Below are 288,358 nucleotides of genomic sequence, written 5' to 3' on the forward strand. Positions count from 1 at the left end.
TGTCCTATAAACTGATTGATCAAGATGCTTCAATTCAGGGTCAATTTTCAAGGCATAAATACCGCATAGGAGGTACTTAATGTCTGGTTGTCTGTTGCACTTTTACCGATGAGGTTGAACAATGGATTCAGGTGGTGTTAGGCTGCTCCATTCCTTATAAAGTTGTCTCCTTAATGTTTTGTTTACAGAGCCTTTGTTTGTCACTGCCTAGATCTATTATTTTATTAAAGGTTGCAAAATAAACATTCTCAAATTCTACCATTCCTTCTGCATTTTATTTATCTATTTTCAGTTTTATTGAGATATAATTGACATACAACACTGTATAAGTTTAAAGTGTACAGCATAATGATGACATATATATTTTGCAAAATGATTACCACAGTAAGTTTAGTTAACATCCATTACCTCATATGATTACAAAAAAAATTTTTCCCTTGTGATGAGAGCTTTTAGGATCTACTCTCTAAGCGACTTTTAAATATCCTATACAGCAGTAGTAACTATAGTCATTGTGTTGTACATAACTAGAAGTTTGTACCTTTTGACAACCTTCACCCAATTCCTCCACCCCCTACCCCTGCCTCTGGTAACCCCAATTAATGTTTTGGAGTATCAATTCATGAATATTTAGTTTATATATTTAATGTGTTGCAATCCATTGCACTCATTCTGTTTGCTCCTGAAATTATCATGTCTTTGGCCAACAAGTGTTCTCAAGTTGGCATTTGTGTCCTTTTGACAAGACCCAAGTTTGGCAGCCTCCTGAGTCTCTGGCACAACAAGATGCCCCAGAACCATGCTATCTATTGCCTGAACTGCAGACCTCGTGTAGCAGACCCAGTTTATGTGCCTCCCTGGATTTGCTTGGCCATAGTTTTTTGCTCAGTACTATTGAACACCCTTCAAGAAGGCCAAGCTGTCACTAACCACAGCCACATAGAGGCTTTGGTTAAGAAAGGCTCATTGAGTGTCATCACTACCTTCACAGTGGAGGCCAATCATTGTAGCACACTCTTCCTTGGCTAGTTGGGCTCACTGCTGCAGCTGCTTCCAGACCTCTAAGTCACTCATGGTATGATCCCATAGCACCTCATCTCAGGCCTCAGACTGGATGCAGCTACCCTCCCACCTGGACTTTTTAGCTCATAACTAAAGCGCACTTGCTCACCTGCTCACCTCAAGGATTCAGGCTACAGACAGAGGTGCCATGACACGCACCTGCTCACAGTTTACCTCGCATACTGTGGTTCTGTTACCCAGGCTGCCCGAAGGGCCTCAGTAAAAGAATCAGGAGTTGAGGTCAATATGACCAATGAGAGAAGAAGGGAAGGAGCTGGCAAATTCTTTACCCTTCCTTCTCATTGACGTTGTTCCAAGATGTGGTGGTTCCATATGGCCTCTCAGAAAATATCCCTCATGACCAGGCAAACAGCTGTGCTTTCTAGTAGAGCTGCAGCCAATTGGTGGTACACAATCTTGTACTTGCTTACCTCCTTTTCTGCTTCTTTTCCCTTTTATTTTCATTCTTGCTTCTCTGGGTTGCAACACACACACACACTTCAATAAAAAATTATCGTTGGACTTTTAATGATAAAAATATATTAATATTTTAATAAATACCAACAGAATATTGTCAATTAAGAACACACAGCTATCTTTTTAAAAAAAAACCTGTAAAAGGTTATCATGACAGTAACTTCAGTTTGAAAGACACCAGATTCCAAAACAGTGTTCCCCAGAGCTTTGCATTTGCATACCCTACACCTTGATGGAAGAACGATGGTACATACTTTTGATAGAAGGCTTCCCCACCCAGGGAACAGATATACTCTTAACAGAGCGACAGGGAAATCTTTTACATATGCCAACTTTTAAATGAAACTCAACGTCCAGGGCTCAGTTACATAGCGTAACTCTAAAATTGGGTTGTTCTCCTTTTAATAGACCCACGTAAGTTTATAACACTTGTGTAAATCAATTTATATATAATGTTATTACTTTTTTAATTTCTTGCTTTGCTTTCTTTTTAGCACCTGCTAATTGTTTTCTCAGGTAGATGAAATGGACAATATCCAGCAGCGAGTAGCAAATCTAGAAGAGAAACTCAGCCAGTGGAGGTTTGACGGATTGTCATCCCTTGAAGATAACAGTAATTGAAGGAAGCTTTTAATAAATAAATAAATATAAAGATTCTCTGCCTCATATTTGGAAAATTCAGATTTAGTAGGATCTGAGGTGAAGCCTGGAAAATTGTGCTTTCCAAAAGCTCTCCAGATTATTCGGATGGACTGTAGGGTTTTGAAAGGAACACCGTATGCCTGCCTTCCTCCTGAAGGGAAGGAAAGGAAATAGATGAAGTTTTGAAGTAATCACACCCATCCCAGTGATCCTTTCTCCTGGTCTCCACTTAACAACAACAACAAAAAAACCGAGGGGAAATTGGGTTTCACACGTAATCTCGTAAAGCCTATCCAAGCTTTTCTACTGAATTCAAATCAAATCAAATTTTCCAACCAAGTAAGTGAATCAGCATTTAAGGAAAAGGGAGTAACTGGTCTGCATGCTTCTTGACACTACATGGTTTGGTGTCTGTGTCCATGTTTAATATGTAAGGCCAATCCGCAAGTATTTTGAACCACTTATTTCTATTGTTTTGGTTTCTCTAATCTGTGAGAATCTCAAAATCCCAGCCTTATTCATCTGCCACATACCTCGAGCTACTGGGCCTAAGGAGTTGTCAATAAAACGTTACTAACAGAAGCTCTTGTTGAAAAGGATATGTTTCATTGCGCTGCGAACAACTCCAACTGGAAAGGAAAGTACACAGTGCAATACATCCATGTACCAAGGTGGAGCTTTGTCAAATCTTGACATCTATTCCTCATTCTTTTAAAGAAACAAAACTTTCGGATACAAAAGAAGCTCTTTGTTCCTTGCTCGTCACCAATCTCATTCTTTTCATTCGCTTCTGAGTTGTAACCACTTTTCTGAACTCAGAACTATTCACATTTTAATAATTTCACTACATATATCCCCATAGGCAATACAGAATAGTATTTGACATTTTCTACAATTTACTTAAATTGCACTATACTGTATTGTATACTGTATACTATATTCCACTTTCATTACTGTTTTCAAGATTTGTATATTGATATAGATGATGTTTGTTCACTCAATTTTAACCGCTACATTTTATTTCAATCTCTGAATACTCCACAATTTACTTACTCATTCTTTTTAATGAACATTTAGATCATTTCCAAATGTCACTATTTAAACAACATTGCAATGCACTGATAGGCATTCATCAGCTTTGGCTGGGATAACAGAAAACCCTAAAATCTCAGAGGCTTAAAACACAAAACATTTGTTTTCTCTCCGTGGGACCATGGTTTGCTATAGCTCTATTCTAAGATTGGAGCATGAGAGAGCAGAGGAAAGCAACAGGGGGGTTCTATACTCTCTCTGAGCATTATGCATTCCCTTTCCCGCTCTCCCAGCCAGAACAACAGCAGCGTCTACATTGCCTGGGAACTTGCTAGAAATGCAAATACTCAGGCCCCAGCCCAGACCTGCCCAATCAGAAGCTCTGAGGGTGGAGACCAGCCATCTGTGTTTCAACAAGCGCTCAGTCGTTCTGACACCTGATACAGTTTGACCACCAGCACGGAAGACTAAAGGACGAATAGTAATTAACATCCTAAAATAAGTAAATGAGGACACGTGCTCTTTAATGTCCTTAAGGTAGGTAAATATAGGTATTTACTAAGCAAGGGGATTCTTCTTATGTTGCAAAGGGTTATAAAGTATTTGCATGTTGCATAAACTATAAAACATGAAGAGGAACCAAGAGATGCTACACTATTTATTGATACATTTATCCATAATCCTGACTGATGTGATAACTGAGTGGACTGCTGTTGATTTATAGGAAGAGTCTACTTTGATTTATGTTTTTGTTTTATTACTGTTGCCCTCTGTGTGATCCCATTTGGTGAGGAAGTTCTTTGGATCAGAGTACTACAATGCTGGTGTCTAAATGAATACTTCTACTGGAGTTCATTTTCTGGCTAATTTGCATCCAAATAGCCCCATTTGAAACACTGATAACAGGGCTAAAGAGAGTGTAAAGACCCAAATCTTTGGAAGAAAGCTTATTAGAGTTCAGCTTGAAGAGTTGTATTATGCTAGGATATCAAATTTCCTGTATAACAATTTTCTAATCTATGCCTTTTAAAGATAGAAAACAGACTTTTAGGTTATTGCTCAAATAAATAGAATTTGAATGTGTTTGACAATAGTTACTAGATAAATATATAAAGAAGGGAGAAAGTTGAAATGTATATTTGAGGACTTCCTATGTTTCAGACATTGATAGATACTTACACATGTTATTTCAATAAGCTCTAGGGTAAATATTATTATGCACATTTTTAGATAAGAAACCTCAGTCTCCGAGCTGTTAAGTAACTTGTCCCAGGTCACAAATACCAGCTGAACCCAGGTCTGTCTGCTGCAAACCCCAAGTGCTTTTCACTGTATCGCTAGTATACTTCAGCTAAAAAATCTTTCCATAAAGTTTCTACAGATGATTACTGGGTAGATGCATGGCAAAAGGGGTCTTTGCACATGGGAAGTACAATATAAACTTAGCAAGCAAGGGTAGGATCTGAGCCTAAAATAAAATTCACTGGTAGGTAATTTCATAGAACGCATAAACACATTCAACACTTTGTCAAGTGGGTATTTCAAATTAGCTTTCTACATTTGGCTGTGTAGTCTTATCCAAAAAATGAATTAGTGCAGCATGTCAAGGTAATGAGCACAGTGGCACAATTAGTTACGCAAAAACTGCTTAATGAATACAGCAAGTATTTGTGGCCACTCACCTGGGTGCCATATCTGCCTTGTTCCTTCTCAAGAAGCATCAGGATCAGAGTCACTGTGTCCTGGGCATGCAGCCTGGGTGGGACAGTGCAAGTAAAAGTGATACTCAGTGGTCTAAACACTGTGATGTTATTAACAAGGCACTTACTTTTCTTTGAAACCTTCCTGCAGCTAATTGTGAAACTGGCTAAGTTTTACAGAATAAAAGTTTAAAGTAAAATGCAATACCGAATAGAAGTTGCTTATATAGTGGAATTCAAAAGCTACCTTTTCATCCATTTCAGAAACATTAAACTTAACAAAGAAAGAGTTTAGTGCATTCTGAAGATTTTCAGAAATGAGTTTACTTGAACTGGTAGACTAAAGTCTACCAAAAAGTTAGCCTCTTAACAAAATCACTTACTGTATTTAAAACATGCACTAAAATAAAATGACTATTCAAAAAGAAGTATTCAACAGTATCTGGACCTAAAGGGAATCCAGAGCACATTTCCATTGCTAAACCTGTTCAAAATACATATATACAGTGCAAAAGCAAATTACATACATTTTTACTTAAAAAGGATATCTCAGAACTAGAACATTCCTGGGAAAATGAATATATATATATAAATATATATAAATAAATGAGATATATATCATATATACATATCATATCTTACCTCTGTTGCCTCTTCACTGAAAATAAACAGACCATAGATGACAAATGTACAAGTTCAAAGAAGAAAAACCAAAAACCAGCGGTAAGCCACTTATTTAGGCTTCTGTAGTCAAAGTACTTAATTCATTTCCAGAACCTTTCATTTCCTATCCAGGCAATATGATATCAGGGAGTCAGGGCCAAATGAGGCACATGTAAATGCATTTTATGACTGACTATTTAATCAAAATGCACTTTACCTCAGAGAATCATTAACAGACATGATTAAGGAGGCTCCCCCCCCCCCAAAAAAAATCAAGAAATGTTAAAAGTGAAGAAATAGTAAACTTATTAAACTAAAGATTGAGCAATGAGGTTTTGATAGATTTCTTGCATAGGTGTTACAGGCCCTGTGCAGTAGACATTGAATATTGAACCCCAAGAAGAATTTCATTCCTGGGAGCTGACCAGGTGGTAGTGGTAGCAATCTTGGAATATTATGCTATAAATAATTTATGAGGTCCTGACAAAACTGTGGTTTTTCATAGGGTCATTTTAGTCATTATCTGAGATGTATAGGACTTGAGGGACCTGTCGCTGAGCTCTTATAACATTCCCCCAAATACAAGGATGTCATCCACTTACACTGTTGGCCTCTCACTTCTCAACATAGCACTGAAAGGTAGGATGAATAGCTGAGATCACCTAAAGCATCCCCTCAAATGGCAAATCCTGCTGGAAGATAAAAGCATTTCTCTCCACTGTTCTCTAACCACATTAGGTTTGGTACTAACTAACCCACAGAATTAACACTGTAAACTCTATCTCCCCAATAAGAACTCAAGCTATTAGACCTGGCCTACTTTGGCTTGTTATTGCGACTGGAGTCATTATCACACACCGAAATTGTTGGGTTTTTTTTTCCCTCACTGTCCAATTTAGGGAGGGTATGGGCTGTAGAATTAGATGATGATCTCATTAACACCAATCTCTTCAATAGGATCCTTCAGTTCATTAATCTCCAATAAAGTAATCTATTCAGGACGCTGTTGAAATAGCCTTGAGTGACTTACCATGATGGTATAAAGATCCCCTGAGGCTTACTCCACATAAAACTCATCTGGAGGATATGTTTTTCCCCTAGTCTTTAAGCTTCCCTCCTAACTTTTTCTACCTCTACAGTATTGGAAACTTTCATAAATCTCTGTCATCCAGACTCAGACTGTACTGTTCCCTAATGTGATATCAGAAAATGGGACAAGAACTCAGAATTTGTGTTGCCTGTTTCTGGCACTATTACCTCATCCTCAACTTTCATTTGCCCTTGGGGCTGCTAAAGAAAGACATGATTGACAGGTACCTAATACCTTTCACTTGCCCCTCTGCCGTCTACCTTTCTGCACTCTGCTGTGTGCCCCGGGGAGTGAGCCTTGGGGATTGTAAAAATGACCTTCCTTGCTTTCTGGCTTCCCTGGGGAGCTCAGGTGGGAGATCAATGGAGGGGGGCTAATGAAGTCAGGGTATTTATTTCACTGCTTCACTCCCTGTGCAGTTACCTTGGACTGGCTGTGTCCTTCAATGGTATCCTGCTTTCTCAAAGTGGCCAAATCTGACTCTTTCTTTCTGGGTTCTAAGAACCCTTCCCTTCCCTCCTTTCTTCAGGCTGTGTATATTATAAAGCTATACTAATCAAAACAGTATGGTACTGGCATAAAAATAGACACATAGGCCAATGAAACAGAATGGAGAGGCCAGAAAGGAACCCAAGCATATAGGGACAACTGATTTTCAACACAGGCGCCAAGAATGCGCAAGGGCAAAAGACAGTCTCTTCAACAACTCGTGCTGGGAAAACTGGATATCCACAAGCAAAAGAATGAAATTGGATGTTTCCTTACACTATACACAAAAAAAATCAACTCAAAATGGATTAAAGATTTAAACACAAGACCTGATACAGGTAAAACTCCTAAAGAAAACAGAGACAGGCTCCTTGACAGTGGTCTCGGCATGGTTTTCTGGATATGCCACCAAAAGCATAGGCAACAAAAGCAAAAATAAACATGGACTACATCAAACTAAAAAGTTTCTGCATAGCAAAGGAAACAATTAACAAAATGAAAGGGCAAACTACAGAATGGGCAAAAATATTTGCAAGCCATATATCTAATAAGAGGTTTATATCCAAAATATATAAAGAAATCATACAATTCAGTAGCAAAAACCCAAATAACCTGATTAAATGTGGACAGAGGACTTGAAAAAACATTTTTCCATAGAAGACATACAGATGGCCAACAGATACACGAAAAGATGCTTAACGTCACTAATGATCTGGGAAACGCAAGTCAAAACCACAGTGAGATATCACCTCACCACTGCTAAGATGGCTATTACCACAAAGACAAAAGACAACAAATGGTGGTGAGGATGTGGAGAAAAGAGAACCCTTGTACACTGTTGGTAGGAATGTAAATTGGCACAGTTACTACGGAAAACAGTACGGAAGTTCCTCAAAAAATTAAAATTAGAACTACCATATGATCCAGAAATCCCTCTTCTGGGTATGCATCCAAAGGAAATGAACCCAGAACCTCAAAGCGGTATCTGCATTCCTGTGTTTATTGTGGCATTATTCACAATAGCCGAGATATGGAAACAACCAGGCGTCCATCAATAGATAAATGGATAAGGAGATTGTGGCATATATATGATGGAATATTATTCAGCCTTTAAAAAGAAGGAGATCCTGCCATTTGCAACAATGCAGATGAAACTGGAGGATATAATGCTAAGTGAAATAAGCCAGGCACAGAAAGAAAAATATTGCATGATCTCACTTATATGCGGAATCTAGAAAAGTCCAAATCATAGGAGCAGAAAATAGAATGATAGTTACCAGGGGTGAGGAGGTAGGGGAAATGGGGAGATAATGGTCAAAGGGTACAAAGTCTCAGTTATATAGGATCAGTAAGTTCTAGAGATCTAAGGTAAGCATGATAACTATAGTTAATAGTATTATATTGTACACTAGAAGTTTGCTAAGAGGGTAGATCTCAGGAAGTGCTCTTACACACACACACACACGCACACACACACACACAAAGGTAATTATGTAAGGAGATGGATATGTTAATTAACTTGACTGTAGTAATCATTTTTACTATGTATATGTGTATCAACGTATCATGTTGTACACCTTAAAGATATACAATTTTTATTTTAAAAATAAAATAAAAATAAAAGTTCGGCTGCTATTAGCTTCAGGATGCTGCAGTATTGCGGTTGCCCTATGCTCATTGTTCTTACACTTTAACACCTATCAGAATCGCCTAAAGGGTTTATTAAAGAAGATTGCTTGGTCTACCACCAGAATTTCAGATTCAGTAGGTCTTGGGCAAGGCCCAAACTTTGATATTCTAACAAGTTCCCAAGTAAGGCTGGCGCTGCTGGTCTGAGATCACCCTTTGAGAATCACTGCTCTATACGGACACCTTTGTTTACAAGGAATAGAGGCAAATTGTGTATCGTAGTAGCTGCCAGGAAACCACTCCCAGGATTGCCAGCAGCTGGTTTGAGAGAGATAATTAATAGGCCTGCTTGTATCAGTTAGGGTCCCAACTGGAAACAGATGGCACACTTCAAATAGGATAATTTCCCCACAGCCAATAAGTGAACATGCAAAGCTTGTTAGGCCGTGGGATTTTGTACTGAAGACCTAAGCGTACAGGTAAAAAATTGAATTCTGCCCACCTTCACACACACTCATTTAAAATAGCGGACACAAGCTCAGGTTACGAGGTTACACCCATCTGTACATCAGCCTAAGAGGCTCAAGTAGGTATCCTGGCTGTACACGCTGAAGCTTTCGTGTTTGTTTTTCTCTAAGATTGCCCGGTGGCCTTGCCGTCTTCATTCCACGAATTCATCTTTCCTCAAAGCATGACTCTCACGATTTTAAGTATCTGGGAAAGATTTTTGTGATGGATCAGACTTTTATCTAGGCAATCCTATCTCCCTTCCTCTGATCTATAACCCATTTCTCTACTACCTACTATTACAGCGATTCTCATTTCAACACATATGCAGAAGGTTATTTTATTTCTTTTCATTTCTATGTTTGAGGTTATATCCATTCTTGCTACCCTCCATTTTCTCAAATACTTGTCAAGAGGGTATTCAACTGACACACTGATAACTTTAGGTTACAGATGAACTCTATGTGGCCTTTATTACAAATCCTCCTTTACTTTTTGTTTGGTTCTGGTATTAAATATATACATATTTTTTTTCCTTAAAGATTGGCACCTGAGCTAACAACTGTGGCAAATCTCTTTTTTTTTCTGCTTTATCTCCCCAAATCCCCCCTGGTACATAGTTGTATATCTTAGTTGCAGGTCCTTCTAGTTGTGGCATATGGGACGCCGCCTCAACCTGGCCTGATGAGCAGTGCCATGTCCGCGCCCAGGATCCGAACCAGTGAAACCCTGGGCCACTGCAGCGGAGTGCACGAACTTAACCACTCGGCCATGGGGCCGGCCGCTTAAATATTTTTAATAGTAATATATTTTAAAAAGAACTTATCTAAAATAGTTCTAAGTTAATAAGCACAAAATGATTACAATTAGCTAGGAGTCCATTGCCCAGCTTCAGGACCAGAACATTCCTCTACCTGAGTGTCTCTCGCTATCCCACCCACCAGCCTTCTCTCCTCAAGTAACCACTATCCTTTTTAAAAACAAATATGATATTTCTTATGTATATTTCCATAAGCAATATATTTTTAGTTTAGTTTTGCAGAATTTTGAGAAAATTTTCTACAATTTCTATTCTTCACTTCATAGTATATCTCTCAAAAATCACTCATATTGTTACATGTAACAATAACATATCCATTTTCCTGTGTAAATTTCATAGTCTGAAGATGTTGCAGTTTATTTGTTAATTTGTATGTTTTCCAGTTTTTTGTTACTATGTACAAAGCTTCTATGAATTTTCTTATAGACATCTCCTGGCGTACACGTTTTGAAATCCCTCTTGGGTGTACTAAATCTAGTGGGAGAATTTCTAGATTATAGGAAATGTACAGATTCATCTTCACCAGGTAATACCCAATTGTTCTCCAAAGTAATTGCACCAATTGACCATCGTACCAGTACTGTATAAGAGAGTTCCTGTTGAGCCATATCTTCACCATCTCTGATATGATCAGACGTCTTAATTTTTCCCAATATGGTTTATGTATTACATTGAGGATTTAAGCTTCGTTTCTCTAATAACTAATGAAAGTATCTCTTCTTATGCACTGTAGTATTAGTTTCTTAGGGCTGCCGTAATAAATTACCACACACTGGGTGGCTTGAAACAACAAAAATATATTCTCTCACAGTTCTGGGAGCCAGAAGTCCAAAATCAAGGTGTTGGCAGAGCTATGCTCCTTCTGAAGCTCTGAGGAAGAATTCTTTACATCTTCCAGTTTCTGGTGGTGCCAGGCTGCATAACTCCAATCTCTGCCTTTGCCTTCATAGGGCCTTTTAGCTCTGTGTGTCTCTCACCTGAATGACTCTCATAAGGACACTTGTCATTGGATTTAGGGCCCACCTGGATAATCCCAGATGATCTCATTTGAGACTCTTAATTTAATTACATCTTCAAAGCCCCTTTTTCCAAAAAGGTCACATTTATAGGTTTTAGGGATCTGGACATGGACATATAGTTTTGGGGCCCGCAATTTAACCCACTACATGTATAATCACCATTCATACTTCCTCTTCCTGAAATACAGTTCACAAGTTTCTTCATTTTTCTATTGAATTGTCCCTATTTTTCTACTGAGACTTTTTCTTGTTGATTTGTAGAACTACTTTATATTAAGGATACTCATTTTTGTCAATATTTATTAAATGAATATTCTCCCAATTTGTGGCTTGTATTTTCCCTTTTTTAAATGGTGACTTTTGATAAACAGAAGTTCTTAATTTTTATGGAATTGAATTTGTTGATCTTTTCTTTCATGGTTAGAAAATTTGTGTCTTATATAGTAAATCCTTCCATATAACCACAAATAAATTATTTTCTTCTAAATATTTTAACTATCAGCCTCACAGCCTTACATCTTTAATTCACCGAGAGAAAATTGTTGTGTATAGTATAGGATAAGGAGTCAATTTTATTTTTTCCATGGATGAGGATAACTAATTCCCCTTTATCCTGTCTTGATCAATGTCTGGAGCCACAGAGTTATTTTACAATAATGTGACTGCAAGCTTGAGGAGAAAAGGCATGATCTGACATGACCAAGGGACTTACGTTAGGGATATAGTCAACATTTAAGAGACAGTCAGCTTTATTACAGAGCACCATTCAGCACATATCATTTAGAAAGAATCAGAAAATCCAGATCAACATCCCTACTCTACTAACAGCATGACACACATGACATCCTACAAGTCTTAACTGATAGAATTTTATATACACTGAAGTCTATCTCTAGTCAGGTTTAACTATCATTGCCAGTACTAAGAGTAATTATTTTTGCCTTTGGAGGTACATATTTACCAAATGACATCATTGAATAAAATGGTGCGAAGAAACACTCAGGTTATTAACTCTCTCTCACCTAGCAAGTGGATGAATCAGCAGTGCCCTGTGTAGTTTAGGCAACTGTGGGCACAGTTGGTTCATTGCATGCCTCTTCCATCAATCATGTAAATTAGTTAATTGTGTGAGATAGTCGATTGAATCCATAATTTTATGTCTAACAAATTGCATGCAAACACACAAAAGGAAATCTATCTGAGGTCTCAGAGAACCCAGTTTTACAAAATGTGTTGCCTTTTTTTAGAGAAGGAAGGAAATAATTGCTTAAGTTAACTCAACCCATAATTTCTGGATCTCATAAATTAGACAAGAAAACATGCTCATGATTATTATGTACTGTTCTTTTTGACTCTGTTTTGACCCATTTGTTGGTTTAGAAACCTCGAGACGTGTTCTGTCCAAAATGGTAGCCATTAGCCACCTATGACTATTTAAATTACAATTAATTAAAATTAAATAAAATTAAGAATTTAGTTCCTCATTTTGCACTAGCCACATGTCCAGTACTCAACAGCACTATATAGGTCACCACAGATAGAACTTTTCCATCTTCTATAAGCTCTTTTGGATAGTGCTCTTCTGGACATTTCCTTCCACTCTACGCATATTGTTCTAACCCTCATGTAGTACTTTAAGGTTTACCAAGTGTTTTCTCTTCCATGCTTTTACTGAGTCCTCACTGTATTATTGGTAGGAAGCCATTATTCCGGATTTCTTTATCTACTGCTGAGTAACAAATTCCCCCAAAACTTTGCAGCTTACAATAACAAATATGTTATCTCATGCAGTTTCTGAGGGTCAAGAATCTAGGAGCAGCTTAGCTGAGTGATCTGGCTCAGGGTCCTTCATGAGGCTGCCATGAAGAAACCTGCTGGGGCTGCAGTCATCTGAAGGCTTGACCGGCGCCTCACTCAGGAGGCTGCTGGAAGAAGGCTTCAGTCCCCTTTTCATGTGGGCTTTGGGCTTGCCTCAGAGCAAATAATGAGAGGGAGAGAGAGAGAGACAGAGGGAGAGAGAGAAATCATTGTTTTTTATAACCTAATCTCAGAAGTGACATACCATCACTTCTGGCTTATTCTACTGTTAAACAGACCCTGGTGGGTGAGATACAGGAGGAGACCATACAAAGGTGGAAATGTCAGGAGTTTGGGATCATTGGGGCCCAGCTTAGAGGCCAGCTAATCACACAGCTATTTAAGCAGCTCAGTCACTTGCCGCTCACACAGCCAGTAAATGTTAGAGGCAGCACTCTCACCTAAATCCTCTGACTTTAACTCCTTTCTTCCACGGCACTCTACCTTCTCCCATTGATGTCCTACCCCAATCTCCTTAAACAATTTGGCCTTTTTATAAACCAATGACACAGTCTAATCATGTTAGCCTGCAAACATGACACTGAGATTCCAAGCGTCCCAGATGCTTGATTAATAACAATTGTTCTCCTTCTTTTCTTTCCTTTTTCAGGAAAAAAACAATTACAGGACAGTAGAAAGAACTGAAGGAGCTTGCTGATGACAAACACTCCCTCTGTGACCGAATTCTAGACAGGCTCCTCTTAAGCTCTCTGGGCCTGGACCTTCATGTCTGTCCTTGTTGGGCCTGCATGGCTCAGTTGTAGCAAGAATCTTGCTAAGTTGGTTTTGCCAAAAATCCCCCACCCTGGATATCTGATCAAATTTCCTCATTCCCACCCCTCCCCAGGTAATATCTGATCACCTGGCCTGCTTCAGCAAAAATCCTGTCACATGGGTTTAGCCAGAAGACCTTTTTACCCGTGATGTCTCCTCTTAGTAAGTTTCTATCCACTGACCCCCACCTTGCTCCTTAGCTACAAACCCCCACTTTTCCTTGTTGTTTTCAAAGTTGAGCCCCATCTCACTTTCCTGCAGCAAAATGCCATGGCAATAGACCCTACACCCATCTTAATAGTCCTGAATAACGTCTGCCTTAGTGTTTTAGCAAGTGTCATGAATAACATTTTTTTTCAACACTGCACCAGATCAAACATCAAGTGGAGGGGAAGAAATAACATGAAGATTATTTTATGTTTTGTCTCTCATACACATACCCACAGAGGAGAAGAGACCTTATTCAAACTTTTGCTTAGAAAAGGAGCAGACCAAACTATCTTCCTTCCTAAACAAAAAGCTGACATAAAGATCACCTTTAATAGCATATCTTAATTAAAATTTTTTTTCTTTTTTTTTACTGATTCTATTTCAAATAAAGGGCAAAGTATAGACAAAGTGGGCCATGGTGAATATAAACCGATTTCGCTTTTTGGCTTGGCATTCGATATTGGCATCAGAGGTACAAATAGCTTCAAATTCCAAATGTCAGGGATTTACTGACAGCGGGCACTCCAGCTGACTGCTTTATCCTCTGGTAATTATTTGAAGCCAGGATTTGGTTAACATTCACTGTAAATTCTAAGAAATGACTTGGGAGAGTTCCCTACAAAGATATTGGTAACTATACTAGAAAGGTTTTGGCTATTTGAGAGGAAAGAACTGTAGAAATGAAGAAAAATCTTTTAGTTGAACAAATAAAATTTCATATTCTTGTTTTCCTCTTTATTATGGTAGAAAAATGAGCATTTTGTAAGACTAAATCATTTTGTATCTAAACACTTCTTTCTCATCATTAAGGGAAAGATCTAAGAGTCCTTCATCTTGTCATTAGAGTCTGTCTCAATTGCTACTGACCAATGAGCGGAGGAGGTACATCCACTTATTTTTTCTTTAAAATAATTCCTAGTACATTTAAAAACGGGTTACCTAGCTGTGGGAGATGATGTCAGGTACAAGTAACCCAAATCCTGACACAATCCAACTTAAATAAGATAGAAACTTATGCTCGCCCATAAAAAGAAGATTTGAGTTAAGATGGCCTCCAGAGGTAGTTGAGTCAATGTCATTAAGAACCCTCACCTGCCTTCCTTGGTTTAGGCTCATCCTCAGCAAGTCAAATGGCTGTAGTAGTCTCAGGTATGACATCCTGACCTGACAATATCTATAGAGAGATATAACGTCTCTTGTAAATCTCTCTTAGGAGGGAGGAAATTTTTTTCCGGAAGCCTCCAACAAACTTCCTCTAATATCTTATTGGCTACAATTGTCTACATGCTCATGACAGGGGGTACAGAACAACCTAGATGGGCTTAGATAGATCATCTATTTGAGAAAGGATGTTGACAGACTGTCACAATTCTCATTTCTCAAATGGGATCCTCTTAGTCTCTTTATCAGATTAGCTTGTATGACCAAAAAATTCTACCAGGAAAAAGGATGCAATCTTAATAGTAAGAAAAAAAAGGATAGATGGGGGAATTTCTCATATTGTCATATGGGAAAGCATAAATGAAAGAGAGAAACGAGAATTGGAGAGGTACAGAAACACTAGTGGTTCCAGACCAGGAAAGGGAAAAGCAAAGTATAAATTGAAATGCTGATCATGAAATCCTGTGAGATAGTCCTTGTCAGAATTCATTGAGAATCATCGGTGTGTATTTTTCTGCTGTTCAGACGAAACAAGTTAAAAGGCAGACAACAATTTTGAATCAAAATGTATTTAAGAGCATGTGTATCTACCTAGGAAAATAGGTAAGCCAAACAAACAACGGACGTATTACATATACTTTCCCAAACAGTATCAGTGATGCTCTTGCTCTGTGATTCAAGGACTCACTTTTAAACAATTTTTTAAATCCATACACTGAGTATGGAAAGGAGCATCTTCCTCCAGCCATCACTTGATAGTTTTTTATTCTCCTCTTAGGTTGCTTCTTAAACCACAACGTTACTGACAACAATGGCCTTGGTTTATAAAGGATGCAAATGGGGTGCAGGGTATAGGAGTTTGTGTATTGTATTGACAAGAATGTTGTCTTTAGAGACAGCCAGCCTTGGGTTTCAGTCAAAAGGTGGCCCAGTGTGAGTCATCTAATCTACCCCAACCTCAGTGTCTCATCTGGAACATGCCGGTAGGCTTTTACTTGCTAACACCTTACAGGATTTTGTAAGAATTACATGAGAAAATGCATATAAAGACGTTGGAACAGAGTCTGGAGCATAATTGGCATTAAATAAATGTTACTTATTACTATTGGTACTACAAAGCCTCATGGCTGAGATGGGAGTGGTAGGGTGAGAAACAGTGGATAAATTTGAGGAGAATAATGATTGTAGTCATTATCTTCATTCTTTACTGGTATTTCTTAGAACCAGCGAGGCAGAGTTTTTTTTTAATATCATTTTAGAAATGAAACTTTACAGACAAAAGTGAGACGCCCCCAACTCAGTAATAACCAGATACATTAGATTTTATGTGGCAAAGGCAAGACTCAAACCAGATCTACTGACTTTGAGTCTAATGTTCTCTCCACTACCTGTACTGAGAAGTATTTTAACAGTTTCTGCATGATTCATTGCTTACTGTTCGAAAAGGTAGACTTGGAATCCTTCAATCACTGAGCTGGGAAAGCATCACAAGAATTATATTTACGCAGCAAGATCTTTTCCCAAAGCACTTGGGTGTATCTTATATTTGTAGCGACAGAAAATCCACAATCACTCTCTTTTACCATATATTTATGACTAAAATGAAGGTATACTTTGTCCTTTTTTTTGTAATGGTTAGCCATCCAGTAGATGATTTGTGACACCTCCAAATATTTTCCCCGACTAGCTATGGCATCTGGAATTTCACCATTAGCATAAACTTTTATCATTAAGGTATAGCTTTAAGAAAGGCCATGTTAAAATGCACTTGGAAAAGACCAGGAGTATTAATATATTCATACCCATAGTTAACCACTACTGATTCTTAACAGATTGACCAGTAGTGTGTTCTATTGGCCGATCGGAGTGTCCAAACAGAGCCCAGAGGAGGGCTGTATTTGGATGAAAGGGCCAAAATCCCAAAGCACGGGGAAGTGGAGACAGCTGAATGGTGTGTCGCGTCCAGGAAGTTTAGGCAGAAAGAGGGCGCTGGCAGATGAGAGCAGAGAAGAGGAAGAGAGCGGGTGGGATGCCAGGAGTCAGTCAGCTTCCTTACAATTGTTTAGTCCTAGGACTATTAAAAATGTTTTAGAATTCTTTCTTGCTTTAAGTTTAGTGATTTACCCTGGTTTTAATACTCAGCAATAACTGAAAACAACTAAAAGGCCCTGTTAAGCCATGTTAATATTTCTTAATCACCAAACACACCTAACTCATTAAATTTTGAGTCCTTTATAATTTCACTTAGCATATTGTTGGTACTTGATAAATATTTGCAGAATAAGCGAATCCTTCTGCGATTGCTTTTTTTTTTACTTGAAAGTGACTCAATATTGGATGCATCAAAATGATGATACTTGATGTAGCCTCCCCAAAACAATAGGGAAGTCCCTAACAATGTCGTTCAATAGAACGCTCCCTCATGATGAAAAGGTTCTTTAATTGACCCTGAACAATACTGTAGCCACTAGGCACAAGCAGACATTGAGTACTTGAAATGTAGCTAGTGAGACCAAAGAATTTAATTTTAATTTAATTTAAATAGCCACTTATGTGTACACTTTATGTGTATCATTTATAGAAACTTGTATTATGTGGTCAATTTCTAATTTCAGCTATTGACATAAAAGGAGCGAGCCTGTGTGGTTCAAACAGTGAAGGAGAGAACTCTCTCCTCCGCACTGACAGGCTGGCCTTTCAAGCCAGGCTTTCTTTTGATTGCCTCCTCCCTCCTCAGGAATCTGGCACCTTCGGCTGCTCCCTGGGTCTGCAGGGGCCTCTGAGGTCCTTTCCTCCAGTCCTCCACCTCCTAGCTTTCAGCGCCCTCCTCTTCCTTCGAAACCAAAATCATGTTGAATTAGTTCTGATAACCTCCCTTTAATTCATCCTAATTTTATCGATGAGAAAACCGAGATACTGCAAAGAACAAGGCAGGGCAAGAAACCTAATATTGATAAACTACTATGCGCTTGCTAGACACTTAATATGATGCTCAGTAAGAGTGCTGCCAGTATGAATGAATATCTCCTTGGCAGATAAACGGCATTCAATAAACTTTTGAATAGATAACGCGAATACATTTTTACTGTGTGAAACAGGTATTATTCCCTCATCACAGATGAGGAAACTGAAATTTAGAGAAGTTATGACTTCCTCAAGGCTAAGCACATACAATACTCCAACACTTGATCGTTTTTTCTCTGAACTGTTTAACCCCTTGCCTTGTTTCCAGGTTTCCTGTGTCCTTGCGGCTTTGCTCTTTACCTTTCGAAGAGAACGACCAGCTAAACCGACCAGTAAATTTACATAGCTGGCTGCAAATGTATTGGTAGAAACCGCTCCCAGCCCCGTCGCCATTTCACAGGGATCTTTGAATTTTAATGCCAACCTTCTGGGGACAGTGTCAACTCACAGAAATGGCACCCTAGGAATTTCACACTGTTCAGATTTTATTTTGGTACTTTAGCGGCATTAAAAAAATATTCCACAGCAGACATTTTCCTGGATCTGGACGCTTACATAAAAAAGACGCATTCATTTATCAATTAAATTTCAACAGTGTTTGCATCTATCTTGGTCTATAGTACGAGGAGTAGACGATTGATTTGTATACTGGCCCCTATCACTATGGATGACTTGTAAGAAATATTAGAAATTGGCTCCTCCTCCATCTCTTTCCCCCATCCCTCGGAAGCTTATACGCTTCAAAATACGGTCTAAAAACGTAGGCGCTTTTGGAAAGGATTTGAAAATTAAAATATGGCTCCGTGATTTTCAACACAAAGACCACAGACCGTGCTAAGAGCACAAGAAGTATTTAAAATAGATCACATCCAGAAGTTGGAAGGCTACAAAGTACAAGTCGTCCAGGCCAGTCTGCAGGGACTGTTCATGCTTCCGCCCTGCAAAAACCCGGCAGGCGAGACGGCGGGACGAATTTCAGCTGCAGAAGAGGAAGAGCATCACCTGCAGTTCGAGGCGTGGGAAACGCTGCCGGAGAGGGCTGGAAAGGGAGCAAGCCGGTGAGGTGCCCGCAGCGGGGCTCCGGGGCCGCTCAGGTGCTGAGCGCGAGGGGCGCCAGCACCCGGCGGAGCCCGGGAGACGGTGCAGGGTGCAGACGGCCGGCGCTTCACCTTAGGGACCGCAGCGACCGTGGGGATCGCGGTAGCAGGGGAACACGCCACAGCCTCTAAGCTAGCTGCTGCTACTGTCCGGAAGGCGGACCCCGCCGGAGAACCCGGTCCGCGCCGGGGCCTGGGGGCGAGGCGGGGCGCTGACGTCACCTCCCCTCCCCCACCTCCTCCAACAGGGAGGGAGTGGGGAAAGAGGCAGTGATCCGCCGCAGCTCCCGGCCGCAACTCCCAAACTCGGCGGCTCGCTGCCTGGGCATGTCCTGACAAACTTGGCTTCTCTTCGACCCTCTCTCTAGCCATCGCGCTCTCTCATTTCGCCTCCTTTTGGTGCCCAAGTTTCACCCAGGACGGAAGCTTCTGGAGATGCGGCCACCTGGGTCTGGGCAGCGCGGGCGCATCGCACTCTGGTTGGGGACATGCTGAAGATCAGAGGGAGGCAAAGTTGGTACTTCAGACCCGGCTTTTAACACATACCCAGCTCGCGAGGGATTACGGAGCTGCCGAGGACTTTAAAGCGGAGCCCCGAGGACTCAGCTGGACTGGTGAGTTCTTTGTTTAGTGCAAGCCTTTTTTGTATTTAAGTTTAAACGTAAATGAAATTACGTGGGGTGTTTGGCTCTAAGCTAGTGCAGGGAAGCGTGTGTATCCTACAGTCTCTCCGCTCAGCGAGCTGCACACTTTTCTGGAAGTGCATGGCTCGGGAATGAAAAGGATCAGTATGCATACATCTTGGAATTCATAAAACACATAACAGAGCACTGTTCAAAAGAACTTGAAAAGCTATGTTGTTTGTGCATTATTTTGAATGTAACTTATTACGTATAGAAATGGTGCCTAGGGAGGGCGCATCGGGGGCCGCGCGATCTGCAGTGGCGCAGCGCCCTCTAGTCCGGACACCCGGCAAGGCGCGCACTCATTGCCGGGTTCCGCGCGGACCGCGAACTTGGACCTGCCGGGCGCTCCTGGGACGTGGGCGTGAGCTCGGTCGCCGCCACCCCAGCCTTCGCTTACCACCCACTCCGGCCCATTCTGTGTCTAATTTCCAAATAGTAGCTTTGGTAGACTGGATGCAGAGGCCGTGCTGGAGGAAAGCATTTTTGTTTTCGTCGTCCATCCCTCTAATTTCCAAGAGCCTTTGGGGACAGGGTGAGGGAGGGTCGACTATTCAAAGGACAAACGTGGAGCTTCAACTACGTTTCTCTTTCATGTGAAGGTAATTCGGTGGTAGCAAAAAGGCACCTCTGTTTCGTTCCGTTGGGGCTTAAGGATCAGTAAAAACGTGGTAGCGCCGGAGTCTGCAATCTCCGTCTCTGGCTCTCGGCTGTTCCTGTGGCGAGGAAGTGTAACTTCTTCCAGGCAATGAGGTTTCGCAGAAAGCCTGGAAAAATCGGGATTCCCAAACAGTTGTTTTAGCTCGAGTAAGCGTTATTATTTCTTAATGAATGGTAATTTTCTCCAGGAATTCTTGTGTGCCATTTAAAGTGTTGGGATTTTGTTACGGTCGTTTTACGTTTTACTGTCGCCCCCCCCCCCCCGCCCCGGGCAAACTCAAAAACTCAAACTGTTGGCGTTCTGGTGTGGTTGTGTTTTGTTGAGAGTTAGAATTCGGCAAGAGGCGCAGACCGGTTGAGCTTGCAGATCCAGGTCACTTACTTCCGAGGTGTTCCATGCATGAAATTGACCTGTAACTCCAGGAGCACTTTGCGCAGTTAAGACCGTGGCCGGGTGTTGGGATGATGGTGTTTGCTGGGAGTGCGAATTTGTGTACATTCTAACTAATGCGCAGGGAAGACCACCAAACACTTTCAGTGCTATGAATCAGCATACTCATTCTGCAGGCATTATTTTTCCTTCCCAGCCATAACCTGCTAGATACCTTTATTTTTTCAATCACCTTCTTAAGAGAACACTGCATTAACTTTGAACCAGGGAAATTCTCTCTTGAACCCTAGACTCCCTCTCCCCCATCTGCTTCGCAGTTCCCTTGCATCCCCCTCCATCGATTCCGGGGATATCAGATCTCTTTGTCCTCACAGTGTTAAAATGTTCGAGTCCCACAAACTTTCCGAGGTCATGTCCGCCCCTTTCTCTGGCCTATTTCCCAGCTCCGGGGAGAACTCCGGGCCTCGGCTGAACCTCAACTGTGCCGAGCTCGCGATGAGGATGGGCTCACAGCCCGGGGACGCCGGACTGCGCTCTCCGGCTAGGGGGAGTTCCCGGAGCGAGGCGTCTGCACGCCCGGGGCTTTCCCTTCTCCCTAGGGAACTTGTAATTTCACGTAGACTGGGTTCACAGTTTGCAGGGTGGACTTACCCACTGGGAGAGCGCACGAGGCGGCACAGCTGCCTTTTGTCCTGCAGACGTGGGAACCGGGGGTGTCCACCGGGGGATGCTGGCGTTGGGGTTCGTACCCAGGGTCGGAGAGGTTCTGGGGTCTCACTAGCTCTACACAAAGAGGTCGCGGAGGAAGCGCTTTCATTTTCCGGGGATCTTAGTGTGGATTGAAGAAGGAAGCACATTCCGATCTAACTGCATTCCTCTGGAGACCTTTTGGAAGATGTTATTCCACCCAGCAATTGCAGACCCAGAACCGAGGTATTCACATGCAGATTTAGGAATTCCCTGAAGGTTCTAGAGAATCTAAAGGGAGGCGTGGAAAGCTGTGCCGTTAGGCTCAGCTTTTTGTTATTTTGGAGCTAAGCTAATGTTTCCCTTTTCCTAGCAGGAAACATTCCATATTAATTCCCTGCACAAATCTGTGCGCTGGCCATAACTAACATCCGCACTAAAGCAAGCCCCAAACTGTTCCTCGGAGTGTCGCCAGATCAACCCTGGGCACTCGCTCGTCTCCTTCTCTCAAGCAGTTGGCTGCTGGGGCGGCAGAGGATTGCTGACCGGCGACGGGCCGTCGCTGCCCGGCACCCGGGACCCGGGGACTCCGAAGACTCCGAGTCCCGCCGCCAGGGAAAGTCGGCAGGACTTTCCGCGCCGGTGAAACGAGCGCCGGCGCTCGCGGGCGTGGCTGCGGGCGGAGGGATATACCCCGCGCCGGGCGCGTGAGGCGCCGGGGCCGAGCAGGGCGGCCTCGGAGCGGGGCGCGCGGGCGGCGAGGGCTGGCCCCGGGCAGCGTGTGGACCTGCGGGCTCAGGGAGACCCTCCCCGGCAGCCCCGGGTCCCGCTCGGGGGCGCGCTGAGGCGACAAGGTGCGCGCCCCCGAGAGCGCCGCCGCCACTTCGGGCCAACTTTGCTGTAAGTTTGATGGAAACCAAGTTGGGGCTCGCGCGCGGGTGGGCGAGGGGCGCCGCGGCTGCCAGTGCCCCGGAGGCGTGCAACTTGCTGCCTCGGGCTGGCGGACTCTCGGCTCCTTAGGTCCAGCTCCGGATCGTGCTCCTGCCGGTGCTGTGGAAAATGGGATGAAAGAGCGAGCCCGGCTGGAAGGGGTGGTGCCGCGGCGCCTGTCCCCTTGGAAAGTTCAGTCCTGGCCGTGCATTCCGGCGGCTTGGGGAGGAGGCGGAGCTGGACGGGGGAGCCTTCGCGGCGTGAACCGAATGGTAATTAACGAGCAGGGCTGCAGCGAGCGGAGCCGCGCCGGGTCTGGTCCTGGAGCCATTGCTGGGCATCAAAGCGGCGGCCCGGCGCAGGGCTCCGGCGGCCGGAGGGCGAGAACTTCCGCCGCGCCCCAGAGCTCGGAAACTTCGCACTCTCCACTTTCTCCTCTCCGGTAACCCTCGTGCCTGCTAATGACTTAACTGATCTCGCCGCTAGGTTGATTTCCCAGTGGATGAAATATTCACAGCGTAGGTGAGATCAAAGGAGAGGCCAGTGGCTAAGAGATGGGGATCTTAGAAATGGAGGCGCAGAGTTCTCTTGGATGTTTTGTGCACTGCGAGAGTGCTGCTCTGAGGTTTAGGTACTCACTGGTAGATCGATGGAGATAGAATAGGTGCGCTAGATAAACTGCGGGGCTAAACATTTGCAAAATGTGCTGTTTATTGGTTCGTTAATAGCTTTTCTGGAAGAGAAACTTGTAAGATCTTTTTGTTTTAAGAAACAGATTCTGGTTCTTCAATGCTTTTTCTTACTCAAAGCGTCTTCTAGGAAGCTAACTTTCTGTTGTCTCTAAGATTTTTTTGTTCCCACTGATGTGAATTGCAGGGCTTTGAAAACAAGGACGCAATTGTGTGCATTAGGAAAGTAAACTCGTAAATATTTTCTATGCAGTTAAAGTTTGTTTTTTTTTTTGCATGTGTCTCAACTATGGTTTCATTAAGTGGCTTTTGTTAAGCAACTCTGGTGGCTGGTAGAGGAGTTTTTTTTTTTCCTCTCTGACTATTTACAGTGATTGTTGAAATCAGCAGAGATTTAAAAGGCAAATGATCTTGAGTTATTTATCTTTTACAAAAGCAGATTCTTAAGGCTTCATATATTCAGATAGGTTTCAGAAGTTTAAGAAGATATTTCCACGTGTTAAAACTAGGTAATGGTGTTGTTTTTCCGTATTACTCTTAGAGTTGTGGTTCTGTTATGCATCACGTTCAGTCCTTATGGGTCCTCATGAAAATATGTTTCTCCAGTTGTATAGGTTAATTCTCATATTTGTCTGTCTGTTTTAGGACAGCTCTGGTTCCACAATTAGAATTATTATTCCTCTTACCTTGTTGTGTATTTAACCTTTAAGATGGATGTAAAAATACTTAAAACATTACATAATTTGTAAAAACATCAATTGATATAACACAGAGTTATGCCAAACATGACATTTCACAAGTTCAGTGTAAAGTTTGATTTGAGTAAAGTGTGCACTTGTGTACCCATTTCTTGAAAAAAATGAACCAAATTCTTTGTCACTCTGAAAGGAAGTGAGATTGTTAGAGGACTTCATAAAAGCATTCAGGCCACCTGTTTATTCATTCGTATCTTTTAATTAGTCGCTGGAAGTAGCCCTAGTGCGCTCTCATCATGTTGATAGATCATTTAAATCCCTGTTATGGACAGGTGCCAAAAGAGGAATCTAAAAATTATGTGCAGACTAGTACTGTTTTCTTTCCTCTGATCCCGTCTTTCTAGTGTGTCTTTAGACTTAGCTTTTGAGCCAGCTTTGAAATTCTCATTTCTTTGAACGTTAGAGGTGAAAGGGATCTTACAGATTGTTCGTTTTAACTCCCTTATCAAGTCTGCCGCCACCTGTTTTCCACCCAAGCTTGGCTGATTTTACATAGTTTCAATAAACTGAATCAAATTAGTGCATTATTGTTCCGTTAATGTTGTCTCAGTGGCCTAATTTGTGGCCTAAAGGACCTGATTTAATAGCAGGAAGCCATAAGGCTAGGTGTCTATTTAATCTTTATGAGAGGGAAATTGCAGTTCGTAAGCTTTTTTGGACCAAATTATATAGACGATGAAGCCAAGCTATTTTTCGTTTCATTTAATTGTTCAGTTTGCAAGTGTTAGTTTATCCTTAGGCACTGGAAAGGAGTTTCTGAAATGAGTGACTCAGGTAATTCATTTAACGAAGATCAGAAAGTTGCCATTTTCTCTTCTCATATCTGAGAGGAGCTTTTTATTTCAAAATTGTATTCAGTTAGATGAGGAATCTGTGTATTTCACATTTTAAAACTTTTAAAAAATTTAAGTCCCGGATTTAAATATATTGCCAAAATTCTTAATTCCAAAGGTTTATTATATTTGTGGAGATAAATGTCTTCTACAAACCATTTAGGAGTATCAGTCGTTGTTTAATCCTCATCCTTCATAGAATATTCAAGCATAGGGCTTCATAATAAGCTCTGCCCTACAGACTGATCTGGCATCGCCTGGAGCCAACTTGGAAGTGTTTTGAGGTGGGTGGTGACCTCTTTCTGAGCTGCTGGAAATTTGAGCCATCTCCAGGGCAGCCATCTGCAGTGTTGTCACTGGCCTGGTGGTCGCACCTGGATTTCCTGTTAATTTTAGAATGGCGGATGTATTATTTTGCCTTGTTATCTCTCCTTACCTCCTCCCCTCCTTCAGTCCTGCCTTCTCAATCTTCATCCATCTGTCCATTCGTGAACCCAACAACTGTGGATCTCCTCTGTGCCAAACGTTGGGCCAGACACTGTACAGTGGTGAACAGATCACGTTTCCTGCCCTCAAGGAGCTTACAGTCCAGTGGGGGTGAAGGACCAGTAAACAGTTATATCTGGTGTGATAACAGCTCCACTAGGAGCACCTCGGTCAGCCGGGGATCTGGGGGAGGGGCTGTTAGGATAGGGTGACTGATGACGGAAGAGTGAATCGGAGGGAATAATTCCAGGAGAGGAAATGACACGTGTCAAGCAAGTTGTAGAAGCCTTTGCTGTGACTTGATTTGTGGTGTGATGAATAGTGAGAAAAGAGACCAAGAGCTAAACATGCCACGTTGTCGTTAGGAAAAGCGTTGGTTGGTTTATCATCAGCTTCTTTAATCTTGTTTGCACTTGGCTTATGACTTATCTTTTTTCGTCATAAAAAAATCTATGACCTGGGCTTCATTGGCCCTGTCTTAGAAAGAGAGGGAAGATAATTCTTATGGGGCAGGAGTTACGAAGAGAGAGAAAGAAGGAAATGTTGAAGAGAAAGGTGAAAATAACTAAACTGCGTGTGAGCAGCAAAGGGCAGGAAAAAGTAAAATAGTTATGTTTGCATTATCTTTAGAAGGGAAGGGATGGAGATGTCACAAGTTTCGAGCCCCCACCTCTAGGTGGTGTCATTGGCACCAGACAGCTTGGTGGTTTCGAGCCTGTGGGAGGTATACTTTTTTGGTTTGAAGCAGGAAGTAATATTGGAAGATTAAATTAGGAAAGTAGGTAGAGGTCAGATTATCAAAGGTCTTTAATACAAGGCTATGAAGAATCTACTTAGTCAGCAGGCTAAGGGAAAATAATGAATATTTGTGAACTAGGGAATAATACTACAAAGAAGCTTTAATGAGATTAATTTGATGGCAGTGCATAGGCTAAATACTTTTGGGGCCAGAACGCAGGAATACGGAAAGGTTATTGAAATGCTGTGCCTGACCCAATACAAGTCTGAGCTAGGTGGAAACAGCGGAAATGGAAAGGGAACCATTTTGCAAAATCAAGAAAGAAAAAACGTCAAGTCTAAACAAGTTTTTAGATATGAAGCTGTGGCAGTTAAGAATACAAGTTCATAGAAATCTTGACTTTTTAGAGAGGGGGGTTAGAAGAAGTAGGGGGAAGGGAGGAAGAGTGTGTGTCTGTGGGAGGGTAGGAGGCTGTAAAGATCTTAGTCCAGTCTTTAGTTTTTCAAATAAAGGAATGGAATTCAGCTTTCTTGAATTCACACTGCTGATTAGTGACAGTCAGGGCTAGAGCGCAGGTTTTATATCTCCCAGCCCTCTCTCTCTTTTTTTTTTTTTAAAGATTTTATTTATTTATTTTTCCTTCCCAAAGCCCCCCGGTATATAGTTGTATATTCTTCCTTGTGGGTCCTTCTAGTTGTGGCATGTGGGATGCCGCCTCAGCGTGGCTTGATGAGCAGTGCCATGTCCGCGCCCAGGATTCGAACCAACGAAACGCTGGGCCGCCTGCAGCGGAGCGCGCGAACATAACCACTTGGCCACGGGGCCAGCCCCACCAGCCCTCTCTCTTTTATTTGATTTCTTAGGTCACAAACTCGAGTGGTTGGGGAAGTGGTGAAACTTCGCTGACAGGAGAATGCAGTGGCCCCGCCATTCTTTTGTGGTGGGGAGTGGGTGAAAAGACTCTAACGTAGGTCTGATGCTGTCTCAGGACGAGTGTTCATGGCACTTGAGGGAGTGGAGAGCTGGACCTCAGGATTCCTCAGTGGCCCTTAGGATTAAGACATAGTGGATGGGATCCTTAAGGATGATAATATGCATGGGGAGGGAAGGAGTCAGATGACAGAAGTTTGTAATGCCAAACGTTCAGGTGAAAGAGTCAGTGGTAGAATATACAAGAGTGTTGAAGAGAACCAGGAAAATTTAGTGTCATTCATTTGTTTTATGTTATGGATTGCTTGTTTGTCTCAGGCAGTTTGTGTCTTAAGGACACAGGGTATTGGGGAGGGGGTGAGTAGTGTCAAATGTGACAGTAGGTCTGGGAGGATGAGTACTGAGAAAAGGTCATTTGATTAGCTTGTGACATTGGCAGAAGCTGTTTCTACTGCCAGGGTCGATCTGAGGTCATGTAGCGCAGGTAAGGGTCAAAGGGATGTCAGGAGGAGAGAGAGTTGTCAGGAAGACAAGCTTGCACTGCCAAACTTGGAACGCTTTGCCAGTCTAAGAAAGAAAAAGGGTGTTAGTGTGAAGGCAGTGAATTTTTTTGAATGCAGTTTGTTTTTTTTATTTTTGGTGAGGAAGATTGGCCCTGAGCTAACATCTGTGCCCATCTTCCTCTATTTTGTATGTGGGATGCTGCCACAGCAGGGCTTGATGAGTGGTGCATAGGTCCACACCTGGGATCTGAACCTGTGAACCCCAGGCCGCTGAAGGAGAGTGCATGAACTTAACCTCTGTCCCACCAGGCCTGCCCCGAGTGCAGGCTATTTTTAAACAGGGTGAACCAGTGTGTATTCGTAGCCTCTGCTGAGGGTGACAGTTGTGAAGGGTCATTTGAGTGCATGTTTGAGTGGGAGAGAGAATTTAGGGAAAAGCTGCAGAAGAGGCCAAATTTTATGGCATCAAGGCGTCTTTATTTGTAGCTCGGGTGGGTCCCGTCTCTTCTGAGATGTGGGAGGAACAGAGAATAGGGAGGAAAAGAGAACATTTTAAGGAGCGGAAGAGGAAGGACCGTCTACCTCCTGACTCCATTTTCTTGCTATCCGTGGAGCATTCACATTCCTGATCCATTACTTAGTGAAATGCCTCCATGTGTACCGAAATACACAGGGAGCACCATAATTTGACCTGTAATAAGACCTTACTAATTTGGGAGTGGGAGAAGTGGCCGTGTTAATTACCGGCCACTCTGCCAAAAAATCGTTTAAATGATTTCTGTCTGCAGAGAAAAATACATTAGGTGAGATGATCTTAAATCACAGGAGGTAAACAGTCTGATGATTGGACTTCTCTTTGGGCAAATTTTGCCCTGGCGTGTGGATGAGGAGAAGTGGTTGGAGGATAACTAATATATAGTGGTCGTGTTTCTGTGTGTGAAAAGAGGAGAGAGGAGAGAGAAGAGAATAGCACAGAGATGCCTATCCTGAAATATACCCACAGCCTTTCTTCACCTGTCTTGTCTTTTTTTTTTTCTTGGTGAGGAAGACTGGCCCTGAGCTAACATCTGTTGCCAGTCTTCCTCTTTTTGCTTGAGGAAGCTTGTCACTGAGCTAACATCTGTGCCAGTCTTCCTCTATTTTGTATGTGGGGTGCTGCCACAGCATGGCTTGATGAGTGGTGTGTAAGTCTGTGCCTGGGAGCTGAACCCACGAACCCTGGGCCACCTAAGCAGAGTGTGTGAACCCAACCACTACACCATGGGGCCGGCCCCTGTCTTGTCTTTTATGTCACAGTAACACAGAACAGAGGGAAACAGTCATCTTCATAGTGTCCACAGACATATTTGATAGGTTCATGTAGTAGGTAAATTACATAGATTTTATATGGAGGCTATTTAAAAATTAGAGAATCTGTTTAACTTTCTTAAGAGCAAGGACACTTTTAAAAAATTATTTTGGATTGATTCAATCATGTAAATGCTGAAGTTCTTAAGTTCTGCAAGAGTTATAATGTACAGAGGAGACAGGTTTCTCGTTCCACACTGTCAGTATCAGTAGTTTGAAGACTGTAAATTGGGTCAGTGGTGGATCATTTGAAGGCAGTATTTAAATTAAGACATTGCTAGAGTAATCAGACTTACTGCAGCTCCAATCAAAATGAACAGCATACAGAGCTACCAGAAGTAGTTAAATGATACATACCAAGCCTAAGGTTGCTGTTCAGTTCTAGGTTCATAGCTACTCCCCCCCCCCCCATTTTTACAGAAAAATGTATTAAGATGGCTTTAAAAGATTTAGGATGCATCCAGAAAATAAACATAGTCTACCCATTAATTTTTCAGTATAAGAATGAAAGCTTTTAAAAGTACCGTCCGTGGCGATTACAATGTATTAGAAAAATGCAGATTTTTTTTTTTCTGCTGTAAATGTCTGAAAGCTGTGAATGGATTATCCCTGAGTAACAAGCAGGCTTTCTTAGTAAGATACATTCCTTTCTTTTGACTCCTATTAAGTGATTTTAGAGATCATTAAACATTTATTCAATAGACAATATTTTTAAAAAACAGGAGTCATTTATATTTCCTATTCTGTTTTTTTGACAACTTCATGACATTCTTCTTTGAAAAATGTAGTTCTCTTCCTTGCAATTTAGTCGTCTTTAAAAAATACTTTTAAAATGTGACACTATTCCAACTGAACATTGAGCTCTAAATTTCAATAAGATAAATTCTAGTGATGCTGTCACCGATGCTGGTACAAAAATGGGAGCACACAGGAGCGCGTGATGAGGGGAACACAAAGTTCTTGACTGGACTCATTTTTGTGTATTTTTATTATCACGTGGAATGGAAAGTTTAAAGCGGTTTCCCTGTTGCCTTGAGGGCTGGAATGACTGATAGCGTTTCTGAGAATTGTGGCCTCTAAATAATAAATATACAGTGTTTAACAGAATTTATGCATTGGGTAATGCTGTGTCCCATCTGATGTCCTGTCTCTGAAGCATGTGAAACGCTTCTGAAGCTTCAGCTTGGGATCTAAATATTTGCATTTTACACAGTTACCTTCTCAGCGCTGGGGCCTTGTTCTGTTTGCTACAGAATGTGCAGTCACAGTAATTGATGAAAACACTTTATGGGAAGAAATCTGAGCACATTAATATCTGATATCTACTAGGAGAATTATTTTTCTCTCCTATGGATTTTAGGAAATCTCTACTAAAGATGTTTAAGCTTTAGACCTGAGGCTCTTTTCCCTAAAGGCTGAGCTAGGTAAACATTCTTTGTTTTCACTTTGAAAATGCGTAGAAGAAATCCTAAATGACTGCGAGTTCAGGAATTCAGTGGTGTGATCACCTTCGAAATATCAAAGTGTATCCTTTGGCTAAAATGGTTTTTGGAGTTTAATTTTCATAAGCGTGAACGCTAGGTAATAATGTACTTTTTAGATGAAATGGTATTAGTATCTTTTTTGGTTTCCCCACTCCCCCCTTCAGCTTTATGATTTCTTTTACGTAGAGTGACAGCCATGGTGTTTTGATCATGGCATTTTATCGTGAAGCCCGAGTTCACAGTTCTTGGTTACGTTACTGTAAGGTAATGTCTCCTAAAAGGTGGATTTTTTTCTAATCGAAAGAGTTGGGTTTAGAGCCAGCCCTGATGGTCCAGTTGTTAAAGTTCAATGCTCTCACTGCTTTGGCGGCCTGAGTTCGTTTCCTGGTCATGGAACCACACCGCCCATCTGTCAGTTGCCATGCTGTGGCGGCAGATACAGAAGAACTAGAAGGACCTACAGCTAGGACATACAACCATGCACTGGGGGGCTTTGGGGAGAAAAAAAGAAGAGGAAGATTGGCAACAGATGTTAGCTCAGGGTGAATCCTTGCCTGCAAAAAAAAGAAAAGGAAAATTTCAATGGCTGTTAAAAAAAGGAAAAAAGAGTTGCATTTAATAATTTATTCTTATTATAGTGGCATTCTGCTAGCCAAGTTGGCAGAGTAAGTTCAGGGTTTTAAAAGGACTTGGTTATGAATGTGATGCAGAAGGTTTATTCCTGCTGCCATGTGTCCCAGAAGAACTGTGGTGGGTGAGTTGGAAAGGTGATCCAGGTGTTTGGGAATCCAGTCGTGAGAGAGAAGTGGGTGGTGCCGGAGGCTGTGGTCGGACCGAGTGGCTGAGATGCCATGGGGATGAGCAGCTGCAGTGACTTGACAGGTTGGGCCTATCCTTGTGACCTGGGGGTGAGGTGAGTGTCCAGGGTCTTTCAGCAGTGGTGGTGCGAGCAGCATGGCGCCGGCCAGCATGTAGGCGTCACTGCCGAGTTCTAAAGTTGGGCTTGAAATGTACAAAAAGATTGACTTGTCTTGTCTTTGTCCCACCGCTGTTTCTCACTTCTCCTGCAGTGGCTGCTCTGTCCGTTTGCTGGTTCGTCTCCTCTTCTGTCCTCTAAATCTTGGGGAGCAACGGGGTCCTCAGTCCTTGGTTTTCTTTTCTACTCTGTGCTCTCCATTGGTGATCCCATCAGTTTCATGGTTTAAAATAGCATCTTCTATACTCTGGCAGCTCTCACATTCGTGTCTTCAGGCTGGACCACCACACATCTGGTTGCCCGCTTGAAATCCTTCCTTGGATAACAGCAGGCACTTCCCCCTTAACTTGTCCAAAGCCGGACTCCTGCTCTTCCTGCCTCACTTGTTCCTCCTCTGTCTTCCCTCTCAGTACCTCACAGCTTAGTTCTTCTTGCTCAGCACACAGTCGTTGGAATCTTCTTTGCTACGTCTCTCTCTCCCCCTCCCCCCTCCAACTCATCAGCAAATCCTGAAGTCCGTCCAGCATTTCATCACTCCCCTCCCCTCACCCCATTACATTTTTGGGCTCCCCTCTGCTATTGCAGTCGCCTTCCACCTGGTCTCCCCCCAACTCTGCCCTGGCCACGCTGACTTCTCAACACAGGTCCTGGCGTGACCCTTTTCACTTTACGTAAGAGCGTGTCACTCCCCTGGTCAGAATCCTCAAGTGGTTTCTCATTTTATCTGCAGTAAAATTCAAAATCCTAAAAACAGCTGTTCGTCGAGTCCATACTGATCTAAAGAAGTGATTGAATAAATCCCAGAAATAGGAGAGAATAGACAAATCTCCCTTCTAGAAGAATTCGAAGTCATTCATGTAGCATCTCTCTCCACTCCTTAAGTGCGGGCTGCGCATGGTGACTTCATTCCAAAGAGTACAGTGCAGTGGGCGGGGCAAAGAGTAGCTGCGCAGTGGAGCACCCCGACACGCTCTGCTTCATCGAGTCAGCAAGGTCAGCCTCAGCAGCCATCCGTCACGTTGATAGGATGCGATGAAAATGGCATGTCACCTCTGTGATCTTCCCCCCACCCCCGTGACACACTGCCCCGGGCTCATCATGCGAAAAACATCAGACAAGTTCCAGTTGATGGGCATTCTACAAAGTACCTGCCCAGTCCTTCTCAAAACAAGGAAAATCAGAGAAACTGTTCCAGTCCGAGGGCCACTAAGGAGATGTGATGAGTAAATGTAATATGGTGGTGTTGGATGGATGGGATCCTGGGACAGAAGAAAGGGCATTGGGACTTAAATAGTGAATAACAGTGTATCCATGTCAGTTCACCAGTTGTGACAAATGTACCGTGATGTGAGATATTGACAGTACGGGAGACTATCTTTAACTTTTCTGTGACTCTAAAACTATTCTAAAATTAAGAGTTTGTTAAGAAAAAATCTCCCTCACTGCCCTCCCCTCACCCACTGTGCCCCACACTGGTCTCTGGTGAGTCTCTACCTGGTGCTTCTCTACTGGAGGGGATTTTGAGCCCCAGGGGACATTTGGCAGGATCTGGTGACATTTTTAACTGGGGGAGGAGATTTTAGTGGGTGGAGACCAGGAATAATACGAAACATTTTACAGTTCCCAGGGCAGGTCTCCACCCCCCAGCCCCAAATCAAGAATTATCTGCCCAAAGTGTCAGTAGAGCTGAGGTTCTTTTGAATATCGGGGTCTCTTTTTCTCAAATTCAGGTTCCTGACCAGGGCCTCTCTTGCCCCTTTCTTTTTCTCCTTAGCACTTAGTCATCAGCATCTGAAACCCTCTGTTTACTTGTTTGTCTCCCCAGGAAACATATCTTCCATGAGGGTTTGTTGGTAGCTTGGTCCACATTTGTAACCCCAGCATCCAGAACTGCTCCTGACGCATAGTAGGTGCTTATTAAACATTCGTTGAATGAATCATGTAATTGATGAAGAGAGTGAATGGATGATAAAGATAACATGTACTTAGGCTAAAAAATTCATATAGAAAAGTGAAAATATAAACATTCCCTCAGCTGCCTATTCTCCAGAAGTTACTGCTCTTAACAGTTTATTTTTTATCTGTCCAGGATTTTTCCGTCCATTTTTAAGCACCTCCATGAACCATGCACATAATTTATCTCCTTTCCCTTTTTTACAACCATAAATGGGACCAGTTTAGTTTTTCCAGTTAATATACCTGGACATCTTTACATATTAACGTATGGAGAGCTGTCTTAGTCTTTTTAATGGCTGCGTAAGATTTTATATGTAGAATTAAAGCGAAAATATTTTATTTGCTTGCAATAGAATCCTGATATAATACTTTCTAATAAAGTGAATAATAATAATGTGTCTCCTTAAATGAAAGAGTGCTTGTTTAACATCATCTTTTTAAGTGTCCTTTAGAGCGTTTTCTGTATACGTATTTTTTATTCCTAGTTGGTAAGATTCTTGGGATTGGGAACTTTGTCTTTTAGAAACAGTCTTTACCTCCATGCCCCGAGCACTGTCTGTCCGATAGCAGGTTCTCAATGCCTGTAGGTTAAATTGAGTGGAAGTTTCACTTGTTGTGACAAAATTTCTGGATCATTACATAATATTCAAATTTCCCTGAGTATTAGAACTGTTGACCAAATTAAGAGAGAGTTTTAGGAAAAGATTGTCGCCTTATTTTGTTTAAATGATAATTGTTCTCCTGGAGGCCAAAAATCTGTCTAATTTCCTGACTTTATCTGCTGAGGAGAAGGCATGATTGCTTAAAGTTCAAGTTAGGGTGCCCAACATGAACGTGATTCAGTATCAATTAAGCTTCTAATTGCTTTCAGCATATCAGGGCTTTTGTTTTTTTTCCCCCTCATGAAATGGCTAATGGGGCAAAGTTGGCAGTAGCTGTGTTAAGATTCTGTAAATTAGTGTGGCCATGCTAATTTCAGCCTGGCTGTTGAACCAGCCTCGGGTGTGCTGTTTCTTTCACCTTTGGTAGCATTCACATTTCATGAATGTCCATTTGAGAGCCACTTAGCCAAGGGTCCACTGCTGTCCTCTGCTGATGGCCGGCGCTGGGATGTTTTGTGGAGATCCACGGATTTACAAGGGGAATTTGTTGGCATTTAGAGGAACCCTTGGTCTGAAAATAATGGTCCTGCTCCCCTGCCAGGCCTCAGCCCAGTGGACTGCCCACCTTCCCACTTGTTGAAGGCAGCCCCATCTCAAATGTCCTCTTTCCCCCTCTGACCCTCCCACAGTGCCTGCCACCTTGTGCCTTGATTGGCGTCTGTGTATGTTGCTGGAACGGATGTAGCATTGTGAAGTGCGTGTGTGTGTGACTTGCGTTCGGGTGACAGATTGTTCAGTGCCCTGAAGACGTAGGCACTCTGAGCACTGGTTGTTGACAGCAGTGGTGCTAAAACATTGGTGTGGCCCATGAGACTTGCTCCACTGGCTTAGAGAGAAAAAGTTCTCTTTTAATATCAAGCTGCTGGTTTCCCCTTTGTGAACTGACTTTTTTTTGGCTCACGTTGGTGCTTCAGAAATGACCTCAGTGTCAAACTTGATGATATAATTATTTTAATACCTTTAATAGTTATATAGTGCTAAATGAGGCAGTAAACCCTTACATTATGTAGGGAGTGAACTTAATCATTCTTGCAAAGAAATAACTTAATTTCAGGATAAATTTTGAGATGAGATTACGAGCTGTGATTACGGGAGGTCATAGAAAACCATTGTTGAGGGTTTTTTGTTGTTCTGAATTGTTGTGTGAAGCTTCCCACGCTCAGAATAATGGCAGTGGCATTAAGTTTGCGAGCTTTTGAGCACTTAATTTATTGTATATAAGTAAATGTAACAATGTTCATTATCTACCTTTTTAACAATTGCTTGTATTTGCCTTGAAGATTTAGGTATAAGAATACAATTTAGTTGTTACACCTAATAGTCTATCATCTGATACTCGTGGTTCTTTAACTTGAGTCGTTAAAATATGAATAAAAAATTGTTCCGAAACTCAGTAATTCTAGAAATGTTAGAAGAATGTTGATACTTATATTGGAAAGCAGAAAAAATGAAAACCATTGCCTTTGTTCATATTCCATATGGATGGAAAATATTTTCTTAAAATGTAAGATCTAAGACAAACTTTAAGAAATAAGTTTACGCTTTTTTATTTTATTTCCCCAAAGTGATGATTCTTCTTTTTTTCTCTTTTAGGTTCCTGAGAGTTAAGCGATGGGGAGACATTTGCCCTTTCTTCTGCTTCTGCTCCTCCTCCTCCAACATTTTGGAGACAGTGATGCAAGCCAAACACTTGAGCAGACTCCCCTGCAGTTTACACATTTCCAGTACAATGTCACTGTGCACGAAAACTCTGCCGCTAAAACCTACGTTGGGCATCCTGTAAAGATGGGTATTTACATTACAAATCCAGTGTGGGAATTAAGGTACAAAATTGTCTCAGGAGACAATGAAAACCTATTCAAAGCTGAAGAGTATATCCTTGGAGACTTCTGCTTTCTAAGAATAAGGACCAAAGGAGGAAATACAGCTATTCTTAATAGAGAAGTGAAAGACCATTACACCTTGATAGTCAAAGCAGTTGAAAAAAATACGAACGCTGAAGCACGAACAGTGGTCAGGGTGCAGGTGCTGGATACAAACGACTTGAGACCGTTGTTCTCACCCACCTCATACAGTGTTTCTTTACCTGAAAACACAGCCATAAGGACCAGTATTGCAAGAGTCAGTGCCACAGATGCAGACATAGGAACCAATGGAGAGTTTTACTACAGTTTTAAAGATCGAACAGACATGTTTGCTATTCACCCAACCAGTGGGGCAGTAGTTTTAACGGGTAGACTTGATTACGCAGAGACCATGCTTTATGAGATGGAAATTCTTGCTGTGGACCGGGGAATGAAACTGTACGGTAGCAGTGGTATCAGCAGCATGGCCAAGCTAACCATTCATGTAGAACAAGCCAACGAATGTGCTCCCGTGATAACAGCAGTGACGTTATCGCCGTCAGAACTGGACAAGGACCCAACGTACGCGATCGTCACAGTGGATGACTGTGATCAGGGTGCCAATGGGGACATAGCTTCTTTAAGCATTGTGGCAGGTGACCTCCTTCAACAGTTTAGAACAGTGAGGTCCTCTCCGGGGAGTAAAGAATATAAAATCAAAGCAGTTGGTGGCATTGATTGGGACAGTCATCCTTTTGGCTACAATCTGACGCTCCAGGCTAAAGATAAGGGAACTCCTCCCCAGTTCTCTTCTGTAAAAGTAATTCATGTGACTTCCCCACAGTTCAAAGCTGGGCCAGTCAGGTTTGAAAAGGACGTGTACAGAGCAGAAATAAGCGAATTTGCTCCTTCCAACACACCTGTGGTCATGGTGAAAGCTACGCCTCGTTATTCTCACCTGAGGTATGTTTTCAAAAGTACACCTGGAAAAGCTAAATTCAGTTTGAATCACAACACTGGTCTCATTTCCATTTTAGAACCAATTAAGAGACAGCAGGCAGCCCATTTTGAACTTGAAGTCACAACAAGCGACAGAAAAGCCTCTACTAGAGTCTTGGTTAAAGTCGTGAGTGCTAACACCAATCCCCCTGAATTTACCCAGACGGCGTACAAAGCATCTTTTGATGAGAATGTGCCCGTTGGTACTACTGTCATGAGCGTGAGTGCTGTGGACCCTGACGAGGGTGAGAACGGCTACGTGACCTATAGTATTGCAAATCTAAACCATGTGCCGTTCGTGATCAACCATTTCACTGGTGCAGTGAGTACTTCAGAAAACTTGGACTATGAGCTCATGCCCCGGGTTTATACTCTGAGGATTCGAGCGTCAGACTGGGGCTTGCCATACCGCCGGGAAGTTGAAGTGCTCGCCACACTTACTCTCAATAACTTGAATGACAACACACCCTTGTTTGAGAAAATCAATTGTGAAGGGACCATTCCCAGGGATCTTGGTGTGGGAGAGCAAATAACTACTGTGTCTGCGATCGATGCTGACGAACTTCAGTTGGTCCGCTATCAGATTGAAGCTGGCAATGAACTAGATTTGTTTAGCTTACACCCCAACTCTGGGGTATTGTCATTAAAGCAGCCGCTAATGGATGGCTTAGGTGCAAAGGTGTCATTTCACAGTCTGAGAATTACAGCTACCGATGGAGAAAATTTTGCCACACCATTATACATCAACATAACCGTGGCTGCCAGTCGCAAGCCAGTAAACTTGCAGTGCGAAGAGACTGGCGTTGCCAAAATGCTGGCCGAGAAACTCCTGCAGGCAAATAAATTACATAGTCAGGGAGAGGTCGAGGATATTTTCTTTGATTCTCATTCTGTCAATGCTCATGCCCCACAATTTAGAAATACTCTTCCCACTGGGATCGAGGTAAAGGAAAACCATCCTGTGGGTTCCAACATAATTTCCATGAATGCTACTGACCTTGACACTGGTTTCAATGGAAAACTGGTCTATGCAATTTCTGGAGGAAATGAGGATAGTTGCTTCATTATTGACATGGAAACTGGAATGTTAAAAATCTTATCTCCACTTGACCGTGAAACAATGGACAAATATACCCTGAATATTTCAGTCTCGGACCTTGGCATACCACAGAAGGCCGCTTGGCATCTTCTAGATATCAGAGTTTTGGATGCCAATGATAATCCACCTGAGTTTTTACAGGAGCACTATTTTGTTGAAGTGAGTGAAGACAAAGAGATCAATAGTGAAATCATCCAGGTCGAAGCCACAGATAAAGATCTAGGGCCAAACGGACGTGTGACATACTCCATTCTTACAGACACAGATAAATTTTCAATTGACAGCATGACCGGTGTTGTTAAAATTGTGGATCCTCTGGATCGTGAGCTACAGCATGTGCATTACTTAAAGATTGAAGCCAGGGATCAGGCCAGCGAAGAACCTCAGTTGCTTTCCACTGTACTTCTGAAAGTATCATTAGAGGATGTTAATGACAACCCACCCAAGTTCATTCCACCTAATTATCGTGTGAAAGTTCGGGAGGACCTTCCAGAAGGAACCATAATCATGTGGTTAGAGGCCTATGATCCTGATTTAGGTCAGTCTAGTCAAGTGAGATATAGTCTTCTGGACCACGGAGAAGGAAACTTTGATGTGGATAAGCTCAGCGGAGCGGTTAGAATTGTGCAGCAGTTGGACTTTGAGAAGAAGCAAGTATATAATCTCACCGTGAGGGCCAAGGACAAGGGGAAGCCGATTTCTCTGTCTTCCACCTGTTATGTTGAGGTTGAGGTCATTGATGTGAATGAGAACTTACACCCGCCGGTGTTTTCCAGCTTTGTGGAAAAGGGTATAGTGAAGGAAGACGTCCCTATTGGTTCATCAGTAATGGCAGTATCAGCTCATGATGAGGACACAGGAAGAGACGGGGAGATCCGCTATTCCATTAGAGATGGTTCTGGTGTTGGTGTTTTCAAAATAGATGAAGAAACAGGTAAATCTGCTCTTATCACTCTGGTTTGATTGCCCCTCTCGTTTTTTCCGATGTACACATCTGCCCTGTGCTAGCTCCTTCACACTTGCCCATTGGTCTCTCTTAGGGCTCAGTATAAAAGTGCATATGCATACTCTTTATCCTGGTGCAGGTGTCTTGATGGTAGTAAGCCATGAAGATGGAAGGAAAGGAACCCAACGGCATAATGAGTAAAAACTGGAAAAATTGAAATCGTTACCACTGATACTGATCTCTAAGTTTGTGCCTCTGTTATCAGAAGCATCTCTGTGGTTTTGCTGTAACTTTGTGAAGCCCTTCTGAGTTTCTCCAGCTAGTACGTTTGCAGACTGACACTTAGAAGGACCACTGCCACCACCTGGCATGTCATGCAGAGATTATTGCACACCTGCAGAATTACACCGTGCACAGAGAGAAGACTCTGCCTAACTCTATGATGTGATCTGCTGTGGTCCCTCCTCCAGGTTTTGAGAGGCAGAGTAGGGCAGTGGAATGTTGCATTAAGAAAACCTGGCTCGGAATTCTGGCTCTTTCCATAATTTATTGAGTGATCTTGAGCAAGTTAATCTATTAATAGACTTTCTTCATCTAGAAGATGGGTACCCTCAAAATCACTACAAGATTTATGTGATGATAAAGTGAAATCACATGGGAAAGCTCCCTAGCATGTATTAGATCTATTTATGTCTTTCGGAAATGGTAGCAATGCTTTCTTACGATATTCTTCCACCTAGGATAAGGTCCTAAAGCCGGAACATCTGAGATGGCCAACTCACGCTGCAGTCTATCGTTTGGCGCTTGTACAAATCTCTAATTTAGCTGCTTTTCCCAGATGTTACAGTTTCAAGTCAGTCTCCCCAGATGAAATGTGAGCCCTTGTATTAGTTTGTTAGGGTTTTGTCATAACAAGTAGCACAGACTGAATGGTTTAAACAACAGAAATTTATTTTCTCGCCATTCTGGAGGCCAGAAGTCCAAGATCAAGGTGTTGGCAGGGTTGGTTTCTTCTGAGGCTTCTCTCCTTGGCTTGTAGATGGCTGACTTCTCCCTGTGTCTTCACATGATCTTCCTTCTGTATGTATGTGTCCTAAGCTCATCTTAGGAGGACACCAGTTATATTGCATTAGGGGTCACCCTAATGACCTCATTTTAACTTATTTATCTCTTTTAAAGCCCTTTCTTGAGCAACAGTCACATTCTGAGGCACTGGGGGTTAGGGCTTCAACACAAATTTAGGGGGACCCAATTCAGCTGCAGACAGCCTTGAAGGGCAGACAGGCTTTTAGCTCGTGCATTTTCTGTCCCCAGCCCTCAGCAAAAAGTACCTGGCACGTAGAAGTTGCTCATTAAACTTTAAAAAGAATGAATGAGTAAATTAATGATTATTTTGACTTGGAATGTCCTTTCCTCTGAGAATGGTGGTTGAGATAGAAGGAAATTGGCTAATGACAACACCAGTCAGCCATGGAGAGAGTTCAGTTTGTTATTAATCTCCTTGGTGTTTCTTTTGTGAATGTCCCTTCTCAAAGGATGTTTTTCTTACTCTGTTAAAACTTAATATTGATACTTCAAACTTAAGTTACAGTTAAGTTTATATTCAGTAATGCTACAAATAAATTCTTCAGTTGCTACCCCCCCCACTTACCCACTCCCACAGCTGATAGGTTTATAGCAGATGAAAAATATAATTATTGTCCTGGAAATAAGTTATTTTAGAGGCTGTCATATTTTTAATGCAGTTTTGTTTATTCAAGGGATTCTTTTTCTAAAGAATTATATACCACTAGCGTGTGTTAGATAATCTACAAATTATATACCACCCATCAAAATACTCGTAATAGTTTAATTCAAGAGAAAATAGAATAACCAACAGCACTTAGTAATAACTCATCTGAAGGGTAGAATATATATATATTTTTTGGTCATACTCTCTAATATGAATTAGAATTTTCGGGTATGGTGTCAACACAGAAAAATACCCAAAACTTAAGAACTGAAGCTGAAACTATGAAGTATTTTTGTGAATTTCCTAAGGACAATTATTCCTACTTTTTTTTCTTCCCTAACATGGGCTGTGAAAGCCTATGAAAGAACTATTACAAGTTAAACTTGAGACAGAAAATGTAGTCGCTCCTCGCGTAACGACAGAGACAACATTCTGAGAAATGCATCGTTAGGCGATTTTGTCATTGTGTGAACATCAGAGAGTGTACGTACACAAACCTAGATGGTGTAGCCTACTGCACACCCAGGCTATATGGTACTAATCTTATGGGACCACCGTTGTACATGCCATTTGTCTCGACTGAGACATTGCTATGCAGCACGAGTATAGAACCAAAATCTTAATTTACATTCCCTTCATGACTTGACTTATGTGAACGCTGTCTTTTGAGTGTTTTCTTTTAAATGAAAAGAGTATTTTTATCGTTGCATTTTAAAGACTCATTTAGAGACTGGTATTTTTCGCCTATAAATTTAAGAGATTGAAATATTCTGACTATCAAGAAAAACAAATAACCAACCAGCCAAACAAAGCAGTATCCTGAAATAGAGCTAAAGTAATTTTCAAGCTGAGTGGCGGTGCCAGACTTTTCCAGGGGTAACTTAGTGGCAGGCCAGGAGATGAGCGTGGGTGGTGTGCAGTGGGGTTGGTAGGTATATAAAAACTGTTATGCATTTGTATAAATATTGAGATTTAAAAGAGAGAGGAAAGTTGGAAATTTCTGGGTCACCTATTCTATAGTCCTTGCTTTACAGAGGAAAAATAAATAGCATACAATAGATTTATGTTTATATGCTTTTGAAATTGAATAAAAGTGATATAATAATATTTACCCTGGTATACATTACAAGATGTATTTCTGGCAGTAGAATTACCAGCCCAAGTTATTCTAGAGATTTCTGGCACGCCAATTGGAATTGTAGTGAATTCCTTCTGCAAAAGTCAACATGTTTGGTGCGCTAGAAATACTAAAATTAGGTATGCTGATTTTTCATTTGGGTTTGTCTAACTAATTTCTGGGGCAGCTTGGAAGTGTGGAGAGGTGCCTGTCTGAGGAAGGAAAGCAGAGGCAGTTCAGGAACACCAGTGGGGATCCCATAGGACACAGCCCTAAAGCTCAGTGTGAAATGGAGTTGGCCTGGCTCAGGTCAGGTTTATTGGCATCTTTCTAGAACTTCAGTCTCTGCTCATTGCCTCTGTCTGCTGTGCTCTTTTCTCTTCTAGTGATGTATTTAATATTAGGCTAATTGAAAGCGGCCTGTACAGGACTCCCTTGGCTGTGGAGACCAAGAATCGGCTTATTTGTCCGTTTGCTTCTTGCCTTTGACTTGACTTAAAACTATGGCATTGGGGCTGCCCCAGTGGCCTGGCGATTAAGTTCGCACACTCCGCATTGGTGGCCCGGGGTTTACTGGTTCAGGTCCTGGGCGCAGACCTGCACACCGCTCATCAAGCCATGCTGTGGTGGCATCGCCCATAGAAGAACTAGAAGGACTTACAACTAGGATATACAACTATGTACTGGGCTTTGGGAGGGAAAAAACACAAACTATAGCATTGGTTGGGTAATACAACCAAGTTTTTGTAGTGGGTTATCTATTTCAACATTGTCAAATACGTGTATCATTTGTATACTTTTCGCGGAACACAGAACATACTCAGCAATCTAAATTTAGCTCTTAGTATTTTTAAGACCCTTCCTTTTCTGTAATAATTTGCTTAAATTTGAAATATCCCCTGAAAAGTAGTCTTTTTAGAAATAGAAGTTCTATGAACTACCTGAAATAGCTGGCCGAATGCACAGTCCCATTAGCTCTACATTTTGTATGTATTTTGCTAATTGGCTTTGCAGGGACGAAATAGGTAATTGCAGTGTGGAGGTGACTGTCCTTTGACTTATCTGATAATCTCTCACTGAATCATATGCTTTTGCTGGACAGGCCTCTGGATGTTAATAAACTGTTCTGACAAATCCTTGCCCACATGATTGCTTGTCCATTTGAGGTTTGGAAGGGTGAAGTGTAATGTGAAAAATTATTTGGAAAGTCAGTCCTGTTCGAGAGCCGATCTCCAGTGCTCTAATTAAGATCCTCCCCCTTTTTGTCTCCTTAAAATCTACAGTGAGGATTATAAAGCAGATTTAGCAGAAATGTGAGTGGAGTAAGTATCTTCGATGCCTGTGTAATTTCACATTTAGGTTTTGATTTGACTTTGCTTCTCGGCGTTGACCCCGTTCTTAGTTCAAATATGTCAGTGGTTGCTTTGTTGTAAGCCTCACAGTTGGGCAGAACAGGATCCTGAGCATCCTTCCTGGAGATTGGCTGGCAGAGTGATTTCAGCTTAGTGTTCTTAGCCTTTGGGTACCCATCCAAGTTAATTGCTACTTGAGCACCAATAAAAAGTGGCAGCTTTTTGCTAATTTTTAAAACTAAGGCTATGTCTAGAAAAATACTTGGCCGAAAGATTTTTTTAATTGTCAATGGAAACTTGTGTTGGAGAGGTGCTTCACTGAGGTGTGTTCCCCTGACGTGTGTATTGTAATGGAATGCCCTTCAGTACGTGTCCCTTTCATCTGCAGTACTTTGGTTCGGTTTTCGGCTGTGAGTATAATGCAGCCCAGTAAGAGTGTTTCTCCCTTCTGACTTGGCTTATTTGGAGAGACCATGTTTTTCATTAAGATAAGAGCAAATTTCTAAACTTATTAGTGCTGTGTTACTCTTAGAATCTTAATCGTGGTACATTTCAGTGCAAGGGCTTGGAATGAATTAATATGGAAGGACAGCTGTTGTAACAAGATAAATCACCATTCATAAAATATGGGAGGGAAAAGGAGGACTACGCTTTTCTTAAGGAAACATGGCTACCTCCTCATTATGGGGGAGTGTTATTGCACCCTTCCTGTGCTACCCGTTTGGGGACTGGATCCTGGCCTTCCTTAGTTAGGTGGACACAGGCTGAATGGGTTTGTGTAGTAGGAACAGAAGGGACTTCCAATCCAGGTTAACCTTATTGTTGACCTCAGTGAGGGGCAAATTGTTTCTGTCTGGCTTGGCAGAACTCTGAATATTTTAATTGTTCACTCAAATTGAAAAGAAAACACAAAAACCTTTTCCCAACTTAAAGTAGGATATTCTGCTTACAACCAGGGACCTGTGTTTTTTCCTAGGGCCTGTTCTCTCATGACAGGAAATGGAATGTAGTGGATATAACTGGGCTCAAGTGTCATGGCCAGGGACTCTGTAAGAGTGGCTAAGAGCTGGGCGGCCGTTAAAAGTGTGGTCTACTGTGGTGGGACCAATTACCTCTCTTGGAGCTGGGTCCAGAATTCCTGGCAGCGGGAACTTAAATAGATACTGGTGGGAGGCCCGGGAGGGAGTTAAGAAATTTGCTGGTGAAAGGGCTTTTGTGTCGTTGTCTCCTCCCTTAAGTGGCAGCAGCTGCTGTCCTGTTCTTACTTTTTGTTCTCCTAGCAAAGCTGAAGCGAAAGAAACTGATTTCCTAGCCACAGGGAGATTGAAAATCAGACCTTGGCAGAAATTATGTTATGATAATGTGCTGTTGCTGTGTTTGGGAGTAAAAATCTGCTCTTTTGTCTGTGTGTGTGTGTGTGTGTGTGTGTGAACCTGTGAGTCAGGGCAGGGAGAATGTGGTAATGTCTACTAGGGACAGAATCTTCCTTTGAAGCAGGAGGTTTTTAAGGGGAAAACAGAATCTAATTAGAAATCCTAAGGAAATTCTATTTTGTTTTAAGAGAAAACAGAGGATCAGCTTTTCTTTAGTTATTTGTATGACATTTAATAAGTTGATGCTCTAAGTACCGATTGAATACTGGTTGGGGGAGGAGTTGGGTTGTCAAGCTCTGTGAAGTGTGATTCAGGTGGTATTACGTTGTAAAGCAGAAGGTGGCAAATGAAGCTGTGCAGTGCCTGTAATGTAATCCTAAATGATGCGTAAGGGCCAGGACCAGGAGGCGATGGGGTAGAAACAACTTAAAATATGGTGTCTCTGGCCACATGCTTTCAATGATGGTGATAGTAATGATGAAGGGTATCAATTTAATAATAAACTGCAGCCACTTACTGAGTGTTAGAGCCGGCTGCCGTTCTAAGCACGCCATATGCATTAATTTATTTAATCCTCACAACTACCAGACTGATATGGTTATCCCTGTGTCACGTTATCATTGATGAGGAATCCTCCACTGGGAGGTTAACTTGCCTAAGGCCACTTGGGTAATGAGTGGCAGAACTTGTAAGCCTTTGCATGCAAACGCTATGTTTCTACTGCCTCTCACTCTTTAAAGAGTGATCTGGAGCTGTTCTAAGGGAGCCCATTGGAAAACCACTAAGTTGAGTGGGCTTCTTGGGTTGGGCTGCGCTGGAGACTTGAATCCTGGCTTTGCACCTTGGTTTTAAAGGAGTGTTGAATCTAAAACTCTTCTTCCATCGTTTTTTCTCAGTGACGTATTGTTCTTTAGCACATTTAGGAGAACAGGATTTTAGAGTTACGTAGTGGTGGCGTTTACACAATTTAAGAATATTCCAATGGACTGATTGGTAGTGGGTCATTCATGCTGAGGGTAGATAGTGACTTTCGCTGTCTAGTTGAGATGGACAGGTATCTTATGTGTGTTTGCCATTACGAAAGTATGATCTTCTCATAAATAAAGATGCTGCCTGTCTGAACTGTGCAGGATGTTAATTGGAGCCTTTTCTCATGGAAACAATGTTTTAGATGGTTGTTAGAGTCCAGACTAATATTTACAACCAATTCAACCCACAGGGTGGCTGAGGTTAACTTAACCTGCACTTCTTCTCCTTTGAGTCTGGGTTACTTGTAATAGTTGGTCTCTTGCATTGTCCTCCTTGATGCCTTGGCTTCAGCCCCTGTCCTCACCAGTCACCTGGAACATGGCAAGAAAGCCAGTGGACGCTCTTTTCCTCTTCAGCCTTCTTGACGGGCAAGTACTTTTAAGTTCTAAGAGTGTCTAGCAGAGTTGTATATTCAGAACTTGATGAGTGGCCAATGTGTATAGAGATTTACTGCTCAGCTAGTACCTGGTTTCTTCTTTCCATATTGCCTGCCTTGCCCAATTATGAAAATTGAGTAGATTTTAAAACTTACCGTGCTTGTCCACGTTGGATTTTTTTTCTTAACCGTTTAGTTTCTGTTGTCTTGACTTTGTGGATAATTTTAGTTCATAGGCTGGATTTGTCAAATTTTTATTAGGCCTTGGTTTATATTTTGTGTACTCTGGAATTTGCACCTACCTGTATGGCACTTATTTTTTTTAAAAAATCAAACCATATTGGTTGTAAATAGTGCGTGCTTACCAGACGTGACAGAATGCCACAGAGCACAATCTTTCATGTCTTTGTTACTAGAAGTAAACAGTCTTGGAGAGGTTGCTGTTCAAGCCACATGCCTGTCCTTGGTGAATTGGCAGTTATGTAGTTTAAGAGCGGTGAACGTGAGTCTAGGAAACTATTCACATATACATGTGTAGGGCCCATCTTATCAATGAACTTGCCTTGCCAATTAAATGGTGCCATCTCTCCCAAGAATATCTGATAATGTATTGAACTTGTTTTGTTGCTACACTTCCAAGTGGCTGAGGGAACTGACCCTTTGAAAGAGGTTCTTTAGCATTGTCTATTTATTTTCTGCTGGGGAAAGTCTACTAAATGTGGTCTTTTTACTTTTAGCCTAATTGATCTTTTTTTTTGATAGAAGTGACCCAGCTATTTCCGTAGTTTAAGACTTCTTTCTAATTTGTGATAATTTAATCATATTATCTTTTTATCACTGGTGAGCTTTCCCTTCTTCTTTATCATCATCAGTATGTAATTATGGGTAACAGTCATTGAATGCTTGCTGTGGATCAGCCCTATTTTAAGCTCTTTACATAGACTGTCTCATTAGATCATCACAGTTATTCATGGGTAAAATTAGATGGTAATATACTCTGTTCATGTAGTACCTACATTAAATTATAAAGATATGACAAATAATGGGGATTAAGACACACACTGACTCTCTGCCGTTGAATTTTGAAATATACATGTTTTTAATTAAGTAGTGTAATAGAAATTGATGTGGTTTAAAGTGTGACGCATTTGAGGGAATTCTGGTAATGCAGAGATGGTTCTTGAGCAGAGGCATTCCATCTCACGGGGAATCCTCCTTAAAACCTTTTTGTGTCTCCCACTACACAGAGTCCAAGCTCTCTAGCTTAGCCTGTAATGCCGTAATAGACTTGCCTCCCTCTCCCGGTTGACTTTGTGGGTGCTCCCCTCTTCAGCTCCCGTTCACTCACTGTGCTTCAGCCAAATGGAGCCAGTCCCCCACAGTGCGACCCTCAACCCCTCTTGTGCTGCATTGTTTCCTGTTTCCCTGCCTTTTGGTAACCCATTGACCACGTGATTGGCTCTTATTATCCCTGACTCTGCTTGATAAATCTTTCTTGACAAGCCTCCTGCTTCATATGGAGCTAATTCTTCTTTTCTTGTATATACTTTTTCTTTCTTTTTTTTTTTTTTTTGCCATTATTGTAAGTATCACTCCAGTGTAATTTTTTTTTTAAAGATTTTATTTTTTCCTTTTTCTCCCCAAAGCCTCCCCGGTACATAGTTGTATATTCTTAGTTGTGGGTCCTTGTAGTTGTGGCATGTGGGACACCGTCTCAGCGTGGCCCGATGAGCAGTACCATGTCCGCACCCAGGATTCGAACTGACGAAACACTGGGCCACCTGCAGTGGAGCGCGCGAACTTAACCACTCGGCCATGGGGCCGGCCCCCTCCAGTGTAATTTTTTATTTACATGTCCTTTTCCTCTAAATTGTCAGTTCCTTGTGTGGGTAGATTCTAAATCCTTTCTGCTGGATTCGTGTAACAGGCACTCAATAAATACTTGTTAGGTTGGTCTAATAAGCCATTGTTGCCCTTCCTGAGAGCCTTTCCTGAGACCCAGGTAGGTCGTCTTTTCGTCTCTGTTCCAGTAGACTTGCTGTATGTTCTTCTCTTATCGTGTATGACTCAGGACATTGTTCATCTGTCTCCTTCATGTCTGTCTCCCAGAACTCAAGGGCAAAGCACAGTGTTGCTCATTTTTCTACCCTCTTCTGAGCACAGTGGCTGACGTAGCAGTCCCAGCCCTTGTTTGTTCAACAAACAAACTACTGTAACATACGATAATGGTAGTCATGAAGGTTAAGTGAAACCTTTTTTCTCCCACCAGGATACCTATTTCTAGACCTCCAGAATAGGGCTTCTTAAGGTTTTTGGCATCACAGAAACTTTTGAGAATCTCTTGAAAGCTGCATATTCTATCTGTAGAGGTACAGCGATGTGGTTACAATACGAGGGCTCAACCTGTTTGTGCTGAACCTGTTTATAGATCCTCAGTGTCCTAGGACCTCCTAGTTTAAGACCCTCTGTTCTAGAGGTGGCAGGGGTGCCAGTCCTCACAAGTTCTCATAAAGGGGGACCAGAGAGTGAGGAGATTGGTGATGATGATGATGATGCCAACTATGGTGACAGTGGCAGTGACAAGCATTTGAAAGTATTTCTTTATACGTTATATTTCACTTTGTCTAATATGTGCTTATTAGACAGTAGCTTTTATTTCTATTTTATTAGGGAGGTACATAAACCTTTACAGTGGACAAATAGAAATCACTTTTCTCTATGTTTGTACATGTGCTTAAAATGATTCAAGAGAACCTGTCGTTCAAGAGTATTTCCAAGTGAAATATAACCTGTACTTCTTGACAAGCCTGTATCCTCAGATAGCCCTGTTGACCCCATTAAAGTGTACAAGACAATCGTAATAAAATAATTCTAATAAATAGAACATACCATACATCTGTTTTTAAGTTAAGCAGCCCTCCAGGCCAGGATTTGATCTTTAGTGTTGCCAGCTTACCATGGAAACCCTCTGTTTGCTCAACTAGTATGCCTTTATTTATTAAGGTAAATTAATATGTCAGAAAACTCAGCCTTCCAGTAATAAAGTTAACTTTCTTGACAGACTGGATTTTTATTTAAATGGACTTAAAATTCAGAGCATTTGGGATTTAATAAACTGTTTTTTGTGAGTAGTCCTTTATTCAGTATGGAAGAAAAAAATTGATAAATCATGCCTCTTTTGAAAGGCATTCATTGTAACCTTACAGTGAACGATGAAATAAATGTATATGTGGGAAAATTTTCTAATCTATGATTTACAGGCCTTGATACTCATGTCACTTCTGGTTGAGATGTTTTTTGACCTCTGTGGGGGTCAGTTTTTGTAAACAGTGATTTTGCAATCTTTCATGAAGTACTGTATTTTCTTCATCCCAAGTTGAAGACATTTTGTTAGTTGAAAACAACTTTTTGGAAAGTGACTTTAAATTTGAATTAACGTTAAAATATTTTAAAGCAATTGCACCATAAAGTCTTAGTTAAAAGATTTCCTAAAATCCCATTTGCTTTTAGCTCTTTATTAATTTTCTTTACTTGCCTGTTTCTTCTTCTTTTTTTTTTTTTCTGAGGAAGATTGGCCCTGAGCTAACTGCTGCCAATCCTGCTCTTATTGCTGAGGAAGACTGGCCCTGAGCTAACATCCGTGCCCATCTTCCTCTACTTTATATGTGGGACACCTACCACAGCATGGCTTGCCAAGGGGTGCCACGTCTGCTCCTGGGATCTGAACCGGCGAACCCCCGGCCACCAAAGTGGAATGTGTGCACTTAACCGCTCTACCACCAGGCTGGCCCCTTGCCTGTTTATTCTTTTTTTTTTTTTCTGCTTTATTTCCCCAACCTGCCCCCCCCCCCCCGCCCCCATACACCGTTGTATATCTTAGTTGCATGTCCGTCTAGTTGTGGTACCTGTTTATTCTTAAAGCTGCTTGACGTCAGGTTGTCTAAAACATCTTCATTTTTCTTACCACAGTGCCTGGCACACTGTTGGTATTCAGTAAAAAGTCATTCAGTGATGTTCATCTTTTGATAAACGCAGTAAATGATAAACCCTGTAAATGATGTTCTTCTGATTTGTTGCTCAACTGAAGGTGTTTCCATTTTTAAATGAAAAAAAGATCAGTTTGCCATGTAAATAATAAAGTTAGTTTGCTGGTTGAGGCATCAGAATGGAAGTCCGTTATCTTTAAAGGATAGATCTAAACAAATTTTTTTAGATGTAAAAATTTTTTTAAAGAAGCGTTTTTTCTTACTAGAGTGATAACCTCATGTAGAAGATGAAAACTGATTAGGAAATCATGAACATGAAGAATATCCATGTTTGGTTTCAGAAAGTCAAACTAAATGTCACATCTACAGAATATGAAGTTTTATAACTTGAGGCTCATGATTTTTTAAATATGTGTTTTACATGTAGTGTATATTAAGAATTGTTTTAGCATATTAAGAAAATCTGCTTATGTCATTTTACTTCCACTGCAACATCAGCTCTTGCGGTGGGACTCTGCCGTGTTCAGCCTTGTGTTGCTGGTGCCCAGCGCTGCGCCTGGCACAGCCACCCAGCAGGCACTGGAGGGATGAGAACAATTTGAAATTGAAAAAGATTATTACAAAATAGTACAAGTAAACACATATCTAAGTAACTATTACTGGGAAAGACCTTTCATATTTGTTCTCTACCCCTGATTAGAATCTTCTCTCTTTAAACCCAATAGAAGTGCCATGGGCCATAGGTCTGCCTGTTCTTTTAATGCAGTTAACACTGCTCTTCCACTTAAAGGTCTTCTTTCCTGTGCCTCCAAAGTAGCTAAAAACAAGAGAATTAGTATAACAGCCACAGCAGAATTTCAGTAGCAGTGCAGTTTCCTTTCGTTGATATTTTACCTTGTCTAGAAGCAACTTCATTTGTCAGAATGAGTGCCAGAGCCTAGAACTAGAAATCCTAAATTCTCTGGCTTTCCAGGTGCATATACCTCATTTAGGCATTGTTTTCTTGGGCTACAGAATGGTACAATTGCCTATATTGTCCTCTGGATTGAAAAATCTTTCTTCTGTTTTAAGTAGAAGAGATGAGTATCCATTTGCATTGTGCATTATCTGGCAGAAATTTGAACTCTTGAAAGACTTCCAGGTTAGTAGGGTCTACTTTTATTTGTTGGTATCATTATTGATAAATTTCCTAAAGGTTAAAAGAAGGAAGTCCTTCTAGAGATTCACAGAGTATTTTTGAAACTGTCAGTTTCCTGGATTAAATTGAGCACCTAACTGTGCCCTTTTCAAAAGCTATTTGTGCGTATTGTAAGTCTCTTGGTTATTTCTGTTGATGGGGTGCTCTTTACTTTTGAGCAAACCCTTCTTTTCAAGTCTAGTTGAATTAAGAGAAATTTAATGATCTCACTATTTTAAGGAGAATAATGTATGCAACAACTAAATATATTTTCTTAACTTAAATGACTGCAACTAAATAGAAACCATTTTTAAACTCTCATTTGCTGTTTGCCTACTTATCTTACTGCTTAGGGCATCTGATTCTAAACCTTTCATCCATATCAATAGACAGTAGTAGCTAGTTCATTCACTTTGTTTTTATAATTTAAAAGTAACTCCTTAGGATGATTAAAGGAAGGGCAGAAAACCTTTGTGGACATTTTTCTCTGCGTATTTGGGAGAGATCTGTTCAGAGGAGGCAGATTTAGTGCCTGAGAACAACTGAACATTGTAAGCAGTGGGGAGGTGATGGCTCGGTTAAGTTAGGTTCGATGAGAGAGATCAGAAGACTCAGTCAGTGAAGTGCAGACAGATCCAAAGCTGAATTGAAATTTTGATTATCTTTGGGGTGACATTAAATACTGTGAAGAAAATCACAGAGAACCGTGTTATTTAGCCTTTGGTTGGGAAATAAACCACCCTAAAACTTAGTGGCCTCAAACAACCAGCGTTTATTTAGGTCACGATTCTGTACGTCACCATTTTGGGCTGGGCTCAGCCGGGTGGTTTCCATTGCTGGTTTCAGCTGGGCTCCCTCCTGTGTGGGGTCAGTGGCTGATCAGCTTGGTGGCTGTGCTCCGGGGAGTTGGCTGAATGTCGGCTGTGGGCAGGGGGTACCAGGCCCTGTGCCTGGCATCGTCCAGCAGCCCAGCCTGGACTTCTTCACGTGCTCTCAGGGTTCCAGGAGCTCCAGAGCAGAAGCAGCCATGTCTGTGGAGGCCCACCTTCAGAGCTCATGCATTGTCGCTTCCCCTACGTTGTATTGGCCGAGTAAAGTGATTCAACAGGTGGGAAAATAGAGTCCACCTCTTGTTGAGAGGAGTTGCAAAGAATGCGTCCATTTTTTAGTCTATGGTGGAGACACTTTACCTGATTTTTCCCTTTGAGGAAATTCCTTTTGGATATTAAATGTGCATAACATTTTAAAGGCTTTTGAAAATTGTCTGAAAATGTCTATGGAGTCTTAAAAATTTTCTACCTTACATCGTCAGCTATACTTAAGGTTTGTAATACTGTTAAAACATGTAATGGTATTAAAATACATCTTCAGAGTTATTTATTTATTTGTTTGTTTATTTAGAGGAAGATTAGCCGTGAGCTAACATCTGCTGCCAATCCTCTTTTTGCTGAGGAAGACTGGCCCTGAGCTAACATCCATGCCCATCTTCCTCTACTTTATATGTGGGATGCCTACCACAGCATGGTTTTTTGCCAAGTGGTGCCATGTCCTCACCCAGGATCCGAACTGGCAAACCCCGGCTGTCGAAGTGGAATGTGCGCACTTAACCGCTTTGCCACTGGGCTGGCCCAATTTTTAATATGGTTTCGTTTAAGCTAGAACTTTTGCAAAGATCTGGAGAGTATGCATGCAACGTAAAGATCCCAAAGCACTGGTGCTCTATTCCTTCTCTGTTTCGGTTTCTGTCACAAAGATTCCTCAAGTTTCTTGCCCCCAGGGAAATTTGAGAATCCCAATTTTTGAACAGCATTTTAATGCCAAAGGAAGAGGTATTGGGTGGTGAAAGGCAGCAAGAAGTTCTCACAGTCGCTTTGATCTGCAGCTGTTACTTTTGCTCCTTAGCCTCACTTGTCTTGCTAATTAATTTGTTACAAATTATTTCATTCATTTATGGCTTTCTCTGAGAGGATGGAAGGCATGAGGAAACGGAATGGGAAGTAGATGGAAGATTGAGGGGCATAAAAATAGAAACCAAAGTAGGCAGAGAATATAGGAGTGTCGCTTGGGTATCTTTAGGCTTCATACACATCCTTGCTGTCTCTGCTCAAGCTTCAGCTTAAATGGAAATTTATTAAAAATAGCTTACAGATGTATTTTAATGCCATTTTGTATTATGCTCTAGTTAGCTTGTATTAGAGTTCTTATGGGACATACATGCAACAGAATAAATAGGGAAACGCCCCATGATGAGGTGAGACAGAAGTCTCAGGATTTGAAAGAGAAACTCATAACTGTCCTGACTCAGCATCCTGATGCTTCTCTGGAAATTTGGTGAGTTCATGTCTTTGAACTCATTGGCATACACCTGGGAAAGGAAACTTGAACAGGATTTTTAGACAAGATTTAACTAAACCCCAGTTAGTATTCTTCCCCTCAAAGAGATCAGAAAAAAGCAGGTAAAAATAAGCATCTTTAGAGATGAAAAAATGGTGTGACCTCAGTAAAGCATAAATGTTTATTCAATTTATCACTGGAATAGAGTCAGTGATCATTAGGTATCACAATGAATGGTCTTGTTTTTAACAAAATTCTTTCATAGGATGAAATTAAAGTTCTATAACAGAAGTTGTTGACAAACTTCATTAGAAATCTAATCTAGAGAGGCTGACCTAACATTTGATATTTTAATAAATAGTGAATCTTGAAATATAGTATACAGAAGATCATTTTATCTAAGACAATAACAGTCTTAAATTCTCTGTTTTGGGTTTAGAGATGATCCTGCATTATGGACACTTGATCAGGACAACCTGTATAAACTAAAACAAACCCAACAAAACTATTCATGTCCCAGAATAAACTATAAAAGCATTGCTTAGAATATTCCTTTGTTAGCATTTTATTTAGATACAAGTGCCCAGATGAAAAAAATGAGCTGATTTTCACAATTTATATCAGCACAATTGAGTAAATTCTGCCCATGTTTACTTTTTTTTGGGGGGGAAGATTAGCCCTGAGCTAATATCTGCTGCCAATCCTCCTCTTTTTGCTGAGGAAGACTGGCCCTGAGCTAACATCCGTGCCTATCTTCTCTACTTTGTATGTGGGACACCTACCACAGCATGGTGTGCCAAGTGGTGCACTGTCAGCACCCAGGATCTGAACTGGCGAACCCTGGCCACTGAAGCAGAACGTGTACACTTAACCGCTGCACCACCAGGCCGGCCCCCTGCCCATGTTTACTTTTATTTTTCAAATTCTCAAAGGAGTTAGTTTAGTGGGGTAAGGCATCACTGCTTAATGGTACTGTCCACATGTATAATTTTAAATATTCTAGTCGCCACAATAAAAAACTAGGTGAAATGAATTTTAATAATATATTTTATTTAATCCAACATATCAAAAAGAGTATCATTTCAGCATGTGATCAACATAAAGTATTGAGATCTTTTAACATGCTTTTATTCAAATGAAATCTTTAATTAATGTGTATTTTACACTTAGAGCACATCTCAACTTGGACCAGGCCCGCTTCAGGTGCCTATTGCTACAGCACAGGTTTAGAAGTAAGATGTAAAGTTCACTACTTTAAAGAATATTTGTCAGTTTAAAGCAAATCTCAGTGACCCAGGTGAGATGATGGCCCGGTGCTCTGTTCCTCCATGATTGGTTGGTGTACCCTTGTTGGAAAGGGACGTGGAAGTGGGTTTAGTTCTGCGTGTTAAGTGTCATGTGGGAGCCACTTGGGCTCTTCTAATGACATTCAATGAGGATGTTGAAAACCCCTTGTGCTGGTGTTGCAGAAAATTTCTTTGTCAAAGATGCTGATGGCCTAGATCCTGGTATGGCTTTGAAAATAGTACAGTGAAGCAGCTCTTGTGGTGTTAAACTAATGTCAAAGCTGGATGGAAACTCATTTTACCATCATTTGACTTGAGTTCTCTCTTGCTGTGTGTTAATGGATGGAGGAAAACGATCACAGTTAATTTCAAGTTAGAACTTTGTTTTCAATTAAAAATTGTCCAGTGATAGCTTTTGTAAAATCCTGAGTGCATCAAGGGTCTTTCTTTTTACTTTTTTTGGGGATAAACATCTGTTATTAAACTTGTCCCATTCAAATTGCTTTTTTGGGGGCGTATTTAGGGTTGGTAGCATAATTCTAATTTGATTTGACCTGTGAGACATAAGCCTTTGTGTGAAAGTATGTGATGTCTTAAGACAATATTCTACAGAGTAATTTTCCAAAAGATTTGCTTGGACCACTCCACCATCTCCAAGTGAAGTGAAACCTTTAGTAGTGAACAATCAAGTTCCTGTGGCCTTGCAGAATTGTTAACCTGTGTAATTAATTCAAAACCCACATTTTTCAAACTTCTCTTTGGAATTAAGGGCAGCAGTAAGAAGTAGTGCCTCTGCTGTAAATTTGCTCTTGTGTTGTTTCACTGTTAATTTATTCTTTTCAGAGTTAAAAAGGGCACGTTTTCAGAGTTTGAAATTTTCTAGGTAAATTTTGGGACGTGCATGCTGGGACGAACTTTCTGGTCGCATTTGTTCTAGTCATGCTACTTTTCAGGCATTTGAATGAACACAGACTGTTCAGCCTACGCTGTGTTGCTGCCACTGCTAGCTCCCCTTGTCTCTCTCAGATCTACCTGTTTCCATTTGGGCTTCACCAGTTTCCCAGCGAGAGTTGTGAATGAAGCTTAAGTAAATATGTTTATTTTGTGCTGGCTGCCAACTGGGAATCTGCTGAAGCAGCTGGGGATCTTTTTTTTTTTAACCCCTGCCGGGTGAACCATCACTGTGACAGGTAAATAGCATTCCTCCAATAAAGCTCGAACTCGCTCCCCACCCCACTTCAGTTCTTCAGGACTGTTGAATGTAGGAATTGTCTTGCTTGGAAGCCTATTGATTAAGGTCACAGCTTCCTCGGCTGAACACAGAGCTGCCCTGGGGCCACCTCACTGCAGGCCATTTACTCAAGCCCGTGAGAAAGGGCCACGTGGGGTCTGCAGATTACCTTCTGAACGGGAATCAGTTCAGGCGCCAGAGTCCTTGTTAAAGACCTATTAACTTCTTCAGGCTTCTCCTTGAATTGGAAATCACTTGAGAGTAAAGGAACAATGAAAGGAAATTGTTGCTAAAGCCGCTGAAGGTGCATCTTGCCACATCTCTGTGGGTGCATCCGTTCACTGGCAGATTTACTTCCTGCTGGGGCATCTCTTAGCTTTGGAAGTCCCCTTTGAGATCCTGGAAGGGGAGTTTGAAGATGATTTTATAGTGTTGATTCTTTGAAGAGTCAACTCGCCATAGCATTTGGGTGAAATTGGCAGGGAACTACCTGCATTTTAAAAATGAGCTTTATTTTCCAATTAAAAAAGCAATATGTTTACCATTCTACAAGTCTGGGAAAATGTGCACTACTATTATAAAGAAGGGAAAAAAAACTTCTTAAAGTTCTACTGCCTAGAGCACCATTGAAACTTTTTCCTAACTTGTGTACACACACACACACACACACACACACACACACACACGTCACACATACGACGCATGTTGTTCTGTTGACTTGCTTTTAATATATCCAGAGCCTTCTGCCATTCTCGTTTGCTTAGAGAACATGATTCTTGGTAATATGGTATGCCATTACAGAGATAAAGTCATATGTATAATAATATCCAATTTTTGAACATTTAAATTGTTTCCTTGTTGGTGTTTTTCTCTGTCCCCCTAGCATAAATGCCAAGAAGCGGAATTGCTGGGTCGAAGGAAATAAAAATTTAAAAAGCTTTTTGATAGACAACAAATTGCCACGTTTTTATCCAGAAAAAGTCTCATCAGCAATTTGAGAGTACTCATCTCTCCATTTCTTGCTGCCACTGAATATTTGGATTTAAAAACAAAATGCAAAAAGGTGCCAATATTACTGGTGAAAAGCATGACTCCATTCAGGGAGCGATCGTCATCACAACGGTGATTGTTAATTTTGTGGCTGTGGTTCTGTGTTCGAAAACTCTTATTTTTATAAACCAACTTTTTGAGACACTACTCTGGTTTAAGTTAGCTTTTTAAGATCTTCGTCCCCAGTGGCATCTTAAGGCTTATTTCTTGACGTTAATTTATTTTTTTTAAATATGCGTGTCTTCTACATGCCAAATAAATGTCTTGTGCAAAAAATAATTCTACCATGGGAGTTTACTTTTTATTTTACTTGGTTTGATACTGCTTACTCTAAAAGAGCAGTTTAGTATGAATTTCTAATTTTAGCTGCTGTGACGAGGGTTTGTAAATAAAATAAGTGATTTTGCTGTTGAAATGAAGAATATAAGTTCTTCTTTCTTCCTTCCCTAAGTGTTCTTTGTAAATTAATTTATTATCCTGAGTCCATAGCTAATATATACTCAGCAGCAGAGTCATTGAATTAAAACAAATTATCTTGTTCATGGGATGATTTGAGAACAGATTATCAAAGATCTGTTCTCAGGCAGTAAGCAATTCCTTGACAGCTATTAACTCAAGTTAAGTACCTGGGAGAGACTATGAAACAGATAAAAGACACAGGTTTCTATTCAGAACATAATTGGGCAAAGAACCGTTTTAAAAAAAAGAACAAAGCAATACAGTTTTCAGTTGATGACTTAGGCAGTAGATTCAAGAATTAAGCATTAAAATTAGATTCATAATTGAGGCAGAGCGCTGTGCTGTATTTAAACAGATTAGGCCCAGATGTTATGAGGTTAATACAGCAATTTAAATATGCTGAGGTGATTTTGTTGAGCCCTTGGAAAAAAAAGAACACTCGTTCAGAAATTCACGAATATTTTATTCTTTGTTAGCTTCAGGTAGCATACTTAGAATTGCAGTAACTCATAAAAATTGCAATTTAGAGTCTAATTTACCAATAAAATGATAAAAATGGAGGAAGTATGCAGGAAAAAAAATCTCTACGTGGTTTCTTCAGAATTTGGGTGGAGAAGGAAATTACAGATAATTGTGGTACACAAACTTTCAGCCTTGTGTGCAGTGGGGGACTCATTCTAAAGGCGGCAGTACTAAATGGATGCATCTTTAATCATCTGGAAGTAAGAAATCCATTATTTTTCTAAACCAGACAGTGGTTGTCTGTTTTAATGGAACAGTTGGTTGATTACAGCTCTTTAGGGCATTATTTCCCAATGCTTACTTCCTGTACATATTTGAATTCTAGCTTTAGGGATTGTCATCACTGAGTCAGAGAGTCAAAGAATTTAGAGTAGGGATCTGAGGTTGATTAATTTAGTTTAGTAGTGTTTGTGTAACATTGCAGTCAGACTGTTTAACTAAGGGAAGTAGATTTCCTTGTAGCAGGTTCCCACAACCTGGCTGCTTGGAAATTGACTCGTTATCTGCAAATACTTAAGCAAAACTTTGATTTGTGATGGTGGAACCTACCGAACAGAACAGAGAGATTTCAGGGTCTGCCAGTGTTTTCTCTTTTAGTAGAGACAATAGTACTTACCTAAATTGAAGGGAATAAAATTGTTGCAGAAGTTAAAATCTTTACTGTTTTCTACGGTAACCAAATGTATGTTGGCTTTATGGAAATCCGAGACCTGTTTTTATCCCATAGATTGAAAGCATTATACAGGTCAGAAATGACTGGTTAGAAGCTTCAAAAAGTTAAAGAAAGGAACTTCTGAGATGTGTTCAAAGAAAAAGTTAACTGGGAGTTGAAAAAAATGTGGGGAATGTGTAATGCTTACCTGAGAAATAACTCAAAGCACCAGTGCCGTCTGAGGCCACTCCGTGCTGGTTGTAAAATCTGTGACTTTAAGAAAATCTTAATGAAGATTTTTCATGTAAAGTAGGAAATTTTAGGCCTTCATATATTTTATGTTCTTACTGAAAAATAGGGAAATTTGGCTTCCCTGTTAACTGTCTCTCTCATTCTAGTGGTCATTTAGCACTGACTGCAATTCCATATACTGTCAGGTGTTTGAAATTTCATTTAGGGACACAGACAGAAATGCGTCATTACGGCTTACTCATTCATGAAATGGAAGGCTTGTTCTTTCTCTCCCTGTGAGAAGAGCTTCATGTGACTGCCTTTGTCTTTCTGGAATGCTTTGTTTGGTCTAAGGGTAGTGCCCTTGGAGTGCCCTTCCTGTACTGAAAGAAAGGTGAGGTGGAGCAGAGTTGTGCCGGATAAGACTGGAATGCGCTTCTTGTTGCTTCTCTGTCATTTTTGGCCTTGAGACCGTGGCTGTATCCTTTGCCTTTCTTGCCCAAGGGCTTAGGGGAGGTCGCTGGTTGACTTTCTTCCTTTGAGATACAGTGTTTCATGCACGAATGGGACCTGCCTGCTGAATTCCTGACTTGATTTTGGACATAAAAGAAGTTGCCAAGAATAATAAAGGTGCTGACATTTCCAGTGGGTCAGAACTGCACACAGAATAGTAAATAAAAATCACACCCCTTTTGCTTCTGTGTTACCCTAGCCAAAGGTTACCCTTTTTGTTAAGATTTGTTAAGTTTTTAAGTCTTTAGTTTCGTTACCCTATTCAAATTATTTGTCTGAAAGCGTTTCACTGTGACGCCATTAATACTGTTGGTGTAAAGGGACGTGTGATTTTTTTTTTTCCTATGACCCCCAAAGTTAACGATTAACGTAGGGTCATTCACTTGTGAAAGGAATGTTGACTGCATTGGAAAAGAAATGGTAATTATTTAGTTTCCCAAAAAAAACTTGGTAGTTCTTTCATTCTGTTGAAAACGGGCCAAGTGTCAGTTCTACTTTCTGTGCGTTGGAATGTTCAGGTGTGCAAGGCAGGCGCATTCTTCTGGGGAGGAAGCACAGTTGACAGTACTAGAGAGTCCAGGATGAGAGCCAGCAGGACATTTAGCAAAGCTCGTTCTCCCTCTCACAGCGGCAGTCCTGGCCTTTCTAAAGCACTTGCTTCCTAGTGTCCCGCACACAAGTGCTAAAGGGTACTGGAGTGGAACCTCAGTCTGGTATTGGATGTAGTGTAATAGGAGGGTAGGTTCAGTCTGGATCATACACTTAAAAAAATTTACTTTTTTAAAAAGAAGATAACGTAGTTTCTTATTGGCAAGTACGCATAGTTCATAGTGACCTAGTTGAGTGGGTTGGTAAGGCTCCTATGGCATGAAGAATTTCTTATAGATTTAATACATTCTTAAATACAACAAACATGATAAATTTTAGGTTATTTTCTTGAGGAGGTAAGCATATATTTATAGTTCTATCTAAACTATTAATTTGTTTATTCAATTATTTGCTTAAGTGAATTACATAATGCCTACATGTGTTGGCTCAATGGAATTAATGAAGTAGTAATCTTACTGTGCCATAACTCTTGAAAATAACTGGAAAAGTCAGTTTTGTGCATTTTGTATGCAATAACTTGTGATTTTTTTTTTTTTTAATTTTCTGTGGAGATTTTGGGGGTCACTGCAGGAATTTAACCATTTTCAGATTTTCAGAGGGACCTCTGATCCCTAAAAAAAGGTTAATAACTCCAGAAGATGAGTAAAGACAGTGAAGAGCCAAACAGTAAGCCCTCATGATCCTTGGTGGGTCTGTGACCTTGGGAGGAAGAACCTGTTTGTGGGACTATCCTAGAACCCTGGGAGGAGGTGAGGGGGAGATGAGAACACAGGGAGGGAGAAGGGGGTGGAAGTCTGTGTGTCTGTAGCGTCTGCCCATCAGCCATTTCAGATCCTGGTTGGGTCCCTGGTGCCTGAGAACGTTGGAGAAATCACCAGTGGCTTTTGAAAGTGAAGGTTTGGGAGAATTTCATAGAGGCAAGATTTCAGAGGAGGAAAAAAGGCCTCAATGAAGAGTGCGTTCATTCACTAATTACCGTTTATGACTGCCTCCTACATGCTGGAACCCGTTCTAGAGCTCAAGATTCTGCATTGTATGAGACACACGATGCCGTGACCTTCATGGAGCTTTCTTTCTGGAGAGAGGAGTCAGCTAGTATAAAGTACATCAGGGGCCGGCTCCATGGCCGAGTGGTTAAGTTTGCATGCTCTGCTGCAGCAGCAGCAGCCCAGGGTTTGGATCCTGGGCGCGGACGTGGCACCGCTCATCAGGCCACATTGAGGCGGCGTCCCACATGCCACAACTAGAAGGACCCGCAACTAAGATATACAACTATGTAAAGGGGCTTTGGAGCGATAAAGCAGAAAAAAAAAAAAAGTACATCAGAAGATCAGCACGCACTTGAGGGTTGGAAGTGCTGTGGGGAAAATAAACAGGCAATGTGAGAGTGGTCTCGTGCAGGGTGCACGTGGCCTTCTTCAAATTGAGTGACCAGGGAAGGACTTCTAAGGAGAAAATGTGAGCTGGGACTTGAATGGTAAGAATGGAGAGCCAGCCATTGGAAGACAGTTCTCGATCAGAGGGCTTACCAGCCCCGCAACACAAACAAGCTTGTATGGCTGGAAGTTTGAGATGAGGTAGATGAGAAAGGCAGAGGCCAGGGCCTGTGGAGGAGGCGTGTGGTCAATGGTAGGAGACCAGGGCAGGCAATCCCAGGGAGGGGACTAGCCCTGCCCATCCCAGAGGAGAGGACCACCAGCTTCCCTGCCCTCCAGTTTTGTGACCGATGATCCTTCGTTTTCCCCCCTGCTGACTGTCGTACTGTCCTGGCAGTCCTATTGTGAATTTTTATCCCAGTCCAGGCTTCATGCCTGGCTCCTTGGGGACCTCTGTGATAGCTGGCAATCACTGATGACAAAGAGGAAAAAAAGGAAAACGCTCCTCTATTTGTCTTACCGCTCCTTTCAGTTTCCGTGGTTTGCCAAACCAATTTTCCTCTTTGGCAATAGACCTTCTTTTGGATATAAACCCTTGAAATAAGATTGGTGTTTTCACTACTTAAAACAAAAATCATTAAAAGCAAGTTGTTTTCTCTCAGAAGCATGTTATTTATTTCAAAAAAGTCTTTATGCATATACGTCATGAAAAATCTTGAGTTTGAGACATTTAAAGCTTTCAGCAGTTCAGAAGATAATAATACTTTAAAAGGAATCCTGAGGGGTGGATGATTCATCTTCCTGCACCTGCGTGGGGACGTAGGTTTTCTTCCCCGGTCTTAGATCAGGGGGTCCTCTAAGGTCTCCATATGATAGTAATAATTTTATACATTTGGTGATTAAGGATTAACTTTATATAGGTACAAAGTTTATGCTTTACATTTTTTTTTTTAGTAATCCTGGTATATTCTAGGAATAACTTCTATTGAACTTGTTTAGTTTTAACTTATAAATCTGTAATGACTTCTGAAAATTTGATGAAACTTGATCAAAACTTGATGAAAGTAAATGAGCAGGGAGATGGTATCTGGGGCAAAGATGGACATAATATTCCTTCTTAGCTCCAGAAATTTCTAATTTGGTTCTTCTAGTTTTGGTTATCATGTCATATTTGAAGTAAGACCTTTATAGTCCCTCCTAAAATGGTAGCTCTGTACTCTATTAAGATTTGGGGCAGTTTATGACAGGCCTCTGTGACCACTTTACCAGCATCGGTGCCTGCTGTGCACGTGTAACGTTTTTTACTGTCATTGGAAATAACTTATTTATGTGTCTCTATTAATGTTGCCACAGAATCTGAATTTCTTCTACTCTGCAATATTCAGTTCAGAGCACTAGGAGTATGTTAGCCGGCTGGTCTTTAAGTTCTGTTTCAAACACTACGTCATAATACTGTGGTTTCTGTTAGCCAGTGTCCTCTCTGGCATGGTGGTAGCATCCTTGTAAGAACAGAGGTTGGGGATTAAGGTGTCTACCTCTGTAAGAGTCTTTCTAAGTCTTCACTCTGCTTTAGCCTCTCAAGCATCAAAATAGACCTAGTGGTAGTAATTACCTTTATTTTTATTCTAATCACTTAATCTTATAATACATCTGTCCTCCCCATTTTATACATGAGGAAACTGACACATAGACACTTGTAAATTGCCAAAAGTTTTCACATTTATTAAAATGCAGAATTGGGACAGTTAACAAGAACGCTGTGTGAGCGATTGATTATCTTGCTGGAGGACTAGTACTATGAAGTAACATAACTTGGAGAACAAAGCCTACACTCTCATGAAATCCTGTTTCACCCTCCATTTCTGAAATAAGCGATAGTCTCAGGTGGTGGTTGGCGGGTGTGATCGAGTCAGTCATTGATGCCATGGGAAGGCAGAGCCAGGAGTACTTCTTCAGCTTTCTTAGAATTTTGTGGGAAATCATTCACTCTGAGATTGAATCACAGACGCTTGCTTTTCATGATCTTAGTCATTTCTCTCACAAACCGGAAACCGTATTTCACTCCTGCTGGAGTTTAGGTTAAGGTACCATCTCATTTCTCTGCCAGGTGCCACTCTTGAAGGTTGGGTTGGGGTTTCAGGAGACTGGGGTTCCAGTTATGGCTTTGATTGAAGCTCTGCCACCTAAGGACAAGTCATTTACCGTCTAGACCTTGGCTCTACCACCTTTTTGTTTGAATGAAGAGGTGGATCCATCCAGGAGTTTAGGATTGAATCATTTTTTTAACAAAAATCATTTTAGGGCCTGCCCAGTGGTGCAGCGGTTAAGTGCTCATGTTCCACTTTGGCAGCCTGGGGTTCACCGGTTCGGATCCCGGGTGCGGACATGGCACTGCTTGGCAAGCCATGCTGTGGTAGGCGTCCCACATTTAAAGTAGAGGAAGATGGGCGTGGATGTTAGCTCAGGGCCAGTCTTCCTCAGCAAAAAGAGGAGGATTGACAGTAGTTTTAGCTCAGGGCTAATCTTCCTCAAAAAAAAAAAATCATTTAAAAAATGACAGTCAGACTTAGAACATCTGGCCTCTTAATTTTGAACCTATGAGTCTGATATCGTTTCATGAGCCAGGAATATTTGAGCTTCTTTAGAAATGCCGGTAATATTTAAGTACCATTTTAAAAAATTTATTAACGTTTTTGCTTTTGCATTTTGAGTTTTTACTTGGTTTTTGGAAAAAGTATTTTGCAAAGTGCAGATAATTTTCAAAACAAAATCTGGGGTACTTTCATTTCATTGAATTGCCATTTACTTAACTATTAAGAAAGATACTTTCAGCTAATTTTATTCCTTTCATCAAAAAGGTTATTTTTATTTTTGTAGTATCTCTGATACATTTCAGTAACTTTTACTAGTTAACTACAACTACTATGTTGTAATTAACTGTGGTGCTGTTTTGAATATATTCTAATGGCTAATTTGACTGTCTGCACTTTACTAAATGTACAGTTAGATAATGTCCCTGTGTTTATTTTCATATTCCAGGTCTTCTGTTATCAGTACATTTTATTGATGGTTAGGAATATTAGAGAAGAAAATATTTCAATTTTTAATGAAGTGTGGATTATTACTTTATTAAAGAGTAACTTTGGCCTCAATTGAGGGAATTAAGAACAAGGATAATGTAAGAACTGCTCCAATTTTTTATTCTGTATATTTTTTTCCCAAATTCGGTTCTTTTCTTTAGCTTTTTAATGTAGACACGTGACAGTTATTTGAGACCCACCAATCTATTCTTATTTTAGCCTCTTCCAGTCTCAAGTAAGAATTACATCTCTATTGTCTCTCAGATGAATTAGCCAGAATCTTCTCCACCTACCTTCACTCAGTGTTTTAAATACTTCGTGAAATTTATTTCCTCTTGGCTTAAAATAGTGCAGATTATATAATTCATGTGTCTTCTTCACAGATACCACTGGGCAGTCTTGGTTGTGAATGTTCTGTTTGTGAATGTAAACCAGATAGTCTAGATTTCCTGAGTCTTGATGGTTTCCCTTGAATTATAGAATCCACTGGTAAATAGAGGTGTGCTCTGTCTTCAGTGATTTTTAAAAAATATATCATGTTAGAAATCTTATCAGTTCAAGTCTGTCACTCACACCTTTCTTCATTAAAAAAGAATCTGAATTTAGAAAACAGGTTAATTTAGGGGATTATATGTGTTTACAAATGGATGTTTTGCCTTAACAGAGGTTCTTAGTAAGGTTTAAATAGTCAAGTCTTACAGTGCATTTAGATTATTATTTACAGGTGTTTGATTTGATTTGATGTGTTTGTTAGCGTAAAATATAGTATACACGAAGTTTCTCCTGAGTCGTCAGTGTCAGGGAATCATTTCGTAACCAGCTTACCTTCACTTCACTTAAGTTTTGAGTTCTTATAGCTATTGGGTTTGGCAGCAAATTGGATATTAAAAAGCTGAATATTGCCTCTAAATGATACCTTTTCGATTTGTAAAATTATTTGAATCTTTAAAATTTAAAAACTGCTTTGTGGTTAAAATAGAATTTAATAGAGAAACAGGTTTGTGTTTTCATTAGATCCAAAGTAAAGAAAAATGCCACTTGGGAGTGAGTAGGAAGGGGGAACATTCCTACAGGTTCATTACCACATGCACCAAAAAGTAAGCCAGATTTCTAGTTGGTTCTGCTGGTATTCAGTTCATGTCGAGCACGCCTTCCTTTTGGCATAGCTGAATTGCGTGTGGGGTTAGGTTTTATTTTAAGAAAAACGAAGAGTTGCAGTTTTCTGTATTTAGAATCTGTTTTATAGAAGCCTAAATAAAACTTAGAAAAAGGAAAACGAGCTCTTCTCCCAGCCTGTGCATTCTAGGACTCTGGAGACAACTGTCTCTTTTGGAAAGAGCTGTGTTTATACAGTGGCCAGTGTAATACTTGACTGTGGCACAGGAATCTCATTCCATTCCTTCTTTAGCAAGGGAGTGCTAAGGAGTTTGGCATGAGGCATTTCAACTGACATTTTCATCATTGAATAGTGCCTTGTCTTCCTGCTAGAACGTACTTTGCAGTACAGATGTCTCAGGCACTTGTCACTCAGCTTATGGAAACCTGTAAGTCACTCTTAACTTTTAAAGGTTGCTTTCCATTTCTGAAACTTCTTATGTTCTGTTGATACACTTTGGCTTAATTCTTTAAAGATATGGGTTTAAAAAATATTTTTGGGTAACATATGTATTTCTTGTGGAAAAATTAGAAAATATGAACACAAAAAGGAAAAAATTTGCTCATCCCTATAACTTACCGTATTTAGTATATATATACATCTGCCGTCTATCTTTTCTCACAAAATGGAATGTTATAAGTTATTTTTAATAATCATGTGATTAGGGCTGGCCCAGTGGCACAGCCCTTAAGGGCGCACATTCCGCTTCCGCGGCCCAGGGTTCGCCAGTTCGGATCCCGGGTGCAGACATGGCACTGCTTGGCAAGCCATGTTGTGGTAGGTGTCCCATGAATAAAGTAGAGGAAGATGGGCACGGATGTTAGCTCAGGGCCAGTCTTCCTCAGCAGAAAGAGGAGGATTGGCAGCAGTCAGCTCAGGGCTAATCTTCCTCAAAAAAAAAAAAATCATATAATTACATGTTGCATCATAAAATTCAGATAGAGACTCATAACCAGAGAAAGGATGTATTTGATCTTTCTGTAAGAGGTATTTATAAAATCAGTGGAAAATAATTATTAAAGTAGGGGCCAGCCTCGTGGTGCAGCGGTTAAGTGCACGCATTCCACTTCCGGTGGTCTGGGGTTCACTGGTTCGGATCCCGGGTACGGACATGGCACCGCATGGCAAGCCATGCTGTGGTAGGCATCCCACATATAAAGCAGAGGAAGATGGGCATGGATGTTAGCTCAGGGCCAGTCTTCCTCAGCAAAAAGGGGAGGATTGGCAGTAGATGTTAGCTCAGGGCTAATCTTCCTCAAAAAAGAATTTATTAAAGTAACTAGTTGTTAAATTATTTTGTTGTATTTTCTCAACAAGTGTGCTTTCTTTCCCTTCCCTCCCTGCTGCTCCAGAGAATAAGTTACTCTCATTTAACTCTCTTTCCCATAAGACCCCATTTACTCCTTTGGGTTTCTTTAGCACCTCAGGTATACCATGCCTGGCAAATAGTTGGAACCATGTGTTTGTTGAATGAATTAAAGAATGTAACAATCAATAATGCCAGGTTCTAGATTAGTTTCTATTAAGATCCAGACCCCTATAAACAATATTAAATCCTTTTTTTTTTCTTGAGGAAGATTAGCCCTGAGCTAACATCCACCACCAATCCTCCTCTTTTTGCTGAGGAAGATTGGCTATGAGCTAACATCTGTGCCCATCTCCCTCTACTTTATATGTGGGATGCCTGCCACAGCATGGCTTGATGAACAGTGTGTAGTTCTGCGCCTGAGATCCGAACCTCTGAACTCCCGGCTGCTGAAGTAGAACATGCAAACTTAACCACTATGCCACAGGGCTGGCCCCTTAAATCCTTTTTAATGAACAGGATATTATAGGGCACAGTTTTTAAAAACCTGTTATTTGAGTACTGGGGACTAGAATAAAAAGTCACCCAGATTTCTTTTCCAAAGAAGGGTGTTCCTTAAGACATAAGTTTTTATTTGGCACAAAACTTTTTTTTTTTAAAGATTGGCACCTGAGCTAACAACTGTTGCCAATCTTTTTTTTTTTTTTCTGCTTTTTCTCCCCAAATTCCCCCAGGACATAGTTGTATATTCTAGTTGTGGGTCCTTCTGATTGTGGCATGTGGGACGCCACCTCAGCATGGCCTGATGAGTGGTGCCATGTCCACGCCCAGGATCCCAACAGGTGAAACCCTGGGCCGCCGAAGCAGAGAGCGTGAACTTAACCACTCGGCCACAGGGCCAGCCCCTAGCACAAAACTTTTACAACTGGTTTAAGATTTAAAACTCTGGATTACCTCCCACCATGTAGTATTTTAAGTTTAATAACAATAGCTGTATTCATAACTCAATTATATTCTGACAATGGTAGTATTGCCTTATACCTGTTATGTTTCATTTAATATCAATTTCTTCTGTGTTTTTACAGAACAAGATGATAGCAGAACTATACTAATTTCCCAACTATAGAACAGTGTGGAGTTCTTTTTCATATCTTTTTCCTCTTTTAATGCTAAACTTAGTCACACGGGATTCTTGAGCTTTGCATAGGGATTTGTTGCGGCCATGTTTACTTGGGTTTATATTTTAAGTCATGTCATTCCTCACACCATGGGCAAGTGCTGGTAGACTTTTGTCGCTGTGTTGATTTTTTTTCCATTAATAGTGTTGGTTTATGCAGATCACCTCCGTAGGCTTACACGAAAGAGCCAGGGCTCCCAAGTCAGACATGCTGTTGCATCACAGCTCTGCCCCCGAAAGGAACAGGAAAGCACAAGAGAGCACCCCAGTGGTTAGGAGTTTAGGCTGTGGAGCTAATCAACAAGGTGGTGGATTCTTGCTTTTCTGCAGCCAGTTGGGTAACTTAAGGCAAGTTAACTTTTTTTTTTTTTTAAAGATTTTACTTTTTCCTTTTTCTCCCCAAAGCCCCCGGGTACATAGTTGTGTATTCTTCGTTGTGGGTTCTTCTAGTTGTGACATGTGGGACGCTGCCTCAGCGTGATCTGATGAGCAGTGCCATGTCCGCGCCCAGGATTCGAACCAACGAAACACTGGGCCGCCTGCTACAGAGTGCGCGAACTTAACCACTCGGCCACGGGGCCAGCCCCAAGGCAAGTTAACTTTTGAGGCTTAAACAAGTTATTAAATGTAAGCACTTAGATGGCTAACTGGAAATGGAATTCATTAATTCATTGATTAATTTATTAGTATTACAATGATGAAGGCATGACCTTTAGACCAGTAACTTTTCAGTGCTAAACTGCATCCACATATGGAAAATGAGGAAAGACCACTGAGCTTACAGAATAATTATGAGGATTAAACAATATCACATATATAAAGCATTTGCTGAGTGTACATCCAGTAAATATAAGGTGGGAAAAGTAGTCAACATTGAAAGTGTATAGCTTCTAAAATATAAAACAAACTGCTAGGAATGTTGCCATTGGTATATATGTGAAATGTATCCTGTGAATTTTAATGCCTCCAAAGGCTGGCTGTATGTAGTTTTATCCAAATGTGTTCAGATGATACTTTTGATACCCAAGGATGATCCTCTTTAAGAGAGCTTATCCATGAAAGCCCTCGTTAACAATATTAGTGATTCTCACGTGGAAATTAGAACTTGGAATAATTTCTCAGCAAAGCATGAAAATGTGGTTTAGCAGAGCTTGTCGAGGGAATGACTCTTGGCAAAGCTAAAGAAATCCCTGGATTTGAAACATGATGCTTAAAATCTGATTATGAACTTAGTATGTTTTAGTAAGTTTGCAAGTCAAAAAGCTTCCTCAGCTTTTTTTCAAGTTATTGCAACAATTTTCATTAAAGGAGTTGATAGATATACATTTTAATTAAAATGGTTTAAATAGGCAATCCAAATGATGAGAAAACAGACTGACAGTTACTCCATAAAAAGCTTTCCCTTTAATCATTAACTTATGACCTAACTCTTGGCAATACAGTTGTAGACTTTCCTAGACCTAAAACTTTGCACGTAGTTTCATACATAAATTAAATTGTTGAAGCAGAATATCCGTTGTTATACATCTTCTCGTTAAATGAAACAGAGATAAATACTTGGAAATTAAAGCATATCTAAGACATAAAGGGAAAATAAAACAAGAAGGTTATACTAACAAAACCTTTAGGAGTGCTGGTACTTATGTTTTATTTGTCTTTTTACTGTATGCGTTTTAAATATGGCTTAAAATTCACTGTTCCAGAAATTTATAGATTTAAAAAAATTTCAGTTCATTCTGTTGATTTGTTTTTTATTATCCTTCCGTTACTTTGTTTATTCTAGTCTTTTTCTTTTCCCGTACATGTAATTGTGTGTTTGTGTGGTTTTTATTTTTGAAACACAACTAAACGGAAACAAGATCATACTGTGTATGCTTTTATAAAGATTTATATTTTTCACTCAGTGTTTGTGTATCACATGTATATTAATAATATAGATGTCTTCTTTTAAAGCTGTATCATATGTGCCATTATCCATTAGATCAGTTCCCCTTTTCTCCTGATAGTAGAAAATGTGCTTAATGTCTTAATGGCACAGAACAATGAAACTTTTGCAGCATCAGACACTTTACCCAGATCCCCAAGTGTTGGGAAAACAGTAAAACCAGTTTTTTCCATCTGGTCACTACGTTTTACATTCCAGTGAAGCCAGGACTTTTTCTCTGGATACTGTAGGCTCTGTTCAGTTGTTTTCATGCATCCCTCCAATTAGAGGACACAGCCAGAGACATGAAGTTGTTATAGCACAATTATCTGGAACCAGTCTCTTTGGGGCTGAATCCCAGTTCCACTACTAATGGACTCTGTGACTTTGGGCAAGTTGTTGACCCTGTCTGCTTCCTCGAGGATCTGTGAAATAGGCATGATCATATTACTTACTTCTTAGAGTTGCTTTAAAGATTAAATGAGTTAATATACGAGAAGTGCTTAAAATAGTGTCTGGCATATCATGAGCTCTGTCTATGTATTTGCTGTTAATAATGTCATCATCACCATCATTGTTAGTGTTTCAGAGTTTGCTGTGTTCCTGATCACAAGTGGCTTCTTAAAAATTAGACTCCTGGCAAGTCATTGGTTTTGAAAGATTGGGTCCTGGTAATAATTAGTACCATGTCTTTAGTTAAACTGGAGAGAAAATTTTACAACATGATTTACTCTGTTTTTAGCTGTAAGAGGGCAGAGAGGTATCTGGTGAACTATGCAGTATACTAGCATATTCTGCCGAGCAGTTTGCTTGGTCCATTAGGGATGCTTCATTAGTTGACTTATTTGATTTATTTTGACTTTTAAAAAATAATTATTATTAAAAGCATGGGGTGTTTACCTTATTTGTGTGGTCTCAAACATTTAAAAATTTTATTTTATATATATATATATATATGTCATTCTGTTTCTAAAAGTACTAGAATTTGGTTTTTGCAGAGAATTTCTCTGCAAAATAAACATTAAACGTGGCTCTTTACATTTTTGTTATGTATTATGATTACTAACATCAGTAAATGATACTATCTTGTATACTTGAGGTAAAAGGAAGTATGACATTTTTATTTGAGTACTGAAAGCATTTCTTCTGAGTCATTCCCTAAGTGGACTGAATAGCCATTTTAGAATCTTAAATGCCTTCAATTTAACAGACACTTATCTCATTTGTTCCTCTTTTGTAGTCAACAATAACAACACAATTTTGCCAACTAATGGAAGAAGCAGGCAGGAACATTAAATATGTATATTATATATTTATATTATGATTTACTACTTTATATGTCTAGAAGAATTCAAGAGTTTTGATTCATTAGAAAGTATTGCATGTCAAATTGGTGCAGTCATTTTAAAGAATGGTAAAATTTTCAGAAATCTCACTTTTTATGTCAAGAAACTGATGTTACCACTTTCCACATTAATATTTTCAAGGCAAAACAAAGTAATAAAAAAATCTTTCTTAAATTTACAGTAAATTTAGAAGTTAAAATGTAAACAGATATATAATTGGATTGCTGTGTAAACCTTTAGTCCTAACATATAAGGTTTTTTAACTCCATATTAGGATCTCTCAAGATGTCATCAAGATGCTGAAATGTTAACAGGATCATCAGTCTAAATCTAATATTTAATGAAAATGAGGTAAAAACAAATTGAAAAAATCTTTATCACTTAAAGAAGGATACAAATTAATCTACATATTATGAGCTCTGATGGCCATCCTTTAAAAAAAAAAAAACTTTAAGTAGATTTACAGAGAAATTGAGCAGATAATACAGAGTTCCCCTATGGCGCCTGCCCCACACACAGATTCCTCTATTATTAACAAGCTGTATTATTATGTCTGTTATAATTAATGAACAATATTGATGCATTCTTAAGTAAAGCCCACAGTTTACTCAGATTTCCTTAGATTTCACCAAATGTGCTTTTTCTGATCCAGGATCCCACATTACATTTAGGTGTCATATCTCCTTAGGCTCCCCTTAGCTGGGACCATTTCTGACAGTTACTTTGTTTCTGGTCAACATTCTTTTTTCAGCACATGCTTCGTAAACACCCATTGTTTACCAGACCCTGATCAAAACAGACAGCAAATCCCTGCTCTCAAAGGGTTTGCATTTTAGTAGGGAGCTCATAGTCTACTTTTAAATGTAATTTTAAGACAGAAAGAATGTCTTATAGCAGATTAATATTTAATATTATGGGACTTCTGATTTTTCCATAACTAGCAGAAAAAATTGAGTAACCACTTGTGGATTCATTGTAGAAAGGCATATTGTATCTCAAGTATGTAGAAGATATCTCTGTTCTATTAAAGTGAGTTTTGATTTTACATTTGGGAAGATACTTACTTCCAAAAGAGTTACTCTGTTTACCATGCAACTTTGGAATGGGAGAAAAGAATGTCTGTTGGTCCCTTTTTGCCCACAGGGAAAATATCATCAAAAATTATATTTCGTATTTCAGTTTTTCTTGTGATTGACTAAAGAAGCTTTTCATACAATTGCTGCCTTAAGCTTGATTCTAGGAAATTTTTTTTAAAAATGCATGTGACATGGTATATCAGAAAGGAAGATAGAGTTTGCATATTTGTCTTGCCAGATTGTTGCTGATTATAAGGATTTTTGAGTTGGATGGCTGAAGAATCTGAAATAGCAAGGTGTTATTGAAAGCTTTGACCCTGGGCTTGATAGGGGCCAAGACCTATTAAAGAAAATAGGAAAATTCCAGGAAGAAAGATGTTCTGTGGTCATGGAAATTCGAGTCATTTAAATTATTTTTAGCAGTATAGTGGCTACATATGATGTTACTTTTGCCTTAAAAATTACTATGTTGAGGGTCTGGCCTGGTGGCATAATGGTTAAGTTTGCACGCTGTGCTCCTGGGGCCCAAGGTTCACCAGTTGGGATCCTGGGCGCTGACCTACATGCCATTCATCGAGCCATGCTGTGGCAGCATCCCACATAGAAGAACTGGAAGGACTCATAACTAGGATATACAACTATGTACTGGGGCTTTGGGGAGGAAAAAAAAAAAGAGGAAGATTGGCAACAGATGTTAGCTCAGGGCCAACCGTCCTCACCCAAAGAAAGCATACCTTTAGGAAAAAATCGGAGAATAATCAAAAAACTGAACCTAGTGTAGGAAACGGAAGTTAATACAAAAAAATTCCTACGTTGAAAGTCTCTTGCTCCACCTGTGTCAATTGGAGGGAATGCTGGCCTTTCCTATTCAAGGACAGTATTGGAGTTAACAGCACCATTAGCCATGAATGGTGGGGAGTAGGAATTAGTTATTCTTGGAAACCTTTATTTACTTTTGGACCATTTACTTGAGCAGCTGGTACTGTATCCTACAACCTTTGCGTAATCAGGATATGGGAAGACATCAGTACCTGTTTGATTAAATATATGGACATTCATGAATCCTTCTAGAAAGAAATTTTGCTGTGAGCTGTGTTTTCAGCTACATTGGTCAAACTCTTTTAACAATTACACTGTAGTTTTTTCTTTCTGTCTGGCCTTTCCACCGTATGCTCATTTAAAATCAGTTTCCATAGTGACATCTGGTGGTGGCTTTGAAATCCTAGAGAGTATGTTTGGAATGATAAATATTTTTACTTAACAGGTCCAGATCTCCGGCTGCTTTCAAATTTCTCGGCTTATTAACATCATTTCCTGAAAATGTCTTCATTGTATTCTCGAGATTGGAAAGCGAGGCATTTATTACTTCTGTAATGTTTCACTAAAGCAGAGGGACATTGCTGGGTGGTGCATGTAACAAGCTTGTCTAAACTTGTCTCCTCTGTTCAAGGTATGCACAGTGGAATTGCACAGCAGCATCCCTTTCTTGTCTACTGCTTGTGTACTGTAACCTCATGTCAAGAAAGGGGTCGTTTCCACGTTATCCTTCTCTCGGGCTTTTTCTCTTAGTGCGTTGCTTCTCTTCTGGGGCTGGAGGGAGCTCTGTGCAAGGCCTGGGTTGCCTGGGCTTACACATCATCGAGTTGCATACTATTTTTGCTCTCTCAAAAAGCGAAAGAGGAAATAAAAAATAGGAGCAGAGATGGCAGAGAAAGAAGGGAACTGAGAGACAGGAAGATACTTGAAGACCACAGAGGGCGAGTTTGTATATGGATATATATATGTGCCGAAAAAGATGCTACGGTATTATCGTGGCTATATGTTAAAGAGGAATATCTTTAAAACTGTAGTTTAAATATTTATAGTTTTTGTTGGTTCCTTAGAGAATTGTCCCGGAAAAGTGAATTTGTAACCGAGTGTGCACAGAAGTACTTAGTGAAAGTTGATGATCGTGGACTGAGAGGAGGAAGAGTGAGGTGGAGTTTTGAGAATGAACAGTAGCTTGATTTCGCTTCCAGCGATGGCTAGGGGTCTGTGGCAGTGGTGGTGGTTTTCCTGTGTTAAAGGTGCTAATTAGAAGTCTTCATAATGGAATTCAGAAAGGTTGTTTCCTTTCCATGATTTAAGGTAACTGCTGAAGGAAATAGAAGAAATCCATCTGTAAATGCTAGTGTGGCTTTAGGAAGGACTGGGGACAGAAGCGTGACTAAGTGTGGGAATAGGACTTGTAGTGACTGAGAGAAACAGACACTGCTTCTGGTCAGACTTCTAGATAGTTGGTATGTTAGTCGTTTCAGAAACCAGGACCCCTGTGCAGAATGATTGGGATTCCCATAGCCTCTGATTAAGAGGTGGCTTACTCTGCCTTCGAAACTCTCTGCGTGTTTCGCTCCCTCAAGTTGGGCAAATCATTTCAACTTTGTTTAAAAACGAGAATCGCCCTGGAGGATTTCTAAAGGGTTGCCAGGCTACAGTTCTTGATTTTGAGATGGCTAAGGCCAGATCTACGACCGGTCTTTCTCCGCAGATTATCTAGACCAGCTGTTCTGGACCTGTGGTCTGCTCTGCTTAGATTCAAGATGGAGCTCAGGGTAGTGCTTTCTGTCTGCTTCAGAAGTTTCTGCCTGCGGGTTGATAGAATGTACTTGTGACAGAGCAGACTGATTAAAAAGCAGAACACAAAATAACTTTGCCTGTGTCTGGTCTTTTCCCCCCTACTTTGTGCTTTTAGAACAGTGGTTAGATTTAGAATCTGCAATTAGAATAGTGCATAGGCACCAGACCCTGAATTCCTGTGACCAGGTGGTGTCCTTGAATCTTCTCTCCTTTATTGTCCTTGAAGTGTAGGGGGATCCTTATTTTAGCAGTTGAAAACTGCTTGTAGCCTCTCTTCATGGCAGTAGCCCGTTGTGGTCCTCAGCATCCTTGGTGCTGTGGAGTCTGGGACAATGATGCTATATAGCTAATGTTGACAGTATAGCCTGATGGTGAAGAGCCTGAGTTCTGGAATCAGACTTTCTGATTCAGATCCCGATTCCAACCCGTAATTGTTGACCATGGCTGTGTTTCTCAGTCACTCTAAGGCTTCAGCAAGTTGCTTACTTTATCTAAGCTTCGGTTTTCTCATTTGTAAACCTGGGATGAAAATCGTACAATTTCTGTGGTCTTTAAATGATTTAATGCGTGGGACGCATCTGCTGAAGTCCTTGGCGTATACTAAGTCCTACTGTTATTAAATTATTATGAATATAGTAAATTTCCTTATATTATTATGAATTTGAGCATTTTAGTTAGATTATTCGGCATGCCCTCCTTTTGCTTTGGCCGTTGAGAATTCACTGTATTTTATAGTCAACTATAAGCTATATTAAATAATTTCGTTCTTTCTTTTACAAGGATGTAATAATTAAAGTATATCAAAAGATAAACATCTTAGCAATCATTATATGATATGTATAAAAATATGCAGTCCATGATTCATGAAATATGAACACCTGCACATCTTAGTCTTGCCTATTTACTATTTTAATTGCTAGTTAATACAATCCTGATTTCTCCCTTATTTCAGAGGAGCCACTTTGCTGTCTCAGATTTAATGCTTAGTAATATCCAGAGTTTACCTGGAACTCAGAAACTTCCCCTCCTAGTTGTGGCTAGGAGCTCATGCAAAGAAGAATCTGGCTGCGCCCTGAGTTGCCAGCCAGGTTGGGAGAGGGGGGTGGTTCCCAGGAGAGGGCATCCCTTGCTTGTACACGACAGTCTGGACACCTACAGACCAGAGTAGAAGTGGAACTTGATGAAAAATAAATGAATGTTTTTGTCTCTGATTTAAACCTCATATTTGCATTTTATGTTTCTTTTTTCCCTTCCGCCCTGAGACGAGAGAAGGCTGTTCTATATGAACAAACGTGTAATACAAACCTTATGAATACTGATGTTAAAAAAATGGACAAAGTATGAGATTTGACTTGACTTTTCAGAGTTTTCACGTTAAAGTTTCTTTACTACGCTTTTCTCATACTACTCTGGGAAGGTTCCTCATCTCTCTCGTTCTGAGTTTTCCATCCGTGATATGGAGATAGTACCACCACATATGTAGGCAGGTTGGATGTAAAGATTAAATCAGATAATGCATGTAAGACAGTTATTGTAGTGCCTGCTGTATAGTAAACACAGAACACATTTGTTTCTATAGTTATCTTTGTTATTAAATGCCTACGAATCACATTTAGAGGGATACAGTTTTAAAAAGTGAATAGCAGCCTGAATTATATGAGGATTAGAATTTGTACAAGGTGAATGCAAGCACCATGTACCTGTCTTCTTGACATTTTCTAATAATCCTTCACCTGCCAAGTGAATTATGTTACAGTTTAATGAAATGGCAGAACACAAGAGGAGCATTTGTGTATTCATTTTGTTAATACGTCATCCTAGTAGAGAATGTTCTCTTACTCCGTGACTTCCTTTGTCTCAGTTGATGGGAGGGATGAAAAAAGAGAAACTGGAAAAGATTGTTTTCCCTTGGTTACTAAGGGCACTCTTCTTTCAGGCTAAAAACAGATATAATTTTACTGATTTAGTGAATAGATTGAGTATGCGTAGACTATGTTTGGACCAGAGAAAAAGGAAAACGTATTTGAGTTTATCTGACGGTTGTCTCTGCTGCACGGAGAGACCAGTTAGCTCCTTTTATGTGAGAGTTCTCTGCCTTTGTTCCATATTTTCAGGAGCATTTATTATAGATCCATTTCGAGGGTTTTCTAAGAATTAATGAAGCAGTAGCAAGTAATTATAATGCTTCTGAAATGGCAATACACATTCATTTTGTGATAATCTATTTCACATTTTAATATTTAATTAAACTTGGTATTGATAACTTGTAAACCTTTTTGGGAGTGTTGGCTATGATTATCTAACATTCAAAATAAATGAGTTTTTCTGATATTAACTCCTCAAGTAAGCAAATATTTAAATTTGTATAATCAAAAAATAACAAGTACAGGTTATGTTTGGGATAAAAACTGTTTTATTTCTGAACACAGATAAGTTAATATTTGTTATTTTTCCCCATAGTATTTTGCATTAAATGGGAAACTTTAGTGATTCTAGAGTTGTAGGATTTCCAATGTCCAGCCTGGACCATGGTGTTGAATCCTAAAAGTAGCATTTTTTCAGAATAATTCATGCACAAGAAAAAATACAATGATATATTTTGGGAAAGCCAAAGGACAAGATGACACCATTGAATAGAAAGGTGAGATTTGCTTAAGAGAAATGGATATTTCCACTGTTCATCACCCTCAGAAGAGGTAAATCCTGAGATAGGTAGAGTTTTGACTGGTTTCAATGGCTGGGCCAAGATGTTAGACACACTCTTATCCTTTTCTTTGTAATTGTGTAACTCCAACTTTTACCAATTGACTTAAGAAGAAGTGTGTCCTAGGTTGGGTCCCAATTGAAGACTTTTCTATATCAACTCCAGTTAAGATATCTATTCATTTTCCTTCATTTAATAAATAGTTGGGCTTTGGGTACGGTGCTGGGTATACTGATATTTGAAAAGGATGCAGTCTCTGTGCCCTTGTGGAGCTTATAGCGTAGTGGGAGAATTTATGTTTTTGGCACACTGTTTGTCTTGCCATTTGTTGAAGGTGATTAAAAGAAACTGAAAGATTTGGTACTCAAGAGACCTGAGCGATCCCTTATTCTGGACTTTGAAAACTATGCTCTGTGTTTTCTTAGCTGCCATAAAGGGTGTGTCTACCAAACTGAGATGTGGAGAGGAGTGTTGCTCCTCCTCTTTCTCTGAACTGTAGCTGTGGTCAGATGAATGCCGTGTGCGATGCAGGGGATGCTAGACTGTGGGGCTCAGATCTCTGGTTTTGTCTCTGGGTCCCTGATCAATCTCTGGGAAAGTCAGCAGATCTCAACCCACCATGCATTTCATCCTTGGAAGAACAAAAGTACTGGGCCATTAGATGATCTCTTTCTCTTTTTTTTTTTCCTCTTTTTTCTCCCCAAAGCCCCCTGGTACATAGTTGTACATTCTTAGTTATGGGTCCTTCTGGTTGTGGCATGTCGGATGCTGCCTCAGCATGGCTTGATGAGCGGTGCCATGCCTGCACCCAGGATCCAAACCGGCGAAACCCTGGGCTGCCACAGTGGAGTGCATGAACTTAACCACTCAGCCACAGGGCTGGCCCCAGATGATCTCTTAAGACCCACCTCATTGGGTTGTTTTGAGACTTAAACGAAATGATATTTGTAAAGTGTTCCACATAGTTTCTGACACCTAATGCTGATGATGACAAATACTTTTATAGCTCATATTATGTGCCATGTGCTAGTCTAGTCATTAAGTGTGTATTAGTTCATTTAATCACCCTGTGAGGAACATACTTTCATTATCTCCAATTTATAGGAAACTGAGGCACAGACAGGTTAGGTAACTTGCTCAAGATCACACGGCTGTAAGTGACACATAAGCCCTCCATAAATCAGAGTTGTAATTTAGGTTGACACTTCCTCAAAGTGGCATTTTGTTGTTGTTGTTGACATGCTACCTCATGATTTTCTCCGTCTTTCTCTCTAGGGGTCATAGAGACTTCAGATAGACTGGACCGGGAGTCTACCTCCCATTACTGGCTAACAGTTTATGCAACTGATCAGGGTGTGGTACCACTTTCATCATTTATTGAGGTCTACATCGAGGTTGAAGATGTCAACGACAACGCACCCCAGACCTCAGAGCCTGTTTATTATCCAGAAGTAATGGAAAATTCTCCCAAGGATGTGTCTGTGGTCCAAATTCAGGCGTTTGACCCAGATTCCAGCTCTAATGACAAGCTGACGTACAAAATTACAAGTGGAAATCCACAAGGGTTCTTTGCAATACATCCTAAAACAGGTATGTGTTAATATAATTATATGAAATATTCTTGCTTACGTTCTCCTGATATGGGGAAATTTAAGAATAATTTTCTTAGCCACTTTTCTTTAGTTTTTAATAAGTTGTTTTTCTTTTGAGTTATTCAAAACAAGCCTTTATTTCCAGATGAAAATTGAGTCCAAATGTTTTTTTCCTTTGCATTTGTTTTTATAAAGCTATTTTATCATTTTGCTCGTTAGTGTAGTTTCACATGCAGGTTGAAAAGCAAACATCTTTGTTTTGGTAATAGCTCCTAAATTAGCGATATATCTTAAACTTACTGCAAATTCTGCTGCTGCTAAGTATCCCAATTTTCTTAACTCTGCTTTTTGTGGAGAATATCAAAAGTGTTTATTTCACGATTCACGGTAGTTATTTTTATGTTGTTTTAGAATTTTTCCGTAGAGCAGTGCTGTCTCTCTGCAGGCAGTAGGGGACCAAGTTTTAACAACTTCCAAATTGGGAGCAGTTACTTTCTTGAACTGATATCTCAGGTTTTCCTTCTAGCTCTTTTCTCGTCTCAGTATCTGACCCTGCTTCTAAGCAGATAGCCGCTCGACTCCAAAGTCATCTTCCGAATTCCTTAGAAACTTCTAATCTTTGTCCTTTTACATTTGGCAGTGCATCTACTCTTTTCTCAGTTTTTCATTTGCTTTTGTATTATTTCGCAAAAACGGTGCAGCATAGCTGTCGTTTGTGTCGTGAAAAGTTAGCTGTCATTTATGCAATGAAAACTTCACACCTGGAGGGGTGCACTCTTCAATCTCTTGATGGAGTTAAAACAAGAACCACCGTATGACACTGAGACGACAGTTTATTTGTAGGAAAATAAAACTTCTTATCAAGGAGATCACTGGCCTTTGGACCCAGATGTTTCAGTGATTCAGTACTTTTCCATAGAATCTGATTATGAATTCTGAAGAGGGAGATTTACTATGATTTACATGCCTCGATCATGTCTTTGCTTATTAAGTCTTTCCTTATGCTGGGGGAGCTGGCCTGCTCAGTTCCTGGGTTGTCTATTTGATATGTCAAGGAAATATTACACAAAAATCAAAATTTAGGAGGTGTTCTCAGCTTCCTTACCAGTCTTTGTTATTCCTTTTTTTGTACCATTCTTATTTCATAATTCCCTTTGTTGCACTTAAAAGGAAGCTGCCTTTTTTTTTTTTTTTTTTTGGTGAGGAAGATTCGCCCTGAACTAACATCCATTGCCAATCCTCTTCTTGTTTTTGCTTGAGGAAGATTAGCCTTGAACTAACATCTGTGCCAGTCTTCCTCTACTTTGAATGTAGGATGCCTCCACAGCGGGGCCGATGAGTGGAGTAGGTCCACACCTGGGATCTGAACCCACGAACTTGGGCCTCCAAAGTGGAGCATGCAGAACTGTAACCACTCGGCCATGGGGCCCCTTCCAAAAAAGAAGCAATTTTTAAGGTGGAAAGAAGCTTGAGTTCAATATCTGTGTCCCAAAATGCCCATAGAAAGACACCTGATAGAAATTTTGTGATGTAATATTTTGTCTCTTAAGAAGCATGTTAAAATGTTAGTTTTTAAACCACTCATCAGCATATTTCAACCTGGCATTCACAGAGATAGTCTTTCTTGATTGTTAAGAGTAAACATAACTTCAAGGTTTAATATGAATGTATTAGGATTTACTTTTGCCTTGAGATAATTATCCTGCCAGCTCTTTGGCCAAATTCCTGTATATTCCTCTGATAGAGAATAGGAGTGAGGTTTGGATTCTGAGGAAACCAGTCCTTGATCACAAATGTTTGAGCCCTATAAGAATTTAATTATGTAGGAGAGAAATGGGATCTGAGAGTTTTTTCTTTTGGAATCATTAGGAGGAGGGTGCAGGACCCTGAGCCCAAGACAGAAGGCTGGAATTAAGAGATTATACTACAACACGAAGATTTGAAGTAGCATCTGTAAATGATTAGTAAAAGGCTCTTTAAACAGTGTAGTTGTGTACTATTTTTACTGCATAAATGGTAACCCGGCTCAGCCTCATTTTTGTGAAAGAAAATGAAAGAGGGCTAAGAGCTAAAAAATTAGAAGGCACTCTCGAACATAAAAGAAGAAAGATTAGAAGTTGGTAAAAATTTGGGGGAAGAATTTTAGAGTCAAGAAACTATTTGCTTTGGAAGTGGGGTAGGGGTGCGGCCACAGACCTTGAGACACAGACAAGTCTAGAAGTTAAATCCTTGAGGTGGTAATTCAAGAACGTAACTGCCCCTTTTTCAAAAATTGCTTGTGGGATTAGACTTTAAATGTTTTCATTTTTCTAACGGCTTCTATCTCTCTCATAGATTAGGTTAAGTCCTCTGCAAAGAGACAGGCAAGCACGCGATAAATGTCCTTTTGAATATCTGAGTAAATACTACAGGTGTGAACATAAATGTGTATTTGAGGAGAAGAAGAAGAAAAAACTTAAGGAAATTATATAGATTAGAGCTATAGTGGGGAGCTTTGAAACCTTGGTTATCTCTGGGGCCTCTGAGATGACATCACTGCTATGGTGTTATGTCTTGAAAGGTGGTAATGTGGCATTGCCACTCCCTTTACGTCTCTCTGTTCTGACAGCTCTTAGGAAGAATGTCTGGGGAGACTTCTAAACTCTTCCTTATCTTCAGGGAGAATAAATGCCTTCCAGGAGTCCACAGCTAGCTTCCGAACCCCTGGGTGGGAAGTACATGCCTCCTGCTGGCAGGACAGCAGGAGAAAATTCATAAGGATTACGAAGAGGTTTTATTTTCTTATGAGTTGAAGGCAGGTCATAGTGGAGAATAACTGTAGTTAGTACACAAGAATATTTGTTGCAAAGTATATTATAAACTTTAGGGTTCATAAAAAAGCCTGATCGTTCCGCAAGTCACCTACCATCTCTAAAGATCAAGAAATAACCATATTTTAGCATGGGCATTATTAAAGAATATGGTAAATGCAGCTTCACGAGGTCTGTCTCTAGATGGTTCTGTTCCCACAACTCAGCAGAAAATTTGGGCACGATCCTCGGGGTCCAAAAAGTAATGCCTCAAAGTGTACATCTTCCTCAAAACTTTTCAAATAGACTATTGTTAATAAGTTAGGTCAGTATTATGGGGGCCAGACTGTGAAAGCTGATGAAAGACAGTCTGGGAGGAGGAAGTTCCCGTGATTTACTGACCCAAAACACCACCTGGAGACCCTAAATCATGTTACTTAATAATTAATGGCTGAGTGAGAAAAATCAATGGGCTGGAAATTAAGACATCTGGGCATGAGCGAGGCTTTTCCTCTAGGATCTTAGGGAAAAGTGGCTTCCAGGTCGGTCCATTTGATGGTTAGTGATGAGTGCTTTTGCACATCCGTTAAGGCACGTATTTGCAAAATACAGAGCCCCCAGAATCATTTATAGGAGATGCCACAGCCTCTCCCACTTGTGTATGTTACCTTTGCTCTATTAACTGTACATAAGATGATCAAGGTCTTAGTAGATTGATAAATGTGTGCATCTCCTTTGGATAAACACGTTTAATGAAGTCAGATTAGTCTCCTTGCTCCTCAGCGGTAAAGGTAAGTTTAGGACTCTGGTGATTCTCAAGATGTCCAGCAGACTAGAGCAAGACATTCGTTGTTATTCATTGTTTGTTTACGCATCAGGTGTTCACAGAGCTTGTGCTCTGTTTACAGCACGTTAAGAGATAATTTGAAAGTTTGTAGTCTGCATAAGTGAAATAGCAAAGAGAAACAGGTGGGTACCAGAGAGTGCGCCAAAGACTGTAGCAAACACCTCTGGAGGAATGGGAACAGAATGATGTGGTGGGTGTACTCAGGAGGACGAGAGCCCTTGGGAATGTTACTGGGCTGATTTTGACGGTAGTGAAAGTGGTTGGGTGGAGAAGAGGAAGGGGGTATTTATCACGTTGGGGGTCAATTTGAAGGCATGGTGAGAATTAGCAGCCAAGAGATGAAGTTAGATGAGTGTATGGGAGAATGACTATGCTTGATGGAAAACCTTAAATACCAGAATAAGGGTTAAAGGAGAATATTTGTTATTTTTATAAATAACCAGCTATTTTTGACAGTCTACATGCATTTCCTTGGAATATTTTGTATAAATGTAAATCAGATGACCTGAGTCATTTTGGAGAGGAGACCATCTCTACGGTACCTTTTTCTCCTCTTGTCATCATATGACAAAGTATTAAAAGAAAAAAAACCTTGCTAGGACTGGATTTGATAATCTGAATTTTGGGTTCTAAATGACAAGTTTGTGTGATCATTTTTTGAATGTTTTTTATCTTCCAGTCAAAGTTTCTGTGCTTGATTATGATGCCAGGAACTCTCTCTCTGCATCTCACGTGGTTCTTTTGATATTGTTTGTAAGTAGGGTGAGGAGCGTTCTTTTTCAGACTGTACAAGCAAAAGAGACTTAATCCTTTTTCCTTTTCTGATACACTTTTGTTGACACCAGAAATTTTTATAACATTTTTTTGTTAGATTATGTCCAGTATCAGCTGGGGTCAGTTTGCTTCTTTTAACATGAATTGTGCACTTGCTCAAGATGGGAGAGAGACAAGAGCACAGAATGTTCACTTGTCTGAGCCTTGACCGCCCCAGCTCCCGCAGACAAACTCATCACAGCTTTGTGGTATGTCAAGGACAGAGAAGACAGGGAGTCCCCAACAATAGGGACTAGTGTGCACTTCACAGGTTCCATTATCCACGAGTAACCTCAGGACACTGAAACCGCCCTAGCAAAGTGCCTTTTTAGTCCATGTTACCAGTTTGAACCTCTGAGGAGTGATATGCTACTTAGAATTGGCAGATAATCTTGAAGTCTTACTTTTAGGCCTGTGGATGCTTTAGACAAGACCAGTTTTAGTCTCTTATCTGTATGTTTGGTGTTTTCCAAGCTTTGGAAGCAAGTATTGCTTCCAAATACAAAGCAAGTGTTGCTCTTTAGTTTTAAAAAATGTGGTTGAAGTCTTATTGGCAGACAGTAAATTGCACATATAGAAAGTCTGCGATTAGAGAAGTTTTAACAAAGCGATACAACTGTGAAGCCATCACCACGATCGAGCCATGAACATATCTGTCGCTCCCAGAAGTTTCCCCGTGACTGTTTGTATTCCCTCCCTCCCACTCTCCTCTCTGTCCCCATCCCTGGCAACCACTGATCTACTTTCCATCACTATATGTTAGTTTGCATTTCCTAAAGTTTTATATATATGGGCTCATACGGTATATACCCTTTTTTTGTACAGCTTCTTGGACCTACCATATATACTCTGAGATTCGTGCATGTTGTAGTGAGTACCAAGAGTACATTCTTTTTTGTTGCTGTACATCCTTTGTATAGATATTACTACAATATGCTTATCCAGTCACCTGTTGGTGCACATTTGTGTTCTTGCCACTTTTTGGCATCTTCTCATTCATTGATGGACATCGTCCTGTTTAGTAACATATATAATATACTTAGAAAGAGTTTTTCTTATGGTTAAAAATAAAGTCATCGGAAATGTACATTAAGTAGAAGCACCCTTTTTGAATACATGTGCATGTTTATGTATGTGATTTCTGTGTCTTCTTGTGCCTCTTAAAAAGGTTTAGGCTTTTTCACAGGTATTGGGTCTGTTTCTGTCCACTTAAAACTTTGAATGGTTCAGAAACGATTTTGAGGCTGTTTCATCTTCCTGTTTTCTTAGCTTTTCCTTTATCAATTCTGTAGAGTTAAAATTTCGTGTATTTTGGAGGATGATCTTTCCTCTGAATCTCTTCTCCTCACTGGCTCTGGAGCACCTTGCACTGTTCAAATCCTGTAAGTCCTGCTGGTTCTCTCTGGACCGATTTCCATCAGACTGTCTCCTGCCTGGCCCCTGTGAGAGTTGAGCTTGAAGGAGACAGCCAGAGAGAAAGCAGCAAGCCTGGGCTTTCCATCTTTAGCTGTCATCTTGTCTTATTCTCTCGTCTTTCTCATGCCACTCTTCCAACCTTCTACCATGTCTTGACCTCACTTTTAGATGAGGCTCGAGCAAAATTTCCATAAGGAGCCAGAGGGGCAGTGACAGGTTTGGCTCGTGTGCTTTGCACTTTATATTTTACAAGCACTCACGTACTTCATCCTTACAAGAAGCCCTGTGAGGTGGGTAGAGACTGCAAATGCCGGGAGTCTGCTGTCTTCCCCATTTGTGCTTTTTCCATTTTACAAATTATTATATGACTTCAGAGAGGTTAAGGCCACCCAGAGGTCAGAGCCAGAAAGACACGAATTTCATAACTGCTGCTTCTCGGTGCATAGTCCCACGTTCACTGTCTCTGCCTTTGGGTTTGGGATGTAAACGTGGTTTGGGAGCCAGTTTTTCTGTACCTTCTCTGTTCTTTGTACTAAGAGTTCCTGCATTATATAATGGTTGATTTTTAGCTAATCTTATTTCTGTGATACCTTCAGACCAAAAAGCATGAAGCTTCTAAATAACACTAGATGTTTAAACTTAGTTTTATTAACCGTGCGCGGCAGGGATCATTAAACTTTTTCTGTAAAGGGCCAGGTAGTAAATATTTTGGGCTTTGCAGGCCATATAGTCTCTGTGACAGCTGCTCAGCTCGGTCCCCGTAGAGTGAAAGCCGCCGTAGAGAGTATGGAAATGAACAGGCGTGACTGTGTCCCAGTGACAGTTTATTTATGGACATTGAAATTTGAATTTCATGTTCTTTTCATGAGTCACAGTATATTCTTCTTTTGATTTTTTTCAACCATTTAAGAGGGTAAAAGCCATTCTTAGCTAGCAAACCATACCAAAACAGGTTGATGGTAGTTTTCTGACCCCAAAAAGTTGATGTATTTGCCAGTTGGACTAGTCAAATTGTTGATTTATTTCTGAGAGGGTAGACTATTTGATATTTCTAAAGTAAAAATTGCCCTAAGTGATGAATACATAGAAAAGATGATCTGTGTTTTGCTTCTCTAGGTTGTTAAAACTGTTCTTTAAAGAATCGGTGGCTAGAATATTAGTTATCAAGGTTAAAATCTCCGAGAAGATTTAGCAAGTTGATGATAGAATATTCAGGTCTCTTCTACTCTGAGAAATTACTGTTTCTCACTAGAAGATAAAATATTTCCAAGTTTTGAACTCTCACACTTCTTCGTGCTGGTATATCCTGTTAAAAATATTTCAGAGCTTGAAATTCCAGCTGTCTCAGTTGGTTATATGTACGCTTATTAAATCTTTACCATTTCCTCCATTTGTTTTCTTAATTCCCTTATGCGGAGTTGAAATATTTATGCTCAAATTACTAAGTTACAGCTTCTCATGCTTTGTAGAGGACAACTTTATACATTGGCCTGTTTCTCATTCATTCGTTTACAGGTAGGATAGCATATTTAATATAGAATTACTTTATGTTCAATATAGGAAATATTATTTGATTGCAGATAGCTTTGGTGATATTTGTATGTAAATTGTATGCATACATATATATACATATATGGAGAGAGTGTTTATGTGTTGTAATTCCTAAAGCGTGGTAAAGTCATAAAATGCTGTAGTAGCCAATAGGTGGACTGGGTACTCATCCTTTTCTAGTCCAGGATCACATTACAGCTTTTTTTTCCCTCAATCAAAGTAAATGGCATTTTATTGTGGCTGGAATGGAGGCTGAACAAAGTGCAATAGGAAATAACTCCAGCTGCAAACAACTTCCGAGGGTTTCCGGTAACATTTGATAGCCACAAAGGAAGGAAGTGAAGGGCCAGTCACTTACAATGGCAGGAATTCATTAGAAAATAATAATAATAAGTTTACCTATTTGTAGTTTTCCCAAATATATGCAGTTGTTTTAAGAATTATAGATTTTTCTTGCTTGTTCGTTCTGCTTATTTTTTATTTTATAGTGAAGTGTGTTATCCTTAACGTCTGAAAGGAGTAAAATTTTATTCACTGCCTTTTTTGCACATGTTGAGATGATGATATATGCTTTTCCTCCTAAAATCTGTTAACCTTGAATCCTTAGGGTAAACTCTATCAAAGGGTATTCTGTTTTTTTAATATGTTGCTGAATATCATTTGGTAAAGTTATTTTAAGGAGCAGTGTTTTAAGATTTTGCATTTAAGTATCTGAGATTAGCCCTTTTTCGTCAACGTGATATTAACCTGATTAAGTAGGTTGGGTTTCTTTCCTCTCTGTCTGCTATATCTGACATTTATAGGAATAGGGAAGACAATTCTCAATAAATTGTGTTTAGCTTTTGATCTTACGTTATCTTATGTTTTATTGCTATCACTTTTCAACAAGAAACAGCTAGTGAGCTAGAATTACAACCACAAGAGAAGTCTGGAGATTTTAGGGTGCAAATTCCTGCTCAGCCACTGCCTGTGTGACTTCAGACTGATCATTTGATGCATTTTATTAGGATTTTCTATGGGACTCTGGAAGTTTGAACTAAATGAGATCTGAGGGCCTTTCCAGCCTTGACAGCCTATGAATAGAATGCCATTTTTGGCTCGAAGCCTAATCCTGCCGGCACCAGGACTGCAAGGACAGACAATAGCTGCTCAGATGGCCGCAGCTGCCAGAGAGCTCTAGACGGGCTCTCGTTAAATGCAGTCTTAGCACACCACCGAAAGAAAGACGGTGCAGCCCTACAGAGCATCTCTGAGCTCATACTCCAAGGCTCCAAGGGGACGGATGTTGAGTGATAACCATCGGAAAAACTGAGCGTTCACTCTTGGCCTATCATTTAAGAACAGGGCTGGAATTGAGGATGCCCAGTCTCCCTGCCTTTCTTTCCATGTCTGCTCTGCCTTTTTACTGTGGATGCTCGTCTTGCCTGTGTTTGGTGGGGATCCAGTGCTGGCTCAGGTCCTAGAGGGGCAGGACCCTCCCATGTTCGTTTGTAGGTACCATAGATCCGGGCATGATACGTGTGTAGTTGCTGCTTAATACTTATTTTTCAGTTGACTGATAAAGATTTTAAATATGAGCGAAATTCATATGATTTCCATTTCACCTGTTGGAAGAGGAGTCTTAAGAAGTTTGAACAGGAAAACGCTGTCCTTGGTCTAGTTTCTGTCCTCCTCCTACCTGTGATGGCCTCCATCCACCCACTGCGTGGTCCTCCGGACCTCGGCTGTGATCTTTGTAAATTGCGGTAACTGCCTTGTCCTGAGAATGTTTTCACTTTGTTAAAGCTTTTTGGGTACAGATCTGTAGATGAGAATGCCCCATGGAAATGCCCCATAGAGTGACAGCCATGTGCCATGCAGGATTCTGAGCTGATGTCTCTTGCTTCTGCCTCTCTCTGTGCTATGCTTGCTTTAATGCTTCATTTAAGAAATTAGAATATGGGGCTAGCCCCATGGCGTAGTGGTTAAGTTCAAATGCTCTGCTTTAGTGGCCCGGGTTCATGGGTTCAGTTCCCAGGCACAGACCTACAGGACTTGTCAAACCATGCTGTGGCAGCAACCCACATCCAAAGTAGAGGAAGATTGGCCCAGACGCTAGCTCAGGGTAAATCTTCCTCAAGCAAAAAGAAGAAGATTTGCAACAGATGCTAGCTCAGGGTGAATCTTCCTCAGCAAAAAAGAAAAAAAAATTAGAATAATTACTAATTACGTTGCTTCCTTTATTTTCATACATTTGATTAGTCTCTGTAGTTCTTTGATAGTTTAACTTGCTCAAAGCAGGCTGTCTTTCAATAGTGCACCTGAAAATGAAAAAAAAAAATTCAGGAGCCGATGGTTTAAAATACATATCCCATAAAGTTCTAAAACACTTTTGTTTAACTTCTAACCTCTCAAATCTCCTATATTTATTTTGTATAGTTTATGTTAATTTTTCCTGATAGTAGACATTTTGCTGGTTTTTCTTAACCTGTCTCTAAGGGGAATGAGAATTCGTTATGGCTAAAACAGAAAGGATAGTTTTGGCAAATGTAGAGTGAGCAGGTACATTTTTCTGACTAAAGAGAATATTTTATTGGGTAAAATTACTTTTGAAAGCAATTTTTTGGACTAATCTCATTGTACACTGAGGCCCATGTATTGCTTGTTAAATAAACTCTTAAAAGAACAGAGAGAAATTGTTTCGGTTTATTCAGAATAAAGGTGTCTTTTCTCTCTTGGTCCTGAGTTGAAACAACTTTCTAATTGAGACTTTGTGTCTTACAGGCATTAAGCTAGCTTTATAGTGATTGCTAATAGAGTTAATGAAACATATTTAGGCAGTTCTAATTTCATTCTTCTATTATGGAGAGGAAAGAATATGAGAAATGATAATACATTCAAAGATATAACTAATAAGACTTAACCCATGTCCTTTTGAAGGAAAGCATGCAGTTAACTTGGATTATATAGAGCATTTGGCCCTTTCCTCCCCCAAATCGTCTTTGAGCCTGAGACTTTTTTTTTCAGTCCTCAGCCTTTTCATTGTCTTGTGTATAAAATGACAGCCTATAAAGTCATAAAGCGTTTCAAATGAAGACTATAGCAAAATATAGAAAATCATATGGGTGTTTATCTTTGGGTGGTGGAATTGTTTGCAGTTCTTACCTCATTCTTCTTTCTTGGTATTCTTTGAGTACTTTTGTTTGCTAGCTGAATAAAAAGGTGTATTAAATTTGGAAGGATGCCGTAACAAGTTATCACAAACTGGGTGGCTTCAAACAACAGAAACGTACTCTCTCACAGTTCTAGAGGCCCAAGGTCCAAAATCAAGGCGTTGGCAGGGCCGCCCTCCCTCTGCAGTTTCTAAGGGAGAGAATCCTTCCTAGCATCTTCAGCTTCTGGTGGCTCCTGGCATTTCTTGACTTAGGGCAGCATCTCTTCTGTCTCTGCCTGCATCTTCACAGGGTCCTTCTTCTATGTCTGTGTATTTCTGATCTCTCTCCGCTTTTCCCTTAAAAGGACAGTGATTGAATTTAGGACCTACTGTAAATTCAGGGTGATCTCATCTTGAGATACTTTAATTACATCTTTCGAGGCTGTTTTTCCAAATAAGGTCACAGTCACAGGTTTCAGGTTGGACATATCTTCTGCGGGGGGGACCACCATTGAACGCGTACTACAAAAGGCGTTTCCAAAAAGAAGGAAATACGCTGTTAAACGGAAATTGATACAACCATTTAGATTGTTGTTTTCTTTTATGTTGGAAAGACATATATTTCATTGTTAACTTATATTCTAACAGAATTTAATGATTTGCGTCAGTAGTTGCAGATTTGCCTGAAAGATCCCGGGAGATGTTTTAGGCTTAATAAGTAACTTAAGAGCAGTTGGAATCTTCACGTAGGCTCTCCTGGCTGTTTCTTTGAAGTAATTTCTGCAATGTTAATTATGGTTCCTAAGTACTGTTTATCTCTCGGAAAAATGTAGTCCTGTTATATTTCTCTCTTTCTCAAATGCTGTTTTTGAGAAATGAATAATACACTTTGTTCCAGAATATGGCCAGGAGTGATAGTTACAGTGACTAAAAACAATTCTGTTTTTAGGAAACTATTAGAATAAGAGAGCATGGATTTTTTTTCTACTTTTTAAAGCTCTTGGCCCAAGAGGTTAGCATGGGGTGGATCACCAAACTACCTGGAAAACTCTATGAAATTGTACAAGGTGTGTGTTCATGAGTGGAGATTCTGATTTGGTGCCTCCGTGTGGGGATGGGGAGTAGTGGGTTTAGCCTGGCATTTCTCTTGCTTCTGATGCCCACCTGGTTGAAAAAGGCTGGAGCAACAGGGAGACTTCTGAACATTTTCTTTGGTGAGAACTCGACTCTGGTTCCAACTCTGCGGCTAACTGCCCTTCAGGAATTAATTTAACATTCCTGAGCCTCATTTCCTTGTTTTCAAAGCGCAGTTTTTGGGCTAAAAGATTTTAAAAGGCTCTCTGACTCTAGCAAACGTAGTTTTTACAGTAAGAGGACGTTTTAGAATGTATGTTACGTTTCATTAAAATTTTGTTTCAAAAACATATTAGAAGCAATTATAAAACATATGCCGCTGTACTATTTCTAAGCAGTTTTAATTTTTTGTTTTTTGTATATATGGCCAGATAGTTCAGAGTTTTTAGAGAATCATTTGTTTGAGACTTCTCAACCTTAGTTTCAACCAATAAACATTTCTATATGCTTTCACGGTGACCTTTAAAATATTTTAATGTTTCAATTTCTTTAAATTATATACTCATTAAAAATAAAAGATGACCACAGTAAAGAAGTGTGTAAAGTGAACTGTGAAAATCCCTCTCCTCTCTTCTCCACTTCCTTTGGCCCACTTGTTCCATTCCCCAGGAGTGACTACAGGTAGTAATTTGGGTTTGACCTTTCATGAAGGTGCACGCATATTTTACATATATGCACACACCTCTGTGTGTTTTCGTGGTACTTGTCTGAAAGTTGCTTGAGTAATGTTAAATTTTACAGTCTACTCACTGTTGTTTTATTGTAATTGTCCTTAATTTGCTCATTCTTGAAGCACACCGAACGTCCTGGGAGCAATCCTGGCTAAAGTAGTGGTTGCAAGTCAAAGGTAGAAATCACATTTCCAGATCACGGTAGTAACAGCTAGTGAAAAATTACCACACCCACGAGGAAGACGCCCGAGACTTACAGATACTCCTGTACCACCAAATATGGCACAAAGTTCTTAACATAGGGAAGAGTAGAGTATGTTAAAGTCTTTCAGAAAAATGACTGGGGAAAGCGGTGGGAAATAATATACCTAACGTGCATGCCTACAGTCAAGGGTTAGTTAAAACAGTGCTGTTATTGATGCACCATTGTGAAAAAGACAGAGGGTCCTGAGGACTCCCGCCCAAGGAGCCAGGCTGGATGGAGAGAGCCTTTCAGGGCACGTAATGGGAGAGGCTTATATGTATTCACTGAATAGTTCTGTTGTGTAATCATTATACATATTAAATATGTAATTATCTGTATATTGATAGTCATGTATGTGAGTTAAGAGCTTGGGCTCTGGGATCTGGCAGACTTGGGGTCAGATCTCAGGATGCCATTTACTGGCCTCAGATATCTTTAAACTGAAGATGGTGTCCCAGTAGCTCCCGTATAGGGTTGCTGGCTTACTCATTGAGAATGACATGTCTAAAATGCTTGGCCCAGAGCCGGGTCCTGGGAAGCACACAATTAGCGTTGCCTAAAAGGAAGTAGGAGAGAGTGGTTTAATACTCGTCTCTGCTTTTTAGTATAAGGGCGGTTTCCTTAAATAACTAGTATGCCCCTGAGGACGAGGGCCTTGTCTTGGGCTTCTGTGTGTGTCTCAGAGTGACAGATTTAGGGAAGACATTCTGAAAAATAAATTGAGTAACAATGCAGACGGAAAAGTGGGTGACTTTGAGCTAGTAAACCTCATGACAACATCATGGCTGCTTGTGAACAGCCATTTCATTTATTAATTTGTAGTCCTTAGCCAAGATAGCATCAGAAGCAAAAAATATAAATGGGTAGAATAATGATTTTTGAAAAGTCATTGTTAAACACGGAGACTCCAGATTTTTAGGTGTTTGGATGAAGTTGTAAACTAACACCAACCAACCTGGTTTCTTCATCACCAGCTGAACCCAGAGAGATGGAGACCAGTAACAGCGAGGGAGCATTATGGAGCAGTGTCAGCACATTTAAAATCTTGGAAAGTTGCTTTTTTCACTATTTTGGTTTAAGAGGGATGTTTACAGAATTTGGATTTTGATAACAAATAGATTCACTGTTGAATTACTGCTTCACAGTTTAACTACAGAAAACGGTTTTGAATATTGTAGATGTTCAAGTTCTTGGTTTTGACATGTATAATTCGAAATCAGAGACTAAAGGGTCAGAGACGGTTTGTGCCTGTTCAAATTTAAATCAATTTAAAAATTCAGTTCTTCACTTACACCAGCCACGTTTCCAGTGCTTGGTGGCCACACAGGCTGGGGGCTGCCATGTTGGACAGCACAGTTGTTGAACATTTCCATCGTCACAGAAAGTTTTATTGGGTGGTGCTTTTCTAGAACATATGTTGCTGTGGTTCCTGCATTATTGTAAAATAACCAAAGGATAAAAAAGCCAACATAGTTGTAGGGATTGGAGGAAAATAGAGTAATGGGAAATGTAAATCAGATGAGCAGAGTTTTTTTTTTTTCTTTCTTGATCTTTCCATCTTCCTCTGTTTATTCTTAAGTAGAATGACTGGACAAGGGTTCAAAGTAAATTTCCTGCCAAGCAGGGTGAACACATGGCCACAGCAGTATTTTTCCTCTGGATCCAGAACCTTTCGTTTTACAGTTTTGGTTCTTAGAAAACTCCTACTACAGGTCACGAGCACTTGCTCTCTCATTGCAGTCGGACCTTAATCCTACTGAGAAATCTTTTTTTTTCATTCTCTAGCTGCCGTCTAGTTGTGTCTACAGTGCTGATGTTCTGAACCATTTTTGCAGAACCAAAGTCTTCAGTCCCTCCTGGGCTTCTCTCATTCTTAATGTGGGCTTCAGACTCTCATGCTCTGAGTTACTGAACTCCCAACTCACCACCTTGCTAAACGGTATTGCGTAAGCAGCTTAATCTCTCTGAGTCTGTGAAAATACTCATTTATTTATTATGGAATAGATATTGTCGCATACGTATGGATTAAATGAGATAATATATTTAAAGCTCATAGCACAATAACTTGGCATTTAGTAAGCCAAGTAACAATGAGAGGTGAGGTCATTTGAAATGCAAGTTAACTTTTGCTTTGTAACACACCATTCCAAAACTCAGTGGCTTGAAACAACCAACGTAATTTAGTTTGAGATTCTGCTGGGCAGTTCTAGTCTTGTCCCTGCTTGGCTGATCTCTCAAGTAATGTGGTCACTTGGCTGGTTGGCTTGAGGCTGGCTGGTCCTGGATGGGCTTGCTCTTGTTTTGGGTGGTTGGTTGGTTGTATGCTGGGACGACAGAGATTACTAGACTACGTGTCATCCAAGGTCAGACTTACTTGGAGTACAGAGCCCTCAGCAGAAGCCCTTGCTTTCTTCCTGTTTTCTATGTCTACTGCAAACTCTAGTCTAACGTCTTATCGTTTTGGGGAGATAGTCATCTTCTAGCCTTCTTCCTTGTTTCGTGAAAACAAGACTCTATCTTAATCCTCTTTGCATTCTGAGCAGACAGCACAAAATAGTTGAATGAATACATAACTACAGCCCACCTGGGGGAACTATGTCACATCATATCTTCGCTTACTAATCCTTTCATTTTCACCTTTATGTGCTCCCTACTTTGCGAAGTCTATTTGACCTCTTGAACTTTGAGAAGTTTGGAGATGGTTTTGGTGTTGATTTATAAGAAATGTCAAAGAGTAAAATTTTATATTGAGGCATTGTAGTTCATCTAACTTTCTCTGTTTTCTTAAATGACTTCTTTAAATGTCTAAAGTGGCATTGAGAGGCCGTGGATAGTTTTTCTAATGGTATTCGTCAAACACGGAAAGTTTGGTTACTTAGCTTTACGTACATTTATGGGGTGAGTGTGTAACTGCTGACTGGTGAGAAGATAGTGTCTGCGGTCTCAGCCCACCTCCATTTGTAAACGTATTGCTCTACAGAATGGGATGTTTTTCCATGACAAAGTTCTTGTCTTTTCCTTTCTATTTTTAATTTAACTGTGCTCTGCAGAAAAGACAGATAAAACACAAAATTCCAAAAGGCAGCACTTGCACACACATTTCACTGCTTTTACCCACTCTGTTTTATTTTCTAGCTTGCTTTTTTGGACCTATTAAATGAATAATGATTAACTCTAGCTGGTTTCCTTACACTTTATGTAAGTGACAGTTTAGAGTTTATGGAGAGTTGAAATAGCATCATGCAGTGAAGTGTGCAGTGTGGCGTGATGGGGAGGAAAAAAACCCCAAACACCTCTCATCTGGGCCTGAGGAAAACTAAATTCTAATCCTGCCTTTGATATGACTTACTGGTGACCTTGGAACGATTTAACTTCTCTTTGGCTCAGGCAGCTGAGCTTGATAATCTTGAAGGTTTCTCTCCAATTCTGAAATAATATACTGTTTCTATTAAGTGTATATCTTTCTGGGATTTACTAATAAACATTAAAGATGAGCACAAATGTTTCGGATGAAAGAAATGGATACACTAATTAGGATATTTAATACCTACAAGGTTAATAACGTGCACTGGGTGTATAGAAAAGGTACACTTTGGATTCATTTTGAAATAGATGTTTATCAAGGAGGCAAGGGGGAAGGATTAGCAGGATTGAGGTGTGCAAAATTACAGAGGTGAAAGTGGGTGTGAAATGCACGATGATTTCTCCAACTAGCTTGGTGTGGCTAGAGAGTGGGCTGTTTCGATAGCGTTTCCATTATGATAAGCTCGCGGTGCATTTGATGGCTGTAACGTAAACTCTACCTCCAAAGACTGTCCACAGGTTTCCCAGTATTTTCCTGCTTCACAGTATTAGGAAATTCTGTTTTCTCTTCAGGGTTCATTTTGTATGAAAATTCCACAAAAAGGACTATTCTGCTCCTTCTCTCAGGGGTGCACCATCTCATGCCACCCCCGTCGTATGTACATGCACATCTTCTCCCTGGTGATGGCTTTAGGGCAAAGAAAGCACGGTGACGCTTCTCATAGGATTGCTTTTGGTAGGAGTGTTGTGAACCTAGAAAGAAGGGTCTTTTTGTCAGTCTGAAAGTTCTTATGTGTCATTTAAATTGCAGTAGCCACATGAGGCTAGTGGCTCCTGTATTGGCTAGCTCTGGTCTAGATCTTGTCTGTCTTCCCTTGTTGACAGTTACTCGTTACATGCCCTCTATGTTAGGGTGCTGAACAGTCTCCTCTTCCTAGAAGAAATACCTTTCTGAGTCTACTTCCTTCCTCCCTGGCTCTCACTTTATCTTCCCCTCCAAGCTTCTCTGAAGTCCTTGGACAAAGGACTTCTTAAAGAATTCTCTGCCCTGGCTTCTGGGACACGTGGTTTGCTTCCAGCCTGTTGCTTTGGGCTTCTTCATGGCTTTCTAAACATTGATGTCCCCTACTTTAATAACATTGGCCCACCATCTTCTTTTATTTTTTAGTAGGCCCACCCTTCTCTTTATTCATGCTCTTTTCAATACTTGGGGTGTACCCCAAATCTGTCTGTCTGCCTCTGACTACTTCTCTGCTCTTCAGCTCTGTGCCTCTCAACATCTGTTCATGCCACCATCAACTAGACCACCTGTGGTGGTACCTGACACATCTTGTCAGGAAATACACATTAAATGGTTTTCTGTTGGCTCATATGTAAGCTATAAATGTGTACCATTATTTCCAAGTTTAGTGTAGCTTATGTATCTCTATTACTCTAATACATATTTTAAAGTCTGATCTTTTATACTTTTAAGAAATTTGTGTGGTCACACATTCAAGTATTTTTCGAGGGTAATCGAGAGCAGTGTGGCCAAAACATACAAGGAAGGCAAAGTCTCTGTCTTCATGGGTTTTCAGTGTGCAGAAGACGACTTTTAAATGAGTGACTGTAATGCTGTGGGGTGGTGTGTTATGAGAGAGGAAATATGAAAGCGTGGAGAAGAGAACCCAGCCGTGGGAGCCCAGGCGAGGCCTGTCAGGGGAGGCCTCAGAATGATGTTTAAGCCAAGAAGTGAAGGAGTGGGTAGGAATAGCTAGGCTAAAATGGATAAGAGAGGAGCATCAGAATTCACTGCATTTGAATGGAATTAGTGTTCCATTTGAGTTAACAGAGGAGAATTCATTTGAAGTTCGTAGAACATGAAAGTAATTCCAGACCTAGGAAATGATGTCAGATTTGCTTTTTGGCTTTAAATTGAATTGGTAGTATGGATGTGGGTCCATCCTTATTAGCAGTCTGGTATGCTGTAAGTAAAATGTAAAGTGCGGAATTTTATTTGCTAATGGATATTTATTTATTTGCTAACAGAATTTTAATGGGTATCTCTATGCAATGAATCATTATGCTCTATAGGAGCTGAATTCTAATTTTCTATGAATATTCCAAACTGTTGCCCCATGTGATGATGTTACTATTGATGACAACTTTTTTTTTCCCCTGAGGAAGATTTGCCCTGAGCTAATATCCATGCCAGTCTTCCTCTATTTTGAGTATGTGGGCTGCCAGCACAGCATGGCCACTAACAGAGCGGCATAGGTCCATGCCCAGGAACCCAGGCCACCAAAGCAGAGCACCGTGACCATAACCATTGGGCCACTGGGGCTAGCCTGAGGGGAACTTTTTGATGGACACATTAGGACAATTAGTTGGGACCAGTTACCGTGATTTCCTGTCATACAGTCATGCGCCACATAATGATGTTTCAGTCAGTGTCGGACCACGTATAGGTGATGGTCCTATGAGATTAGTACCATATAGCCCAGGTGTGTAGACAGTTTTACCATCTGGTGTTGTGTAAGTGCACCCTATGATGGTTACACAATGACGAAATCGCCCAGCGACACATTTCTCAGAACGTATCCCTGTCGTTAAGTGATGCATGACTGTGCTTGACGTACTTAAGACCGCAGTCAGAAGGGGGTGGTAAACTTTTGATTGGGAAAAAAAAAAAAGGATTAACTTTAAAAGGTTTTTTCACTAATGAAAATCAAGTTTGTGCCACGTTAAGCAACATTTTCACACCATTAAGCATTCTGAAGCATTTTCCTTAAACCTCTTTTAATCTATAAGTATGGTTTGGGAAAAACCGCCGGATCCAGTTACGGTATAGTCTTTCGTTGTTCTTATTAAAAAGAGAGCGTTGCATCATTGAATTGTGGGAAGATAATGTTGATTTAGATGCTTAGTGACTGTTTAAGAAAAAAAAGTACTTCCAATTAAATGAAAACACAAACCTTTCATTTACAAGTTTAGAGAAACAGTTTGAATAGCCTTTAATTGGTAGTTTTGTGAAATTACTTAGGATAATAGGAGAAAATCACTGACAGTGATAAAGTCTATTCTTAAATATGAATTATTTGACGTTTTTCCCTGTGGGAAAACAAGAGAAAGCTGGGCAGGAGAAAGATCAGCCCTGGCAATTGTCTTGCCACATAAGGCAGATCCACTCACTGGGCACCTGTCTGTTATCAGCACAGGTTCTAGAGGATGTTTTTGTGGTTGGAGGAATTTTGTTTGTATCTTTGGTGAAGTACATGAATATATTTAATCAATGTTAATGGTTTACTAGGTTCCAACAATATGTTGACATTTAGCAGACAGTCATTAAAGTTCTAGAGGGAGACTGAAACTATAGATATTCTAGTTTGATAGAAAAATCAAAGAAATAAAGAATATAGGACTTCTTTGAAGAATCATTTATTTTCTTCTTTTATTAGAAATTAAATGATTCTTATTTGAGCAACATTATCTGGAAAATCATGTTAGTTTTTATAACAGGTCTTCATTTTTGAGGGTCGATGAGTCAAAGGTAATAAATCATAGTCAACATTGTATTTTCCAATGGTTCTTTTTAATGTAGCTATGGAAGTGATTTCTGTCAGTTATTAATCATCTCTGCCACACTTAAAGGAGATACAGATGAGCATGAAATCCTGGATAACCTATCTCACTTTTTAAAACTTTTCCAACAAAATGTATATTGAAACTACTAAACAAATAGAAAATGTAACTCATTTGAGTTTTTCTACTTCATTAATACTGTCATTGATCGAGTGGATTTAAGAACCATTAAAAGGAGAAAGGATAAAGTATGTTATTTGTAAAGAAAATAATTGCCTGTATTAAGCATTTTTTTCTGTCAGAGTAAATTAAAAGTTCGCTGAGACTTTTACGCTCAGAGTGTGGTTTCAATTACAGTACTTTGTAATGGACTTTATTTGTGAGGATTAATGAACTGTTATCATTTTATAGGTCTCATCACAACCACATCCCGGAAACTCGACCGAGAGCAGCAAGATGAACACATATTAGAAGTAAGCGTTTCTTTATTTTTAATTATTTTTAAAATATTGTCAGTCTCATGGCAAGGGGCAATCTTGTACATGTTAACTAGTATTCATCGCTAATGTTCATGGTTCTAACTATTTTGTTATGTCAGCTTCAGGTCATTAATAAAAAGAAAGCTGAAGAAATCATTGTGAACATAGTTCATGTCCGTCTTATGCCCTCTTCCTGTCCACGGGATACGCGACCATTATCATAAGTTCTGTTCTAATTTTTGTACTTTACGCATGCACACACACACCAAACGAAACTGAAAACCATATTATTTGAATTTCATCTTCATTTACATAAGTGATATTTTTCTCTATGCCTCCTGTATCTTTTTCCTCAGTATTATGTTTTTGAGATATATTTATGTTAATATTAACAGATCTTATTCAGCCTTTTTGACTGTAGTTAGCTTGTTTCCAGGTTTTTTTTTTTGCTCTTAAACAGTTGCATTGTTTATGTATTTTAAATGGAATTATATAAAGTTTGTGCTTTTTACAAATTTCTAAAATAACAGTAGATTGACGTCTGACACGTGCTCGTCTGAGATATTCTCTTCTCATAAGGCTCCTCATTCTCGTGGTTAATTTAAAATGCCTTCTAGACCTTGGAAGAGGAGACACAGCTTGTCATTTGCTGGTCGCCTAGTTTCTAGTGGACAGTAAATATGTCGTGGGGAAAGGGATAGGAGTAATTTGGAGGAAGAAGGTAGAGTGTAATGTGGCCTCGGGCCTGCCGAGGCTGCTGGCTGCCATCGCCTGCAAACCAGGACGAGGCTGAGAGAAAAGGCAGCCAGTGCAGAGGGAAGACGGAGCAGAACAAACCTGTGACTCCTGTTGACATTTCTCTGTCACATGTTAAAGGCCAGTGGTGACTATTAGAGCCAGAACTGGAAAAAGCCAAGTGCTTTTATTTCATTGTGAATTATCCACACCACTCTCCTATTCTAGAAGTATGGGCAACTGAGAAAATTCAAAACTGTGGTTTTTCTTTTTTTTTTTTAGTTCTCTCTTTTTATACCATTGCTGTTCATAATACTGTCTACTTAATTTCATTTCATCCTTGGTCAGAATTTTCTAACTTTGTCAGTGAAATATTTAGTTCTTTAGCTATATAGTATGTGTGCACGCGCATGCGCATGTACATGTACGCACATGTACACCTGTCCTATCCAGAAAAAGTGGTTTCATAGCCACAATTACAGTTAGTAATTTCTTCATGTGTTATATCTACGGGTTTAGTCCTAAGTTGCAAAATTCCCCTGAATCCATTTTCTTGATGATGGAGCAGAGTTTTGAATTTTTGTTGAGTTACGACGGGGATTGACAGAAGGGGGAATATGGTTCCTGAAGAAAATAGACAGATGGCAAAACATCCAGAGCAGCAGGTTGCACACATTGGCAGCCTGCCCCCGTCCCCTCACCCTAGCTAGCCCGGCACCGCACACCCATTACGGCATACCTCTCTCCAGAGCCCTCTGTTCTCAGTGAGTGTCAAAGTCTGCATGGGAGCAGGTGTAAGACGCTTAGGACTTTGGAGATAATATTAAGACATTGATAGGATATAAGAGTGTGTAATTGTTTACATATCTTGTATTTTTTTTGTAGACCTTTTGTGGGGGTCTTTTCGAGGGCCAGTGCTGGCATTGATTGGACTGTCTTAAAGAAGAGAGTGGTTTTCCTCACATGTTAAAAGCTGTGTTACTGGCTCCTGGTTCTTGGACCCAAACTTAGGATCAACTTGGTGATGAATATTAAAAAGCATAGCGTTGGTTCTGTTTCTTTTATGTTTTTCCTAAAGATCATATAAAAAACTGAAAAGGAAATGTTTTGAGAGGTTAAAATTAAACTAGTAATTTTTATTTTGAGAGTTGGGGAATCCTGTACTTTAAGTAAATCAACTACTTTACTTAAATACTCTTGACAAGTTCCTTCAGGACACATTCCCACTGTTATCACTAACAGGATTTATACCTACCTTCTTCAAAAGGAAAAGAGTTCCGCAGAAAACGTCAGCCCACTGTAATGCTTGTAGTATTGCAGTAGTTAATTTGGGAGAATGTGGGTGAGGGGAGAGTAACTATTACTAAGGTCATTACTTTTCATGTCCACACTGGAGTAAAAAGGGACATTTGATCTAGGATGAAATTGCCTCTTATGCATATAGAAGCGTTCAACGGGGCAGTCCTTTAGAATCTCTGATCTTTATTGCTAAATTGAATACATGAGTAATTTACTTAGAATGAAAGTAATTTTATATATTTTTGACTGAAAATCTTATTTAATAAGTTGGTCTTAAATTTAAATGTTTATGTCCACCATACTCAACATGGAAAACCTCTGTACAAGAAAAGAGCCAAACAAAATAAAATGATTACCGGTAGATTAAATGGCATGCTACTTAACATAGATTTTAAATTGATGAGTTAGCTTATTTTATTGATGAAACTTAAAAACGAGTTTTTTAATACAGTGTGTGGAGATTTTATTTTAAAGTATATAGAGTGTATATTATTTTATTTTATTTTTTTTAATATTTTATTTTTTTCCTTTTTCTCCCCAAAGCCCCCCAGTACATAGTTGTGTATTCTTCGTTGTGGGTTCTTCTAGTTGCGGCATGTGGGACGCTGCCTCAGCATGGTTTGATGAGCAGTGCCATGTCCGCGCCCAGGATTCGAACCAACGAAACACTGGGCCGCTTGCAGCGGAGCGCGCAAACTTAACCACTCGGCCATGGGGCCAGCCCCTAGGGTGTATATTATTTTGAAGAGGACTTGAAATATTTAAAAGCAAAATCTTCATGTACCTCTTCCTTTTAAAAAGATTAAGTTTTTGATAGCTTAGCATTTTGATGACGTTCACGTTACAGTTACAGTGGGGTGAGGAAGAGAGCTGGTGTGAGGAGAGAGCAGGGCTCACAGCCAAGTCTTTCTCAGCCCTCGCCCCCCTCCCTGAGTCCCTATGTGAAAATGTGGTGGTTGCCTCTGCACAGGGCTGTTGTCAGAATGAAAGGAGAAGGTATGGGCCATAATCTTGTGGGAACTGTACAGGTTCATACAAATGCTCATTATCATTATTAGGAAGAAGATCGTCACTTTTTATATACTATGATTTAAAAACATTTGTTGATCTGTTACATTGCAAAAACAGGTAACTGTAACAGACAATGGTAGTCCTCCCAAATCAACCATTGCAAGAGTAATTGTGAAAATCCTGGATGAAAATGACAACAAACCTCAGTTCCTGCAAAAGTTCTACAAAATCAGACTCCCAGAGCGGGAAAAACCAGAACGAGAAAGAAACGCCAGGCGCGAGCCACTCTACCGTGTTATCGCCACAGACAAAGATGAAGGTCCCAATGCAGAAATCTCCTATAGCATCGAAGATGGAAATGAGCATGGCAAATTTTTTATTGAGCCCAAAACTGGAGTGGTTTCCTCCAAGAAGTTTTCTGGAGCTGGAGAATATGATATTCTTTCGGTGAGTGAAGATTCTGGTCTTTGAATTTCTTATATACTTTGACTATTAATCTAGTCGTATGTCTCTTCTCTTATAACTTTTCAGTAAATAGCCTCAGTATTCATGACCTAACAGTGGGAAGTATGAGTTTGCTTTTCCCTTTCCAACTGTCAGTCCAGTTAGTATTCATGTTGAGTGTCACTCTTGAAGAGGTCACTCTTTTTATCAAGCATTAAACATGTAGAATATACAAATACAGATATGAAATATTTGAGATTGATTCAGTTTAAGACCAAACCAATCCATGCTTCAGTTATGGGGCATCCTTTCTAATTGGCTGTTTTTATTCCCTCTGCCTATATTTTATAGATTAAAGCAGTTGATAATGGTCGCCCCCAAAAGTCATCAACCACTCGACTCCATATTGAGTGGATCTCCAAACCCACACCATCCCTGGAGCCAATTTCGTTTGAAGAATCGTTTTTCACCTTTACTGTCATGGAGAGCGATCCAGTTGCTCACATGATTGGTGTCCTGTCTGTCGAGCCTCCTGGCATACCTCTTTGGTTTGACATCATTGGTAAGCATGCCTCCTAGTTCTCATTGTGCTTGTATAGGTCACACCGAGGAGAACCTGTCTGCGGTTTCCTGATTTTGTGCATATCTCAGATTTTAAAATTGGAAGGAAGAACTATAAGTGGAGACTTTCTGTAAAACTGCAGTATTTTGACTGCAAAATTTTTCATACTATCTAACGTATATTAAACTTGTTTAAAATAAGTGCTCTGGGGCTGGCCCAGTGGTGCAGCAGTTAAGTTCACATGCTCTGCTCCTGTGGCCCAGGGTTCACAGGTTCAGATCCCAGGTGTGGACCTGCACATTACTCATCAAGCCATGCTGTAGCAGTGTCCCACATACAAAGTGGAGGAAGATTGGCACAGATGTTAGCTCAGTGGCAATCTTCCTCACACAAAAAGAAGATTGGCTACACATGTTAGCTCAGGGCCTATCTTCCTCACCACAAAACAGACAAACAAACAAAAAGGTACTCTATGTTACCATATCATTAATATAAAAATAATGTTTTTAAAAGTGCATCAAGGAGCTACAGAGAAATCTAAATGTTTTGGTCCAGAAGCACAGCTTCTTAGTTTTTCCTTCCTGATATGTAACACATGGCATGTTACTATTTTTAGTGAATGTGGTTTGAATGGTTAAAATAACTATGCCTATGTGACTGTCGCATGTCAGTATTTTGTAGGGAATAAGCTTACAAATTTCACTTGTATAACTTAAAAACGATAGTGCCAACTATGACTTTTTAAGTTTTATTTACCTTATTTTCAATAGGAAGCAGGGTTTGCTAGATTAAATCATCCTGTGATAAAAATTACATGCCTAAGCTGATTCTTCTTGTTCCATTTTTTTTTGTCATTGAATTTAGCTTAGACATGGAATGTGATACCTTATTCTCCAACATACTTAAAAAAAATTTGCAGAGCCAGCCCTGTGCTGTAGTGGTTAAGTTCTCATGCTCTGCTTCAGTGGCCTGGGGTTTGCACGTTTGGATCTTGACTGGCACCGCTAATCAAGCCACACTGTGGCAGCATCCCACATAAAATAGAGGAAGATTGGCACAGATGTTAGGTCGGGGTCAATCTTCCTCACACACAGACACAAAAAATTATGTCAGACTTTGACATCTTAGCTTGTTTTATTCTATTCACACTATTTTAATTATAAGGATATTGAAGATCAAAAGTATGTATCGTGATTCATCACTGGTTCTGTCAACTTCGTATTCCTTTTCCCTTGTCCACCCCTTAGCCACCCTACCCCCAAGTGCTGTGTCAGCAGGTTGAAGCTGATGGCACGTAGGCTACAGGGACCGCCGGCTGCAATTGGTACACGCATTACCCCTTGAACTTGCACCCTAGACAGGCCATTCTCCCAAATTTGGTCGTTATACGAAACTGTTGATGTCTTCAACATCTGTGTTTAGTTTTAGGAATAAAAAAAGATTATTTTCCTAGCTAACTACAGTCAGGATAGTTGCTTTGCGTTCTGTTAACTCCTGTTGCATTTCAGATGAGCAGGCTGCTGCTGGCCAGTGTGTCCTTCACCGGTTAATTCTGACTGCGTTTGGAACCAGTTTGATTGATGGCTCTCCCTTGTTCTGTGCTTGCCTTCCATGCTTGCTTGCTTCCTTTTGGCTGTGCCAGGAGACACACTTGCTAGAGAAGTGTTTTACATCTTTCAGATGACTTGTGACCTGAACTGTACAGCAGAAGGTATCTGCTGAGATCGCATAATTTGCCTCAGATTATGAGATCTAAAATGAAAGCATCAATTTTTACAAGTTTTTTGTTTCCAGTGACTGTCTTTCATTGCTTTTCCTTTTCGTGGTGTGCACGTGGTCCCCCATTCCAGTTGCAAGCATAATCTTTTTCATACATCCCCAGATCTTTGGTTTTAGGTTTAACTAAACACTGTTTTCTGTGTGCATTTTTTGTTTTCTGGGTAGATTTAGTAATAGAAGTTCATCATGATATTAAGCCTTTGTTTTCATTCCATTTCAATTCATTGATATAAGTATCTCAAGGTCAGTGGAGTTGAAAAGAGAGTTTTATGGAGAATATAATTGAATGCATTTGGATAATGTTAGTAGCACAGAAACTTTTGCCTCATTAAGCTTTTTGTGTTTGACAACAATGGGAAAAAATTTCACACAGTGTGTGAGAGTCAGGACTAACTGATGTTAACTAGCACTATTATTTTCGAAGTTAACATTTGTTTTTAGTAGTTATTTTATTAGGGCTGTATGTTCAAAGTGTCACAAAAAATTTTTGTGAGTAAACTTTTAAATGGCCAATTTTGGTTCCTAAATGATGTCTTAGATAGCTCCTGAGATATAAATGAAAGAGAAATTCGGAACCCTTGAAAAAGCAAATTGAAAGTAATTCATTGGCAATGTTGACAGTGTTTTTCTGTTTTCAGCGTTGCTTTCTTGCTTCCTCTCAGTTGGTGGCTTCCTTGACAATTATGGCTCAACTTTGCCTTAATCAGCATTGTCTTTCGAATTGCCCCTTCTTTTCTTGTCTTGCAAAATGGAAGCTCCTTGGAATCACCTTGGTCCAATATATCAGAAGGTTTTCTGTTGTTTTTTTAAATGCCATTAAGAGTTAGAAAGCCACAAAATAAATGACAGATTTTCATCCTTTCATCTGTTTTTACTTTTCTATTTGTCCTACTTTAAACTAGGTGGCAACTATGAGAGTCACTTTGATGTGGACAAGGGCACCGGAACCATCATTGTTGCCAAACCTCTTGATGCAGAACAGAAATCAAACTACAACCTCACAGTCGAGGCTACAGATGGAACCACCACTATTCTCACTCAGGTGAGTGAGTGACTAATGATGTATTTGTTGGAGGAGGACTGACGTGACATTCCGATGCTGCTGCAAATCCCGATTTAGGTTTTGCATGTAATTAACAAGTTTTGAAAATTTTGAAAGAAGACTATGAAAAAAACACAACATGTTATGCCATCAAAATCTTTTAATTTTGTACTCATTTTGAACTTCATTAGTATCAAGTGTATCACTGTTGAGGATGAATTGTCCAAATCATTTTCATTAAAGCTGGTTAAAGTGATTAATTATCTTTTAAATCACTTTTTCCAGATTTTTTTCCCCCTTGGCTACCTTAACTAGGGCTGTGTAAAATAACTGATACAATTGTTCTAATAATTGCTTTAACATCTTTGTTTGTTCCTATCTGATGATTAAGAGATGGCCAGATTGTTGGGATTTGAACTTTAAATGTTAAACCTCTATAAATTAAATTTGGATTCTCTTCTTTCTTATTAATTCTCTTTGATTCTCAGTGTGGGCTGTTTGAGAATTTGTTGAACACCTGTTAGGTGCCAGGTATTGTTCCAGAAGCTGAACAGAGGAAAGAAAATCCTGGCCTCTTGGAGCCCACATTAGAATGGCGGAAGCTAAAAGCTTATGTATAATCTGCTATATCTGAAAAGTGAAAGGAAGAAATGAAATTTTAGAGAATAAAATACTTCTGAAGTCCACTTTTCTGGCTTTAGATTATACTGTTTTAAATCTTCACTGAGACAGATGGTCTGCTCATCATTTTCATTGAAGAATAAAAAATCTCTGTCTTTTCAGTGCATAAACAAATAGATAATTTAAAGCCAGTTGCGAAAAGACCTTATTCCTTTCTCCAAATGCTTGTGATTTTTATTGTATTTAGAAGTGATAAATGTACCATGCTTTGGGGTCATTTTGAGATTGTCATGTAAAAGTTCTAGTACAGTATTAAAATTTCCATTTTGTCGGTAACTGTTGTTATTGGAGAAGCTAGACTTTAGAGCATGAAAACGAGAATGAAAACATCAAGAATTGTAATAAATTTAACAGGGTAATTCTGAAATGTTTAAAGACTATAAGTGTCTGTAGACCAGTTCAAATAATCCACTAACCAGAAATCTAGGAAAAGGAAATAATGAATAGAAATGGCCCTCTGTGCCAAGTGTTCTCATTACTAAAGATGATGTATCTACCTGTAGCATTTATCACTTACTACAGAAGTCAATAATCAGCAATGTACCCCTTCCTCAATAACTGTAGTTTTATACGGTTAAAAGTTTAGTATGAAATACAGTGTAGATTGACTAAAATTCCTATAAAACTCAGGAAATATATTCTAGTCTTCCTTTCTCAGGGGTACAGAATATCTTAAATTCAATGCCTCGTTTATACTTCTGTAAATTATTTTTTTGGGTCTTTACAGAGGGTCTTGATAATATCCTAATGAATTGCTTGCAGAGAGAGACAGAGAATGGTTACAGAGCATGGGGTGACCTGTTAAGATGTGGGACAAAGGGAACATGGGTAATTAGGTTTCACTTTCCAGGCTGGGGTGAGAACAGAGAGGGAGTAATCTGGGTGGGAGCAGAGCAGCAGATACCACCTGAAGAGAGACTCTGAGATCAGAACCCGGTTGATAGGGCCCTGGAACACAGCAGGGTGGATTCAGGTTTGTAGGTAACACTGAGGAACCATCAGAGCAGGTTTTGCTGCATCGAGGTTGGCAGTCACAGCAGATGCTGTGTTTGCAGTTTGGAGAGCATTGTCGCAGAAGCCAAGGTACACCCTCCACAGAGATGGGCAGTGGCAGGGTCATCATGTAAGTGCCAGTGCTGTGTCGAAACAGCTCGTCTTGCCTTCCTGTCCTGCTGTTTTCAGCTGAGGCTGCTGACCGGTATGAATTCAAGTCCCTTTCCTTTATCTGGTGTCTCAAGATAACTTACAAATCCAGTGAACATTGTTTTCTTGGAAACAGCTTTGCTTTCATGTCTTCCTTCTGTTCCTCTCGAGCATCAGCATCTCATACTCTGGAGCGGGCCCTTGGGTTTGAATCTCTGCTGTGCCTCTTACCGCTGTCTGTGGGCAAGTGGCTGTAACCCACTGTGCTGCTTCCATTTTCTCATCTGGAAAAGGGACACAGTGATTTTGCCCTCTTGGGGTGCTCCTGAGGGTGAAGTGAGATAACATACAGGTGCTTGCTCCTGAAGCCCTCTGAGGCTGTCACCCAGCGAGCGCTCACAAAGCGTTTGCTGCTGCCCATCAGCACTGGTTTGGGCTCTCATCTGCCCCTCCTTGACACTTGCGTCACCTTATTGTCTCCGTTCTCTATCCCTGCAATTCGTTGTGCCCGGCCTGCTACCAGAATGGTGTGCCAGTTGGGAAGAGGAGCACAGGTGCATTTCTGCTGATCGACAGGTTCCAAGCGTCTAGGACGTGTAGTTCTCCAGCCTCTGCTCGGGAGTCAAGGCTGCATATTCGATCCCACGTGCTCCCTGCTCCTTTACTTAATATCCTCTAGTTCTAAGTCCTGCCCTCAAGTCTCTAGGAGATAGGATGTTCGATGCCACCCCTTGGCTTCCTGTCCTTGATGAGCTCTTCCCACTACCCCAACATACGTTCATCTGCTAACCTCAGACCTACGCAGGCAAAGCCTTACCTAATGCTTCAAAAGCCTTCTGAACATCCCAGACCATCTCAGGGCTCCTAAAACCTTGCTTGTCATTGTGTGAAGCCTCATTAGGCTTTTGCATGTGTGAGACATTGCCCGATGGGGTAGAATGCATCCTGAGGAACGGGGGCTGTCATACACCTGTTTTCACCCTCAGTCATATGTAGGCAAGTGCTGAGCACGTGAGTGCCTAATGATATGTTTCAGTTGAATTGCCTTGTCAGAAATGGTTGCTTTCACTCTGACTATCCCCATTTAGTTGTGGTTAATCTTGGAGCAGGATTAAACTGTCTCTCCCCAACTTCTGTCACACTCCATGAGAAAATATTTGTAAATTTATAGTGAAAATGAATCTATAATCTAACTTATAGAAATTAGGTTTATAGCCATCCCTTCTGGATCATCATTGACCTTTCAGTGAGGCATCTATAATTTTAGATTTTTATTTTATTTTTTTCCTTTTTCTCCCCAAAGCCCCCCGGTACATAGTTGTATATTCTTAGTTGTGGGTTCTTCTAGTTGTGGCATGTGGGACTCCACCTCAGCGTGGCTCGATGAGCGGTGCCATGTCCGCGCCCAGGATTCGAACCAATGAAACCCTGGGCCACCTGCAGCAGAACGCACGAATTTAACCACTCTTCCATGGGGCTGGCCCCCATCTGTGGTTTTAAATGTTTACATAACTTTCACATAAAACCATTTTGTGGTTTGGGGAATGCATTTTGTGTTCCTGTAAAGTTTACTGTTACAAATCCATCACTGATGTGTTAGTGTCCTGTGAGAACACTGGTGTAGTCTTCATGGAAAGGCCTCTAGGGGCCAGCCCAGTGGTGCAGTGGTTTAGTTTGTGCTCTCTGCTTGTGCACCCCAGGGTTCGCAGGTTCAGATCCCAGGCACAGACCTAGCACCACTCGTCAAGCCATGCTGTGGTGGCGTCCTACATGGAATGTAGAGGGAGATTGGCACAGATGTTAGCTCAGTGACAATCTTTCTCAAGCAAAAAGAGGAAGATGGGCAACAGATGTTAGCTCAGGGCCAGTCTTGCCCACACACAAAAAAGAAAGTCTTCTAGTTCATAAGCCTGCACCGGTGTGGTTAACAATTTACCTATACCTTCCTGGGACTTTGGGCTCCTGTGCCATTTGGATTAGTGAACCCCTCATTCCATATGAGCCAACGAAGCTCACATTTCTTGTTCATAACTGTGAACCATCTTTTATAATCAGGAGTGATTTCCATTGTGCCTTGTCCATGTATGTCTTTTCAATCTGAAAATTAATCTTTACTGTCAAAGTTTTGTTTTTTTTTTAATTTTAGCTTAGTACTGAGTTTTTTAACATCTACTTTTTTTCCTCTAAGGTTTTTATTCTATGTCGACATGTTTAAGAGAGTTTATCTTTTCAATGTACTTAAATTGCTTTTAGGAATTGAATGTTTACTATTTATATGAAGGTTTTGTGATCACAAAAACATAAGAATTTTAAAGCATATTTCTAGTTTTTGTTTTTATGCATATAAAAAGTCTATTGGTAGGAATTTGGAGTCTCAAAGATTAGAAGAGGAAAGCATCTAGCAGCAACATCAACTCAATAGCTGGTAATTACAGATCCAAATCTGATATAGGAAACTAGTCTTCTGTAAATCCTGGTAAAGTAACTTCTCCGTTATCTTTACATGAGTAATCTAGAAATACCTCTTCAGTGGAGACCTAAGAGATCTAAGAAAGAAGTGTGTGGAAAGTGTTACATTTTCTCTCCAAAGTTAGTCTCAAGAATTTAGAAAGGTCTTCATTATCTTACTCGTATACGTAATATATCAATGAGAAAATTTAGTTATTTTTGATTCTGGGTTTTTGTTTCTTCTGTTTCTCATATTTGTATTTTATTTTGCTAAAAAATCAATTGTTTTCACTGTGCATCTGATTTTTCCCCCCGATTCTTTATGAAAACATCATAATTAGGAATATTATCATGAGAGTCATTTTGTCATCACAGGTCTTCATCAAAGTAATAGACACAAATGACCATCGCCCTCAATTTTCTACTTCAAAATATGAAGTTGTTATTCCTGAAGACACAGTGCCAGAAACGGAAATTTTACAAATCAGTGCTCTGGATAAGGATGAGAAAAACAAACTGATCTACACTCTGCAGAGTAGTATCGATCCGTTGAGTCTCAAGAAATTTCGTCTTGATCCTGCGACTGGCTCGCTCTATACTTCTGAAAAACTTGACCATGAAGCCATTCACCAGCACGTTCTTACAGTCATGGTACAGCTTTCTGCTCATTCGCCTCCCACCCCACCCGTTGCTTTCTGATGGGTTTTGTGTGTTTGAGAGTGATGATTTTTAATCATTTGTAAGGAAAACCCCAACGGGATTGATAATGGGTTGATTCTTTCAGGTACGAGATCAAGATGTCCCTGTAAAGCGCAACTTTGCAAGGATCGTTGTCAATGTCAGTGACACGAACGATCATGCCCCGTGGTTCACGAGTTCCTCCTACGAAGGGCGGGTTTATGAGTCAGCAGCTGTCGGCTCAGTCGTGTTGCAGGTTACAGCTCTGGACAAGGACAAAGGGAAAAATGCTGAAGTATTGTACTCCATCGAATCAGGTATTTTTGGAGCACTCTACAGATTTCTAACTTGGCACTTGTTAAAAAGTATACTTCTTATCTAAAATTTGTTCTAGATGTTGAAGCATTTCTGTGTATCACTGTAAAAATTGCTTAAATTGATCTTCAGCTCCCATTTTACGTGTTAGGAGAAAGAGGATTTTTTCCTAAACTTTTAACCCATTAGAAAGCAAAGAGAGTCCTAAGTAAGTTTGGGTTAAGTTCTTGGAGATTCACAATATTAGCGTAATTCAAGGCTCTGAAAAGTCCTGCAGTAACGAAAACTTTATTTCACCAATTTAGTATTTCCAAAATTGTTTTAACCACACAATGATTTTCCTCCATAATAATCTGTTAATTATGAAACACTATGAGGAAAACACTAGTCTAGTCATTGAATGTTTTACTTTTAGTCAGAGAGTATTTTCTCTTGGGCAGAGCAGGAAATTCCAGGACGCAGTGCTGACTCCTCCAGCTCTAATTGGGTCAGATCTCATAAAGAGGGTGTCATGCCCCTCCTGCCCGTTCCAGGTTTAGATGTTCTGTCCCTTTCACTCCCAAGCACCTTTGACGGTTGTGTTTCATTCGTGGAGCTGGGTTGTTGCAGTAGGCCCCAGGTTGGTGCTAGGCCTTGAGGAAACGCTGAAAAGGCTAAGGGCTCTGCTGCAGTGGGGCCAGAGGCAACAGGGTGAGGAAGCCCAGCTGAAACTATGGGCCTAGACAGTTGTAGGTATGATTTACAGGAGGTCACCTTGCTTTGAGACTTTCCCTCCTTGTGCCAAACACTATGAATAAGTAATTAAATATCAAGAAGGCAGCTTCCATTTTTCCATTTTTCTCGGTGCTCTTGTCACAAAGAATATAGTCTCTTTCATTCTTTTGTTTTTATAATGACTTTAGAGTATTGTGATTGTCCACTTGACTTTTTTTTTAATAAGTCCATACCTCTGCGTATTGAGAAATTGTGTCTTTCCTGGGCATTAAAATTGGCAGAGGTGTAAATAGAATAAAAAGCTGAGCAAATGGAGAGCAATTTAAAAAAAACAATGCTTAATGTATTTTATGTGGTTAAACTATTTTTATTTCTTAATATATTTGAAGTTTCATTTATTTCCCTGAAAAGGACCAAATTCAGTCCATTGCTCACAAGTAAGATCTCATATACAGCCCGTGTTTGCAGGGTTAAAACGTACTACAGTGTAGTTAGTGCCCTGACGAGATGAAGGTTTTTCCACTGGTTCAGAAATTTAGCTGTTAAAAAAACACAGCATTCCATTTGTGCATGCCTGAGCACTCCAGTAAAATAATTTTCTCATAGACAAACTGACTGGGTCTGTGTAGGAGAAAATGTGAAACTTTCCCTTAGCTTTCACATAATTTTCAACAACTGGGTGGTTAAAATATGACTGTTGGTGCCTCGCTAAAGGCGTGTGCATTCTTTGAATGCTCCCGGTGACTGACGGATTAGTGATTTGGTATTCCAGGAATGGCACTGTATTTCCACTCAAAGAATAGAGAATGCCAAGGGCCTATTCTGATAGAAAACTTAGACTTTGAAGAAGATACTTTTATGGATTTGGTAGTATAAAAATTGTGCTAAGCAATTACTTTATAGGAAATGAGTCCTATTAAAAGGCAGCGGAATTGTGTGTGTGAAAAATCCATTGGAATAGCTGGAACTGTGAAAGGTCATACAGCCTTTCATTTAACAGTTTTGTTTCTAGTCACCTGCTCCTAATTTGTGTCAGATTACATTTAATAAAGTTCAGAAGACTAGTTATAAAAATTCAGGCTGTAACACTGCATGTTTAATTAGCAGCAATTTATTGAGCAAAAGGTTTGGTCTGATGAGGAGTCTTTAGGGAAAAAGGAATTAATTAAAGGATATTTTCAGTAACAATTGAGTTACATGCTTAGAGATAGAACAGCACTATACTCTGGGCTATATGGTGCTTTCTTCTCTTTGTCTTTTGAAAGTACAGATTATTGTGACTTCAAAACTCGTATCGCTAGAAATAGAAGACACTCAGTAAACATACTTAGTGACTAGAATTGGTTTTCTTCCCCAAACTTAGTTTAAATATAGTTGCAGTTGAAACTTGATAGAAATTGCTATACTGTCAGGCAGTCAGCATCTTACTGAGCATCCATAGCGCGTCCATCGTGGGAAGAAGCAGATTCCTGTGCACAGCTCTCCAACGTGCCCTTTGGGGTGTATGTGTGTAATATAGTCGTGGCTAATGAGCACAAATTCACGTGCTTGTCCAGAGAATTGCCTTGTTCAAATAGAGAGAACAATTTCACGCTATTTAGAAACCACCAGTGACCTCCAGCTAAAAGAATGACGAAGCCTGAACCTGTTATATACGTGTCCCACTGCCCTGTTGATTCGTTCATGAATACCATACGTGCGTTTCAGTATTTGGTAAATGTGCCTATTGCTGGATGAGACTGGGGCATGTCCAAGCCACTCAGCAGCCTTCAGTGTGATTCCACATAAACATGCTGTTGCTTTCCCATCTGCAAAGCCAATGGTTTCTGCCTTAGTAGATATGTATGTGGGATCCAGATATTAATTGACTAGTTGGGTTCTTGTTTAACCTTCTGGTTATCAGTGACGAGCTCAGAGCTGTCTTAATCAAAGTCCAGGTACTCCACGTAATAAAGAATGTTTCTGAATTTCACACAACTGATAAGTTTTTTCAGATTCCTAATTAGTACACTTTCCTTTTGCAGATACTTTTATAGGAAGTGCTTAATCTAACAGATGGTTGTTGGTAGTAATAAACATATAAATTCAGAAAAACAAAACCAAATAGAAGTGTAAATATAGTACCTTAATGAATGTATTAATTTTTTTCATGCTGCTCATCAGCCTGTCTGGTATTTAATTCTTTCACTTTTCATACATGTGTAAAAGTTATTTCATTCAACAAATATTTACAGAGTGTCTCCTACGTCTCAAGCATTTTTCTAGGCACAGGTGATAAAATAATGAATAAAACAAGGCATGCTTAAATGGAGCTGATGTTCCAGTGAGAGAACAGATAAAAGAACAAGGTTGTAATACGTGCTATAAAGAAAAAAACGGGACAGAAATAGCCATTCTGAACAGGGAGAGCCAGGAAGACGTCACCATCACATTCTCTAAGCAGGGAGCATTTGGATAAAATGTGAACGAATGGAAAAGCAATGAGAATAGCTGGGGGAAGACTGTTCCAGGAGAGAAACCACCAAATATGGTGGTCTTGAGATGAGAATATGCTTGCCCGATTGAAGAGCAAGGAGGAGGCTGCTGTGGCCAGAGGGCAGGGAGCAAGTCATGCAGAAAGCAGTATGTTCCGACACCACCAGCCTGTTTCAGTGCAGATAAAATCCATTTGTTCCTCCACTTGAGGGCTTGCATATTGGAAGCTATAAGATTTCACTATACAAAATAAAACAGATACATATAGATGAATGAATATAATATATGGTAGGTCAGCTGCTTTATTAGTGCAGACATAGGAAAGTCCAAGGGGTGGGGATGAAGACAGTTGTCCAGAGGTTTCCATAGTCTCCTGTATCGGTCCAGGCAATCAGTCAGTTTTGGAAGGTGAGGTGATGCACAGATAGGATGAGAAAGGTCCTTAGAGTTTTGATGGCTGATTAAAACACAGAGAGAATCTGGGATCATTGACTCTCATGGAGACAGGCTGGAAATTAGGGTCTGCACGGCCTGGCAGAGGCAGCAGGACCCCACTTCTGGTCGAGGGTTCAGCTCAAAGCTTTGGGGCCTGGAGAAGGCCTGGGCCTCTGCCCTGTTGTGGCCTGAGGGACTGCCTTGTGGCCTGGATGTAGAGCCAGGCAGACTTAATGAAAACCAGGCAGGGTCTGGCCTCAGAAAAAATCATCATGGAATTTTGGAAAATGTATCAAAGGAAGGAAATGAAGGCTGTAGAGGAAGTGTTTACAAGTAATGATGTGGAGAAAGAAGTGCCTGGTTAATCCCCTGGTTTGCAGATCACGCTAAGCAATTCTGGTCCATGAAATGCCACACTCGATTGCAAACCTTGAGGAAAACGGGATTTGAAAAAGTACTTAAGTGGCAAGTCAACTTTATTTTGGGTAAGTGTAATAGTTCATTTGGGGAAAATCAATTCAATTCTGTGACTAGAATAATGGATTCTGGACTCCTGTTTATAAAACAGAAAAGGGGTGAAGGGTTGATGGATGGAGCCAGTCTGAGGACCCTCACGCTGCCTGGATCTGTCCAAAAAGTTAGTAAACTGCTGAACTGTAGTAAACCGCTGGTTTCTTCAGGAAGATTTCAATCGATGATACAAAGCTATGGAACAGCGTGGAGTTGGCATTTGCGGCTGAGTACATGAATATAATATGTATGGCTGGAAAAGGTCCGAAGGAAAACAAGTGAAACAGTCTATCTTGGAGTAGAGTTTCTCAGCCTCGGCACTATTGACATTTTAGACCAGAAACTTGCTTGTCGTGGGAGCTGTCCTGTGCATTATAGGATATTGAGCAGCATCCCTGAGCTCTCCCCACTAAATGTTAGTAACACCCTCTCCCCCAAAAGTAGTGATAACCCAGATGCCTCCAGATGTAGTTGAATGTCTCCTTCTGGGCAAAATTGCCCCCCGTTGAGAACCACTGACCTAGAGAATAAATCTGAAAAAGATTAAGAAGGGAATATTATTGACATCTTCAAGAGCTGTGAAGTGGGGCAGATTAACCAAGCTTATTCAATCAATTTTCTGAATATGTAAAATAAGGGACAACTCTCTTGAAGCATGTTAAAGTTTTTTAGTTAATTGAAATCTTTCCTAATGAATAAGCATTGTGAGAATTTGCAAGTGATAAATGCTGAAAAAATAAATACGGTCCAAAGGGGTTTTGAGGGACTCTTAGAAAATTATTAACTGCTTTATGAAAGGATCACCATATCCTTCCCCAACACATTGCCGGTTCAGCCCATAGAGAGTGCGTTTGGGCTCTAGGTACAGAGTGATATTTTTTCTGTTTCTTGCTTTTCATAATTGATGAACACAACTCTGAAAAGTCTGATTTATTTTAGGTGGATAAAAATGAAACAAGTTAAAAATGAAACAAGTTCCATTCACATGTTGATAATCCCTGAATTTCTGTTTCATTTCAGAGTATAATCTTTAAAGTTATCTTTATTTCTGCATCTCCAACTACTACTGCTACTGGTCCTTGTATTTTTCTCTAACATGCTTTTTTTTTTCTCCTCCCAGGAAATATTGGACATTCTTTTACAATAGATCCCATCTTGGGTTCTATAAAAACTGCCAAAGAATTAGATCGAAGTAACCAAGTGGAATATGATTTAATGGTCAAAGCTACAGATAAAGGCAGCCCACCAATGAGTGAAATAACTTCTGTGCATATCTTTGTCACCATTGCTGACAATGCCTCTCCGAAGTTTACATCAAAAGAATATTCTGTTGAAATTAGTGAAACTATCAGCGTTGGCAGTTTTGTTGGAATGGTTACAGCCCATAGCCAATCATCAGTGATATATGAAATAAAAGATGGAAATATAGCTGATGCTTTTGATATTAATCCACATTCTGGAAGTATCATCACTCAGAAAGCCCTGGATTTTGAAACTTTGCCCATTTATACACTGATAATACAAGGAACTAACATGGCTGGTTTGTCCACTAATACGACTGTTCTGGTGCATCTACAGGATGAAAATGACAACTCGCCAGTTTTTATGCAGGCAGAATATACAGGACTCATTAGCGAATCAGCTTCAATTAACAGTGTGGTCCTAACAGCCGAGAATGTCCCATTAGTGATTCGAGCGGTTGATGCTGATAAAGAATCAAATGCCTTGCTTGTTTATCACATTGTTGAACCATCTATACACAAATATTTTGCTATTGATTCCAGCACTGGTGCTATTCATACAGTGCTAAGTTTGGACTATGAAGAAACCAGTACTTTTCACTTTACCGTTCAAGTGCATGACATGGGAACACCACGTTTATTTGCTGAATATGCAGCTAATGTGACTATACATGTAATTGACATTAATGACTGCCCTCCTGTGTTCTCCAAGTCATTATATGAAGCATCTCTTTTGTTGCCAACTTACAAAGGAGTAAAAGTCATCACCGTAAATGCCACAGATGCTGATTCAAGCGCATTCTCACAGTTAATGTACTCCATCACCGAAGGCAACATCGGGGAGAAATTTTCTGTGGATTACAGGACTGGTACCATAACTGTGCAAAACACAACTCAGTTAAGGAGCCGCTATGAGTTAACCATGCGAGCTTCTGACGGCAGATTTGCAAGCTTTACCTCTGTGAAAATTAACGTGAAAGAAAGCAAAGAAAGCCAACTAAAGTTTACCCAAGATTTCTACTCTGCAGTAGTGAAGGAGAATTCCACCGAAGCCAGAACATTAGCTGTCATTACTGCTATTGGGAATCCAATCAATGAGCCTTTGTTTTATCAAATCCTCAACCCAGATCGCAGATTTAAGATAAGCCGCACCTCAGGAGTGGTGTCCACCACTGGCGTACCATTTGATCGGGAACAGCAGGAGGCGTTTGATGTGGTGGTGGAAGTGACACAGGAACGGAAGCCTTCAGCAGTGGCCCATGTCGTTGTGAAGGTCATCATAGAAGACCAGAACGATAACGCGCCGGTGTTCGTCAACCTTCCCTACTACGCTGTTGTTAAAGTGGACACCGTGGTGGGCCATGTTATTCGCTATGTCACTGCCGTGGACAGAGACAGCGGCAGGAACGGGGAAGTGCATTATTACCTTAAGGAACATCACGAACACTTTCAAATTGGATCCTCAGGTGAAATTTCACTCAAAAAGCAATTTGAACCTGACACCTTAAACAAAGAATATCTCGTCACAGTGGTCGCCAAAGATGGAGGAAACCCAGCTTTTTCAGCTGAAGTGATCGTTCCAATCACAGTTATGAATAAAGCCATGCCTGTGTTTGAAAAGCCTTTCTATAGTGCAGAGATTCCAGAGAATATCCAGATCCACAGTCCCGTGGTCCACGTACAAGCCAACAGTCCAGAAGGGTTGAAAGTGTTCTATAGCATCACAGATGGGGATCCTTTCAGCCAGTTTACTATTAACTTCAACACTGGAGTGATAAATGTCATAGCTCCTCTGGACTTTGAGTCCCACCCAGCATATAAACTGAGCATACGAGCAACTGACTCCTTGACTGGGGCTCATGCTGAAGTGTTTGTTGACATAATAGTAGAAGATATCAATGATAACCCTCCTGTGTTTGTTCAACAGTCTTATGCTGCAACCCTCTCTGAGGCTTCTGTAATTGGAACATCTGTCGTTCAAGTTAAAGCAACAGATTCTGATTCAGAGCCAAATAGAGGAATTTCATACCATATGTTTGGGAATCATAGCAAGAGTCATGATCATTTTCATATAGATAGCAGCACTGGTCTCATTTCACTAGTCAGAACTTTGGATTATGAGCAGTTCCAGCAGCACAAGATTTTTGTAAGGGCTGTTGATAGTGGCATGCCCCCACTGAGCAGTGATGTGATTGTCACAGTGGATGTCACTGACCTCAATGATAATCCACCGCTATTTGACCAACAGATTTATGAAGCCAAAATTAGCGAGCATGCGACTCATGGGCATTTTGTGACCTGTGTAAAAGCCTATGATGCGGACAGTTCAGACATAGACAAATTGGAATATTCCATTCTGTCTGGCAACGATCATAAGAATTTTGTCATTGACAGTGAAACAGGGATTATCACACTCTCAAACCTGCGCCGCCACACCTTGAAGCCATTTTACAGTCTTAACACTTCTGTTTCTGATGGAGTTTTTAGAAGTTCAGCTCAGGTTCATGTAACTGTAATTGGAGGCAATTTGCACAGTCCTGTTTTTCTTCAGAATGAATATGAAGTGGAGCTAGCTGAAAATGCTCCCGTACACACCCTGGTGATTGAGGTTAAAGCAACTGATGGGGATTCTGGTATTTACGGTGACATTACTTACCATATTGTAAATGACTTTGCCAAAGACAGATTTTACACAAATGAGAGAGGTCAGATATTTACTTTGGAAAAACTTGATCGAGAAACCCCAGCAGAGAAAGTAATCTCAGTTCGCTTAATGGCTAAGGATGCTGGAGGAAAAGTTGCTTTCTGCACCATTAATGTCATCCTTACAGATGACAATGATAATGCACCACAATTTCGAGCAACCAAGTATGAAGTGAACATTGGATCCAGTGCTCCCAAAGGGACATCAGTCATTAAAGTTCTTGCCAGTGATGCTGATGAGGGATCCAATGCTGATGTCACCTACGCCATTGAAGCAGATTCTGAAAGTGTTAAAGAGAATTTGGAAATTAACAAACTGTCTGGCATCATTACTACAAAGGAAAGCTTAATTGGCTTAGAAAATGAGTTCTTCACTTTCTTTGTCAGAGCTGTGGATAATGGGTCTCCACCCAAAGAGTCTGTTGTTCCTGTCTATGTTAAAATACTTCCACCGGAAATGCAGCTTCCAAAATTTACAGAGCCATTTTATACCTATACAGTTCCAGAAGACATGCCTATTGGAACGGAGATAGATCTCATCCGAGCAGAACATCGTGGCACTGTTCTTTACAGCCTAATCAAAGGGAATACTCCCGAAAGTAACAGGGATGAGTTCTTTGTGATCGACAGACAGAGTGGGAGACTGAAACTGGAGAAGAGTCTTGATCATGAGACCACCAAGTGGTATCAGTTTTCCATCCTTGCCAGGTGCACTCACGATGACTCTGAGGTGGTGGCCTCTGTGGATGTCAGTATCCAAGTGAAAGATGCAAATGATAACAGCCCTGTCGTGGAGTCTAATCCATATGAGGCATTTATTGTTGAAAACCTGCCAGGGGGTAGTAGGGTCATCCAGATCAGGGCATCCGATCTGGATTCAGGAACCAATGGCCAAGTTATGTATAGTCTAGATCAGTCACAAAGTGTGGAAGTCCTGGAATCTTTTGCCATTAACATGGAAACAGGCTGGATTACAACCCTAAAGGAGCTGGACCATGAAAAGAGAGACAATTACCAGCTTAAAGTGGTCGCATCAGATCATGGGGAAAAGGTTCAGCTGTCCTCCACAGCCATTGTGGATGTCACTGTCACCGATGTCAATGATAGTCCCCCACGGTTCACGGCAGAGATTTATAAAGGGACAGTGAGTGAAGATGACCCACCAGGTGGGGTTATTGCCATCTTAAGTACCACGGATGCTGATTCTGAGGAGATTAACAGACAAGTGACATATTACATAACAGGTAAAAAATTCAAACTAGATGTAATTTGAAATTAAATTGTATTAGAAGTATAAATTCGGAGACAACATATTTTATAGAAATTGGGAGTTAAAGGGATGATTTTAGTTAGGTAGAACTAAATAACATCTGCTAAGCTACATTTCAAGTTATTTATCTGAACAAAGCTAACAGTTGTTTTATTAGAGTGTTTTTGATTTTTGTGACTCATTCTATTGAAATTTAGACTTAACATTTAATAAATATAATTAAGAAAAAAATATAGTTTCACTGTAGGCTAAAGTATCATTTAGTAGTCTTTATATTTTATTTGGCTTAGTGCTGTGTTTTAATACACATTTTAATGCTGCTTCGTTTTGGTAAATGGGGAATTTCATATAATTATTTTTTAATTTCATGTAATTATTTTTTAAAAAACCATAATTCTGGAGCTGGCCCAGTGGTGTAGTGGTTAAGTTCACCCACTCTGCTTTGGCAGCCTGTAGTTCATGGATTTGGATGCCAGGTGCAGATCTGCACACCACTTATCAAGCCATGCTGTGGTGGCATCCCACATACAAAATATGGGAAGATTGGCGTAGATGTCAGCTCAGCGACTGTCTTCCTCAAGCAAAAAGAGGAGGATTGGCAACACATGTTAGCTCAGGGCCAATCTTGCTCACCAAAAAAATTTTTTAAAAAATTGAAAACCATAATTCTTTTAAACCATAACATTATCTTTTGTACAATTTATATTTCCTGTTATTTATTTCTTTCCTTATTTCAACAAATTTGACTCTCGTCTTCCTCCATTGATTTCCTAGGAGGGGATCCCTTGGGGCAGTTCGCTATTGAAAATATACAGAGTGAATGGAAGGTCTATGTTAAGAAACCTCTAGACAGGGAAAAGAGGGACAATTATCTTCTGACTATCACAGCAACTGATGGGACCTTCTCATCAAAAGCTATAGTTGAAGTGAAAGTTCTTGATGCAAATGACAACAGTCCCATTTGTGAGAAGGTAGGCTGCTCTTTCTTTAAATTTATATATTGTGTGTTCAGATTGCTTTCTTAAACCGTTCAATTAGGACTGTCATCTGGGGCTTGGTGTAAATCACATATGTTTCATGGTGTAATCTCTTATGTTTAAGCAGAGGTGAGTGTTACGTGGGGCAAGAGTTGGATTAGCTTCACAACTGTTGTGGGAATCATTAAATTGCTTAAAAAGCTCGTGCAACTATACTGTAAATTAGAGACAGGCTGACAGTTGTGTTTAACTCTAAAAATGCCTGTGAAGTTTTCTTGAAGGGATTCCCTCCATTTGGGGCTGAGCGTATTTTGGGGGAACTGTGTGGCCAGCACTTCTTTATTACAGACTGCGTTTGGCTTCACAGCCTCTTGCTGGGGCACTTGCTCTTCTACACACTAGAGAAACTGAGAGCTTAACCATGGGGCTCCCACACCTCTGGGGCCGCCATCTGAGATGAGAGCAAATAGACCAAAGAAGAGCCGTTCCATCAAGGTTGCACGACCAGGACTTGAGCAGGGGTGGTCACGGAGCTCGAGGATGAGGAAGAGCTGAGCCTTCAAGAGGTGGCAGTTAGATAATCGAGTCGAAGTGGAAGGGCAGTGCGGCTTGAGGGTAAACTGGATTGTAGAGGCTGTGACAGTCCATCCAGGGGACGGGAATCTATCCTAGAGAAAATAGGGACTCATTGAGTGCTTTTGTATTTGAAAGATGGAGATGACAGGAACAGAGAGTTCTTTAAGATGAGTTTGGTAGTATTGGGTCCATTTAGATGAGGAAGAATGAAAGCAAGGAAATAACGGAGAGTAGGCAGAGGTGGCAGAAGGAATGAAAGGGCAAGAGACACTACAAAGGAACAACTGGTCCCAGTTGGTCCTGCCGGGAGGTGACAGCACAGCAAGTGTGTTAGGTCAAGATCAACTTTAATGTTTCCTATGGGAGTGACTGAGAGGAAGACCAAAGATAAGCCTGGAGTGGGAATTGGGTTTAGAGGAAGCATGTTGAGTTCCGTTTCAGATTTGTTAGGTTTAAGGTAATGGGACATTGGGTTGAGTGTGTTTTTTAGGCATTTAGAGATGGTGAGATTGAGGGATGGATATTAGGAGAGGCTGTGTCAACTTGGCCGTTGAATGGATAACTGATAATTGAATGCCTTTGAGAGGAAAGTAACAAAAAGAGTGGAGCTAGGTGTTTCCCCAGGGAGAAGGGAGGAGGAAGCAGAGGTGGCAGGAAGAGAAGGCAGACATCAGCGCTGTGTTACTGAGAACGAAGGAGGAGAGAACTTTCAGGAGGCAGCATGGCGAGCAGAACGTGACAGAGCTAGAAAGATGATCCAGATGTGAAACAGAGTGTGGGTTCTGACACTGGCTTGCTGGTGGCGGTCTCCGTATCATGACGTCGGTGGACGCCTGAATGCAGGAGATTAAAGAGTGTGCCTCACGGACATCGATTTGGCCAGTGAAGAGAGTTGAGAGTAAAAGGAAGGAAGAAGAGTGTGGTAGATTAAGGGAAGGCTGGGTAGAGGGGACAGTGATTTTGAAGAGGCACGGAGGAGTTGGAGAACACTGCAGTAGGCAGACGTGTGGTAGCTGGAAAGCAACAGAGCTGTTCTTAGGGAAAAGGACGGTAACGATTCAGTCAGGAGGGAAGTGGAACTGCTGAGGGTTGAGGAGTTAATGCCAATCCACGTTTGTACCTTTTGGTGACAGTATTCTTTTTGAAGGGAGGGATAATTTCTGTGTGGGTGCATATATATGTATAAATACCTTATAGAAACTAAATATGTGTGTTTTGTTTTTTAACACTTTCATATTATTTGGATTTAATACCCTATCATCTTTGGGAATAGTCAGTTCCCAAATACTATTGGGAAATAGTAAATTAGGACACTAGGTCATTGGAAATCATCAGTATTGCAAAATATCCTGTTTCATGAGTCATAAAATGAGGTTCACCTAAAATTGAGCTCATATTAAGAAAATAAACTCAATAAAATCTTGCCTGTTTGTCTTATGTTTCAGTTTATGGCAGAGATTTCTAAATAGTTCGAAGTAGAAGCAACCATTTGTTATGTTGGAGAGTTGGGTCAGATTTGAAGCAAGACAGGATGGAGCAGGGTGATAGAAGAGCCTGGCAGGAGCATCGCTTTCTCCCCCAGCCCCCCTGAGCCCTGGGGAACCTTTGTTTTCTCCCAGACATGAGAGTCACTTCTCTCTCCATTGCAATTATTTGGTTATGTGTTAACGATTGCAAACAATAAATTCTTGTATGAGAAATAAGTAGATATGATATAATAGGTATTTATTCTCTCTGATTTTTGGGTAAATATGGAGCACTAATATTTTCTCATAAGAATTTAAATTAAATATGAAACCAGCTCAAAGGCATAAAGTATTCAGAATACTGTGGGTTAAAGGTCAGGTCGGGCTCTTTCAGGGGTACAGAGTTGTTAACTGTTACATGTCTCCTCGTTTCACATTGTTTTATAAGAAGAATAGTTTTGAAAATGCCTTGGGATTTTATTTTTAGCTATTGCTCATGTTTTCTATAGCCAAGCGAAATGATTTCTTTTCCATTATTCCCTTGGCAGTCGTGTTAACCTTTAATGTTTTCTGTTAACAATATTGTTTAAAATCTTCGTAGACCTTATATTCAGACACGATTCCAGAAGACGCCTTTCCTGGGAAATTGATCCTGCAGGTCTCTGCTACAGACGCAGACATCCGTTCCAACGCTGAAATTACATACACGTTATTTGGTCCAGGTGCAGAAAAATTCAAACTAAATCCAGACACAGGTAACAATGGAGTTTGGGGCAAAATTAATTGTGTTCCAACAAAATCATACGTGGGTGGTTTTAGATCACATACAAAATTTGGAATTACATTTTGTTCTTGTGAAGTTTACTCTAATGCTACAAAATTGGCATCTTTTAGAAATGTGAACAGCAATTTAATGTGTAAAATTTGAGATGAGATAAAAAATTAACAGCAATATCACCTACTTTAAAAGTTTCAAAGGATTTAAAATTTAGTTGTTTATATCAACTCTTTTAAAACAGTTTATTTCAAACTTTCTGCTTTATCCATTTTTAAATATAGCTTATTTTCTTAAACTCATGACCATAAATTTATTTACTTGAGCATATTCATTAAAATGATTAATGGTATTGCATTCATCTTTAAATCGCTAGGATTGTTTTCCTCTTATAATTTGTATCTTGTTAAAATTAGGGTCAAATAACAGTTTTCTACTAAGCACCCTGCCAACTAATTGGAACATATGAATCTAATTTTTGAATCAATTAAGAAGATTTTTTTAATTTGGTAAATTTGGTAGCTATTTTGCTTTTGTGACATTATTTGTAACACAAGAGGCCCAAGCCTCGAGGTCTTTACGACTTAAAGAGCTAGCACCTGGCAGAGTTTGCAAACCTGGAACTCCGCCGTGCTCACACACCTGTTGACTCTGTGGTTGATAAAATTGTCCTCCAAAGGAAGGCTGTTACTCAGATTTTGTAATTCTAAGAGAAAAGGAGAAATAAGATGCGCCATTGCAGTTCACATGTTAAAATTTGAAGTGAGTCCCTTTATTTTTGTTTTTTGGTTTTTAGGTGAGCTGAAAACATTAGTCCCTCTTGATCGCGAGGAGCAAGCAGTTTATAATCTTCTAGTCAAGGCCACAGATGGCGGGGGAAGATTCTGTCAAGCTCATATTGTGCTCACATTAGAAGATGTGAATGATAACGCCCCTGAATTCTCTGCTGATCCCTACACCATTACCGTGTTTGAAAACACGGAGCCTGGGACGCTGTTGACAAGGGTGCAGGCCACTGACGCTGACGCAGGTATGACCTGGAAAAGATGCTTTTGCCTTCAGACTGTGCACCAAGACCTTCAGAATCTCTGTTTTAAAACACATCCCAAATACAGCCTGTTGAATATTTCTCTTACCCTGTGCATATTGAATAACTCAATTGTGTTATTTAATTCCTTAGCATTAAAAATGGAATGAAATCTCTAGAATAATGAATTCATTTGTAATGAGTATTTGAAGTCTCAAAATTCTGCCCAGTGAACTTACTGTTGTAAGGTATCTCTGGTGTCCCTAAAATTCTGATTAGTGACTGTGTTAACTGATCTTTATATCCCATTGAAATAATGAGTGAAGTGTTATTTTGTGAACAAACCGTTAGTGACATAAAGGGATCATAGGAACATAGAAGAAGCAAATGCCATATTGTTATGGTTTTACAAACCTTTCAAAATTTTTATGGAGAAAATAAGGCTCTAGGATATATATTCCTAGCATTTTGATAGCAGAGAATAAAAATAATTTCTTCAGTCACACTGCTACTGAAGAATTAGAAGCATAGCAAAAATGTCACTTTTCAAATAAATCTTTGTCATTGAAGCTAAATAATAAATAGACTTCATTTTAAAAGATCTGCTGGGTATTCTGCATAAGTTTCTGTATAACAGTCTTAAAAAGCCAGATAATTATGAAATTATATTTATATCTGTTTAAACTCAGTAAATTGTTAATCTAAAAGTTTACTTTTTTAAGATCATAGTTACAAGAATTTGTAATGTATATTAGCATGTTTCCGTTTTAATATGCTACATGTTTTTTCAAAAAAAAATAATTTAATTTCTTGAAATAAAAACGTTCTAACGTGATGTCCTGTCTTGACAGGATTGAATCGGAAGATAAGCTACTCTCTGATTAACTCTGCTGATGGGCAGTTCTCCATTAATGAATTATCTGGAATCATTCAGCTAGAAAAGCCTTTGGATAGAGAGGTCCAGGCGGTCTACACCCTTACTTTGAAAGCTGTGGACCATGGTTTGCCAAGGAGGTTGACAGCCGTTGGCACTGTTGTTGTATCAGTTCTGGATATAAATGACAACCCACCCGTGTTTGAGTACCGTGAATATGGTGCCACAGTGTCCGAGGACATTCTCATTGGAACAGAAGTTCTTCAGGTGTATGCGGCAAGCCGGGATATTGAAGCAAATGCAGAAATCACCTACTCAATAATAAGTGGAAATGAACATGGAAAATTCAGCATAGATTCTAAAACAGGTAACCGACCATGGAAATGAGAAGAAACCCTTGGTTCTGCCACAAAGGCCCGATTGCCCGGCACTTTACCTGATACAAAGGGACAGATCGTCCATTGTCAGGAGATAGGTTAAAAAGATAAAACGGAAGTTTTCTTTGAGCTATTATTTTAAGTGGGATTAAGGGTGGTTTAGAAGAACTTTATAGTTCTACATAATAAAATACATTTCTGGCGTATCCATTATATTTGTAAGCAAATTAAATAGAAAATTAAAGTGTCACCCTAGTAATTTAGTAAAGATATAAGATGTGGTAAATTCAGGTAAAGAGTGGAAAGTCATAAAGAGTCTTGCATAATGGCTCCTTTTTATCCCCTATGAGGACCTCATGTGAAGTAACTGCTGCAGTAAAACAATAGTTTCCACCTGTTTCTTCTTAGTCTCGATAGGGCAGGCTGATAACTGATGAAATTGACTTCTTTATTGTGCTGGTTCTGTATAATGGAAGGACGTGGAGTCACACTGACTGAATGATGCCCGCAGGGCCACGTCATTGGAGCTGTTGACTCTTGCTGCATGAATACTTTCATAGTCTTGCTAACCTGTGATCTAAAATAGCTGTAAGTCTTAGAACATTGTAAGAAGTTGGTCCATTCAAACTGTATTTAATTGTACATGACTATTTCAGATGAAGAGTAGGTGTGTGAAGATGCTATTTTAAAATGTATTTTTAACATGTATCATAAAATTGGTTTTTTGGGGCTCTTTAAGTAGGATGGACTGTAAGGAAGAGAAAAGGGAAGATATTAAAGGAGTTGTTAAACCAAAAAGGGATGTTTTTAATGATGTAAATAAAGAGCTATTCTAGAGATTTTTAAAAAGGATCCACATTTCTGTAAAAGTCTGAGAAGGAAAAAACTAAAAGCCGAAGAGTAGAATTTTTATGCTTTCTTTTTATTTTATTAGATTAGAGAGAAGTCTGTATTAAACTATGATTTAGAAGAGAAGAAACACAATCATTTTTATAGTGAGGATGTAGGCAGTATTGACTGGGAAAGCAATTTAAATATCACAAAAAAAAACCCAAAAATAAAATTAAGAGAGATAAGTAAAGATCCAGGTATGGGCAAATTCAGAATTTTTAATTGTTGAATTAAGAAATTAGAGAGGCCGGCCTGGTAGTGTAGTGATTAAGTTCTTGTGCTCTGCTTCGGCGGTCCAGGCTTCACAGGTTTGGATCCCAGGCGCAGACATAGCACTGCTCATCAAGCCATGCTGTGGCAGCATCCCACATAAAATAGAGGAAGATTGGCTCAGGTGTTAGCTCAGTGACAATCTTCCTCAAGCAAAAAGAGGAAGATTGGCAACAGATGGAACTCGGGGCCAATCTTCCTCACAAATAAAGAAAAAGAAAGAAATTAGAAAACATACATAAATGGTAAGTAAAGTTTTGAAGTGAAAATTAAATTTGTTTAGAAGCGTTGTGTATTTCCATCATAGAAGGAGAAAGTGGTGGCATTTTAAAGTGCTGGAAGTAATTTTGATTTTCTCTACAGGGGCCATATTTATCATTGAGAATCTGGATTATGAAAGCTCTCATGAATATTACCTGACTGTCGAAGCCACTGATGGAGGCACACCTTCATTAAGTGATGTTGCCACCGTAAATGTGAATGTAACCGACATCAACGATAACACCCCAGTCTTCAGCCAAGACACCTACACGGCAGTGATCAGTGAGGATGCTGTTCTTGAGCAGTCCGTCATTACGGTGTGTGCCTTTTCCCCTACGGTTTCTTCTCCAGATGATTGATCCAGTTTTTGTAGTGTGGGCTTACTTGCAAATAAGTTGAAGATATGGAAATGTCTTTTGTTCGCCCAGTCAGTTACTGACTCTGTTATACATAATGGCCTTAACACAGCTAGCTCTGGATGTCAGAAATTTGCTTAATAGACTTCCGTCCCTTCCTTAGCTGTCGCCTAAGCAGGAGTGTGATATTTTCTAGGTTATGGCTGACGATGCCGACGGACCTTCCAACAGCCACATCCACTATTCAATTATAGATGGCAATCAAGGAGGTCCCTTTACCATTGACCCTGCCAGGGGAGAAGTGAAGGTCACCAAACTTCTAGACCGGGAAACCGTAAGTGAAAAAGCTTGGCTTCAGTTGTTCACAAATTAGCACGCAATAAATAGAAGTGCCTGGTACTCAGATCTGCCAGACGTGATGGGAAGTACCAAAAGGGCAGAACCAGCCTGTTCTCAGGAGCTGAGAAGCAAGACGCAGACACTTGAAAAGCAATTGCAGTGTGAAAATCTCAAGAGTGTAACAGAGGTGTCTCAAGCTGATAGGAAGTTTGGACAATAAAAGTTTGTCACCAGGAAGAAACTCCCGTCAGCCTCAGCGTTTTGAGGCAGTTCAGGGAACTAGAAGCTGAGGTTTGGGAGACCACAGGTGTTGAGAGAAGGGGATTCCCTGTGAGGAGCTGCATGGAGAAAGGAAGGCACAGGACGTGTTTCGGTAGTTTACTGAGCTGTGCTGGAGTACACTGATCATACAAACAAGTGTGGAGATAAGAGAGAAGGGTGTTTTAGGGACCATTTAGGACCACAGACAAAATCAGGATCAGAGGTTCAGACTTGATGCTGCAGGCACCAGGGAGTTACTGAATACTGGTGAGCCTAGGTATGACATTTCACCGAGACTTTTGAAGATGAGTGCCACAGTAGGTCTCAGTACTGTTCAGAGTAGTGAGTGACCGGGGAGGTAGGAAGACCAATGACAGTGAGTCAGTTGTGAACCAACTAGAGCTTGAATTGGGAAAGTAGCAGTGACAACTGAGTGAAAAGAAAAATGCAGAAACTTCGTAAAGGAAAAATCAGAATCTGCAGAGCTTAGATATGGCTCTCTGTAGAAAGCAGTGATGTCAGAGATGGCTGGATTTTTTATCAGTCTTGCTGTCACTGGGGAGTGCCATTAAAGAGGAGCAGGGAGGTTGTGAGGTCCTAAACTTAGTGCTGGGAGAGGTGGTTGAATTTGTGTTTTGATGATTTTTAGAGGAAAATGGCATATTTAGTAAAATGATTCAGCCAGTATTTGGAGATTTTAGTCAAGCTGAAAAGACTTGAAAGCTGGAAGTATGGATATGGCACATGCCTCTGGAGATGATCTGAGGTATTGGGATAAATGTGAGGAAATGAGGAGAAGCAAGCTGTGCTGGAAGTCCATCTGTCCATTCATCCCTCCATCCCTCCATCCCTCCATCCCTCCATCTCTCCATCCCCCCATCCCTCCATCCCCCCATCCCTCCATCCCCCCATCCCTCCGTCCCTCCATCTCTCCATCCCCCCATCCTTCCATCTCTCTATCCCCCATCCCTCTATCCCTCCATCCTTCCATCCCTCCATCCTTCCATCCCCCCATCCCCCCATCCCCCATCCCTCCATCCCCCCATCCCCCCATCCCCCCATCCCTCCATCCTTCCATCCCCCATCCCTCCATCCTTCCATCTCTCCATCCCCCATCCCTCCATCCTTTCATCTCTCCATCCCCCATCCCTCCATCCCTCCATCCCCCATCCCCCCATCCCCCATCCCTCCATCCCTCCATCCCTCCATCTCTCCATCTCTCCATCCCCCCATCTCTCCATCCCCCATCCCTCCATCCGTCCATCTCTCCATCCCCCATTCCTCCATCCTTCCATCCCCCCATCCCTCCATCCCTCCATCCCTCCATCTCTCCATCCCTCCATCCCCCCATCTCTCCATCCCCCATCTCTCCATCCCCCCATCTCTCCATCCCCCATCCCTCCATCCGTCCATCTCTCCATCCCCCATTCCTCCATCCTTCCATCTCTCCATCCCCCCATCTCTCCATCCCCCAATCCCTCCATCCCTCCATCCCCCCATCCCTCCATCCCTCCGTCCCTCCGTCCCTCCGTCCCTCCATCCCCTCATCCCCTCATCCACCCATCCACTCTCACTTACAGACAAGAAGGGAGCTGTCTCAGAGAGTTTGTGAAGGAGAAGTGAAAGAAGCCTTGGTTTGGAGAATTAGAAGGACATTGGTGATAATAAAGAATGTAATTTCAGAGGAATAATGGGTAAATCTAAAATTAGAGTAATTTGGGGAGATAATGATGAGCTAGCTCAATAAAGTCTCAGTTCTTGAATTCCTTAATTCTTTTTTGACCTGTTATTTTTGAGCAGGGAGTCTCCAAACATTTAGGAAGCAAGACTGTTGTGCTTAAAATGGCCATACTGCTGGGCGGAACAACATTTGGTATTTTTCACTGAAGAACGTCTCAGACCCTTTAATATACTAATGTCCTTTATGAGAGAGACTGTGGTGTTTCCCCAGCCAATTGGCCCTTTCTTGTTGGAGCGTCTTGCAGGACTAATAATCTATAGAACGTACGTGGGATTAGCCTGCTTTCTGGCTGCTTCCACCACTCCTTCTGGAAGAGAGAGCTTAACAGGGAACTGCCCTGGAAAACAAGCTATCTCCCTTGATGCAGTTTCTTTTGCAGGAAGTTACAAAGAGAGAATGTTGGGCGATTTAGACAATTGTCTGCAGTCCAAGTATGAAATTGGTGGGGGCGGGTGATCTGAAGTATCCTGAGGCGTTGAAAATGAGTGAGCACTCAAGGGTGGGAACCAGCTTAGTGTCTTACTTGGCTGAGCGTCCCACTTGGGCCTTAGGGAATGTTGCCTGCCCTATTGTTACTAAAGCAGCAGCCTTTGAGATATGTTAACATTTCTTTCTCATCATTTGCATTGCAAGATTTTAAAGTTAGAACACTTTAAGGGAATGAGTACATTTTGAGAGGCATCAGAGAATCGAATCACTGTTGTTAACTTTTTCTGTTGAGTAGCTATCCTCCATTTTGTAGACAGTTATTTGCAGCTGGGGAAATGCCTGGGACACAGCAAATGACGACTGTCATTCAGATCTGCCCTTCCAGGTTGTCAGGAGTGTACTTCTGCTTAAACCTTGTTCTTTGGCCCTGTGAAAATGGACCTGTGTTCTCTTTGTCTTGTCCCCGCAAAGATTTCAGGTTACACGCTCACAGTTCAGGCATCTGATAATGGCAGTCCACCCAGAGTCAACACAACGACTGTGAACATCGATGTGTCTGATGTCAACGACAATGCACCAGTCTTCTCCAAGGGAAACTACAGCATAATTATCCAGGTAGTCTCAGGGTGCTGAAGGCTTCATTGAACACATTCCTTTATGAAATGAGCTCTTTGGCCTCAGTTGTTCATTTGAAATCTTTCTTTTCCAAAGACGGCTAGTTAGAAAAACGGGAAGAGTAAACCACAGGGGTCTCCATCAATGTTAAAAAATGAGCATTTGCAAGATGCAGCCAAGCCTTTATCTCTTTTTTGTCTGTGCTTCAGTTAAGACATTCTCACTAGCTTGATTCTTATCTTCTGCTGCCCTTTCCTTTCCTCCTTGCCCACTCTTGACCTTCTCCCTCCCCCTCCCCCCCTTCTTCACTCCTCCGTCTCCCCTCCTCCTCCCCTCCTCTCTCATGCATCTTTTCTTCTCACATATGTCCCCTTCCTCCCCTCCTCCAGCCCCCTCCTTCTCTCTCCTTCCCCCACCCCCTTCTCCGCTCTCTCCTCCCCATCACTACCCTACTCTCCACCTCTCTTCTTCTCCTTCTTCCTTTCAAATGGAGCCTTACTGCTGCCTTACTGAGCCTTGTTATTGTCCATATATTTCATATTATAGAAAACTTGCATGTATCTCTTACCATATAGATTTGGTTTTGTTGAAAGTTGTATGTTTTGTCTTTTTTGGTTTTTTCATTCTGCGCAGGAAAATAAGCCTGTGGGTTTCAGTGTACTCCAGCTGGTAGTCACAGACAAGGATTCTTCTCATAATGGTCCACCCTTCTTCTTTACCATTGTCAGTGGAAATGAGGATGGCGCATTTGACGTTAACCAGCAAGGAGTCCTCCTGACTTCAACTGCCATAAGGAGGAACGTGAAAGATCATTACTTACTGCATGTTAAGGTATGAAATCTTTCTTTATGATTGTGTTGCAGACTCGGAGAAGGGCTGCTTTGATGGTTATTTTCTTGTATGTAAACAGCTTACATTTCATGAGAAAACAGAAATGTATAGAACTGTGGTCTTTCTTATTTATTAGCATACCTCCATTTTTATCCCATTGCACCTTAAGGGGGCTTCTTCATTCATCTGGTTACTTTATCATAGACATTGATGGAGCTAATCTTCAATATGAACTAGTGAAAGGGCCATAAAGAGGTATTTATCCTTTTCTTTGATGTGCTTCTTAATCTGGATAAATAAATATCTAATAATTGGTAATGTTTTAGAACTTAAATAGTGTAAATATGTTTTTATTAAGAAGTTGTAAACAATGACATAGATGAAGGTGATTTTTCTTTTCTTGTAGGTGGCAGATAATGGGAAGCCTCAGTTGTCCTCTTTGACATATATTGACATTAGGGTGATTGAAGAGAGCATCTATCCTCCTGCAATTTTGCCGCTGGAGATTTTCATCACTGCTTTTGGCGAGGAGTACTCCGGAGGAGTCATTGGGAAGATTCATGCAACAGACCAAGATGTGTATGACACATTAACCTACAGTCTTGATCCCCAAATGGACAACCTCTTCTCTGTTTCCAGCACAGGGGGTAAGCTGATAGCTCACAAAAAACTAGATATAGGGCAGTACCTTCTCAATGTCAGTGTAACAGATGGGAAATTTACAACAACGGCTGACATCACGGTGCACATCAGACAAGTAACGCAAGAGATGTTGAACCACACCGTCGCCCTCCGCTTTGCCAACCTCACTCCAGAAGAATTTGTTGGTGACTACTGGCGCAACTTCCAGCGAGCTTTACGGAACATCTTGGGTGTGAGGAAGAACGACATCCAGATTATTAGTTTGCAGCCCTCTGAACCTCACCCACATCTGGATGTCTTACTTTTTGTAGAGAAGTCAGGTAGCGCCCAGGGTTCCACAAAGCAGCTTCTGCACAAGATTAATTCTTCCGTGACTGATATCGAGGAAATCATTGGTGTTAGGATACTGGATGTATTTCAGAAGCTCTGTGCAGGGCTGGATTGCCCGTGGAAGTTCTGTGATGAAAAGTTGTCTGTGGATGAAAATGTCATGTCAACGCATAGCACGGCCAGACTGAGCTTTGTGACCCCCCGCCACCGTAGAACAGCCGTGTGTCTCTGCAAAGGTAACACATAAGTATATGAAAATAGGTGGAACAGATTATTTCATGTACAACCTGTGAAGGCTATACATTAAATCCCATTTTCTTAAAATTCTTATCTCTCCGCTCTTTTTTTTTTTTAAACAAAGAGGGAAGATGCCCATTTGTCCATCATGAATGTGAAGACACTCCATGCCCTGAGGGCTCTGAATGTGTCACTGATCCCAGAGAGGAGAAATATACCTGTGTCTGCCCAGGTGGCAAGTTTGGCCAGTGCCCAGGTGAGAGTTCAGTGATTCAGCATACTTTTATTTTAAAAAGTCACTTTCAGTGTTTCTTATCTTTTTCTTCTTTGTTGGAATTGAAAAGTATTGTAAAGTATGTTTATTATAACAAGTCAAACATAGAGAATAACAGTAGTAACCTTTCCTTCCTCTGACATAGTAACTCACCCCTGAGTTAGTAGTTGGATGTCCTTTCATCTCTGTCATCAGTGTTCACATAAATATGGAGTTCCGTAGTTATGGATTTATTGCTCTTTTTCTTTCATCTCCTTTCTTTTTTTAAACAAAAACTAAAAACTTACATCTCACATAGTCTCTCCCTCTGGCTTTTTTCCTCTGCTTCACAGTATGTTAAGGGCATCTTCCCAAGTTAGTACACGCAAACCTAATGCTTTTTATTGGCTGTGTAATATTTCTAGCTTGGCTGTACCATTGTTTATTCAACATTTTCCTTATGTATAGAAATTCAGGTTGTTAACGTTTCCTTCTGTTAAAAAAAATTATCGTTATACTTGTATCCTTACCTATAGATGCTTTCATTTCTGTACAGTTGATTCTAAAACTACAATTTTAATTTTTAAATACACCATCATATTAGTTTCCCAAAAAGTTGTACCAGTTTCTGTTTCTTCTGGTCACCTGTGAAGGTCTCACTCCCCCTTCTCTTGCCAATATTGATAGTTTTCAATTAAAAAACAAAGTCCGCCATCTAATGGGCATGAAATGATACCTGATTATTTTAATATGCGTTTCTCTGGCTACTAGTGAAAGTTACCTTTTTATTTGTTCCTTCCTGTTAGTATTTCCTCTCTGTGACTGGCCTGTTCCTATTCTTTGCTTGACTGTGTCTGTGTTGTCTATTTCTTATTTTCAATGTGTGGAGCTCTCTGTGGATTATGAGTATTAACATTATCTGCATTCACTGTCTGTGCATTATTGATGTTTTGATTTGTTTAATAATATCCTGTCATTTTGAAATTTTTTATTTTGTCAGTTCTGCATAATTTTATGTAATAATTTTGGTCTCTGGAGATTGATGTTATTTTCATCTTTTTTGAGGAATGGGGATTGTTTTTATATCTTGCTTGAGAAGGTTTCCCAAACCACCTTGAGGCTATGTAAATAATTTCCTGAATTGTCTTCTAATAATTTTGTATAGAGCATTCTTAAACTTAGATCTCGCATTATCTTAGAATTCATTTCTCTGTGATACACTAGTCTAATTTGTTCTCTTCCAATGGAGATCCAGTTATGCTATGCTGTTTATTAAGAAAACAGACATTTTGAATTGAACTTTATGATGTTATAATCTTAAAAACTTGGATCAGTCTGGCAGGGGGAAATCATACTTTTAAAAATATGCTTAGAGGCCGGCCTGGTGGCATAGTGGTTAAGTTCAGCATGCTCTGCTTCAGCGGCCCAGGTTTGCAGGTTCGGATGATGGGTATGGACCTACACTACTTGTGAAGCCTTGCTGTGGCAGCATCCCATATACAAAATAGAGGAAGATTGGCACAGGTGTTAGCACAGGGCCAGTCTTCCTCACCAAAAAAAAAAAAAAAAAAAAAAAGCAAGCTTAAACTTGGTTCTGATTTATTTCTTCTTTGTGATTCACAGGGAGTTCATCTGTAACATTTACTGGAAACAGCTTTGTGAAATATCGTCTCATGGAAAATGAAAACAAATTAGAGATGAAACTGACCATGAGACTCAGAACCTACTCTGCTCATGCAGTTGTGATGTATGCTCGAGGAACTGACTACAGCATCTTGGAGGTACGTTTGCATACCTCACATTGTAGAATAGTCTAAAAATATAAGTCCCAGGGGCCAGCCCTGTGAACGAGTAGTTAAGTTCGCATGCTCTGCTTCAGCACCCCAGGGTTTCACCAGTTCGGATCCTGAGCGTGGCGGACATGGCACCACTCATCGGGCCATGTTGAGGCGGCATCCCACATGCCACAACTAGAGGAACCCACAACAAGATTATACAACCATGTACTGGGGGGATTTGGGGAGAAAAAGCAAAAATATATATATATAAAAATTCCACTTTATGTTCAGATTGTCCATTTTTGGAAAAAATAAAGTAAGTGAAATGGTTGAATTCCACATCTCATTGAATTCCACGGTTCATTGGTACCTATACAAGTTTTAGAGTTTGTGGGGTGGAAAGCTCCTTTTGTTCTGCAGTAACCTAGAGATTTACTTCTGTTTTTTACAAGCATGTTTAGGTACATGTGACGGTTAACATCCAAACTCTAGGTGATATTACATCTTATGAATGATACAGGGATCCTGCATAGGCTTAAAGTGATCAATATCTTGCCTACTTTTTTTTTTTCTTTTAAGCATGGCTCAGTTTTGACTTTTGATGTTACATGATGCTATTTTGAGTTGTTGTTCAGTTAGCAGTTACTTATCAGTCACTTCCATGATGCTTTTTGGATGTGCAGTTGGTGCTTGAACATAAGGTCCCTACAAGGTCCACTTGTGTTATTTGTACAGTGAAGAAATGAGCATGTGTCCTGTAGTACTTGTATGCAAGGCCTTTCTAACTTTTTCCCTTCCATCGCCAAACACACCTCTCCTTCAGAGTTTTGACCAGAGACTGTAACTGAGGATTCTGTGAGAGTAATGTGAACAGTACTTGTTGTTATCCTAGATTCATAATGGAAGACTCCAGTACAAGTTTGACTGTGGAAGTGGCCCCGGAATTGTCTCTGTTCAAAGCATTCAAGTCAATGACGGGCTCTGGCATGCAGTGTCTCTGGAAGTGAATGGAAACTATGCCAGATTGGTTCTAGACCAGGTCCACACTGCATCAGGCACAGCCCCGGGGACTCTGAAGACCCTGAACCTGGATAACCACGTGTTTTTTGGTGGCCACGTTCGTCAGCAAGGCACAAGGCATGGAAGAAGCCCACAAGTTGGCAATGGTTTCAGGGGTTGTATGGACTCCATTTATTTAAATGGACAGGAGCTCCCTTTGAATAACAAACCAAGAAGCTATGCACACATTGAAGAATCGGTGGATGTGTCCCCTGGGTGCCTGTTAATGGCTACAGAAGACTGCTCAAGCAACCCTTGCCAGAACGGAGGCGTTTGTAGTCCGTCACCTACTGGAGGTAGGCTTCACAATCTTACCATTTGTCAAACGTTACACATGTAGGCACTTGAGGGGAAGTTCCCCAAATGTTTTTGTTTTTCCTCTTTATTCAAATAATATTGTCAGGGGCTGGCCGCATGGCCCAGTGGTTAAGTTCGTGCACTCTGCTTCAATGGCCCAGGGTTCGCTGGTTCAGATCCTGGGCGCAGACCTACACACCACTCATCAAGCCACGCTGTGGCAGCATCCCACACAGAAGAACTAGAATGTCTTACGACTAGGATATACAACTATGTCCTGGGGCTCTGGGGAGAGGGAGAAAAAAAGAGGAAGATTGGCAACAGATGTTAGCTCCGGGCCCATCTTCTCACCAAAAAAAGTATACCTTAAAAAATAGTAATAATAATATTGTCAGATATTGGATCAGTGTTGGAACTGAGTGGTATATGTTACATAAAAGCAGAGCAGGGCTTAGAATTCTTCCTAGCAGCTAGGCTGCAGGGAGCAGTTCCTCTGCTTGCTAAGCTCCTGCAGTCACGTTGCATTGTGTTTTCAGATATGTCTCATTCTGCACCGTAAGCACAGACAAGCCACACCTAACTCTGGACTCTTCTTCCAGCCACATAGATGTTGACCCATGGGGATTTAGAGTTGGTACCACTTCCTTCCTCTTGAGTGCCCCCTTTTATCCGACGGCCCAGCACAGAGGGATAAGCTTTTCCAGAGAGCCATGAACCCCTCTGCAGTGTCGCCATAGCTGTCCTGAAGCCCTGGCATGGTGGAGTGCTCTATGGCTTTTGGACCCTGACCCATTTTTTCACTTATCAGTAATAGAAACACAGTTATGAAAATGGCTATCATCGTGCTTGGTACCTAGAGCTTTGTGTAATTAATAGAGCAAAAGTCAAAATACACTTTAATTAAGTGAGATTTCAAAAGATTTGATTTTCTTTTGTTTTCTTTGGAAAGTGTCTATGCATGTTCTCTGCAAAGAGTAAGCCAGGTCATTCCCACAGTAATACTCTGAGCAAAAGTTTATGTTGTGTTCAGATTACATGTGTAAGTTGGGTCAGCAAGGAGACTGTCATTGTATCACTGAGACCAGGAGAGGCATTTTCTTGAAACTATCACGGTGCTGCCATGATCACCGTAGCAGCAGGACGAAGGGAACGTGGCGACCACACACTGCTGCTACAACTCCTAGCCCAGAGAGCCACATCTTTGGCCAAAGAAAATCCCACAGCCATGGCCAACTTCAAAGGAGGCTGGGACACGAGGTCCTCCATCTTCCCCAAAGACAGATAGCTGGAAATAGTCCACCACGCTACTGCCTGTCACAGTGTCCCCGATACAGACAGGCTGACATTTTTGTGCTCCTTTGGACGAATTTGGTGATCACCTTTCTTAAATTTACATGGTAGTATATAGTCTTCAAAGTGTGCCTTCCCATTTATTACTGTCTCCTTTAATCCTGAAACACTGTGAGTTGCAAATACATGGAGATCTTAAGTTATAAGTGTTGTCAATCCATATGGCCACTCCCAGAGAGGACTGAGTTTTCCTGCTCTGTATGCTTGGCCCAATAATCTTGCATCAATTATGATGTACGAAAGTTCATGATGAGTTCTCTCTTTAGTTGTTTGTGTTTGGGTTATACCAGCCGTGGAAGGCTTGTTGATACAGACTTTTCCCCAGACGGACGGAGTGGGAATTGCACTAGTTTTTATAGGTCTTGGAGAACTCAGTCTTCACTTCAAAGGACAAGCCAGTTTCATAAGACCTATTTTTGGAGTTACTGAATGATAGGACTCTTTTGTTCCCTTTTGCTCGTTTAGGTTATTACTGCAAGTGCAGCGCCCTGTACATAGGGACGTATTGTGAGGTGAGCGTCAATCCCTGTTCCTCCAACCCGTGCCTCTATGGTGGCACGTGCATCGTGGACAACGGGGACTTTGTGTGCCAGTGTCGAGGATTGTATACCGGTCAGAGGTACGTATATTTTCCTTAACTTTCATCATCAATCATAGTATTAAAACTTTTTCAGACATGTAATCATGCGTGTAAGAAGTCTACGTTAACATTGGCGCATGTTTTCTGTTTTGTTGCATTTGACTGCAGCAGAAGTACTGGATCCATGCCTATTTTGTCCTTATTCTTCAGGTGCCAGCTTAGTCCCTACTGCAAAGATGAACCCTGTAAAAATGGCGGGACGTGCTTTGACAGCTTGGACGGTGCCGTCTGTCAGTGTGATGCCGGGTTTAGGGGAGACAGGTAACTGCTTTCAGGATTTACACGCGCGCCTCTCTCTGGTGTCGCCTTGATTAGCAGACGCAACACAGCTTCATCAATTTGGACTACGTTGCCTCAGAATTTGATCACAGTAGCTCCTCGGATAATTGATCTTTTCATCTTTTAAAATAAAAGAAATATTGAGCAGATGAATATAATATAATGCTTGAAAATCTTAACTTTTATACTTTTGAGATATTATTTATAAACATAGTATGCCTTCTTGCAGGCAGTAAATGGTTGTGGAATGACTGAAATTATTATGTTTTTTAAAGCAGACGCCTGTGGAGTTGTTACCTATTTTCCTTTGAGAGTGATGGTAATGGCTTTTTTTCATGATAGGCTGTTGCTAACGTTTATATAGCATCAAGAAACCTTTTTCAGTTCTCTGATTATCTTTTGTGTCTTTACCATAATCCTAAGGGGTGATGATTTTCAGGGGAGGGGAAATGAGGCATAGAGGCGCCTGCTGCATACAATCAGCTTTCTTTATCTGCGAGTTCTACATCCGCGGCTTCGACCAACTGCGGATTGAAAGGCCCACAGTGGTTGCGTCTGTGCTGAACATGCACAGACATTGTCTTGTCATTATTTCCTAAACAGTACAGTATAACAACTATCTACACAGCATTTATATTGCATTAGGTAGTATTAAATCTAGACATGATTTCAAGTATATGGGAGGATTTGTGTAGGTTATATACAAATACCACACCATTTCAATATAAGGGACTTGAGCATGGATTTTGGTTTCCCCGGGGGGTCCTGGAACCATTCCCCCATGGATACAGCTGTACCTTGAAAGAGGTGGATAAGAGGTTCTAATTCCAGATACCATGTTATCTTAGACTTTCACCAGTTCAGTTCAGTTTCTCAGTGCGCGTTATTTGTAAGTGCTAGTGCTGTGCATTAGAAACGCCTGCCCTCTCAGTCTTGTTAGAGACTTTGCTGTGAGCTCTTGCAGATATTTGCTTATGGTTTTGTGCTAGTCGTGGTCGTAGTCTTGAATTCTGCATCAGTCACATGGTCTCAGTTCATAAGTCTGCTTTCCTAATTCTCAATTACTTCTCTTAACATCTTTAACAAAAATGTCTCAGTAATCAAAATTGAATGACAGATGTGTATGGGGGATGGCGGGAAGATACATTATGTTAAAGGAGGAGGGTTGGAGAAGCATCAGGTAGATCTGCACAGGTGCACAATATGCCCGTTGCAAAGGCAGGGAAGGGAGTACCGTGTGAACTATGTGTAGGGGTGAGGAGCCGTAGGGGGTAGCATTTTTAAATGGAAAATGGAGTTTTCTTGCCTTTCACATGTCTTATGGAACTCTCCTATTTCCAGACAGGAACGTTTTCTTAGAAGTTTAGTCTAGGCTCTTAGAAGAGGTTACAGCCCACATTTGTCAGGATGCACATTCTAAATTTTTGAATCAGAATTAGAAACAAACTGATGCTTCGCCTATGAGTTGGATGTAGTAATCTGTTGCATCCTAAAATGGCACTTAAATATTGGCTTGATGTAATGTTTATCTCCCAAATGTATAGAATATGGATCCACATGATTAATTACTCCTCAAAAGGTTTTCTGTTGTAGTTTTTGTGGTCGATAGTGTGTTTTTTGGTTGTTATCTATTTGGTTTTGTTTTGGGCATGTCTTATTAAGGAGGAGTTTGGTCTTTAGTCTCTAAGAAATATAGGCCTTGCCTATTCTCACATTGCAGAGGTTTCTCCTTATGCTTGGCTTTCTTGGCAGGTGTCAGAGTGACATTGACGAGTGTGCTGGAAACCCCTGCCGGAACGGGGCCCTTTGTGAGAATACACATGGCTCCTACCACTGTAACTGCAGCCTCGAGTACAGAGGAAAACACTGTGAGGACGCCACTCCCAATCAATACGTGTCGACCCCGTGGAATATCGGGTTGGCGGAAGGCATAGGAATTATTGTTTTTATAACAGGGATATTTTTACTGGTGGTGGTGTTCGTCCTCTGCCGTAAGATGATCAGTCGAAAGAAGAAACACCAGGCGGAACCAGAAGACAAACATTTGGGACCAACCGCCGCTTTCTTGCAAAGACCATATTTTGATTCAAAGCTCAATAAGAACATTTACTCAGACATACCACCCCAGGTGCCTGTCCGGCCTATTTCCTACACTCCCAGCATTCCGAGCGACTCTCGAAACAATCTTGACCGAAATTCCTTTGAAGGGTCTGCTATACCAGAGCATCCCGAATTCAGCACCTTTAACCCCGAGTCCGTGCACGGCCACCGCAAGGCAGTGGCTGTCTGCAGTGTGGCCCCGAACTTGCCTCCCCCGCCTCCCTCCAACTCTCCTTCCGACAGCGACTCCATCCAGAAGCCTAACTGGGACTTCGACTATGACAGTAAGGACGACTTTTTGCATCTCGATAAAGTGGCTCTGAGGAAGAAGGAGATTACAGGTTTTGCCAGGGCTTCTGGTGGGTCAGGCGAAAATGTGGAGTCTTGATTAGTGATCAATATGCTCAGACTCCAAAGACCTTTGGTAGGATTTGAAAAACTTCTTCCAATGCCTTGGGCCCTGACTGAGTATCATGGCTGTGATGTGGCTTTTAATTAAGGAATTGAATCGAGTCATGTTCCAATTAATCTGGAAAGATCATTCCATTTTTATAATTGATATGGACTCCCAACTGTAATTTTTTGACCTTTTTATGACAAAAAAATTGGGAAGGCATTTGCACAATAGGGATTTTTAAAAAAACATGGCCAGAAGAACTGACAGTATTTATATTAGTGGCCTGAACATATGTTTGATGCTGTACAAAAGCTAAATGTACCATTTTAAAACAAAATTTTAATTTCCCATATTGTCAAATGATATCCATAGGCAGGTTTATTGAGACTTTCTGTTCTGTGACTCTGCAAGAATATTTGTAGGTTTTTTGTTTTTGGTTTTCAGATGTTTCTCTTTTTTCCTCTCAATTATTCTCTTAGGAAATACATCTCAGGCAGTCTCTGGGTAAATCTGGCTTTGGGTCAGGATACAGCAGTAAACACAGCTGAGTCCTTGCCCTCGTGTAGCTTACTGTTCGTCGTCTCTTCCTTTTAGCGAAAGTAGTCGACCTTGATCCCTGCCTCTCCAAGAAACCCCTAGAAGAGAAGCCTTCCCACCCGTACAGTGCCCGGGAAAGCCTGTCGGAAGTGCAGTCGCTCAGCTCCTTTCAGTCCGAATCGTGCGATGACAATGGTGAGTAGACAGAAGTTTGAGATGCTGTGGTTCGCTTGCTTACTGGTCACGATGCCGTTCACGTGACGTTACGTAATGACGTAGATACGCCTAGTGCCCTGGTTAAATCGCATGACGTCCTCCCCCTTCTCTTTGGACCACTGTTGAACAATGCCTTGTACGTACTTGCATGAAATCTGCTGGGGAAGATCCTTAAAATGTCCTTAATGGCTAAGTATTTGAACTATAGCAACTTGTCAGTGATAGGGAAGAAAATATATTAATGGAAAGATAATGTCTGTCTGATTGGCTGATTTCATATTGACTTGTTTTCTGCAACAGTAAATGTTGTAGAAGTCTTGTGGGTTTTTAAAAAACTCTTGTAACAGCTTCCTTGAGCACACCCTCCCCACACATGCACGCTCACGCTCACACGCCCCCAGGAGGAGATGGGAAAGTCTGAAATGTTCGACTTCAGTCGCACGTTTGGTATTACAAGGTTTTATTTGTCTCTTCCCCCGACCCCCCCGCGGCCCCAGCTCCCATTTGGATCAGAGCGTACTGACTGAGAACACAGTTTAAGACATTGCTAGTAAGTTTGATTATATTTCTAATGAAGAAAATTTGACCGTGGGATCTTTGATGCCAGTTATGTTTATCTAACTTCCCTAGGGCAAATAGCATTGATAACCAGCTTGGCTGTATTATCATATACCAGTAGAGAAAATTGTCATTATTCAGTAACAGAGTAAAGTGAGTTTTCAGTGGACACTTCCAAGTCTCCGAATTAATTAATTTGACTGTCATGGTGTTTTTTTCATAAAAACGTAATGTGTTTCAACATTTCACGTATTTTATTGGTGGAAAGAAATAACTCACTAATAATTATTTGATTGTTTCTAAATCCTGAGTAATATAGGCCATAATATATTGCAGAGTCTTATTCCAATTCCAAACTAAAGATAGCCATAAGTGTGTTACATTCATTTCTGATATCAAGTATATTGTATATATCATAGAATACCTGTGTTTTTTATTTAGTGATGGAGTATATGAACATAGCTTTGCATATTTACCAACAAGAACAAAAGAGAATTATTTCTTTCATTAGGTTTAATTCTAAAACTGTAGTTAGTGTTGCCAATTTATGTAGTAATTTATATTTTGGTCCCTAAATGCTCTTCATAAATACATTTGAGAATTTTGTCACTATTTTCTTGCTTTTTCTAGCTCTTTTCATTTTTCTCAATACTCTGAAATACTTTTAATAAATTATGGTCAAATTAGTTATGAAAGTTAATTGATAGCTAATACAATATGAGAAGAAAGCATATCCGGAAGTGTTTGTATTTTAACTTTTATCATAATTTTGATCATCATAGAATTGAAATTTATATTAAGAGTCTATACTTATATTTTTAGTTTTGTAAGGCTGTTGTAACAAATGACCACAACGTAGTGGCTTACAGCAAGATAAGTTATTATCTTATCGTTCCGTAGTTTAGAAATCCAATGCGTGTCTCAGGAGGCTAACGTAAATGTGTCAGCAGGGTTGTTTCCTTCTCGAGACTCTTGGGGGAGATTCCTTTTATTACCTTTCCCAGCTTCTAGAGGCTGCCCACATTCCTTGGCTCACGGCTTCTTCCTCCATCTTTCAAAGACAACGTTGCCTCTCGCTGGCCACTCTTCTGTAGTCACAGCTCCCTCCCAACCCCGCCTGGGAAAGAGTCTCCCCTTTTAGGATCTTGGTGATTACACTGGGCCCACGCTGATAATGGAGGAACATCTCTCCATCTTGGGGTCTTTAACTTAATCACACCGAAGTCCCTTTTCCCAAGGGTGGTAACATATTCACAGGTTCCCAGGATTTAGGATATGGACATCTTTGAGGACCATCTGTCTGCCTACTACACGCGTACTTATTTATCTTGGCATAGATGCTTTAACAATCTGATACACAATGAAAAGGGAATTTACGCAGAAGACAGCCAGGCAGACAGTCTGCATTCCTCTGCTGGTGTGTTAGCTCGCCAGCTATTAGCCTGTCTGCAAAACGACAAGAAATTTGGGGTGGAAGTACCTAGAATAGAGACAAAGCCCTTTTTGTGTTTATAGTACATATTTTACCTTATTATGTAGCTCTTAAATTTCTGTTTTCTGGGAACAAGGTGCAGCTTCATTAATTGGACCCAGAAAATTGGCTTAGCAAGTATTTTACTCTTAATTATGAAGTCTTTTGCTCAGAATTGTTTTGTCATGAGTTGATCCATAATCATAATTGTGAAAAAACTTATAGCTAGAAAAAAATTTCCAAAATTACGACATCGTATGGTTACTTTATTCCTTTGAATAATAATAAGAGCTATGTAGCTTGATTAGAGAAATCTTTGAGATATATAACAGAAAGAGTGCAGGGCTCATGCATAATTATACTATGTAGTTATGTTCAAGTATTCATTTCTCTTTTTAAATTCTAAGGTAGAAATTATATAATATAAAGAAATCCTATTGAATGCATTGTTTTCTAAGTGAAGATTTTCCTAATTTACTCCTTTTGTACCTTTTTACAAGCTTCCATAGTGACTGTAATCCACCTTGTCAATGCTGTAGTTGACACGGTGAATAAAGAAGGTACAGTCCTGATGTGTGTGCTTGTGTTGTGTTCACAGTGACCGTGTCACAAGTTTGGTCTGCTTTTGCCTCTTGTGTTATAAACAATCATTTGTGGTTTTGAGGAAACTGAGTACTTTTGTGCCGGTGTGCATCTTCATAATCCAGATACATTGCAAAGATGTTTTCATGTATGTTTTGTCTTTTTGTTGCTTTTAGCCATTCATGGTGAGTTTACACACACATCAGAAGTCACCCGTAGGATCTTGACAACTTGCCTTTACATGGCACAATATTAAGACGTTTAGAAGCAATTCCAACTATCTAAAAGAAATTTTTAATATCAAAAATCCTCTTCGTATGAATAAGGCTAAATAACACACAGCTTTTATAATTACCTCTAGCTGACTTCACTTTTGGCTTTCCCTGAGCATGATCTAGGAAAATGGTACAGTTGGCAGAAGGCATATTTTCCTATTTGTTTTAGTGAGAATCATTTCATAGGAAGCTTTATGTCTCTGTTCAAAATTATAAGAAAGGGTGCTGACCGCCTCCCTTCACGTATTTTAGTTGGCCCCTTATTGGCGCGCTGACCTGAGTGATGGCGTGCGAACTGCACAGGTAGTAGTTTGCAAACTGTAAGTCAGGCCTCCGGGGACGGCTTGTTAAAAGCCTCATTGCTCGGCCCAGCCCCAAAGTTTCTGATCGAGTAGGTCTGGGTTGGGCCCTGAGAATCAGCTTTTCTAAAAGTTTCCAGGTAACCCTGATGTTACTGGTCGTGGGATCCTGCTTTGAGAACTCCAGGCACAGACCGTCAGGAGTGCCTACGGCTTAGGGGACCCTCTTTGCGAGGACACTCATTGTCAGGGTTGCAGTGAGAAGAAGGGTGGTTTGGTGCCAGGTTTGACGGGGTCGGCGGGGGTAGACTTCAGTGTACTGATGAGACGCACACTTATTCTCCTAAGAACAAGTATCGGCTCTCTGCTTGGTGAATCGGAAAGTAATCTGTCTTTTGTCGAGTGAATTTTAGTTTTAACGTGATGAGATTCTAATATTTTAAATATTGATGGAGTTTAAAGAAACAGGATTTAAATAGTTCTTTCATTGCAGTCTCCTTCATTGAAAAATATTTGTTGGCCTATCTGAGAAATGGAAATTGCCTTTAAAGCTGAACACTGGCTTAAATTTTAAGAATTCTCGAGTGCCTATTTAGTAAAAAAGGTTGTCAGTCCTCTCTTTAAAAAGGAATTTCTACCTTTTTAGTAGACTTTGAATTAAAATTCTATAGATACATGTTAACTTAAATACTGGCTCATTCGTTTTTTTAGAATCACCACAGTCTTTTCAGGTTTTGGTTTAAATTCCTAGAAGAGAAGCAGCAATGAAACCTTATTTGTTCCAAATGACTGAATTACCTCAGTTTTCCAGAACATTGTAGGATGCAGAGAAAGTGTTGGCCTTGTTTAGGAAGTCACTGAAGTGACTCTATTTGCTCCGTGATGACTGTTTTCACAATAAGACGAGTCGATGATAGCTGACAGTTAGTACTGCACCAGTGTTATCTGATTTAATCCTCGTAGTAACGCTAACAGATTCCCACCCCTGTTTCAAAGATGAGAACCTGAAGCTTAGCCAGGGGAAGCAGCCTACCCAGGCTCATATGATTCACATCTGCTTTCTCTGACTTGCTGCTGGAGTTCTGTGGATAAAAGGAGAACCCTGTGGCCGGCCCAGTGGCATAGTGGTTAAGTTTGCACTCTCCACTTCAGCGGCTCGGGGTTCACCAGTTTGCATCCCGGGTACGGACCTACACACCACTCATCAAGCCATGCTGTGGCAGCATCCCACATGGAAGAACTAGAAAGACTCACAGCTAGGATATACAACTGTGTACTAGGGCTTTGGGGAGGGAAAAAAAGAGGAAGATTGGCAGTAGATGTTAGCTCAGGGCCAATCTTCCTCACCAAAAAAACATACCTTAAAAAAAAAAAAGAACCCTGCAAGAGAGTGATTACAGATGTAGGGTGGGGTGGGGAAAAGTACAGCTAATGGTCTCCAAGGGAAGGTGAACAATGTAAACAGAAAATCGTATTCAAAATGGGCAGAGTTTGGAGAAATGTTTAGTTATTTATAAGTCTCTTAAGTTCATTCGTGAATTTCTGGTGTAATGCACATTTGAAGGCTATAATGTGCTGTAAAGTCTGTGCGTGTTGTGTAGCTTTAGATGTATTTGGATTATTACCTAAGTAACCTGGTGCTACCAAGTCTTAGGAAAAAAATGATTTCATAATATTTCTCAGTGACATGAAGGTGTAATTTAAATTCCTTATCAATTTACATTTCATTAGAGCCTGTCGACTTTATTTTAATTATTCCTAACAGAATTTTGTGTTTTCAGGTTTAGATTGCCAGAGACGAGGAAAAAAAAGCTAAAAAAAAAAGCTGGTTTCCTGGCAATGTCTCTAGTTCATGGTCAGTCATCTTTTTCCTCCACTCCATGTCCCATTGTATTTGTGCTACGTAAATTTCTTGCCCATTTGGAATTTCCGTAGCTGATGTCTTAAAGGCGTGGTCCACGGCTGACTGGGCCTTTGTACGCAGTTTCGATTGTATTATGTACTTATCTTTGTTGCCTTTTCGGCCGTCTCTCTGTTTTAATTATCAATGTTTTCTTTTTTCTCTACTCTGCCACCAAAAAGAGTCTTTGGCTGCTCCTGACCTCAGCAAATCCAGAGGTGACTTATGCATGCCAGTTGTTCATTGACACTCACTAAAAATCAGTGCTCAAGATTTGCCCCCAGTGCTGACTTGCCCTCACCCGTTTGCTCCGTGGATGCCACAGTAACTAAGTACATGGCTGTTTGTGCTCCGCATTCTAAACACGGATTGCCTTGCCTTTTCCTGTCTGTCAAAGGATTTCAAAAATCCTAAGGGGGGGGGGGAACTATCCCCACATTGGGAGGTTTTTTTTTTCTTAATAGCTATACTTTTATATAGTCTAACATGATCCTTAGTCCTTTTAAAAGTAACAAAGATTGATTGTTGTAGTCTTATCAAAAACTGTATTATATTTTTCAATGTTTGATTGCATTTTGCTTGATCTGGAGGCATGCTTTGATATATACCGGTATTAACACAATTCATTGTTTTCTATAGGGCTAATGAATTATAGCACAATTTTTAATACTAAGCTTGTTAGATTATTATAAAGGAAATTGACTTAAAAATTTAGCATGATAAGATTACTTGTATTGTTTTAAAGTGTTGCATTAATTAGTATTTTTTTAATGATACGTAGTGCAGATCAAGGGGCATTTGATATTTCTCTGTTAAATAGAGACTTTTCCTTTCTGAAAGGAGAAAACTTTACAGATGTCCTAAGATTGAGCGCTAATACTCTTCTTCCTCTAGAACAGTGGGTTCTAAATTACGGAAGGAAAGCTGAAAGGATGATTGGAATCATTTGTAGAAAAGTGCATGTCTTGTGGATGCTCGCATTACTGCTTCTGTTAAAACTCGTCTTGTTTCCTTGAATGTTAGGTACTTACGTAAAACTCTAAGTCCACATTTTAGAAATAGAGCCTAGTTCAGAGAGGTTCTAAAGCTGGGTCGGGGTGGGAGTGGATGTCTTCAAAGCAGAGACCAAAGGTTTCCAAAATGATGAACCTCTGTGTGTGTGTGAATGCCTTTCCACCTTTGTGTGTTTGACACGCTGAGCTCTGTTCCATGGCGCAGATGCTTGGGAGAACACACGTTGAAATCTCTTGTTTTCTTTCCCACCAAGGGTACCACTGGGATACATCAGACTGGATGCCAAGTGTTCCTCTGCCGGATATACAGGAATTCCCCAATTACGAGGTGATTGACGAACAGACACCACTGTACTCAGCAGATCCAAATGCCATCGATACAGACTATTACCCTGGAGGCTACGACATCGAAAGCGATTTCCCACCACCCCCAGAAGACTTCCCCGCCCCTGACGAACTCCCACCCTTACCTCCGGAATTCAGTGATCAGTTCGAATCCATACACCCTCCCAGAGACATGCCTGCTGCAGGTAGTTTGGGTTCTTCCTCGAGAAACCGGCAGAGGTTCCACTTGAATCAGTACCTGCCCAACTTCTATCCCGGCGACATGTCTGAACCTCACAAAGCAGGCGCCGGCGAGACTGGTCCTTGTAGAGAACCCTATGCCCCTTACCCTCCAGGGTATCAAAGAAACTTTGACGCCCCCACTGTAGAAAACATGCCCATGTCTGTGTACGCCTCCACAGCTTCCTGCTCTGATGTGTCAGCCTGCTGTGAAGTGGAGTCTGAGGTCATGATGAGTGACTATGAAAGTGGAGACGATGGCCACTTTGAAGAGGTGACAATTCCTCCGCTAGATTCGCAACAACACACGCAAGTCTGACGCTCAGACTCCCCCTAAAGTGCCTGGACTTTAATGAACTTAGAGATTCTATAAATGACCTTCTGCATTGTTCTCTGCAGCCGAGCTTAAGCGCTTCTTTTCGGTGAGCTAAAATGGGCATGGCTGCACTGAATCTCGCGCTTTCTGACATGTTAGCCATTTCCAATGTCCTAACCTACTGTACTTGGATGAGACTGACGTTGGCTGTGCCATTTCTGAACATCTTTTTGTATTGCCATTTGTCTGTGTTAAAATAATGCAACGAAAATCAGTCCTACCATCTTGTTATATAGATTTGATTATTTTCATTTTCCTGTCTTTTTCCCTTTTTTTTTGTAAATTTTATGTACAGATTTGATTTTCATAGCTTTAACTAGATTTTCAAGATATTTCGTGCATTTGTTCATGACCGAATTTTAGTGGTGTTGGTGTCACTAGCTAGCACCCTGATTTTTTTTAATATAACCAGGGTTTCACTCTCTGTTCTTTTCCACTGAAGTATGACATTTCATTAATACATTTCAATATAGTCATTTGTTTGAGCTGTACATAGGATGCGGAACAATCTGATACATGGACATGTCTTAAATGGGTTGCTGTATTTTAGAATTATAAACATTTTTCATTATTGGAAAGTGTAATGGGGACCTTCTGCATACCTGTTTAGAACCAAACACCACGACACAGTTTTTATAGTGTCTGTATATTTGTGATGCAATGGTCTTGTAAAGGTTTTTACTGAAAACTACCATTAGCCAGTCTTTCTTACTGACAATAAATTATTAATAAAATACTTCAGCTTTATTGCATATTTTTCCTCCATATTTATACTCCTATTCAGGATTCAGTTAATGAATTGAGAAAGAAGGATGGATGGATGGATGAATGGAAAGATGGATATAGATATAACTTTTTGTGGCTTAAATATCAAAAGTCTACGGTTAGCCAAACCAGGCTCTCCTTACTCATGTAGCCACTAGGTGGCAGTCTGTGGCTGCTTGATACTGCCTAGAACTATAGGCATAAAGGGAAACAGCACTCTTCCATATAATAAATATTTCCTAACTAAAACTTCAAGAAAATTTACCTTATGTGTTTTTTTATTTGATTGCTATCTCTTGCCAACAATTTAAATGCTTTTACTGTTCTCACCCATGATTTATATGGAAAACAAAGTCTTTTATCTTTCTGTTTTCAAAAAACATGTCATACTTCTAGATGAGTTCGTGTGAAATTCAGAAGCTGTTTTACAAGGGTATTTATACGGTCAAAATCCATCCATCCACCCAACAAATATTTGTCCAGTACCTACTATGTGCCAGTCACTGTGATAGGAATTACAGAGAATCAAGCGTTTTCAGGACTTTGAAAAGCCACTTTTTCCCTGTCAGTAAATGCCTTCTTTATTTTGTCAAATGATGTATATACACAGTTGAAACATCAAAGAGAGCTAAAATACGTATAACAAAAACCAGCAACTCGTGCACTCTACTGTCACCACTTACAACGCTTTACGCTATTGTTTATCATTTTTCCTTTCATATTTTAAGTGTGCATGTTATTTCTTGAGTCACTAATTTTAGGAATTGCACATTGGCTCTGTGTGATGACAGAGGAAGACCGTATGAGCTAACACACCTCCATTACTCTTGTCCTCCCGTTAGTTACATCATAATTTGGGGGTTCATCCCTATATAGTGTTTCCATTGTTTTGATGATGTAAATTTTTACTGAGCTAAGTAGGATCTGATGTCTATTTCATCTACTTTGCAATTTCTCTTTTTCTTCAACAGTTCCCTTAATTTTTTTTCTTTTATTTATTTTTAAAAATGTGTGACTGTTTCGGGAATTTATTCAAAAAATATTTTTGGTTACCTGGCATGTATTTGCTTATGTGAACAAACTGACAAAAATTCCCCACCTTCTTGGGTTTTTACATGGTGGGGAGGGCAGGTGGCAAGAGGAGATGGTCAATAAATAAAATAAGTAAATAAATTATACACCAGTGGTGAGTACTAAGGAAGAGATTGGCATTTGGGAAGGAATGTGTGTGATGGGACAGGGGTGGGAGGTTAAAATTTCCACAAGGCGGAAGACCTCCATGACAAGCTGGCATTTGAATAAAAACCTGCAGTTGTTAAGGGAGAATGCCATGTGGCCACCTGGGGAATGGGCATTTCAGGCAGAGAGACTAGCTAGCATAAGGGCCCCAAGGCTGGAAAGTCGAAGAAAGGAGGGCAGACAGGGTGGCCTCCACAGATTTGTAAAATGCCTCTTAGTCCGTGGTCAAAACTATTAGACAATCCTTACCCATAGCTATAGGTCTTTTCTTTAGAGAATCTCAGTTTCTCCAAAGGAGGGACCTCCCATTTCCTGCTTGGGAAGTATTGTTGCTCTTCTTAGCAAGTCAGCTAGATAAGAGGACTGGCAATTTTATCACACACTTAGTCCCCCAGATCTTGGATATGGGAACATTCCTGCTCGCTTCTCTTTGCCTATTGTCGCCAGATCTCAGGATAGAGCTCAGATTCTGGGGTCTCACAACTCGTATGCAACTAAAACAGACGGTGCCCCTGATACTGACGCCATTCGGCGCCCGCTTTCCAGTGTGGGTGACAAATTGTTGCAGTTGGCCCCCCCACCCCCCGGCTATGAGGTCTGATTCCTTCCTGCTGAGGCGTGATTCTCATCCTCCACCAGCTGTCCATCTTCACATGCTATAGAGTGGTTTAGAGTTGACAAACCTCTTACTGGCATTGGAAATGGAGTTACTTTTTGACTTTTTCCCCTTTCCCTGTTTTGAATTTTCAAGAGAAGAAATTGAGCAGAAATAGAGTACTCTGCCATCTTAAGCTGGAAGTCTGGAATATGCTCTTAACCACTGATTCCAGTGTTTAGAAGGACATTGACATGTTAACTTTTCTGTTGCTCCATAGCAAATTACCATAAACTTAGTGGTCTGTAGGTCAGAAGCCCAGGTGTGGCATGGCTAGGTTCTCTGCCAAGAGACTCACTAGGCTGAAAACCAGTTGTCACCTGGGCTGTGGTCTCACCTGAGGCTTGGTGTCCTCGTCCAGGCTTACATGGTTGCTGGCAGAATCCAGTTCCTTGGGGTTGTAGAACTGAGGTCGCCACTTTCTTTTTTTGGGGGGGAAGATTAGCCCTGAGCTAACGTCCGCCAGCCACCAATCCTCCTCTTTTTTGCTGAGGAAGACTGGCCCTGAGCCAACATCTGTGCCCATCTTCCTCTATTTTGTATGTTGGACAACTGCTGCAGCATGGTTTGATAAGTGTGCTAGGTCTGTGGCCAGCATCTGAGCTAGCAAACCCCAGGCTGCTGAAGCAGAGAGTGTGAACTTAACCCTACACCACAGGGCTGGCCCCAAGGTCCCCATTTTCTTGCTAGCTGTAGAACTGAGTTTCTACTTTCTCACTAGCTACCCTGCTGTCCTGACAGCTTCTAACTCATGTTCTAGCTACGTGGCCTTTCACAACATGGTGGCTTACGTCTTCAAAGCCAGAGGAAGAATTTCCCTCATGTTCCCAAGCTCTCTGACCTCAGGAAGGGCCCATTCCTCTTTTAAGGACTCACCTGATTAGGTCAGGCCTACTCAGGATAATCTCCCTTTTAATTAACTAAAAGTCCACTGGTTAGTAACCTAATCATGGAAATTCCCATCGTGTTCATGAGTCTCATCCACACTGAAAGGGAGAATTTATACTATGTACCCAAGAGGGTGGGGTTCCTGGGGGCCATTTTAGAAGTCTGCCTACCACAAATATCTCTATTTGGTGGCGGTTTTGTTTTTACAATACTTTGACCTTCTAAAATATCGTACAGGGCCCGGCTCCATGGCCGAGTGGTTAAGTTCGCGTGCTCCGCAGCAGCAACCCAGGGTTTCGCTGGTTCTGATCCTGGACACGGACGTGGCACCACTCGTCAGGCTATGTTGAGGCGGCGTCCTGCATGCCACAACTAGAAGGACCCACAACTAAAAATATACAACTATGTGCAGGGGATGATTTGGGGAGGAAAAAAAGCAAAGAAAAAAAAAAAGGTTGGCAACAGTTGTCAGCTCAGGTGCCAATCTAAAAAAAAAGAAAGTCCTAAAAAAGATAAAATATATAGACCACGTTTTAAACTGAAGACTATTTACATTTTATTTTATTAAATATATACCATCATCTTGAACTAATTGGAAATGACTAAACACTTTACCTTAGGTCTCAAAACAATTGCCTTGACATAAAACAAACTACATGAATTAGCATTGAACAATTTCACTGCAGAAAAATCCAAGCAACCATATAGAACTAGCATTTGCTTGTCACTTTTTTTTTCCTAAAGACCTTTTATCCCCATATCTCTTGATAGGCAGAAGTCAGGGGCTGTCAATTTCCCCCTGACTGGATTTCATTTTGACTGTTTGCTTGATGTGCACTTAAAATTCCTTAGAAAACTCAGGTGCCTTAGAAAATTCCAGTGCTGCTTCGGTGTTTTTGGACACTGCTAAAATGTCGTATTCGCCTGGATTCTGTGTTTTGTCTTTTTTTAGTCGTATATTTGTATTTGAAGACCACTTGCCGTTTGTCAGTCTTTGCTACCCTTGGAAATTATGGTTCAATTTAAAAGGAAAGAGATTGACAGGTTAAATATCCATTGGAAAAAAAATGCTAGTAAGAAAATTTGGAACTTTGAAATTGAGATTTCTGATTTCATTTATTTTTTCTTAAATCTACCTCTAAAATTTAGATTTGTGTGTGTGCATGTGTGATGGGAAGAGTAGATTTACTTTAGATGATTGTACTTGTAACATCATTTTTTATCCCAGAGCGTGTGAGGCTGTCATTCTAATCTGCTGAAAAGTCAGAGAGATGCTTTCTTAGTGCCGAAAGACATCATGGACCTTTCCAGAAGCTGCATTAGCATTTTGGGGTTGCTTTTAACTTGTGAAAACAGGAAACTGGGCACCTAAGTTTTCATAGACCTTCCCAAAGAAAGTAAACATTAGTCTAGGAAATGGGGGAGTAATTCTAATTACGTGGCGATTGGAGAAGGGTGCACCCGGGACCCTCACTATTAATATGAGTAATATGAATTCAAAAGCTTTTCTTTGCTCCTTTTAATGAAAATGCTAGATTAAGCTGCAGGCAATCATTACTTTGACTTGCCAAAATGACTCTTCATAGGATTTTGCCTGGTGTTAACTTACTGGTAATCAAGACACAAATTGTCAGGTTATCGACAGAGATTAGGAGAGCTTTGGCTATTTGAGATCTTTTCCTTGTGATGTCTGAGTGTAGGGAAACGCAGCCACGGGAAGGAGGAGGGCAGGGGTGTGTGACCTGTACCAGGCAGAGGCCACTCTGCGCGGTACTGCGAACCTCCTATTTCAAGGGAGCTTTCATGAGTGGCGCGTGAGTAACTTGATGACCGTGATAACATGGTCATGAGAAAGCATGGCTGCTTGTTAAAATCGGTGGCAAATTACCACAAGAACATTGCCGAAAGAGAGCTCCTGCTCTCATATAACCTATTGGCGTGCATCAAGCTAGAAGGTTTATTCAAGCGCCAGTCTAATAAATACCCATTGAACTTCCACTGCGCGCCAGACACTGCCAGGCTCCAGAGACACTCACTGATGTCTCTTTTCTTGGTTTCCTCTGATAATCCTGGGATCATTCTCTTATAAAGCAGAATGGTTCAAATTTTTTTCATGTTTTCAGACATCTAAACATAGCATTATAAGAGATCGGACGTAATGATTAATAAGTTCCGAGAGAGAGAAACACCAGCTTCCCTCCCTTAGCCGCCTGTTAGCATTTCTGGGTCCGGGGGAGGATGCAGAACCAGCTCCAATCAGGGGGCCCATGCAGACCAGCACATGGATTCAAGACAGCACCTTTTCCAGATCTTTCGTAGCAACAGTCACAGTCCTACACGGTTATTTCTGCTCAAATCATCGCCAGACGACATTGGAAGGGCAGTTGGTGTCTTCATTTGGTCATTCACTTGCATAGGAAGAAAGTCTTTTGAAATGTTTCATTTATGTTAACTTAAAAAAACATAAAAGACACTTGCACTGTATTCCCAAACATGTAATTTACAGGCACATAGAATAGAAACTAAATGATCATCTCATTCACATTTTCTTAAGATTCCTGGAATACAGTCAACCCAACATTTTAAAATGGCCATTCTATAAATCACATTTTTATTTTTATGTTTTTGGTGTAAAAAAGTAAAAGTCTTTGAAAAAGTACAGGATTATAATTCTATCAACCAGAAAAAAATATATTATCATTTTGTGTGTATAATCTGATTTTATTTTCTAAGGGTACTACGTAAGTTTGGTTTACAAACTTGGTGTCCTGTATCCACTTTTGCACCTGCTTTTCTCCCTTTACAGTATAAATGATCCTTCTTAGAAAATGCCTTTTTAAAGAGCTGCATTATATTTCATAGTATGAGTTTATTACTTATTTATTTTGCTACCTCTAAGATATTTTCGATTGTTCCCGGGAATCCCAGCATTAACATCTTTGTATATTCATTTTTGCTCCTCCTCAGGAGAGACATCTATATATGTGGATTATTTGTTTTCAAAGTATCGCGTATAATGTAACAAAATTCTAGAACTACGACAACAGAAAAGGTGGAGCTTCTGTGGGCGTTGTGCTAACATCTCCTCACCATTGGTGCAGTCCTCAGCTGTGATATTTCTCTCACCATGTTTTCCCCTGCCTTTTCCATGTCACAGCATATGCAGAAGATGAGCATCTTTTTATGGCCCAATGGCACGAAGACACTAGGCTGCTCTAAACCAGAGATTCCAGCTGTGTATTGTAACGCCCCGGCTCCTCCCAGCTGCCCAGAGGGCAGAGAGTCCACATCTCTGTGCAGGGAAGCTGTTGGTAGACAGAACTCTGGGTAATCCTGCTCTTTTCTCTTCCTGTGAATTTATTTCCATGAAAAACAAAGACTAGACAAGACCCGGATCATCTTCGTGAAATTAGCTTTAATTTCGATTCAATTTTTAGTGATCTTCAAATAAACGTGATGTTTAGGTTTGCAATCTATCACACCTAGAAAACTATCTCAACGCCCATCCACTGCCCCCCATCCTTCATTATCTGATGGGCTCCCCGTTAGCTGCGATCTCTGCGTTCCCCCAGCCTGCTGAGTGTGGGCGGTAACTTTTTGAAGGTTGGTGTGGGCTGTTCTTTCTGTTCTGCAGACTGCCATTCCGTGTACTTTCTGATTGCTCTTCATCAAAGGCATTAGGTTCAATTTCAATTAGGGCACCAGCTGAGGGAAAGAGTTGTTTGTCAGAATTTAATTTCCTCACCAGCAGTTTACTGCCTCTGCTGCAAACAGAATGAGCCACTTGAAAAGAATGGCAAGTAATTTTTTCCCAAGAAAACCTCTGCTTGTGTGAACACTGAGGTAATCAGCGCCCTTTGACTGTGCTGTTGGGAAGTGTGGCCATCGAAGAGGCTACATTTTCAAACGATGCTAGACGTGGAGGAGAAAGAAAAATTGCAACATTTGAATGAAAATGTCATGGGACCAAATAAATCTTGTAAAGAGCTAATAGTGCAGGGTCTACGTAGAAGAGATGATCAATATGAACCCAGTGATTCTAAATCAAAGCCATTATCAATTATCTCGAGGGGTGAAGTGGAGTCCTCAGAGTGTCTGATGACTATCGCTTCCATTCGTTTTAATGTTTATGGATTCTACCTAACAGTTTTGGGATAAGGGGCGGGTATAGGAAAAGGAGCAAATAATCTACCCAGTTGGTGTATCAGCCACTTGTGCCTGTCAAAGACTTAGAAGCACAATTCCACTTCTTCGCCAAATTCAAAACATTAGCCCGCCTGCAAATTAGGGTTACAAACAGACATTTTTGAATGATGCTTTTTCTATGATTTGTGTTTTTAAGTTTTTACCTTAAATGAGTATTTTTCTCTTCTTTCAAAGGTAGGTATATTTTATTTATTTATTTATTTTTTTGAGGAAGACTAGCCCTAAGCTAACATCCGTGCCCATCTTCCTCTTCTTTATATGTGGGATGGCTTGCCAGGGGGTGCCATGTCCACACCCGGGATCCAAACCAGCGAATCCCGGGCTGCCGAAGTGGAACGTGCAAATTTAACTGCTGCACCACTGGGCCTGCCGCTATTTATTTATTTTTTAAATTGCAGGCTGCAGAGTCAGATGTGGGTTTATTTATTTATTTATGTATTTATTTTTACATATGCTTTTTGGTGAGGAAGATTGACCCTGAGCTAACGTCTGTTGCCAATATTCCCCCCTTTATTTTCTCCCCAAAACCCCAGTACATAGTTGTATATCCTAGTTGTAAGTCCTTCTAGTTCTTCTATGTGAGATGCCGCCACAGCATGGCTTGATGAACTGTGTGTAGGTCCTTGCTCAGGATCTGAACTGGTGAACCCCAGGCTGCTGAAATGGAGTGCGCAAACTTAACCACTACACCACCAGGCCAGCCCACGAACTTTAAAATACATGTTTTCAATGAGGATGGACAAAATAAAATCTTACTTATAAACCTTATTAAAAATGCCAATTCCTTTAATTAAACAATATTCAAAATGCAAAAAGTTCCTCCAACTAAAAGCTCTTATTGGATTGAGAGTATTTTTAATAATAATAAATCCTCTAAAATGCTGAGTTTTTACTTCTAATGGAGATTTTCACAAAATTTAAAAACAGCTGTGGGTCCCTGAAACTATGGTTCCTGCATTTAATTTCTAGGCCATAATTTTGAGTCATGCCATGCTTCTGGAGATATCCTCACACTGACGGACAGTGTAGGTTTGTTCTTGATTGGAATAACAACAACAATAACAAACATTGTTGAGTCTACACATCATGGTTTATTCCATGAGCCATAGCTGCATAATCCTTACCATGACAGTGAGGAGGAGTAGCTATTATTATCATCAGCCCCAGTTTATAAAGAGAAACTGAGACCTTTGTCCATGGTGACACAACTGGCAAGTGGTAAAGCCCCATTCAACCTTGGGTGTCTGATGCCCAAGCCCACTCTCCTTACCAGGACTTTCCGCTGCACCTGGCAGGAGCCCTGCTTCTCTAGGTGGGCCATCCCATGACTGGATTGGACGGTAGTCCTCAGCCATGCTTAGGGAGCTGTGCAACCTCCAGGTTCAGTTTATTGCTGGATCAAAGTTCAGTCCATTTTAACTCTGTTGGCAGGAGGGCTGCTTTTTAAAACCGTGGACCGTCTCAAACTCCCACACCTTCAAGCATCCATGGCAGGTAGAGACTGTTGGCTTTGAGCCACAGACATGAGTTCAAAGTTGTGCCCTGCCGCTTAGTTATATGATGTGAAGCCAACTACTTCTCCTACTTTAGTTTCCTCAGTTGAAAAGGAGGTAAACTAATACCCTGCAGGAGTTGCGTGGAATCAATACTAACCATCTGAATGAGAGCAGTTCTTATTGAGAGCTCATTACATTTCAAGCATTCTGCAGTAAGTAACTCTGAATCCATCCAGTGACCCTCCTTATTATCCCCATTTTTCAGATCAGGAAACCAAGGCACACAAAGGGTAAGAACGTTCCAAGGTGTTACTGAGCAAGGGCTCGCTGACCAATGCACGTAGAAGCCAATACCATAGCACTGGCTTTTGAGAGAAGAAAGAGCTTTATTGCAAGGTTGGCCAGCAAGGAGACAGGAGGCAGGGCTCAAATCTGTCTCCCCGAGGTGAAGTGGGGACAGACTTTTAAGGAGTTGGGAGTGGGGGTGGTTATGCAAAATGCTGGGTTGGTGGAATCTGATTGGATGGTGGGAGTGGAAGGGTCTTATAAGTCTGGTGTGCTGCAAATCAAGGGCACCTTCCACTTCTTGTTAGGTTCCCTGTACCACTTTCACATCATGTTGAGTTCCATAGCTAGGGAACTTTTGGTTCCAGTGCTGCTCAAGTTCATCTGAGGACCAGTTTCCAGTCTTCTGGGCATGCATTGCAATGCCATTTGCACATGCTCTCTGCGCTGGGATTCGGCAGGAACACAAGCGGCTCCAAGAGGGTCAATGAGCGGCAACTCGATGGCCCCTCCAGGAGCGTCATGCTGCCCTGCCATGCTCCTGCAGCCTTCTCTGAAGAAAAGAGCTTACAAAACATTTTAGAAAGGAAGGTGGACCAATGGGTACAGAGGCGATTTCAGGTCACACCACAAATCAGTGTTGAGACTGAAATTCTCAAATTCCAAGCCCTGACTGTGGCCTCAAAGCTTCTTCCCATAGGCCTCCTTTTTGAACTGTGTCCGAAGTGAACCAAACAGCAAAAGGGCACAGCCCCTTGCACCAGCAGTATGGGCAAAAAGTAGATGGTCAATAAATGCTCTCTTGTTCTTACTGTTTTCTCCCTCATTCCCATCCTAATCCTCAAATATGCATTGTCATAGTTTATTATTTTTAAAATGTATTATAAGAAGATTTAGTTTCCTAGATGCCCTTACAGAACATGTTACAATCAAAGAAGTTTCCTAAACGACTAGTTTAGATCATTTGAGTAATTGACTCTAATCCAGAAGAGATTTGGTCATTGAAGCCATGTTGTTTTCTCCTAATTTAGTGCATTCAATGCTGGGGACTTTATATGATGTGGGTGCAGTGAAGTCTCAAGGTGCTACTATTGCTGTTCATTTATCCAAACATCAGTTCTGAGTGTCTACTGTAGTCAGTGAATGCCGGAAGCATCCTGTTTGCCATTAGGTGAAGGATGAACAAGATCAAGTCTCTGTTCGTTAGAGGAATAAGAGGAGAGTATTCAGGGTCAAGTTCACAGCTTCCTACTCCACTACCTCTCATTCTCCCACCCTGCTTCATTTAACAATATAAAAATAATACTCTCCATTTCATCTTGGCTCCACGTACCGGTGCTCCTGAGGCTCAGCTGCTCCTCCTCACTCTGCTTCTCATCTCATCTCATCTCCTTCATTCATTCATTCATTATTTCATTCTTTTGGAAGATTGGCCTTGAGCTAATACCTGTTGCCAGTCTTCCTCTTCTTGCTTGAGGAAGATTGTCGCTGAGCTAACATCTGTGCCCATCTTCCTCTCTTTTATATGTGGGATGGTGCCAGAGCATGGCTTGATGAGCAGTGTGTGGGTTCACAGTGGGGTCCAGCACACCTGGGGCCACCAAAGCAATGCTTGCAAACTTACCCACTAACCCACAGGGCCAGCCCCCATCCATTCATTCTTTTAAACACTCAGTTCAATTTATTTTGTGGGTTGCATTAACAAATATTTGTTTGACCTCTACCCTTTGCTACACCCTGACAAATAAAAGCGGACAAATCTTGCTTAAGAGCAGTCATGGCCTTTGATGGAGAAAAAATTTTTCAGTGTGGTCAATGATTGTGTGCTATGAAGTAATACGTTTAGTAAAAACTGAACCATGATGTTTAGCGCTCTTTTATTCCAACTTCTGAAAAGCTCTAGCATATGTTAATGCTGAAATAGCAGTTACAGGTTTGGAGTATCAGAGTAAATCAAAATCCAAAAGTTTTCCTAATTACTTAAGAGTTTTCTACATGTGAACGCGAGACTAAAGCAGTGTGATTCTGATTGGGTCCTGCTTATCTGTAGGACCTTGACAGTGACAGTAATTGGGGGCCAAGGGGATAAATTTGTAAGTAATTTGCAGTTAACGAGGTAATAACAAACACAAGTTCTCCCCTCGTGGATGGCTGATACTCACACTTCTTCACAAAGGAAACATGAGCGTAGAGTGAAACCTCTTAGCCTTCAGTCAACCCGTGGAATGGAGGCAAGGTTCATGCACCCTCCAGCTGGGAATGTTAATACTGTCGGAGGGGTGGGGAGGGAAATGACTAAGCTCAGGAACTCTGCCTGTGTCACTAAATCATTGGGAACCTGTGAAAGCATTTCATGTGGCGGGCTCTGTTTATGAGTGTCCTTCCCCAGTATGCACATACACACACGCTGTCATTGCAGATGCTTTGTGTGTGTGTGGTAAAACCTCTTATTTACACACTCGTACTTCCTCAGTTACTAATGTTCTGACCTCCTGAAATTTCTCAGAGGCGCTCAGTAAATATTTGCTATGAAATCGCTCATGGAAGGTAGGCCGCGGTCCTGATACAAGCTGGTGGAGACTCCCCTGGAGAAATCTGATTCCTATTTAGACCAAATGGACTGAAGCCCTAACTAGGGTTTAAGGTGAGGTCTCAGCCCCGCCAGAGAGGAACTCATGGCTCACACTCAGAGTTATACTGAGGAACGGCCAAGCAGATCAACTCCTTGGCAAGTCTCTGCGGCTTTAAGCTTCAGGAAAATTTGTGGTGACTATGGGCTGTGGGGATCTTTGCACTCAACTTTATCATCATTTTATTTGAGTACAGCTGACAATATTCAAATTTGCATCTTTGATTGAAGCACCTTCTCCCTAGATGACAGAAAAAAAGTGAGAGATGTTTTAACAATATATTTATTTACATTTGGTAATTTTTTGGAGGGGCAGTGAGTACCTTTATAAAGATATTAATGAAGTAATTTCTCACGTTTACTTGCAAAACAGATCCCTTTGTACCCTCTACACTGAGCGACACACGAAGCTCCCTGTCCTTTTCCGTCAACCTTACTCCTTTCCCTGCACATTTGTTAGTGACATTCTCCCTCTCTTTGAAATGTCACCACGTCCATCTTTTCTCATTTTCCAAAACCTTATAGATTCCTACAATTTGGAGGGAAGTTTCCTCAATTTTTTTCAGTGTTAGGCGGCTTTTCACTTCATCTTTCACTAGAAATACTGTTATAAGACATACTTCAGAACTTGATCGTGAATTCACTGGCATTTTTTTTCTATGTTCTCAACTTGCCTCCCAAAGACGCCCAAGAGATGAAGAAAAACGGTGTGCCTCTCAACTGCAGCTGCTCTCGTGGCGTAAGCTGGGGTGCATTTATTTAATAACTACCACCACAGTGCATATGGTAGGTACATCACTAAACTGCTCTTGTCATGTATTTTTACACACATCAACAAGAAAACTGGAACCATGCCTAATATTCCTTCAACTATTCATTTTATCCTATGAGCTATATTTTACTTGGAATAGTATGAAATGAAACCTTGCGAATAATATTAATAGTAAAAGATTAACTGTTTTATGGTATATTTAACTCTTGAAATTAGGATACATATACATTTAGTGAAAATACATCTATGCTAAATAACATTTAAATTCTTGAACTCTGTTGTTTACATCTTACAGTGTACCTAATGTAATGTTCTTCTTAAAACAGGCAAACAAATAAAATCCATATTCACTAACCTAATAATGCAACATAAAAATTCTTTGAGTGAAAACTATATTTTCTCCTTTTTCCTATTGACTGGAGAAATAAATATAGAGAAAACGTCTCATGACTTGAGGGTGACAAATGCATTAAAAATCCATTAGTTTGACAAATTAGAAGTTTCCATGATGGAAGACATAATTTCATAGAAATTATGTTATCTTAAAGCCCCTAGACAATAATGGATTCACTTATTTCTCTCATTTTATTCAACAAATAATTGTTGGTGTTTGCTGTCTGCCAGACACTATGTTCAGTCCTGGGGGTACAAGAACCACAACCCCAGCTTCACAGTCCTGCAGTGGATTCCAACAAGAAAACAGAGAAGGACAGTATGGCATGTGGAACTGCTGGGTTCAAGGACATCCAGTGGCTGTAAAAGGATGAAGGAGGGGAACCAAGACTTGGGAATGACCTCACGGCGAGATCAGAGTGATTCCAGAGAAGGGGTGGGGAGGAATGTTTCCTGCAGAGGAACATGTGGGAAAATGGGAAGGAAGGAAAATGGTAATACGATGTTTGTAGAACTAGAGAAAGCTCATGGGGCTGGAGAATGGAGCAGATGCCCTGGGTAGGGAAAAGGGTGCTGAGGAGGGACAAAGCTGGAAAGGCAAAGTCATGGAAGGCCTTGGAAAAGCTGTGGAATTGGCTTGATTCCAAGGAGCAATGGGAAACCATTGAACAGTTGTATGTATGTTTCTATGTATATATTTGTTTATTCACTTTTAATACAAGAGGGTATGGTAGTTAAATTTATAATTGAGGAGCAAGTCCTTGGCTTTTGAATGTATTGAAAGGGTGTAAGATGGGAGCCAGAGGGATTAATTAAGAGGCTGCGGCAGTAGTTGCTGTAAAAGATAAGGATGGACTCAATGTGGTTAGGAGCCACGGGGATGGAGGTAAAGTAGTGGATTCGAATAAACAGGATTCGGTCTATTTGGTACAAGAGGGAGAGAAAGTTTCCAGACTTACCTTGCACATTTGGCACACACCTACAAGCACACACACACACACACATGCATACATTGAAGGGGCTCCTTGTATAATCTTGAACCCAAACCTCCTCAACCTCCACTCACCTCCCTGCTTACATTCCCTAGTAATTGCTCATAGTCCAGGAAAGAGATATCAAGGCATTTGCTAAAGGCAACTTTTATCTTCCAATAAATGCCTACATTAATTAGCATTCTACAGCTTAAACAATGGATAAATACTTGATTTGAGTTGAAAAAAAAAAACTGTGCTTGGAGACCCAAGTCACATAATTCAAACAGAGTTTTAGCAACTGCTGATTCGTGTGACACTATAATTGAAGAGCCACAGTAGGAATGACGCTTGTGTCATTTCACGTGGAAACTTTCACCCCAAATCATAAATAAAAAAATAAAATATTTTAGAAGAATGCCAGAGGCTAATGTAACAGCTTAGTATATTGCTAATTTTACACTTTGGTGCATGCATTCTCTAAATGAACATCAGTTATACATTTAAAAATTTATAGATTTACTATCAAAATTTAGAATTAAGGAATCTATGTAATGATAGCAACAGGATTTGGAAAAAATAGTATTGCATTATTGAATAAAAATTTACACCTTTTAGGCCATTGTTCATTAGACAGTATGACCTTCAAACTCTCAAAATTTATATGTAAAAATAGGTACTTAAACAGCACTGAGTTTTTAGTAAGTTGAGAAAGATTTATGATGATACAGCCTTGGAAGTGAAGGTTAGATTTTATAGTCTTCCCAGAAATGGTCAAAACAAACCAGTTTCAAAGTCATTTCAGTTCTGTTTCTAGCAAATCTTAGGTTTATATAGATTGGAAGTCCTCCGCCTACAACGTAGTTAGAAATACTGAGTAGAATATAAGGAATGCACAGCTGAGCACACAAGAAAGTGAGACCATTTTCCAGGAGGCTAAAATAAAGAATAAATTGAAATTCATATGCAGAACCTGTGATAGACCTGAGGAGCTTTGTCACTCAAAGAAACCAAGGGACTTGAGTTTTAGCGCCCATGTGGGACCAGGAGATGAAATATTAGTCCACAGTGAAGCAGACATTTTGAACTGAGTCCTCTCCCTCTGCCACAGTCATAAAGCCAGCACTCTCAAATAGCCCCACACACAGTGAAAAAATGGACTTGGGGGAAAAAATCTGCCTACAAGCAGAAAGAGTCTACAAGGAAACTTGTGTCAGTCTTGAATGGAGGCAAGACAAAAACTCAGAAATGTCTTCTCTGGCTTTCTCCGTGGTCTGAGTTTCACATTTCCATTATTTGCATGGTGGGGAACCTCCAAGTCAATAAATTTACATAAAAATGGTCCCTATCAGATGATACCAGGGGATGTTTGGTGGAAGCAGATTCAAAAAGCACATAAATAAAATACAAAATCTATACCTATAGGCTCATGAAACAACACACCACGAAAGATTAAGAAAAAAACTGTCTTACAAGTAGAGAGAAAACCAAATTGCCTTTGAAGGCACGGCAATTAGATGGATAGCTGGCTTTCTGTACAACAGTAGAAGCCAGAATGCAGGAAATACAATAATATATTCTAAATGCTGAGAAAATAATCACTGTCATTTAAAATTCTATAATCAGCTAAACTGTCATTCAAAAGTGAGGATGCGGGCTGGCCTGGTGACGTAGTGGTTGAGTTCACATGCTCCACTTCAGAGGCCCAGGGTTCGAGGGTTCACGTCCTGGGTGCGGATCTACGCACCACTCCTCAAGCCATGCTGTGGTGGCGTCCCACATACAAGACAGAAGAAGATGGGCACAGATGTTATCTCAGTGACAATCTTCCTCAAGCACAAAGAGGAATCTTGGCAACAGATGTTAGGGATAATCTTCCTTATCAAAAAAAAAGTGAAGATGAAATAAAAATATATTCATTCAAACAGAAACTAAAAGAATTTTACTACAAATAGACAATCTCTCAGGGAAAAAGTGAAATGCACAGAGAAATAGTGAATCAAGATATTAATAAGCAAGCACTAATATATAAAACACGAAAAATAGTAATGACTAATTGAGGGAATGAGAATGTTGTGAATAAGAATAGCACGTAAGATGAGAGAAGGATGGTCATTGTCAAAACATTCTAAGGTCTTTATATAGTTGGAAGGAGGAAGAGTTATTATTTCAAGAATGCTTCTTAAAAACTTGAAGCGTAAACTGTAAACCAATGGAAACAGCTTCTAAAACTAGGAAGGGAAAAAAAATAAGAAAAACAGGAAAGGAGGAGAGGCAGGGGAAGCACAATAAAGGGCATGAGATAATAGAAAATATATATATTGGTCTCTGCCCCCAGTGTCTGGCACAGAGCTCCTGAAATCCTTGTAATTTCCTCAGTGATAAGAGCACTAGGAGCATCTTTTGTTCTCATATTTGGTCTTTGACCCCATCTCTGACTCAGAGCTCCTGAAACCTTAATAGGGTGATAGGAGTGTCTTTTGTTCTAATGAGATGACTCTGGATGGGATCCTGGATGAGGGCTGGTCATGGAACAGACCAAGCCATGATTAGAAGCTTGGAATTTTCAGCTCTGCTTTCCCACACCCCGCATTTTCTTGAGAATGGAGAAGGGCTGAAAATGGAGTCAATGCCTTCGCGATGTAGCCTCCTATAAATCTCAATAGTATGGGGTTTGGAAAACTTCCATGCTGGTGAACACATCCACATGCTGGAAGGGTGACACACCCCAACTCCACGGGGACAGAAGCTCCTGCACCGAGGACCCTCCCAGCCCTATCCTTATGTATCTCTTCATCTGAGTGTTCATCCCTGTCCTTTATCATATCCTTTAATAAACTGGTAAACTTAAGCAAGTGTTTCATTGAGTTCTGTGAGCTGTTCTAGCAAATTAAGCAAACCCAAGGATGGGGTCATGAGAACCCCTAATCTGTAGCTAAATTGAGCAGAAGTTGTAGGTAACCTAGAGACCTACTACAGTACTTATGACTGGCATCTAAAGTAGGGTGGGAGGAGTCTTGTGGGACTATCTCCAGGTGGATAGGTTCATGATTAAGTTAAATCGTAGGACACCCAGCTGGCGTCATGAAAAATTCCTTGGAGGTGCGGGGAAACCCCCCTCCATACACACACATATTGGAACTTGTGTCTAGAACCTTCTTAAAGGGATAAATGGAAAGCCCAAAATAAGATGCTACAAATAATTTTAAATACATTAGTATGCACAGTAAATGTAAATGATTTAAACTTTCTAGTTAAAAGATATTCAGATTAAATAAAAATAAAGCAGTTTTATGCTGTTTACATGAGACTCACCTAGAGCATGAGAGACAGAACAGTTGAGAATAAAACAGATGAAAAGAGATATTTCAGGAAAATATAAAGCAAAGGGAAGACTAGATTGATGCAGCCTATATTGATATCTGACAAAGTAGACTTTATTATAGATGGATTGTTTGTGTCCCCCCAAAATTCATGTGTTGAAACCTAATCCCCATTGTGATGGTATTCAGAGGTGGAGCCTTTGGGAGGTAATGAGGTCATGAGGGTGGAGCTCTCATGAATGGGGTTAATGCCTTTATAAAAGAGGCCCATGTAGTTTTCTTGTACTCTTCCACTAGGTGAGGGCACAGTGAGTAGACGGCCATGTGTGAACGAGAAAGTGGGTCCTCACCAGACACCAAACCTGCCAGTGATTCGATCTGGACTTCCCAGCCTCCAGAACTGTGAGAAATACATTTCTGTTGTTTATAAGCCACCCAGTCTATGGTATTTTTGTTATAGCAGCCTGAACAAACTAAGACTTCAAGGCAAAAAGTCTTATCAGGAATAGAGAAGGATGACATAAAATGAGATAAGTGTAAAATCAGCAGAAGACTTTTACCCATAACATGGTCTTAGGTTACGTAAAACAAACACTGAAAGAATTACAAGGAAATTAACAATCTGTAATCAAAATTGGCAATTTTAGTGCATCTCTCTAAATTATTAAAAAATCAGGTAGATAATAAATTAGTAAGATTATAAGATATTTAAACATATAACTAATGGGCTTCATTTAATAGATGCCTATAAAACCTTTCATTCAACCACTAGATCATAAACAATCTTTTTTTAGCCTAGAGGAAGCATTTACAAAAATTAGCCATGTACTAGTCTATCAAACAAGGCACCGATCAAATTGTATACACCATTTTCTTTGACTATAATGCAAAATTATGTTTGAAATTAGTTTTGAAAAGAAGACTTTAAAATCGCCACTCAGAAATTTCCGAAGAACTGATGAGTTGCACAAGGGGTTATATGGAAATAGGAAACATGAGAACCGAATGATAGTGAAAATAATGCTTATTAAAACCATATAAAGTTTTATATAATTTTGCTAGGGAAATGTATAGCATCATTGCTTGTATTAGAAATAAGAAGGACAAAATTAATATTAAATGTCCAAGTTAAGAACTAGAGAAAGGGCAGTATAATAAACCTAAAGAAAGTAGAAAACTGAAACTAATAAAGAGTGAAGATTAATGAAATATTGACAGAATATATTAGAGATGATCCATAAAGCTTCAACTTGTTCTTTAAAAGATTAAGGGGCTGGCCCCGTGGCCGAGCGGTTAAGTTCGCGCGCTCCGCTGCAGGCGGCCCAGTGTTTTGTTGGTTCGAATCCCGGGCGCGGACATGGAACTGCTCATCAAACCATGCTGAGGTGGCGTCTCACCTGCCACAACTAGAAGGACCCACAACGAAGAATACACAACTATGTACCGGGGGGCTTTGGGGAGAAAATGGAAAAAATAAAATCTTTAAAAACAAAAAAAAGAAAAAGATTAAGAAAATATAAAAACTTCTGTTAATATGGATCAAGAAAGGGAGGGAAGGCATAAATAATTAATACCAAACTTGAAAGATAAAGCGAAGATTAAAAATATAAGAGAATACCTTGAGCAACTTTCTGCCAGTAAATTGGAAAATGTAACAAAATAGAAAATTCTTAAGAAAAATACAACATAATTGATTGAAAATTCTTATTGAGTGAAGAAGAAATAACTATGGATATACTGTAACTAGAGCTTATATTCAATTGCCATGCATTTTGATTGGTCAATGACTGTTGTGTGTGGATTGCTAAATATTTTTTTAACACTCTGTGCTTATAATGAATAAAGTTAACTAATTAATTCAATTAAATCCAAAAAATGATTTTGAAGTTGGGCTCTACTAAACAATAAAAAAATAGATGATCTCAATCTTATATAACGCTTCCAGAGAATAAAAAATATAGGAATGCTCCCTGACTCACTTTATGAGTCTTGTAAACATTTACACTAAGAAAGGATAAGGATAGTATAAGACAGGAAACATGGGAGCTAATCTTATGAGCAGAGATGCAAAAACCAAACCAAACCAGACCCAAACTAAACTAAATTAAATAATATGTAAGTTGAAGCATAATATAAAATTGTCAATATTTGACCATTTTGGATCTATAAAAATGGCAGTTTTATATGGCTTAATCTAATATTGCTAGGCCAGTTCCAGTAATGTGTTAAAAAAATCTATCTTGACCAAATTTGGATTTTATTCCAGGAATGTAAAGATTGTTTAACATTATGAACTCTTATAAGGTAATTCACCACATGAGAAATTAAAGAAAATTAATTTCAAGATCATCATCAAATGTAGTAAAAGCATTTGATATTTATTATTCAACAGAAAGAATCTAGCAAAACCTCATAGAAGCTATTATACTGATAGGTGAAACAATAGATGCATTCCATTTAAAGTAATCACTAGTCCATCTATTCAATATTTTCCTGAGGTCTTAGGCAGTAAAATAACAAAAAGAAATAAAAAGTATAAGAATTGGAGGGAAAAAAAATCATTTCACATATGGTAAGATAATTTATATATATAATCTAGGAGGAATTATACAAGTTATTAAAACTAATGAGAGTTTATCAGCATTGCTAGATAATGATACAATCAATATACAAAAATAAGTTGATTTCCTAGAGACCAGGAACAACCATTAGAATATATAATAAGAAAGACTCTATTTACAATACCCACAAAAACTATAAAGTATCTGCAAGGAAAATCTAACAGAGAATATTCAAGACGTTTGTGGAGAATATTATAAAACTTTTTAGAATGACACAAAAGAGGACCTAAATAAGTGAAGAGATACACCATTTTCATGGAAGAGAAGACAATCTTTTGAACATGTCAGTTCTCCCCAAATTAATTTATGTGTTAAGCAATTTTAATTAAAATTCCAAAAGAGTTTTTATGAAGCCTGACAGACTAATTAAAAAAATTATATATATACACATATATATAAAAGTAATTATTGATATGGTTGGGTTTAAGTCTGTCATTTTATCATTTTATTTTGTTCCTTTGTTCCTTATCTTTTCTTGACTTTTTAATTGGATTACTTGAATATATTTTAGAATTTGATTTCAATTTTCTTGTTGACTTTTTAGCTACTTTTTTTTAAAATATATATTGTATTTATACTGGTTGCCCTAAGGGCCACAAAATACTTCCTTATCTTTTTTTTTAAGATTTTATTTTTCCTTTTTCTCCCCAAAGCTCCATGGTACCTAGTTGTATACTTTTAGTAGTGGGTCCTTCTAGTTGTGGCATGTGGGACACCACCTCAGCATGGCTTGATGAGTGGTGCCATGTCTGTGCCCAGGATGGGAACTGGCGAAACCCTGGGCCACCGAAGCGGAACTTGTGAACTTAACCACTTGGCCACGGGGCCGGCCCCCAATACATCCTTATCTTTTTACATTCCATTTGTGGTTATTAACATACGACTTTATATAAAATATAGAAATTATGCAACCCTATTTACCCATACCCTATTCTTTATAGATAGTTGTTATATTTATTATATCTACATTAATTATGAAGCCCACAAGACAATGTTATAATTTTAGTTTTTAAACATTGTATGGTTTACAAACAAATTAAGAGGAAAAAAGGAGAAAAACATTCTTTTGCATTTACCCAGATATTTACCATTTCTGAAGCTCATTATTTTCCGAGAGTCTGAGTTCCAACTGGTGCCATTTCCTTTTAACCTAAAGAATGTCTTCAGCATTTCTTATACAGCAGGTCTGATCGCGACGAATTCTTTTACTTTCCTTTTATCGGAGAATATCTTTATTTTGCTTTCAATCTTGAGTGATATTTCCACTGAGTATAGAATTATGGTTTGACAGGTTGGTTCGTTCGGCACTTTAAAGATAGTGTTCCAGCTTCCTTTTTTTCTTCATTGTTTCTGCGTTATTTAGAATAATGATTGCCCCAAATATGCCCATGCCCTAATCCCTCAACCCTAGGAAAATGGTACATTATAGGACAAAAAGGGGCTTTTCAGGCCGGAGGCAGAAGAGACTTGGTGCGTGAGTGGGGCGTAACCCACCATCTCTGGCTTTGGAGATGGAGGAAAGAGGCCATGAGTCAAGGAGTGCAGCCGACCTCTAGAAACTGAGGATGACCTTAGCCCTACAACCTTATGGAACTGGATCGTGCTAACCGCTTGAATAAGCTTGGTAGCAGATTCATCCTTAGACTCTCCAGAAAGGGACACAGCCTTTCTGATCACTTGATTTCGTCCTTTTAAAGCTGTAAGCAGAGGGCCCAGCTGAGCCCCTCTCCACCTGGACTTCTGGCCTATATAACTGTGAGATAATACATGAGGGTTGTTTTAAGCCTCTAAGTTAATTTAATTGAGGTAACTTGTTATGACCTCATTATATGAGGTCACATAACATAAAACAAATTATATGTTATAATTCATTAGCAATAGAAAGTTAATATAGCTTCTGATGAGAAGTCAGCTGTTAGTTGGATTAATTGTTCCCCAGTATGTAATATGCTGCTTTTCTCTTTTACCACTTCTTATCTTTGGCTTTCTGCAGTTAGTTTCTGCCTTAGTGTGGTCGTTTTTGTTAATTCTGCTTGGTGTTCATTTAGTGTAAATTTTTGTCTTTCCTAAAATTTGGGAAAATTTCAGTCATGATTTTCTCAAATTTTTTCTCCAACATTCTATCTGCCTTCTACAGATGGTATTCCAATTAATATAATCTAACAGATATTGGAGGCTTTGCTCATATTTAAAAATGTCTTTTCTCTGTGTTTTTCATGTTGGATAACTTCTATGGATTTGTCTTTAAGTATGCTTACTCTTTCCTCCGTTGTATCCATTTGACTATTAAGTCCATCCAGTGAATATTAATTTCAGAAGTTATATTTTTTTAGTTCCAGAATCTCCATTTGGTTCTTGTTCAGTGTTTTAATTTCTTTCCTGAGACTTCTCATGTCTCGGCTGAGATTGTGTGTTTGTTCCAACATCTGGTTCATTTGAGGATTGCATTTGACTGATTTTATTATATCTTGAGAATGTGTTCCGTGGATGGATGGATAGATAGATAGATAGACATAGTTTCTTTGTTTGTTGAGTAGTTTTGAGTTGTACCATGGGCTTTATGAATATTAAGCTGTGGGTGTTCTAAATTCTATTGTTTTTCTCTATAGAGCATTATTTTCTTTGCCTTAGTAGATTGTGTTCTTGGCTAGGCTTGAACTGCAACTCTGGTTCTTGGGCGGCAGCTCCAGTCTCAATTCCGACCTTTGTCCTTAGATGGGCTACTTTGCGTCTATTCCTCACACGCATGGTTCAGAGATCACTCACGTTTCTGAGGTGAGCACTCAGCACGTGGGGATCCCCTCTCTGGCTCTTCCCTTTCTGGAATTTCCCATTCTTTTCAGTGTTCATGGGTTCCCAGCTTCACTTTTCTCATTGCTCAGGCCAGAAAGATCATGGCATTTTCCAGGTACACGCCCAGCACTGTGTATGCCACACCTTTTGGGAGAGAGTTAGCCATCTGTGCCATTGTGTTTCATCTATTGATTCATTAATTTGCTTATCAAATTCCCAATTATAGGAGGTTTAGGTTTTAAGTATTACAAACAATGCTGTGAGGAAAACCATGTGTCTCCACACGTGCACACTTGTCCAATCATTTTCTATTGGTGGAATTACTGGGTCAAAGTGTATGCATAGTTTTAAGACTTTTATATGTAGCGCAAATGAATGCCCTTTCCCCATATTTTTTTTTTAACCACACTTGGTATTACCATTCCTCTTAATGTTTCCAAAAGTGATAGCTAGAATAGTAACTTACTGTTACTTTTGATTTTTTTTCCTAAAAGAAGGGTTACATATGCATTTTTAGTTTTGAGTTCTCTAATCATGACGTTTAAACATATTTCTATCATGTTTCTTTCTTACTTGAAAAAGTTCTATATATAGTTAAGGGCATTAATACTTTGTTTGATATGTCACAAATTATTTCCCTAGTCTATTTGGCTTTTATTTACTTATGGTATTGTTTTGAATATAAGAACTTTTATGTAGTCAAATCTATCACCACTGAGAAACTTGATTGCTCAGTAATGAGAGTCGTTGCTTTGGACTCAGAGAGACCAAAGTTCAGATCCTGCCTCCATCCCTTATTAGCTGTGTGACTTTGGTGCGTCAAACGACCTCTGAGAGCCACAGGGTTCTCATCCATAAAACAGTCCTAGCAATGCCAGACCTTTAGGACTATTCACAGACTGTGTAAGATGATGCATGCAGAGTACGTATCCCAGAGCCGGTGCATGCTAAGCGCTCAGTGAATGGTAGCTGCTGCTGTTCTTTCTACACTTTTGATGATTTTCTGCCTTCTCTTTTCCATGCTTAGAGAGTTCTTCTTTACACCAAAGTTATAAAAAGAGTTACCTACATTTTCTTTAAATGAATCTTTGTTTTCATAATCCAACTCTCCCCCACTGATTTGAAACGTTAACTTTATCAAAGCTGTATCTTATATGTTCTTGAATTAACACTCTTTTAGTTATTGTAGATTTTAAAAACATTTTTAAAATCTTTTTCTTTTTTTTTTTTTGAGTACGATTGGCCCTGAGTCAACACCTGCCGCCAATCCTCCTTTTTGTTATGCTGAGGAAGATTGGCCCTGGGATAACATCTGTGCCCATCTTCCTCTATTTTATATGTGGGATGCCTGTCATAGCATGAGTTGATAAACAGTGCATAGGTCTGTGCCCGGGATCTGATCCAGTGAGCCCCAGGTTTCCCAAGTGGAAGGTGCCACTAGGCCAGCCCCAGTTACTGTAGTTTTTAATGTACTTTTTAATATTGGTAGGTCAAACCCCTTCCCTTCATCTTATTTAAATCCTTTTTGCTGCACTTTCTTTTTCCTCTTTCAAAGGAAATTTAAGGTCATTTTTATCTCTATTGGCATTTTTGATGGGCTGGCAAAAAGTGTATGGGAAATTAAGTTTCAAGCTTTCAGCTCAGAAACATGGGACATCTCTCTCTTTATTTATGGTTTTTTTTCATGCTTCTCAGCAAAGTTTTGAGCTATTTTTTTCCACATTGCCCTGCACACTGCTGGGTAAGCCAGTTCCTAGCAATTTTACACTGATTGCTGTTATGTATCAGATCTTATATCTAATTATGTATTCCATCTCATTTTTACTGGAATTTAAGAAACTAATACGCTCCTATCATCTGCAAATATTGATTTTTACATTTTTCTTTTTTAATCTCATTTCATTATTGGAAACAGCCAGCACAGTGTTAAATAGGCATGAAATTAGCAAGCATTCTCTCTTCTTCCTGACTTAAAGGAGAATAACCCTAGCATTTCTCTTTCAAGTCTAAGATAGACATTATTTTGAAATATTCTTTGTAGTGTCAATTCTTTTCTTCTTAAAGTTTATAGAAACTCAAAAAAATTGGGGATGGATAGGGAATTTTTTTAAAATACTATTTCAGCATGTATTAAGATAATCATGTAGTTTATCTCCTTTGATCTACAGCTATGATAACTTATATTAATATATTTTAGTACTCTACAAACCTTGACTTCTTGGAATGAACTCCATTTGGTCATGAAGAATTATTCTTTTAAGATACCTATTTATTCCTGGCACATAAGTAGCTTAGACGTCACCACTCCATCTTAACGAACAAAGTGAACAAACTGAAAAAATCAGCAATTCTTCCCAGATCCTTAAGAGAAGTGAAGTCACAGGGCAAACCACTGCCCCCCAAATTGGAGAGACAGACAAGTGGATACAGAGAATCACAACGTAGTGGAGCAGAAACCCCCAAGCTGGGCTAGGAAAATTTGAACTGTAATTGGCAAATTACTAGAGGCTCAGTGTGGACAAGTCTGAGAGTTAAACGCTCCAAGAGGGCCCAGGCATAGGGGGCCTCCCACATTTTTGTGAGTTCATCTCTAGGAGTTCTACCAGGCTTCACAATGAATATCTCAGAAAAATCCCCTCCTTCTTCCAGCAGGGTGAGGGGAAAGGGAACCATTTTGAAATACACCAGAGCAATCTGTTCTTCTTAACAAGGTCTGGCCTCAGGAGAAACTACTTAACCAGAGCCTAACCTGCTGGAGTTTTATCAAAGCCTAACCTACTTGGAGAAAGAGAAATACCCAGCTCCAGCAGGCTCTAGACTTCCAGTGGGGAGAAAGGAAATATACAACCTCAGTCTTCTCCAGCCCTCTTGTCCCACCAAAGATGGGGGGGAACTCAGAAACACTCATGAAGTTCACAGTCCAGGGGCACAGGCTCACTAAAAGACCGAGACCCAATCATAGGACTATAGAACGCTTCCCCTCCTCCTACACCTTACAACGACATTATTAAAGGCCTATTTACAACAGTCGCTTTTATCCAATACATCATGTCTCCCTTTGAACAAAAAATAACAAGGCATACTAAAAGACAAAAACACAATTTGAAGAGAACAAGTGTCAGAAACAGTCAGATATAGCAGGAATGTGGGAATTATCTGACCAGGAATTTTTAAAAACTATGATGAATATGCTAAGGGCTTTAATGGAAAAAGTAGGAAACATGCAAGAACGGACAGACAATATAAGCTGAGAGATGGAAATTCTAAGAAAGACTGGAAAAGGAATGCTAGAGATCAAAACACTGAAATAGAAATGAAGACTGTCTTTGATGGGCTCATTTGTAGAGTGGACATGGCTGAGTAAAGAATCTCTGAGCTTGAGGATATGACAACAGAAACTTCTAAAATTGAAAAGCAAAGAGAATAAAAGCCTGAAAAAAACAGAACAGGATGTCCAAGAATTGAAGGACAACTCTGCAAAGTGTAACATGCATGAAATGGAGAAGAGAGACAGAAAGAAATAGAAGTGATACTTGAAGAAATAATGCCTAAGAATTTCCCCAAATTAATGTCAGACACCAAACCACAGATCCAGGAACCTCAGAGAATATCAAGCAGGATAAATGCCAAAAAGCCCACAACAACAACAACAACACAACACCTAGCCATACTACATTCAAAGTGCAGAAAATTAAAGATAAAAAGAAAAAGCAAGTCAGAAGAAAAAAACTCGTTACCTAGAGGAGCAAATATAACAGTTACATCTGACTTCTCTGACACCCGGCAAGCAAGAAGTGAGTGATGTGAAATATTTAAAGCACTGAGAGAAAAAAACCCAACCTAGAATTCTATATCCTGTGATATTATCCTTCAAAAGTGAAGGAGAAATAAAGACTTTCTCATACAAACAAAAATTGAGGGAATTTATTGCCTGTAGACCTGCCTTAGAAGAAATATTAAAAGATGTTCTTTAGGGGCTGGCCCAGTGGCACAGTGGTTAAGCGCACATGTTCTGCTTCAGTGGCCCAGGTTCACTGGTTGGGATCCTGGTTGCGGACATGGCACCGCTTGGCAAGCCATGTTGTGGTAGGCGTCCCATGTATAAAGTAGAAGAAGATGGGCACAGATGTTAGCTCAGGGCCAGTCTTCCTCAGCAAAAAGAGGAGGATTGGCAGCAGATGTTACCTCAGGGCTAATCTTCCTCAAAAAAAGAAAAAAAAAAAGAGAAATTAGAAGTTTTCCCACTAAGATCAAGAATAAGGCAAGGACGTGACCTCTATCACTACTTTTCAATGTTGTACTGGAAATTCTAGTTAATTCAATAGACAAGAAAAGGAAATAAAAGGTATACAGTTTGAGAAGGGAGATGTAAAACTGTCTTTGTTCACAGATGACACGATCGTCTATATAGAAAATCCAAAAGACAACCAAGATACTCCTAGAACTCAAAGAAGATATAGCAACGTTGCAGGATACAAGATTAATATACAAAAGTCAATCACTTTCCTATATAGCAGCAATGAACAAATGGAATTTGAAATAAGAAATATAGTCCCATTTCCACTAGCCTCCCTGAAAATGAATTATGTAGGTATAAATCTAAGAAAATATGTACAAAATCTGTAGGAGGAAAATTGTAAAATTCTGATGAAAGATATCCAAGGAAAACTAAAAAAAGTGGAGATGTTATCCATGTTCATACCTAGGAAAACTCAATACTGTCAAGATATCAGTTTCCCATATTTATCTACAGATTCAATGCAACCTGAATCAAAAGCCCAGCAAGTTGTGTTGTGGCTATTGACAAAGTGATTTTAATGTTTATACGGAGAGGCAAAAGATACAGAATAGCCAACTTAGTATTAAAGGAGAAGAACAAAGTCAGAGGAATGACACTCCCCAACTTTGAGACTTACTATACAGCTATAGTAATCAAGATAGTATAGTATTTGTGAGGGATAGACAAATAGATCAATAGAACAGAATAGAGGGCTCAGAAATAGACCAGCATAATTATAGTCAACTGATCTTTATAAAGGAGCAAAGGCGATATAACAAAAATAGTCTTTTCAACAAATGGTGCTGGAACAACTGGACATCCACATGGAAATCTACACACAGACTTTACACCCTTCACAAAAAAATAACTCAAAATGAATCATAGACTTAAATGTAAAATGTAAAACTACAAAACTTCTAGAAGATAATATGGGAGAAAGCCTGGATGATCTTAGGCACGGCGATAACTTTTTACATACAACACCAACGGTACAATCTGTGAAAGAAATAATTGAGAAGTTGGACCTCATTAAAATTAGAAACTTCTGCTGTGTGAAAGACAGTGTGCAGAGAATGAGAGGACAAGCCATGGACTGGAAGAAAATATTTTCAAGACACATCTGATAAAGGGATGTTTTCCAAAATATGCAAAGAACTCTTAAAACTCAACAGTGAGAAAACAAGCAAGGTGATTAAAAAATGGGCAAAAGGGCTGTCCCGGTGGCGTAGTGGTTAAGTTCATGCACTTTGCTTCAGCAGCCTGGAGTTTGTTGATTCCAATCCCAGACGCGGACCTACATACCACTGATCATGCCATGCTGTGGCAGCATCCCACATACAAAGTAGAGGAAGATTGGCACAGATGTTAGTTCAGCAACAATCTTCCTCAAGCAAAAAGAGGAAAATTGGCAACAGGTGTTACCTTGCCACAGAAGATATACAGATGGCAAATAAGCATATACAAAGATGTTCAACATCTTCTTAGGGAATTGCAAATTAAAACAACAATGAGATGACATTACGCACCTATTAGAATGGCCAAAATCTGGAATACTGACAACACCAAATGTTGACAAGGATGTGGAGCAACAGAAACTCTTATTTGTTGCTCTTGAGAATGCAAAACGGTACATCTACTTTGAAAGACAGTTTGGCAGTTTCTTATAAAACTAAACATACTCTTACCATACATTGCAGCCATCGTGCTTCTTGATATTTACCCAAAGGAGTTGAAAACTTATGTCCACACAAAAATGTGCACATGGATGTTTACAGCAGCTTTATTCATAATTGCCAAAACTTGGAAGCAACCATGATGTTGCTTCAGTAGGTGAGTGGATAAGTAAACCGTGGTACATCCAGACAATGGAAGATTATTCAGTGCTAAAGTAATGAGCTATTGAGCCATGAAAAAGCATGGAGGAAACTTGAAAGCATATTATTAAGTGAAAAAAGCTAATCTGAAAAGGCTACATTCTGTATGATTCCAATGACATGACATTCTGCAAAAGGCAAAAGTATGGGGACAATAAAAAGATCAGTGGTTTCTAGGGGTTTAAGGGTGTGTAGGACTGAATAGGCAGGCACAGAGGATTTTCAGGGAAGTGAAAGTATTCTGTGTGATACCATAACAGTGGATATATGTCATTATACATTTGTCCAAATCCACAGAATGTTCAACAAGAATGAGCGCTTGTGGCCAGCCTGGTGGCAACGTGGTTAAGTTCACTTGCTCTGCTTTGGCGGCCGGGGGTTCACAGATTCAAGTCCCAGGCATAGACCTAGCACCACTCATCAAGCCACACTGAGGAGGCATCCCACATAAAATAAAGGAAGATTGGCACAGATGTTAGCTCAGTGACAATCTTCCTCAAGCAAAAAGAGGAAGATTGGCAACAGATGTTTGCTCAGGGCCAATCTTCCTCACCAAAAAAAAAAAAGAGAGAGAGAGAATGAACCCTAATGTAAACTGTGACTTTGGATGATAATAATGCATCAATGTAAGTTCATATATTGTAATAAAGGTACCACTGTGATGTGGGATGTAGATAGCTGGGGAGACTGTGCATTTGTGGGAACAGGGGGTTTACAGGAAATCTCTGTACTTTCCCTCAATTTTGCTGTGAACCTAAAACTGCTCTAAAAAATGAAATTTATTGATTAGAAGATACTATTTCCTCAACTCTTTTAATGTGTCTATTAATTCCCAGATTCCTTCCCCATGCTCTCATTCTTTATGGTCTCTCCCTTCACTCCTGTGTCTCATAAACACATCCACAGCACATGCTGCCAGTTGGAGGGTGAGGGCTGTTTTGGGCATAGTGCCAAGTATGTCAAATATTTCCTGAACAAGCACATTAAAGAAAGAAAGGGGATTGATTTTAATCTAGGACTTTATCCTTGAGGCATGGATATAAGAAAGATCAAAAAGGGAAGGTGGAAGCTGGAGTAACCTGGGATACAGGTAGATTTCTTTAATTTCTTGATAAGTATCTGTCTTTGGCTGCTTTATTGAAAAATTGCAGGCTGCTGTTGTCTTGCCGCATTTCAAACTTTTTTGGAATGGCTCCCAGTGCCTGGGGACTCATAGTTACATGTTGAGGCTGCAGATTTTGTGGACACCTCAATGGTTAAGTGAAGTTATTTTTAGCAGCTATAGGGTGAGGATGTGCCAAACTGAGGCTTGGATGTCTTCAGGGAGAACGTGGGGGGTTTGCGGGCTAAAGGTATTTGGGATCTGTACGCTCCTGGAAGAAATCTGCGGGACAGTAATTAATTGCCTGAGTTGGCACTAGAAGCAGGGTTGTGGCTACTTCGAAACTATTCAATCGGGGACATTTGAAAGCGAAATGGAAAGTGTACAGTCTCTCTGAATCAGAGTTCCCAGTCGAACCTTCTGTCATTTCGAGCCAACAGTATTCTCCTTCTCGGTCTGATAATCCGGAGAAGCGAGCAGAGGCGCACAGAAATCGAGGGCGAGAGCTCAAAATTTTAAGGACGGCGTTCCAAAAGTCGCAAAATAAAAGTAGCCTTTGGGGCAAGATGATCAAAATTATGGATGGCCTTTGCAGTATGTGGGGCACAGGTGGGAGGAGCTGGGGAAAAGGATTTCAGCTTCAGGAGTGGCCAACGCCTGACTAAGTTCCTTGATGTTTTCACCTCTAGGTACCACGTAGGAGGTAGATGAGTTAGATATTCTTCTATTCCCATTTTACAGCAGAGGAAACGGGGGCACCTGGTGGCTAACTGACGTGCCTCAATCCAAGGCAGGGTTAGAGCCCACGCAGACAGGCCCTGCTCGGTGATGTCGCAGAGAGGAAACACGAGGGCCGGATGGAAGGGCCACGTTCCCTGCCAAGACTTCTCTGGGATCCCTGGCCCTTTGGGGCGCAGCGGCTCGGCCCCGGCAGCCCGCATGGGGGCGCTGTGGGCACGTGGTGCGGGATCGGGCTGTGAGCCCCGCAGTCGAGGGGACCTAGAGGCGGACGCCAGGTGTCACCCAGCTGGGGCTGCAGGTGCAGAGTCCGGCCGCGGGGAGGGGGTGGAGCCGGCAGCGTGGCGGCGAAGAGGCGATGGGATGGGGGCAGGCGCGCGGAGAGCGGGGAAGAGCCATAAAAAGTGGCGGAGCGGGATCACACGGCGCTCGGGCGACTCGCAGGGGCGGCGGGGCGCTGCGGGGTCCGCGCGATGGCCGGGTGGCCGTGGGGCGCGCCGGGCGGGAGCGTGAGGGGCAACGGGTGCGCGCTGCTCAACGCCTCTCTGCTGGCGCCCGGCGGCGGGGAGGGCGCGTGGCCGCGACCCTCGTGGCTGGCCTCCACGCTCGCCTGCATCCTCATCTTCACCATCGTGGTGGACATCCTGGGCAACCTCCTGGTCATCCTGTCCGTGTATCGGAACAAGAAGCTGAGGAACGCAGGTAGGGACTCCCGGGGCCAGGCGGGCTGGACCAGCAGCCCCCAACTCTCACCGGACGGCAGCCTCTCCCCTGTCTGGCCACCTTTCCAGAACGCAGCATCCTTAGCCCTCAAATGACACTTCCTAAGAAAAGTTCAATTCTTTTTCTTAGAAACTGGGAACTGGAGTCATTTTTCCTAATAGAGACTGAAGCCCATCTGTTCACTTTTCCTCTAAACCACCCTTCTAAGATGTTTTTGCATAAAACAGTAAAGCATCTTCAGTTTCCAAGGGGTAGAAACCTTTGCTAGAGTCAGGTTCTTTTTATTTTAGGGGACAACCCCACTGTACAGTTTTCAGTTTCTGAGGCTTGTTAGATTGAAAGACACGGATACAGTTTGTATAAAGTTCTTCAAGAAGGCATTTCAAATTAGTTCAACAAACCTGTCCATTGCTTCGTTTTACATATAATTTATTTTTCCCAACTTTGTTAAAATATGAGAAAATTTATAAGCCGGCAAAATGATAGTGCAATGATTTTAGTTTTGTTATCAGGAGTGGTTTTCAGTTTTTAGCATACAATTTAAAAAGAACCATAGGCTCCTAAAACATGCTTCAGAAAGTGAGTATTATTCCTCCAAGTTAAACAAGTTTACATTTTAAAAATAGAGATTGTTGTAGTAAAGAGTATGTTTGCATATAATATACTACTAAAGCTAATTTTGTGCTTGAGTTAAACTTGCTTTTTCTTCCAAGCAATGAACTGAAATTAGCTTATCGTGGGTGGGAGCCCAGGGGCGATTTGTCCATAGGACGCTGGACCTTCAGACCTGGAAATGATGATGATGTGCCTAGTTCCTTATTTGGAAGCAAACTTTCTGGAGGTGAGGGTCGCTAGGGGGAGGAACTATGTACTTATGTGTTTGTTAAAAGCAATTATTTTTGTTCTATCCAGGTAGATGATCAACGCTGTGATTTTGTTTAGCTCCTTTTTGGGAGGGCCCCCTTTTTTTCCCTTTCCCTGATGCTTCGGGACAGTGCATAGTTTAAGGATTCGTTAATTAGGACCTGATAACAGGTATTGAATTGGAGTTAGTCCATGGAATAACCTCACTTTGCAGGTTGGCCTAAACTAGAGGGATCCTGCCTTCAAGAAGTAGCACGTTCCCTCTTGGCAATAAAAGCAGCTTTCTCTGGGCCAGACACGGTTCTGAGAGCCGTGTTAACTGGATCCGCAGGCAGCCCTGCAGTGGATGCCGCTGTTACCCGATTTACAATCTGACGACACAAGTTGCTTTTACCGACCGGAAGTGGTGGAGCTGGGTTTGACTGAGAGCTCACTCTACTTCATTGACGTCAATAATTGCAGACTTGGGAAGCTTGAATCCTGCAGAACCTTTCTTTTAGAAAAAAAAAAATCCACATGCCCAGAACAATTCTATTTCTTGTGTTCTATTTAAAAAAACATCTTGTGAGACATGCTCCTTCCACACCACTTGGTCTTTTGTTCGTTTGCTAAGCAGCTTTTTGATAGGGTGGTCTGTAAAATACTACATCTCTTAGCTGACTAGGAGATGCACAGGGAGCTTTAATCTGTGAAGCTTTTGAACTTTCATATTCTTATAATTGGGACTTTTAATTCAGAGGTACCACTGTTGCAATTCAAACCATTTGAGGCTTTCTAGAATGGATGGTAATTTGAAACAGTGATAGAGATAGCTGATCAAATATGGCTTTGGGGTGCTTATTAAAAGTTCTTGTGATTGTTCCATCCTTCCATTTCAGTTAGATTTATTTTGTTGGCATTGAGGGTGAAAAGATGGAACAAACAGAATGGAAGAAATGAGCTAAAAAATAAGAACACTGCCATCTTAAGTTTTGAACTAGCGCTTTCTCTTGGCAATCTGGTATAATTGAAGGATTTTTCTGAACCTCTTCTCCTCCCAAGAGAGCGTGTTGACATTTGGCGTCTCGGGGAAGAAATTCAAAATATTTAACAGCCATTTGTCAGGGACATTGGCCAATCAGAGCCGAAACAGGCTCCGAGATGCTGGCAGAACATCTGCTGTGTTCCCATCCAAAATTTGACACTAGAATCGACACTACCCTATTTGCAGCCTCTGAGTAAATTTCATAGTGTCACGGGAAGATTCCTGCACTGGAATGCTAGGATTAATATCTGTGCTGTCTACCTTGTGATCTGAGAAATCAGTTAAGTCATCAAACCTTCATTTTCCACATTTGTCAAATACAGAAAATATCTCATCTTTTAGCCTCGCACGATTGTTGCGATTACCTGCTGAGGTGATGCACACGGAACCACTTTGAAAAGGATAAAGCAGGTGGTATGTGTTCTTTTATTCTAGGTGAAGCTAACCAGGAGGTGTTGTTTCTTAAAAATGATTGAACTGAACTGTGTAGACTTAGTGTTTGTGCACATTTCTATATGTACATTGTACTTCAATAAAGCATTTTCAAAAAAAATAAAGCAAGAATACAAAATACCTTGCCTATTCAAAATTCAATTATGTGGCCATCTATTCTAGCTAGAATATATCCAATAAATGGAAATAAACAAAAATAACAGACTCTCACCCACAGCTAATTTGTCCTGCCTTGGAATTCCACAAAACTCTGAGGCTAGTGCCTGGGTCCCCGTAGATTATAAGCAGTAAATTAGGAGAAAGATTGGCACATTTAAAGGAATAGCACATGTGGCAAACGGTGTGGGTTAAAGTAGATTCACTAAAAGCAGGTGGGAAAAACTGAACAGCACAACCTTTGCAGGCACTTTGTGAGGAAGCAAATAACCCTGCTCACCATTAATTGCTCCTGAAACAGCACAGTGCAATAATATATTTATTAATTATGACCCCGAGCCATCAAGGAAGGTCCAGTCACGTACAGTATGTTCTGCTTAAGAAGACAGGGACGTCATATTTTAGGGAGACAGTTATCTAAAGTGGTTTATTATTATTTTTTAATCTGGTGCACAGTGGGGTAAACTGTCAGTATTGTAAAAAAAAAAAAATGTCCCCCAGAATGACTCAAAGATGGGATGATTGGTACTGTGTTATTCCACTCTTGTGCTTGTTTCTTTCAGGCCCATATTGAATATTATCTATAACCATCCTGCATTACCACTCAAAGAGCTGCACAGAGTAAGGCAAGAACATGGACTTTGGGCCTCAAAGATCTGGGTTTAAATCTTGGATCTACCAGGGCCTTTGTTTTTTTTTTCTGTGAGGAAGATTAGCCCTGAGCTAACATCTGTGCCAGTCTTCCTCTACTTTGTATGTGGGATGCCGCCATAGCATGGGTGATGAGTGGAGTAAATCTGCACCCGGGATCCGAACCCATGAACCCGGGCCACCGAAACAGAGCACACACGACATTAACCACTGAGCCACAGGGCCATTTTTAAGCGCCTTATAGGTCTTAGGCATGCCTACTTAAATATATTATCTTTATTTATTTTCTTTAGATTGGCCCTGAGCTAACATCTGTTGCCAATCTTTCTTCTTCTTCTTCTTCTTCTTCTTCTCCCCAAAGTCCCTCAGTACACGATTGTCTATTCTAGTTGTAGATCCTTCTAGTTCTGCTATGTGGGATGCTGCCTCAGCATGGCCTGATGAGCACTGCTAGGTCTGTTCCCAGGATCCAAACCAGTGAAGCCCTGCGCCACTGAGGCAGAGTACCACGGGGCCAGCCCCCCAAAATATTATTTTTAAATTGAGGCATAACTTACACACAGCAAAGTGCGTAAACCATGGGTGACGTATTTTTACATATGTATATACATATGTGACCATCACTTTTGAGAAATGGTTTGAATAAGGGAAATGATTTGAAATAAGATAATATCATGAAATAATGTCTCAAGTCATTCAGAAATAGTCCGGTAATACTACCTTATTGTTGTGGTAGTGTTATTATCCACAACTGGAACTAGAACTTATGCCAAATCTGAGTACCGAAAACCGTGAATCTGAACTTTTTCTCTTTTACCGTCCACGAGCAGATTGCTGCCCGTGTTGATGTTGACTCTTGGTTGTATCCATTGCTCAGGCAGTGAAGCCTGAGGATCGCTGCCTTCTCCCTTACCTGGGCCACACTCACCATCAGTTCATCAGTACCACAGCGTGGGTCCCACGGAATGTGTTCATACCCACCTTCATAGAGCCCTTGGCCAACCTGTTCACTGTATGCTGGCTTTTATTTTCTCTTTCCTTCCTTTCCTTTCTCTTCCCTTGCCTTCTTTTTCCTTCTTCTCCACTGTCTGTCTCTTACTCCTTGGCCTCCAGTATTCCTTGGTCACCATCATTAGATTCAATGTCTTAGCAGAGGTCACACTGTGTCTCTGCTTCCTGTGTCTGTTGTGAATCAGCAAAAAAGACACCCCTGGACTTACAAGCATATTATATTCTAGAAGTTCATTTCTGGATTTCTTAAAACAATATTTTATATATTTTGGCTCTTACCCTATCCCACGAAAGCATTCAAACCAACAATGTGGCTGAAATGATACTCAGAATTGATGGGTCATCGGAGACTCACGAGCCCCAGAAAGCAACGTGCCTCACGGAGTTCTGAGTTCTGAGCCTTTTGGGATGCTGTGGGAATGGGAAGGAGCGGTGCGGAAGGCACTGGCTGGAAGCTTCCCGTATTAACTCAGAAATGTTGGGAGAGGGCTCAGGGATCAGACATGATGATGCAGGATGGTTTTAGCATCAGTGATGGGGTGGAAGCAAGTGTAACTATATGCAGCTGCTCCTAAGGCGAATGCTTCTGTGCTGGGGACAAATATGTCAGAGCCTATAGGGAAGTGTGGAGAGAGCTTGTAAAGAGAATGGGTCCAGAACCTGGACTCCAGGGCTGCTACTCAATGGATCTGTGATTGTAGTTAAGTCTTCACCTCTCTGGACTGTTTTCGCATCAGTAGAATGATTGGGTCGGACAACATCTTTGAGTCCTTTCTGATTCTAGTGTCCTTTGATTTACGTGATTATTAAACTCACTGCAAAGTTGTAAATTATATTGCAATGAAACTGACTAGCAACGAGGAGGAATGTGGACACAATGACATATATGTAGATAGTGATCATGGGCATCATAGATCTAGGAAAGCGTCCTTAGGAAAGCGTGCCTCGTTTGTCCTACACTATCTGATTCACTTGTCACATATCTGCTGGCGAAAAATCTTGTAATGACATCTGGTTTCTTTGCCTTATTTCCCAAGGAATGTTTACAAGTTTTTAAACTTTGCTACATAGTTTTCCCTTCTTGGAAGAGAATGAAGTAACCAACCACACAGAGTAATTCAAGCCCTCTTTGGTGGGACTCTTGCTAGTTGGCCAACAATGGATTGGTTCTCTGGGGTGTCTGCAGGTTCTCGTGAGTTTGGGTCGGATGAGCTGGTGATGCTTGTGATGAGCTGGCTGACAGCGTGTGTGAGTGAGCAGTCCTGGTGAACTAACTTTCATGCCTCTGGTTGGTCCACGGGGAGAGACAGGCTCTTTTCAGCCTGTAATGACCCCATCGGAATATAATCACTGGGGAAGAGCAGGCGACCAGCCTGGTCATTGTTTGCAAGAACACACATCTGAAGAACCATGGGGCTCACTCAAGCGAGCACAGCCTTCTCAGTTAGGGGCTTAAATGCGGGTGGAAGAGAGAGACTTCACCATGCTGTGTTCCTGAAATAAAGAATCAGACAGTTATTCCTGCATTATCAGTTCAGGATGTCTGTATTGAGGCCATCAAAGTGGCTAATCACAGGGCTAACAGGTAACTTAAAAACCAGTGCTCCAGGGGATCCTTAAAGCCAAAAACATAGAACACAATGAAATATCCATATATAAGCCAATTGCCCAAATCCCAAAAGAAATATAAAAGCAATGCATTTTGGACAATATTTTTGAGACATTTTGTTCTTTCAGTAATTTTCTTTCCCTTAAAGATTCATTTTGCGTCTTACATTTTCCTCTCACTGCAAATGGCGCTTTCTCTTGATGTACTAAATATCCATGAGTATCAGATAGAAGGTAAATAGAACTGCAAGAAAGTCTAACTTCTGGGGCGTGGGCAATTGGAACAGATATACAGTATTCCTTAACATTTGGATCTGGTGTCTTAACAATATTTGTACATGTAAACTTTTCATGATAAAATTTAATCCTTTTTTTTTTTTTTTTTTTGGTGAGGAAGATTGGTCCTCAGCTGACATCTATTGCCAATCTTCCTCTTTTTGCTTGAGGAAGATTGTTGCTAACATCTGTACCAATCATTCTTTATTTTGTATGTGCGATGCTGCCACAGCCTGGCTTGATGAGTGGTATGTAGGTCTGTGCCCAGGATCTGAACAGATGGATCCCAGGCCACTGAAGCAGAGCTCGCAAACTTAACCACTACTCCACCGGGCGGGCCCCTTAAGCCTCCTTTTTTCTTTTTTTTCCAATTATTTTTTTTTAATGAGTTCATAATAGTTTATATCAATGCAAGATTTCAGTTGTACATTATTTCTTGACTGTGACCACATAAGTGTTCCCCTTCACTCCCTGTGCCCCTCCCACCCCCCTTACCCTGGTAACCACTGAACTGTTTTCTTTGTCTATGTGCTTTTTTATATTCCACATATGAGTGAAATCATCTGGTGTTTGTCTTTCTCGGATTGGCTTATTTTGCTAAGCATAATTCCCCTAGGTCCTTCCATGTTACTGCAAATGGGATGAATTTGTCTTTTTTTCTGGCTGAGTAGTATTCCATTGTATATATATGTATATATATATATATATATATACCACATCTTCTTTATCCAATCATCGGTTGGTGGGCACTTGAGTTGCTTCCATGTCTTGGCTATTGTGAATAGTGCTGTAATGGACATAGGGGTGCATATGTTACTTTGGATTGTTGATTTCAAGTTGTTTGGGTAGATACCCAGTAGTGGGATATCTGGGTCATATAGTATTTCTACTTTTAGTTTTTTGAGGAATCTCCATACTGTTTTCCATAGTGGCTGCACCAGTTTGCATTCCCACCAGCAGTGTATGAGGGTTCCCTTCTCTCCACAGCCTCTCCAACATTTGTTATTTTTAGTCTTAGAGATTACAGCCATTTTGACAGGCATAAAGTGGTATCTTAGTGTAGTTTGATTTGCATTTCCCTGATGATTAGTGATGTCGAACACCCTTTCATGTGTTTATTGGCCATCTGTATATCTTCTTTGGAAAAATGTCTGTTCATCTCCTCTGCCCATTTTTTGATCAGGTTGTTTTTTTCTTGTGCCATTGTGTGAGTTCCTTATATTGTGGAGATTAAACCCTCGTCAGATAAATGACTTGCAAATATTTTGTCCCAAGTGGTCGGTTGTCTCTTTGTTTTGATTCTAGTTTCTTTTGCATTGCAGAAGCTCTTTAATCTGATGAATTCCCATTTATTTTTTCTTTTGTTTCGTTTGTCTGAGAGGACATGGTATTTGAAAAGATCCCTTTTCTTTTCCCCCCTCTTTATCTCCCCAACCCCCCCCCTGCACACAGTTGTACATCTCAGCTGCAGGTCGTTCTAGTTGTGGGATGTGGGACACCGCCCCAACGCGGCCCAACGAGCAATGCCACATCCACGCCCAGGATCCAAACCCTGGGCCGCAGCAGCAGAGCGCTAGAACTCAACCACTTGGCCATGGAGCCGGCCCCAAAAAGATCCTTTTTAGTTCAATGTCAGAGAGAGTACTACCGATATTATTTTCCAGGAGTTTTATAGTTTCTGGACGTATCTTCAAATCTTTGATCTATTTTGAGTTTATTTTTGTGTATGGTGTGAGATAGTGGTCTACCTTCATTCTTTTGCATGTGGCTGTTCAGTTTTCCCAACACCATTTGTGGAAGAGACTATCTTTTCTCTGTTGTATGTTCTTGGCATCTTTGTCAAAGATTAGCTGTCCGTAGATGTGTGGTTTTATTTCTGGGCTTTCAGTTCTGTCCATTGATCTGTGTGCCTGCTTTTGCACCAGAACCATGCCATTTTGATCACTATGGCTTTGTAGTACCTTTTGAAGTAAGGGATTGTGATACCTCCAGCTTTGTTCTTTTTTCTCAGGATTGCCTTAGCAATTTGGGGTCTTTAGTTGCCCCATATGTATTTTAGTATTCTTTGCTCTATTTCCATGAAGACTGTCATTGGGATTCTGATAGAAATTGCATTGAATCTTTAGATTGCTTTGGGTAGTATGGACATTTTAACTATGTTTATTCTTCCAATCCATGAGCAAGGAATCTCTTTCCATCTCTTTATGTCGTTATCAATTTCTCTCAGTAATGTCTTATAGTTTTCATCGTATAAGTCCTTCACCTCCTTGGTTAAATTTATTCCTAGGTACTTTATTCTTCTAGTTGTGATTACAAATGGAATTATATTTTTGAGTTCTCCTTCTGTAACTTCGTTACTGGAGTATAGAAAGGAAACTTATTTTTATAAGTTGATTCTGTACCCTGCAACTTTACTGTAGTTGTTAATTATTTCAATTAGTTTCCTGATGGATTTTTTGGGGTTTCTTATGTATAAGATCATGTCATCTGCAAACAGTGAGAGTTTCACTTTTTCACTCCCTATTTGGATTCCTTTTATTCCCTTCTCTTGCCTAATTACTCTGACCAAAATCTCCAGTACTATGTTGAATAAGAGTGGTGATGGTGGACATCCTTGTCTTGTTCCTGTTCTCAGGGGGATGGCATTCAGTTTTTGCCTATTGAGTATGATGTTGGCTGTGGGTTTGTCATATATGGCCTTTATTATGTTGAGGTAATTTCCTTCTATCCCCATTTTGTTGAGTTTTTATCATAAATGCTGTTGGATCTTGTCAAATGCCTTCTCTGCATCTATTGAGATGATTATGTGGTTTTTATTCCTCAATTTGTTAATGTGGTGTATCACGTTGATTGATTTGCGGATGTTGAACCATCCCTGTGTCCCTGGTATGAATCCCACTTGATCATGATGTATGATCCTTTTGATGAATTGCTGAATTCAGGTTGCCAAAATTTTGTTGAGGATTTTTGTATCTATGTTCATCAGTGATATTGGCCTGGAGTTCTCCTTTTTTGTGCTGTCTCTGTCAGGCTTTGGTATCAGAGTGATGTTGGCCTCATAGAAGGTGTTAGGAAGTGTTCTATCTTCCCTAACTTTTTGGAATAGCTTGAGATGGATAGGTATTAAATCCTCTCTGAAAGTTTGGTAAAATTCCCCAGGAAAGCCATCTGGTCCTGGGGTTTTATACTTTGGGATGCTTTTGATTGCTGTTTCAATTTCTTTCCTTGTGATTGGTCTATTCAGATTGTCTGTTTCTTATTGACTCAGCTTTGGGAGGTTGTAAGAGTCTAAGAATTTATCCATTTCCTCTAGGTTATCCATTTTGTTGGCATATAGTTTTTCATAGTTTTCTCTTATAATCCATTGTATTTCTGTGGAATATGTTGTTATTTCTCCTCTTTCATTTCTGATTTTGTTTATTTGAGATTTCTCTCTTTTTTTCTTTGTAAGTCTGGCTAGGAGTTTGTCAATTTTGTTTATCTTCTCAAAGAACCAGCTCTTTGTTTCATTAATCCTTTCTATTGCCTTTTTTTGTTTCAATAGCATTTATTTCTGCTCTGATTTTTATTATTTCTCCCCTTCTGCTGACTTTGGGCTTTGTTTGTTCCTCTTTTTCTAATTCATTTAAAATTCTTGTTGTTGAGGTGTGGCTGTATTGCAATGAATTTCCCTGTTAATATGGCTTTTGCTGCATCCCATATGAGATGGTATGGTATGTTATCATTTTCATTTCTCTCCAGATATTTTTTGATTTCTCCTTTAATTTCTTCAATGATCTGTTGCTTGTTCAATAGCATGTTGTTTAGTCTTCACATCTTTGTCCCTTTCTCAGCTTTTTTCTTGTAATTAACTTCTGGCTTTATAGCATTATGATCAGAAAAGATGCTTGTTAAAATTTCAATTTTCTTAAGTTTATTGAGGTTTGCCTTGTTCCCCAACATTCTTGAGAATGTTCTGTGTGCACTTGAGAAGAATGTGTATTCTGCTGTTTTTAGATGGAATGTTCTATATATGCCTATTAAGTCCAACTGGTTTAGGTTTTCATTTAATTCCACTGTTTCCTCATTGATTTTCTTTCAGGATGATCTATCCATTGATGTGAGTGGGGTACTATTATTGTGTTATTATTAATATCTTCTTTTAGGTTTGTTAATAGTTGCCTTATGAACTTTGGTGTTCCTGTGTTGGGTGAATAGATATTTATAAGTGTTATGTCTTCTTGATGGAGTGTCCCTTTGATCATTATATACTGCCCCTCTTTGTCTCTCTTTACCTGCCTTATCTTGACGTCTACTTTGTCTGATAATAAGTATTGCAACACCTGATTCTTTTGTTTGCCATTAGCTTGAAGTTCCACCCCTTTGCTCTGAGCCTGTGTTTGTCATTGGAGCTGAGGTGTATTTCCTGGAGGCAGCAAATTTTTGGATCTTTTTCTTTGATCCATCTCGCCACTCTGTGTCTTTTTATTGGAGAATTCAATCCATGTATGTTTATGGTGATTATTGGTGTATGAGGGCTTAATGCTGCCATTATATCACTTATTTTCTGGTTTTCCTGTATTCCTTTGTTTTTCGTCCTGTGTGTTTTGGTCTACCCATTGAATTATGTAGTTTTTTATGATGTGTTTCTTTGTTTTCTCCTTATTCATTTTTTGTGTCTCCGTTCTGCTTTTTAGTTTAGTGGCTACCCTGAAGTTTGTATTCGGGATCTCCTGTATAAGAGTACATTTTCTGATGGCCTCTTATTTCTTTAGTCTAAACTGATTCAGTCCCCCTCTGCCTCCCCTCCCAAGTTGTTTTTCTCTTATCTTATTCCAACTCGTGTTGTGAGTTTTTGGTTAAAGTGACAAGATTGTCTTTGTTTTTGGTGTTTTTCTTTCCTTTAGCCTAATGCTATAGTTGAATATTTGCTGTCCTATTCTGTTTCTGTCTAATTACTTATCTCCTTACTCTGTGTTTTGTGACCCCTTTCTCCCTTTTTTTTTCAGGTATGAGGGCCTTCTTGAGGATTTCTTAGGGGGATCTTATGGCTACGAAGTCCCTTAGCTTTTGTTTGTCTTGGAAAGATTTAATTTCTCCCTCATATCTGAAGGATATTTTTGCTGGATAGAATATTCCTGGCTGAAGATTCTTGTCTTTTAAAGTTTTGAATATTTTTCCATTCTCTCCTAGCTTGTAAAGTTTCTGCAGAGAAATCTGCTGAAAGCCTGATAGGGGTTCCTTTGTAGGTTATTTTCTTCTGCCTTGCTGCCCTGAGTATTCTTTCTTTGTCATTCATTTTTGCCAGTTTTACTACTATTTGCCTTGAGTAGATCTTTTTACATTGACAAATCTAGGACATCTGGAAGCTTCTTCCATACATATTTCCCTCTCTTTCCCTAGATTTGAGAAGTTCTCTGCTATTATTTCTTTGAACACGCTTTCTGCTCCATTCTCCTTCTCTTTACCTTCTTGAATACCTGTAATTCTTATGTTGCATTTCCTCATTGAGTTGGATGTCTCTTGGAGACTTTCTTCATTTCTTTTTAGTCTTGGTTCTCACTCCTCCTCTGTCTGGAGCATTTCAACATGTCTATCTTTGATTATGCTGGTTTGCTCCTCTATGATGTCCACTTGAGCACTCAGGGAATCCGCATTTTGTTTTATCTCGTCTGTTGTGTCTTTCATCTCTAATATTTCTGGTTGATTCTTCTTTATAGTTTCAATCTCTTTTGTGAAGTAGCTCCTGAACTCGTTGAATTATTTCTCTCTACATTCTTTTTTACCCCGTTGAGTTTTTTGATGAAAACTATTTTGAATTCTTTGTTGTTTAGTTTACATATTTCTGTGTCCTCAGGACTCAGTCCTGGGTGCTTGTCGTTTTCTCTCTTGGTCTGGAGATTTGATGTCGTGTCAGATCTTGGAAGTTCGGCTCTTTCTCATTCTGATATTCTTCGGTTGCAGTTACAGCCTATTGCCACTGGGTGGGGGTCGAGAGCTGCATATGCTCAGCCTCCCGTCTTCAGCCAGTGCAGTGTGCGTTGGGGGAGGGGCACTTTCTCCTGTGTGCATTCTGGGCCTTCTCAGTCAGCTCTCACTCTCTGGTCTCTTGGGGTCTTGGCTTGATGAGGTCACCCCCCCCACGAAAGCATGTGCCCCATTAGAGGGCTTCCATCTAGGCTGTAAGGGCCGAAGGGAGTCCTGGGTGGTCCCATGGCTGTGTGACCCGTCCCCTCCTCCTTCACTCATGGGTCCTCCCACAGCAGTGACTGCAGCCTTTCCAGGAGGGAGTGAAGATCTCTCTTACCCTGTTCTAGCTCCTCTGAGGGGGGTTTCAACCTCTCCACCCTCCGTTGTGTGGCTGTGTCTCTCTCTGAGGTTTTTGTGTTGTTAGGATATTATCTTTTGGAGTATGGTTGCCCCTTTTTGTTGTATGTTGGAGGGGAGAGCGTCCCGGGCAAGTTCACTCTGCCATGATGCTGATGTCAGTCTCCCCTTAAGCCTCCTTTTTATTGTTGTGGTCCATAATTGATTTTGCAAAAACTGATGGCCATCTTTTGGTGAACATTTCCACTTAAAATACAAATATTGTACAGCACCCCAGTCAAGCCAACCTCAATTATTAAGGGAATTTAGCTTTTTAATCCTACGATTTTATTTTTGAAAATTTATTTATGAACTTGTACTTGAAACATTTTTCAAATTCGAGAAAATTAAAATAGAAAACTGATGGAATTGCACTTTATGTTACACTTTTCATAGACAGCTAATTTGGTCTGTTTTCTGTGGATAAAGTAGAAAAATAACTTCTTTTCTTGATTAGAATGTCTAATACTTCATACTTATGTGCATAGAGCAATTTACAGTTTTCAAAACACTTTCCCACATTTTGTTTTAAATTTGTCTTTACGACAGCCTCCTCAGGTAGATAATAAAACTGAAACCCAAAATTCACAGATAAATGATCAGTTTTTCTAATCCCGGCAAACAGCCCAGCATGGTACAGTGGAAGGAGCACAGGAATTAAAATCAGAAGTTCCAGGCTGAGTCTTATATGTGCAATACCTTTATTTACAGTGTGTTTTGGGTCTGGTTGCACAACCTCACTAAGCCTCAGCTTCTCCATCTGTCTAATGGGGCACTGATCTCACAGGGATGCTAGGAGGGTAAACTTAGATCCTGCCCATCCATCCATCCATCCATCCATCCACCGATCACTTCAAAATTATAAAATATTATACAAATAATGGTATTGTTATGTTATTATTAGCATGCATACTATGATTGGTTCTTTTTAGGTGAATTTTTTTTAAAGATTGGCACCTGAGCTAACATCTGTGCCAATCTTTTTTTTTTTTTTAATTCCTCTCCCCAAAGCCCCCCAGTACATAGTTGTATATTCTAGCTGTTGGTCCTTCTTGTTGTGCTGTGTGGGACACTGCCTCAGCATGGCTTGATGAGTGGTGCCATGTCAGCTGCACCCAAGGTCGAAACCAGCAAAATCTTGGGCCACTGAAGTGGAGCATGCAAACTTAACCACTTGGCCATGGGACCAGCCCCTAGATTAAGTTTTTAAATGCTTATTTCTTTTTAAATGTATTCTTTTTTTTAAAGTAGGTAGACAATACAAATGGTAAGAGGTGAAATCAGAGACTTGGCCCATGGCCGAATGGTTAAGTTTGCACACTCTGCTTCAGCAGCCCAGGGTTCACAGGTTCAGATCCTGGGCATGGACCTACTCACCACTCATCAAGCCATGCTGTGGCAGCATCCCACATAGAGGAACTAGAATGACTTGCAACTTGGATATACAACTATGTACTGGGGCTTTGGGGAGAGAAAAAAAAAGAGGAAGATTGGGAACAGATGTTAGCTCAGAGCCAATCTTCCTCACCAAAAATAGGTTGCCTTAAAAAAAAAAGAAGTTAAATCAGTCAGAAGTTGAAGATTTAGGATCTAATTCTCTTTCATGGCATTATGCAAATTACACAAGTTCTCAGATGCCTCAACTTTTTTTTTGGTAATAAACGTTATCTCCCCACAGCAAGTAGGACTGAGATTCTGATAATTTCATTATCCAACCTCTGAAAGACTGATTATTTCAATATCCAAGCTGTTCTCTAATTTAAAATGAGTTGGCTCTGGAAGCTACAATAACTATCTCAGACAAGTCTATTTCCATTCAAAAAGTTATGACTAACTTGTATGTACAGACTTGGGAAATGGTTTCAAGCTAAGGAAGTCAGTGCTTAATAGAACCTCTAATGTGGTAGACTTCTTGTTAGCACTGTGGACGTTTTCCTCCTGCAGCTCCCTATGCTATTTCAAATTATTGATTCAAGGCAATTTTTTACTTTTAAAGATATTTTATTGATTTTTCTTCACCCTTGCATGCTTAGCCACTTTTTAAAGTTTTATGATTTTTTTTCTGGTCTGTATAGTACATTGTAATGGAACTCTAAATTTTCCCAAATTTGCCAGAGTAATTCCCAGAATTCCCTGGAAACCTTAGGACAGAGGTTTCAGACTCCTAAATATGTGCTTGCATTTGAGTCTACATGGTTGGGTTTAGATCTGATTGGTTCCTCCAGATATTGATCTTATAAGGAAGGAGCATGTTCAGCATTAAGTTAATCATGGATAAGAGAGCTTATTTTTGCTAGTTCTTCAGAATCATTTTTTCTCTTGGCAATTTTGAAAGGTAACCAAGGATAAAAATAGTCCTAGATTAAACCTCCTGCTTTTAGTTCTTACTAACATTTATGGTTCTATATTTAAAAAAAAATACCAACTTTGAAAAATATCTGCCTTGGAAGTCGTTTTAAATCTCCATAGAGTCTCTGGAGCGTATTCTGCTCATTCTTTATTAGCATGTTTCAAAAATAATAATTAGAATATTTGAGAGGAATGGTAAGATCTTTACAAGAGGCCTTGAATTTCTCCCTTTTTCCTAAATATTTTTAAGTCGGCCAGCTGACAGAAATGCTTAACTTCTAAAAAAGAAATGCACACGCTTTCAGAATCTTCCAGGCTACCACGGAGGCAATTAATGGATTGTTTTTAAAGAAGCATTTGTGGGTGCTCAGAACTCTGCATGGTGTCATTTACTCCCCTTCAAAAAGATAGTTCCTTAATCAGCACTCTCATTGTCTCATCTTTCAAAACGGTAGATAAAGTTGACCTAAAAACCCAGGGGCTGTATGTGATATCTCAAGAAATTTTAGTGAAATTTAATAATGCTGCAAATGAGGAATAAACTTCTGGATTTTCTCATTATGGTGCTCTAAGATTTCTTCTTCTACAGAGCTATGCATTTTAGGCAATCACACTGAAGGAATTAGTCTCAGAAAAAGGAACAAGAAAAAAATAAATCTCTTTGGTGCTGAATATTATTCAGGCGCTTGAGGGTGAATTTGAGTTGGTGAGCTTATGGCTTAAAAAGATGCTCACATATTTTGATATTGAGCACTTTTGGTGCATATTGAATTGAATATCTGTTTAAATAAATATTTATTGCATACCTGCAGTATTAGACAGAATATAGATGTCAACAAATTCTTGTTGGTTTGTCAAAATGCAAGACACTGTGCTAAGCTTGTGTAAAATGTAGCTCCTACTTTCAAAGGGATTACTTTCTATCAAGGCATTTAAAAAAAATTCTTCATTTTTAAATAAATATAAGACATGGAGTACAAAGTTACAAGAGTCAAAACTTGTTTAGGGGCTGGCCCTGTGGCCGAGTGGTTAAGTTCGTGTGCTCCACAGCAGCAGCCCAGGTTTCGCCAGTTCGGATCCTGGGTGCAGACATGGCACCACTGGTCAGGCCACGTTGAGGTGGCGTCCCACATGCCACAGCTATAAGGACCTGCAACTAAGAAACTGAGATATACAACTATGTACTGGGCGGATTTGGGGAGATAAAGCAGAAAAAATAAAAAACCTTGTTTATATGGCAGAAAAACTTTTCAAGAGAAATTTGAAAGTTGGTTGGTAGATGGTAGCTGGTACTTAAAGTAGTCATGGGAATTTTTAAAGATGTTACCTCATGATGGATGAGAGGACAATAGGTAATAAATAGGAAATGTGAAAGCTACACCATACCTGAGGAAGAATTAATGAGAAAGCTTCAAAGAAATTAGTTAATAATAGAGACAAAGTATAGCTATTCGGGAATAATACATTAGCAAATTTGTCATCAGTAATTACTATTTGTTCTTTTATGATTTTCTTAATGTGTTTAAGAATACAAAACTCTCTCTTGAAAGGGATAATGTGGTTTTATCCTTCATGCATTCATTCCTTTTTTCTTTATTTAAATATCTCTTAGTTGCCTCCTATGCACCAGGTTTAAGGTAATATTGGGGCTTGGAGCACATTTCTGTGGCAAGACAAACGCTATTCTAGTTAATTCTTTTTTCCTTTTTCTTTTTTAAATCGAGGTATAATTAACATATAATGTTATATTAGTTTCAGGATACAATATAATGATTCAATATTTGTATGTGTTGCAAAAAGATCACCATAGTAAGTCTGGTTAACATCTGTCACCATAAATAGTTACCAAATTTTTTCTCTTGTGGTGAGAACTTTTAAGATCTACTCTCTTAGCAACTTTCAAATACACAACACAATATTATTAACTATAGTCACTATGCTGTACATTGCTTCCCCAGGACTTCTGTAACTGGAAGTTTGTACCTTTTGACCAACCTCACCCAGTTAAATTTTATTTTAAGATTTAGTTTAAACTTTAATTTTTCCTTTTTTTGTTTTTTCTTTTCCTGAGGAATGTTAGCCCTGAGCTAACATCCATGCCAATCTTCCTCCACTTTATATGTGGGTTGCCACCACATCATGGCTGACAAGTGGCATAGGTCCACACCCAGGATCCAAACCTACAAACCTGGGGTGCTGAAGTGGAGCATACCGAACTTAATCACTATGCCATGGGGCTGGCCCCTTTAATTTTTACTTTTTAAGAGTTTTGTTTGTGAATATTTTTTTAAAAAACTCAACTTCATCTGTATTCTTTGTTATTACTTTACTTATTCTATTATCTTACCATTAATTGTTTCCTCTATTTGAACTTGGAATATTTTCAACTGCACTCATTTTTTTGGGTGTGTAGATATTACATTCTTTTATCAAATAAGTTTTTCAATAAAGGTTATATATATAAGGTTGTCATCTATATCATTTAATATATGAGACATTCCTTATCAACATAAAATTAGTCCTATTATAGACTTAATTTTTTTGTGTGATATGTTCCCTTTGAATAATGTGGCCTCTGGAACATTCAGATGGTCTGGAGTAAAACTCTGGCTCTGCCGTCCAATGGATGTGACCTTGGGCAAAGTACTTGTTTAGTCTCCTCACTCGTTAATTTAGGATAACACTAACGTTGCAAGGATTAAATGGATTTCTATCCTTAAAGTTCATTATGCTTTAAATGTAACCTTTTGGGAAGCGGAATGAATTCTTTGTTGTTTTGTACTCTTGGTGTAGAGTTATAATGGGTGAATATATTTTTATTTTTAAGGCAGAGAATAATATTTAACACTTTTAGGTTTTTAAATACTCTCCATGTACATCAAAAACAGTCAAATTTAGAATTTTTAAAAATTACCTTTATGAGAATCTTATTTAGTACTTTTGTAGTGTTAACTTCTTTTTCGTTTCTCCTTACATTTATTTTATTTTAGTTAAATACTATGATTGTACCATTTTTAATAAATACAGGAATTCTATTTCAGAATTTAGCAGTTTAGAGTTCTTTAATTAAATAGAGATATTATATAGGGCCAGCCTGGTGGCATGGTGGGGTTAAGTTCACACACTCCGCTTTGGTGACCCAAGATTCACCAGTTCAGATCCCTGGTGCACACCTACACACTGCCCACCAAGCCATGCTGTGGTGGCGTCCCACATACAAAATAGAGGAAGATTGGCACAAATGTTAGCTTAGTGACAATCTTCCCTAAGCAAAAAGAGGAAGATTGGCAACAGATGTTAGTGCAGGACCCAGCTTCCTCACCAAAAAAAGAAAAAATGGACAAGAGATATTATTAAGTGCCATTAATTTGTTTATTTAAGCTAGGAGTTAACTGAGCCCTTCAAGATTGGGGAAAGTCTCTAAGGAAATAAAGACTACTATCCCAAATAGGATTAATATAGGTTTTTAGCTTGCCTGTTATTGTGGATGAAGTATTATGTACTTTTCATGAGTGGTAATCTATGTTTCTAAGCCCATGAGTAACTTCTATTTCTGCTGCATGACAGCTTCGGGAGCCCATTGGTCAAGGACAGTGGTGGCTGAGGAAAGATTAACCCATGTCCCCAGATTGCATCATCAAGATCCTCTTCTGCTTAGGTTGCTTTTTGGTGAGCATTCATATGGGACACAAGTATCTTCACAGTCAGTGCCCATTCTGAGAGGTCTGTGCCTCTATAGACCTCTTCTCCAGACCCTGGTATCACCAGTTTTCTAATCATGTTTCTTCCAAGTCCTTGACCATTGGCTACACCATTAGCCATGGCTGTGAATCAATGTAGGTGTATACCTGTGGCCATCTCTCCTTCCAGGCAAGATGAACAACCTACATGAAGTTCTGTTCAAAGTTCTGTTCACCAGGAGGATTTCCCTTCATCCTTGTCCCTAGATTTGGCCTGCAGTGCTGCAACATCCAGTTTCAGGTCGTACGAGCATATCATGAAGAACCATCTGTAAACCATGCCAGAAGTCTTTTCTTCCTTATTCATCTGGTCAAAAGGGACTTCCCATGAAGCTGTAGGTGTGGGTTGAGGGAAGGTGGTGATGAGGCAGGAATGTGGGCCTTGGGCATCTGAGCCACTTATTCAGGCAACTTCCCTGTGCCTTCAGGACATGCTTGAGCCAGATCTTGTACATACCACTTCTGTTTGATACTGTGCACGCCCAACTTTATGATTTGGGGGGTCAGACAATACCTGGTCCATGAGGGACCTTTCAGATCACAGGGTCACTTGGTGGTCTGTGCTCAAGTATTCAGATTCTACTAAGGCCAAGTAGTAAGTCAAAAACTGCTTCTTTAAAGGAGAATCCTTGTCTGCAGAGGTTAGCGTAGATTTGCTGCAAAATCCTAAGGATCTGTCTTATGAATGACTGATATGTGCCTGCTAAAGGCTCTTTACACCCTCCAGATCTATGACCAACAATTCAAGCACCATGGAATCAGATGAGTCAAATGGCAGAACAGCTTTCAGAGCCTTTTCTTGTTCTGGGCTCCACTCAAAACTGGCTGCTTTTTGAGTTACTTAGTAAATGGGATGGTGTAGCATGTCAACATGAGGTATATTTTGTTTTTCCTTCCTAGTGGTAGGAGGGGCAATGCAGCAACTTGTTCTTCACCTTGGAAGGTGAGGACAGGTGATAATTTAAGTAAGTCTTTGGCCACTGCATGCCATGAGCTCCCAGTGTCCCCTCTGCTACTGGAAAAAGGGTTTTTAATGCCTCTACATCTAATCCTGTTAGAGAATCTATTCTAGGTGACCCAGAACCAGTACAGAGAAACCATCCCTAAGGTTCTTCTTGCTCTACTTTCAGCACCAAATTCTGGAGTTCAGTCCATCCTACAAGCAAATTCACTAGAGCAATTATGGGAGCGGATTCAACAGTCTATTTGAGGCTGTTGTTTTGTGTCTGGTGCTGGAGCCTTGTATTAGCCAGGGTTCTGCAGAGAAACAGAACCAATAGAATACATATCTATTATATATCTCTAATATATTTATATAAATATAAGAGATTTATTATGTGTATTATAAAGAATTGGCTTACATGATTTTGGGGTCTAACAAATCCCACAATCTACCACCTGTAAGCTGGAGACTCAGGAGGGCCGGTGGTGTAGTTCTAGCCTGAATCCGAAGACCTCAGAACCAGGAGCACATACCATGCAAGTCCCAGTCCAAGGGCAGGAGAAGATCATGTTCCAGCTCAGTGGTCAGGCAGACAGCGACTTCTCCCTTCCTCTGACTTTGTTTAATTCAGGCCCTCAATGGATTAGATGACGTCCGCCCACGTTGGGAAGGGCCATCTGCTTTACTAAGTCTACTGACTTAAATGCTAATTTCTTCTGGAAACCCCCTCACAGATACACCCAGAAATAATGTTTAACCAGATATTTGAGCATCCCATGACCCGTCCAAGTGGACACTTACACAATTAACCATCCCACCTTCAAGTCCACAGAAAAGGCAGCTGAGAAGAAAAGATGGATGTCAAGAGTGGAAGCAAGAGCAAAGTAGATCCCTGGAAGAAGGACTGGAACCCAGGAGGATGAACTGGACTCCTGTCAGTCTCTGGCTTTCTCCAAGCCAAAGCAGAGTTCAGCAGGGGTGGGAGACGCCGTGGGCACGCTGCTGCCCCTCGCCACAGTGTAGGCCAGCAGATAGGAGTCAAAGAGGCACAATAGTGCCTGGTTCTTTACAGGGACCTTCCGCAGAGAGAATATGGCTGCCGCTTCACTTCTGCCTTTTAAATCTCATGCAAATTCTCTCTTGTGGGGAACCCTAACCTGGAGTTAGGCAAGCAAATGTCCTTTCAGCTTAGCTAAATTGACACAATATAAATTCACTGTACATTTTTTAAAGGCCTTGCTCTATGCCAGGTCCTATTTGAGCAGGGAGAAAGATGTCTAAGACAGGCACTGCCCCCATAGAGTTAGTTAATAGCTTGGGCTGTGGGGAGATGCTAAGAAGCAGAGAAATACTTGTGGTAAATGGAAAATCAATACCACCTTGCTTTGGTCATTCCGACAGGGAAATCACAGGACTAGTTCTGAGAGAGGCAGTTTAGACAAGGCAACTTTTTAGTTGTCTACTAACTTATTCGTGTATGTGCCATGTTTTACTTACAATCTAAGGTCTTATTCACCAGAATGAATATTTATTCTGCATTTTATAGCTTATCTGTGTCTTTAATCACTGTGAGGCTGTTAGCTGTTTCTTCTTGTTGCTAGGACAGGGACCTCTAACCTCTACATCTCTTCCCTTCCCATCATCATCTCCTTATAACTTTTTGGTTCTAATGTGCTTTTTTTAGAATTGTGTCTGCAAAGGCTTGAAGCCAGGGCCTGGCCAGAGGGCCAAATTTCTAACCCTCATTTATTTCTGAGCACATGAACTTTCTTATGGAAACCCACTGAGCAACACTAACAAGTAAACAATATTATTGCAATCTTGCACTAACTAATTTTATGGCATCATTCAATCTAACTTGATATTTCTCAGTTTTTCTCTCTAAAAAGTAGGAATTAACCTGGGTTATCGCTAATATTCCTCTCAATCATAATATCCTATGAGTCTACGATTCTTCTACTGTAAGGACTGGAACTAAATCCAACAGAGAAGGAACTGGTAGACATTAACAGAAATTATGTTAAGTTTCAGAATGCCTTGTTATGCTGGTTGTATAGAGTCATGGATATCTGTAAAAATGGGTAGATTGTTACCTACCTAGAGTTACACAGAGCTAGTATTACTGGGCAACGACCTGCTGCCTGGCATGTGTAGAAGCCAACACGGTGGTACCAGATTTTGAGAAAAGAAAGAGCTTTATTGCATAGCTGACCAGCAAGGAGACAGGAGGCAAAGCTCAAATCCATCTGGCTGAGATGAATCGGGGATAGAGTTTTAAGGAGTTGGGGGTGGGAGTGGTTATGCAAAATGCTAGCTTGGAGGAATCTTTTTGGATGGCAGGAGCGTAAGGGTCTTATAAGTCCTGTGTACTACAAATCAAGGGACCCCTTCATGTCTTGTGAGGTACCCCGAGCCACTTTCTCATCACACTGAGTTCTGTAGTTAGGCGACTTTTGGTTCCTAGGCAGCTCAAGGTCATCTAAGGACAAGGTTACCATCTTTGGCACATGCTCCAGCTACATGACTTGCAGTTTTTGCTAGCTGCCCCTGCAAAGATAACTTTGATATTTTGTTATTGATACAATAGGGCCGGCCAGCACAAGTTAGTCTATGATGGTTACACTACAATGGAATAGATGACCATATGCTTATGATTAAATTATTTAATTACTCTTACTTGGTGGAGTTCTCCCATACACACAACCCACACACATACACACTCTCACACATACTCCACACATAGCAGATGTGATAAAGCTTCCTCTGAGCTACCCGATAGCCACATCTGCATAGAATCTATGGCTTAATTTTTTTCCTGCAAACACTTGTAAAATGAGATTAGTTCAAAGAAAATTAAACTAATGATTTAACTAATGTAGTTACTTGAACAAAAAAGAAGCATAATTATTATAAAATAAATGAAGCAGAGAGTTCAAGCCGTGAAAGAAATCTATGACATCATTCATGATCTTATATTTAAGCACTTTTGAAAATAAATACATATAAGATCAGTTTGTCTTCATGACATTCTGGGTAAAAATGTACCATTTTGATGAGAATTTAATTTGTAGCTGAATTTCATACGTTATACATATTTTTAAAGTATTAGATATTTTGAGTCAAATATGTATTAAAATATGCCCACTTTGGAATTTAAATATCTCATTGGTAATTGAAATTGGTCTGTGGGAAAAATCAATTTGTTTTTCTTGCTTCAATTTGGCCTAGGATAACCAATTTTCATACGTTGTTTTTATGACAATTTATCTGAAATTCCTGCTTACATGGCAAAACCTTGCCTTTTTTAGTCACTACTGCTATTTTCATTGACTTCTCTGCATGCTTTCTTGGGGGCGGGTGAATAAAATTAATCAAATAGGAACTTCAAGTGCAAAACCTATTTTACTTGAGATGTTGGTAGACGACAATTTAATTTATTTCATCCATCGTTTCAGCAAAAGTCTCAAGTGGGTACTATTCAGGAAAACAATATGAGGAAGACACAATCTCAGAGGACCACAGTACAGAAATATAGGGAAGCCAAGTTCACACACAAATATAATGAAAGGCAAAACATATGGTCACTATGCCTGGAATATTCCTCCCCACCTCTGTGCAGCTCACCCCCTCCTCGCTGCCTCTCATTCTGTGCATACTCTTGTTGTACTTCTTTCTCTCTATTTTAATTTTGTTTTCTTTTTCTAAGATCGAGGATCATAAGATGCCTGTCTGTGCATTCCTGTTTCCCCAGCATCTATTATATGCACTTAATAAGTTTTTATTGAGTGGAATTTATTATTATTTAATCTAAGTTAAAAGTGGTATAAATAAAGTGATTTAGGAGTCTTCAAAAGAGGAAGTTCTTCCATGGGGTTGGGCAAATAAATAAAGTCTTCGGGTATTTCTATTTAAGATGGATTTGGGAAAATGGGTAGCATTTTAAAAGTTAGAGAGAGGAGCCATTCAAAGCAGGAGCAATAGTAAGCAACAAAGGCAAATGAGCCACGAAAGTAAAGAGTGCATTTGCCAAACATCTCATAAAATTTGACTAGAATTCTTTTTTTGTACTTTAAAATGTCTTATTATATTAATATAGAAAATTATCACTTAATTTGACTATTTGGGGTTTAATTTTTGTACCTTAAGTTCTTTATAAAATATAAAAGGATTTCTGCTGTTTCCTTTGGATCGAGGAAGGAGAGTTGTAGAATACCAACATTTATGGAGCACTTATCATCGGACAGATGCTGCTCAGCACCAGTTATAGATTGCCTCATTTAATCCTCACCATACCCCAACAAAGAAGATACTGTCATTGTCCCCATCTTCAAAGAGGAAACTGAAGTTAGTGAGATAATGTAACTTGCCCCAGTTAGACAGCTAGTAAGGGATGAAGCCAATGTTCTAACCTAGACAGCTGATGAACACCGGTTTTCAATTCTTTTGGGTATATACCTGGGAGTGGAATTGCTGGGTCCTGTGGTAATTCCATGTTTAACTTACTGAGGAATTGCCAAACTTTTCTCTGTTCCTTGAACTGACTACACCAATCACTGCCTGAGGGCCTTTGTGCATGCTGTCGCTTTTGACTCAGCTGATAATAGAACCCTTTTTTTCTTCAGTATTATGCAATGGACAAAGATCTATCACTCTCCAAGAACAGGAGTTAGAGGCCCATTTGAGAACTGTTGAAGAACTAGAAAGGGATAGAAAGCCTGGAACTTTGGGATGTCATAGTTGGCTTGAGAAATAACATGACGTGAGATTTCTCAGGTAATGTAGAAGCTTCCAGAACAAAAGATGTGATATGAGTATGCCTTGTTTGGGAGATGTGGGAATTTGTGAACAGTGGACTTGATTTAACAAGGGCAACAATGGGCTCGCTTCCTGGTGAAAATAGTCTCCACTTCATTTACAGTATGGTGGTCACTGCAATGTCAGATCATCTCACTTGTGGAAACAGCTATTTTAAAAATAACTGTGAAAGAAAACTCATGCAATTCATGAAAAATGGCATTAACCTGTAATTTTCTAAACCTTTCTCTCTTAGGAAATATATTTGTGGTGAGCCTAGCTGTTGCGGACCTGGTGGTGGCTGTTTATCCATACCCCTTGGTGCTGACATCTATATTTAACAACGGATGGAGCCTAGGATATCTGCACTGCCAAGTGAGTGGTTTCCTGATGGGCTTGAGTGTCATTGCCTCAGTATTCAACATCACTGGAATCGCCATTAACCGCTACTGCTACATCTGCCACAGTCTCAAGTATGACAAACTGTACAGTAACAAGAATTCCCTCTGCTACGTGTGCCTGATATGGATGTTGACCCTTGTGGCAATCATGCCCAACTTGCATATCGGAACCCTGCAGTATGACCCAAGGGTCTACTCCTGTACGTTCGCCCAGTCTGTCAGTTCAGCGTACACCATCGCGGTGGTGGTTTTCCATTTCATAGTTCCTATGATCATAGTCATCTTCTGCTACCTAAGGATCTGGATCCTGGTTCTTCAGGTCCGACGGAGGGTGAAACCTATCAACAAACCCAGACTGAAACCACAGGATTTCAGGAACTTTGTCACCATGTTTGTGGTTTTTGTACTTTTTGCCATTTGCTGGGCTCCTCTAAACTTTATTGGTCTCGCTGTGGCCTCAGACCCTGCCAGCATGGTTCCCAGGATCCCAGAGTGGTTGTTTGTGGCCAGTTACTATATGGCATATTTCAACAGCTGCCTCAACGCAATTGTATATGGACTGCTAAACCAAAATTTCAGGAAGGAATACAGAAGAATTATAGTTTCACTGTGTACGGCCAAGATGTTCTTTGTGGATAGCTCGAATGAGGTCGCAGACAGGATTAAATGCAAACCCTCTCCATTAATGATCAATAATAACCTATTAAAGGTGGACTCCGTTTAAAAAAGCAAAGAATTACCAGCAAGATATGCAAACTGCTCAGAGTCTTACTAATTTTCATGTTTGCTTCCCTTTGGACAGATGTCGAGAAAATAGTGTGGTTGAGAAAATTTAATACTCTTAAGAGGTTGCCTCTATAGTTTCTGAACTAATGTGATATTGGCCTTCTGAACAAGTCTGTAATTCTACTTATGAACAGAAATACAGAACATAGAGAGAGGTGTTAGTTAATTGAAGAATCTGGTTCAGGGATGGGGGGAGTTATTTTAAATAAAAATTCTGAATGTATTCAAGTGGAGAAAGAGTGTGCAAATGTTTCTTTTGTTGTAAATGAGTGCCACAAAGGTAGTAATTGCTTTTTTCCCTCCACTTTTTGTAGATTTCTAATAGGAAAACAAATGATGTGTTTTATTTATAAACGGGTAAGTAGAAAAAACGGGAAAGTAGATGAGTGACTCATTATACAATGAAAGTCTGAAAATAAATTAGTGAATAACTCAACCACAACCAGCACAAGGTTTTCAGTTGGCACTGTTAGCACTGGGCAGCTATAGTCAGGCTCATAAATGTCACTCTATTAAAAGTTGCGCATGCAACTAAAGTGCTAACTATAGGACAGAGCTCTTTTTCAGATGTCAATAACTACCGTATTTTAAAGCAATAGCTACACGTAAAACTCAATTCAACTTTATAGGACATTTGGCTTCTTCTTATTTTGTCACCAGATATCATGATTATTCACGTCACTGACCAGCTGTTTTTAATTGATCTCTGTTAATTTATCAAGTCATCAAATCTGCTCAGTTAACAATGACAAAGAATCAAAGAGCTCCAGATTCTTGGATACAGTGCTGAACGTGTTCTAGATTGATAGGCTATTTGGGCAAGGAAATATCTAAACCAGTTGTTCTTTTACAGATATCGCAAAACAATATTCTTTAATAATTCATTTCAGTATATGGTTTCATCTTTCATGTTGATGATCCTAGGGCATATGAATCGCCTCCACAGCTTTGAAGAGTAAGGAGATTATTTAGGTGTTGTGTTGTGTTTCAGTAATAATGAAATAATTCTACGTCCCTAAGAAACAGTACCTTTATTACGAGGACACATTTCTGTGTTCTGTTAGAGAAGGGCTAGGAGTAACATGTCCATTTCAAAACCAATTGATTATCGTTGCTTTTAGACATTAGATGTTGATCCTGTCTTTTTAAAAAAATTATTTTATTGAGATCACATTGGCTTATAACACTGTGTACATTTCAAGTGTCTGATCCCGTCTTTTCTCGTGCTAACCTGGTGCCCTAATTTCTGATAGAACTCTTACTTTGCAGTAAGTGGTGCAAGCATATCTGGTTTATTGACAAAGAGTCAAGAAAGTAGCTCTGTTTGTTTGGAATAAAAAAGTGAATTGTATCTTCTATTTCCATGATGTGGCCAACGAATCTCTGAGAACTCTCGAGTCCTGGTGCCTCGGGAGCTCTGCTATCTTCACTGAGTCTGTGACCGCTGAGCTGGAGGATAAATGTTTGTTTAGAGAATTCAACATAGGTGAACATAAGATATGATCCTGAGTTGTAACATTATTTTATACTTGTAACTATTTTCTTGCAGTTTGGGTATAAATTTGAATAAAAACCTACAAAACCTGTTTTTTCGAAAGAGTTTATTTTTACATTTTTGAAAATACAGCCCATGATATAATATATTTGCATGTTTTTACGCATATCTGTACCTTGTTACTGTCAAGGATGAACTTCAATGGGGTCTCTGCTTGTGTATATTTGTTCTAATAAAAATTTTATATGTATATATGGAAAGACGAATATGATTTATTGTCATTTTCAAGGTAGTCCGTTTGTTTTTTCTGTTATTTGTTGGAAATTAAATAAAAGTTGGTTTAGGATGGAGAGTGGTTTGATAATTACCTAAGATGTGTACCTGTTTATGCACAAGGGACCTGTCTTTCTGTTTTTGGCATTTTTCTTAGCATAATGTAAACTATTCAGTTATTCATGTGTGTTCATATATCATATATTTATTTAGTCTTGTCCGTGATGGATGGGAACTGAATTTAATTGACCATTATTTTCTCCAACCTGATATATGCAACCAATAAGCTGTATTCTATTCCAAATACAAATTTGTTGCATGTTTAACAAATGTGTTTCTGTAAACGAATTAAAAAAAAACCAGAAAACATTATTTCTTGGTTAGTATACGTTCATAGCATGGATTCCTTTATTTCTTCTGGCAACTTTGGGGGAGGGGGTCAGAAGACAGCTTATATTCTTGACCTTTGCATGACAAGAAAATCATTGAAGGGAGCTTAGCGGCCACGTTCAAGTCCATCCCCTCATTTCACAGACGATGAATTAAAAATTGTGTCCTTCCAGTGATCTACAAAGAGTTAGTGAGGGAGCTGAGACTGAAGGATGAACTCTTAAATTCACTAAAAATTTAGGAACTATTGAGCACCTGTTATTTTCCAGAAACTGTGCTCAGTAGTAGGGATAAAGTGTCGAATACAATATTTGCTCTCTAAAGGACTTACCATGTCATAGGAAGAACATGCTAACACATGATTAAAATGCAGTGTGGCTGCTAACATCATAAAAAGAGACAACTAGATTAAAGTATACATCACACTTATGAAATAGTCTTTCCTTCCAAAGACTAAAAACTGAATCTAATTTGACTGGAAATTATCAGGAAATACAGGGAACAGGTGCACATATTAACATCACAAGAGGTAACCAGCAAAATCCCAACTATACCAAAATCTACAGGATAGAAAAGCACTGTCTCTAACAAATATTTGAAAGAGAAAAAGATGTCGGGGGAACCTAAAGATGAAAAGAAACTTAAGAAACATATCAAACGCTTGTAACAAATGGATTTTTGTGAGACAAATTATATTTTAAAAAATTATATAATACAAAATTAAAATGCAAGCACTATTAAATACTCACAATATTAAGGCATTATTAGTTTTTTTTAAGGTTGTGATAATGGTGATTTGATTAAATTAAAAAACACTGTCTTTTAGAGATAAATAATGAAGAATTTACGCATAAAAAGATATGGTGTCTGGGCTTTGGTTTAGAATAATTAGAGTGGGAGGGTGAGGAGGTGAGTGGGTTTATTGAGGACACCAAATTTACCTTGAGTAGTTTATCTTGTAATAAGTAATAGGTAATAAGTACCTGGGAGTGGATTACATCTCTTCTTTGCTTAATGACTTGTTAATTGTGCCTGAAAACTCTGCTGCTACTTGAGAAATAGTTAAATTTAAAAAAAATATTTCCAGTAATTTTAATGGAAAAATCAATATATTCCATCCCACCAAAGAGATCAAGATTGTTCAAGGATTCATGCTAATTAAGACTATTAGGTGAATCTAGATCCAAATATAATTATCCATTTATTTACCAAGCTTGGAAATGTTTCAGATTTACTTGCATATTATTTATTATTGTATTTTTGTGAGTAATGGCTACACATCTTTGCTTCTCTCACAGTGATGAAATCATCACAACTTGCGTTGTCAGTTTCTGTGAGAAGGGTTTTTTTCTTAAAGGACCAGCATGATTTAAAAAATAGAAGTTCAATTTTATTTTTTTCCAAGAATTTTTTAAGTTTCCTTGTTAAATTTATATATGTGCTTATCAGTTCCCATAGCTAATCTTAATAGGAACTGCAAATTTAAATTTAACAGACTTTGCACTCTTTTCACCCTCTCCAGAAGTAGGAAAAGTGTACTAATGAGTTTTATCAGAAAATGCTTCACATTCACACGCCAGTCTAGGCTCATTAAACTTATGGGCAAGCTCGGGACCTTTGAGGTAGCTCTTCTCTGCAGGACATAAGCTGTCTCCCCAGGGCCTGAGCCCTGCATAGGGCTCTTTGTCTGGGTACAAAAAGCCACCCTCAACTGTAGAACTAGCAGCAACTTCAACCAAGGGTCAAAAGTAAATAGAGACATGCCTGTGAATAAAACCCCTGCATGGAAAACAAAGCTAAAATGAACCTCCGAAAACCAACAGTTGTCCATTCTAAGCAATTTTTTCTGGGTCTTATGCTATTCTGCAGATGTGAGATGTACAGATGGCTGTTTCCTTTGGGGAAGTTCTTTCTTGTTAATTAACTGTAACATCCACATCTAAAGTTGGAGTCGGAGGCATAGCTTTCTTGTGGCTTCAGAGTCTTCGTAGTTGCTTCCTACTGTGCGTGTGAAGGGGTTATTGATGGAAGAGAATGCACTGGTAGGTGCAACATATCAGGTGTTTAAGAAATACGGGGAAACAGTAATATAAGGAATATAGAACTGGATCCTTGTTGCTGGAGCAATCAGTAATTTGGAGACAGACAATAAAAGGTTAAACACCAATTAAAAGCAACTGTAAAAGCCAGAGGACCCCCTTGGAGGAATTTTAAGACTTTTCACCTCTTTCCGCTGGAAGGCAGAAGAAAGTTTAGGATCAGGAATTAATTCTGAGAGGATAGAGCTTCGGAGGAGGTAGGATCCTCAGCCTCAATAGCCCTGCTAGGCCAAGGTTGGGACTCTGATTCAGGAGTACGACATAGACAACAGGAGAGGGACATTTCGGTCAGTGCACTTAAAAATCTTGAATCCCCAATGTGTCAGTTATTTATTGCTATGTAACAAACTACCCCAAAACTTACAGGCGTAAAGCAATAACACGTATTAACTCACAGTTTCTGTGGATCAGTAACTCTGGTCTTTGGCTGGTCTGGTCAAAGCTGGGTCTTTGGGTTAGGGTCTCTCACATGGCTGCAGATAGGCGTGAGCTGAGGATGCAGTCATCTCAAGGACGGACTAGGGAAAACATTCTCCTCCAAGCCCATTCACATTGTTATTGGTGGGATTCACTTTCTGTGGGCTGTTTGAACTGAGGGCCTCAGTTCCTCATTATCTCTGTCTGGAGGGTGTCTTCAGTTCCTTGTCATGCGTGCCTTTATCATGGAGTAGGTCACAAGAGAGGCAGCAAGCGATCAGAACCAGAGAGGGAGAGAGCACACCAGAAGGAAGTCACAGTCTTTTTAATCTAATCTCCAAAGTGACATCCTATCACTTTTGCTGTATTTTTTAAATTAGAAGCAAGTCACTGGGTGCAGCCAACACTCAAGTTAGATGATTACACAAGGCGAGGAATACCAGGGTGTAGGGATCATTGGAAGCCATTTTAGAAGCTGCCTATCATACCCAGATACCTCCAAACCATCTACGTATGAAGAAGTGGTCCACTCTTCATGTTAAAATCGATTGTTCCCCCATTGTCTGAAGGTGATGCAGAGCCCTCTGCCTTGCAAAACAACCTATGCCCCACTCAGGATTCACCCCATCTTCCCTCCTGTCCACCTGACTTATAATGACAGTTAAAACACACCATAAGTCGGCTAGGGAAGTGCTAGGAATAGTAAGAGAGGAAAGAGACTATATCCCAAAGAAACCATAAGACCTAGCCAGCTTGTGTGGGCAAGAGCCGGTGAGCACACGTGGGCTGGATCCTGAGGTTGCTGGTTCATGGGGAGTGAAACATAAAGTTGTAAAAGGGAGAGTTTGTCAATATGAGAACATCGTTCTCCTTGGTAAACATTTAACTCTCTGGGAAGGACCAAGGAGACCAGACTAACTGGTTGGTAGGATGGCTCTTGGAAGCTTGAAGAAAGTGATATCCATAGTAAGTGTGAGATCACAAGTTCAAATTACCTTTGCAAATGCTGCAAGAAGATATGGAAAGATTCAGAGAGTGTGTATGCTAGAGTGGATATATTACTGGGCAGAAAACCAGCCAGATAACTACGCTGCATGAGAGTGCCTGAAGGAAACTTCAGATACTAAAGCCATAAGAAATTCACTAGTGAGAAGGGTGTCACTGAGAAGCTCAGTGTAGGCGTCCAGCTCTGTAGGCTTGGCCAGTGGTAAGGAATGCCAATACAGAACTGGACTCCATGATGGCAATGAGAGTAACAGGATGGCAAAGTAATAGTGCTCAGGTGTCAGCACTTAACTTCAGACGCAAGGTGGGCCCAATCATTGTGATGCACGGCAAAGCTGGAATAGCAGCCTTCTGCTTGACCCACAGAGGGCCATGGCCATAATTAATGAGAACACAATATCAGCCAGAAAAGGTTTCGGCCAATCTATACATCAAAAGAAATCAAAGATGGATGATTAAGAGCTGACTCAATAAGAACTCATGATCCTTTGCTCAGTTTCCACGTCTGAGCCAGGTTTCAGATTCTGAACCCATTGATTAAAGGAGAGGCTGGGTTCCCAAGAGGAACGAATTTGAAACATCATAGCAAGTAGATATGGTAATGTTTCTGCCAGTTCTCCAGAGGAACCTACCACCATTTACTAGATCAGTGGTGCACTGGAGAAAAGGAAATTTCCAAACATTTGGAGAGCTGGATACAGGGTCCTAGTTGACATTTATACCTGTCATCAGAGCTTCCCTCTTGGAGTGAAGGTATACGGGGGTCAGGTGGTCATTTCTACTATCTCTGCATCTGTGCCTGGAATGGGTATACTCTGTAATTGATAGAAACCCAACATCGGTCCCTTGGCCAGTGGTAAAAGCTATTATAGCGGAGAAAGACAAGTGGAAGGATCTGAAACTGTCCACACCCCTCCTTCCCGCAGGCAAAATAGTAAGTCAAAATGATACCACATCCTAGAGGAAATAGCAGAGATTAGCCTTAAAAACCTAAAGGATGCAGGAATGAAACACATATCCCAGTCAGGGATATGTTAAATTTACCAGCCAGGCATTGAAAAAAGCCAGACAGGTCCCAGAAGGTGACAATGGACTACTGAGACTGCTAGCAAGTAGGAACCCACCGCAACAGCTGTGCTGGTGTTGGAACAAAGTGACATGGTCTCAGGTACGTAGAAAGCAACCACTAATCTGATCAATGCGATCTTTCTCATTCCTGTTCTATAGAAGGAGCAGAAACAGTTCGCATTAACTTGAGCCATTTATGGTCTTGCATCAGGGCTTATCCCCACCCCCCACCCATAAGATATTCTAAAGGGATTGGGATGATTGGACTTCCCACAGAGCATCACATGGATCTCCTATGTCAATCTACTATGTTGACAGCATTATATTAATCGGACCAGATAAGCAAGAAGTGGCAAGCACGTTGGATGATTTGACAATATACATGTGCTCCAGAATATTGCGAGTGAAATTTTTAGTGGTCCAGTGGTGTGAGGCATGCTGGGACGTCCCCTCAGTAACATAGGACACATCACACCTTGCAACTCTCACCACTTACTTTATACTTGGGAATACTGCTCTCACCCATATACTGGTTGATAAAAGACAAAACAAAACAAAAACCCTGCTAGCTTTGTGTGGTTTCCAGAGCAGAAAAGGGCTATCCAGCAGGTCCAGGCTCCAGGACAAGTGATTCTGCTGCTAGGTTCATAGAACCTGGCAAATAGCATGGCAGTAGAAGTAACTCTGGTGTAAAAAAAAAAGGCTGTGTGTGAGTAGTTATGGCAAGCCCCCAAAGGATAATCACAATGTAGACCTCTAGGGTCTAGGGTGTATTCATGTCATCTGCAGTGTAGAACTATACACTGTTTGCAAAAGAGCTCCTGGCATGTTACTGGGCCCTGATAAAGATGGAGCACTTGCCCATGGAACATCAGGTGGCAACGCACCCAGAAGTGCTCATCAGGAGCTAAGACTCACTGAGTCACAAGGTCAGGTAGGCCAGGCAGCATTCCATCATGAGACTGGGATATTGCAGCTGACACTTCTTAGCCGAGTCCTTTCTGGGTCATGCCACAGGCAAGGAGAGCTGGCTCTCCCACAGGCATGCTTTCTTCCTGAAGAGCAACTTCATGTCCCGTGACTGCTGGGGTACAGAGGCCTGGCCCCTAAAGGTGCCAATAAGCCTTACTGGCCCAATAAGCTGCAGTTCTCAAGGTCTATCCCAGCTCCAGAGCTCCCTGTGGGGTTGACTAAGGCCTTTGCTGTGACTTCATTGCAATTTAATTCAATGCACAATCTCGCTTCTTTAACTCACCTATAGGAGTTGATCCTGAGCATATTTCTGTAAGATTTCCTGCACATCAAACCCTCTCTCTCAGGGAACCCAATCTCCTACAAGTATAACCTCCCCGAGTGGAGCACAGAAGTCCTGTTTCCTGACCCACTCATCTGCCTGAGAATCTCAGTGTTCTTAGAATCAGTAAACTCTATTACTCTTTTGTGAAAAAAGGATTTGCTTCAATGAGAATGCCCCTGAAGATATGATTGCTTAAGTGTATTTTATATAATTTATTTGACTATTCCTCTAGAATAATTTAGAGACTACAGGAAAATAATTCTTTTAAAAATTGTACTATAATATGTACATCCATGTACTTTTTATTAAGTGTAATTTAACTGACCATATTCTCTGGAAATTTAAGTTTTTCCTTGAGTGGTGTAGCCACTATGGAAAACTCTATGGTGGCTCCTCAAAAAATTAAAAATAAAATTACCATATGATTCAGAAATTCCATTTCTGGATATGTACCCAAAAGAATTGAAAGCAGGGTCTCAAATAGATATTTGTACGCTCATGTTTATAGCAGCATTATTCATAATAGCTAAAAGGTGGAAGCAACCCAAGTGTCCATTGCTTGATGAATGAATAAATAAAATCTGGTATATACATATAATGGAATACCATTCTGCCTTAAAAAGGAAGGAAATTCTGACTTATGTTATAATATGGATGAAACTTGAGGACATTACACGAAGTGAAATAAACCAGTCACAAAAATACGAGTACTGTGTGATTCCACTGACGTGAGAAACTTTGAGTAATCAAATTCATAGAGACAGAAAGCAGAATGGTTTCTGGGGCTAGGGGAGGAGGCTGGGGGAGGAGGCATGGGGAGTTGCTGTTTCATGGATAAAGAGTTTCAGTTTTGCAAGATGAAAAGAATTCTGAAGATCGGTTGCACAACAATGTGAAGGTGCTTAACACTCTGAACCGTACACTTAAAAATGGTTAAGATGGCAAATTTTATGTTGTATATATTTTACCACAATAAAAAATAAAGCTCTAAAAATGTTTTTCCTTGGGAGAAAAAAAAATCCAATTCCTTCCTAGCTATGTGATAACACTAGACAAATCCTAGAGCAGAGGGGGAAAATGGTATAGATTTCTATACCCTTGATTTTTAAAAATATGTTAACTGAAAACAAGGTAGCTAAAGCACCTTGCCCCATTTCTATCAAAATTGTTTATAGATTGTACTGATTTCTAAGAATTTATGGGGAGGGGAATAACTTTAATAAACAACAACAACAAAATGCTCTCTGAAATGGAGCTCTGTCAATATTTAGAAAGAACTCAGTAAGTTGAAGTGCAAACCAGGCTAAGTACACGGTCTGAGGAAGATAAAACACTCGTATCCTGAACCCTAATTTTGGCGAGTCCCTTATCTTATGGCATCTCCTAACTGGTCTCTGCTCACAGTGCTCTTTCCAATCAACCTCGTCACCACTGAAAGAAAATAAAAAGCTAAAATAAATAATAATCACAATAGCCATCATAAAGCCATCATTCCCCTAAAAGGTCATCAGATGCCTCCTGCTTGGAGTCTCAGCTTAGACATTACTCCTGAAATCTTCCTTGACTTTCATAGTAGCCTGAATACTTTATATTGTTAACAAAATCGTAATTATAGTAACAATTTCTTATCCTATTTCTGTCCTCTTACTCAGCTCCTGTAAACTCTAGGAAGGGAAAGAGAGTGTCCGATTTGCTTCTATAGCACTAGCCTCTAGCTCAGGGGGGTTATAAGTAATTCCTATTTCTTAAGATTTTGCTAAATTTGTGGTTTTAAACCCAATATGGTTATTATGCTTATATTTTAAAGTCAGCTTAAAAACAGGAAATGATATAAAAGGTCCAGGGACATACACCTCTGAAAATATTCAGGAAGGCTCCATTAGTTGCAAACCCCAAAAAGTTTTCAAAGGATAAGATTTTCTTTTTCTAAACCAGATGACCCACTTTTGCATTTCCTAGCTTAAAAGTGAAGATGCTTTTAAACATATTTATTACCAATAATTCTTAGGAACATTTTTGTCTTGCATTCTTATTAGCTTATTCATCCATCTTCTTTCCACCAATATGAGCACACATGGTTTTTAAATTCTTTTATAATCTGAAAAGGCTGGATTGAGATGATGAGATAATGATTGAGCAAAGAGTCCTCTTGCAACACAGGACAGCCCTTAGGATTTCTTACCTTGTAACCTTAGGAACCACAGAGAATACTCGCCACATTCCTTAGTGACCTTGTAATTTCCATGGACAATTTTGAAGTAGGGTGGGTGCTTCTGATGACATAATTATCACAAGAAAGCCCGTGTATGTTCAAGGTGTTGGGAAAAAAATTTCTAACAGAAGATGTTTCTTTCAAGAGCTTCTGAAGAGCTCCTATTTTGTATGAGCCATTAGGGAACTTAGACACCGAGTTTGAGATTCTCACTTTTGAAGGGAGTGAAGCCTTTATTGAGATTATTATTTATCTTAGTTCATTTTTTTCTGTCACTTGCAACAGTATTTATTGGAAAAAGCACTGGATCAGGAGACAGAGGGCGTGGGATATAATTCTGTGTGAACTTAAACTTGAGCTGTCTTATCTGCAAAATGTTCAGAGTAATGGCTGCCTTGCCTGTATAAGGATTGTTCAGTGTTACTTCAGAGAATGTATGAAGAAGCATTTTGAAATTACAAAGAGTTCAAATGTAAAGGAGCATTATTATTTTAACTTTTAAATCATGTTTTTCTTTCCACAGGACTAAAAATATTTAAGCGTTTTTCCTGCTAAAAAATGTTATGTCAATTTTTCTATTTACAGAAAAGATTTCTTTAAAATTTTTTTTTTTTTGCTGAGGAAGATTAGCCCTGAGCTAATATCAGTGCCAATGTTCCTCCACTTTATATGTGGGTGGCTGCCACAGCATGGCTGATGGGGATATCGGTCTGTGCCAGGGATCCAAACCTGTGAACCCAGGCTGCTGAAGCAGAGCATGCTGAACTTAACCACAATGCCACAGGGCCAGCACCCAAAATGTGCAAAGATACCTCTGCTTCACCCAAGCCAAGGCATGAGTTTACTGAGGGTCTTTTTTTTTTTTTTTTTTTTTTTTTGTGCTGAAGGTGATTTGCCCTGAGCTGACATCTGTGCCAGTCTTCCTCGATTGTTCAATATGTGGGCTGCCAGCACAGCACGGCCACTAACAGAATCATGCAGGTCTGTGCTTGGGAACTGAAGCCAGGCTACCGAAGCAGAGTGTGCTGAACTTAACCACTTGGCCACCAGGGCTGCCCCTTAAATTTTTTAATCTAAAAGAACCTACGTTGTGTGATACTTTGTTCCTAAAAAGTTGGCATTATTTTAATTAAATAGGACATTATTTATTTAAATATCATTGCTTAGCTCTTCCAAAGTCTCAGAATCTGAAGCTCCTTTTTTTAAAAAAAGGATAAATAGCTTAGAGATAAAATAGTGTCTCTGTCCCCGCCTTAAAATCATCCAGAGAGGAGTCTCTTGGTAGCACGTCTAGAAGTGTCAAGAAATGCCTGAAAGACGCCGTGCCCCAGCCTGGGCCTGAGCATCAAAACCAAGTGTAATGGTTCAAAGAGACTGCTGGTAATCCCTGGACACTGAGGAAATTTCCGTGCTCCTGTTTCTGTCTCCCACCCCTCTTGCCTCCTCTAGCGTCCTAGCAGCCTTGCCGGGCTTCATAAAAATCGACATGGAAACAGGAAGGAAAGGGAGCAGGACTGGAAACAAAGATTGCGAAGGAGGAATTAAGAACCTGTCGAGCGTGGGTGCGACCTCGTTTGTGGTCTCAGGAGCTGCGCCTGGGGAGGAAAGCAGCCAGGGCTTCCTTTGGGCGTGGAACAAGGAGCAACTGATGCCTGAAGCCTTAGGACTTGGGTGCACATAGATTAGCGTCGAAAGTGAAAGGTCAGTGACAAATAGGCAATCAATCAATCAATCAGTCAAGATGATAGGTACCACGTGCTGAATACCCGGCATTTTTAACACGCACCTCATAACCAAAGTGGTGACTCTGACCCGTCTACTTTTATTTAATTCTCACAGCAGCCCTCTGAGGTAGGTGTTATTTTTATCTTCATTTTACATGTGGGGAAGTTGAGACCCAGAAAGTTTAAGTCACATGCCCTGGGTCGTAGAACCAGTAAGTGATGGAGTGGGGGCTGAAACCAAGCAGTCAGACTCCTAAGTCCCTGCCCTGATTCAACTATTCTGCAGAAAAAGCAGAGCCTAGAACTCTTTCTGAAGTCCACAGGTTACTCAGGAAGGCATCACTCATGCACCATGAGAGAATGACCCCTAGGTGACAAGGTGGCTAACCAGGGCACTCAGCCTAGTTTGGACAATTGATCAAATATTTATTGGTGTAAGTAGTAAAAATAAGATGAACTCAAAAGAAGGCTATATTATGGGATGGAGCAGGGCTTCAATCTGGGTGAGATAATTCTATAAGTACCATGTCCAAGCAGCTAAAAGGATAGGGTTCTAAGTTTTAAATGATAACTAGGCAACTGATTCAGGGATTAAGTGAACTGTAGCTGTAGGTTACATTTAGTTCAATCAATTATTCATCATTTTACTGAGCCGTTGAGCCCTTCCAATGTCCCATCATCCCTCTATGTTCATTTGACCGTGGATAAAACTGTGCTCTTACGCTCAGAATCTCGTAACTGACGAGGGGCAGCAGGATTTTGTCATCTACAATTCATAGAGATTTGAACTGAAGGTTGTGAATTACTGAAGAATGCATAGGAATTTGTGAGATGGAAAGATGGGGCAAGGGGCAGTAGGAAGAAGACGTCCCATGGAAATTGTCTTAGCGCCCCCCCCCATCTAAGTGGCCCTCCCATCCCCCAAACCTACTATATAAAGAACAAAATATTGTTAAGATTCTGCTTAAAGCCTCCTGGCCTCAGTTCCCAATAGAAATAAACAATTATAGAAAAACAACAACAAAAATGAAAATTCGAAGCTTTACCAAACGACTTCCTCTAGATCTTGGAATCCCATTTGAAGAGCTCAACACGGTTGGTTTTAGTTAGTTTCTTTAGACACTTCTTGGAACATTATAGTATGAAATGAATTAGGAAAGTAATTAATGATGAGTCCTATTTCACTACCAAATAACATACAGCCATTCTCTATGTGTTCAGCATTACTATATGAATCCTCCTCTTTAATTCTAACTTCCTTCAAGTGAAGCTCTAGCAGCCATCCCCCTTACCATTCTATGATTTCTAACTCTTAGAGTCAGTAATGCTCTAAAGGGGACAACATTACTATAGAAGAGGAGGGGATCACGAGGGATGACAATGGTTGAAAGGAGTAATTTGGAGCTGGCAGAGACTCTGAAAATTCCATCAAAAAACACTGATGTTCATTACCTATTGCTATGTGCTTCCAAGAGTAAAAAGAAACAGAATATGTGATCCGAATTCTTGAAGATTTTCATCTTTTTAAGGATCGTACAGATAAGAAACATTTAGCAACCATACAGAACAACAAGGTGAAATGTCAAAGTGTGGTGTTGTGTATGAGAGCTCTTATTGGCTGAATTGTGCCCACCTCCCCAATTCAATTCATTGGCATCCTAACCCTCAGCACCTCAGAATGTGACTGTGTTTGGAGATAGGGCCTTTAAAGAGATAACGTTAAAATGGGGTCCTTAGGGTGGGCCCTAATCCATATGATTGGTGTCCTTAAGAAGAGGAGATTAAAACAGACACACAGGCAAGGAAGACCCTGTGAGGAGAAAGAGAGAAGGGGGCCCTCTGCAAGCCAAGGAGAGAGGCCTCAGGATGAAATCAATCCTGCTGACACTTTGATCTTGGACTTCCGGCCTCCAGAACTGTGAGAAAATAAATGTCTGTTTTTTAAGCCACCCAAAATCTGTGTTATTTGTTGCAGCACCTCTAGGAAAGTAATACAAGCTCCAGATGAGTGCTCTTGTCAAGAGGTGTTATGTTAGCAAAGAGATTCTTGTGAGCCTGAGTGGTCAGGAAAAGCTCAATGGGAAGTAGGCCGTGAACTAGTCCTTGAGGGGTAAGCTGGACTGAGAGAGCGTTTGGAAGGGAAAGCCAGTCTAACGAGATCCAGTGGCATGTTGATGGCTTAGAGGGTCACCAGAAAGCTGGAATAGTTTTCACAGGGGAGATGGGAAAAAAGACTAGGTGGATGGATTGAAGGTTTATAGAAGGCTGTACATATTTCTCAAATGGAAATGTTAAAATTGTATCAACTCATAACCAAATATTCTTTCTTTCTTTCTATGAAAGCCAACTTACGCCATTCTCTAGAAGAACACGATACAGCAAGGTCAGCCTGGCTTTCTCTGGGATATATACCAAACAGAACATTTCCTCATAATAATCAACAGGATTTACTTCCCAGGTGCTTTCAAGTAAGCATTTTGTCATAATCTCCAGGTGCAGCTATTTCTACAGCTAAAATCCCAAGAGGCAGTCTTCTGGGTCCTTCATGAAGTAAAGTAAATTGATTGTAAATAATCTAACTTAAAAAAGAGAGTTAGACAGCTTTGAAAAAAAGAAACCTTCTTTAAGAGTTGCTTTTCTTGTTAAACCACAAACATGAAGCCCAGGAGACAGATAAGGTATTTTAGGTAAATATTGTTGCAGTTATTAGCGCTCTAGTATCTGCGCTAGTTTCAGCATGGCCTTGTTATCCCATTTCTTTTCTTCCCTACTGTTTATGCAGTTTTCCTATCCTCCTTCTCTAAGCACAACATGTTTCTTATGTGAATTAGAGAGTAGACAAAAAGAAACACTTCTACAATCTTATAATTCAGAGATTGTAAGACTGGCTAATAAAATTACGATGACTGCACTTCTAATCATTTTCTTTCCTTGCAGGACATTTGGTCCTGTCCAAAATGTCCATAAGACATTTGGTCCATTAGATACCTGGTCGATAGGACATTTGGTCCACACCAAACGGTCTTTGACGTTTGGTCCTGTCCAAAATGTCCGTGAGCATATTTGGTCCATGCCAAGTGATTTTAGACAGGACCAAATATCAAGGACTTCTTGGTGTGGACCAATGTCTGATGGATGTTTTGGACAGGATCAAATGTCTGCTAATCATTTTTGTTCCTTACATGTTCCAAATATTTAAAACATATTATTTGATTTAGTTCTCATAATAATCTTTGGAGATTGGTAGTATTTTTTCCCCTTACATGTACACATAACACAGTTTTTACAGATGGCGTTTCTCCTTAAAATTTAAATAACAGTAAACAAAATGCCGATTTTTTAGGTAGTAGATACCCTACTTCACTGCCAGCCAGGGCACTTTCCAAATGTAATTCTTGTGATTTTTTTTTTAAGGTATGCTTTTTGGTGAGGAAGATTGGCGCCGAGCTAACATCTGTTGCCAATCTTCTTTTTTTTTTCTCCTCAAAGCCCCAGTACATAGTTGTATATCCTAGTTGTAAGTCATTCTAGTTCTTCTATGTGGGACATCATCACAACATGGCTTGATGAGCTGTGTGTAGGTCCACACCCAGGATCCAACCCCTTAAATCCCCTGCCGCAGAAGTGGAGCATGCGCACTTAACTTCTGCACCACAGGGCTGGCCCCAATTCCTGTGAAATTCGGAGACAGTTTATGTGGTGTAGAAATCCATCTTCTTGAACAATTGCCTTTCCTGTTAGCACTACCACTTCAAAACACAGTTCCAGAGCTGTGTCAGTCCCCTCACGTCTTATTTGTCAGCTGCTATGGCTTGTTCACTTGTGCTTAAAGTGGGGCAAGACTTTCTGTTTTCATTCCCCTATTCCTCTCCTACTGATTTGGATTGATTGAATTTTCATTGCTTCTTTGTTTTTGTGTTGTTTTATTGTGCTGTTTTATTTGTCTGGTAGTTGCATCCATATTTGCTAATACGTATTTTGTTATTTTTCTATTTGCATCTAGAATTAGTGTCAAAAAAATCGAGAGGAAAAGTTTAACGTGTTTACATTAAAATTATCTGGAATTTTAGTCACAGAATATTAATTTTAAAATTGTGTGTCAGCAATTATCTAGACATTACTATATATTTGCTACTTTTTTTTTTTTTGAGGAAGATTGGCCCTGAGCTAACATCCTTCACTAATCCTCCTCCTTTTGCTGAGGAAGATTGGCACTGAACTAACATCTGTGCCCATCTACTTTATATGTGGGACTGCGGTCACAGCATGGCTTGATAAGCAGTGGGTATGTCTGTGCCCGGGATCTGAACCGGCAAACCCTGGGCGCTGAAGCAGAGCTCATAGACTTAATTACTGCCTGACCGGGCCAGCCCTTATTTGCTACTTAAAACTTACTGTTCCTTCCCTTTTTAAATGTCTATCTTCTTTTTCCTTCATTTCAGTTCTTTTATTTTCCTATGAATGATTTTTTGAAATGATATTTCAGAAAATCTCTATTTGTGATAAACTTTCCAAATTCTTGCATGTCCCCAAATCTCTTTATCTTACCCTCCTAGCTGATGGATTATGTAGCAGATTGTGACTTCCCAAAAATGACCACAGCAATATTTCTTGTCCCACATGCTCTTTTGGAACCTTTCTACTGCTGTTAAGAGGCAGAGTCTGTCTTCCCTCCTCTGATCAGGATTTTGGAACTGTTTTGACAAATAGAATGTGGCAGAAGTAGTGATACCCTGTGAGTTTCTCTCTTTCTCAACTTGATCTTGAGAACCCAACCACCATGTTGTGGGGAAGTCCAAATCAGTCCACGTGGAGAGACCATTTGGAGAGGCTCGTGGAGAGGAACTGAGGCCCCCAGCCTACAGATAGCATCAATCTCTAGCCATGCAAGTGAACAAGCCTTCAGAAGATTCTAGCCCCCTGCTTATGTGTCTTCCAGCTGAGGCCACAGACATTGTGGAAGAGAGACAAGCCATCCTGGCTTTGCCCTGTCTGAACACCTGACCCAAATTCCTCTGCCTGAGAAGTGGTTGTATTAGACCACTGAGTTTTGGTGTAATTTGTTACATATCCATAGTAACTGGAATAAGTTTTTGGCCAGCTAAAGAGTTCTTTGTTCAAAATAGTATTTGGCATCCAGTGTTGACAATGTTCTAAGTCCTTTCTAATTTGTTTAGTCCTCGTAATATCTTTGGAGATTGGTACTTTTAAAAACTGAAGCATAGAGAAGTTAAGTACCTAGTCAGAATTACTGCTATGTTATGTTGTTTTCCCTATTTATTAGATACTCTACCCCTTTCTTTGTCCTTTAATTCTGAAACTTTTTGACATAAATGTTGGACTTTTTTGACTGATCAATCGTGCCTCTTAAATTTTTATGTTATTGTTTTTTTCTTTTATGAAGAAAACACAACTATTTTATGATAATAGGTAACGCATGTACAGGAAAGTGAATAAAACGTGTACAACGTGTGAATAAACGTAAAGTGAACATCCACACACCCATCACCAGCATCCTGGAAGTCACTTGTCTCATCTTTCTGTTCACAAACCCCTCCTCCCGCAGAGGAAACCTGCTCGCTTCTACGGGAATCACTTTCTTGCTTTGCTTTATGGTTTTACCACCCTAAAAATATAGTTTAGTTTTGCTTGTTTTAAAACATTATATAGATGGCATTTTACTGTATTATTCTATTGTATTTTCTTTTTTCCCCTCAACGTTATATTTTCTAAGATTTATCTGTATTGTTTTCTGGGTCTGTGTAGCATTCTGTTATATGAATATGACACAATATATTTATTGACTCCACTGTAGACAGACTTGTGGTTCATCTCCAGCTTGGAGCAATCGCAAATAATGCTGCTATAAACATTCCTGCATATGTATTCAGATGCACAAACAGAACTGATTCCCTGGTATTTATTTAGAGGAATGGAACAGTTGAAATGTCAGTTTTACTAGATAATGTCCAACTGTTTACACAAGATGTTCATGTTTTCACATTCTTCCAGCAGTGTACAAGAGTTCCCATTGGTCCACATCCTTTCCAACACTTTGTATTTCAAATTTTTGATGACCTAGTAGGAGTACAGTGACATCTCATGGTGGTTTTAATTTTGCATCTTCTTGATTAGCAATGAGATTGGGCATCTTTTAAAATATTTATTGGCAATTGGTATTTCCTCCTTTATGAGATGCCTGTTCAAGTGTTTGCCCCATTTTTCTAATGGGTCACCTCCTCTTTCTTATTGAATTGTAGGAGTTGTTTATCTATTATGGCTAAGAGTCCTTTGTCAGTCATTTTTGTTGTAAATATCACCTCCATCTTTTGCCTTCTTTTTGTATTCTCTTTATACCCTGAACAGATGTTTTTAATGCAATATGGTCAAATTTATCAATTTTTTCTTTTGTGGTTAGAGGTGATTTGTTAAAAAAAATTTCACTACTCAGGTTATAAAGATAACCTCCTACACTATTTTTATTTCACAACTTTATCGTTTGCCTATCACATTTTGTATAGAGTATAAAGTAAAAACCCAATTTCATTTTTTTATATGGATACCTAATTGTCACAGCATCAATTATTCAAAAGACTGTCCTTCTCCCCTCTTTTAGTGTTCTGAGACTCAATTTCCAACATGGAGTAGGAGTGGCTTCCCCACAGCAATAATAAGAGATTTTTGGACAGCAGCTGGGTATCCTACAATCCAGCTCAATTCCAACACAATCTACCTGGAAATAGCTTCAGAATCCACAGGTTGATGGTTCAGTTCTATGAGACTGCTTCCCTCCCCACTTCGGATGCTAATTGCAAGCCCAGATTGTTATTTGTGCTTCTGACCCACCACCTACAGATTGGAGGTTCCCATGACCTCCTTTGTGGACTTCAGATGCCAGTCACAGGTCCAGGTTGCTGCCTGTATTTCTGACCTACTGGCTATAAATCAGAGGTTCCCACAAGTCCCGCCTTGGGTTTCATTAATTTGCTGGAGCAGCTCACAAAACTCAGAGGAACATTTTACTTACTAGATTACTGGTTTATTTTAAAAGGATACAACTCAGGAACAGCCAGAGGGAAGAAATGGTTGGGGCAAGGTATGGGGAAAGGGATGGGAGCTTCCATATCCTCTCCAGGTGCACCGCTCTCCCCGCATCTCCACGTGGTCACCAGCCCAGAAGCTCTCAGAACCCCCTACTATTGAGATTGTATGGAGGCTTCCTCACATAGGCATGATCAACTATTAACTCCATTTCCAGCCCCTCTCTCCTCTCTGGAGGATGCGGGATGAGGCTGAAAATTCCAAGCTTCTAACCATGACTTGGTCTTTCTGGTGAACAGCCTCCATCCAGGAGCCATCCAGGAACCCCCCCGAGTCACCTTATTAGAACAAAAGATGCTCCTAGTGCTCTTAGGAATTTACAAGGGTTTCAGGAGGTATGTGTCAGGGACAGAGTCAAAGACAAATGTTAGAACAATAGATGCTCCTAGTGCTTCTAAAACTTAGGAATTACAAGGGTTTCAGGAGCTCTGTACCAGGAACTGGGGGCAGAGGCCAATAGGTATATTTTCCATTATCTCACACCCTCTTTTTTTCCAGGACTGCCTTTGTCACAAATCAAGGGTCCACATGGTGTCAGGTATGAGTCTGTGACTGGGATCTCAATTCTTTTCTAGTCTTGTGCCAGTTCCACACCATCTTAATTCCTGTAGTTAACAGTCTTGATGGTCGGTGGAGATATTTTCTCTGCTTTGTTCTTCTTCAAGAATGTCTTGGCAACTCCCAGCTCTTTGTATAGAATAAACTTGTCAAGTTCTCACCCGCCCTCCTCCCGCCGCAAAAAAACTGTTGAGATTTTAATTAAATTTTAATTAAATCTGTACACAATCTACATCTTTGCAATATTGAGTCTCTAAGTCTGTGAAGAAGGCGTATCTCTTGATTTATTAAATCTCCTTGAATGTCACTCAATAAAGTGTAATTTCCCTCTTAGAGGCCTTACCCATCTTTTATTAGATTATTTCTAATTGCCCTTTTTTGCTGCTATCGAAATTGTCTTTATAACATTTAATTTTCTTGCTGTTGCGCTTTATAATGAAATTTAAAATTGATGTTGATTTGTTCATTTTGCATCCAGTAAGATTACTGAACTGCTGTTATTTTTTGTTTGTTTTTACAAAATTTGTTCAAGTTTAACCATCTTAGAGAAACATGCATAAATTGTAGGTGTGTTGTTTGGTCACTCACAAGAAGTGAACTCAGGTGTGTAAACAGCGACCAAATCAAGCAACAGAACATTGCGGACACCCTAGAGCCTTTGTGCTCCTCTGCGGTTGTCTTAGTCTATTTGGGCTGCTTTAACAAAAATACCATAAACTGCGTGGCTTAAGTAAAAAGCATTTATTTCTCACAATTCTAGAGGCTGGGAAGTCCAAGATCAAGGTGCTCACAGATTCGGTACCTGTTGAGGACCCGTGTTCTAGTTTATAGATGGCGCCTTCTCACTGTGTCTTCACACGGTGAAATGGAGGAGCTAGCTTTCTGGGGTCCCTTTCCTAAGGGCATTAATCCCATTCAGGAAGGCTCCACCCTCATGACCGAATCACCTCCTAGTATTATCACATTGGGGATTAGGTTTCAACATATGAATTCTGGGGGACAAACATTCAGTCCGTAGCAGTAGTCATTACCTAACATCCCCTGCAAATGTAGCCACTGTCCTTACTTCTATCAACATAGATTGGTTTAGTCTGTTGTTATGTTAGATTTAAATGGAACCACACAGTATGGAGGAGAAAATACCTGATTGGGATGGTAATAGAGTTCTTTTGAAAAAACTGACGTCTACGCAGGCAAGTCTTCTATCAGACGGCTTCATGATGCTGGGAATGAGATGTTATGAGGAGTAGATTTAAGCCTTTGACATAACTGCGCCCAAAAAGATTAAAAATTTGTGCTGTGCTGGTTAATTTTATGTATCAACTTGGCTAGGTCGTGGTACCCAGATATGTGGTCAACATTATTCTAGCTGTTTGTGTGCAGGTGTTTTTTTAAATGAGATTAACATTTAAATCAGTCAACTGAGTAAAGCTGATTACCTTCCATAATGTGGGTAGGCCTTATCTGATCAGTTGGAGGCCTTAATGGAAAAAAGTCTGGCTTCCCCCAAGAAGAGAGAATTCTGCCAGCAAACTGTCTTTGGACTTAAATTGCAGCATAAACTTTTCTCTAGGTCTCCAGCTAACGGGCCCACCCTTCAGATTTTGGACTTGCCAGCCTCCACAAGGGTGTAAGCCAATTCTTTAAAATCATTCTCTCTCTCTCTCTTTCCCTCTCATTGCATTAGTTAGGGGTCTCCAGAGAAACAGAAACAATAGGAAATATTAATAGATCTGTGTGTGTGTATATATATAATATTTATTTGTAAATATTTTTATATTTTTGTAAATATTTAAATATTGGTATATAAATATATCTCTTGATATTGTTTCTGTTTCTCTGAAGAACCTTAATACAATGAGACAATGCGGGAGACAGAGAGAGAGTGAGATTGATTTTAAGGAATTAGCTCATGGGATTATGGAGGCTGGTAAACCCAAAATCTGCTGGGTGGGCCAGCAGGCTGGAGACCGGGGAAGAGCCGATGTTGTAGTTCCAGTCCACAAGCTGTCTGCAGTAAAGCTGCAGAATTCCTTCTCCTGCAGCCATCAGTCTTTGTTCTTAAGGCCTGCAACTAATAGCTTGAGGCCCACCTACGTTATGGAGGGTAATCTACTTTACTCAAAGTCCGCTGATTTTAATGTTAATCTCACGCAAACACACCCTCACAGAAACATCTAGACTCCAGTCAAGTTGACACAAAGTTAATCATCACATACATCCTCTTGGTCCTGTTTCTCTGTGGACCCCTGACTAATACATTAACTGACAATTTTTGTTCCTGTCATCGTGCTTGAGAAGTTGAATAACAAAATCACCCATCCAGATATGGTTAGTAAGTTTATAAATTTAGAGTAGGGCTAATTTATATAAAATTATAGGGGTAGAGGATGAAGTATGTTCTCTTTGTCTTTTTATACGTAAGGACACTGGGCATGTAGGCTCCAATTCTGTCTGCACCCCATTAACCATACTCAGCTCATTCATTATTTACAGACCATCTAACATGGACCAGGCATTGGGCCAACAGCAGACAGCAATGCAACCTCCTGCCTTCATGAAGCCGACATTCTTATTTCTGTTGTGGTTTTACAGGTTGAAAGAGATATCTGTTCTCCCTTCTTTCAAATGTGATATGATTTAAAACAGTGTTTTAGCCTCTTTGAGAAAAAATCATTCTTTCAAAGAACTTTTGCTCTACTCAGCACAGAAAAAAAAGCGGGTGGTTGACTAGCTGGCCAAGTATCAGAATGGGTTGCTTTATCTGGCTATTGGAGAATTTGTGGGTTGTGGACAGGAGATAGAATACTTTCCTACATCCTAAAGGCTGAAAAGGTTTCTAGATATTTACTTTGAACAAGTTATATTACTTTTCAGAACATAATTCAGTGATATGTCCCAGCAAAATGTTGGAGACAGCAAGCATATGGAGGGCATGGGGACAGCAATTACTCACAGAAACAGAGATGAGCCGAGGGGCATCTTAGCTCTCTGTGCTTAAGAGTGTAAGAACACATTTCTCTATTAAAAGAGGATTTCCTTTCCTTGATGTTTCTTGTTTCTTGTTTTTTCCCCTTTAATTAATTTTGAGAAAAACTACATTTCTACATAGGTAAAATGAATTAAGTTGGTGCCCTATGTTAGAGATGAAAGTCAATTTTAGTCTTGTAATAGTTGTGTTATTTATCCATTGCTACATAACTACTTGTCTCTAGATTTATGGCTTAACACAACAATAATTTATTAATTCACAGTTTCTGTGGTCAGAAATCCGGGTATGGCTTAGCAGCATCCTCTGGCCCCGGTCTCTCATGAGGCTGCCATCGAGGAGCTGAGGTCATCCCAAGCCCCAACGAGGGGGAGGATGTGCTTCCGAGCACGTTTGTGTGACTGCTGACAGGCCTCAGGTCCTTGCTGGTTAGACTCATTTCCTTGCTCTGTGGGTCTCTCCATAGGGCACCCACAATATGTTAGCTGGCTCACCTCAAAGTGACGGCTTTAAGAGAGGATGCCCAAGATGGCAGCCACACCCTTTTCGTAATCAAATCTCAGAAGTGACATCCCATTACTTTAGCCATATTCTCGTCATTGGAAATGCATCACTGGGTCAGGTCCACACCGTGCGAGGGGAGATTACGTAAGAATGTGACTATGAGGAGAAAAGGCTCATTGAGAGGCCTCTCGGAAGCCGCCTACCACATTTATTATTTTCAGTGTCTAATAAACCATTGACTCCCGCCTATTTTTGCATTTGAAATCTCTTCCTTAATCCTCCCTTCCTTTCCATTCCACTGTCAACATCCTGCTCTCTGTCTTCATTGTCTCATAAGTAGATAATTTAACAACTCTTTTAACTCTACATGAACACCCTCCTACCCCTCACTCATCTCTGCTCGTTAATCTTCCTGAAACACCACTGCATTACTCCATTTTCTTGTTCACAAACCTTCAATGGCTCATTGTTACCTTCTGCCATTTGTGTTTCTTATTCCTTCCGATTCACACTATGCGTTCTAGCCAGGGACTTCACTATGTTCCGAACATCGCGTGCTTCCTGGATGTCTATTTGTGTTTGTCTTAGTCTTTCTTTACCAGTTCTCCCCACTGGCCTTCTCCATGAAGCCTGCCCGATTCATTCCCGCCCTCACCGAGCCTCTCGTCCTTCATTCCTACAGTACAAGTGGGCTGGGCAACACCATTCCGCAGGCGCGTGTCTGACAGCTTTGCTGAGTCTAATTTGTCTATTGCTGCTTTTTTTAATCTAGGCTGGAATCTGCGTAACTCGTTATATTTCTGTACACCCACTGCATCTAACAATGTTGAGCACATCCTAAATTCTCAAACGCTTGTGGCTAATGGTGGAAAGTAGAGATCGCCCTTTTTTAGCTGCCTAAGCCGAAGAAGAGTTTAGAAGAAAGCAAGGAATGGGAGACGAAGCAAAAGCCAAATTAAAGAATACATTGAGGTATTTCCAGTAAGTCTATCTAAAAAGGTCGGATTATTTTTAGCAATCTCATATTTTTCTGTTATTATTTCCTCTTTCCAGTCTCTCTGTTTCAATGATAGAAATAGGGGATGACTTTTCAACAGGGGATGATGTTTTTCTTCTTTTTTAAAAAATTTAATTTATTTTATTTATTTTTTATTCAGTAAAGTTGGTCTCTAACTTAATATAAATTTCAGATGTACATCATTATATTTTGATTTCTGTGTAGATTGCATCATGTTCACCACCCAAAGACTCATTACCATCCATCACCACACACATGAGCCTAATCACCCGTTTCGCCCCCCTCCCTCCTCCTTCCCCTCTGGTAACCACCAATCCAATCTCTGTTTCTTTCTTTCTTTTTTTTTAAATTGTCGCCTGAGCTAAGATCTGCTGCCAATCTTCTTTTTTTCTTCCTTTCTTCTTCTTCTCCCCAAAGCCATACAGTACATGGTTGTATGTTGTAGTCGTGTGCTGTGGGGGACGCCGGCCTCAGCACGGCTTGATGCTGCCACGTCCGCGCCCAGGATCCAGACTAGCAAAGCCCTGGGCCCCCGAAGCGGAGCGGGCGAACTCAACCACCAGGCCACAGTGCCGGACACCAGTCTCTGTTCCTCTGTGTTTGTTTGTGGTTTCATCTTCTATTTTTGAGTGAGATCATATTGTATTCGACTTTCTCACTCTGACTTATTTCACTTAGCATAATACCCTCAAGGTCCATCCATCAACAAGCGGTGATTTTGCCCACAGGGGACATCTGGCAATGTCTGAAGACATTGTTGGTTTTCGCGACTAGAGGTGAGGGAGGATGCTACAGGCCCCTAGTGGGCAGAGGTCAGGGGTGCTACACTGCGCAGGACAGTCCCTTGCAACGAAGAAGGATCCAGCCAAAATGTCAATAGTGCTGAGGTTGAGAACCCTGCTTTATCCTGATCCCAGGAGCAGTGTAGAAAAGCCATTCAGGGCCTGGATTCTGAAGCCACAGGGCCTGAGTTCAAATCCAGCTCTGCCATTAACTAGCTGTGTGACGTTGAGTAAACTACTAGTCATCGAGATTTCTTCATGTTTAAATGAACAGAATAACAGAACTCACCAATGAGTTTTATCGGGAGGATTAAATGAGTTAATAATTGTGGAGTACTTCAACCAGTGTCTGGAAACATAATATCTATTGTAAGTGTTTGTTAAGTAAAACACTCTTTTGGGGAGTTTCCTATCATGTAAGTTGGACACACTATCCATCCTGATAGTGCTCCAACAGGCTCGTTATCAAATAGAAAACCTGAGCAAGATCTTGCTGGCAGAGGGTAGCCTTAGCTGGCTACGTCAGTCCCAGTGGATGAATGATGGGTCACTGTCTTTACATTTGGTACCTGTGACCATCTGAAAGTCAAAAATCATCACTAGTTTAATTCCACTTTAATGTGCCAACTGAGCATTTCAGTGTTTCTCTGAGAGGATCTAATTTTACTAGAGAAAACAAGGCAGTGAACCAGCTCTTTCAAATAAGAGCTGAAATGCTCGTGACTTTAAAGTTCTCAGATTCCCTACAGGGAGAGCCACCCATCGTCAGTCACTCAGGTGGCCAGGTCTCGCACAAAGGAGAGAACACTCGGAGATGCCCCAAACCACTAGGATTGTTAACAGAAACTAGGCAGAATAAACGCGCTCCTTTCTGAAAGGGACCATGTTCTATGGCTTTTTCCAGACTTTCAGTTTACAAAGCAAATTGTAGCGTGTGTGTTTAAATTACTCATCACGTTAACTTGACATCTGGATTGCAAAACCACAGTGGTTATCTGCATGTAGGTGAGTTTCTTTTGTATCATAATTTTCTTAGGCATAGGTTTTGCATTCTGATTCTTCTTGGAAGCTGGAATCATAGGAAAGTTAGGAGGGCTGAAGCTAAAAGTAGTGTAGATAAATTTCATTACCTGATAATAAATGCATCTGGGGACATCTTAGTCTTTCCGTATTTACCTTAAATATAAAACTTCTGAAGTAATTGGCAACTAGCTTGTTTGCTTTACATTTATGTCTCCATGGTGGAAGAGAGAATAGATAAATAAATTGTGAATAATTAATTTGCTTCTTGGTCATTTATACCAGTTTCCCCATGTCCTGTAGAAATATTCAGAGACTCTGGAAGTAGCTGAAATCTTCATTTTTAGGGTCTCATTGTTTCAAGATTGTTAACAAAAGCCATACTATGCTAAGAATAACCATTAATTAGGATCTCAGATAATAAAACGTAAATTAAGGAAAAACAATAGTAATATTCTAAAAGCCGGTCATGTGTATTGCTCTCTAAGTGACGTTAGTTGATTCTGAAAGTTCAGGTTTGAAACTAGTCAGTTCATAGTTTTAGTTAAAAATCCTAGGTCCCCTTTGATGCTTTTCCAAGAAAGAGAGAAGGCTGCCCTTGTAGGCCTTGACTGCAGGTTCTATGAGAAGAAACTCTTCTGTTTGCAGTAGTGTAGCAAAATGAATGCTGTGCACGTAATTTTAGTAGTACTTGTTTCAGATTGAAATTATAGTTATTATATGTTTTATTCATGCATCTTTATATGAACAAAATAAAATTATTCAACACTAGTTCTAATACCATTGTATAATTTCTGAGTGGGCCATAAAAGTAATGGCTCAAGTTTGAGAATTAAATCTTAGTTACGTCAAACTCTAAGAGAATAAGTCTCTCTGTGTAGTCTATTTTTCTAATTAATTATTTTTTAATTATTTAATTTTTTTAAATTATTGTTTTACATAAAAATACACAACCAAAACTTAAAAAATATCCAATCGTTTTTAGTGGAAATCTTCTAAATTCTTATATCATTAAAAAAAAAGAAGAGGAAGAAATTCAGCCATGTGATTAAAATTTTAAATGGAAATTTCAAATGGAACAAAATTTCAAGTGGAATAAAATAAAATATCTCTTTTACTCCCAAATGCTCAGTCCTATTCGCTACTCACAGTTTATTGTAAATTCTTAGTACATTTTGATGTGGATATAAGCTTTACTCTTTTTAAAACATGAATTCATATTATAATTATCATTAAATACTTTGCTTGTCACTTGATTCATCGTTTCTATATCAACACATATGGAGCTAAAGTACTTGTCAGCAAATACCTACCTTTCCTATTACATAGATAGTCCATAATTTTAAACCAATCCTCTACAAACAAAACTTTATATATTTTTTTCTGTTTTTTACAGGAAAAACTTTTTTTTTTACAATTCTGTAAATTTTTTTTTTTTTTTTACAGTTACTAAAGATGGTGTCATGATCTTCCTTGTGCATATTCCTCCCCAGGTGTGAGTGCATGTGTGGGATAAATGCCTACTAAGGAAGATGTTGGAGTAAAGTCGTATTTGTATTCTAAAATGATAGTTTTAACCAACATTATATACAAGTACCTATTTTATACCTTGTCAATACTAGGTTTTATTTATCTTCTCCATTTTTACCAATATGATCTGTAAAAAGCGATATGACGTTGTTTTGGTTTTCATTTCACTACATTTACACAGAATCCTTCCATATCCTAGTTAGCCATTTTTATGCCTATTAATTTTCTGTTGAGTTTTGCTTCCTTTGGATCTGCAGGAGTACTTAGTACTTCTCTAAATCACCATTTTTCTTCTGTGTGTTCCAAACCTGAGAAAAGACTGTGCTTTGCTTTATTTGGATGAGCTGCGTCATCCATTCCTTTTGCCCTCAATTCCTTTAATCTGTGTCTGTTCCTGTGTATTAATATTTCAGGTCCTGTCTCACTCTCTCCAGTTTGCTGTGTAGCTGTAGTAATTCTGCTCCTTGCTGTTTCTAGTTTATTTGCTTTCTGAAGGCATTTTGTCCTTGATTTGCTTTTTAACTCTCCGATCTCCCTTCTGACCTATTTTATCTTTGCTTTTTGTTTACTTGATTCCATGTTCGGTTGGTTTTCTAGAGTATGAAATGTGTATTAAATAGACAATTCTGGGCTCCTTTGAATGTTTCCTCTTGAACGTGTCTCTAAACTGTATTTTGTATACCACGTTCCATCCTACAGTGCTTTTGCATATTTACTAGAGACAATGAATGCCTGGTCCTGCTGGTGCCTTAGACTCAGACGCACAGCAGGATCTCCTGGGAGGAGTTTTAAAAATTCTAGTGACAGGGACCCTTCCAGACCTCAGGATCAGGCGTGGCCAGTGGCTGAGCTCCCCCAGGGGGACTGCAGCAGGGGAAGGTTAGAAAGTTTGCTCAGAACCCTAACTATATTGCTGGCTTGCCAGCTCCGTGGTGCCCCAACTCTGTAGGTAAAGTCTTATGTCATTCATTTTCAGTTTGTCCAGCTTTTTCTTGTTGCAAGTGTGGGAGCAATGTTTTTTGAAGTTCTCTACATCAATAAGCTGAAACTGAAAATTTTATATTTTGGTAATCTTTATTTGTAATTTAGAATTGGTTCTTTTTTTTTTTCTTTTTGCTGAGGAAGATTTGCCCTGAGGTAATATCTGTGCCAATCTTCCTTTATTTTTTAGTATGTGGGCTGCCAGTACAGCATGGCTGCTAACAGAGCAGTGTAGGTTTGCACCCAGGAACCAAACCCAGCTGCTAAATTGGAGCATGCCGAAGGTAACCACTAGGCCACCAGGGTTGGCTCTAGAACTGGTTCTTTTTATGCGTGTTACATTCTCACAATCTCTGATGCAAACCTGTTCTAAAGTTTACTTCTGCTTGTTCTATTACCTTTGTCCTGAAATTAGTTGTTTCGTCTGTGTCTCTTGTTTGTGGCGATACCCTGCTCAGGTGTGGGTGGTTCTTCATAACCTGGGAGTCTTGACGATTGAGAATTTCCGGTTGCCCTTGCCGACTACCATAGCCCTTCTCCACAGTCGTGTTGTGGTTCAGGATGGCCTTTTGGGATTGGGTCTCTTCCTTTTGAATAAATATATGGTAGTTAAAAAAATATATTATATGGGTTACAACACAGAGTAATACTTAAAAGCACGAGTTCTAATCTAAGACTCTTTAAATAACCCCCGCAGTCTGCTTCTTAACTAAATGTGAAGTTTTGGGTCATCTCCCTTACCCTTAGTCAATATCTACCTTATAGGCTTTTGCGATAGTTAAGTCAGTTAAAATACGTGAAGCGTTTAGAATAGAGCTCAGTGCATCGTAAATACTCAGATGTTGGCTGCCACTATGAAGATAGTGAGGAGGAGGATTCTGATGATGGCTGGAATCTCTGCTTTGTCTCTGTTCTTGTGAAAATCCTGAGACAACCATGTGGGGGACAAATGGAAACTCGAATGTCACGATAAAGGGCACTTTATATTTGAGCCCTAACAGAGGATCAAATGATTAATAATTTCAAATAGGCCGTTCACTATTTTTTTCCCAAATAAAGTGTCTAATCATTCTTTGATGGAGTGTTCTACTCCACATCTTTAAAATAACTACTGCTCTAATTAGAGCCACTACAATGTATTAACGTTAAAGAATTTGTTTAATTGAGGATATAGAAGTGCTCACATTGAGATATTTGATTGACAGATACTTGTAAACATTTTTGAAGTTTGTTAAAGTGCTTTTGAATATATTATATTAAGTGGTATACTAGACAGATGTCAGGAAAAAAGGTAAATTATTGAAAATAATAGGTTCACATTTCTATTTCTCAAAACTGTGTACTCTTTCTTCCATTTTTATTTTCAGAAACTTGTTCTGCAACTTAATATTAGGAGGCAGAAAATACATTCTGGGGTCATTTTACATCAGCCATGCTTCAACAATGATCTTTTCTACACATCAGGTCAGGTGAATTGTGCCTTGTTGCTATAGAGGTAATATTACTTATCTGCAAAGAATAAAAATAGTTCTTAGTGAAAATAAGCACACCTACATTGAAATATTAGTATAAACAACAAAATAAGTTCACAGATACTTTATGTATTTTATTCAAGTGTTTTAAAGTATAATTTATGTACAACAAAATGTACTCACTGAGAACCATACAGTTTAATACATACATGAAGGCATACATATGCGCCTGTGTAGCCATCACCACACTCAATGTATGGATACTTCTCCAGGTTCCAAAACGTTCTCCCCTGCCTTTTTATTATTGAGTAGTATTCTGTTGTATGGATATACCGTCATTTCTTTATCCATTCGTCTGTTGATGGTTATTTAGGTTCTTTCTAATTTGGGGCTCTTGTGAGTAAACCCGCTGTGAACTTCACTTGTGGGGGATGTTTTCTTCCTGTTAGGTAAGTACCTGGGAAAGGAATAGCTGGCTTGTATAGCAAGGGTATTTTTAACTTAAAAATAAACTGCCTAAACTGTTTGCCAAAATTATTGTACCATTTTACGTGTCATTTTTTTTTTTAGCTAAACTTTGGATATGGTGCAAGAAAAGGTCCATATAAATTTTAGAACTGGCCCGGGGTTTTGATTGGCCTTGCAGTTGAATCTGTAGATTGATTTGAGGAGAACAAAAAGTTTAACAATACTGAGTCTTCTTATTCATGACATGATATTTCTCCTCATTTACTTATGTCTACTTCAATTGCTATCAGAAATCTTCCATAATTTTCAGAAATACAAATTTTGCACATTTTTAAAATTTCTTTCCAAATTACATGCATTTGATACTAGCATAGATGGTATTTTTTTAAAATTTGAGTTTCCAATTATTTGTTGTTAGCATATAGAAAGACATTTGCTTTTTCTATATTGACCTTGAGTTCTACAACCTTGCTAAACTCACTTATTCCAATAGCTTATTTTTTTTTGAGGAAGATTAGCCCTGAGCTAGCATCAGCGGCCAATCCTCCTCTTTTTGCTGAGGAAGCTGGCCCTGAGCTAAGATGTGTGCCCATCTTCCTCTACTTTATACGTGGGATGCCTGCCACAGCATGGCTTGACAAGCAGTGCTAGGTCTGAATCTGGGATCTGAACCAGCGAACCCCCAGCCACTGAAGTGGAACGTATGAACTTAACTGCTGCGTCACCGGGTCAGCCCCTCCAATAGCATTTTTTAAAGATTATTTGGAATTTATTATGTAGACAATCATATTAAGTATCAGTTGTTTTTTATTTAAATGTGTCTTTTCTTTCTCTTCTCTTGCCCTTTTTATTGTTTAGGATTTCAGATACAGTCTGAAATAGAAGTGATGAGAGTTGACCTTGTTGTCCTGTTCCTGTTTCTAGAAGGAAAGCATTCGGGCTTTGCCATTAAGTAGAATGTTAGCTGTGGGCTTTTTATAAGTGAGTTTTATCAGGTTAAAGTATTTCCCATATATTCTTAGTTTACTGATAGTTTTCATTACAAGTGCATATGTATTTTGTGAAATTGTTTTTATGCATCTATTAAGATCAAGTGATTTATCTTCTTTTAGCATGATATCTCAAACTACATTGATTATTTGAAGGTTGAACCAATCTTACATTCCTGGAATAAACCATACTTGATAATAAAATATCATCTTTTTTATACATTCCTATATTTGATTTGCTAATATTTTGTTTGGGATTTTTGTATCTATTCTTGTAAGAATTATTGGTCTGTAGATTTTTTTCTAGGTCTTTAGTTTTAGCATCATGGTAAATCTGGCCTCAAAAATGATTTGAGGAGTAGTCATTAACTTTTCTATTTTCTGAAAGAAATTATTTCAAATTGGTATTGTTCTTTAGATGTTTGGTGGAATTCACTCTTAAAGCCATCTGGGCCTTGAGTTTTGTTGTTGGAAGGTTTTAAGTACAAAATCAATTTCTTTAATTGATAGCCAGCTTTTTGGGTTATCTACTTCTTCCCGACTCAGCTTTACTAGTGTGTATCTTTCAGTAAATTTGTCAATTTTATCTGAATTATCAAGTGTGTTGTTGGTATAAAGTCAGTCATGGTGATTCCTTATTATTCTTTTAATGTTTGTAGGATCTGTAGAAATACATCCTCTTTCATTCCTGATATCAATAATTTGTATCTTTTCACACTTTTTGAGATACCGTGTTTTCACTTTTATTTGGTTAAAAATACTTTTACATTTCCCTTGTGATGTTTAATTTGGGTAATGATATGTAGAAGTGGTTGATTACTTTCCTAACATTGGGAGATTTTCCAGTATCTTTCTATTATGCATTTTGCAGTTAGCTCTGTTGTGGTCTCAAAGCATACCTGGTATGACTTGAATCCTTTCAAATTTATTGAGACGTTTTATGGCCCAGAAGATAGTCTATACTGGTGAGTTTACACTTAAAGTATGTATGTTATGCTGTTGCTGGGTGGAGTATTTTATAAGTGACAAGTCAACTTGGCTGATAGTGTTGTTCCAATTTCTTATATTCTTTCTGATTTTATTCCTACTTAATCTATCATTTACTGAGGGTAGAGCACTGAAATCCCCAACAATAATAGCAAATTAGTCTACTTTTACTTTCAGTTCTATCAGTTTTTATTTCTTTTAAAAATATATATACATTTAAGTTTTTATCTTCTTGATGAATTGGTACTCTTATCATTTTGTAATGACCCTCTTTTTATCTGTTAATATTCTTTGTTCTAAAGTTTGATTTGTCTGACATTAATAAAGCACTTCAGTTTTCTCTTGATTCATGTTTGCATAGCATATCTTTTTCCTCCTTTTACTTTTAACCTATGTTTAATATTTACATAAGTTTATTCTAGACAGCTCATTCTTGAGTCTTGTTTTCCTATCCAGTATGCAATCTCTGCTTTTTACATTAAGGCATTAGACCTTTTAGGTTTAGTATAATTGGTATGGTTGTATTTAATTCAACCACCTTGGGGGTTTTCTATTTGTCCCATTTATTTTCTGCTACTTTTTTCTTTTCCTGCCTTCTTTTAAACTAATTGAATATTTTTTATGGTTCCATTTTATGTCCACATTGGCCTTGTTATACCCTACTAGGCGTGTAATTTATAGTTATCATTAATTTATGACATTCTACCTTCAAATAATATTGTACTCTTTCACACATAATGAAGAAACTTACTGCGGTGTACCTTATCTCTATCCCTTTCTTTTTGCTTTTTTTTTTTAAAAAAAAAAATTATTTCTACCTTTGTTAAAAACTCCACAATACATTGATACAATATTTTACTTCCAATAGTCAATTATGTTTTAGAGAGATTAAATATAAGAAGATTGGTTTTTATATTTACCCTTCTTTTTACCTTTTCTGGTGCTTTTCAGTTCTTTGTGAGATCTCAATTTCCATCTGATATAATACTTTTTCTGCCTGAATAACTTTCTTTAGGATTAAATATTTCTTATAGTACAAGTCTGTGGGCATTGACATCTCTTAGCTTTTGTTTGTCTGAAAGTCTTTTTTCTTTGCTCTTACTTTTAAAACACATTTTTACTGTGTATAGAATTCACAGTTGATAGTTTTTTTTCTTCAGTACTTTAAAGAAGATTTCCCATTGTCTTGTGGCTTTTCTGATAAGAAGGCTTTTCTGATATTTTATGATGAGAAGTCTCTATGATTTTTATCTCCAAATCTCTGTGTATAATATTTCTTTTTTCTCTGGTTCTTTTCAAGATTTTATTTTTATCTTTGGTTTTGACCACCATGTGTTGGTCTGATTTTGTTTTTGTTTCTTGGTATATAACCACGTTGGATTCTTTGAGCTTCTGGAATCCATCCACGAGGACAGCAATTTCATTCTAGGACTGCAAGGAAAATTACATGAGATCACCCATAAAAGCATTTAAAATCAGTTAAGGCTCACCTTGTCTAGATCAATTGACACTGCTTTAAATTGCAAGAACATCCCTTGCTGAAAGTCCAGTTTTGGCTAAAGTAGAAACCATTTCTAATCATGTCCGTATTCCCTCTTCAGAGGATTATGCATGAGCAAGGTGCTGCCTTCCCTTCCACTGGGATTGCACATTCTTTGGACTGGGAGGAAATGGGGATTGTCTTCTATCCTGCCCTCCCCGCAGAGCTGCTCTCTCATCCTGATTCACGCCCTTAAGGGGTTGAGGAGTCATTAGTGGTTCCTAAAGCATGGTTCCTCAGTCTTCCATTGGCTGCAGCTGGGGGGAGAGGGGTGAGGTGGGGTGAGGTAGGAAGAGCCAGGCTGTCATCACTCTCCTGGAAGCTCCATCTCTGCTCCCAGGATGAACCTAGTGCAATTTATGAGTAGGGCACACTCATCAGCCCAGAGGAACACACACTTGCTCCCTTTGCCTGAGATTCTTCCATCAGCTGATCTGCTCTTACTCACTTTTGGTGGGGAGTGAATCTGGGTTCATCGGTGTGTAGAGGGAACGGCATTGTTAATAAAGGGACATCAAAACCTAAGGTACCCACATGCTTCCTGCACCGTTCGTACAGCACTTTTTCAATGAAAGCTTTTTTACTTCCTTCTTCACTCTAAATAACGTGCATAGCAGTGCTTTGCCTTTTAAAAAGGATCTTCCTGTTGAATCTTGTTTGTGCTGAAAGTACAAAGCGACTTTTTAAAAAAATTCACCTTCGGGGCCGGCTCCGTGGCCGAGTGGTTAAGTTCGCGCGCTCCGCTGCAGCGGCCCAGGGTTCGGATCCTGGGCGCGGACATGGCACTGCTTATCAGGCCACGTTGAGGCGGCGTCCCATATCCCACAACTAGAAGGACCTGCAACTAAGAGATAGAACTGTGTACAGGGGGTTTTAGGGAAATAAAGCAGAAAAAAAAAAAAAAGATTGGCAACAGTTGTTAGCCCAGGTGCCAATCTTTAAAAAAAAAAAAAAAAGGAAGATTGGCAACAAGTTGTTAGCCCAGATGCCAATCTTTAAAAAAAAAAAAAATTCACCTTCAAATATATTTTTTTATTGAGTTCTTAATAGTTTACATCATTGTGAAATTTCAATCGTACATTATTTCTTTTCTGTCACCACATAAATGCTCCCATACACACCCTGTGCCAACCCCTGGCCCCCTACCCCTGGTAACCACTGAACTGTTTTCTTTGTCCATGTGCTTGTTTGTATTACACATATGAGTGAGATCATCTGGTGTTTGTCTTTCTCAGTCTGCCTTATTTCACTTAGCATAATTCCATCCAGGTCTTTCCATGTTGTTGTAAATGGGATGATTTTGTCTTTTTATATGGCTGAGTAGTATTCAATTGTATGTATATATCACATCTTCTTTATCCAATCATTGGTCGATGGGCACTTGGATTGTTTCCATGTCTTGGCTATTGTAAATAGTGCTGCAATGAACATAGGGGTGCATATGTTACTTTGGATTGTTGATTTCAAGTTGTTGGGATAGATACCCAGTAGTGAGATAGCTGGGTCATATGGTATTTCTATTTTTAGCTTTTTGAGGAATCTCCATACTGTTTTCCATAGTGGCTGTACCAGTTTGCATTCCCACCAGTAGTGTATAAGGGTTCCCTTTTCTCCAAATCCTCTCCACCATTTGCTATTTTTAGTCTTAGTGACTATAGCCATTTTAACAGGTGTAAGGTGGTATCTTAGTGTAGCTGTTGGTTCTTTTTTTGAGGAAGACTACCCATGAGCTAACATCCGTGCCCATCTTCCTCTACTTTATATGTAGGATGTCTGCCACAGCATGGCTTGACAAGTGGTGCATAGGTCCGCACCCAGGATCCAAACTGGCAAACCCCGGGCCGCCAAAGCAGAACATGCGAACTTTAACCACTGCACCACCAGGCCGGCCCCAAGTGTACTTCTGATTTGCATTTCCATGATGATTAGTGATGTTAAACATATTTTCATGTATTTATTGGACATCTGTATATCTTCTTTGGAAAAATGTCTGTTCATAGCCTCTCCCCATTTTTTGATTGGGCTGTTTGTTTTTTTTTGTTGTTCAGTTGTGTGAGTTCCTTATATATTATGGAGATTAACCCCTTGTTGGATATGATTTGCAAATATTTTCTCCCAATTGATGAGTTGTCTTTTTGTTTTGATCCTAGTTTCTTTTGCCTTGAGGAAGCTCTTTAGTCTGATGAAGTCCCATTTGTTTATTTTTTCTTTTGTTTCCCTTGTCTGAGAAGACCTGGTATTTGAAAAGATTCTTTTAAATTTGATGTCAAAGAGTGTACTACCTCTATTATCTTCCAGGAACTTTATTGTTTCAGGACTTATCTTCAAGTCTTTGATCCATTTTGAGTTTATTCTTGTGTATGACTTCTTTTGCATGTGGCTGTCCAGTTTTCCCAACACCATTTATTGAAGAGACTTTCTTTTTTCCGTTGTATGTTCTTGGCACCTTTGTTGAAGATTAGCTGTCCATAGATGTGCGGTTTTATTTCTGGGCTTTTAGTTCTGTTCCATTGATCTGTGTGCCTGTTTTTCTATCAGTGCCATGCTGTTTTGATTGCAATGGCTTTGTAGTACCTTTTGAAGTCAGGGATTGTGATACCTCCAGCTTTGTTGTTTTTTCTCAGGATTGCCTTAGCAATTTGGGGTCTTTGGTTGCCCCATATGTATTTTAGTATTCTTTGCTCTATTTCCATGAAGAAAGTCATTGGGATTCTGATTGGGATTGCATTGAATCTGAGGATTGCCTTGGGCAGTATGGACATTTTAACTATGTTTATTCTTCCAAGCCACGTGCATGGAATCTCTTTCTATCTCTTTATGTCATCATCTATTTTTTTCAATAATGTCTTACAGTTTTTGTTGTGTAAGTCCTTCACCTCTTTGGTTAAATTAATTCCTAGATATTTTATTCTTTTTGTTGTGGTTGTATATTGAATTGTATTCTTGAGTTCTTTTTCTGTAAGTTCGTTATTAGAGTATAGAAATGCAACTGATTTTTGTAAGTTGATTTTGTACCCTGAAACTTTACTGTAGTTGTTAATTATTTCTAATAGTTTTCTGATGGATTCTTTAGGGTTTTCTATATATAAGATCATGTCATCTGCAAACAATGAGACTTTCACTTCTTCACTCCCTATTTGGATTCCTTTTATTCCTTTTTCTTGCCTAATTGCTCTGGCCAAAACCTCCAGTACTATGTTGAATAAGAGTGGTGATAGTGGGCATCCTTGTCTTGTTCCTGTTCTCAGAGGTATGGCATTCAGTTTTTCCCCATAGAGTATGAAGTTGACTGTGGGTTTGTCATATATGGCCTTTATTATGTTGAGGTAATTTCCTTCTATCCTCATTTTGTTCAGAGTTTTTATCGTAAATGGCTGTTGAATCTTGTCAAATGCTTTCTCTGTGTCTATTGAGATGATCACGTGGTTTTTATTCCTCATTTTGTTAATGTGGTCTACCACATTGATTGATTTGCGGATGTTGAACCATCCCTGTGTCCCTGGTATGAATCCCACTTGATCATGATGTATGATCTTTTTGATGTATTGCTGTATTTGGTTTGCCAATACTTTGTTGTGGATTTTTTCATCTATGTTCATCAGCAATATTGGTCTGTAACTTTGCTTTTTTGTGTTGTCCTTGATCAGGCTTTGGTATCAGAGTGATGTTGGCCTTGTAGAGTGTGTTAGGAAGTGTTCCATCTTCCCTGATTTTTTGGAATAGCTTGAGAAGGATAGGTGTTAAATCCTCTTTGGAAGTTTGGTAGAATTCTCCAGGGAAGCCGTCTGGTCCTGGACTTTTATTTTTCAGGATGCTTTTGATTACTGTTTCAATCTCTTTACTGGTGATTGGTCTATTTAGATTATCTATTTCTTAATGATTCAGCTTTGGGAGGTTGTAAGAGTCTAAGAATATATCCGTTTCTTCTAGATTGTCCATTTTGTTGGCGTATAGCTTTTCATAGCATTCCCTTATAATCCTTTGTATTTCTGTAATATCTGTTGTTATTTCTCCTCTTTCATTTCTCATTTTATTTATCTGAGCTTTCTCTTTTTTTCTTTGTAAGTCTGGCTAGGGGTTTGTCAATTTTAATTATCTTCTCAAAGAACCAGCTCGTTGTTTCACTGATCCTTTCTATTGCCTTTTTTTGTTTGAACTGCATTTATTTATGCTCTGATTTTTATTATTTCTCTCCTTCTGCTGACTTTGGGCTTTGTTTATTCTTCCTTTTCTAGTTCAGTTAGTTGTAGTTTGAGATTGCTTATTTGGTAGTTTTCTTGCTTGTTAAGGTGAGCCTGTATTGTGATGAATTTCCCTCTTAGTACTGCTTTTGCTGCATCCCATATGACTTAGTATGGTATGTTTTCATTTGCATTTGTCTCCAGATATTTTTTGATTTTTCCTTTAATTTCTTCAATGTTCCTTTGGTTATTCAATAGCATGTTGTTTAATCTCCATATCTCTCTCCCTTTCTCAGATTTTTTCTTTTAATGAATTTCTAGCTTCATAGCATTGTGAGTGGAAAAGATGCCTATTATTTCAGTCTTCTTACATTTATTGAGGCTTGCTTTTTTTCCCAACATATGGTCTATCCTTGAGAATGTTCCATGCACACTTGAGAAGAATGTGTATTCTACTGCTTTTGGATGGAGTGTTCTATATATGTCTGTTATGTCCAACTGGTCTAGCTTTTCACTTAATTCCACTGTTTCCTTATTGATTTTCTTTCAGGATAATCTATCCATTGATGTGAGTGGAGTGTTGAAGTCCCCTACTGTTATTGTGTTATTATTAATATCTCCTTTTAGGTTTGTTAATAGTTGCTTTATGTACTTCACTGCTCCTGTATTGTGTGCACATATATTTATAAGTGTTATGTCTTCTTGGTGAAGAGTCCCTTTAATCGTTATATACTGCCCCTCTTTGTCTTTCTTTATCTGTCTTATCTTGAGGTCTACTTTGTCTGGTTTAAGTATTGCAACATCTGCTTTCTTTTGTTTGCTATTAGCTTGGAGCGTCATCTTCCATCCCTTCACTCTGAGCCTGTGTTTGTCACTGGAGCTGAGATGTCTTTCCTGGAGACAGCATATTTTAGGGTCTTGTTCTTTAGCCCATCTCACCACTCTGTGTCTTGTTGTTGGAGAACTCAATCCATTTACATTTAGGGTGATCATTGATATATGACAGCTTAATGCTGCCATTTTATCACTCGTTTTCTGGTTCTCCTGCATTTCCCTTGTTTCTCGCCCCATGTGTTTTGGTCTACCAATTGAGTTATGTAGTTTTTCATGTTGTGTTTCTTTGTTTTCCCTTTATTTGTTAGTTGTGCCTCTGTTTTGCTTTTTTGTTTAGTGCTTACCATGAGGTTTGTATTCAAAATCTCGTAGATAAGGTAGTCCAATTTCTGATGTCCTCTTATTTCCTTAGACTAAATCAATTCAGTCCCCTCCCACTTCCCCTCCTAAGTTGTTTTCCTCACATCTTATTCCATCTTCTGTTGTTAGTTTGTGGTTAAAGTGACAAGATTATCTTTGTTTTTGGTGTTTTCCTTCCCTTTATCTTTAATGTTATACTTGAGTATTTGCTAGCCTGTTCTGATGTATAGCTACAATTTTCTGATTTCATCTACCTATTTATCTCCTAACTCCATGCTTTGTAACCCCTTTCTCCCTTTTTTTTTTCAAGTATAAGGGCCTTCAGGATTTCTTGTAGGTGAGGTCTTGTGGCTACAAACTTCCTTAGTTTCTATTTAAAAACTTGGAAAGTTTTTTATTTCTCCATCATATCTGGAGGATATTTCCACCAGATAGAGCATTCTTGGCTGAAAGTTTTTGTCCTTCAAAGATTTGAACATGTCATTCTAGTCTCTCCTGGCCTGTAAGGTTTCTGCAGACAAATCTGCTGAAAGCCTGATAGGGGTTCCTTTGTAGATTATTTTCTTCTGCCTTGCTTCCCTGAGTATTCTTTCTTTGTCATTCACTTTTGCCAGTTTCACTGCTATATGCCTTGCAGTAGGTCTTTTTACACTGACATGTTTAGAAGATCTGATAGCCTCTTCCACATGGATTTCCATCTCCTTCACTAGGTTTGGGAAGTTCTCTGCTATTATTTCTTCGAACAAGCTTTCTGCTCCATTCTCCTTCTCTTCTCCCTCTTGAAGACCTATAATTCTTATGTTGCATTTCCTAATTGAGTTGGATATTTCTTGGAGACATTCTTCATTTCTTTTTAGTCTTAGCTGTCTCTCCTCCTGTATCTGGTGCTTTTCAATGTGTCTATCCTCGATTATGCTGATTCACTCCTCTATAGTGTCCACCTGAGAGTTCAGGGAATCCATATTTTGTTTCATCTCATTGATTGTGCCTCTCATCTCCAATATTTCTGATTGATTCTTCTTTATAGTTTCAATCTCTTTTGTGAAGTAGCTCCTGAACTTGTTGAATTGTTTCCTACATTCTCTTTTAACTCATTGACTTTTTGATGATAGCTATTTTGAATTCTCTGTCATTTAGATTACATCTTTCTGTGTCTTCAGGAGTCATTTCTCAGTACTTGTCATTTTCTCTCTTGTCTGGAGATTTAGTATAACTTTTGATACTGCTAGTGGGCATGGTTTTGTTCTTTTGCATCCTGGTGTTATTTGGTCACAGTTACCACCTATTGCCACTGGGTGGGAGTCAAGAGCTGCATATTCTGAGCCCTCTGCCATCTGTTGGGATCCCAGGGGCTGGAGCCAGTGATGGGGGTCTGGCAGGGATGTGCATTTTCTTCTGTGTGCTCTTGGGGTTTTCTTGCTCTGCGCTCACTATCTGGCCTCCTGGGTTCTTAGCTTGATGAGGTCACTCCCAAGTTAGCTTTCACCTCAGCTGCACGGGACCTTGGGGGTCTTTGATGTTCCCACGAACAAGTGTCCCCTCCCCACTTCCTTACCCCTTGGAGGCTGCACAGTCCAGGATTACAGTCTTTTGGAGAGGGAGCAAAGTTTTCTCTTACCGTGTTCCACTTCCTCTGAGGGGGGCTCCAGCCTCTCCACCCTCCGATGTGTGGCTGTGTGGGTCTCTCAGACTTCTTTTGTGTTGTGTGGGTGTCCTTTGTTGGAGTATGAATGTCTTTTTCATTGTATGGTAGAGGGGAGAGATCACCAGAGAACTCACTCCCCCATGATGCTGACGTCACTCCACAAAGAGACTTCTTTGAGGTAGTTGCCCTAATTGCCACCCAATGAGAGCCCAGCATCCCTCTGGGGCCCCCATGCACATGTTGCCTGTGAATCCTGCAGACACTCTTTGTATTCTGGACACCATGCTCATGTTCAATCAGTTTTGGACCCCATGCTCTGTTCACTCAGTCTGGCTTAAGCTCCTTTTCCTGCAGGGAGGTGGTGGTGAAAGCAGAACTCCTCTAAAGAGTTCCAAGTTATAGGAAGGCTGTTTATGCTTTTGGCACAAGTCAACGTATTGTGGCTCATTAGCTTTCTATGTAGTCGGAACCCTGATTGCTAAAATTTCTTGTGCAGTTTTCTGGCTTCCCTTGTATTCTTTATTCCATTTGAAAAGGGGAAGGGGTGCAAAATTAATATACTCCTAGCCTCTTCTCGCCTATTAAGAGTTGACAATCAAAGAACTCCTGATTTCTTGCTTTTAGTTAAAAACTGTGCAAGCCTCTGCTTCACCCACCCCCCACATCCCTGTGGAGGGACCTCCTGTCCATTACCACTTGGCAGTTAGGTCCCAGGCTGCCTCCATGAATGTTATGCTCTAGCTACCTTTTACCAGGTGGATGGAAACTGCAGTTTCAAGACAGAAACTGGAGTCCTGCTGTACCTACTGTGGTGTGCAGAGGACAAAAGGGCCATCACAAATGGGTCACCTGCTGGTCGTGCTGCTCACCCTCATGTGAAGGTGACCATTGATTTTCGAAGCTGAGGGTTTCAAAATATGACTGCCTGTGTCTGTATAAAGCCAGCTCCCTGGTGACTTGTCTCTACTTGGTGCTGCATTCAAAGAACCAGCAATTTGACTCCAGAAGCCTTGAGGAACAATGTTGATCTATACTGTGCAGTGTGAGATTTCTCACAGTGGAACACAGAAAATCCTTCCTAATATCCTCCATAAACTGCATTCTTTCTGCTCAAGAAAGTTGCCATAATTCTGTCACTCTCTTTCCTTTAGTCTCCTCTCTACCGGTGCTAATTTTTCAGACTGGGTAGCACTGATGTCTTCACTCTGAATGTAAGTCGCTTCCTGAGATGCTCTCTGGAGGTTGGGTGCAGGCTTAGAGCTGGCAGGGAAGCCAAGAAAACCACTATGGGAAGTGGAGACAGCAACAATGATGCCAGCTTACCTTAGACTCCCGCCTAGGCTTGGCTTAGCCTCCAGGAACTGGGAGACACAATTCTGCAAGGAGGAAAGGCTTTGAGAAAATCCACTGCCACCCAAGTCACTCTCTCCTATTGTCTCCTTTCTCTGTCCTCCTTCTCACACATGCGTTTCCCCCCAGCTCTGCCTCCCTGAGTCTTTTTGGAAACTTTCTTGCTGGCTGGATGCTTTTGGCAGTCAGTTGGAAAGATTGTTAATGGAATCCCTGATGTTCCTAAAGTCACTGTGGGGAGACAAAAGAGCCGTCATAGAAATAGTTATAAGATCTGGCTACCTAGGGCGGTGCTTCAGTTTCTACAAAATGTAGAAGAAATGCGTACAGGAGTGTGCTCTTGCCTGGTCCTCAGAGGCTTCCTGTGACTTGATGGAGTATGTTGGCTGAACTTCAGCCAGGAAAGGAAGAGCTGCTTAGGGTGTCTTGGGATGCCTGCAATGTCTCTGTTCTTTTCCCTTTTCCCCACCCCAAGCCCTTGTCTTTCTGTGCCAATCCTAATGAAGGGACAGGCTGGCATGGTCTGGGGCGGTAGAGGAAACAGCAGCTGCCCACAGCTTTAACCTACTCGTAAGGATGACTGCCATGGCTGCTCTCCATCGTGTGTGCTCTCTCAAAAGCTTTGGTTTTGTTTTGTTTTTTTTTTTAGGGGGGAAAGATCAGCCCTGAGCTAACATCTGCTGTCAATCCTCCTCTTTTTGCTGAGGAAGACTGGCCCTGAGCTAACATCCGTGCCCGTGTTCCTCTACTTTATATGGGGGATGCCTACCACAGCATGGCTTACCAAGCAGTGCCATGTCCACACCCGGGATCCAAAGCGGTGAACCCTGGGCCGCCGGTGTGGAACGTGCAAACTTAACCAGTGTGCCACCAGGCCAGTCCCCTTGGTTTTATTTGGAAAATCTTTTAACCCGTTGTGGAAATAAATTTCTAGGCTCCAGATGGAGGTGCCAGGGGTGCCCTGTCAGCAAATTGAACTTTTATGTTCCTGTAAATGCTCTGCTTGACCGTAAACACAGTACACGCAGTCAGCCAATCCTCAAAAGTCAAGCCAATTCTGGGCCCTGCACAGACACACCTCCTTTTATTGCACTATGCAGATATTGAATTTTTTACCAGGCCCTACACTAAGCAAAAACATTATGACTCGCAGAAGGCTCAGATGAAGGCTAGCATTTTTTAGCAATAAAGTATTTTTTAGTTAAGGTATGTACATTGTTTTTCTAGACATAGTGCTATTGCACACTTAGACTACAGTATGGTGTAACCGTAACTTTTATGCGCACTGGGGGACCAAAAAATTCATGTGACTCGCTTTATTGTGATGTTTGCTTTATTGTGGGGGTCTTGAACCGATGCTGCAATATCTCCAAGTTAAGCCTGTACTTATTTCCTTGTTCCTTGATCTTTCTAAATAAGGTCAGATATGGAATCCCAGCCAATCATGCCTTATTTCTGCGTGGCTTCTTCTAACGCTCTATAAACTCGCTCTTGCCTGAAATCTCTCGGGGAGAGTGCTCTGCTGCTTATGAGGCACTGTACTCTCCCAACCCATGGATTGTTTTCCCTTCAATAAAGGACATCAGACCCATTACTAAATTGTTTCAGCTTTGTCATTTGACCCCCTAAAACTGAGGATTTGCCTGGAGCAGTGCTCCTCAAACATCTCTGATTATAAAAATCACTTGGGTGCACGGTAAAGTACCAAGACTCCAGCCTGCATCCCAGACCTTCTGGATCAGAATCTGGACTCGAGATTTATGAGAAGAGAAGTTGGGAAAAGCTGGCCTAGAGCACTATCAAACAACTGCCTGTTTGATCTGTGCTCTTCTACACTGTTACAAAGGAAAATCCTAATTCTAATAGCTATTGTGATGAATACCCAGAGTTGACAGCTGAATATGAAAATTTGGCCCGTTTCGCTAAAATTTCAATGTGGAAAAAGTGCTAGCAGAAATATACACACAAAAAGCCCTCCTGCCAAGTTATTAGCTTCACTTTTCTGGGCTCGTTTCCATAGAAAAGGCAAACAACATTTCTTTCCTGAATAACACCCATAATCCTGCACGTCAGCGGCAAAATAGGTTGTTGGTAACCTACACCTACAGTTTCGTAACTGACAGTTCACTTTCAAAACAGTATTCAACTAAGAGGAAAAGCTTGTCTTGATGTGACTCTGAGATGGTTTAAATGAAAGTTTGGCAAATAAAAGTAATTCAATATGACTATGTTTTCAGTGCTGATATTTTTGCCTTCTTGAACAAGTTACAAAATGCTTGTTCGATTTTGTCTATGCAGTCTCAAGGAAAATTGAAATTGAACTGTATGACTCAGTTTATATATGTATATATATATACTTCTGGTTCTCTTTGACAGGAAAGAATGGTAAACGTATTTTACCTTGAGTGTCAAGTCTTTTTTGTTGGTGGTGGCTGCTTGGAGTACTATGTTGAGAAAGATTCTGAGGTTACATTCAAATTCAGCAGGAAAGACCTGTGATCAATTAGTGACGTCTGCCGTGGGTGCAGGTGGGTGTCTGTATTTGTAGCATCTTTTCTGGAAGAGTTCGGGGCTTGTTTCATCCCCATTGTCATTCTTAAGAAAGAAAATAACTGAAGACTAAGAGACCTGAGGATAGAGGTGTTAGAGAAATAAAGAAATTACAGAAATGGCCTAGCTAAGTGTTTTTCTTTTGTCTTCATATCATGTGGCTGGTGTAATAAAGGATGCAGGAAGTGAGTGTCTTTGGCCTTGAAAGGCAAAAGGAGAGAGTGTTAGCACCCTGGAACAAGTATTCAGGGGGGCCTAGCTTAGGCCTCAAGCTAGAGGGGCAAGAGTAACCTTGAAGGTTCCCAACTTAGTCCAACTCTACTCACTCTTAGAACAAATGTGGTTATTACGTGGCTATTATTGGTACCATTGGAGGCTGTTGGGGTTCCAGGAGCTCAGAAGTGCTGCAGGCTTACAGTGCAACCCCACTCTTCCTTCCCTTGGTCTTTCCAACCAACAGAACCACGTCTATGGAAAAATTAGCAGAACGAGAATTTAAGTATAATTCATTCATATTTGAGCCAACACCTAATAACTACCAAACCTCTCTAATAAAAGTCTGCATTACAATACCCAGCATGGAGCCAAAGCCATCTTGAGAAAGAACAACAAAGCTGGAGGCATCACACTGCCTGATTTCAAACTATTGTCCAAAGCTATAGTAATCAAAACAGTATGGTATCAGTATAAAAACAGACAAGTAGATCAATGAAACAGAATAGAGAGGCCAGAAATATACCCACACATATATGGCCAATTAATTTATGACGAAGGAGCCAAGAAGATACAATGGGGAAAGGACAGTCTCTTCAATAAATGGTGTTGGGAAGACTGGACAGCCACATGCAGAAGAATGAAACGGGACCACCGTCTTACACCATACACAGAAATTAACACAAGATGGATTAGAATACCCAAGATGGTCTTGGGAACTGAAATAGTACCCCTTATTACTATGTCATGAAAAAAAAAAGAAAGAAAAGGTAGAAATGAGAATGGACACAAAGCAGGTCTGTCCTTACAGTTCAGGCAGAGAAATGGAAAAAAACAAAGACTTATAGATATAGGTAGATATAGATAGATAGAAAGATACATAGATAGACAGACAGACAGATAGTCCTGCTCCCAAGGAGCCAGCCAGGGCTTGCCTTAGCCTAGTGTAAGGCAGGAAGTGGAAGGGAGAGTGATGTACGAATATCAAAAGCAGGGGAGTTGAAATTTTTGTCTCTCAAACCTAGTAGTTAAGAGACTTTCAAGGTCAGCTTGTTTTTCTTTCTTTCTTTTTTTTTAAATGGAATTCTTCATGTGGTTGAATTTTCTCAGGCAAACACCTGTGAATATACCCTTCTCATCTCCAGGAGTAAAAAATCAATTCATTGTCAACTCTGCTTCCTCTCTCCACTCAAGACCTTAAGGGAACCTCCAAATTTTAAAGAGTGCCCCCATGCTACAGCTAAAGTGCCCACCATTGCTTAGTAAAGCAGCCCATTTTTAGGACTCAAGCAGAATATCAGAATCCTATCAGCCAAAAAGGAAAGATAATTGAATTAAGTAGAAGATGAGGGCTCTGCCATTATCAAAGAACAGGCAGTTCTGTTTGGCTTAAAGGTGTTCTCCAGGTTAGGCACCAACTACTGATAAACAATTGCATTAGTTGTTCTCGAAGTGAATAAAGGCAACTTTACTTTTAGCGCTATCTAAGCAGCCCTGTGTTCATATCGGCATTCAACTATCATTCAAGTTTGAAGAAAATTATTGAAAATTATTTTAAGAAAATTTGTAAAATTTAAAATACATTTAAAAATGTATGTATTAAGTAGATTTCATGGGGCCAGCCCCATGGCCGAGTGGTTCAAGTTCTGCACGCTCTGCTTCAGTGGCCCAGGTTTGCAGGATCAGATCCTGGGCATAGACCTATTCCACTTATCAGCCATGCTGTGGAGGCATCCCACATACAAAATAGAGGAAGATCGGCACAGATGTTAGCTCAGGGTTAATCTTCCCCAAGCAAAATTTAAAAAAAAGAGGAAGATTGCCAATGGATGTCAGCTGAGGGTGAATCTTCCTCACCAAAAAAATGGATTTCATATTCCACATGGAAATATGAACATATTTAATTTGACATTGATTTATAGTCCATTTTTTTGTTGTTGTTCTTATATATTCAAATTAAAAATGTATAATAATTTATTATGTAAGTATTCTATTGTGCTTTTGAAAGACCCAGTGAGAAATTTTGTCTTTTAGCCATCAATTTGGCATTTGTTAACATTTATACTTAATTTGCTCAGTTTATTAATTTGTTACATTAATGTTAGTTTTAGGGAACTGTGTCATCCGTGGTTTCGCCACAGCCAGATAAAAATTCACCTTAAACTAGAGAGCAGTGATTCACATTTTCTTGTTTTGAGAGGAAAACAATAGATACATTCAATTTTTTTTTTCAAATCTCTGTTTCATCTTTTTATTGCATATATTTCCTTAAAAGGGTGTTGCGTTTATGGAGACAGAGTTTACAAATTTAGGAGCTTTCGTCACACATCTGAGTTTTCACAGGCAATTACACCTCTATCGCTGACCCTTTTCATCCTGGGGAGAATGGCCCGTTGACACCGTGAATGTGTAGTAACGTGATGGCATGAATGGGAATTGGAATAGCAGGGAGTCGAATTCAAAGAACAGAAGAGTTGACTACCAGCTTTTAATTGCTGATGAGATCTATACTTTGTTTCAGAGTCAGAAGTTTTACCATTCTTGCTGTTTGGCCTCAAAATGTACTTAGACAATTACCTTCAGTATATTTAATGAGGTGGGTTGGACCTCTTTAATATTTAAAAGTTTTTCATGAAGAAACAGTCTCAAATAGTCTTACATGGTTCAGAAAAAAAAAGTCTAAATATAAAATAAAGTGCATAATTGAAATAAATGTCTGCTTGCTTATCATACAATTAAAAAGTTATCTGGGGGGCCGGCCCTGTGCCTGAGTGGTTAAGTTCACGTGCTCTGCTTCGGGGGCCCAGGGAATCGCTGGTTTGGATCCTGGGTGTGGACATGGCACTGCTCATCAAGCCATGCTGAGGCAGCGTCCCACATGCCACAACTTGGACCCACAACTAAAAATATACAACTATGTACTGGGGGGCTTTGGGAAGAAAAAGGAAAAGTAAAATCTTAAAAAAAAAAAAAAAGTTATCTGGGTGATCTGAAATGGTTTCTACAATCATTTTCCTTTACTTTGCACATTTAAGCAGAAACGCAAACATTTGTCTAATAGCATATTGCAGATGTAGGAAGGTATAGCACATATTGGTAGAGAAACAGCAACTTCTCCTAGCATGTTCCCTGGCACCCTCTTGTTTGATTATTGTGTGTGTAGAGTACACTAGAACAGAAAGGGGAAATGCCACTTTTGAGACTACTACATCAATGCTGCTTGTAAGAAACTAAGCTTAGCTTTTGGAAACATTTCACATGACCACCTAATGGGTGCTGGAAGGAAACATTATATTCCTTAAAAGTACCAGCCTTAGTGGTAGTGAAAATTAGCCCCATCCTGAAAGCCAGGAGATATAAATTGTTCACCTGGCCCAATCATTAGCCAGCCATGTAACTGCTATAAACTCACTTCACCTCTGCAATCTCAGATTCTTAATTTATGAAATTACAGGAAAGTCCTGTTTAATTCCATCATTCTCTGAGGGATTTTTTTGGGTTTTTGACTCAGTTGTAGGTGAATTTTTACTCCCTCTGCTGGTGAATGAGAGTAAAACAGTAATAAAAAACACCATGAGAAAATGATTTTATTCTGTAATACAACGTATTCCTTCGGAGAACTATACGATTTCAGATTTGGGAACTTTATAAAGTGAGTTCAACTCAGCCAAACTATTTTCTATCATAAGGAAAGTCTTAGAATGATGGGCCAAGTACAGCATCTGGGGTCAGAGGCCAGAGCTCAGACCACTGCAGGTCTTCTGGGACCTGGTAAATTCCTTCACCCCTCCAGTCTGCAGGTTTCTCACGCTGAGACAGAAGAGAGGTATTAATGTTAATGTAGTGTGCTCAGCACAGCGTCTTCTATTTGGAAAGCATTTGTGTTTGTTAGCTGTTATTGCTAATATTTGGCTGGAGTGATATTACTGGAAGAGTTTCTTCAGTACTAAGCGTCTGTTTTAGCATCTAGAAAAGATTCAATTTTCATACCTACAATGATACATAGCAAATTACCTCAGAAATGAAATAAAATTTGAGAATTTCTTGTGCAACTCCGACCAAGTCTTGCAACTTAGATTGGAAAGCCCTTGTGTGCACGCATCTCTTGTTGAAGTGGCTTTTATTGACTTATGGCATGTTTACACTGATACTGTAGGACAGCAGAATTTGCCACCCCAAAATGCGACTCTTTGGCTTGATTTTATGTGTGTGTGTGTGTGAGGAAAATTGGCCCTGAGCTAACAAGTGTCACCAATCTTCCTCTTTTTCTTGAGGAAGATTGTCACTGAGCTAACATCTGTGCCAATCTTCCTCCATTTTATGTGTGATGCCAACACAGCATGGCTTGATGAGTGATGCTAGGTCTATGCTCAGGATCCAAACCTGTGAACCCTGGGCCACCAAAGTGGAGCACGCGAACTTAACCACTACACCACTGGGCCGGCACCTAGCTTGATTATTTTTAAGAACAAGAGACTCAAGAAGAAACTTTGACCTTCCCGCCAACTGCCTAAAAGAATTTAAGATAGAAGGCCTGTTTCAGGAAGGAGCTAATACCATAGATAACTATAGTACAATATAAACTAGATGTGGTTGACAGGGAGGAACGTAGCAAGGCCCATTTGGTCAAAGTCCTCTCCATGTCTGATTGCCTTTGCAAGACATGACAAACATTTGTTTACCAAACATTTGCTTTTCCACTTCCATGTGAATTGCCTTTCTCACTTTTGAATTCCCAAACCACTACCCCTAACATCCTCCTTTGTCTTTAGCTGAAGACAATATTTAAGGTGGTAGTTTCAGCCATTTTAGTAAGTTGATCAGTTTTCCTGGGTTTCTCTCATGTATACACGTTATTAAATTTGTTTGATTTTTTCTGTTTTTCTGTCTTCCATCAATTTCTTCTTAGACCAGCTAGAAGAACCTAGAGGGTATAGGAATATTTCTTCCTCCCCTACAATACCATCTTTTATATTGTCTTTAGAACATATAATAGAGATGAACTAAAATTTCTCAACTATTTTCTTTCATGGTAATAATTTAGGTTTTTCAAAACAGCATCTTGGATTAGAAAAGGATGTATGTAATTTAAACTTTAATTATATTCAATTTCTAAATTTCTTTAAACGTGTCAGATGTATAGATTCTAAAAACTCTGTTTCATTTCTTATATAAAGAACTTCAGTTATTTAATTCACTATAACTATAAAACTTTTCAACTTATTTTTAATTATAGTAAACTTTTTTTTAAACTTTTCATCATGGAATTTTCAAATATCATAGAAGAGAGAATAATCTTATGAACATCCACATATCCATCACCCAGTTTCAAGAGTTATCATTTGATCACTCTTGTTTTATCTACTTCCTCTTCATTCCTTCTCCTCTCCTGAATTATTAGAAAGGAAATTCTAGATATCATATTATTTCACCAGGAAATATGCCAGCATATGTTCCTAACACATAAGAGTTCTTTCTTTCACACAAACACAATATTATTAGTATACCTAAAATAAACAATAATATTAATGTAATCAACTATCTGACTAGTGTTCAAATTTCCTCAGTTTTCACAAATGTTTGCTTACAGTTGGTTTGTTTGCATCAAGGTCTAAAGAAGATCCTCATACCGTATATTTGCTTGATATATATCAAGTCTCTTTATGACTGTTTCCCCTCACTCTTTTTCTCGCCATTTGTTGAAGAAACCCAGTCATTTGTCCTATAGAATTCCTCAATTCTAGATTTTGTTGATTATATCCCAAATTTGTCATTTTCCTCTATCATCAACAGTTACATCTAGGGCCTTGATCAGATTTGGATTCTCCTTTTTTTTTTTTTTTTTTTGCAAACATACTTCACAGGCAGTGTTGTGTTTCTGGGATGTCAAGATTGCTCATTGTTTCTGTTCCATTTACGATCGATTTCCAGTTCTCACAGTATTACAGTTAAGGTAATAAGATAGGCATTCAACAAGGATCTCTAGAATTTTCTTTTTACTTATCTGAATTCCGTTCTTTGTAAAATTTAATTCAATCAGTGTGGCCAAATATCAGGTAACAATTTTTCTTACTCTTACAGTTAGAAACATCTCATTGTTTATTAATATTTTCTTTTGCCCAGAAAAATACCTATGTTTTCTCAAATATCCTGTCATTGTCTATATTGGGTCCTAACCATTCTCAGTGATTATTCACAGTCTTGTATTATTGCCTTGGTTCATGGTATATAGGAAAGTCATTTATTCAATATATTTGTCTCTAGACCTGCTGCTTTATGAAACCAATAATGTATGCTGTTAAATAAAGTTGGCTTTGAAAAAATGAAATAATAGGAACAGTAATGTTTTCCATTGTTATAAATTTTATATTGATAAGCACTAAACATTTATTTATATGAGACACCATATAAAAGGAAACTAGGAAATACTCAGCCTCGAGGAAAAGAACACATACTATAGTTAACTAAACATCTGGAGACTATCAAGGAGAAGAGAGTGATGAGGAAGAAGACACAAGTAGCCATGAGAAAAAGAACACAGTGTTTTTTCAGTTCTTAATAGAATACTGAGTACCTTTTCAGATAGGGTACATGCTTTACATGGAAAATAAAATTGAGAGGATAGTATGGATGTGTATTCCAAAGACAATTACAAAACCATTTTCAAGCTCATCACCTTAGTCTCATTTATTTGAAAGATGCGTCAGTTTAGTGATGCATTGCTCTTCACTAATTTTATGTTTAGGAGCCTACCTGGACTCAGATACACAACAGGGTCTCTAGATCTGGGTGCGGGATGTTTATGGAGGAGTGCTCTTGAGACCAACACCTTTGGGAGACTGAAGGAAGCAAGATTGGACCCATCAACTCTCCCAGCCGCTGAGGGAATGGGTGCTTGGGCTAAGTGGTGAATGTGGGAGACTACCTTCCACAGTTTTATTGTTACTTTTTAAAGGGAACAGGTTGTAATACCGACCCTCATATCAGTTTCCCCACATTAAACCCAGCATATATGGGGTTAAAACCAAAACACTCATTCCCTGCTTATTCTCTGGCTTCCTGGCTCCAGAGCCACTATCCTCCATGGAGACAGACACCGCCAAGGACAAGCACTTGGATTATCTCCTCCCTGCAAAGAGATACAGGCTGGTGGGAACGCTGCTGACCAGCAAGGTCACAGGCTTCCTCCTTTCTGTAAGTGTCTCAAGGCCAAAGACAGGCTGGTGGGAAAGCTTCTACCAGCAAGTCCATATACTCCCCCTCCCCTACCTAAAACCCCAAATGAAAACCCTTCCTTTTAGCTTTTCAGGGAGTTTGGGATTTCAGTGTTAGCTGGCCTCTCTCCTTGCTCAGCTCTGTGCAAAAATAAAATTCCTACTTTCTTCCACCACACCCGGTGTCAGAGATTGGCTTGCTGCGCAACGGGTGAGTGAACTCACTTCAGGTTCGGTATCAGTTGAACATCACTTTGTTCAAAATATTATGATATAATAAGAAATATATATACTTGGTCTTCATCCTCAGTTCCTGGCACAGAGCTCCTGAAACTCTTGGAATTTCCTAAGTGATAGCGGTCAGAGGAGCATCTTTTGTTATTCACAATAAGCCCCTTTCAATCACACCGTGATTTATGCTAAGGAGGTGACTGGATGGGTCTGTGGGTAGCTTCAGGATGGGGCTGATTGCCAGAGGAACCAACTTTGAGATTAGGGGGTTAGGATTTTCAACCCCACCCCATGGCAAATAACTAATGATTCAATCAATCACTGAAATGACACTTCCATAAAAGCCCCTAAACTATGGGGCTTCTGGTAAGTGAACACATGGAGGTGCTGGGAGGGTGCTGTGTCAAGAGAAGGCACAGAACTTCTGCACACACACATTCCCTGGCCCTCAATACCTTGCCTTATGAATCTCTCCCATTTGGCTGTTCCTGACTTGTATCCTTTGTAATAAATCGGTGATTGTAAGTAAACTGCTTTCCTGAGTCCCGTCACCTGTTCTAGCAAATTATTGAAACTGAAGAGGGGGATGTAGGAACCCCCCTGATTTATAACTGGTCGCTCAGAAGTACAGGAGATCCAGGATTCGTGATTGACACGTGAAGTAGGGATGGCATTGTTGGACTGAGACCTTAACTTGTGGGATCTGATGCTAAATCCAGGTGCATAGTGTCAGAATTGAATTGAGTCGTTGGACAACCAATTGTTGTCTGGAGAGTTGGAGAACTGGTTGTTGATGTGGGAAAGAACCCACACACTTGGTGACAGTAGTGTTTTGTGAGTGAAAAACAGATCCTAGTACGTGTCTTTTATTTACACATTCCTAACTAAAATTATTCTTTAAAAAGCACACGTCTTATATAAGTAGTAAATTATATTTACCATGTTGCACTTTGGCCAAAAAATGTATTGATATGTTTGAGGAAAATAATTCAAGAACAAAAGTAGAAACTAACATAAATTTCAGGTCATGTTTACCTAACCAAAATTTACAGCCAAACATCCACTCTGGATCTAGTTTATGAATCAGAATCCCCTCTTTTAGTGTGAACCAGGAGAAAAGAGTGAGACCAGAAAAAGAAACAAAGTATTGTTTGGTCCTGTTAAAAAAACAAAATTCAGGGCTGGCCTGGTGGCATAGTGGTTAAGTTCACGTGTTCTGCTTTGGCAGTCCGGGGTTTTCAGGTTCGAATCACAGGCATGGACCTAGCACTGCTCATCAAACCACACTGTGGCAGTGACCCATATACAAAATAGAAGAATATTGGCACAGATGTTAGCTCAGGGGCACTCTTCTTCATAAACAACAACAACAACAAAAACAATGAAATTCACCTGAGTAAATTTTAAAGATCCTATTGGCTTTATTCAACGATTCATGAATCGGGCATCACCCATCTAGCAGATAGAAAGGAGCTCTTAGGAGTTGTACAAAATGAAAGACTTCTTTTTTTTGCTCCCCTTCACCCCCTGTGCCCACCTTCCACCCTCATTCCCCTGGTAACCACTAACTGTTTTCTTTGTCCATATGTTTGTTTATGTTCCACATATGAGTGAAATCATATGGTGTTTGTCTTTCTCAGTCTGGCTTATTCTGCTTAGAGTAATTCCCTCCAGGTCCATCCATGTTGTTGCAAGTGGGTTGATTTTGTCTTTTTTGTGGCTGAGTAGTATTCCATTATATAAATATACCACATCTTCTTTATCCAATCATCCGTTGATGGGCACTTGGGTTGCTTCCATGTCTTGGCTATTGTGAATAATGCTGCAGTGAACATAGGGGTGCATATGTTACTTTGGATTGTTGATTTCAAGTTGTTTGGGTAGATACCCAGTAGTGGCGTAGCTGGGTCGTATGGTACTTCTATTCTTAGTTTTTTGAGGAATCTCCATACTGTTTTCCATAGTGGCTGCACCAGTTTACATTCCCACCAGCAGTGTATGATGGTTCCCTTTCAAAATGAGAGTCTTTTAGGGACTTGCCCAGTGGTGCAGCGGTTAAGTTCACATATTCCACTTCAGTGGTCCGGGGTTCGCTGGTTCAGATCCCAGGTACGACCTATGCACCACATCAAACCATGCCGTGGCGGGAATCCCAGATATAAAGTAGAGGAAGATGGGCAGGGATGTTAGCTCAGGGCCAGTCTCAGTGAGCAAAAAAGAGGAGGATGGGTGGCAGGTGTTAGCTCAGGGCTAATCTTCCTCAAAAAAAAAAAGAAAGTCTTTTATAGGCAGAAGGGGGAGGGACAAAGAAGTTATACTAGCAGAAAGCAGATTGGTTGTGACAAGGCCACTTTCCTTTAGGGGATGGCAGCGTCTATCAGGCAGATGCCCTCACTAGTGCTGACCCCATGATTCCTGATTGACTGCTTTCAGATTCCATTTTTGGAAGAGGCTGAAAATATAATTAAGTCTCGGTTTGGTGATGTGGGACATAGCATAAGTGACTCGATTTTGGGCCTGTTTTCTTGTTTTTAACAGTTCCCAGGTGCTCTTCGGACTGTTTTGGAGGGAGCAGTTTGCTGGAGATAGACTGGTTGACTTAGAGAAATAACCAGTCATGTGGTTGGAGTCCAAGGCAGTAGCCATGCTATCATCATGCCTTGTAAAGACGTGTCCCCCAGTATCAACTGATCATCTCTTATCTCCAACCTTAATTTCTCCTAATTTTTTCTTTCTTTCCAACAGAAGACTACTGTTTTTTTTTTTTATTCTTTTTTGGGGTTGTTGAACTCTGAATCTATATGAGCTTTTCAAATATTAGTGGGCCACTCTGATAGTCACAATGTTAAGACAAGTTTTTTAAAAATCTCTTCTCTCACTTAAATTAAAACAATGATGCTTTTGGTTTTTAGATCTCTAAAATTATATTTAGAATTTTCAGCAGGTCTATTTTGAGCATTATGTAAAGTCTGTTTGCCATTTATCCCCCATCATATTTTGCATGTGGTGTTTAGACTTGAAGTTGGGGTAATAAAATACTTAGAAATAAGTTGATTTTTAAAATTCATAAAACTATTTTCAATCTATTAATTAAAATATAGAAAATGTGGCCCCTTACAATTTACTTGATGAAGATTTATTAAAGACTGCTCCTATAGATAGATCCTAATGAAAAAGAGGGCTAAAGTGTTGAAATGGAATTTGAATTTCAATGCTTTATTTCCATTTTCCCACCTTGTTTTTATCAGGACTCTACCATTAAAGAGAGTCAACTGAACCAATTAACACACTTCCATGGTTCATTTCTCCATGAAACAAATAACTGACTTTTAATAGTTATTTTGGCCCCTTATGCCACCCTTTCCTCTACTTCCTATGCACAAAAATCTTGGCATGTTGAGAATCTTCAATAAATATTTCCAAAGGCATGACTTTCCAGTGATATTCTGCCAGACTTAAGGCAGTAAAGAATAAATTCTCTCATGTATACTCTTTCTGCCTACATGCAGAAAAAATGGAAATTCTAGGACAAGTTAAGGTGAATTATTTTCACTCAAACATAAATAAAACTTGAGTGAGATCTAGCAGTAACTGGAAATAGTTAAGGAGCATTAATTAAGGTAATTGAGTTTTACCAAATGAATGAAGATCCTGAATTGGACATAAATAAGCCCCTTTGTTGGCTGTGTAGAATACCAAGACACAGTTTCCTGTTAACATTTGAAATTCCATAACTTCAGTGTCTTTCATTCCGTATTTCGAGAAGAGGATTACCATGAAAAATTCCCAGAAGAGGATAGCACATGAATATAAATTCACAACAGAGAATGAGTGACCAGTTGCAGAGAAGGAAACAAAATCAGATTCTGATGGTCAAGGGAAATCTCCCAAAGGGATATGGGGCCCTGAGAGGGAGGATGGAAATCTCCAAGACAAATTTTCCTTTAGAATAATTCTTAACTTTAATATTGAGGGACACAGTTTATGTCTAAACAGACCAAGAATTATATAGATAACTCAGGCAAAAATAACCAGCTTTTGGGCATATAGAATTATTCTTGGTGTCTGTCTACACTGATGAGATTTGCCTTTTGGGAAGAGCACCCTTTTATTCAATGTCAGGGAAAACTTTATTAGAATATGAATTTGTCAGGGACACTCAGTAGAACATTGTGCCAGACAACAGTGCATCTGTATTCAAATCATCAGATAGTCTCTTGTGACATCCTCTAGAAAAACAATGAGGACATGCCACTTGTCAGGAGAAAGACATCACCGCTTCCCTCCCACTTCCTGTAGCTCGGAGACCCCTTGAAGCTTTCATTTTGCTTCAGGCTCTAGCCACTCACAATTCCTGAGAGGCTTTTCTCATTATGCTCGCTAGCTCTGAACATTCTCACTTCCCACTGCATGAGGGAGAAACTGGTTTGGTGCTTCATGTATTTGCGAAAATAGAGAGTGATTTAAGCCACGCACAGGCGCTGCCTGTCAGTCATACAAATCTCCAAATGATTGCACTCCAGATGGAGCACGGTGACAGCCACCTTTTCAGAGAACATGAAATTCCATTCCTGAGTGTTCACTGATTCATTTCCTGAAATTTTATGCAACCCCTTTCTTTACTAATCGCTGTATCAGTTTCTGGTTGATACCCAAGTCTGATTACCAAAGAGACGATCTTCCTTTTCAATATGAATCACTGTGGGAAGCATTCCCCCCATCTAGCTGCCATTGTATTGTGACAAGGTCTGGCAATGGAAGGAGAATCGTGCAAGGCACTTCTCCAGGGAACATAATTCTTTAAGCAGAATCCTTTGTCCTCCTTTCTAAAGCCTATTACTGATTAACGTCTTCCCTCTGTCCTGGAAGCCTTGTAAAAACAGGCAGAACTAGCAATAAACATATCTCAAAGAACAAACAGCAGCCCCCAAGGATGAGGGGGTCTATATTCCGTTAATTATATACTCGCTGTCCTTCTCACTTCTTTGAAGACCCTGAAACTATGTAACCTCTTCCTAAACAATCGATATGTATGGCACACATCTGGTATGTAGATAACCACCTTGGATTATTACCTTCAGTCACGCACTGCCCCTCACCTATTGTTCCCATGACGACAATAGTTAGACCACCTCGTGTGATTTTTTCCTGTATAAGTGTACCCTGTCCCCGAAGTAAATTGGACTTGCTTGCAACTGCGTCGAGTCTCACGTCTAGCACTTACACTTTCGCCGACGCCGTCTCTCCCGCGGGAACCTGGACTCTGCCGAGGCTGGACCCCTGCAAATCACCTCCTTGGACTCTCAACTCTGAGTTCAGGGACTCTGTTTTTCTCATTTTCATCACTGAAGCAGAGTGTGTCATGTCTTGGTGTGTGGCACTTCGTAGGTGCATGGTACACGTTTGTTGAATGAACGGAGAATGTTTTTCAAGGTGCTATGCTCATTAGAACAAAGCTTTAATTAAGTTTGACATCTAAATGTATAATAAGTACTCTAGTTTTTCAGTTTCCAAGAAGTTCTTACATAACATAGTATTATATTCAGGACCATACATAAAAATATACTCCGCCAATACCTTAATTTTTCCAAAAATTGATCACAACCGATTTCTTTTGAAAGAACTATGAGAACAGTAAACAATACCAGCTAAAGGAAAAGCTTTTGAGTAGAAGTGAAAAACCTTTGGGAGAATAATTCCATATGAGAACCTGATTATATGTATTTACTTCCTGTTAATATCTTATTGGCAGCAAAGAGTGCGGTTAAGATTGTGGCTATTGTTTATTTAACTGCTGCATATTAGCCCATTACATTATTATATACGTTTTTCATTCTTCCACAAATGGAGATGTAAAATGCTTTTCTTTTTCACCGTTACAAAGAAAGATGTAGTAAAGGTTGTTGGGGAAGTATAATTAAACCCCAAATCTTCTCCCAACCCAGGGAACTCCTTCACAAAGATAGTAGAGAAACAAATCAATTTTACTATTGAATAAGCATTACTGACGTGCATCACAGACAACCTGGCAGGAGACTCGCAAAGACGGAAAGAAATCTCACTCGTTTATATAGACAAGCAGGTACCACCTATTATGTATGTGTTCTCAAGATGAACACTAACTCATCCCCAAGGAAGAGACCTTGACAGCACCGTTTGTCAGACGTGGTTCATCCCAAATTCCCCTGATGATTGTGGTTACTATCTCTATTAGTTAATTGGTTTCATACAACGGAAAAATAAACATTTTTTATGACAGGAAAAATAAACATTATTTTATGACAGGAGGCAGTTTGCAAGTTGGAGCAAGACATCCACTAAAGTAGGGCTCCTCCCCTCTCACAGAAGCTGGGAGATGGGGGCACCACCTCCCTGATGTTTACATTTCTAAGAGATGGTTCCCAGGTCCTTGAGAAAGACATCCCCGGGTCATAAATCTGGCAAGAGCTTTATTTGGCTTCTAAAAAGATTTACAGACAAAGAGACAGAGAAAGAGCTTACAATTACAAGTTAAAGTAAACACTCTAGGAAAAGGCAGAGGGAAGACTTGTCTTCCCTTATTAATTTTAATTTTTATTTGTCCTTACAATATAATTTTACGTCTCATTATGCACATGTGTAAGTTATTGCTAGAAAAACGTATGTGGAAGTAAAATTTCTTTTTTGTAGAACTTGCACTTTTTTTCAGTACCTTTTAGAAATATTGTAAAAATACTGTTGTTTTTTTTGCTAAGGAAGATTCACCTGAGCTAACATCTGTTGCCAATCTTCCTTTTTTTTCGCTTGAGGAAGATTAGCCTTGAGTTAACAACTGCGCCAATCTTCCTCTGTCTTGTCTGTGGGTTGTCACCACAGCATGGCTGACAAGTGGTGTATAGTTCCATGCCCAGGATCCGAACCTGAGAACCCTGGCCACTGAAGCAGATGGTGCTAAACTTAACCACTACACCACAGGGCTGGCCCCTAAAAATACTTTTTAGAGTAGTTTTTCCAATTTATATTTCCACCAGTAATGTGCGAGCTTTTAGTGTCTTCACAGTACTTGGTAATGTCAAACCTCATAATTTTTATAAATTGAATGGATGAAAATGGCACCATTTTTTAGCTTAAATTTTTATTTCCTTGATTATTAAGAAGTTAAGCATCTCTTCATATATTCATTGCCCATTTGTGTTTTCTTTCCTGTGATCTTCATATTTATTTCCTTTAAGAATTTTTCCATTGGGTTGTTTGCCTTTTTAGTATTTTTTTAAATCCCTGTAAATTCTAAACATTATCCCTCTCCTAGTTACATGCTTTGCAAATCTTCTGCAGGTCTGTGCTTTGTCTTTTTAATTAAAGTGTAGACAATTATCAATGTAGTTATGATACTTTATACAAATGTCACAGTACTTTGAGAAGAAGAAAATATACAATATTGAAATTAAGTCATAGGACTTCTCCAAGTTCACTCGTGGATGTTAGCAGTTGCCTTGTGACGTGGCAGCTGGCTTCACATAAGGCAAGTAAACCAAGAGAGAACGAGAGAGAATGTCCAAAATGGAAGCCACAATCTTCTTATAACCTAATATTAGAATCAATGTCTTATTACTTCTCCCATACTCTGTTCATTAGAAGTGGGTCAATAAGTTCCGCCCACTCTCAATGGGAGAAATATTATATAACGGTATGACTATTAAGGTTCCAGGATGACTAGAGGCCATTGTAGAAGATAACGATGACAAACAATCTTTGAACCTTTTCTTATCTCCAAAAGTTTCAATTCTCTTTTCATATTTGATTAATAATTTGGTTATTTATAAAATTCTAGCAAGTAATTTTTCTCCATGGATGTGAGGAATTTCTCCAATTTTGTTGAGAAGACAGCTATCCCCCTGATTCACGATGTGACTTGCTTTTCCTTTAGCATCGTCTCTTTATTCTTGCTGTTTTTGTAATGATATCCTTCATTATGGGGAAATTTTCTTGAGATTTTTCTTTGATTATTTTCTTATTTTCCTTTTTTTAAAATTCCCATAGGGGAGATGTCAGATCTCTTCTGTTCTTCTCATATCATCTCATTGTTCCTTTTTCTATTTGTTTGTTTTGGTCTATCTTTCATGCTAGAAGATTTTTTTTCATGTTTCTGGTGATTCTTGGTTCTTCATTCATGGTTGAAAATCAGCCATAAAAAAGTTGAATGGAATGTCCATAGGTGAGAGCAGAACTTGAGGGCTTGAGAATTTCACGAGAGGGCTACAATGCAGTTCATTGACAGTGTAATAATGGCTATCCCATGCATTCTGCAATAGGTTTTTTCCAAGTGCCCTTAATATGTGAGAGGCAGAATGAAGTAAAGGAATGTGATGATGAGGGTGAAATACTACAAAAAACTGGGGAACAGGTATACTTAACGTGATCAGAGTGACTCTCTTTTTCGAGGTGACTTTTAAATCAAGACTTGAAGAAAGAAAAGGAGCAAGGCACAAGAAGATCATACGGAACTGGGTTCCAGGTAGAAGGAACAGCACTTCAAAGGTCCCAAGTCAGGAAAGACTGAATATATTCAAGGCACTGAGAGGAGCCATAGAGGACAGAGGGCAGCAGATGAGTGAATGACGGCTGTGCAGCGAGGACGAGAAGGTCAGAGGGAAGCAGATCACCTAGGATTTTGTAGACCATGATGAGTGAGTTTATCTAACTTTCTTCTTCACTAAGTTTCCTGGTTTTTTTTTTTGTTTGTTTTTTTGCCTATTAACCTCATTGTTTCGGTGTTTTACCAACATTGTTGGATTGATTGCAATACTCACATGACTATCCAGAATATGAACTTAAAGAGTTCATAGCAAGACAGAGAATCACATGTACTTATTATGATGGCTTTATGTGTAACTAAATGTAATTGGAACTAGATAAGCACATAACAAAAGAACCAGAGAAAATTATGTGACAATTATTCTATCAGATCCAAGGCCATTTTCATCTAAGAAATTGTCTGGAATTGAAGTAGGAGATTATAACAGGTTGTCTGATTTTTTTTTTTTTTTTGGTCAAGCAGTTAAAAATACTCAAGAAAAACATCTATCTTGGAAATGGAAAAAAGGAAAATAAAGGGGTATGGTGTTTAAGTTCTGTTACGTGATTTTATCTTTTCCGTAATAATATATAACCCAGTAGTTCTCTAAGATTAATGTGCATAAAAATCAACTAAGGAACTTAAGAATGCAGATGACAGGGTCCTATTTTCAGAGATTTTGATTCAGTAGGCATGGGTAGGATTCAGGAGTCTGAATTTTTTAAAAGTGCCCCAATTCTCACACAAGCCACTGTTGGACTACACTTTGAGAAGCACTGACGTAAGGCTAACCACCTATTATTACACTTTCCTAGCCTTTCGGAAAACACCACGATACAAAGTTGGCATTTGCCTATATAAGATATGACTGAGCTAATTTTCTGAGACACTGCTGAGAAAATTTTAGATTCTTGTATATGTACTTGCATTTAACAATTCTACTAAATTATGATGGAAGAATTGCCTCGTTCATATACAACTATGAGTGTTTCGTAAGTGTTTCTTTCATCTCTATAGCAGCATATTGGGGCTCTTAACTCAATTTTATGCACACACATGCAAACATGCAAATATAATATTAATTATTATTGATGTAAATTGTTTGTTTTCTGTTGTTTTCCAAGTGGACCTTTCAGCGCTCAGGGAAGGCTGTCACAATATTCAGCCATCAATACTGGAAAAGATAACCAGTAGACCACTGAGAAAATTAAAATTATTCGGGGAAAGACGATTAGCATGCCAAAAACCTTTGTCATTATGTGTGTGTGTGTGCGTGTGTGTGTGATTCTTTGTATAAGCAAGAATCATATCTATGCTATTTTTACACAGCGCCCTAAGTATAGCAGAGTGACTACTTAGTCAGTGTTGCTTGAGACCAAAAGATATAAAACTGAGCTTAGATAATAAGGTATTTATGTAGTATGATAGGGGAGTTAAGAAACAAAATTATTTTTTGCTTTTATTTCTCTTCAATTGGGATATTAGGTAGTAAAACCATATGAAGAACTTATTTGTAAAACAGAAAAACTGAAAGACATTTTTGAGTTCTGAAATTAGAAAATAAGTCATAGTAGAAGTTTAACTCAAATAGAATCTGTGTGATAGAATTTATGAGTGAATGTGAGAAAATGGCAGTGGAGTCCAGTGGCAAATCTGTCTGTGAGGAATGCAGAGTAGAAGGGAAGAGGAGATAACCTTTGAGGGGGGTTTCCTACTTTACATGTGGGACACCTACCACAGCATGGCTTGCCAAGCAGTGCCTGTCCGCACCCGGGATCTGAACTGATGAACACCAGGCCACTGAAGCAGAATGTGTGAACTTAACCACTGCACCACCGGGCCAGCCCCCTTTGTTGCTTCTTATATTGCTTTTATCTCTATAATGTTTTTATATTTTGCTTTCCTTTATTACTTGAGTCCTGCCAATTCACTTAATCTTCTCTTGTCTTTTAATATCTATTTAAAGCTTTGTGAATTGAGAGAGGGAGAGAAGGAGGGAGAGGGAGAGATGGAGAGAGAGAAAGAGAGAGAGAAATATCTCTAAAACAATAAAGAGCCATTTAAATTCTTCTTCTATTTCCTTGGTTAATTCTTCTTCTGTGGTATTTTCTTCATCTGCTTTTGGCTTTATTCTTTTCCTTTTTAAGCCTTTTCAGTAGATGCCATGTTGGTTCATTTTATAAATTATTCATTTTTATTATTTGTTATTCATCTATTGGGTAAATTATTTACTAAACAAAAGGTGGGGAAACCAAAGGCAGAGACAGAGGGGAGGGCTGTAAGGAGGGGGAGTAATGGGAAGCAAGTTTGCTTGGATTTGGTTACCTTCAAAACACTTTTTCAAATCTGTTGTTTTCTTTTCATTGGTGTTAAAGAAAAAGCAAAGTGGAGGCCCCAGTTTGAACATATCCCTAGGCCAAACACTCACAGTCACATAACCAAAATGTAAAACTGTCCTAATTTCCCTGAAATGCTGACTCTGACCTTAAACAAGACTTAAGCTCTCTTCATGTCAACGTGACCTTACAGCTTCCTAGCTAATCGGCTACAAATGGGTAAACTTATGCAATGAAGAGGAATGTAAGTTTCCAATAACAAATCACAATAGAAAATATATGCTAAAAGATGTGGAATCACAGTGGAATACTACTCAGACATAAAAAAGGTGAAATCTGGCCATTGTGACAACATGGATGGACCTTGAGGGTATTATCCTAAGTGAAATAAGTCATATGGAGAAAGCCAAATACCCTATGATTTCACTCATATGTGGAAAATATTACAACAACAACAAACAAACACATAGATACAGGGAATATGTTGGTGGTTACTAGAGGAGATGGGGACGGGGGAGGGCGAAAAGGGTAAAAGGGCACATGTGTCTTGTGACAGATGTAAACTAGATTTTTGGTGGTGAACCTGATGCAGTCTATACAGAAGTCAAAATATAATGATGTATACCTGTAAATTGTGACCCCAATAAAAAAATAAAAAAAGAAAACAATGTACTTATTCATGCTTTATCAACTGAGGTGTAACTACTGAGAGCTAAACTTCTAACAACTTTAGGTTTGAAATCCCCTTGTTCGTGAATAGTTTCTCACTCAATAAAATATTCATATCAAGTAAAGCTCTTCATATTTTCTTTGGCCTTTGGGAACATATTTCCCCTCCCTCTTCAACATCAGGAGGTGTAGATGGCCTGCTCTTAGCTCATAGCCACAAATTCTCAGTGTTGAGGTCAAGTGATGACTGTTCCCTCCTTATTTCATTCTACTGCCCCCTTGGCAATCACCCTAAAGCAGTGAGCTTCTGGAAAAATCTGTTCTTTAATGAGCTCTGAAGAATGTAGGCTGGCTTTCAGCATCCCCCTTCTTTTCAGATTTCTGAGCATTTGGGGCTTTCCTTCAAAATGTAGGGTTGAGATTACATTGTTCTCCTTATTCCATTGATAATTGAGTTCTTCATAATTGTTTGGTGAAGCAATTTTGTTTCAAGCAGGAAAAAACCTATTTCTACACTATTTTTAACTAGAAGGTCTTTGAAATAGTTTGGCGTTAGAAAGGGTCCTTATACTAAAAAACTGTTGAGAACCACACTACCACAAAAAATAAAATCCACCCTCACTAGCTCCTCTTCCAGCATGCCACACTTAACTTCTGCAGAACAGAATATCCCACAAGAGCTTGCGAAATGAGGGGGAAAGAGAAATAGCCTCTACCCATACTTCATCCCTTCTACAAGGCTTATTTCAAGTCTTGTCTCTACCACCATTTTCTGACTGGTTTAAGCTTTTGCATTTATAAAAAGGGAATCATGATACCTACTATATATTCTTGCTGCAAGGATTAAATTGCATATTATAGGTAAAAGTAAGTTTTACACTATAAAGCATCTACATAGTTAACGATCATAAAAGCCATAGGAAATTCCATCTCTAGCCCAGGAACATGGGAAGAGACAGAATGCGTCCTATCTACTTTACTGTTACTTTTCTCATTAACTTTAACTTTTTTAGGTAATTCAGCCTACTATTTAGCCATTTTGCTTTAGTATCTCTACCTGTAAAATAACGGTTATTACACATTTTGAGTGAATTTCTTTTTATTCCACAAACTGCTTCTTACAGTTGAATTTAAAATGTCTTTGCTGTTTTCTTAGCTTGGCTTTTTGGTCATTCAGTACTTTTTTTCCTCCTGCTACTTAGCTGGCTGCCCATAATTCAATCCACAAGCTTTCCATTGACAATGGCTGGGTGGATGTCTGTGTAACAGAAATGTTACATACTATTCATTAGGATTTTGAGTTTAACAGACTGGACTCAGCCACTTGTGTTAACATTTCAACTTTATTTCCTCCACAAAAAAGGCACTGAGTAGAGATTTCTAAACTTTCTTTTTATGACCAAGGCAAAGCAGTAAAGATTTAAAATAATACTGAAACTGGGTATGAACTCTCAGAAAGCTTTCTATCAAATAAAATGTGTCAAGCTTGCACATGACAGTAGAAAATATAACACTTAAGCATACAGGGCTCATCCAGCTCTTTAGCTTGATGTATCCAGTCTTCAGAAGTGGGTCCCATATTCTTTTCCCACCCTATGTCATTCTATTTTCCCAAAGGAAGCGTCTATTATATTCAGATTGATAGCCTTTGTGGCCAGGAAATCAGGCAAAAAAAGGGTTACTGAGGATCTGGTTAACAACTAGCATAATCTGCCAAGTGTTTCTCAGACAAAAAGAAACTGCATTCTGTTTTTCAGAGGTTGCTATCTCTGTTTTGCAGCTGTTGTTTTTTTGCAGAGAAATCACACATATGCAGGAAGACCCCCACAGATTGTTCCAGCACCAGTTGTCCTAAAGTTACTTTAACTTATTAGCATCTTAAATTTTCCTCCTCTGGGAGGGTCCAACTAGCCATTTTGAGATCATGCGATGTATGTAATAACATGTATGCATGCTAGGTACATGGCTTAAAAGAACACAGTTGTTACAATTTTTACATAAATAAGGCTGGATCTTCCACCCTCTTTTGTATAAATTCTCCACTGGCGCTGAACTTAGGGAGACACTGCTTTGGGAGTTATCCCTGGTCCTCTCCATTGCTTGTGCAAGCAATAAACCTCTCTTCACCTACTTCTGCCTTGGTTGCGCTTTTCAGTTCTGCACTCACCAAGAGACAAACCCACTGAGTTAGGTTACAGGCTCACTTTCCTAGAGACAGTATGTACTTCGTTTGCTCTCTCAGCTCCCGGGGAATATCCTGTGTTCCCTCCCCACTTATCTATGTCATACGTACTCCCTAAGACCAGGTATCAAAACCAATGTCTCCATGAAGATTTCATTAAACACACTAGTCCTGATTAAGTCTCCTCTTTCACTGAATTAATCAACTTATTTTGTGTTAATTCAATACTGTCTTAGGATGTCTTTTAAATAATTCCCTCTCCTATTTTTAAATATCTGAGGACAGAGACCATTTGGCATCTAATAAATCATTATTAAATAAATGAATGAATTGCTGATCTGTGTATTAGAAATTAATAATATCTTTTACATCTGTTTATAGTTAATATATAGCGATGAGAGGAGAGAGACTTAAACTAACTAGCATTCATTTCATCAGGATTTGAACAATTATTTTAACATTAATGACACAATATTACTTCTCTAAGTGCAGCTTCGTAAGAAGTCAGTTTCTAAAAGACTCTCCCTGGAAATTACGTAATGGCTCATCTGTCCTACTTCTACTCTCCCTCAACAGACCCACCTTTAGCCCTCATTAAAATATGTGTGTTGGATTTTCTGTGGAAACTGGCTCAGCAATATACGGGAGGTATCACATCTAGAACCAATAAATGCTAAAATATGAAGGGACCTTCGAATTTGTTATTCAACTTTGTTAATTTTTTTTTTAAAGATTTTATTTTTTCCTTTTTCTCCCCAAATCCCCCTGGTACATAGTTGTGTATTCTTTGTTGTGGGTCCTTCTAGTTGTGGCATGTGGGACGCTGCCTCAGCATGGTTTGATGAGCAGTGCCATGTCTGCGCCCAGGATTCGAACCAACGAAACACTGGGCCACCTGCAGCAGAGCGCGCGAACTTAACCACTCGGCCACGGGGCCAGCCCCTCAACTTTGTTAATTTTAAAATAAGAAAACAAAGCCCAGGAGGTGAAGTAGTTTCTCTCTGTTCACATAGAGGTAAATGGTTAAATTGGGCTTTTTGATTGTGAATCCAGTGCTCATTGGTTGACTACTTTCTGGCCCAGCTTGGGTAATTTTATGTAGTCTATTTTAATTCTCTCTAGCCAAAGTGCATATTTGTTCCTCTTTGAGCACATTTTTACAGGAGACATTTAAAAAGAAAAACAGACAACTGTTCGAAACACTGGATGTTTGAACAAAAGCTGGACATAACGCCAACTGGGGCAAACATCTCTGGATCAGATCTAGACCCTCTCACTGCTCTTCTGGGTCCACTCCAGTTTCAGTCATGACAAACAGAATCAAACCTGCTCCTGACCAGTCCCTCTAATTTGGGGCTTATATTTTCACCAGCTTATTTTTTCCAAGGGCCAAGTCTGGGCAGCGAAGGTCTAAATATTGTTGTCTTAATTATAGTATCTGAATTAGGGAGAACTGTAATAATATTAGCAATAATGTCATTAGCTAGATTACATTGACTAGTACCAAGTTATCATTGATCAATTGATCATGTCACATAAAAGTATATTGACTATATAAAGTTCAAGTATTTTTGGCTTGACATTTGCTTCTCTTTACCTCTGGGAGGAAAACACAAAAACATTAAATATGGGTTAAAATTGCATAAAGGGGATGACACCTGCCTTACCCACACAAATAAGGGGTCCAGGTGAGCTCCCACCTCAGTGACTTAGCTGAGACTCAAACTCCTTATCTGTAAACTTAAGACGTAGAAGGAGAAAACTTCAAATTTTCCTCCAGCTCTGAAATTTTAAGATTTTATTAGTCTATAAGAAAATATTCATTTCACTAGAAGGTTTTCTAGGGGAAATAATGCTGAATGGGCTCTCTGGAGGTGAATTAAACCCTTGGGTTGTAGTGTTTGCCAATTATTGTAGTATAAATACTTCCATCATGACCAATTTCAAGCTATCGACGTGAAGTCACCGGACATGGAGTTGGGAAGAGATGTGCACAGTCCATTCTTCTGAGCTAGTATAAGTCAGTTCCAGCACAGCACTGGTTGAACTTCATCAATAATTTAGTTCATCTTTTTAAAAGTATCTGAGCATTTTTAGGTTTTTCAAATTTTATGTTCTCTAGGAATATGCACTTGGTTTCTTTCATTAGGCATATATTATCAATAACGTTGATCTTCTTAAAGTTTGAACTGACATTGTACATTCCATCAACAAATATTTACTGAGCATCTAATAATTCTAGGCAGTGTTAAGGCAATAGGATTCAGAAGTGAACACAACAGACAAAAATCCCTGCCCTAATGGAACTTGAAGTTTATCTCCAAATTATTCAAAGATGCTGTGGTCAAACAGATGACATTGAATCAGTTAGAAATCTTTTTGTTGCAAAACATAAAGCAAAATATAACCCACCTTTGTAATAAGAGAAATTATCGGTCCATATAAATGCAAAATCCAGTTGTATCCCCTGGCTGAGGCTTCATTCTAACGGCTCAGGTTAGTCACCAAGAACCCAGTTGGAGTCGGTCTCACTAATCTGCTTTTCCTGCTTCACACAGTATCCCTGGCAGGCCAATGATGTCCCCGCTTGGCAGCAAAATGATTACTGTAGTTTCAGATCTGCAACTTCACACCCAAGAGAAGAAAGAGGGTACCTTTTGGGAGCTCCTACAAACCACAGAAAAAGCTTTTATTTTTTGCAGAAGCCCCAGAACATACCACCTTGGTTTTATGAGGTTATTTGCCCATCTCTAAGAAAATCTCTCTGGCAAAGGGGATAAGATTTACTGACTGACTAAAGCCCATGATATCTCACCCCTGGAGATGGGGGTGTGTCTTCTGTCCACTCAGATCACATGGCTGAACTGCAGGAGGCTGTTCTCCTAAACGAAAAGCTATTTCGAGAAAAACAATGAAAAGATGCTAGACAGTAAAAATAACAAGTGTCAATTACTGGTACCTTCAGTACCCTTGAAATTTGATTATCAGACTGGCAGAAAAGTGAATAGAATTTGTACTGCTTCTACCTTCTTGGCTACTTACAAGAAAGACCTGGCCTCTGGGCTTACAAGGAGTTTACCTTCTATTAGGAGATCTCAGACATGGTCAAAATAGTTAATAGTTTAAAAAATATTAACTGAAGGTTAGGAGTCCATTATAATTAACACAGTCATCCCAGTTAGTCTAAAGGAAAAATGAAGAACACATATAGCAAGGACCAAAGGTCTCCTTTTCACATTTTGTTAATTTTTAATAATTCACAGAAATATTTTGGTGACACCAAGGTTTTTACTCTGTGTCAACAAGGTAAACTGAGAGAGTAAACTATTTTCAAGGCAAATCAGAATATACCTGACAATAAACGCATCACGTAGATATTTGTGATGGTTTTCTGGAGAATCATGTAGTTTGCAGGCTGGAACTTCCAATGTTTGAGAGCAAATAGTTGTCTTTAGGTAACTTCCCTGGATTATGATAAATGTAATAATTTATTTCTTTTTAGTTAATAATGACTATATAATTGGTCTCTAAGTTTTAAGTTTTTTCTCCAAAAATATCTACACTTAACTTTTTTCACATATGTATCTTTCACTTAGGCCAGGAGTCAAAAAAATTGATGCAGTATTAAAAAATATTAATTTCTCTGCTTTAGATGACCATGAGAATATGAGCTTGACAAGATTGGCCTTGACTTTCAGGTGTGATTATCCTTAAGGCAACCAAGCGCACATCGCTTTGGAATATGATTATCCTCTTTTTGTTATGATTAAGTTGCAATCTGGCTACTGACGTCAGTAGTTTCATCTATCATCTAGATGTGCCTTTTAGTTATTAATCTAAATCCCACCAGAGTCTAGTTGTAACTTAATCCCATTCCTCCTTGTTATATCCTCAGGGGAAATTAAGGACAACAATTAATGTAGGGATTTCAGTGACAACTGCCGACAACGTGCAGTCTTTTCTATAAGGAAACTGCCACCCGCTGTCCTTTCTGGGGTAGATTTAGCTTGCTCTGCTTGTACCCCTTTGAGTGAAAGCTGATTGAAGCAGAGGTGTTTTAGTTATCTGTTGCTGCTTAACAAACTACCCTGAACTTTAGTAACTTAAAACAACCACTCCGTGGGTGAGGAATTTGCGCAGTGCTCATGTGGGTGATTCTGCTGCACATGGCATTGACTAGAGACACTTGGTGGCATTCAGTTGATGACTGGGTTGGTCTGGAGTTTCCAAGATGGCGTCACTCACATGGCTGGCACTTGGTGGGGGCATTGGAAGGCTGGACTCACCTGGACACCCCTCCCTTTCTATGAGTCTCAGAGACTGTCACATGTCTTTCAAGCAAGATGATTGACACAGCAGCTCAGGGATCCAAGAGAGACTCTTGTTCAACCACAGACCCAGGTAGGAGCTGCAAGTCTTCTTCTGACCTAACCTTGGAAGTTCTTCTTCCAATTACTTCTGTTGGAAGTGATTTGTCAAGCAAATCACTAAGGCAAGGCCAGTTTCAAGGGGAAGGGAATTAGACTTTGTCTTTCAGTGGGCGTAGAAAAGAATTTGCAGCCCTCTGTATTCTGCCACAGGCAGCAAATCCGTAGGGGTTTTAGGGATCCAAAGCCAAGTTGGAAAGGTAAACCAGCTAAATTACATCCCTGTCTCAGTAGTCTGGAATTGAGAAAATGATAAGATGGGCCAGTTATGATAAAAGTGGTGAGTATGTGGCCAGTAGAGGTCAGTGTAAAGCCAGCTGAGAGGAAAAAGAGAGAGCAGTTATAGATAGAGGGGAGATACACCTTGCAGGGGATTTCATGGCTCCTGAGAGAGAGAGGGAGATGGGGAGCACAGCTGCCTGAGTCCTGATGGCCTTGATCCCAATCCTTGCACGTCTTTACAATAAACCTTGCTATTTTTCAGGTTACTTAGGTGAGCCACTATTTCTTGAAACCAAAAATTTACTGACCCAGCTATTTACCCTCTGTATGCTATGCTTTTGTTGACTAAATTTTGACTTTTAAAACAATATACTAAGTATTACTGCATCTTTTGCAATAACACTTACTTCTGAAAATAGTTCTCAAATGGAAGAATAGTTAATGAACTCTTTAGAGCTATGGTTGCACCTTAGTAGCAGTATGTCAGTACAACCACAAACATGCTGAAAAGTCACCAATTGAATCCATAGTAGGCCAAAATACATGAGCGAAAATTGAAAAACTCAGCTAATTTTTAAGGATTTTTCTGTCTAATACCAAACATCTAGCTATCGGAATGCAAATTATTGACTGGTGGTCCACCTGGTTTATCCTTCCATCCTACGTATTAGGCTGAGCCCAGAAGGGTAAAGAGTGGGTGACAGAAGAACAATGTAGGACAGTTGAAGCCCTCACTCATGGACAATTCAGCCATGACTTGATGAGTCCAATTGGACTGTATTTCGATTGTAAGGTAGTAGTTTTAATAAATGCTAGAAATTAATCCTTGAAGACATACACCATAAAACATTAGCACTCTTTATATCTCCTAATCAAAAATTCCACTTTGCTTTCCTTAAAAATATACTGCCATTTAGATTTTTTAAGAAGCTAAAACTTCAAGGAATTATATTATCAATGGGAAAAATTCAAATATTTTCTAGGAGGGAACTGAGTCTATTTCTAAACAATATCTTAGTCTATAGCTAGAAATTCATATACATTTCAACATCAAATCACTTAAAAATGTACTTCAATCATGTAAAATTCTTCAGAATACATCTGATTTGAAAGTCATTAGAGTGGTTAGACCTGAGTCTTTAAAATTGGATTTATTTTTTTGGGGGTGAGGAAGATTGACCCTGAGCTAGCATCTATTGTCAATCTTTCTTCCTTTTTTTCTTTTTTTTTGCTTGAGGAAGATTGACCCTGAGCTAACATCTGTGCCAATCTTCCTCTATTTTGTATGTGGGATGCCACCACAGCATGATGAGCGGTGTGTAGTTCCACGCCCGGGATCCAAACCCATGAACCCCAGGCTACTGAAGCAGAGTCCACGAACTTAACCACTACACCACCAGGCCAGCCCCTAAAATTGGATTTTTTTCTCATGAGAGCACAGCCGTTTGTACTCCACATACAGCCAGACCATTGAAGAGGCACAACTTTAGTGGATTTCATTAAATCTGAGATAAATGTAAGATGATCATTCTGGTCAGAAGCAAAGTTAGCTTAGGTAGTGAAATAAATGTAACAAAGTTCCAAACCTAACCTTCTACTGAGTGAAATAAGACAGTTTGCCTCTTTTTTTTAATTAAAGAAATTTATAAGAAGGTCAACCACCACCAGTGGAAGTATTATGTTCCATTTCTGGAGTTCGATATAGGCACAGAACATATAGAGATTTTTAAATAATGCTTCAAGAAATTGCCTAAGCAAACACTTGTTTCAACACTGAAAGTCCCATTTTTGTTACAAGGAAAAATGAAGAAATAGATCTGTGGTTTTATATGTTGCTTCTTTTGCTCAGAAAGGACCATCTATTTCTCTCCAACTAGTGTTGGTGTTCTTGTCTCAACCATTTGATGTATTCTAGTAAAATCATTGTACTTTGAAGATAAAGGAAGAACTTTAGGGCAGCAAGACCCAAAAAACGTTACTTGAAGGAGGGTAAAAGAGTGGCCTCTGGTTTCCTGGGCAAAATTCAACTGAAAGACAGCAAAGCAATGCTCACAAGATAGTATAAGGAAGAAAGTATAAGGCAAACTGCCTTTTTGTGTGAAAATGCTGGTAAAATATCCTTAAGCATGCAGTAATGTAGGAGATACTGTTCTCAGGGGCTCTTCTTTACAAAACTATGGGAGAATGAATTTCAGTCAAGCAAGAGAAAACAAAGAAAACTATGACAAAAAATTTGTGATAATCATGAAATATATTTATTGGTAGAAATAGGACAAACAAATGTGGCTCATAAACCCTATGCTATGTTTGAGACACATTTAAAATAAAGTAATTTAGAAAGGATGAAAATAAAAGAAGCTTAAGGCTATGTAAGACGGGACAAAAAGAAAGCAGAGAACATAACTTTAATGTCGGGCTATGTAGAATTCATGCCAAAATCTATTATCATATTTTATTGAATCTAAGATGCCATTGGTATTATGATTCACCATTATTTTGTATTTCATTAAAAAGAATATATGCTGTCAATTAAATTATGATCCAATTCTTTCTTATCAGCTAAGATTTTTATTTTGTACTTAAACTGACATAGGTAGAACCTATTAAGCCAAAGATTTTTAAAAATCATATATCACTGTTGTGCATTCATAAAGAGAAATATGTCAGTGAAACATGTTGGTTTATTATTTCCAGAAATTCTTGACATTTAGAGACAGTTCATTTGAATCCACTGTTCACTGAAATTCATTAACATCCGTGTCCTACTGCATGGTTTCAGCTCCTGTGCCATCAGGAGCATTGATAATGCAGCCTTTCCTAAGAGCCCTCCATTACTGATTCCAGAATTTTCTTCCAAATCAAGAAATAGCACGTGCAAATCAGGTAATTTGAAGAGAGTTCAATAAAGGGACTATTTAGGTATGTGCAGGGTGCGTAGATCAGTACCCCAGCTGGTGAGGAGCCTTTACCATTCCTAGCCCTGATGGGGAAGAAGATAGAGTGAGAGAGTCTGGCTGCCAGGAGCTGTAGGCTCTGGTTGAGACACTACCACCGCCTGTGAAGTGAGCCATGGAAAGAACACCTCAGGCTCCTTCTCTTGTCTCCTGCTAGAGTTCCCTACTGGTTGAACACAGCTCAGCCAGAAAGTCAAGGAGTCCGTAAATCAATACAGTCCTTCCAGAATCCTCCAGGTCTGAGATAACGAATGTCCAAAGAGAGCACCTACCAAACTACAGCTGTTTGCTTTCTCTGTACATTTTACACACTTCTCTTGTCCCAGCATCCAATTGTGCTGTAATTTATTTCCCTGCTTGTCTGTCTCCTACTTGACTGTGAGCAGGGATTGTGTCTAGCTTAATTCTGCATCCCTAGTGTGCAGTGATGAGAGACATAAGGCTTGGACGTTATGGGTTGGCTTTCTAAGTGCCAGGGTTCCCTGCTGGCAGATTTGATTCAGTAAGTCTGGAGTGAAATACAAACATCTGGGGTTATTAAAGTCACTTCACAGGCCATGACACCAAGGTATTGTAAAATTTTGAGAACCACTGAAATAAACAATGCATTTACCAGTGATTGTAATATTATTATTAGGTTACTTGGGCCCTCAAAATCCTAAATCACAAACTCCTATTAATCAAAGGAACTATTGGGGAAGGGGAGAGGAGATTCATTTATTCCCCCATCTTTTGATTTCCACGAGGATGGATTTCCCCTAAAGAAGCCTGTTCTTTCACTGGCGCCTCTCTCATTTCTCCTGAGGTTAGGAGGAGTAACTTACCTAGTGTGTGATTTGGAGGAGAAATTCCCTTTCTCTCCTGCTGAGGGCATCCTGCTCTTCCCCTTAGGGTCATAGGCTAGGCTTGGTCAGCATTGCCTGTGAAGGGCTGGGAAAGCCTGTCTAACTCTCCTGTCTTAGTCCCTTCAGGTGGCTATAACAAAATACCACACTGGGTAGCTTATGAGCAACAGAAATTCATTTCTCACAGTTCTGGAGGCTGGAAGTCCTAGACCAGGATGCCCACGTGGTCAGGTTCTGTGTCTGGTGAGAATTTGCTTCTTGGGTCATAAACGTCTGTCTTCTCTCTGTAACCTCACATAGTGGAAGGGTCTAGGGAGCTCTGTGGGATCTCTGTTATAAGAACACTAATCCCATTCATGAGGGCTCCACTCCCATGACCTAAGCACCCATAGGCCCATCCCATTGGGCATTAGGATCTCAAAATATCAATTTTGCAGGGACACAAACATTCAGACCAAAGCACCTGGGATTCAGGAGTGAGGAGTCACTGTGACCCCAGGACCAAGCCATATTTTCGACAGCTCTATCAGTGATCAAAGTTGACCTTATCTCCATGGGCTGGATTCCTTTATCCATCTCTCAACTGGTTCAGAACTGAGGATGAGTGAAGCATGCCCTCCCTTTTCCTCCGCTCCTCTCCTCTTCCCTCCGCTCTCCTCTCCTCTTCTTTCCTGTCCTTGGCATAAGAGGGCTCAGTTAATCACAGCCCTCAGTCCCAGCACATCATCATCTTTGGACCATGTGAGAACTCCGTCTAATTTTATTGCTTATTCACTCATCCCCTCAAATCCCAACCAAACTCTTATTGCTTTATACAAATCCAGAATGATCTGTTCCTTTCCCTCTTTGAAGTAGGAATTTTAAGTTCAGAGCACACTAGGGTGTATTGCCCATTACAAAGGAGTGTACTTGAATATCTCCAGACAATTAACAGTAGCTTTGAGCTGTAACAAACAACAAATTTCCTTGAGGCCATCTTTTAAACACTTTAAATTAAATTACTTCTATTTTCATTCATTCCAGACTGCTGAGGCTTATGTCATACACTTGATGTTAAATGTGTAACTAAGATAACTTCTCATTTTGGATTTAGGATCAGCCCTGTGTGCTGACGTGATAACTCTGATTTCCTACCTAGAGATACAAGAGAGTTACACTTGCTTCAAAGATGTAGGTTTTCTGCAATCTTTGAACACTGTGAGCTGCCCCTGAGACACAGGAATTTTCTGTATGCCTGTCCTACCAAGATCTAGTCCCCACCTGGCAAGTCATGTTAGGTAACACTGGTCACACACTGCGCCACCATGGTCACCTTCTATTGGTCAGGCTCAAGAGCAGTGGTCTTGTCTTTCTTAGTATATCCCAAAGCATGATGTTGGCAATTACTCACCAGGTTTATAGAAAGCCCGTAATGTGTCTGTATTGAAAACTGCTCATTTTCCCTCCCCCTTCACCCTACCCATGGGGACAACCCAACTGAACAGGCACAACATCCAGGCATTAAAGTCCATTAAAGGAGGGACACTGAAGAAAGCTAATCCTTGTCCATTCCTGGATGGATGTGGAGGTCTTGCTTCTTCTTGACCATAACATCTCTGTGTGGGCCCTGGATTAATCCTCATATTCAGAGCGTGGGGACAGGGCAATTGGGAGGAATAAAGCGCTAAATCTGATTTTTTTTCAATTCACATGTCCTGAGAAAGGTAAATATTTCTAGTGCTGTAAGAAGGTTGTTTTTCTTTCCTTTTTGTCCCAAGGGGAGAAAATCATGACAATATTATTTAGAAAATCTCCCGCCCACTCTCTTGGACAAATTATAACACGGTATTTTACATGGGAAATTTTATAACCCATTGCTGTCTCTTCCCCAGTTTCTTGCCGACTTTCTGTTCTGAGTTTATCTGACAGGGAAGTTAGTTAGATGTCTGACTTCTTTCCGTCAATCACTCCAGTTGTCCCTTGGGAGAGGCTTCTAGGACATTCTCTTCTGTCTAGTCAAGGAGAGCTGTTTCTACCAATGAAGAATTTTCTAGTGAACAGTCTGTTGAAAAAGAGAATGCAATGCACAAGAGAGAAGAAAGGAAAATGAAAGGCCTGCTTTAACACTTCCCTTTATGCTCACATCTGTGAACCCAGGCTGTTGAAAAGAGAAATGTCTCACTCTAGGGCTCCAGCCATTTCTAGCCTAACACCCAATTGTGGCAGATGAAGAAGCTTCTCAGAGACTCAGATAGCAGGTGCTTCAAAAGCTGATCCACTTCTGGGAATTTATCCAAAGAATATAAAAACACTAATTAGAAAACATTCATCCCTACATTCACTGCAGCATTATTTACAATAACCAACCTAAGCTGAACCTAAGCATGGAAACAGCCTAAGTGCCCATTTGTGGATGAATGGATAGAGAAGATGTGGTATATGTACACAATGGAATACTACTTGGCCATAAAAAAATATGAAATCTTGCCATTTGTGACAACGTGGATGGACCTTGAGGGCATTATGCTAAGGGAAATATGTCAGATGGAGAAAGACAAATAACTTATGTTTTCACACATATGTGGAAGATAAAAATAAAACAAAACAAATGAACAAGCAAAACAAAAGGAACTCATAGAAGCAGGCAACAAAACTATGGTTACCAGAGGGGAAGGGGGCTGGAGGGAGAGCGAAATGGGTAAAGGGGGTCAATTGTATGGCGACTGATGGAAGCTACACTTTTGGTGATGAGCATGCTGTAGTACATACAGATGTCCAATTATATTTTTGCACACCTGAAACCTATATAAATGTTACAAACCAATGTTACCTCACCGAAAAGTTTCCACTCCAGTACCTCAGCCACCTTTATCAGTCCCTGGCAAGTGTGAAAATCGTGTCCCAGTTCTGCTAGGTCTATCAACCATTAGGTCTATTTGCAGAATTTCTTGTTGTTCCAATTCAAGGGCAGCATACTAGCTCAAAAGCAAAGCACTACAAATTAAACAATAAACATAACACAAATGAGCAATAAACATGTTTAAATAAATTAATTCATGTAAATGAATTAATTGTAACTTTTTCCAACATATACTTCATTTAGTTTTATTTTATTTATTTATTTTAATCAAAGTAACATTGGTTTAAACCATTATATAAATTTCAGGTGTACAACATTATATTTTGATTTCTGTGTAGGTTACATCATGTTCACCACCCAGAGACTCATTACCATCCATCACCCACACACATGTGAAATCATCCCTTTCATCCCCCTCCCTCCCTCTTTCCCCTCTGGTAACCACCAATCCAATCTCTGTCTCTATGCGATTGTTTGTTGTTGCTTTTATCTTCTATTTATGAGTGAGACCGTGTGGTATTTGACTTTCTCCCTCCTCAGACTTATTTCGCTTAGTATAATACCCTCAAGGTCCATCCATGTTGTCACAAATGGCAAGATTTCATCTTTTTATGGCTGAGTAGTATTCCGTTGTGTATATATACCACATTTTCCTTATCCATTCATCCTTTGATGGGCACCTAGGTTGCTTCCAAGTCTTGGCTATGCTGTATAATGCTGCGATGAACGTAGGGGTGCATCTTTATACATTTGTGTTTTCACTTTCTTTGGATAAATACCCAGCAGTGGAATAGCTGAATTGTATGGCAGTTCTGTTCTTCGATTTTTGAGGAATCTCCATACTGTTTTCCATAGTGGCTGCACCAGTTTCCACTCCCACCGGCAGTGTATGAGAATTCCTTTTCCTCCACATCCTCTCCAACACTTCTTATGTCTTGTCTTGTTAATTACAGTCATTCTGGCTGGTGTGAGTTGATATCTCATTGTAGTTTTGATTTGCTTTTGTCTAACAATTAGTGATGTTGAACAACTTCTCATGTGCCTATTGGCCATCTGTATATCTTCTTTGAAAAATGTCTGTTCAGATCTTTTGCCAATTTTTTAATTGGGTTATTAATTTTTTGTTGTTGAGATGTATAAGTCCTTTGTATATTTTGGATAATAACTCCTTATTAGATATATGGTTTGCAAATATCTTCTCCCAGTTGTTAGATTGTCTTTTCATTTTATTGACGGTTTCCTTTGCTGTGCAGAAGCTTTTTAGTTTGATGTAGTCCCATTTGTTCATTTTTTCTGTTGTTTCCTTTGCCGAGTCAGACATAGTACTTGAAAATATGCTGCTAAAACAGGTGTCAAAGAGAGTACTGCCTATGTTTTCTTATAAAATTTTTATGGTTTGAGGTCTTACATTCAAGCCTTTAATCCATTTTGAGTTAATTCTTGTGTCTGGTGTAAGATAATGGTCTACTTTCGTTCTTTTGCATGTAGCCGTCCCTTTTTCTCAACACCATTTCTTTAAGAGGTTTTCCTTTCTCCATTGTATGTTCTTGGTTCCCTTGTTGAAAATTAGCTATTCATAGATGTGTGGGTTTTGGGGTTTTTTTTGAGGAACATTGGCCCTGAGCTAACATCCATGCCCCCCTTCCTCTATTTTGTATGTGGGATGCCTACCCCGGCATGGCTTCATGAGCGATGTGTAGGTCCACGCCCAGATCCAGGACTGCAAACCCTGGGCCACGGAAGCAGAGTGCACAAATTAACTGCTACACCACTGGGCCAGCCCCAGGTGTGTGGGTTTATTTCTGGGCTCTCGATTCTGTTCCATTGATCTGTGTGTCTATTTTTGTGCCAGTATCATGCTGTTTTGATTACTATAGCTTTGTAGTATATTTTGAAATCAGGGAGTGTGATTCCTCCAGCTTTATTCTTTTCCTCAAGATTCCTTTGGCTATTAGGGGCTTTTGTTGTTCCATATAAATTTTGGAATTCTTTGTTCTATTTCTGTGAAAAACATCACTTGAACTTTGATAGGGATTGCATTGAATCTACAGATTGCTCTAGGAAGTATGGACGTTCTAACTATGTTAATTCTTCCAATCCAAGAGCACGGAATATCTTTCCATTTCTTTGTGTCTTCTTCGATTTCTTTCAACAACGTTTTGTAGTTTTCAGTGTACAGATCTTTCACCTCAGTGGTTAAATTTACTCCTAGGAATTTTATTCTTTTTGTTGCAATTGTAAATGGGACTCTGTTCTTGATTTCTCTTTCTGCTACATCATTGTTAGTGTATAGAAACACAACTGATTTTTGTGTGTTGATTTTGTATCCTGAAACTTTACTTCATTCATTTATTATTTCTATAAGTTTTTTGGTGGATTCTTTAGGGTTTTCTATATATAAAATCATGTTGACTGCAAATAGTGACAGTTTCACTTCTTCTCTTCCAATTTGAATCCATTTTATTTCTTTTTCTTGCCTGATTCCTCTGGCTAGAACTTCCAATACTATGTTAAATAAGAGTGGTGAAGGTGAGCATCCTTGTCTGGTTCCTGTTCTTAGAGGGATAGCTTTCAGTTTTTCTCCATTGAGAATGATATTTGCTGTGGGTTTGTCATATATGGCCTTTATTATGCTGAGGTATTTTCCTTCTATACCCATTTTATTCAGAGTTTTTATCATAAATATATGCTGTATCTTTTCAAATGCTTTCTCGGCATCTATTGAAATGATCATGGGGTTTTTATTCATTTTGTTAATGTGGTATATCATGTTGATAGATTTGCAGATGTTGAACCATCCCTGCATCCCTGGAATAAATCCCACTTGATAATGGTGTATGATCTTTTTAATGTATTGTTGTATTTAATTTGCTGGTATTTTGTTGAGGATTTTTGCATCAATGTTCATCAGTGATATTGGCCTCTAATTTTTGTTTTTTGTGTTGTCCTTGTCTGGTTTTGGCATCAGGGCAATGTTGGCCTCATAGAATGAGTAAGGAGGCTTCCCCAACTCTTCAATTTTTTGGAAGAGTTTGAGAGGGATAGGTATTAAGTCTTCTTTGAATGTTTGGTGGAATTCACCAGGGAAGCCATCTGGTCCTGGACTTTTATTTTTGGGGAGGTTTTCCATTACTGTTTTGATTTCCTTACTGGTAATTGGTCTATTCAAATTCTTTATTTCTTCTTGATTCAGTTTTCGAAGGTTGTGTGAGTCTAAGAATTTGTCCATTTCTTGTATGTTATCCATTTTGTTGGCGTATAGCTTTTCGTAGTAGTCTCATAATCTTTTGTATTTCTGAATTGTCCATTGTAATTTCTCCTCTTTCCTTTCTGATTTTATTTATTTGAGCCTTCTCTTTTTTTTTTTTTCTTGGTGAGTCTAGCTAAATGTTTGTAAATTTTGTTTATCTTTTCAAAGAACCAGCTCTTCACTTCATTGATTTTTTCTTTTTTTAGTCTCTATTTCTTTATTTCTGCTCTGATCTTGCTTTTCCTTCCTTCGACTAATTTGGGGCTTTGTTTGTTCTTTTTCTAGCTCCTCTAAGTGCACTATTAGATTTTTTATTTGAGGTTTTTCTTGTTTGTTGAGGTAGTCCTGTATTACTATAAACTTGCTTTTAGAACCACTTTTGCTGTATCCCATAAATTTTGGCGTGTTATATCTTCATTTTCATTTGTCTCCAGCGAGTTTTTGATTTCTCCTTTGATCTTTTCATTGACCCGATAGTTGTTCAGTAGCATTTTGTTTAATCTCCACATATTTGTGGCTTTTCTGATTTCCTTCCTGCACATGGCTTCTAGTTTCATACCGTTGTGGTCAGAAAAGATGCTTGGTGTGATTTCAATCTTCTTAAATTTATT

General features: G+C 39.8%; 2 protein-coding genes across 16 annotated transcripts; both read left to right on the forward strand.

Moving 5' to 3' along the window:
* Nucleotides 1-18,977: 18,977 nt before the first annotated feature.
* Nucleotides 18,978-150,555, forward strand: FAT1 (FAT atypical cadherin 1). Of its 15 annotated transcripts, XR_011534282.1 has the most exons (30): nucleotides 18,978-19,807; nucleotides 35,498-38,780; nucleotides 78,858-79,172; nucleotides 99,048-99,109; nucleotides 102,278-102,607; nucleotides 102,956-103,166; nucleotides 105,848-105,987; nucleotides 110,635-110,910; nucleotides 111,044-111,254; nucleotides 116,507-120,574; nucleotides 121,375-121,571; nucleotides 124,221-124,374; nucleotides 125,191-125,424; nucleotides 126,273-126,662; nucleotides 128,197-128,411; nucleotides 128,647-128,784; nucleotides 131,692-131,835; nucleotides 132,469-132,666; nucleotides 133,073-133,874; nucleotides 134,000-134,131; nucleotides 135,752-135,909; nucleotides 136,799-137,261; nucleotides 139,078-139,231; nucleotides 139,403-139,513; nucleotides 141,284-141,915; nucleotides 142,623-142,760; nucleotides 143,279-143,331; nucleotides 145,311-145,370; nucleotides 148,049-148,084; nucleotides 149,134-150,555. XR_011534282.1 is itself a non-coding variant. In XM_070598516.1 (29 exons), the coding sequence occupies exons 2-29, from the start codon at nucleotides 35,516-35,518 to the stop codon at nucleotides 149,760-149,762; spliced, it is 13,863 nt and encodes a 4,620-aa protein (XP_070454617.1). In that variant the 5' UTR covers nucleotides 18,978-19,807; nucleotides 35,498-35,515; the 3' UTR covers nucleotides 149,763-150,555. The 15 variants fall into 15 exon arrangements, 10 of the variants coding, with proteins under 10 accessions (XP_070454617.1, XP_008516851.2, XP_008516848.2 ...); XR_011534283.1 differs by lacking the exon at nucleotides 145,311-145,370 and having other exon boundaries at nucleotides 148,049-148,198; XR_544649.2 differs by lacking the exon at nucleotides 145,311-145,370.
* A 30,712-nt stretch (nucleotides 150,556-181,267) lies between these two features.
* On the forward strand, nucleotides 181,268-209,128 carry MTNR1A (melatonin receptor 1A). The gene is made up of 2 exons (XM_008518624.2): nucleotides 181,268-181,550; nucleotides 206,042-209,128. The coding sequence occupies exons 1-2, from the start codon at nucleotides 181,322-181,324 to the stop codon at nucleotides 206,908-206,910; spliced, it is 1,098 nt and encodes a 365-aa protein (XP_008516846.1). The 5' UTR covers nucleotides 181,268-181,321; the 3' UTR covers nucleotides 206,911-209,128.
* The last annotated feature ends 79,230 nt before the right edge of the window (nucleotides 209,129-288,358 follow it).

The sequence above is a fragment of the Equus przewalskii genome, chromosome 28 (assembly GCF_037783145.1).
Source record: "Equus przewalskii isolate Varuska chromosome 28, EquPr2, whole genome shotgun sequence".
Classification (NCBI taxonomy): domain Eukaryota; kingdom Metazoa; phylum Chordata; class Mammalia; order Perissodactyla; family Equidae; genus Equus; species Equus przewalskii.

What these genes read in the sequence shown, in the direction of transcription:
- MTNR1A (XM_008518624.2), top strand. Translation starts at nt 181,322, where the DNA reads ATGGCCGGGTGGCCGTGGGGCGCGCCGGGCGGGAGCGTGAGGGGCAAC. An exon ending in CAAGAAGCTGAGGAACGCAG is followed by an intron (nt 181,551 to 206,041) that starts GTAGGGACTCCC and finishes TTTCTCTCTTAG; the next exon opens with GAAATATATTTGTGGTGAGC.
- FAT1 (XM_070598516.1), top strand. Translation starts at nt 35,516, where the DNA reads ATGGGGAGACATTTGCCCTTTCTTCTGCTTCTGCTCCTCCTCCTCCAA. An exon ending in TTGAGCAGTCCGTCATTACG is followed by an intron (nt 128,412 to 128,646) that starts GTGTGTGCCTTT and finishes GATATTTTCTAG; the next exon opens with GTTATGGCTGACGATGCCGA. An exon ending in CAAGTTTGGCCAGTGCCCAG is followed by an intron (nt 134,132 to 135,751) that starts GTGAGAGTTCAG and finishes TGTGATTCACAG; the next exon opens with GGAGTTCATCTGTAACATTT.